The sequence below is a fragment of the Typopeltis vanoorti genome, chromosome 18, assembly GCF_054136105.1.
Source record: "Typopeltis vanoorti isolate ZY-2024b chromosome 18, IOZ_Tvanoo_1.0, whole genome shotgun sequence".
Lineage (NCBI taxonomy): Eukaryota > Metazoa > Arthropoda > Arachnida > Uropygi > Thelyphonidae > Typopeltis > Typopeltis vanoorti.
The window spans coordinates 82037421-82325778 of record NC_143566.1 but is presented as its reverse complement, the minus strand read 5'-3'; the positions used below and the strand labels follow the sequence as shown (position 1 = coordinate 82325778).

At 34.7% G+C, this 288358-nt stretch overlaps 2 protein-coding genes and 5 non-coding genes across 7 annotated transcripts; 5 read left to right on the top strand and 2 right to left on the bottom strand.

Moving 5' to 3' along the window:
- Positions 1-37865: 37865 nt before the first annotated feature.
- On the top strand, positions 37866-37987 carry LOC150096860 (U6atac minor spliceosomal RNA). The gene has a single exon (XR_016549867.1). It is a non-coding gene; the product is annotated as a U6atac minor spliceosomal RNA (small nuclear RNA).
- A 74874-nt stretch (positions 37988-112861) lies between these two features.
- Positions 112862-113054, bottom strand: LOC150096859 (U2 spliceosomal RNA). The gene has a single exon (XR_016549875.1). It is a non-coding gene; the product is annotated as a U2 spliceosomal RNA (small nuclear RNA).
- A 22601-nt stretch (positions 113055-135655) lies between these two features.
- On the top strand, positions 135656-135737 carry TRNAS-UGA (transfer RNA serine (anticodon UGA)). The gene has a single exon. It is a non-coding gene; the product is annotated as a tRNA-Ser (tRNA).
- Positions 135738-135886: 149 nt separating this feature from the next.
- Positions 135887-135968, top strand: TRNAS-UGA (transfer RNA serine (anticodon UGA)). Its single transcript has one exon. It is a non-coding gene; the product is annotated as a tRNA-Ser (tRNA).
- Positions 135969-136095: 127 nt separating this feature from the next.
- Positions 136096-136177, top strand: TRNAS-UGA (transfer RNA serine (anticodon UGA)). Its single transcript has one exon. It is a non-coding gene; the product is annotated as a tRNA-Ser (tRNA).
- A 7497-nt stretch (positions 136178-143674) lies between these two features.
- Polr2C (RNA polymerase III subunit RpII33) lies at positions 143675-213271 on the top strand. Its single transcript, XM_090408124.1, has 7 exons — positions 143675-144114; positions 163828-163999; positions 179981-180109; positions 190099-190150; positions 192299-192467; positions 206606-206643; positions 213025-213271. The coding sequence occupies exons 1-7, from the start codon at positions 144029-144031 to the stop codon at positions 213204-213206; spliced, it is 828 nt and encodes a 275-aa protein (XP_090264250.1). The 5' UTR covers positions 143675-144028; the 3' UTR covers positions 213207-213271.
- A 24868-nt stretch (positions 213272-238139) lies between these two features.
- On the bottom strand, positions 238140-285256 carry eIF6 (eukaryotic translation initiation factor 6). The gene is made up of 7 exons (XM_090408761.1): positions 285064-285256; positions 277178-277263; positions 272081-272256; positions 266177-266287; positions 254810-254875; positions 242125-242306; positions 238140-238236 (listed from the first exon to the last, which is right to left on the bottom strand). The coding sequence occupies exons 1-7, from the start codon at positions 285168-285170 to the stop codon at positions 238227-238229; spliced, it is 738 nt and encodes a 245-aa protein (XP_090264887.1). The 5' UTR covers positions 285171-285256; the 3' UTR covers positions 238140-238226.
- Between the last annotated feature and the right edge of the window lie 3102 nt (positions 285257-288358).

Sequence of the window (288358 nt, the reverse complement as noted above, 5' to 3'; positions counted from 1 at the left end):
GAATTTGTTAACTGTGGTCAGAAGATGAAAAGTACATAAATATGTCTGTCTGATGCACCTCTTCAAATGTTAATTTGTCTGTTTTCGAGGGCAGAACCCAAAATTCTGGTGGTGGGGAATTTACCACCTCGTCCATCTGAGTCCTGCTTGTTAGTTGTTTATAATTATGTCAAGGTAATTACGACTATGGATAATACGAAAGAATTCTAAGGATTTTTGGTACTTTCTTCCAACTTGCACATTTCCTATTTGTGCAAAAAAAAAAAAAAGAGCGATATCCATTTCTATTAGTCCAAATTCTACTTTTGCTTTTGTAGTCTTATTTTCCAATTAGTAGCTCAAATTCAAAGCATGCAAATTGTTAAAGTCTCCAATAATTGAATTAAAAATTCATTTAATTTAATTAAATTCCCTGATATTAAATTATAATTTCCGGATAACATCAATCAATAATTCAATTGTTATCATTTAAATCATATAACAACAATTACCACATTACCACACCTACTCATGTCCTAAATAAATTAAATATATTTTTGCGCGGGAATCAATCGACTGTGAGATGGAATATAGAATATACAATGATATTATAAGTCCTTTTTAGGACTTCCCGGGTAACAAATGGCAATGCTGTAGCCAATGAAGTTTTAACTGAGGCTCGACTATTACCGTTACCCAGCCATGACTAGAGCTTTTTAGCTCAATAACACTCCATCCACACAGATGTTCTTCATTCAGATGACGGGATAAAGAGTCAAGGACTCAGTCCATCGCCCAGTTCTTATAAGAACGACTGTGAGATGTGGTGATTGATGTGAGATGTGGTGATTGATTCATTCAATCCAATACCCTTGTAGAGTAATGGACGGCAATGCTGTTGCCAATGAAGTTCTAACTGAGGCTCGGCCATTGCTGTTACCCTCCTGCCATGATAAGAGCTTTAATAGCTCAATAACATCTTATCCCTACACTGTCATCTAAAGATAACGGGGAAGATGAAAAGCATTCTTGCTTCGCCCTTTAAGCGAGTCCTTATAAGGGCCTCTAAGCCGATATACGACATTCTTAGCATTGAATGCAACATTAACTAGCTCACATATTCAATGATTGGAAATTAATATGCCCCCGTACTGTACCAAATCTACGTGGAGATTCCAGGTGCTAATTTTCATCCTGTCAGAGACGATATTTTTTTTATGTGCACTAATGGACAGCTTACGTGACCTGGGCGTCCATTTAGGTTGCACGCAGATTTACTCAACGCACAGTAATAATTAGAAACTTTTCACAAACGCGAAAACATTCGTTTAGTTGAAATATTTATTTAGAAATTAATAAGCTTGAACATAAGTGAATTGTGCCAAACCACTGGTGTTGTTAGTGTTCATAAATAATGCAGTTCGTTGTATATCTTCAGATACGCAAGAGACGAAATTGTATTAGCTAATTAGTATGATAAATACATTATTTACAATGTTCTCGACTGTCAATTTCAATGTAAAATTTGAAGTGGAAGAGTTCATTATTTTGAAGGGAGGTAAGGATTTAGTCAAATTCAATTATATAAAGGCTCTACCAAAAAAAAAAAAAAAGCAACGTTATCTGAATTCCACTTGATCATTCTCTACTAGCTTCTTGTATACTATAAGCCGGGAGATCTTTCATCCCCCTTTTCTTCTTCCTTCCCTCGCACGGTTTTGCTAACACAACGTCTGGCTCTTGACATTATATTAAACTTCTTAACAGCGTCAGGAAGCGTCAAAACTCCTCCCTGATTTCCACGTCCAATAATGAACGTGGTAACTCTCCGGGACAGCACTAATTTATTCATCAGGAAGCTGCCGAGTGACCTGAACCTGTCCCGCTGGGTGATGGATGAGAGACCCACAGAGAGTCTGACTGATCGTGGACATCCCGAGGCCAACGAACGAAGCACAGTTTTATGCGATAGCTCTTTGCTCTTCTCGCTCACCAGATGTCTCCACCCACTTCATTCATCTCATTCTTGCCATACTTCGCAGTTCAGCTTGTCTGAAGTTTTATAGACTTCCTTTTAACTGTGCTCTACAGATGGCCTACTACCTGTGTGCGGAAGTGACGTCAGTTACGTCACAATCTCCCATTCACCCTTCGCAGACATGTAATAAAAGCTGTTATTTATTATTTTTGTTTCTCCTTATTATGGAAAAGAAATCACTCTCTGGGTACATATATTCAAAGGATGACTTCATTCTTATTATTTATTACTTCTACAAAAAAGTTTCATTTAATGATTTGAAATGGTGTAACGTCACATATACTCTTTTCCATACTTGATGTAGTTTATTAAGTAATTTATTTCGTTTTCCTATAAATAATAATGGAAATCGTATTACATTTAAATTAAATTATAAATTATCAATTAATATTATTTTATTAACATTCACAAAATTTAACATCCACACAAAGTATATGACAAAATATTTCTGATCACAATGTAACGAATCAGTTTGGATAAAATTAAGTACATATTACATATTAAAAATAAATAAGTGTGTATTATATATGTATTTTGGTAATTTTCTGCTCTAAATATTAATTATTTTTCAACAAATTAATAAGTATAATTATACTTATTTATAGTTTTTTAGTGTTTAATTAATAATGGCTTTAAATTTTTGTAATTTGACCGAATTATTATTTGATTCGTATTTGTGTGTTTAAACATTATTGTTATGTAATTAATCATTTATTGTGACAGGAATTTTTCACCCTTTTCATTTTCATAATTTTAATTGAAATAATTTTCATTCTATTTAAAAAATGAATACATGTGAACTTGAATTAGATGTTCCACTGTGACAGATGTTTGCAAATGTCCCTATATGATCGATGATTGTCATCGACCGGTGTGATACAGTCACACCACCTTACCTTACTCATTAAAGGCTTGAATTGTCCCAAGGCTCCCAGATGCTCTGTTTCACAGTGCTGCTAATGTACAATGGGGTTTCAACCTTTCCTAGATGGATCCATTTAATAAGTAAATAAACAAAACCTGTTCATTGTTGAATTCAGTCTTCTGATATTTCAACTTTAATCCCAATGCATTCACCGACGCAGATGTCAATGGAAAATCGTATTTTTGAGACACATATAATTTTTAATACAAACTTTTTTTTAAAAGCAGGATTTTAAGCTTTGAGCTTACCCAGTACTCAGTCCTGATACTATGGCTGTATTATGTGCAATACATTCTTATTTATTCGTCTCTCATAAAAAGCTTTATTTGAGATGGAAATAACTCATTTCTCTGTGAAATGATAATTTCTGTGTATTTGCTCATAATATGATTCATCATCATCAATTTCCTAATATGTACTCTCAAGGGATGTACAGGCTACCATGACAAAATTGTACATGATTAAGTTTACATTATTATTAATCTCCTGTCAACAGTTTTTCTCCAAATTAGTCTATTACTTGTCAGCACTCCGATATTGTCATATCTAACACTTAGGTCTTCTAAGACACTTGGGATTGAATCAATCCACCTAGACGTGGGACTTCCTCTGGGTCTCTTTCCTGCCATCTTGGCCTCAAACGTCTGCTTTAGTTCAACATGATGAGATTGAATATATAATTCAACATTTTGAATACTCCAAATTTTTTATGCATTTAAACGTACCACATTATAATATTACAGTTATTTTATAAAACAAATCTTAGAATACAAATATTATATCCGGATTATGGGATTTAGATTATGAGAACAGATTGCGAGTATGTGGATTGCAGATTCTGGTTAACAGGAGAAAGAAGGGTGATATGATAGAGGTCTATAAACTTTTGAATGGGTGTTATAGCATTTCAACTGATAAAATTTTTCGTTATATGGAAAGTGGGGAGAGAACACAGGGCATCGGTGAAGTTTATTTGCAGTCAAAAAAGGGATAACAGCTAGGTTTTTCTCCCAGAGAGCAGTGAGTGAGTGAGTAGAATAATTTGCCCTTAGGGGGTAGTGAGTGCATCTAGTATGAATGAATTTAAGGGAAGGTATGATAGATGGTTTGGGTGATTTATAGCTTTCCACGATGAGTCCTTGATTCCCTGGAGGTTTCAGATAATAATAATAATAATAATAATAATAATAATAATAATAATAATAATAATAATAATAATAATAATCTCAACTACTTTCAAGGATTTGGATAATTTGTTTTAAATACTTATAACTCAACCGCAAACATTAACTTAAAACTAAGTAAAAAACCTCATTTAAACAATGTTATACTCGCATTGGAAAATCGGTTTATATGATTCCAAATAATAATTTTAAAAAGGCGATAAATAAATTGACTGTAAAAAATCAACTCGGAGATCATATAAGGGAACTGAACGATATCGTTGTGTTTCAGTCTTGAATCTGAAAAGTTCTGATAGGATTTGATTCTATTATATTGAACAGTTGCTGCTTCATTTCTATCTATCTCTCTTTTCATCTTCAGAGTTTTGTTTGTAGTTCTTCCATTAATATAGATCTCAAGATCTGTTAAAGGCGCCAAAGGAATGTTAAACAGTCTCATGACGTTTTAATTTCCTTCAGATTCGGATAATATCATTTGTCGTCGTCGTCTCTCTCTCTCTCTCTCTCTCTCTCTCTCTCTCGACAGAATCCCCCTTTTGTACATTCTGTGTGTCACGACAATTCAACAATATTTATGATTTCCTTTCTTGCTCCATCAACTCCAACATCCTCTCTCCTTTAGCACACAATTGACTGTTGCTCGCTGATGGTTATCTGGCGAGCCCATCGGCACAGAGAACAATATGCACATATGTTAATGGAGTCACAGAGAGGTGAAGCTACCGTATGAAGGAGGCGGTTGATAGGTGAATGGCCTTTCGTGTCACATCGAAGTATCAGTAGCTACAGACCACGATGGTCGGGGAGGAGACGGGGGGTGGGTGGAATAGAGATTCAACCTATGGACAACAAGAAACCCCTCTTCCTGCAATCTCTCATTGCCACAGTACACTAACTCTGAATACATGCAACCAGCCAAATACTCGTTTAAAATCTATCCACGCTTCGTACATCCCCTAGGTGATCATCATTTGTAGATGTGGATCGAATACGAATGAAGTGTAACTTAGTTACTTACGTCTTTGTATTCGATTCTACACTGGAATCCAAGTAACTGGGGCGAAAGTAATGCAAATAAAACCAACAATAAAATTTAATTCTTTCTCTTTACATATATTTGTTTGTAGATTAATTTGTCTCAATTTCTTTTCTTTTTTGTTATTACGTCCATCAAACTCAAAAAAATTTTTTAACGTTACCTAATTTAAATTTATACTCTTTAAAGCATGTTATGCGCATGCCTGAAAAGGCTCGATGACGTCATCATGATAGAATCAACCTACATAGATATAATTACCTAGTAAAGACGAATGATAGAATCTGTGATAAATTATTGATTGGTTGCATTCGAATCCGAGATTTTTTTTTTTTTTTTTAAATTTTGTCAACATGTTTAGCTACCGACTAAACTATAGAGGTCCTGTCGATAAAGAATGTCTCTTATATAACCGGCATTCGTGCGTGCTAGTGAAAAGTGAGATGCGTGTGCCACCTACTGATGCGAATCGGGGGTTGTCGACCCCTACAATAGAGGGTTCGTTAGGTACAACTTTATGCTAATATGACAGTTAAATACGTTATGACTGCATTTCGGGATTTTTTTTTTTAATTTCTTTTATTCGTTCTTATAACTCCAAATTTCTTCTCTTTTTTTTTTTTTTACATTAAAATAATAGAAACGAAATCATTATGTTTAAAATAGAAAGACAAAAATAAGACAATTTGTTAAAGGAAAAATACTCTATAAAAGAGAAGTGTGGAGAGAGATAGAGAGGGATCGGTATAGACGCATGTGTTTTTTATTTATTTTTTTTTTATTATAATTCTTACCTGAGTAATTGTTCAACCTATAGTATATTATAACCGTCGATGGGAAGGTTCAAAAGGAAAAAAAAAACCTTGTAAACATTTAAAACCAATAGATTGTTCTATTTAGGAAACACACGATAGGAAAGAGCTGTCCCAAAAGAAAACAATAATAAAACAAGAAATCAAACGTGTGGGTAAATAAAATAGTAACAGGTGGGTAATTAATCAACCTAACTGCTTTCCTTTATAGAGAGTCAGGTGTTTATAGAGAGCTCTTAGAGGCACTATCCCCAAATGTGAGAAAAATATTCAATGGCTGATCCATTCGTAGCATGTATTGAGCTAACAGCTATTCGAAAATAAACTAATCCCTTGAAAAAAAAAAAAAAAAAAAAAACGTAATTTTTTTGGATACTGAAGGAATTATATTTGTAATGTATTTATTCCAAATAAGATTGGAGATTAATGTTACCCTAAGAAGAGAGGTCTGATCGTATCCAGAGATTTAGACACTGTTGAAAGTAAGACTAGAAAAAAAAAAGGTTCAACAATTGAAAATTCAGATAACAAGACGTAAATGAGATTGGCTATGTAAGTGTAGCTGCATCGGAGAAATTAACATTCAGATTGTGGTCCGATGTATTCAGAGAAAACAACATCCTCCATCCAAAAAGAAACCGAACTTTTCGAAAATAGAAGAAACTAGTAGAGCCACCTGTTGTACCTTTTTGTTGTCGAAAGCGGCAACCTTCAATAATGTTGTGTCAACTGTTTATGACATTTGTTTCATTAGAAACCGAGTTATAGTGCCAGTGTGTTTTGACGAAAGGTCTGAAAATGAGTTTCAAACAGACAGCTGCGATTGACTTTTGTGTTAAACTTGGTAAACGTTTTACCGAAAAGCATCAAATGCTTCAAAAAAGCATACGGTGATGAATGCTTATCCCGTACTCACGTTTACGAGTGGTTTAAGCGATTTCAAAGGGGTCGTGAGACGTTTGAAGACGAGGAAAAACCTGGCCGTCTAAAAACTGGGATGAGAGAAGTTAACATCCCAAAAGTGCCTGAATTTATCAAAGAAAACCCGAAATCATTGAGATTGATTGAAGACGAATTAGGAATTCCAAAATCAACATTTTGACCGAGAGTTTGGGCCTTCGTAAATTGAATTCGCGATTTGTTCCCCACAAGTCGATCGACGACCAAAAAATGTATCGAATTGAACACTGCAAGGACCTCATTACCGCTCATAAGGACTCAAACTTCCTTGCGACCGTTACTGGTGACCAAACGTGGTGTTTTGAGTATGAGCCCGAAACAAAGCGCCAGAGTGCTGAGTGGAGACCATCAGAAGAGGGGCATTCGAAAAAAAGTCGCTTGGAGAAGTCAAAAGTAAAGAAAATGCTGAATTGTTTCTACGATTCCAAGGAAATCATCCACAACGAATTCGTTCCGCCTGGCCAAACGGTTAATGTCGAGTTTTATCTCGAAGTTTGGAAGCGATTGACAGCGAGAATTCGTCGCGTACGGCATGAATATCGTGACGACCGACCATTCGTCAAAACACACTGTCACTCTTGGCAGTATAACTAGGCTTCTAATGAAACAAATGTCATAAACAGTTCACACAACATTAACGAAAGTAGCCGCTTTCGACAACAAAAAGATACAACAGGTGGCGCCACTAGTTTCTTCTATTTTCGAAAAGTTCAGTTTCTTTTTGGACATAGGGTGTACTTAGAAAATATTCATCATGTGAGGAAAGCCGTCTGAAATGTTCGGAGAGCGGTTAGAGTTATCCGGTATTCTGACAGGCAAGAATGTGCACAATTTGCGTTAGATCATTGGTGATGGTAAATGCCTCGACAAATCCACCCGTTAGATCATGGTAGATGTTTACTTTTAGAAAATTACATTCTACAAAGAAGATAACTTCCTTTTCGCTGTTAGGAAAGGTGAAGTGGGAAACATTAATATTTAAATAAAGGAAATCAAAAGAGTTCTGAATGGTCGATGACCTTAACAAGTGCTGTAGAGACAACCGATTAGCTTGAATGAATGGGACAAAGAGAGAAAGAGATTTTTAGCCAAGAAGGTAAAAAAAGAAGAGATTTAAGTTAGGAAAGGTTGATATGATTTTTCAAAGTGCAGATGAAAGATGAGCATCACGGGCTTTTTTTTTTTTCTTGTAATCTCTTTGCTTGTCTTTTCATGGTTGTTGTTCGTATTGAGTTGAAATTAGTTTAGAATATTCTCTAGTAGACGGTATGCAGAATTAAAAGCAGTATTCTGGAAAAGAAGAAATGCTGTCTTGCGATGTCTGATGTAATTCCTTAAACCTGATTCATATTGCATGCTGGAAGAAATGGAGAAGGAAATGCGACAGAATTTCTTCAGATCTTTCGAAACCCCCACTCCTCTCTCATTTTTCTTACAATGGCTTTCTTAAATTTTTGATATCATTCAAGTCTTCAATGCAGAAATTCGCCTTAGAGTGTTAATAATTATTTTTTCCCTGCAGACCTCAACTTATACAAATTCCAAATTTATTCAAGTATCGAATACTCGTAAATTATTACCTCCAGAAATAGAAGCTCCCTCTTTTCTGAACGATTCATGCCACCATTGGCAATAATTGCTCAATTTCTGTTTTTATTTAAATCTCACATAGACAAGTCATTTTCTGGTGGTTATAGCCTATCGGCTGTTTAGGGGCAGCTATATATTCCACCCTCAAGGGAAATAACTATAAGCAAGGTGGTTTTCCCGTTGCCTTCCTTGCCATACTAATCCTATGATTGTAGCCTGTGTGTCCACAGGACCGGTTTGCTTGCTTACAGGATGAAAAACCCCAGATAAACTGAGGAGAAAAAACCTGCTGTCTACCCCAAGACTGGCTAACTTGGCTATGGCTGAGAAAGACCCTTAAGCTCTCACGTCATCGACGAGAATAGAATCTAGGACACTCCTTCCCCGGGCATATGGTTGTGAAGCACACAGTCCATTACGCTAATTGCGAGGACTTGACAGGTCATACAGACCAGCATTTCTCAACCTTTCTAAGCCCAAGGGCCAGTAAAATGCCTAAAACAATTCTACGGACCACTAAGTTACAGAGACGTAACTGGGGGAGGGGGGGAGACCGCCCCGAGCGGCACTTTTTTGGCGTTTAAGAAATCTTGTCATACTGTCTATGGCAATAAAACTACATTGTTGTTCGCTTCACCCCCTCTTTTATTATTCGTCATTTTGCCGCTACAAATGTAGAGGCAGATAATTGTTACTTACTTATTTCATTAATTGTTAGTTACTTGTTCAATTTTAATTTGTTTTGTTTGGATAATTAAAAAATATATATTTATTCAATTAATTGAAGTCTGCCTGCGGACCACAGGTCGAGAAACACTGATATAGACTGATAAATGCACAAATTTTTCATTTTTAGCTAGCTAATTTTTAAACCTGAAATAATTTTAAATCTTTCCAGTGTATACTAATGTTCTATCGGTTGTTTTCACGTGCGAGACTGTTCTAAAAAATGTATGGAAAAACTACAGAAGAGAATAATTAAGAAGTAAAAAGATAGAGAGAGAGAGAGAGAGAGAGAGAGAGATGAAGTGTGAGATATATCTGAAAGAAAGATCGACACACACACACACACACACACACAGAAATATTTAGAGATAAAAATAATAAACACAAGGAGAAAGAAAAACAAACGAATAGAAAGATAGAAATAAAAAAAAAAGTAAAGAAAGAAACTTCCCGCTAGACAGATTGATTACTCAAAGCAGATAAAGCGTCAGAGGTTAGTTAGATGAAGTATAGACAAATTGTAAAAAAAAAATTGAAAAGGAAGAGATAGCGATAAAAATGGAAAAAAAGAAAAATCGAACTAGTTAGATAGCTAGATACATTGTCGAAATGATGAAGGCAGGAAAGATAGATTGAGATGTATAAAAGGCAGCAACAGAAAGATAGAGAAATATAAAAGGCAAAATAGATAGATAGAATGATTGATCCATCCACTTAGGGACACGTCAATATAGTTGGTCGCTTTTAGAAATTCATTGAAAGTACTTCCTCCAGTGGAGCAGCGAACTTCTTAATCCACCCCCCAATCCGTAATGCATGCTCGCTCCTACCAACTTCCTGTAATTTGGTCCTCTAGAAAGATGAATTACCTTTCTTGTGACTATCTTTCTCACGTTATTTGCTATGCATGGATGCCTAGGGCTACGTGTGCATCCCCATTGAGTTATGTTAATGACCAAGGCATCAGTTGCTCGTTTTACCTACAGTGACTCAGCCAAAGCAAAGATAAGGGAACCAGCCACGTGTGGTTTGAAATCCGGCCATTCTTTCTCCCTCAACCCCCCCCCCCCAACTTCCTGAAATTGTCTATAGTTTTATTCAGTAGCGGAAGGAGAAGGGGTATGCATAAATCAAGTGTGTTTTGCATTACAAGCGTCAGTTCCAATTCTTTATCGAACTGCGTGGCTTCTGGGTGGACTAGTGACGTCATATGAACTCGACCACACTTCAAGGAACACTTCATTCAAGATGTGCGATGTCTTGGAAGTGTTTCAGAAGACAGCATTGATGTGTTACCGTCTAGTGTCTTATTCGGTCTACACACCTTGTTAAACTGGAAAATAATGTATTAGCTTATTTCTGTAGCGAGAAATCCTTTGTGAAGAGTTTCCAAATATAATTTGTGCTCCTAATATGTGTAAAAAATCAAATTAGTCATAGATCTTAAATATGGCGAGAATAATAATAATAATTTTAAAAAAAAATTGTATGCAATGGAAATACAAATAGAAGTCTACATCTATGTTTCAATTTTCACTTCACGACTAGTAAAGCATATCTATGTATTAAGGTGTTCTATAAATATGGCGTCGTATTTATATATTTAAACAGTATATTTTGTTACAATTTATTTAATTTTCTTAAAAATAATAATAAATCTTATAGCTAAATTAAAATATAATATTTATTTTATTAATAATTGTGAGGTTTTTTTTAATTTCAAAAATACTTAAATACACCTTTAAGTTTTTAAAAGTATAAAATTATAATTAAATTGTTGTAAACATGTAATACTAATTTATCAGACAACGGGGAATAAAAGCATCTTGCTTCACCCTTCTGGCCAATGATGTTGTGTTAAATGATGTTATGTTATGTAATACTAATTTTTTTTTGAATCGATCGTGAGATGCGGTGATTAATTAATACCCTTGGTGGGTAATGGATCGCAATGCTGTAGCCAATGAAGTTCTAACTGAGGCTCGGCTATTGCTATTACCCTCTTGCCATGATCAGAGCCTTAAAATAGTAATGCTGTTACAACATTCAATCCCTTGGAGGGTAATGGATGGCAATGCTGTAGCTAATGAAGTTCTAACTGAGGCTCGGCTATTGCTGTTACTCTCCTGCCATGATCAGAGCTTTAATTGCTCAATAACACCTTATCCCTACACTGTCCTCTACAGATCTACAGATAACGGGGAAGAATATGAAAAGCATTCTTGCTTCGCCCCTTTAAGCCTTTATATATATATCCTTCGCCCCTTTATATATATATATATATATATATATATAAGGATCTTATAAGTAATACTGTTAGGGAGGGTAATGGATGGTAATGCTGTAGCCAACGAAGTTACCGAGGCTCGGCTATTGCTGTTACCTTCCTGCCATGATCACAGCTCAATAACACCTTATCCCTACTGTCCTCTACAGATAACGGAGAAGAATATGAAAAACATTCTTGCTTCGCCCCTTTAAGCGTGTCCTTTTAAGGTAATACTGTTAAATAGGTATTGTGATTCATTTTACAAACTTTTAGGCGTCATGGTTTTTCTGAATAGTTCAATGAAATGTTCTAATAAGATGGCCGAGGGATTTGAGGAATACACGATAAATCTCTTCTCCGAATAAACATTTTAATCTGTTATTTCGCATTCATTTACTTTCATACGCGGTACAATCCAAAAAGTATTAAGATTGTCACTGTTCAGGAAGTTTTGATTAAACTCATCTATAAGCGTGGAAGGAATGTTTTCACAAACTTAATGGAATTCTGCAAACAATTATGAAAACTTTCCCCTTTTGTTCTGAAAGCGATCTTACAATTTAGCCCGGCCGTTTGTCTTTCCACTTACCAGATTATCCAAATTTCGTTAAAGAATTGTATGATGTATAGAAAGCAAATATTGGAGTTGAGATTGGCTAGTTTATCTACTGGCTAGTTGAAAAACTCTTATAAAGTTTCTTTGCGTCTATTTAGTTCCAATTTAGCCTGTCCTGTCGATTGTGTTACCTGCTTTAATCATAAACGATAGCGTACGGGTTGAATGATATGATATAGTACAGGATAGCGCTGAGTTTAAGCCAATGATTAGTGATGCTAATGTTGACAGAATATGTGTTGACAGACAGAGAGATGCTGATTTTAATTTCATTCGTAACTACTTTCTGCTTTTCTTCAAAAAGCCTTGAAAAATTACCTTTATAAAGATTGTTCTTGAAAAGGTCTTAGAATAATACCGACAATTTAATTCCAAATATTCAAAAAAGTTACGGCTATTCAATGGATCAGGGAGTGACGTTAATTAATGTGGTGCATCTCATTTTTTATATATATTAAATTAGCCGTGTCATAATTATTTTATTAGTTAAGTAAATTTGTTCTAACAGAAAAGCTGTTTTCAAAACTCTGTAATGGCGAAGCGTAGCGAGCAGATAGTTGGGGGGCCTGGAGGGCAGGTACCAGTACTTCGAAACATCCGCACTTGTTAGTTGTTCCCGTACTAGTGTATCAAGGGTGTACCAGGATTGGATTAACTATGAACAGACATCCAGCAGAAGAGCCCACATTGATCAACCACGCGTGGTTGATCCTAAAGGTGTCACGATTGGTATCTCAGCAACGACGTGCAACATTCACACAAATCAACCACCAGTACAACAGCAGGGAAGTCCAACCTATTTTTGCATGTACCATGTGGGGGTTCCACAGCAGGAGATCAACAAGGGTGCCTGAGATGGCTGTCAGGCATCGCAAATAACGCATCGCATGGGCCAAAGAACTTCGGCATTGAACCCTCGACAGATGAAAACAGACCATCTGGAGTGATGAACCCTTTTTCCTGCTTCATCCTGCTGATGGCTGGGTTTGTATTTGGCATAAACAGCATGATGCTCTATCCACCGATTGCACAGCTGGGGTTCAACAGGCCAGTGGAGGTGGTGTTATGATCTGGATGAACTCTTTCCTCGCACACACACACACTAGCTCCGTTGGTTTTCATCTCAGAAGCACTGAATGGTGGACATTACAGGGACTTGTTAGCCGACCATCTCCATCCATATCTGCACCAGGTCTATCCGGACCATAGTCACAACTTTCAGCAGGACCACGCACCTTGTCATCGGGCTCGTACAACTACTGAGTGGTTAGAGGAACACGACAACGAATTCGCCACATCGCCTTGGTCCCCAAATCTTCCCTGATTGTAACCAAAATAAACATGTGTGGGATATGCTAAAACGGGGTGTGAGAACTGCTGATCCTCCTCCACAGAATGTGCATGAACTGACGGAGTTGCTGCAGCAGACATGGGTCGAGTTACGCATGGAGGATGTACGACATCTTGTGAATCTGTTTCTAGGCGTCTGCGAGACGTGATCGCAAAGAGAGGTGAACCATCGCGGTATTAGGTGGGTATTCCACAAAGCTAACTCAGTGTTTAGACATGTATAGTTTATATCTAATTTATAAGTAGTTAGAATTGAATAGGCTACAGGAAGATGGTCTGATGTAAAATCAGGTGTGTATACACCTGAGCAAATGGTGCACACTCTCTCGACTCTTATACATCATCTACGAGGGTGTGCTGAAAAGTTGTGATAATCAGGAATGGAGGTGTCTGACGTGTCTTCTTATATATCCTAAAAGAAAAGAAACAAATTATTACAATTTCATGAAACATGGAGGTTAAAAGATTTAAGATATGTCCTTTCTTGTGGTTATATCAGTTGCTTTAATATCATTTTTGTTCTAGGTGTTTATCAGAACTTTTCAGCCCCACTCCCTCTCACCCGGATCACATTATTGAAGGAAAATGACATTAGACATGATATCGAAATTGGACGTAGCCAACTTAGCTCTTTAATTTATACAGATGATGTCATACTCTTAAATAACACACTATATAAATCTGCAGGGTACCCTGACTAAATTGAATAACTGCTGTAACAAATTTGATATGAAAATCAGTAGTAAAAAGACAATGATCGTGAAAATAGGTAAGAACATTGAAAACATCAACCGTATCCTGAATGGAGAACCTATAGAACAAGTAAAACATTTCAGCTATTTAGGCACAGTTTTTATTGAAAATGGTTAATTAAATATGGAAATAGGCAATAGAATTATTAAAATAGAATTTTACTAATTCTATTACTTGTACTAATTTTTACTAAATAAAATAGAAAAAAAATAGAATTAGTAAAGCTGATATAGTAGAAAAACAACTGAATAAATTTATATGAATAAGAGAAATTAGACAAAACGCTAAAATAAAACTCCTGTAAAATTCATGATACATCACCAAATTCTTTGTATGGATACATGTCAAGAATTTCATGATGAAGATGATGATAATAACATAAGTTTAAATCAATACTAAAATTGATCATTCAGAATCTGATGAAAATTAATGTTGAATATCATATTTGAAATATTTATGAAGGTTGCTGCGACCATTACAATCCTTTCTACTTCATTTTCATTCGATTGGATTAAAATTCTTACTGGAGTATTAATAAATAACGTAGATAACAGATATAGTCCATGTTTGGTTGAAATCACTTGAATGGGAGGCCATTCAAGTGATTTCAACCAAATGTGGACTATAAAGGCGAGGAAAAGAAAAATGGCGCTGTATATGGGGCTTTTTCCTCTCTAGTTACAGTGGTTAGCGTTTTGGTCCTAAATCATTATTGTAATGAGAATAGACTGCAACTCTCATTATTATTAATGTCTGTAGTTCATTCTTCTACTCGCGGTCCTTTTCATCAAGGCCGTATTCATGGATGTGTGTGGTGTGCGGTGGCACAGGGCCCCGCAAAGCACAAAAAATTGAAAAAAGAAAATCAATTAATTTTTTTAATTATTATATAAATTAATACTGTAATTATTATATAAAAATATTATTATATAGAAAAATATATGTATATAATTTTACAACCAATTATTGTTGTTATAGTATGCGAAATAAGATCGTAGCGCTAGAGCGGTAGTATTTGAAACTACTCTAAGATATATAACAATATCGTACAACATAGTGTTAAATAGGGAAAAGTGCATTTTAAAACAGGTGATTTTAATAATTTTAAGGAGTTTTTTGATTTTATGAATAAGTAAGTATATACACGTACTGTCATGGCAATTTTTTTATGTGACATCACTTGTAAAACATCTTAAAAAACATATTTTGTAAACTGGTTTTAGGTTATCCGACATCAGAATTTTTCTTCAATAGCAGTTTTCAATCTATATTAGATTTATTTATTTTCTAGTATTATCCATTTTAGATATATTTTATTTATCAGGTAAGTCATTTTGTTTTAATTTATTAACTTATTTTACAATTAAATCTATCGTATTTAATTCTAGAGTATGACTAGTCGTGAGAGAGATTATTATGGAAGAAAATACCCAAGTGGGCATGAAAAACGAAAGCGAAAACAAGAAAAAGAAGCGGTTGAGGAACGTCAAAGAAATTCACTGTTTAAATTTATGAAGTTGAACTCATCTATCTGTTCAGATATATCAGTTGATAACGGGAGTTCTGAAATAACTACAAACAGTTCTTCGGCTTCAACATTAATTAATAATGAGAGTTCTGAAATACTCAAAGGAAGCGGAGAACATGACGCGTTTGGTCAAACAACGAGTATTGAAGATCCTAAAACTGAGACACCAGAGGAAGGTGAACTGTTTGCTATTGATGATCCAGCAACATGGCCCAAAATTTTGAACAACGCAACACTAACACCAATTGTACAACGTGGTCCACCGTCTCCTTCGACTGAAAATGATTTTCCAAAAGATGACAAGAGGTGTTTTTCCAGCTCACTATGTTAGGACAATTGCAAACGGAGGGAAGCTAAACAGAAGATGGCTTGTATATTCAAACTCTTCCAACTCTATTTTTTGCTTTTGTTGCAAATTATTTTCTTCTGATGATAATTTTTTTGGTCTAATAATGGCTTTTCTGACTGGCGACATGTAAGTGAAAGATTAAAATCGCACGAACGAAATCCAGTGCACATGAAATGCATGTATTCATGGACACAAATGGAATGTAATTTAAAAAATCACAATACAATTGATCAGACAAATCAAAATGTCATAAAATTTGAAGCAGAACGGTTAAGAAATGTTTTAAGACGAATAGTAGCAGCAATTTTTTATTTATCCAACTATAATTTAGCTTTTAGAGGTAATTTTGATACTTTGTACACAGCCCATAATGGTAATTTTTTTGGAATCACAGAATTAATTGCAGAATTTGATCCACTTTTAAAAGTTCATTTAATGCGATGTTCGCGAAAAAAAATTCTAGGTAAGAAACAAAATTCGTATCTATCACCCATTGTACAAAATGAATTAATTGTTGATAGAAGCAAAATTCAACAAATTATTGTAAATATGATACGACAGGCAAAGTACTATTCAATAATTCTCGATTGTACTCCTGATGTTAGTTATCAGGAGCAAATTTCAGTAACTTTTAGATTTTGACATATATTTGAAGCAGATATTGAAATTCGTGAACACTTTTTGACGTTTTTAACAACTAATGACACTACTGGTAAAGGTATATATGAAAATATAAAATCACTTTTGAATGAATTAAATCTTAAATTGTCACACAGGTGATAACAAAGATAATTTTAGGATAAATTTATTTTTTGTAATTTTAGGTACTGCTTTACAATCTATCAAAAAAAGATTTGAATTGTATGAAATTCACGAAAAATCATTTGAATTTCTTTATGATATGAAATTAATAAGAAAATGTCCGCGCGGTTAGCCTAGTGGCTGTGCGCATCACAACCATGTGACTGGGGAAGGAGCGTCCTAGCTTCGATTCCCGTCGAAGAAGTGAGGAATTTGAGGATCTTATCTTCCTCAGCCGTAGCCAAGTTAGCTCGGCCAGTAGGGTTTTTTCCGCAGTTTATCTGGCGTTTTTCATCCCGCAAGTAGGCAATCCAGCCCCGTGAACACGGATCTACAGCCATAAATACTTAACCCCGCAATGAGGGGGCTTAACTCTCCCCAATACGGACGAGGGGAAAAAGGGAGGAAACTCCATACAAATAAATAAGCTGTTTGCAACAAAATTAAAACTTTGCTGCAAACAGCTGTGTCAAAAATTAAATGCAGATATTGATGAATCTGAATTTTACAATGAATTAATTATTTTTAGAAATACTCTTCCAGAAGATGTACCCATTAATATTTTAAAATTCATAATTGCAAATAATTTGTCGGATATTTATCCAAATATTACTACGACATTTAAAATATTATTGACCAGTCCAGTTACAGTCGCATCAGCAGAAAAGGCATTTTCCAAATTAAAATGAATAAAAACTTATTTGCGATCTTCTATGTCTCAAGAACGTTTGTCGTCCCTGGCAATAATATCTATAGAGCATTAAAATGCAAAAAATTAGAATTTTGATAGCGTTATAAATTATTTTATTGATAAGCGCATTAGGTTAAATAAAATTTAATATATCAAGATTTCTTTTAAATCTTATAAGTTGTTATACATATATTTCATTCTTTATAGTAAAAATGGACATTTTTTTTTCATATTTTTATATCATTATTTATATTATTAAATAAATCATTGTTCTGGCGTATTTATACGATAATGTGTACTTACATAAAGAAATAATATATCATCTACATACAAACACATTTATTTTTGAACTAATTTTTTCCCTTTACTTAAATTGATGCTAAAGAGCATACTTGTTTATTTATGTGCATAAATATTTTTCATATATGATTTTATTAATTAATTAACAAGATATTCTTTCATTTAAAATTTCCATAAATGTTACTGACTTTCAGGGGCCCCGCAAAATGTAGAAACGTGCCTGCTTTCCATCCACAATATTACGCATCCAAATATAAATTTGTCTTAAAAACATCATTTAATTTTTTATTTTTTGCGATTTTATGTGATTTTTACTTGAAAATTTGCAAAATACATAAAGCAACATCCATATCAAAATTCTACCTTTATTTTTTAAACATATAATTAAAATATAAGATGAAATTTGTGGTTTATCTGAAATTTGTGGTTTATCTTTTGTATGACTAAATCAATCGACCGTGAGATGCGGTGACTGATTCATTCAATCCAATACCCTTGGAGGGTAATGGATGGCAATGCTGTAGCCAGTGAAGCTCTAACTGAGGCTCGGATATTGCTGTTACCCTCCTGCCATGATCAGAGCTTTAATTGCTCAATAACACCTTATCCTTACACTGTCCTCTACAGATAACGGGGAAGATGAAAAGCATTCTTGCTTCGCCCCTTTAAGCCAGTCCTTATAAGGATAAGGATTATCTTTTGTATGTATGTATATTTTATAAGGATTATTTGCCAGTGGCAAATTTTCGTGTTGCATGGTATCGCTATGGCGCTATTATATTATAAATACCTGATGATCAGAAAACTGATCAGTTGGTTCCAGTGCTACTGATTGATGATGTGGTTCAAACCATCTTCACCTCTTTGTAGCAGATTAATAAATTGCTTTAGGATGCCTTCAGTCCTCCAATAACATTAGCCAGGTAATTCATGAAAAATCTTGTACGGTATTGTATTGTTTATGGAGTATAACTGTCGTTTCATAAAAAGCATAGGTCATGAGTGACCATCCCAAATGGTAATTTACGATTTTGAATACTTTATGGCCAAGTATTCATTCTCACACAAAACATTTTGCAATAACGCAGTTGTGTGGAATATTTTCGCTTTCCCTGCAAATTCCTCGGTTCAAATTCATCTAGGATGCGAGTAATTTTTATAATGACTGCTGAAGTTTATAGGAATTAGCCGGTTTCATACGAAAAGTCCCACAAACCAATATAATAGCCTCATTGTTTAGTTCTTCGTTGGCCAAATATAGTTTCGCAAATGATCATGCAGAGACCGAGAGGTTACGAGTATTAATTTTAAAATGAATAAATTCTTTTTGATTACTTCTCTATTTGTAAAAAAATGAATAAAACTGAAAATTTTTTTGAATTGCTTGTTGGACTGAAGATGGATTTTGTTATTGAAGATCTCATTAATGGGACAGAGTATATTAATACAAATTCTACCCATGAAAGGGTTTAATCATATTTTATCCTGTTAATACCACGGCTTGCAGATGCCATTCACTTTTGCAGATTTTCCACTAAATTTTGGTGATGAACTAACCAATGGATTGGGACCTTTGTTTACTCCTTCAACGTAGTGAAGTTGCACATACTGGTCTCATTCTCATTCGCTAAAATGAAAGCCAGACGAGTCCCTTTTAGCAAAATTAATGTAAAGAATATTTGAATCAATCTCTTAACTTTATATTACTATTTTATATTATTTTGAAAATTTATATAACTTGAAAAAAATTGTATAAGCAGGACTAATCCTTAGGTAACATTATACTGTAAAGCGAGTTTCATTTGTTTTTCATTTCGTGTTCGTTTTATTCACGCTTTATTCAAAAAAAAACTTTTTTGGACTGTGCGTGTGTGCATTGTTAATGACACACGACAGAAAAACCTAGAGATTTAGAAAGACGCTTTAGATTGGAATAATCTGTCTGATTAGAATGGTTGATATCTCATTTATGAGATATCAACCATACTTTGTGAATTTGTACGCATCTTTTTGTTGAAACGTGGTTAGTAATAATTAGTTCATATCCTAAACTTTCTAGGTGTTGTTGTCGTGTGGGATTCCCCCCTATTTTCCTCACCCGTCCCTTAGGATTGGTTGAGATCGTGCCCTCCAATGAGGGACTTCTAAGTATGAATTTTTTTGACTGTAGATCCGTGTGTATTCACGGAGCTGGTTGGCCTGTTCTAAGGGACGAAAAACTCGAGTTTACGGGAGAAAAAGCCCTCTACCTCCGATATGAGACTGGCTAACTCACTTTTAGTCGATAGAGACCAGATAAAGGATCCTCAGGTCATAGACGGGAATCGAACCCAGGTCTTTTCTAGGTGTTCGAGCAAGAATATTGAGAGATTCTATCTTTGTACTGAAGCACTACCACACATGATCTCTCGTGTATGTGATTAATATACAGGGTGAGTCAAAATTCCACGTACAAACTTTGAGGGGAGGTAGAGAACATCAAAATCAATCATATTCAAACATGACCGGAAACGCCACCGGAAGGTACTAACAGGGACACAAAGATACAGAAATAACACAAGGCAGTAAGTAGTGTAATAAACTTTATTAGGCGTAACTGAACAGTTCAGTAGTAGTTAGGTACATAATATGATAAACGAGGTGCATGTCTACCATCTCAGCGTTCGTAAAACGGCGCATATTCTTCGTACGACGTCGAAAGCTTGAATGAGGAAGCCCTAATTGCTCACCTGGAGCGCTGGCGAACCGTGCCACCTATCATTTTCGGGTGGCGTTTCCGGTCATGCTTTCCTATGTAAATATGATTGATTTTGATGTTCTCTACCTCCCCTCAAAGTTTGTACGTGGAAGTTTGAACCACTCTGTATATCTGAAAATAATGGTAAGCGCCTGCTGACTTTTGTCTAAGACATTAAATAATTATTACTAACACCACGTTTAAACATAAAGATGTGCCCAAATTCACATGGAGAGAAGACACAAGAAATAAGAAAGTCTCAGTGATTATGTTATTGTTTATAGTAATATCTTCACACCTATTCAGGAGGCAAAATGTATAGGATTTGAAATAGGAAGGGATCGCTGTTTACCCTTTGAGTAGGATAAGAATATATCATATAAAACTGAATGTGAGAATTTCAAAGGAACGTTTCTTCTGACTGTTCAAGATAAGATTTATGGCAGCATACTTGAGAAAAGGCTAAAAGTTGTGTAAGATAATCTTCAGGAAGAACAAACTGGGTTCGGGCCAAGTAGAGGTTGTTAAAATTCGATTATTTTCACTTTATGACGCTTGAGAAAGCATGTAAATAATAAATATAAACGTGATCTGTATTTGTTTATCTGGAGGAAACCCATGATAAATTACCAAAGAAAAAAAAAAAGCTATTCAATGCGTTACAATTATGTGGTGCAAAGTGGACGCTCCATTATATTAAGCATTGCACAGTCCATAATATTTAAGTTTGATGCCAAGAAAAAAGACCGCAGAGGATCTAGATGGATTGATATACTTACAAGTGCCATGGAAGGCTAAAATACAAGATAAATTGTTGGTGAACATTAGAAATCGGAAATTTTAATTTGAAGCATTCTATATATATATATATATATATTTTTTTTTAATTTGTTCTTGCAAATATCTTGAAATGAACAGACTACACAATCTATTAAATTATATGTAAATACAAAACAACCAGATACTCAACAGCCAGAGCATTATTTTTGAATAATTTGGTTTGTATCATCCTGAAGTGAGAAATTTTGGTACTTTGTGAATTCATTAAATATACTTAACGAATTTTATAGAGAATTGTTTATATAGTAAAACCCCTTTTTTTTTACACTTTCCAGGAGACTGATGGAAAAAAGTGTAAATAGCAGGAAATGTTAAAAAATATTACAAAAAAGCTGAAAGATGACTTATTGCTAGTATGTGAGTCTGCATACTAGATTACAAAATTTAATAAGTGAAAATAAATGAATTTACAATTACTTACATTTATCTATTTCAAAAAATCTTTAATTGTTGATTGCCTTTGCTTTTTCTGCACTCTTATAAGTTCCATCTGCCTCTCCACAGTGTAAAGGCATTAAATGCTCCATCGTGTTAAAAAATATTACAAAAAAGTAATATTTTTGTAATATTTTTATTACCACCTCAAAACAGAGATAGCTTCCATTCCTTCTTTACTAGTAGGGACAGTAGGGAATTATTTGTATTTACATATAATTCAGTAGGTTCTTGATCAGTCTTCTTCAACCACTTCTTCCTCTTCTTCACCAAGGTGGTTGGAAAGGATGTCTTCTACACCTGGTACTGTTGATGTGATCATACCATCATCAACATCAATATAGTCTTGAAATGAGGAAGACTCATCCATCACATACCAGTTGTTGGGCTCTGACATATCTTCTTCTTCTTCCTCCTCTTCCACAAATGTAACTCCTACCTTCTAGAAACAGTTGGATATGGTTTCAGGAGTAACATGCAACCATGCTTTGGCCACGTAATGCATGACATCAAGGATTGATATGGTCATTTGTTTTTGGTCCATACCATTATCATGCATAAACACAGCTTGATCAGCAAGCATATTTCTATATTTCCATTTAAATGCATGGATGATGCTCAGATCTAAGTGGCTGGAGCTCACTTGTACAATTATGGCTAAAGAACGTTAATGTTTCTGAGCTGCAAATCTTCAAGGTGCGCAGGATATTTGTCTAGCAGTAGTAGTATTTCGTGGTGATTTGCCCCCATTTTAGCATCCAGAGTATGCATGGTGGATGTGAAGTGGCTGCTGATCATCCATGGTGTGTTGTTGGCATCATACTTAGGCAGATTTTTCACGTTCTTAAAAACACCTTGGCTTTTTTAATTTACCAGTTATCAGTGGAGGTAATTTTTCTAATCCGTTGACCATAAGCAAAACAGTTACCTTCAGCTTGCTGCGTTTTCCACCGTGACGCTTCTCTCCTTTAAAACACAAAGTTTTACTTGGCAGAACGTTATAAAAGAGCCCAGTTTCACCAACATTGAAAATATTTTTCGGTTCATAGTCTAAAATAATAGTCTTTAGTTCATGCTTCCACTGGTTTACAGTTCCCCCTGCGACACTATTACTTTCTCCACACACTTGATTATATACAATATTGTGACGAGTCTTGAAACGATCAATCCATTCATTTGACGCAGTAAAACCATTAATCCCCAACCTCGCAGCAAATTCAAGGCCTTTCGCTCGTAGTATAGTACCATCGACTGGAATACCCGACGCTCTCGTAGAAACAACCACTCCGCCACAAGTTTATCCAATTCATCGTATGTCGATGTCCGGATATATTTTCGTTTTTTGACACAGCGCCAGATTGCTTTGCATTGAGTTCAATGCTTGCCTGTTTTTTACTATCGTGTTCAAAGTGGACACGGACAGTCCAAGATCTTGTGCTAAATGCACACGTGGTCCGGCATGTCGATCTACACGTCGCATTATTGCCCACAGATTCGAGACCCTTCGACACTTCTGCGCATGTCACAAAAAGGAGAATCATTCCGATAATAGGGTAATCAATCCGTTTTCTGGGATGAGTTGTTTATTATTGCACGTCGGAAAATTAACTTCTGTTTTATGATCATTTTTTAAAGTGGTAACTATTTTGTTTGTATAACAGTTGTGGGTCACCAACACGCGGAAACACGTGATTCCGCGTGTTGGTGACCAATTCGTACGTCCTTCATTTCTTTTTCCCCTTCAATGATAACGTCCAAGAGTTAATTAAATCTCATTCTGAAGAATTGAGTGATTCCGACCTGCTAAATTTAGATGGACAACGGGAAGATCCCGAAGAATATGAAGAAAAATTAACCACTCATTCTTTTATTAAAAAAATTAAGGGTCAAAAAAGAAATCTGAGGAACGAATTATACATTTCCCATAGGTTATTATATTCGATTAGTGCTGTTTTAAGGATACTTGTGACATAATACAAGGTAGACTATGTTTCTGGTAGCTTATATTAGTATGTCTTTTTTAAAACTGTTCTTGTAATACCACTGAGGATGGTCTGCTATTTCCAGACCGAAATATTTGGTTAATTAAATATCTTTCTTGTGTTTACGTGCATATATCATTCATTCGATCAGTGCGTTTTCGATTAATGCGCCTGTTTTAAAGAACGCATTAGGCGCACTAATCGAGGGATTGCTGTACTTTTAATTACTTTGTTGATTTATTAATGAAGTGGTGTGTCATCTAAGATCATCATAGTGTGCGGTATTTATTTTTTAGATTAAAACTGTTTGACAAATGGATTGAATAATTCAGAATCCGGATCGTTAGTGGACTTCTAAATAAAAAAATAATTAAAAAAGAAGGATACATTCGCTTTCGAACTTAGCCTGATCACTGACAACACACTATAACATACACAAAGCTGCATCGATGGACCTACCACCATCAAATATCATATGGCTTAATCCTGAGACTATGAAAAAGAAAGGTGCTATGTTCTGGATCAAAAATGTAACACCCCCGGTATAGCTTATATTACTATGTCTTTCCATTTTATTTTGTTTATTTTTTTTTTACAACTCAATCCTTTATTCATAAATCAAAAATATATGCGGTAAATTTTATACAATAATCAAGGAAATGTTATTATAAGAAATAACAAAAATAATTTTAAAAGTTAAAATATATATTTCACCTTTCGCAATGGTTAGGTGCTTGTATTTTCAGAGAATTGTGTTTTGGGATATTACTTTCATCTAGTTTTCACGAGGTTTTTTTTTACTGGTGTTTGAGCGTAGTAGCTGTTTCACAGGTAAGTTACTTTCTTAAATTATGGATAATCTTAACACCGATGACTTTATCCAAAAAAAGTGGATAAAAAATTTTGCATTTCAGCTGCTTAAAAAACTGTTAACGAAATTTGAAATCGAGTGGCCAGGTTACTTAAACCTTTACTCGGTGATAAATAGAGGCGGTAGTACTGTCGTTTTTATTATAAAGTACATTAAACACAATTCAATGACCAATCCACCAATCAAAAATTTAGAGATTTCAGCCATTGAAGTCTACACAGAGCTGGTATGCTCAAAATCTATGCTGCCTACAACTCGCCAACCAAACTTTATTGTTCGTTGATTTAAACGCTATTCTAAGCATAAGGAATCCATCATCATTGCTGGGGATTTGAATTCCAAGCATCCAGCTTGGAACAGTAACACAACCAATAAAAACGGTCGCATACTTTATAACTATACAGGATCAAACTACGTTGTAGTGGCTGGTCCTACTGAACTTACTCATCACAATCCTCTTCGTAGATCAGATATCTTAGATAGTGCTATCCTACAGAACGTCAAATACCAATATTGCGTCCAATCACTGAATGAGCTGTCTTCAGACCAGAATCCTATCTTATTTCTTCTTCTTCTTCTTCTTCCCTTCTATGTCTGTAGATGCGTGTGTTCACGGGGCCGGTTTGCGGGAGGAAAAACCCTGCTGTCCACGCCCAAGACCGGCTAACTTGGCTATGTCTGAAAATGATCCTTAAGCTCCTCACGTCGGAGCTTAAGGCGACGGGAATCGAACCCACAACATCCTTTGTGGATTCGATTCCCATAATCCTTTCCCAGGCATATGGTTGCGAAGCGCATAGCCACTAGGCTAACCGCGCGGACTCTATCTTAATTAGGCAATCAAAAACAACTATTTCCCCCCCACTTCTTCATAGCTTGGGATAGATTATCAAAAGTGTTCCACGAATACATTGGTCCTGTACGTAGCATAAAATCAAAGGAAGAGATTGATAAAGCAATAGAAATCCTCACTAATCAAATCAACAAAGCACTAGCAGTAGTCACCAAAACTATTTATAAACCTAACCGTCTCCCAGACGATATCATGAATAAAATTAGAGAGAAAAATAAAGCAAGGAAAAGATATAACACTCGTGTTTGCTCCACAAGATAAAAATCTCCTCAACAAATGAGATCAGGGTTTAGCACAAACAGAAGCTATAGTATGTAATGTGGAAAGACAGTGTAATCCTTCACATGAAAATTTACACATTAATCAAATTCATAAAGTGCATCGTGATGTTAGACGCACACTAAAACAACCTGACAATCATTCAAATCTGATTAGGCCTACTTCACCAGCAGAAATAATTAACATCAAGTATCTCAACAATAAAAAAGCTCTCCAGGTTCGGATGGCATCAAAAATAAAGTTCTCAAATTGCTACCTTGCAAAGCTATAGTGCTTCTTGTTAACATCATAAATGCAATCCTCAGAATGTAATATTTCCCTACCTTCTGGAAAATTGCTGATATTATTCCAGTTCACAAGCGGCGCAAAGATCCTCAAAATTATCCCATCAGCCTGTTATCAAATCTAGGAAAAATTGCTGAAAAAAAAAAAAAAAGTATCCTCTCCAGACTTCAAGAATCAGCAGACAGATTAAACATTATACAATATGAACAATTCGGTTTTCGTCTAAATCATAGTACCACCTAACAAATACTACAGGATACAATTGGAAGCAACACACCGATGTCGTATTCTTTGACATTGCAAAGGCATTTGACGAAATCTGGCACTATGGATTGCTTTATAAACTTATTACCATCAACATACCATTGAATATGATACGTTTAATCAAGTCATTTCTTACCAATAGAAAAATGCAGGTCAAAATAAATGGAACAAGCTCTACCCAACGTAGAATTTTGGCTAGAGTTTCACAAGGATCATTACTGGCTCCGCTGTTGTTTGCAATCCATCTGCAATCCAGCTTGGAGCCTTACCTCCAAAGTCCACATAAAAAATTACAACGAGTGCAAAATAAATGCTTGCGAATGATATAAGACGCTCCATGGTTCGTCAGAAACGAACAGCTTCACCGTGCTATTAATATTCCATATATCTCCATATTCCTTCGCTCTCTAGCAGTAAAATTCTTTTCAAAAGCGGCTACGCACCCTAATAAGCTGATACAACAAGTTGCAGACTATAGTGAAAAGGATCTACTACAAGCGCAGAAAACTCAAAGTCATTCTACTTGCCAATGATATCGCTTAATTCTTCAGCCTCCACAGGGCGAGCTAAATGCTCATAAAATTTTCCTATCAATGTGTTCTCATAGACAGATAACGGGGAGTCTAAACAGAGTTAAGCTTTACCCTTTGCAACAGTATCGTTATACGTTTTAGGATTATGTTGATGTATGATATTTCGTGTTAGGGAATCCTTGGAAATCACTTTTTTTTTTTTAATTTTTTAAATATTAATTTCTTTGTATTTTTATTCATTTTTACCTGGTCCCGAAACCCATCCTTAAAAATCAAACGTGGAAAGTCTTCAAGCCACTTTAAGTCTCCAGGAACCAGGGCAGCGTTAAAATTCATGTGTTAGTAGGTTAGTTTTACTAACTATACATCTAGAGATAAACTGTTAGAGTAGGGAGTTAATTTTGAAAGTATTACCTTTCTACTCATCGCAGTGGATTCGGAAATTGAATTCCGAAGCTTTAGCAGACTAGCGTTCATATTCATAATATTCATTTTTATTTTTATTCATAATATTCAATTTAAAATTACAAAATCACTTCTCAGTATCATTCACAATTGGGTTTCTGTTGATGATTTTATATACTGGCATGTCTAGAGTTTGCCGTTGATTTAATGAGGAAGACTACTTAGCTATAGATTGTCCATAGCTATGTGGTAACCGTAGGTGGTGTGTCCAGTATGCTTATGTGGTAACTGTAAAGGACTATACTCGGAATAAACGTGAACAAATCAGACTACGATGTTGTGTCGGTCTTGATCATAATGGTTGGGCTGGCCCGTTTAAACTTTTGACACGGTATACACAAACTGGAGAGAAAAGTATGTCACAAAAGAACTCTGTAAATGGCGACAATATGGATTTAACAAATGATGGAAGTCAAAAGATCCTTTTAAGAAGTAAAAGAAACCTATAAGGGCTTTTCCCGGTTTCCCATGAAAAGGTGGTTTTATTTTTTTCCCCGAAACTCGCATCCCCCCCCCCCCCAAAAAAAGGCAAGCCAGCTATAAGAACACACATACTTAAACATACTGGCTTCATCGTCCATAATCCCATATAACAACAATTCACCAGTTCCACAAGTTACTCTACAAACGCATTCAGAAATAAAATCATTAAATTTTTTCTATCCCATCTTCTCTTTCATGTTAGGTTCAATGGGCTGATGGAAAAGTACATTGACTTCTTATAAATCCAGTACTGCCTTATGATAGAGTTGTTAATCCGATCTTCATTGTCTGCTATGGTTGTAAAATGCCTGTGTTCTTCTGGCCTTTGCCTGTTTTGCGGGATGAAAAACCTGTGCTTACGGGGGGGGGAGAAAGCTCTAGCACCTTCGTATGACTGACTAAGTCCCCTCCAGTTGAAAAGTCCGGATAAAGGTTCGCATCCTAGATGGAATACGAACTCAGGTCTTATCAACCAAAGGGTTTTGTTTGTACTGGAGCTATTTGACTAAATAGTTGACAAATGAAATAAATAAATAATTAAAAACTTAGTCTGAAGAAGCTCAGGAGATTGAAAGAGAGGCTGCTGAAAAAGTTTTGCTTAAACCTTAGGCTACAATCTTAGAAAAAGTAAGATTGTAGTAAGATCAAGCTGCAAAAAGTAAGATCAAGCTGCAAAAAGTAAGATCAAGCTGCACTCTGGATGGAATTTTGGAAACAAACAAACAATAACAAAGGATTGAAGCAACCCTTACTCCCTCTCACATTTGTACTATCTGTACTTCTGTACTATTAGTTTATTCTAATTTGGTTAAACAAGTGGGAGAAAAGTTAGTCCACACACACACACAGGAGACTTAAACTACAACTGTCGACAGCAGAGTGGTTATCAAAGATGCGGGCAAGATTACATTCCAGAGTTGGTCTGTCTGTCACTTCACTTCTGCTTAAGGAATTACACTCAGTGAGGTATGGTAGAGAATGAGGAGTTAGATCTAGTTCTCTAATCCGAATAAAAATATCTAAAGAAGAAATTTAAAAAATAAGCATTGAAAGTAATCATTCCTTAAACCATTTGACAATTAACTAATGTAAAAATAAATAAATACATACAAGGAAAAGAAATCTAAAAATAAAATTTAAATTCAAGGATGTAACACTGTGGTTGCTGTTTCATCTTACATCCAAATTGAAGGATCTTGGATCTGTTTTTACAATTGCTATGTTGAATTGAACATTCTAAAATATCAAAATCAATTTTTAATAGTTTCATAAACATCTTTAATATCCAGATTATCTTTGCCCAAAAAATTCATTTCACATATTACAACGAAAGTTTAAAATAATTACTATCAATAAATATTACGGAAGATTATAATAAATCAAGTGGATATTAAATCCAGCATTATTTCAAAGACTAATACAGTAACTATGAAAGTTTCCTACGAAATTTAACCAGAGAACTTACGGGAATACACTCGCCTGCATTTACGAGTTGCCCTAGCGACAACCTTATAGGAGGCATGATCGCTTTGCCCAAACTTCCATATATTCGCCTTCTATTGGTCCATTTTGATAAGGTTTCACTGACCTGCAGCTGTTTCGAACTGATTGGTTCTCCTCAGAGGCCAGGCAGAAACTTTAAGAGAGCAAAAACCCTCGTTTGGTACTAAGTAACTCGAAGTGTCGGAGAGGTATTTTCGTAAGCGAATGCTCGGTCGGTGCGTCAAGTATTTACTAAAATGAAGAGCCATTATGCTCTTTATTTTAGTAAATATTACGGAAGTTTTAGAAATAATCATCTGAGAGGAGTTGAGGATCACTCGTTCACCATTTCTAGGAAAAAACTTCTTCAACAGGAAGATTTATTTATTTATTTTACTTATATTGGTAATCATCATATCTGATTGGTTACGATTCCCGCTCCTTCTGTTAAAAAAAAATTCTTCGATCCCCTTACGCTTTTCAAAAAATAATATTGACGTAGTTTTCTAGCATGTATTTTATTTTGGTAAAACTGACGTATTCTTACAAAACGTGCATTGTTTTAATGCTTTATTGTATTGAAGTAAGTGGATGGAATATCGAGTACATAGGAGAAATGTGCTTGAAAATAAACAACATTGATCAGTGCTTCGCTTCCCCTTAGAAAGGGTACGGTCTCCCCCCCACTTCCCTCTAGTGGGGAAGTTTGACTCGTTATATGAGGGCAATAATGATAATTCATGGTTGGCAATGAAAATACAAAAGAAAAATAATAAAATTGAAAAAAATTATTTTAAAAAAATTCAAGAATATAAATTGGAAGATAATTACGTGGAATTACTTTCATACTATTATATAATAATTACTTATTATATACAATCCAAAGATGTTCAAATTAATAATATAATATTGAATTTTATTTTGGTTAACAGAAGATTTATAAACATAAAAAGTATTAATAAACAATTAAATGCTATAGCGAGTTTTTTATTCACCAAAAGGAAAAGCACAGAATAGTTTTAGTCCTAACAAATTTTGGAAATCAGGGGGCAGCCGGCATCCATTCTTAGTCGTCGCCAATAGCTGAGTTTGTGGCAATTTGATTCTTTTCCAGGAGTTGGGAAGAAAGAGTATGGCACACAGCTGCCGCCATCTCATGATCCGAAACGCTAACTCTCGCATGGCAGACAGCTGTTATCATCTCATGATCCAAAAAACTTAACCCTGATATTTCTGAAATAGTGTGAGTTCTACGGTCGATTTTTTCTATGATGTGGGATTAAAAATCAGAATTTACAAGAGAAAAATCTCTACTTGACTACTCCAGAGATGAACCAACTCGAAACAGGTTAATAATAATAATAATAATTGGCCATTAGATTCGAATTATGGAGGTCAATACGCAGAAAAGAATTTATATCACAATAATGGAATCTGATTTGATATGATTTTTATCCACATTTTTGATGATGTTTAAAAAAATATTAGCAGCCCCCTGACGGTTGAAATATCGAATGTAAATATGACAGATTCTGTGGTGAAATTATTGACGAAAAAAAAAAAAAAAAACAGTCTCATTATTAAGCTTTGTAATATATTCTTTAAAAATAATTCAATAATTGCTGTTAAATTTTCAATAATAATCAAAAAGAAATTAAAATATTTCCAGCTGCTCAACATTGATATTGATATGAAACGAATTTATATCCTGTTAGAATAATACAGGTCTTCGTTTGGACATTTCACTCAATAGCGTGTGATTATATTATTTTTTCGAACTAAAAAAGAATTACAAATATTGTAGGTGGAGCTAGTGACAGCAACAAACCTAGAATAGCAATTTCAATATTACGTGGAAAGCATGTCGTTTACATTTCTTCTTTTTGACATTCAATTAATACGACCCATAAATATAAAATATCATATTATTTTTATAATGATGTCTTTTTTTTTGTGAGACTGGAAAATTCTTTCTGCGCAATACTTTTCTAATGATAATGATAGGTTTTTTGAAAAAAAAAAAATAATAATAATAACAAAGGAGAGAAGGATATGTGTGTGAGTGTGTGTTATAGTTCACAAAGGACTCATGGGTTGACCTCAAGATAGCCGTAACATTTTTGTGTTTTGAAAACTTAACGATATCATGCAAGCGGAAAGATCGCTGCAAATTATAATATTTTCCAAGTGTAAACAACTAACATAGGCAAGGCCGCGAATTGATGACGTCACCATTTGTGGCAAAGCGTCCATTGCCCTCTACCGGCCAGTGACCTTAGGCATTCAGGCCGATGTATCCTGTTTATCGGCCAACCACTTAAAGATTTTTAGAAGCAGTCTAACAACTTTCTATTTTGCATGATGGTACCTCTGAACTTTGTCAATGTTGACCGCATAATTTATATATTATCATATTTCCTTCTTAGCTATTATTATTATTATCATCTTCCTTGAATATATATCAGAATTTAGTGGGGAGAACTATCTGGAACAAATTAAAATTGTCAGGAAATTTTAAAATTCCAAAATTACGTCTAATGTAATCACTAAATTATCCTAAACCTCGAGGATTGTCAGCAAAATTCCCATAATTACATTTTTCATCGAAGACCTCATTACGATGACATTTATATACACTAGTATGTCAAAAATATTGGGCAATCGGAAATTCCATAATTGTACAATGTTTTTTTTTTTTTTTCCCTTTCTTTTGCTAAATTAGCTTAGCAACAAAAGAAGGAGTAAGATACAGGAATAGCATCGTCTGTCTCTTTGCCGTCAATAATCAACAACTCTATCGTGTAACTGAGTGTGATTCGCGGTCATGTGTGGGTCTCCCGTTGTCTAGACAACTGTCGGATGGACCAGCCGACGACATGACGATGAGCTGGCTGCCTTTTAGGCGGCGACGGCCCTTAAACCGGAGTTTGTTAAAGATCCGAATGTTTTGACTAAGGTGTAAAATGTTTTTTTTTTTTTTTTTTTTTTTTTTTAACAGTTAGCCCTTCGTAAATGTGAGGTAAGAAATTTAATCCCATCGCTTATATTACGATATTAGTTTATTAGTGGCCTAAGGATTTTTTTTTTCAATTATTAACAATTAAATATCTTTTTTTGGTATTTTTTTATTATTTTTTACATAGTTCGGAAACCCTGCGACGTAGACCAAACATGGAACTTTTATCAAACCATTTGAGACCTCCAATAAGGGAGGCGGTGGTCTTATACCAGATAGTGAAATTCATCTCCCACCTAATCAGAAACATCTATGACCACGGAGGGATTCGAATCTGTTTGGGTGGAAAATGGATACGCTAACCACTCGCCTAACCTAACCGGAAAACTGATATCACTCATATATCATAGTAACTGAAGCTGGATCCATATTTTCGGACAAATGCACTATAGACATATATATTTTATCTAATTCTGACAAATGGCCCTACTGAAATAACGACAAATTTTAATGGTAATCATTAACACCAATTTTTTTTTTTTTTTCATATGCTATACGGATTTCGAACTTGGGTCTTTTCAACTAGAAGAAAATGCGGATTCATCTAAGAAGGATCTCGATCCTGTTTGTATTTACGAGAACTATCACGATAATTTACGTTACTCAAAGAACCAGTCTGAGTTGTGGGACTTCTGTAAAAACTTACTGGGAGTACCAAAAGTTCTAAGAAGTTTATGAATTTAGGAAGTGCTGGTCTGTTTTTGGTTAGTGTACTTTAGATATGGATTACTTCGAATATTTTTGGCACTAGAAATAATTCGATTGAAGCCAAAATTGAAACGACAAACCAAACTTTAATGGAGGTCCTAGATAACTAAATTTCATTAACATCCATTTAACCAGTTTAAAATGATTAATATTACTTCAAAACGATTTGAACTAAAATTAACAATGAAAATTATTGCTAATAAACGATCCAGTTGAAACTAAATTTTAACCATTCAAATATATTCTTGGATACATCCAAAATCCCAAATTCTATTAAATCTCATCTATTCAAGTGAAAAAAATTAAAAATTAAAATTAAGAAATTAAATTAGAAATTTTTTTAAAAAAAGTGTGGAATGGTTCGACTTTTTTTTAAATCATTCTGAATATATTTTTTGACAATTCTAACAAAAAACCTTGGAAGATCAGTCTTTCATTTCTTTTTTGTTCCGCTTTCGCCTTTCAAAAAAGCAAGATGGTAGTGTTACATCAGACAGTGAAGATCATCGAGTATCTAAATGACTTTCTCAAGCCTCTATTGACCCAGTGGAGTTCCAGCTTATGGTTTGTTGGTGATAAAGTTGTGTTTTAGGAGAAAGAGTACACTTTCGCTGTGTCAACAAGAAAAAAAAAAGTTATCTGCAATACATAAATAATTCCTAATACAGTAATATTTACAAGGGGATCATTCTTAAAAGGGTATTCAATTCGTTTCGAAAGGAGGGATTTTCCTCATTCTATCTTTAGTCTCAAGTCCTCAGTTAAAATAAAACATAAAAAATAAACGTATACGTAGCTACTAGAAGTTCAAAGTGCTAAACATTGCCTGAAACTCAATCTGCGTTTGTCGTCTATTTCGTTCTTGATACGCAAGCTATCACGCACCAGAGAAGAGCAGGTAGAACCTACTGATGTCATGGAAACACAGAAGTATAACATCACAGCCACTTAGTCAATTGCAAAATAAACTCTTTTTTTCGTATAGATAACATACATATCTAATATTTAAACAGTTTTAAAGACGATTTTTGGAAGAAAGACAGAGTGGTGAACATCCCTCACCCTTCGCGAGCGAATGTTGTCTGATACCATTCAAGAATGAAGTAGTTTCCAATAAAACCCCTGTAAGTGATCAAGAGGCCACTAATGTAACCATCTATTGCAAAAAAAAAAAAAAAAAAACGCTTCTTTCCCGGATATGTCCTAGGCGCATGTCAAAGGATTACATATTTCAATGAGACTATATTCAAGTACTTTTTTGAATCCATTTTCAAGACTGTACGGTGTAAAATATCATATCATATTGTATTAAACATCCAATTTAATATTTTAATATATTTTATTATTATTATTTTCATAATTATTATTTTTATTTATTTATTTCATTAATATAATTCGGGCTTGTTTGATAACAGTATCTCCAAATACTGTGCGCCTGCGCTGTAATAATTTTTTTTTTTATGTTCAAAATGAAATCAACAATATCATTGGAAATTTGAAAATGAAATTATAGCGAGCAGACGAACTCGAAAAGTACAAATGAATTTACACAAAGCAAAACGCTGCAAAAAATGCAAAACTATCTCGTTTTGTCGAAATTTATTTTTTCAAAAAAAAACAAAAAAACAACCTGTTGGTTAAGTTATCTCTATCGATTTGTGCATTTTTTACGATTCCTTTTATGATTTCCTTCGAATAACATGATGACTGTAAACATCCCTTATTTTTGTTACACAATATATTTGATTTCTTGCCTACACTTTGTTGTCTCTTTAAAGCTTCCTATCGTCCTTGAGACATACCTGGGTGCGACCCAAACAACAGGAGAGAAATGAGAAAGTTCCACTTGAAGAAAAGGGGTGGAGAGAGAAAACGAAAGAGAGAGAGAGAGAGAGAGAGAGAGAGAGAGACAGACGCAAGGAAACAAATATCTGCCTAAGTACAACTGAACTGATCAATTGGCTCGCTTTCAGCATTTTCGAGTTTTAGTAACCTTGCTGTCTGGGATGGTTAAGGTGGAAAATTTCAAAAATAAACAACTTGTATTTGGCAAGTGAATACTTTGAAGTGTTTAGTTGGCTACAGTTTGTCTAATAATTTGCACGCAAATAGCGCCAACACTCAGACAGGCCAAAGGTTCATTAAGCCACTGCGCATGCGCAAACAGGGATGCTGAAATTGAAAGTGGTTTTGAATGATATTCGCTTTCGTTTCGCTATCATACTCGTTCTTCATGGCTAGCCATCCCCCCCCCGCCGTTCATCATATAACCTTAATCTTTCTATCTTCCCCCCCCCCTTGTGAACAGACAGGAAATGGAAGTTCAAAAATTCAACTGATGGTGCGGAAAAAAGTGAAGAGAAGTGTCTTCATAGCTCGCATTTAGCCATTTCTCCCACATATACACCTGTAATGACACGCTATCCACCTGCGGTATGCGCTTGTGACGTCATTGCATACTTAGGTCTCCAGGCGGCTGATTTTAGATAGCGTCTGCGGTATAAAAATAGATGTCAAATAATGTTTCTGTATTTATCAAATGGCGCGGTCTGTTTCTTGTTTTTCTACACCCTACATCTACGAAAATTGAGCTTAGATGCATCATAAAACTGAACGTAATAAATTCAGCCATCATTCTCTCTCTCTATCTATCAATGGCTTTCATCCTGTCTATTTCTATGCTTTAGTGATTATTATCTACAAAACCTGATGAATCTCCGAAGCACTGTTGAATCTAGAGGGTATATTTCTTTCCTTTAGACACGATTTGGCCTTTTAAAAAAAATCTACAACTTGAAGAAACACAGGTTACCTTTTTCCCTTCGGCAAGGCAGGTCTGGATTCAACTTGGATAATTGCTGACGTCACTATCACCAGAGGGACTCCAAGACAATAGTCTATTACTGAGCAAACTACCTTAAATACAACTTTACTAGCGTATAACCATATTAGGCTTACCACAGAAGAACCACACAATACACTGAAATGATAAATATGCTCCCCCCCCCCCCCTCTCCTCGAGTTCTTTCATTTTCGGTCTAATCTTCGTAATTTAAGAAGGAAATTCTTGATAATCCCAAAAGGAATTAAGTGCAGGAAATTGTTCTAAATTTCCTTTATTAACGGATTAGTGTTCTGTGGATTATTTTCTCTACACTGGTTGGCCTCAGGTGGTTATTTTAAAGTCAAAACAATGACCGAAAAAAAAAAAAAATGAGAGCATTTTAATCTCTCAAGTTCTCTGTTAGCTGCACACCACGCCATAGAATCATTAATCGTGCAGATCGCTGGCTGCTTACAGTAGTGACAGATCATTTGCAGTGAGGAAAAATGACCTGTCGAGAACCCTGTTTTGGAAATGTTCTCTGGATGTGTTATCGGACGGTTAAATCTTTATTAATAACACCAGGCTTTCCAACGATAATTGGAAAGATTCTAATGACTAAGGGGCGTGAATCTTTCTATATAATGTGAAGATTGCATAGTCCGTTACAAAAAGAAAGTATGAATGTATTGGTCTACATGTTTAGTGAAGCATGCGATCACAACTTGTAGTATGGTCGGTGAGCCGTCACAAGTAGTGTTTTACATTACTGCCCCTGATGGCAGGAATCAATGGAACCCTCACGCACTATGGTTCAATGGTTACAGTTCGTTCCCGTTATTCTTGGTTAATCATATGATCAATGTAATAATGTTTTGGATTCACAATTTTCTATTTCATTTTTTGTATCGTGATTATATTTATAATCAATGTATTTATTTATTTTTTATTATTATTTATTTATTTATATTTATTTATAATCAATATTTTAATTTAAAAAAGGAAAGTCGACTTTCCTAATAAATCAATTAAAAAAAATCATCAATTGTTACTGTATCGAAAAAGGTATTAAAAGTCTTAGCTCTGGGAAAATAAAGAGAAAATAAAAACAAAACATGATATATTTCATTCTCGTGTTAACCTCGATACCAGAGAATAATAAAATTTAGCTGTAATTTACACGGTCACTATTTCTATGTATGTTTATAAAATCCATAACTAATATGTAAGCTTTCTATTAGTATTAGCTAGTAAATAGTATATTTCAATCAAAAACACTTCACGAATTCCTAAATTAGCTCGGTCTTGAATTGCTCTAATAATAAAAAATGCATTCGAACACGCTAGTAAAAAAACCGAAAACAAAAGTAGCAGGCATCACGTCTCCTCTTGGTTTTTTTGTGAATGACCTAAATAACACGCAGATGCTCATTCGCTAACGGAGTTACGTTATTTCACGTAGAACACTACGGAAGTATCTTGTCGGATATTCTTGTTACCGCACTTCCTGCATAACTCTTTATCTCATAAGTGAAAGCTGGAAACATTCTACAAATACTAAAACATCTTAGCATCCATTCTACAGAGAAAATTAGACTGAGTAGCATAAATCACAACAAATTTGCCGTTTCTGAAAGCAAAACGTTAGTGGCGCCATCTATCAGGGAAGTTGACAAACAAGAGAACAGGGATTATAAATATTAATTAAAATACAATTTAAGCTATTATCAAATTATTTATATATAAAAGTATATAATCTTAAATACTATAAGGAAATATTTAATAAATTATTTATAATTTAAAATATTAAAAAAGAAAATTTAAAACTACTTCATACACCATAATAAAAATATAGGGCATATTTTCAATATATATATAAATTTGTACTAGGAGAAACGGTTGTGTTGTATGAAAGGAGAGAAGGTTAGCACTCCCCTTGATAAGGACGGACCGGCCTCTGGGCCTAATACATATAAGGTTAAGGCACTGCCGCTTACTTCGCGGCACTTAACCAATTTTTTCAGGACTCCAATTTTGTACAACGCATTAGATTTTTTATTAATAGTAATTTAAATTAAAATTACTAAAAAATAAAACTTTCTTTATTTATGAATTTACTTTTATTATGCGCTTGTGGATAGTAATTTTACACCATCGGTCGACTGACTGTTAACATTGATGGCAGCAAGTAGTCTGAGAATTTAAAACGAGGAATGCAAATGTACAATCTTCTGCAAAATTCTGTTGTTAATGTACTCCAGATCTATAATTTTGTTTTCGGTGATTTTGCCACAACTTATTAAAATGAAAATAAAATCGAAATTAAAAAATGGGGTTTGCATATTTGCTCAAATTTTATCCAATAAGAGTGAATCAAATTGATTCATTGAAATTGAAAAAATGAGTTTGCTCTTCAGATTCTGTAACATTGGTCTCCCTCCACATTCTGTGGGTTTTTTTCTCCCTCAGAAATAAATAAACAACAACAACAAAAAAAAAAAAAAAAAAAAAAACGTGAACTCATTTTGTAGTAGTTTATTATAGTATCCTAGTATAAATTTGAATCTTCTTGAAGTTCTTGCCGTGGCCACTCAAGATATGTTTTCTGGTGGAAGTCCGATAATAATAATAATAATTTAAGTACATTTTGTAAGCGAATGGGCCGATTAAAACAAAATTTTAAACAGACAAATGCTCAGTTTTATTTGAAATTTTGTTCAACTTGACGTCTTAGGTAATAATAATAATTATTATAATTACTTATAGGTTCACGATTAACCCAAATTGGCTTTCACAAGGAATCATTTAGGATAAGGTATTTAGTTATATTCAAAAAAAAAAAAAAAAAAAAAAAGTGTGTGTGTGTGTGTGTGTGTATTGCGTGTGATTTTCTGGTTTTGTTGAAAGAAAAAAAAAAGTTTCCTGAATGGAAAACTACTACTCCAAACTCCAAAAAAAAAAAAAAAAAAAAAAGCCCTGCTGTTTGGGTCCATTTCCTGAATCCAAAACATCGAGGTACTCAATCGAAAGAATTGCACGCTTCCTTTGGTTAGTTGAATATCTTCTTTGCATGGTTCTAAGGATCTTCCTCGGCCATAGCCAAGTCCGCCGGTCTTGGTGTGTAAACAGCAGGGCTTTTTTTTTTTTTTATTTCCGTATGAGACATACGGAAATAGATATATACTGGTTAATTAAAACTAACCTTCCATTAATAATCCCAGATGAAGGCTCATCACATCCTAGACGGGAATCGAACCCAGGTCTTTCCACCAGAAGAACATCGTCAAAACCGACTGAGCCATGGAGTTACAAGGATCCTATTTAGCATGTGAGAAATATTTCAAAGATTTTTCAACTGTAAGCAAGTTAGTCGTTCTCTTACGAAGGTGATATGATTTTTCCTTCTAGTATCTCATCCACCCCCCCCCCCTAAAAAAAAAAGATTGGGAAAACGGCTAGGTTGGTTTATCTCCAATCAATTTTCATCCACTTGGCAGAAAGTTCCCTTAAACAATTCAAGTAGGCGTTCACTTTCGCCTAAGTCACTTAAGGGAAGCTGATTCAGGCCTTCTCACTCAAGTCCAGGAACTTTTGGATTCCTGGACTTCAGTGAGAAGGCTTGAATTTTAAAAAGACTACTTTTTAAAAGAAAGACCAACTATAATAAAAACAATCCGGAAATTTAAAATGAAATGTTCACTTTATTTTAAAAAAAAATAAATAAATAAGTCATTATAAAGTTGCCCGTTTATTAGGCTTTCTTTCGGGACTAACACAAATGTTTTGTAGGAGAAAATAAACAAAACTACAACTTTTAAATAAAAAAAAAACACATAAAAATAAAGGTTACACTTTTACGTCCTTTATTTTCCAGTGCTTGGCAGGTATTGACAGACTACGTTAATAACACCTCTATATGACAATGTCTGAAGTCTGCCCTACTTCAAGGACTCCAGACTAACAGAGCAATTATAACAGACCACCAAAAAGGTTCGCTATTGTTAGAGATTCTTTGACAGACAGCCGACAGACAGGAAAAATAGAGGGAAACAGCTAACAAGGGGGAGGGAAACAAAGTAGAAGAGGCGAAGGCTCGCTGAATTTTGCTAGCGATCGATATGCCAGTCTGGAGTTTCCATACAGACGATGCAAGTTGTGTCTACTCGGTGACACCAATCCTAACTACAGGAGTTGGATGAGAGGATAAGTATTGGAAAGACGGCTCCTCTAAGAAAGAACCGCTGATATTTATAACTTCCTAATAAAGAAAGAAACTGTTGTTATCTTCAACTATAAAAGCAATAAAAATCTAGGCTCCTAAATTTTAAATTAATTACTTATAAGGACTGGCTTAAAGGGGGGAAGCAAGGATGCTTTTCATCTTCCCCATTATCTATAGAGGACAGTGTAGGGATAAGATGTTATTGAGCTATTAATTAAAGCTCTGATCATGGCAGGAGGGTAACAGCAATAGCCGAGCCTCAGTTAGAACTTCATTGGCTACAGCATAGCCAACCATTATCCTCCAAGGGTATTGGATTGAAGAATCAATCACCGCATCTCACGGTCATTATCTATATTTTATTGGTTTACATAACTTAACATGTAAAATAATTTATGGTGTTATTTATATTTTTCTATTTCTTTTTCTTAATTCTAACAGAATTGAAGAATATCTATATTTACTTTCATAAATATATCAGTATACGAAATATTATATTTAAACTATACTTATAATCTTTATAATATTGCTTTCTTGAATAAATTATAATTGGAATCAAATCAGATGATTTTTATATTTCTGTAATACCGAATATTAAATGACTGTTTATTATTTTATTTATATATTAGATTATTATTTTTTATTTTTTATTTATATTTTTTTATATTTTTATTTGTTTTTATTCATTATTTTTATTTTTTTGAGAATCTTAGCTCAAATTCCATTTCGTAATTCTTCTTCTTTTGTTTAACATAACGTTTTGGTTCCAAAACGTTATTTAAAACAAAAGAACAACGTAGTAATCTTACAATGCCACGGAACCCGTAACGAGGAAAGGAAGGTAATGGAGTTCTTACGCTCCTCAAAAACAGTTAGGCCCCTCAGAGGTCAGTAAAGGGCACAGCCTAAGCTCTTAAAGTAGAATCGCAGTCATATCACCAAACATTTTTTCTCAGACAACATTTATTGTTTCTATGTTTTCTTTATGCCTCTTCTTTAATTATCTATTTAATTTATATCTGCCTAAAAACATTTTTAGAATTATTTATATATAATTTAACTAAATAAAAATATAAAATTTTATAATAAATTTTTTATCTAAAAAATAAATTATTTTATACACCTTATTATTTTTTTTAAATGAATAGTTATAATAATTTTCAGATAGCCGTGAAAATAAGATATTTTATATATATTAAGAGTCAAGGGCTCAGTCCATCGCCCAGTTATTTTAAGAACTATAGCCGTGAAACTTCCCCAGTCATGGAAAATAGTTGACATCATCCCAATTCACAAACCAGGCAAAGACCCACACCGCCCTGAAAATTACCGTCCCATCAGCCTGCTATCTAACTTAGGAAAAATAGCAGAGAAAGTCACTCATCAGACTCCAAGATCATGTCAACTCAATCAACTAAATATCATTCCACAAGAACAATTTGGCTTCCGTCAAAATCACAGCACCACCCAACAGATCCATAGACTGGTAGAATACATCGCCACAGAATTTAATTGGAATCAGTACAAAGGAGCCGACTTCCTAGATATCTCAAAGACCTTCGATAAGATCTGGCACCAAGGCCTCCTCTACAAACTTATCATCACAAACATTCCACTAAACATGATACACCTCATTAAATCACACCTCTCAAACAGGAGGATGCAAGTCAAAATCAATGAAACAGTCTCAACCCAACAGAAAAATCCTTGCTGGAGTTCCTCAAGAATCACTGCTAGTCGCGATCCTGTTCAACATCTATATGGCAGACATCCCTCAAAATCCTCTCACATCCACCATCGCCCTTTATGCAGATGACACGGCTATACTAGCCAGATCCTGCCAACCACATCTCATTACCAAAACTCTACAAGACACCATCCTGAATCTAGAAAAATGGATTACAGACTGGCGACTACAATTAAACCCACAATTATATACGCCTCTCCAGCCTGGAGCCATACCTCCAAGACAAACATCCTCAAGCTACAAAGACTACAGAACAAGTGCCTGCGAATGATACTGGACGTCCCGTGGTTCATCAGGAACGCCCAGATCCACCGGGACATAAATGTTCCCTACATCTCTCCACTACTACGCTCCCTAGCAGAAAATTTTTTTATGAAGACATCTACCCATCCAAATCAACTAATGCAGCAAGCCGGAAACTATGACGGTAATGACCACCGGAAACATAAAAGACCGAAAGCCATCCTAACACTCAACGACGTGTAACCACTTCTGCCCACTCAGGGCAAGCTAAAATAGCTCACAAATCTCTCCCATCACTGCTCCCGAAACAGACAAGACAACAGGGAATATAAAAAGCGTCAAGCTTCACCCTCTGCGCCATATATGTCTTGCATATAGCCGTGAAACCCCGTGTGGTGGCTGGGATGAGAAGAGCCGGATTGTAGCCCATGCATGTCGTACGAGGAGACTAAAATGGGTACCCAGGAAGGTCAATGCTGTAGCCCAATGAAGTTTTAACTGAGGCCAGCTATTACTGTTACCCTCCTGCCATGATCAGAGCTTATAGCTCTATATTACCCGATCCATACATTTTCTTCTACGGATAACGGGGAATATGAAAAGCATTCTTGCTTCACCTATCTAGTCAATAATAATAATAATAATAATAATAGCAGTGAAGCATGTACAGGGTGGTTCAAAATTCCACGTACAAACTTTGAGGAGAGAACATCAAAATCAACCCTATTCACATAGGAAAGCATGACCGGAAACGCCATCCGAAAGTGATAGGTGGCGCCGTTCGCCAGCACTCCAGGTGAGCAATGTAGATTTCCTCATTCAAGCTTTCGACGCGTACGAAGAACAAGATCGTTTTACGAACACTGAGATGGCAGACATGCACCTCGTTTACCATATTATGTATCCGACTACTATTGAACTGTTCAGTTACGCCTAATAAATACGCCTAATATTGACGAGAACTTCGGTGAGAGATACCCAGGGTAACGGATGGCAATGCTGTAGCCAATGAAGTTTTAACTGAGGCTCGGCTATTGCCGTTACCCAACCATGACCAGAGCCTTTAGCTCAATAACACCACATCCACACATTTCTTCAATCAGATGAAGAAATAAAGAGTCAAGGACTCAGTCCATCTCCCAAAAATTATAATAATAATAATACCCCGAAGGAACACGGCCTTGTCGTGACGGTGGGGCTTGCGTGCTTCAGTGATGTTGAGAGCTATTCTGGCGGTAGCATAGCTGCCAGCAGGGCCACTCTTGTCAGACAGGTCTCAACTGAGGAGCTGGACTAACAGTGTTCCATCCCCCATCTTAATGGTGAAAAGGAAGAAGATATCCATACCGGATCAGTCGACGCACGGGTCATCAAGAACTGCGTCAGATGTTGGGGATCCTGGGCATCAGGTGACAAGTGGGCTACAGGACCCAGCTCTCCTTGCTGGGCAATCAGGGCAGGAAGCCGAAAAGCGACTGGAAGAAACCAAACGTAAAAAATGGACTGTAGAAGAAAACAGAGAAGTTATGAAATGTTTTTACAGATCAACACCAGAAAAACGAGGTTTCAGAAAGCGTATGCATTTATTTTGGAAACAAAAATTCCCAGAATCTGCAATAACAGAACAAAGACTTCTGGACCAAAAGAATTTCATTTTTCGTAACAAAATATTTACTGAACTTGAGCTGCAAGAGTTACGTAATAAACCTACAACTCCAATAACAGAAAATCATCAGGAGGTAGCTATATCAAACTTTGGAATTCAACTCAGTAAACATCAAACTGACGACATACATCAGAATGTTTTGACAAAAGTGCAGTGTAAAGTGAAGTCAGGGATGCTTGTAATAGATTTCACGGTTTGATATGAACACAGATGATTAAGAAAATAACTGTTTATTAACTTAAAAGCTAATATTTCGCTGGTATTATATCCAGCATCTTCGGAGCACACAACACAAAGTTTGTTACAAATGCAATGTTAACAGTGGGGCTGGTAAAAGTAATTGCAGCGTGCAACACAAGACTAAAGTCCTAATATGGCGCCATCTAGGTTTTTAAAAAAAATCAAAGTTTTGAAATAGTAGTCTAAATGACAGTCTTAGAAAGTTTGAAAAAATGAAAGAAAATAAAAGTAATAAATGTTAATTTGGTCTTAGGATGACTGTCTCCCAAATCTTTGGTAGATTTATACAGCCATACTTGTTAAGGTTTGGAGTATGTTTTAAGGCTTCTGTTGATTCCAGGAGCAACCTCTCCGACTTGTAGAAGCTTCTGTGCATTACTTTTGTTTCTTTCCAATTGATCCTGTGTGATAGGGTATCCAAAGCATGGTCTGCCAGACCCGACTTGCCATAGCGAAAGTGTCGGATATATTTTTTGTGTTCACTGAGGCAGATGTCCACAGTTCTTTTTTTTTAACCTAGATGGCGCCATATTAGGACTTTAGTCTTGTGTTGCACGCTGCAATTACTTTTACTTTTTGAATTTGTCGGTGGATGCGTTTCCCTGGAATATGAGCAGTTCTGCTCGGTGGTGGGGGAGCCAAAGTTCAAAGGTCACATAGATAAAGTTGCAAATACAATTCAGAGGATAATTGCGATGTTGAAGCGAACCTTGCCGTGTAAGGATAAGTAACTCATTTTGGCTTATCCTTACATGTCTGCGCATGGATTACTGCGCACAGTAATCCAGACCGCACCTGGATTACTGTGCGTACCGTTGGACGGTCTTTCGGCCACTATGGAGTGGTCTAGGGATCGTCCGAATTTTTAGAGTTGCCTTTACTTAAACATCGACATCTTCAATCAAGGTCTGCCTCTCATGCTGGATATATATGAGAGGCTCTGCTTGGGGTAGGTTTTTGCCTGTCTCTGAGTAGAGCCACCAATGAGAAGTTCTTGGTGACGGGGTGAGCCTACCACTGAGTGGAACAAAGCTGAGTTGGGTGATCTTTAGGGATCGTCTAATTTTTAGAGAGGCTTTTACTTAAATTCACCTCAATCAGGTTCAGGTTTTTGTTGTTTTAAATTTGATCGGTAATGATGATTAATGATTTAATTTATGGTATTAATGATAGTTTTAACTATGCTATTAATGATAATAGTTTGTTGATTAGGTTACACATAAAAGAAGAGAGAGGAAAAGAATTTATTCTTGAAGAGCTGAGTACTGTGATCAGTGGGAAAACCAGTATGGAGAAATCTGTTCCAAAGAATTACACATGATGAATACAAGGGACCCCCCCCCTCGTAAGTTAATAAAGCATGAATATTTCAGTATTTTCTTTTCGTTTATGTGAGTGCAAAGTCTACCAGTGCTTAGTAGAAGATTAGTTCCATCTGTAGCTGATGCGGGTAAAGAGATAAATGCCGTCATCTTTTGTCCCTAATTCTAGCTAGTATAGATATGCGAAATTGTGAGAATTCTACTGATGATTTTTCCAGTTTTGAAATGAAAAATCGAAGCTTCTGAGCAAAATAAATAAAATATATATAATTCTAAATTTTTAAAGAAAAAAACAAACCTCTAGATGGACTAATTTTGCAATTAGAGGATAAGTGCAAGTATATATTTTTATACAAGGATATATATTTATATAATATTAATATAAATACGCCAATAAAAAAAAAATAACAGTAATATTTCAGATTTTGATTAAAAGGTAAATAAAAGGATTATAAAACATTTTATTTTCGAAGATCTTTTATTATCTTTCAGTATCAACTTGGCCTTGTTGATAATCAGAACACATCTGGTACAATTTCAACCATTATTTTTTCATACAGCCAATATATCCACAGTGGGATTTTAAACATAATCACAGTATATCACACAATAGGCTGTTGCTTAAACTGGAGAATATGGGATTGGAATATAATCTATTGACTTGGATCGGGGGATGGTTGAACTGTGTACACCACTGGTTAAAGTAACCAGTGGTGTACCTCAGGGTTCAGTCCTTGGGCCATTATTGTTCAATCTATACATTAATGACTTCAAGCAAGGTCTATCATCGGATTTGCAATTGTTTGCTGATTATGCGAAGATAGACAGGGCAATCAGGGATGCTACTGATATTCAGCGATTACAAAATGATTTGAATAGACTGGAAATCTGGGCAAACGCAAATGGTTGTCAGTTTAATGTTAGTAAATGTAAAGTTATGCACTTTGTCGTGATTAGAGTTCCAGCGGCATATTATATTAGCGGGGTTATGCCACAATAAACTGAAGAGGCAAGGGATCTTAGTGTATTGGTGGATAAGAATTTAAAGTTCAAAGGTCACATAGATAAAGTTGCAAATACAACTCAGAGGATAATTGCGATGTTGAAGCGAACCTTGACATGTAAGGATAAGCAACTTATTTTGGCTTATTCTTACATGTCTGCGCACAGTAATCCAGACCACACTTGGATTACTGTGCGCAGATTTCGTCTCTCGGGTCCCAAGGGGATAAAGAAGCTCTGGAAATGGTGCAAAAAAGAGTTACAAATATTATATCGAGATTATGGCATTTAGATTGTGAGGACAGATTGCGAGTATGTGGATTGCAGACTCTGATTAACAGGAGAAAGAGGAGTGATATGATAGAGGTCTATAAACTTTTAAATGGGTGTTATAGCATTTCAACTGATGAAATTTTTTGTTATATGGAAGGCAGGGGGAGAGAGAGAACACGGGGCATCCATGGAAGTTAACTTTGTTCTCAGTCAAGAAAGGGGTAAGAGTTAGGTTTTTCTCTCAGAGAGCAGTGGGTGAGTGGAATAGTTTGCCCTTAGGGGGGTAGTGAGTGCATCAAGTGTAAATGAATTTAAGGGAAGGTATGATAACTGGGTTGGGTAATTTGCAGCCTCTTCGATGAGTCCTTGACTCCCTGGAGGTCTCAGATAATAATAATAATAATAATAATAATAATAATAATAATAATAATAATAATAATATCATAAGAAAAAATATTTAGCTATGATTTTGTTTCAGACTGAATTCTAAATTGCTAAAAAAGAATGTGCTGATCACTGCTATGTTATTCAACAGCGATCTGTCTAAATAATTAGATAACATTTAGTTATTCAAAGAGATGATAACGTATGTTTATTCATTATCTAGCTGGAGTTGATCCAGGCTTGTTGTCTCTTGCAATGTGCAAAAAAAGATTGAGATCGCAAAAATGATTAAAATTTCGTAATAAAAACATCACGCATGAGTTGATCACGTGATTGTAATCATATATATATTGAAGGAAATCATTTCATCCTTGAAAGTAATCTACCGAACTATCTCAATCCATACATTAGGATAAATTTAACAACATAAAACACTTCTTGAAGAAACAAAAGGTGTGATCTTAATTACTAATGTATACAGTTAAAACGCATCAATTTGGCATAAGTATGTTATTAGTATGTAGATTATTATTGATCCAGTCATATTTTATAGCCAAATATAGAAATAATTTTCGAAAAGCTTCAAAACTTACCAGAGAGCTTATGAGAATATAAACATAAGCATTGACAACTAAAGCAACACCGATGGTGTAAGTTAATTCTCATAAACTCTATGGTAAATTTCGAATTTTTGTAAAATTTCTTTCTATATTTAGCTATAAAATATTACTGGATCCATAATATCCTCCATTTCAGTCACATCTTAATATTCACTAGATCAAATGTCTAATGATGTACTTAATTTTTTTATAAATATATATACATGCACAGTTATCAGCTTCAAAACACAAGTTTAATGTTTTAGACATGCGTCATCTACCTTTGACAGAATACATATTTCTGTTTATTCTTACAATGTTATTCACACCATCATTCGTCCCACGCGAATCGCAAGTCTAGTCTAAAAGCGGCTTTAAAGTATTGATCGTCTCGAAAAGTGTCAAATGCTAGGGTAAGCCTCTCATGCATATAGAATTTACTTCTGTTTTAGGTATTAGTCTAGACAGTTTCCTTCCTGTATTTTATCATAGGTGGCGCTAGCCACTTATCAGTAACGCCTAGCCTTTTCCTATTGAAACTATACCTAGCATAATGTTTACAACTACCATTTATCTCAATTTTTGTTCCTTCGAAGAATTAACAAACCGTTTAAAATAAAAAAAAAATTGTAGAGGGCACTCTCGTCTGTGATTAAATAATTGTAGTTTTTCATAATAATGTTAGTAGAAGCGTATCATAGAGTTTATCTATTTGCTTATTTCATATGTATAACCTTGGAAAGAATTAAAAAAAAAAAAAAAATTTTGACATGAGAATCTACTTGACTTTATCACTCACAGTTCTTCAGATACCATCCCTGATAAATAAAGATCTAATTTCTCCAAACGTCAGCAATTTCTTTCATTTTTCTCCGCAAATAAGTACAGTTTTCAAAAGGATACTTGGAACTGGAGCAGCTGATGACATGATTTAATAGCACATATGTAAGCTGCAAAGAATCAGTCAACAGCCACTTCTATAGAATCGGTTGTTTCGAAAAAAAATAGCTAGATTTATTATGTCCTCTAAATCTAATGGTATCAATAAAGTAAGAAATATTAGCTAATTATTAATAACTAATATTAGTACTTTTACGTTTGCATTATGTTTATGCAGTTTATGTATCAACTCTAGACTATTTAAAGAATAAGGCAGAAATAAAAAAACGAAGCGGTATGTTATTTTTGCTTTTTTTATATGAATGCCAACTATGAAAAAGTGTGTGTGTGTGTGTGTGTGTGTGGTTGAGCCATCGAACATGATAGTAGTCTAAAGCGACCTACATGACTTTGAATGAGGCGTGATAGTTGGTGTTAAACGTACACGGATAAAACAACAGCAATTGACATTTAGAAAAAAAGCAGTTAGGAAACAAACAGGCGACACAAGATCATTGAATTCATGCACGTGCTTGCAGAGTGCTTTGGACGTTGTTACGGATTGAGTATACCAGCAGATAATCCCACCGAGTTCATTTCCTATGAACTCAGTAAGATTATCCTTGAGTAAAAAAGCCGCTATGAGTACGCTAGACAAAGGAACAATAACACTGGGCATTTGAGGAATGGAAAAAAAATCCCCTAATCTGATGAATCCCAATCCACTAGCTACATGCTGTTGTACAGTGTTGCGAAAGCAGAATAAATGGATGAAACCATAATGCCATTGTGGCAACGCTACAAACAGGTGTTAAAAACGTTTAAGGCATCTTCTTGGTATTCGTTAGATCCTCCTGATACTAATGAAGCGAACTTCGGATGTATTTCTTGTGACATGATGATAAAACTCACACTTTGGAAAGGATACTAGGACGAATTTATCATACTTCATTATCCTGCTCAATCACTGCATCTCAATCCAGTTGAACTTCTCTGGGAATGAGGTCTGTTTGTAACAGGTGAGGATGTTCTGGACCATAAAAGAAATGATATTCACTATTACGGTAGGTACTCAATAATATTCCCACACGATATATGTATTATGAATTTGGCTATTTAGGGATTTTTCTTAAATATCAACATAGGATATCATGACATTTACCTTTTTGGTTGGAATGACCTGAATTCAAAACCAAGAACTTATATAAAAGTTTTTCAGCTGAAGATGAATTAATTAGATTTTTGTGATGGTGGTAGGGTTTTTCCTGAACTCGTGTGTTTTTCATCCTGGAAAACAAGCTAACCACTCAGAACACAACCAATAAAAATAACATAACTGCTCGCTTGACCATAGTTTCAGCCAATCAATCATCACTGTTCCAAACTACGCGAAAGTCATATAAACACTTTAATCTAACGATTTCAACTATTGCTACCAGAAACAAACAAAAAAAAAAAAAATTGGATGAAGTAGGAAACTGCAAAGAGATTTGAGAAATACTGTAGTCTATAGAGAACGGTCTTTGCTGGTTCCTTTAAAGGATATTCTGAATTAAAAATAAAAAGGAGAATATTGCTGAATATGATGCACGGTTCCATTAAACAGATACAACAGTATCTACACCTTCCCCCCTTAATAATAATGATATTTACGATGGATGAATAGGATCTTCTTTTAAACTACTTCCGTGGGTGTACACATAGTTTATAATTACAGTGCGATGGATGGTTATTGTTAGTGTTGTTTTGAATCATGAGCAAAGCAACTAGGGCTGTGAGGCGAGTGCATTGTATGCAAATTGCGCATGCTCTTCTTGCTAGTTTTGCTTGCTTTGCGGGATGAAAAATCGGAGTGTTCATAATGGGAAGTCGGTTTTTTTTTCAATCTTCAATCCTTGGCTCTCCCAATCATTTTTCCTTTTTAAACGTGTCTCTATAAATTGTGATTCTTATCCTAGAAGAGTCTATAATCCTTAGGATAATGTACTGATATCTGCACCGTTTCAAGGTTCTGTATTATTTGAAGACCAAACGACACAAGAGATCTCAAATAATCAAGAATGGATTACAATCACGTGGCTTAATTATGTTGCATTTGATTCCCACTTCTTGGGCAATATAAAAGTATCTAAAGTATAATTTTTGAATATTATGATAATGACCAGAATTCTGTCTGTTATGAATATAAAAAATAAAGACTAGAATGAAGATATACGTTAATTAATCTCATTTTTTTTTGGAAAAAAATTAAAGACATTTAAATATGATATTTCAGGTCAATTTTCAATGTAAGAATACCATTCCATAGTTAACAGTAGAATTGGTATTGGTTCGAATCCTGCCTGTGATCAGGATCTTCATTAGAGGCTTGTTAGCCATACTCATACAGAGGTTGAGGTTTTTTCGCCCTGAAACTAGGGATTTTTCGTACCTGAAAATAGGTAAACCGACCCGTAAACACAGTATCTACACACAAAAATAATTGCTCTTAGGGGGATGCAGCAGAGAAGTGTCAAGCCTGCTGCATTAATTGCCTAAAACCCTTAACTGAGGAACTCAACCCGTTTTAGACGGACGAGATTGGAATAATATGAAATAAATCCTTTGAAACAATATTTTTTATATAATCTCAACCCACGAAAGATTTTAAACCTATAGTACCGTGTTTACGCTGAGAATTCTTTTTCTATTTTTTATTACTTTTTATATATTTTGAAGTATTTTTCTATTCATTTTTTATGTGGCCCAGAAACGTTGCTTTAAAGATCAAACCTGGGACTTTGGCATGCACTTCAGGCTTCCAACAAGCGGGAAGGGGGGGGGTCACTACCTAAATATAACCGCATGCATCCACGCCCAAGGATGAAATTCGAATCCGCTTATTATTATTATTATTATTATTATCATTTTATTCACATGATTAATACACAGTGAAAACAAGATATCTTTCAAACAACAATTTGACTGGTGATACAGAGTAATTCAGATTCTACCCAAGAATCTAAGAATACTCTGTCAGGTAGGGTGGTAAAATATGGACTGTTCCAGATCATATATATTCACTTCGTTGATGTTTAATTCTTGTAAATAGTTGGATAGTTTTTTTTTGAAATCACCAAGTGCATCCATAACTATCGGGGATGGTTTTGGTATGTTTAAGTCACAATTTTTTCCAGTCCTTTGTTGTTAATGTTGTTATCAGTGGATACAGCGATGTCAATAATCCAAACCTGTCGATGTTCGATAATCGTGAAGTCAGGTCAATTGTGTTCCAAATGCCGATCCATTTGTATTTTAAATCCCAAGAGAATTTTTGCCGTATCGTTTTCCATTACTGTCTCTATTTTATGTTGCCACCATTTATCGAAAGTAGGAAAGCAATATTTTAGCATACATGCCAATGAATTATTGTGGCCACTTGATCGTGGCGGTATTTATAGTCAGTTTGAGTTATTTTGCTGCAGGCACTGATTAGATGTTCTACAGTCTCATTTTTCTGATCGTATAATCTGCATTTTCTGTTATTATTGATGTTCAAAATTTTTGCTTTGATTGCATTAGTTTGTAATGCCTGTTCTTGAGCTGCTAGAATAAATCCTTCTGTTTCTTTTTTCAATATGTCCATTGTAACCATTGCCAGGGCTTGTGTTGTCCTCAGTATCTCGAAGAAACTGGCCATGCAAGGGTTTCTTTTTCCAGCGTACATATCGGTTATTTTGCTGTTCCTTTTTTTGTTCCTATTGTTGATGTAACTTTTTTAACAACTTTCTTCTCAGCAGACCTGTCCACTTCTTCTTCTTGGTATGTACAACCGGTCAACTTCACTTCGTGGATGTAATGCATGATGCATAGTCATAAATTTTCTCGTTTTGCGGTTCAATTTGTCAGGATCTTCTTTTATCCAATCTATTATAGCAGCTGTGTATCGGATTACTAGTATAGCCCAAGAGTTCATTGCTCTAATTATGTTTAATCCATTTAGTTTTGTTTTCAGAATATTTCTAACTCTTTTGGTGAATTCTGCTGCTGACTCTTGTTTAACTTTCGAGTGGAGAATATCACTGGCTTCTAATATTCCTGGGTATTTATAGCATTAGTTAACTGAAATTGCTTTTATATATTTTTCTTATTTCTATATTTATTTCTATATTTATATTTATATTATATTATATTTATATATTTCTATTGTTGTTGTTACAGATGATTTTGTATATAAATATGAAGCTGTAAAAATTATTTAAATATGTTTTAAAAATTTATATGTTAAAAATTATTATTATTATTATTACTATATACTAAAAATCTTATTATATATTATATATTATTTATTATTATTATTATTATTATTATTATTATTATTATTATTATTATTATTATTATTATTATTATTATTATTATTATTTACATTTATATTTAAAAAATCACTGTACTCTAAATTTGTACTGAACAGAAAATGTAATAGTATACTTTATTGTATATATGTAAATACTCTGTATGAGGATAAATAAATGTTATTACAGTTTTTAAAAAAATATTATTATTATTATTATTATTTTTATTACAGCAGATATCAAATCAAACACTTGGGATCAATCCGTAGTAGAGAGTTACCAATAGCCTGTGGAGTGATAGAGGGAGCTGTTCTCTCCCAAATTCTATTTAATGTCTACATGCACGATGTTAACCAGCTACTTTTCAAAAGCAAAGATCTTCCAATATACTGACGATACATCAATAATATCCATCCATAATAATGCAAGCATAGCCCAAACAAACATACAACATGACATAAATCTGCTCATTGACTGGCTCGCCAAAAAAACTCATTCACCTAAATTCTGATAAGATAAAATTAATGATATTTAGAAATCATAAAAGTCAACCAGTTAGTTGATAATAAATATATAACCATTCAACAACCACTCTCCGACATACAAAACTCACAGAACAGTAAAACCACTACCATCACTCAGGTTGAAACAATACCATACGTTGGAATTTCCTTCGATGCAGATACGAACTAGAATAGCCACATAAATTATCTACAAAACAAACAAACTCCGGAAAATAACTATTATTATTATTATCATTATTAAATAATTTAGTGGAGATTGTAAAAAAATCCAGAACATAAGCACAACATCATCATGTAAATAGACAATGAGTTGAGTGCTATCAGACCTTCAATAAACTACATCCTAGACTGTCTTTGGATTATGAGCGGTTAGATGGATGGATGGGAAAAGAAACAGGTGGATCTCCAGCCATATTGCGTGAGAAGAACATTTATATTTATAAGGGAGAAATGAGCACAAACAGATGATTTAGTTCTTATTAGATGATCTAATTTTCGAGTGGAGTTGAATCTAACTATTATTATACACCCTTTTCCTGCTTCCCGCAAATAGCTTTCTCTTCTAAGTTGATTAACCTACTCCATACCATTCTCGTGCATTGCGGCTTTTCTACAAACACTTAGCAATGAACTTCACAAAGAGCTACTTAATGAAATCCTTTTAATGAACAATCGCCTAATTGAAGATTCTCCGAGGTGTGTTTATGTAAGCTTATATGTCGGCTTGTGTAAATAACGAAGCAGATCCCAACTCAGCAAGACAAATAAGTCGACTCGCTAAATGTTATTGAGAGAAACAGAATGGATCCGAAAACGAAGGTTTAACACGTTACACCCACAATTTCTTTTTCATTTTCTCCCCACCTTAAAAATAAATAAATAAATAACTGACTTAATTCATTTTAGCTTTTCGCTTGCATAAATATCTAATAGGATTAATTATTTATATACAATATTTCCACAAAATAATGGCGGTGTTCTAAATGCAAATATTTTGTGAAACCGAATTGGTGATGACTCAAAGAACTGTATACGCATGCGCTAACCTATCCTATTCCAATTAGTAGGCATCAAGATGGCGACAGATCAACAAAGTTGAACTGTCGTGCGTTTTTTTGTTAATCAAAATTTGACTTAGTGATTCGTCTGTAACAAGAATTTTGACAAATCGGGAAGATTTAGGCAGGATAGATTCATTTACTTTGTTTAGTGAATGTTGTTTTTGTTTTTTTTAGTTACTCTGATGGTTGTTGGTTAATAATAATAATAATAATAATTTTTTTATCATGCATTATATTCACGAAGTGATGTTGACCGGTTGTACGGACCAAGAAGAATAGATGGGCGGGATCTGCTGCAAGTGAGACAGAGTGTGGAAGAAGAAAAAGAAATTAGCTTAAAAAGTTACATCGACAATAGCTCTGAGCAAATGCTTCAAGCAATTACACAAGAGGACAACAGGAGACAAATCCGATTACAAAAAGGAACAGCAAAATAACCGATATGTGCGCTGAAAAAATAAACCTTCGCATGGCCAATTTCTTCGAGATAGTGAGGACAAAATTGACGTGAACAAGACGTGGGAATGGCTACAATACGGATACATTAAAAAAGAAACAGAAGGATTTATTCTAGCAGCTCAAGAACAGGCATTACAAACTAATGCAATCAAAGCAGAAATGTTGAACATCAATAATAACAGCAAATGCAGATTATGCGATCAGAAAGATGAGACTGTAGAACATCTAATCAGTGCCTGCAGCAAAATAGCTCAAACTGACTATAAATACCGCCATGATCAAGTGGCCACAATAATTCATTGGCATGTATGCAAAAAATATGGCTTTCCTACTTCTGATAACTGGTGGCAGCATAAAATAGAGACAGTACTGGAAACTGAAACAGCAAAAATTCTCTGGGACTTTCGAATACAAACTGATCGGCATTTGGAACACAATAGACCTGGCATCACAATTATCGAACATCAACAGGTTTGGATTATCGATATTGCAGCACCCAGTGATAACAACATCAACAACAAAGAATCGGAAAAATTAGTAAATATCGAGATCTGGCAATTGAAATTGGCCGGCTGTGGCTTAAACAAACCAAAGTCATCCCAATATTTATCGGTGCACTTGGTGCAATTTTAAAGAAGCTATCCAACTATTTACAACAATTAAACATCAACAAAGTGATTCCATATGATCTAAAAAAAAAAAAACAGCATTACTTGGAACAGTCCATATTTTACGACGCTTCCTAGATTGCTGGGTAGAATCTGAATTGTTCTGTATCATCAGTCAAATTGTTGTTTAAATGATATCTTGTTTTGACTGTGTATCGATTATGTGAATAAATAAATCATAATAATACTTATTATTATTATTATTATATTCCGTTAAATACTTTCGTAGAAACTTTCAATATAGCTCACGGAATCATAATTGGCATTATTATTGAAATATGTTAATTTTTTTGGAGAAAAAAAGTGAATTGATTTCTCTTTTACTGTAATTTCATTTTTATCATGTGAGATTATTCTTCCAAATCTACATTGTTATTGTTAAAGAAGTTTGCATTGATGAATTTATATCTGCATTCACTTAGATTTGGCAGTTCTATCGCTTTTGTTACAATTTCCAATGTCGAAACTCATATTTCACTTTGATCATAGCTCACTATATTATTTTTTTTCTCACATTAATAAGCTATTGGATACAAATAGAAATTTAAAAAAAGTGTTCGAATTTTAGATACGATTCCAATCTACAAGAGAACCAAAAAAAAAAAAAAACTTTTTCATCATACATATTTCATATGCCGAGGGAGAAAATGGACTCTTACAACATGAGATGTTTCTCCACCTCCTTCATCCCTGGGATAAGTAATTATCACTAATGCGTTTTTAATCATTTTTAGATTATCATAACAGTGCTTGACAGATTGGCCACACACTACTCACGTAATAGCATTCTCTCTCTCTCTCTCTCTCTCTCTTTCTCTCTCTCTCTCTCTCTCTCTCTCTCTCTCTCTCTCTCTCTCTCTCTCTCTCTCTCGCTGTATCTCAGAGACTATTTTTAGCTCGTTAGCAGTGATAATTACCTTAGTCAAAGTGTAGAGAACTTTTTAGGAACCTCGGTTATCAAGATAGTTTCTTAACACGATTTGGTTCAAGCCGATAAGATGTTTCAAGGAAGGGCAATGTCCTTAAGTTTATTCCGAAATGTATGAACAACAAGGAGGATCTATCAGACAGCTATTGAAATGAGCCTAAGATAGGAAGTACTTTTTCCATTGCATTTCATATCCTCAGAAAGATTTTCTATATCCAATGAAATTAAGAAGTTTGGCAAGGATCCAGTCTTCATCTCTACTTGATATCAATGACTGGGTACGCTTGAAGTAAAAACGAAATAGAAAGAAGAGGATGATAATTACGCAAGGCGTTTGCAACAATAATGTTGTATTGATGTCTTCCATTCGTATAATAGGATTTCATTTAAGCCTGGTTGCAATATTAATTGTTTTTTTTTTTTTTCAGGTGATATCCAAAGTTAAGTTAATAACAAGATGAAAATATTCATGTCGATTTTTCTTTATTAACGTACACAAAGGACGCATGCGCGAACGAAGGTACACGCATGCGTGCTTTGTGTTTGTTGGTAAAGTTATATGCAAGACGATGAAAAAACGTGTTCTTTTTTCTAACTTGTTATATTTGTTTCTCATACATTCTGCTTTTATTATTTTCATTATGAAGGGAAGGCAGGTGCGTCTTCATTTTGTGAATTAAATACTGTGGCATCTATTTTAATCTAACATCTGACAGGAAAATATTGTTTGGTTTTTTTTAATCAAATTATTTCGTTTTCTTGTAGAAAGTTAAATTACATTTTTTTGGGGGGGGGGGGATAGATACCATTTCGCCGTTATTGCAAAAAATAAATCGAGAGTGTACAATATATATATATATATATATATATATATATATATATATATACAGCTTCATGGGCTACAGCACTGCCATTCATAACTCCCCCCCACACACACACACCTGGGTAGCAGCAACAGTTGTGCCCTCAATAAACTTCATTGGCTACAGCATTGCTATCCACCACCCAGCCATCCAACCGGTTTCGACCTAGAGGTCTCGTCAGTGGGAACCAGACCAAGAAGTGATACCAAGGTTGAATCAATGCAGAAGTCCTATTTCCGTATGCCAGTTGCCAAAAGGTGTCACACCTTATTATTAAATTACCCTGGATCAGAGAAAGATGTCGGAAGTATTTTTCAGTTGGTTAGACTCTAAATTATATATTTAGTTAGAAATATATAATATTAGAATAGAAATATTACGTAGTAATAAGATGTATTACAGTGCATTTAGTCAATGTGGTGGCCATTTACATATCTCTGAAATGAACCTCCGCAGCTCAATCGCTAATGATAATGCCGTTTTGTTGTGTATTTCGAGGTGAATTGCCCAAGTTTGTTGCGCAATTCGCTCATTTTATCTTTCTCCATGTTCCTGAAGACCACTGCAATACTGAAACTAGGTCTTTAGCTTAGTCAGTTTCCACAACTTTATAAACTCAGGTAGTTATACCCACCTACATGAGTATATAAAATAAATTTGCATGAAGTTAATTAATCTTGTGGAAATGACATTTGTAATCGTAATGCTAGGCTAGCCGATGAAATACCATTCTAAGTTCTATTCTAGTCGCCGATTACAGGAACGTTTTCTAAGCCTTTTTTCGACCGGCTCCCGAGTTAGTCGATTTCCGGTAGGATCAAATAGTGTTTTCCCTCCTGGGCAGTTCTTTCAATAAATCACAAAATTCAATAAGTCAAGAAAATTGACCATAGAACTCATCCTATTTCAGCAAATAATATATAATTCGTAGCCACGAGGTGGCTGTAGTTATCTGCCTTACTCGGTTCCCGGGATCTCGTATAAAATCACTGATAGCTTTGAGCCAGCTATCCGTGATTGGAAAAGGGTGAAACTTCTCCACAGTTTGTAAAAACGTTAGAGGCTAAGCGGCCTCGCCTATTCCGTTTGGGAAATAAAAGTCGTTATCAGATTTATTTTTATTTTATACAGTAAATTAAAGGAAATTTATACAACAACTTGTGTAAAGCAGATACCTATCTCTTTATATATCCAAGAACGGTATATAACACTGTTTCTCGTAAAGCAGTTTTGAGTCTATGGATGATGGGGGATACCTAATAAACTAGTTATTCAGTATATCGTGATCACAATACTTTTTTTTTTTAATAAATGAATTAAAGTTCAAATTTTTAATCCGATTAATTAAAAATTAAAACGTATTGTAAGTGTAATGTATTGTGCCTAAGAAAACGTATTATGTTTGTCATATCACAGCATTCTAACAACCATTTCCAGTTATCAAATGTGCCATTTTTCTATCACTCTCCAAAATTATGCTACATTTTCGATGATCGTTAAATCCATTTGGTCAATTTATTTTGAGCACTCCAAACTGCGTTCACATCAAACAAAGGTTGAATAGGACTACGGCGAAGAAGTAGCTTTTATCTCGGATACGATCTCTTTTCAGAGTATCCCATCCTTTAGTCAAACGAATAATCTCATGATCTCCCTCTTCTTCTCCTAGTTGCTATGGCAACATATGTAATTTTCCTAAAAATTAAACACAGACTTCTAGCAGACAAAATGGCTGCCAAGTCCAATAAAAAAGTTTTCAGCAATACAGAAGATTCTTTTACGATGCTAGTGACATATTTTCTCCTATCGTAATATTTCTTCCGGTTATTATGCATTTCTTCCCTAGAAAGCGATTTTTTTTGAGGGGGGGGGGGTGGGAGCAAAACTTTAAAATATCAACATTACCTTCAGTAAGATATTACATGCGAAAAAAAGACGCTAGAGTAGACACTGATAAATGTAGTTTGGGTCTGGCCATTCAATATTTCATCAGTTGTTTTTCCTGGAATGTGGTCCTGAAATGAAAAGGCCCTGAGAAATGCAGGTGGGCAAAGGCATCCATCACGGATGCAGTGTTCCTTTCTAAAGACAGATTAGGCTTTCAACCGTGTGGGATCATTTTTCTTCTTCACAATTTATCGAATATTTTCTTTTCAAAATCCCACAAAACATTAAATGAAGGAAGTGCCGTATACACGGGTTGCAATTTTTTTCCTTTGTGTATATACTTCGGTTAGAATTAGAACAGAAAAAAAAATGTGAAGTAAAAGATAAATTCATCTCTATAAAAACTTCATTTTTCCAGTTTCGTGATGATCTTGTATACTATTTATGTATTTTACGTGCAACAAACGACCAGAAGTAAATAATAAAAAAAAAAAAAAACATTGTTTCCAAGTCTAAAACTGTTCCAATTGTTTAATAAAACAAATTAAATGAAATCTACGATTTTTTTATGAATTTATAGAGAATTTGCTTAGATTTAGTTCACAGCTATTTGGAAATATACAATGTCAGTAACCATTGCCTGAAACATACAAGTTCAGTTAACACATATGAAATGTACAATTCATTTTTATTCTTTACATTTTCTATTGTTAGAAAGATACTAGATCACTTTTATATTATTTCAAAATGCATTGTCACTTCAAAAAAAAAAAATTTAAATAAAATAGATTAAAAAACTGCTATTAAACGATTCATTTTGTTATCATTGCATGCTTTTCTTCATCTACGCATTGAGAGGAAGACGTCATCAGATAAGAAATATCATGAAAATATCAAATATAACTTTTACAGTAGTTATTTGCATTTAATATTTTTAACGTAAATTATTTTCCTATTATTTAGCATTGTCTAGAAAGTAAATTCTCATTTTTATATTGTTTTTTTCCAATTGCTGATGCTAGTTTTATTTTTAAAATGCACTGCCACTTTTATATTATCATTATCTATTAAATGATCACTTTTTCTTATCACTTTCTTATCATTTTAAATATCACTTTTCTTGCCATTTTCTTATTAAATTTTGAGTTTTCTTGTCGCTTTGTTATTATCACTTTTCTTGTCACTTTTATTATCACTTTTCTTGTCACTTTGTTATTATCACTTTTCTTGTCACTTTTATTATCACTTTTCTTGTCACTTTGTTATTATCACTTTTCTTGTCACTTTTATTATCACTTTTCTTGTCACTTTGTTATTATCACTTTTCTTGTCACTTTTATTATCACTTTTCTTGTCACTTTGTTATTATCACTTTTCTTGTCACTTTTCTGTTTAATTTCCTGTAACTTGCATCTAAAACGTCACTTTTATATTGATCCCAATGTGAAATGTCGTTTTCATGTAGTTTCAATTTGTTACTATTTTCCTACTGAGTATGGCATAAAATTGTATTGTTTGCAATGTACACTTTCCTTTTATCACTATTATAGAGTTTTCAATGAATATTTTCATTTGTCACTTTCATAGCACTTTTAAGGATGATCACATATAATTTTAAATAAACATTTATTACATTTATATTCTTTCAAACTAGCGTTTAAAATATCATTTTAAAATGATATTTTAAACCAATTTCATATTCTTTTAAATTTCTTTGACAAATTCATTTCATTACTTTCAGTAATAATAATACCTTTTCTCCTATATTCAACTGTCGTAAGAAATCTATTAATGCACTATTTTCTACTGACACTGTGAATATACCATTTAGTCACCCTTTTAGGAATGAGTTCAGTTCGAAATAGATACAGATAACTAACGAAAAGTGTTGTTCACCTTTTAGTTCGTACAGATCTTGTTATTTGTGGAATGTGACCTGCACACTTGTCAAGTGAAGGAAAATGAATGGGTGTAAGAGATGCCAAATATTGAGGCATTCCACAAAACCCCTCAGATGTCCAGATTCCATGGACGCTTGCCATATCGTATGTGACTTTGATCATGCGTCAAGCAGCTAATATTGTGAACATTGACACGTTTTCGGTAAGGCAGCGTCCAGATACAAGAATATTATTATTTATTATTTTTTTTTAAAGAGTATATACAATCAATTGGGAGGAAACATAAAATAGTTTATCAGGAAGTAGTAAAATACACTACAGCACAACTTAAGCGTATTGAAAAAAATTAGCATTTGCCTGATGCAAGATCACGTTTTAATTATTTCTTAAAATATAAAAATAAATTAATGAATTAGCAAATTATAAAATTTAGGGTTTCTGATACATTAATACAATACTATTAATGAATTAAAAATTACTTTCTAAATCTTTATGTTAGATAATTATATTTAATGTATTTAAATGGTGTAAAAGGATTTATGCTCTTTAAATACACGTTGATTTAATATGAGAATGAAAACACTTCTTAAAAAACTTAATTAATCTGTAATTCTTGTTAATAATAATAATAATAATAATAATAATAATAATAATAATAATAATAATAATAATAATTAATGAAAGATGTAAACAATCTGTAATTTTTTATTATTTTTTTAAATTAATTTTATTACAGAACTGGTAATAAACAGAAAAGTAGATTAGCCTGTTCGTTCATTTATATATATTTATCATGAGTAGAAAAGGTAAAATGTTACTTAAATTTCAGAGAAAGCCCACCATACTAATGCTTCTTTAATCTCCCTCCCCAAGACATCATAATAACCACTGACGAACAGAAACTCCATTGTATACAACTCAGGAAATCCTTTTTTATATATCTATCAAAACTCTGGAACTGCGGGTTCGAATCCCGTTGCTTGGAAATTTTCCATGTTTTGGTCCTTAAAGCAGGGTTTCTGGAATATGTAAAAAAAGCCAAAAATATAAAATTAAAAACAAATAAGGGAAAAAATGGTTAGATCACTCACGGTACGAAGGCACTATAAGTTTACAGACAAGTTTTCGAGAATGGGAGTAATATACCGTATTTTTCGATACATAACGCGCATCTAATGTATAATGCGCACCCCAACATTTTCATCACTCCTTTTGATGTATAGATAACGCGCATGCGCCAACTAGAGGTAGAGTTAGGAAGTACAGACAGAGGACGGAGGAATTCTTTAAAAGCACGTGCGTTGCTAGTTCGTGAAAGAGCTAAAGGTATGAGAATATCTACTGTCCATGTGCAGGAATCGAAAGGAATTGCGCAAAACGATAATATAAAGAATTTCAAAGCCTACCCATCTTGGGTTTTTGGATTTATGAAGAAAATAATTTAAGTATGCGCTCCTCCACTAGTGTGGACAAAATTTGCTGTGCGACTGGGACGCGAAAGTAGCTAGATTTCGTTTATTTCTGCAAGAAATAAACGAAATGTGGGATGGATGCTTGTCACTTTGGGAATATGGATGAGGTTGTTCCCGTAAGCTTTGACATGCCTAGTTCTAGGACTGTGAATCTGAAGGGAGCAAAACAGGTTTCAGTTGCTACAACAGGGCACGAAAGGTCTAACTTTACTGTGGTTCTCCGTAACTGCAGACGGTTCCAAACAGCCACCGATTGTGATTTTCAATAGAAAGACTGTTTCAAAAGGTTGTGATTCCAAATATTATTTGGAATCACAACCTTTTGGACTACTGCAAATGAATGCTAATTGCTAATGCTACAGCAGAAGTTAATACAATTGTAAGTATTCCAGATTGGCCCTCATTCAAGGTGGTTTAACAAAAAATCTCCAAACCCTTGATCTTGCAGTAAATAAACCATTCAAAGACAGTTTGAGGGATAAGTGGGATGGATGATGAATGGCATCCATGAATATAACAAAACAGGGCAGATGAAAAGAACGTCATATAAAAATATGGTTACGTGGATTGTAGAAAGTTGGGCTGCTGTAAGTGAAAACTATGGTAAAAATGATTTCATTCAAGCATAAGGGAATGCAGTGGTGTCCGGTGACAATGATTATGAAGCTGAAAAAATATATACATATAAAGTTTTTTACTTTGGGTATATTATACGTCAGATACCAAAGCACCTTGTGGCAACTTGTCTAAGTAAAATTTATAAGCTCTGCATTATTTCAACCTTGACATCTCTGGGTCTGGCTCCCACTGACGAGACCTCAATAAAGGTCGAAACCGGTCTGGGTAGCGGCCTTTCCTTTAATGCATAGCATCAAAAACTTGGTTTTAATCCTTTTTCCTAAGTAAGCAAACAGACAAGTCAAGTTTGCACCTGAAACATAGTTCAGGTCTGAGGGAACTCGTGGTAAAGGTGGAGTAAGCTCTGATCACTCTCCCTTAGTATCTCCCCCTAATGCAAAGCACACCCCCTTGCGGAGATGTATGATGCTATGCATTAAAGGAAAGGGCCACTACCGAGACCAGTTTCGACCTTTATTGAGGTCTCGTCAGTGGGAGCCAGACCCAGAGATGCCAATGTTGAAGTAATGAAGAGCTTATAAATTTTACCTATGCAAGTTACCACAAAGTGCTTCGACCTTATTAAATAAAAATCTCAGGATGAGAGAAAGATGTGTAATAGAAAGTTATATATATATATATATATATATGTAGGCTACTTGTAGGCTAACGGATCTAAGTTTATTTTTCATTCGTGTGGGGTTCCTCCCCCCCCTACCCTCCTCGAGAACCCCCTTAGGACTATGACTGTGTGTTCACAGGGCCGGTTTCCCTGCTTCCGGGATGAAAAACCCCAGATAAACTAGGGGGGGGGGGATTTGCTATCCACTCCCAAGATCCGCTAACTTGGCTATAGCTGAGAAAGGTCCTTAATCTCCTCGCATCGTCGACGGGAATCGAACCTAGGACACTCCTTCCTCAGGCATATGGTCGTGAAACGCATAGCCACTAGGCTAACCGCGCGGACACGGATCTAAGTAATTTGGCTATATCTTCTCAGATGCCTTCAACATAGAGAATGTGACACGACGGACCACCTCTGTATCAATATTTCGATTAGAGGCAGATGACAATGAAACTCTATAATTATTAATTATCTTATCAATATATAATTCAGTAAAATCATTAGTTGATATTGATACCTATTGATATTGATATCATTCCTTATAGTCCTTATAATAAGGACTGGCTTAAAGGGGCGAAGCAAGAATGCTTTTCATATTCCCCGTTATCTGTAGAGGACAGTGTAGGGATAAGGTGTTATTGAGCAATTAAAGCTCTGATCATGGCAGGAGGGTAACAGCAATAGCCGAGCCTCAGTTAGAACTTCATTGGATACAGCATTACCATCCATTACCCTCCAAGGGTATTGGATTGATTGAATCAATCCTTATCATTTCAATAAATTTTAAAGTATTATATAAAATTAAAGGTGTTTGAAAGAATTTATCTATTATATTTTCAAAATATAAATAAATTTCGAGATTTTTACTATTTTTTTAATTATAATTTATACTTTTTAATATATTTTATTAATTTAAATTTTTTTTTATATATTCATACTTTTTTTTTCGAATAGTCCGAGATTATACAAAACAACTGTCTCTTTTGTGAAATATTTATTTTTTTAATCTAATTAATATTCTTCAGTAATTTAACGTAAAAGTGCTTTATTATTCCTCTTGAGCTGGTTAATTCCACAGGTTTATTTTTATCCCATTTTTTTTTTGTTTTTTTTTCTTACTCGTAAATTATTCTGGTCTAAACTGCTTTTTTTATGTCATTCCATCATGCGATATTTGGAGAAAAATCGTCTCCGAAATGGAGCCTGAATGATCAAAGTGGATCTTCGGTCCCACGTTTAAGCCAGAATAATAATCTGGTGTTTCAAAATGAAGGACTTGACATAGACGCGAGAGCCTTTATTAATCATATTAATGTTAGAATTATTCAGGCAAGTAAGCTTTTATATATTTTATTAGGAGACCGTTTGTTTTCTTCACTAGGAATTTATATCGCGAACTTATGAAAGAAGCTGTTAGGTGGGCCTTCCCTGATTATCTAGTTGTCAATACTGCTTGAAATTTAGGAGAAATTTATTGCAGTCTTCTATCGTGGTGTTTCGAAACTGTAGGTACTCCCTGCTGTTATGGTAGAAGTCTGGAATAATGCATATATAGAGACCTGGTTCTAGGCTATTATTTCTTCTTTGTTGGGCTCACGATATCTAGTGTCTTAGCTTTACATTGGATAGCTGCTGGGATTTGTGAGCATGCGCCGTGATACAATTTACATGGGAATCTATCACAGAAGAGGTTGCTTCTGTTTACTATAATTCTGTATCAAAGTGCTAAGAAAACCATATTATAAAGTAAAATGAGCCTTAAATTGTGTCATTTTAATATAAATGAACAACAATAAAATTAATTCGTTTATTACTGCCAATTAAGATAGGAATTTATAGCTGTTTATATTTTAAAGCGTAAATATATATATATAAAACCTCCCATCTTCATCATCATCCCTCTCTTATAGGGAGAGGGATGATGACGTATATTTAAAACTATGTGATCTCATTAAAAAAGTGAATGCATTTTATTAAAAAATAATTAAATGTTTTTCTAATTAGGATAGGAAAAAACATCTTTATAAAAGCGGTATTTAATGATTGAATTTTATAATTATTTATCTGGAATTTCAAAAAAGATAACGTTTTATATATTTCCTTAAATGGATACGTTTGCAAGAAGGACTATTCATCAAACTAGCAATTACTAGACGTTTATTTATTTATTATTTTAATCTGATTGAACTGTCTTCTCTTCATTCACTTATATTCATATTTTTTTTGCCCGGATCGATTTACTATTTTATTCATATAACTAGGAAACAGTATGTAATTTCTTTTCATGGTATATAAGGGTAGGACCACTGAAAAACAAGTGACATCGTGTAAGGGAAATCCCTAAAACTCAGTTAAAAAGTAACTACCTGTCGTCACACTAACGATTTCAGTGCTGTTTCAATCTCGCTCTACTTAATAGCGTGTGACAACCTCTGCTTTCACCACAAATGCTATATCACCACAGAAAACAGTGTCCAGATAAGTTCGGAGAATTTTGGTCAGTCAAAAGTGGTATGTCTAAAACTGTTTCTATACAATATACAGAAGCTATTTTAAAGACTATAAGTAATTTAAAGTCTATCTAATGACTGTCCATATAGTTAGACAGTAGGTGTATGAGTTGTCTACTGCTGGTCATCTGTTTTCTTTTAAAATATATATAGTCATTAACAAATTTCTTATACTGGTATTAAATTGGGTAAGTCATATATTTCATGTCTTCGCCATCCCGGTTTTCGTTTTCTCTCTTAAATTTAAAAAAATTAAAATAGTATTCCATTATTCATAATATTTCTTAACATTGCATTAATATCAATGAACATTAAATTATTAGCAATTGAAAAGTTCCAGTTTAAGCTAATATTTTGTTTGGTTTTCGTGAAATAATTTTTGGCTCAAACTGCCAGAATTTTGGAGTAACATTAATTATAATTATAACTGAACAATACTGAGTAATAATTTATAATAAATATCTTCATTTATAATTTACATCTTCAAGGGCCCTCCCTCAATGAGATACTGACTCCCTGTACGTGCCTGCATAATAATAATAATAATAATAATAATAATAATAATAATAATAATGAGTAACAAAATTATTATTAGAATGCAAAAATAACTTCCAAGTGTGTATATTTTTACCTAAAAAGATGTTATCTTTTGGACTGTCGCTAAAATATATATCCACTCTCTATATATAAAAAGATGAGCCGAAATTTGAAACGTTTTTATGTCATGTTTTTTGTCTCTTCATTGTTTTGAAACGTCCAACAATGTGTTTGCCTTCATGAGATTAAATTTTATCTCACAATTAAATCGATTGCTTCAGGATTACAACAATCAAACTCATTGTCAACCAATCCCGGAACTCGGGGGGTTGGGCGCTAAGGGGGGGGGGAGATCCCCAGTATGACTTGCACTACGTGTGCGGTCACCCAGACTTGCAATACTTGCAGGCGCAAACTTGACTTACTTGTCTGTTTGCTTAACTCGGGAAATGGAGTAAAACTAGGTTTAAAATAGCTTGGTATCGTTAACACACACACACACACACACACACACACACACACACACACATATATATATATATATATATATATATACATTTTGCGTGTGGATTGTGCTATTAAGGGTTTACGGAAAAGTCGCCCTCAGCACATTTCGCTCCCTGTAGATAATGAGAGTAGGTTACAAAAACGTAAATACAGTCAACTCTCGATAACTCGAATTTTTATTGAAGTTCCAGCCCCTTTAGTGGCGATTCAATGTTAAACTCTCTCGATAACTGCAACTTTTCCGAACAAATTTTCAAAATGACATTCGTGTACAAATTGTCACGTAGCTTTTAAACTAATTTCTCCCCTTTTGTATGTCTTCAGGGTTCTCTTTCCATTGTGCATGTATTATCTGGAACTGTTAATCCTTTCACAATGGAAAGAATGCATACTGGACCACGAGGGCGATAGTCACGTGGTTAGTGACGGACATGGAGGAGGGGAGAATCATGGGCAGGGCGCGTTTGCTGGTTTCGCCTCCTCATTATCGACGGTGCATCGCGTGAACAAGCTGAGCGTCGCAGGCAGTGCAATATCTACATATTATTTTTGCATCTTGATTGATTAATCCTGTGCGTACAATGGCAAAACGTGTTCCGTCAATAAGAGACAAAAGAAAATTGGTAGATGATGACAACCATATTTACGTGTTTTCAAAGAGAACTGTAGATGAACAACACGGAATCTGGGTTTGTGAAAAACGTTCCACCTGCAAAGGGCGTGTTTGGACAGAGGGTTTGGAAGGCCCAGTTGTGAAAGGCGTAACTAAACATAACCATGCGGCTCGAGCTGCAAGGTCGGAAGCATTGCAATTGATTGGTCAAATACGGTAACATGCAACAATCACGAACGAACGGCCACAGGAAATTGTTGCATCAGTAATTGCAGAGGCTCGTGCCAATGTCACGGCCTTCCTAAATATGATTCACTTAAACCAGTGTTTCTCAAACTTCAGATATCCACGTACCCCTTCATATATTTTCATTATTACCAAGTACCCCTTATCAAATAATAAATAAATAAAGTATATTTCATTGTAAATGTCTATTTTATTTGAATTTATATATTCATGTAAACAAAAAATATGATTTATTTTTAATACAACAGAATTTGGAATAGGTGCCCCTTCATTTCCTGTCCATGAAAATCTCCGTAAGTATAATTAATATCATACTTATGGAGAGTTTTCATCTTCCTGGTTAGTTCTCTAGAGATGTCAGACGACACACCCTTATCAATTTCACTTGATCCAGATGCAATATCAACGTCTACTTGTTGCTTACTGCTATTTGTATTTGCTATATTGTTCTCTTTTGTGGTTTATAAATCCAATCTTTAACCAATGATCCATACTTAAGAATTTGAAAGCTGAAAAAAATTACTGTAAATTTATCTACTCGAATATAACTCGCACTTTTTTCCCAAAATTACTAAAAAATCGTGGTGCGAGATATATGCGGGGATTTTCGGAAACTAAAGTTTCAGAAAAAAAAAAAAAACTGCAAATGGTATGACTTACCAAGAAGTTCCTACTCGCTATCGCTAATTTAGGCATCGAGAACAGTTTCCTTGTGTGCATCGTCAAAGTCATCTATCCAAATAGCGTCATCTTCTTTCCCATTATTTCAAGCAAAAATTACCAGTAATTTACAAGACTTGAGATACATAGAGCAGCTATGAAGAAGTGCATATGATTGGTGCGGTATTAACAAAAGATCGCGCGAACCGAAGACAAATTAACATTTCAACAGTTGAGTCGAAATGCTAATTCCCTTCAACCGAATTCCATAATATCTGAAAAACATTCACTATATTAGTTTTAAAATGTTCACGATGGGGTGGTGTCAAGCAAAACCATATGTTGCAACATATGATTTTTCTTGAGTTTATATAGCAGTTTCTGTTGGAGGGGAGATGTCATTCATTAGTTAGTACTGTTTTTATCCCAGATGTCTCTAACTGCACTGTTTGTTGGGAAATATAATAATTCAATGCGTTAATGATGCATAGCCGAAAATTGCTACGTACCCCCTGAAGACCTTTTGTACCACACTTTGAGAAACACTGACTTAAACGAACCATTCGTCATGTTCGATGCAGCAATGGTACACCTGCTTTACTGAGCAATCTCCAGGACCTAGTAATTCCACAAAATTATCAAGAAATTATTATCGATGGCAATGTACAGCAGTTTTTGATGTATGATTCTCAGGACGAACTGCTCCTGGATCGCATGCTTATTTTTTCCTCTAGTAACAATCTTCAGTTACTAGCGCATAGCCAGGAGTGTTTTCTGGTGCAACTTTTCGCACAGTACCCACGATTTCCAGCAGCTTTATACAATTTATGTGGTTCAATTTAATGCAGTTATTCCAGTAGTCTACGCGCGTCTGCCAAACAAAAACTCGTGCCACATACATCAAGTTGCGTCAAGAAGCTAAAAATCTACAACTGGGTCTCCATCCCAAGCGGCTTATGACAGATTTCAAACAAAGTGCCATGCAAGCCTTCCAATAAGAATTTCCTGGTATTTTAAATACCAGTTGTTGTTTTTTTTTCATCTTTCCCAAAGAGTTTGGCAAAAGGTACAGAATGAAGGTTTAAAAACCCGATACGAACAAGACCATGAATTTGCTTGTTGGATCCGAATGATTCCGGCATTGGCATTTATTTCTCCTGCTAACGTTATTCAAGCATTAGAAGATTTAGTTGAAGCTGATGACTTTCCCATTGAAGCTATGGTGATTGTAAACTACTTTGAAGATACATATATTGGAAGAAGACAACGGAAAGGCTGGCAAATACCCATTTTTGCCATCGAATTGTGGAATGTTTACATACGAACACTGAATGATCAGCAACGTACCAACAACATCGTGGAGAGGTGGCACAGAGGATTTCAGGAAACTTGTGCTACTTTATTCCCAAATATTTACCAATTCATCGATTCTTTAAAGAAACAACAAGGGCTGCATAATTTCGAAATTACAGAAAACTAATTGCCGGTAATTCAGGCAATCAAAGAAACAAGAAGTGTGTTGCAAATTTCTACTAGAATTCAAACAATAGTCCAAGATTTTCAAAATCGTAATGTAATTGATTACCTTAGAGGCATTGCATACAACTTCGAGTTTTAAACAAAATAAATTAGAATTATTAAAAAATGAGGTGTATTATTTACATTTTTGTTGCTTACTCATTATCTATAGGGGGGAGAAATATGCTGGGGGAGACTTTTCCGGATCACGCTATTAAAGCCAGCAAGCGCTAGTCTTGACTCAGCCGCTCGCGGTTGTCGACACCTCCGAGCGCGTGCGAAGTAAGGAGGTATCTAATCTAGGAAACGTGCAGTCATAAGCAAGTCAATGCGATGCGATGCGGTCCGACACGCCGGTAGTGTGCGCTGTCGCATTTTTGCGATGCGATACAGCCTGCTGCAGCGATATTGTGCGCTTAACTTTACGTTGAATACGAGACCGATGATACACGACTCTAACCAAAGTGTTCCGTTAAAATTTCAGGATTTGTGAAGTGTTCGTCGTTTGAGAAACCCTGGTTTAGAATATCGGGTGTTGGCCATTATTATTATTATTATTATTATTATTATTATTATTATGTAAATTAATAGCTGCTAAATTAAGTGAATTTTGCTGCAGCCAAGGGGACCACAATAAATCAATTCGTTAATAGGTCTTCGATATTTCAATGTGTGTGTGTGTGTGAGAGAGAGAGAGAGAGAGAGAGAGAGAGAGAGAGAGAGAGAGAGAGAGAGAGAGAGAGAGAGAGAGAGAATACGCGCTGAAGCATGGAGAAGCAATTTGTTATTACCATAACAGACTGTCCAAGACCGTTTGCAATTGTTCTGAGGAGAACGATCGCATTAAACTTCAAGTAAAACCAACGCGATTTGCTTCTGTTAAGAAGTTTAATGTTGATTGCATCCGCAACTTTCGATTTGTGGGCCGAGCAAACGAGAGAAAATGTGCTGATGTTTGGGAAAAGCACCAAATGTCGTTTCCCATACTTTACAGATTCTCTTTATCAGAGGTTTCGTCGTAGAGCTTCGAATATCAAATGGGATATTCCTATGTGGAAATACTCACAAACGATTTATTAGACATTTGAACTTAAATTTATTTTGAATTTAAAAAGGGAAAACCAATAAAAAGTTATATTTTAACTGTAAAATTTTTTATTATTATAATAGTAAAAGAGTAAAAAATAAAATAATAATATTAATTTAAAAACTTTTGAAAGATACATTTAATATATTCTTAAAATAATTTGGAATATGAGTTACACCAGAAAAAAATATATATAGAAGTTTTCTATAATAAACAAAAATGTGGTTGTTGGTCGGTAGTAGTCGATCGTGAGATGCGGTGATTAATGCCATTGGAGAGTAATGAATGGCAATGCAGTAGCCAATGAAGTTCTAACTGAGGCTCGGCTATTGCTGTTACCCTCCTGCAGTGATCAGAGCTTTAATATCTCAATAATACCTTATCCCTACACTGTCCTCTACAGATATCAGAGCTTTAATAGCTCAATAACACCTTATCCCTACACTGTCCTCTGCAGATAACGGGGAAGATGAAAGCATTCTTGCTTTGCCCCTTTAAGCCAGTCCTTATAAGGACTCTAAGGTTGTTGGTCTTTCAGTATGCAAAGCGTTGAATCTTAACCATTTGAATACGAAATAGAACAAAAAATAATGAGTAATAAAATTTAAATAGCAATTTAAATAAAATTTAAAAAGGTGCCATTATATAAGCTTTCTTATATTAATAACAAAAAGGTATATTTATAAACATTCTTATATATTTCAACATTTAATAAAATATTAAATACTTAATTTAAAATTTTACATCTATTTTTATTCTTTTTATAAAATATTTATCTAGGATTAAAAGTAATCTGGTTTTGTTAAATTCATTTTGCCAAAATTAACCTTATACCCTTTTTAAAGCAGTTATGATTATCCAACCCTGGAGCCCAAGAAGAAAACCAAATATTCAGTAAAAACAGCTTTGAAAGAGTTGATACATTTGTTTTGATTCTTTTTTGAATCTAATCTTAAATTACAGATGATAATAGTAATATAATAATTGTATCCCGTAATATACTATAGAATAATAACAATAAATTTCTATTTTCTCTCAATATTAAAAATTTAATTTAGATAACTTAATGCACCTTTTCGTTTTTAATATACAGGAAACTAATTAACCAGTTTGAATTGTTTTATAACGGTTAAGTTTTATTTCATTGTATCAATTTTTAGTTAAGTTTTACATGATAGATTTGCAGAAGTACATTTCTAAATTTTAAAAAAATTCTTTCTAAATAAATATTCTGTTACTTCACGTATGTAATGAGGATTCTAATTGCTGAGAATATTTTCAAATTTTCAAGAAAAAAACATTCGGTACCTTACACGAAATAAAAAATAAAACTTTAAAGTTTACTAGACATTTTGAAAGATCCGTCAAGAAAGTTTTGGTTGCAGAATCAAAAGAGAAGGAGAAAAAAAAAAAAAAAAAGATGAAAGAAGGGCATTTACATTCGGTCTTAACATTACTCTAGGGTAAGCGTTAAGCACGCGTCTGCACAACTGCCGAACATTGGCAGTTTGGCCGTCCCCTGAGAGAACATCTCGAGAGGTTTTTTCCGAACGACGATCTCGTCCTTTCATTCCGTCAAGAGTCCTCTGAGGTTTGCTTCTACGAGGTAAATGACAAGTGTCGGCATGGAGGATGCAGAGTGTGAATGCATCTGGATCTTGTTGAGAAAAGGAAAAAGATGGAAAAAAGGGGACGGGGGAAAGCCTTACGGCCCTTCGATGCGTGCAACGTAAGACTATATGGTACGATCTTTCCTCTGGTATCGTCCAATCACAGCTTTGCGACTCCCAAGGTGTAATATGTCATCTTCACTAAAGTTCCCGAATGGGCAAGAAAGACAAGACAAAATGTGGTTATGTCTCCCATCATGCAGCTTGTTTTTCATCTTTGCTTTAACGCGTGGAAGACAATGAAAGCTTCGTCACAATTTATCTGAGCCTTCAAACTACACGCAAAATATCACAAGGGATGTTAAGTAGCAATGGATGAATTTTAAAAGCAATGCGACATTTAAAACAAATAAGAATAATAAAATGAGATTAAAATGTAAGTTAGGATGATCGAGATGAATAAAATCAAAATGGATTTAAATTTTATAACAAAATTATTTGAATGTATTTTTTACCATTGCATAAATAATTTAAATGAAAAAAAAAAAAAAAAAAACAGAAGAAAAACATTTCGATCCGCCGATGCCAGTTTTCACACGTAAATTTCATGATTATACTCATCATCTGCTCTTTCCCTACTCGAAAAATATGAAATAAATATTTAATATGAATCATTATTATTGTTGTTATTGATACCGGGTCCTGTAAGGTTGTCTCTCTGGGATTTGATTGCAAGGTTTTCTTGGTACGCCAATTAATTCTATCTACCAAATAAGAGAACGAACATAGAAGTAATTCTTTACCCTACTGGACTATGACTTGTACCATCCTTGAAATATGCTCAACGATTTCCTGGAATTTGTCTTTTTTTTTCTTTCTTCTTCTTCTCCCAACTCGTTATTGTGAAGATAAACTATTCCAATAACTATCAAAAACTAACCTGGTGGCTTATTCTAACGTTTTAAATACTAGATGACACCTGCCTACTAATGCTAAATAATTTATATAATTACAGGTGGAAAACTTGGAGACAAATAATTACATCAATAAATTTTTATTTAATTTTTTAATTTTTTTTCACAAGTAGATCCGGGGGGGGGAGTGTCTCGTTTACATCCCCTCTGCAGACGTCCATGCTTCTTAATCTTTCTAATATGGATTTTAGGCCAGGTGGCTTGTTCTGGTCTCAGGCCATCTCTTTCTTGGTCTTCCGATTCCTCTTTTTCCACTTGTTTTATATCTGTATAATATTTTTTTAGTCTGCTGTTGTCCATTCGATTTAAATGTTCTATCCATTTTTGTTTATACTGTCATGTTGTACCATCATTTAATATTGTGGTTTAAGCCAATAAGAATACAATTTGGTCGGCTAAATCCCAAATTGCCAGCCCATTCTCGTTCGTTCAGTATCCAGGTAGATACCCAACAGTGTGCACCACGAGAAGGTGAGGATTGGACATTAGGTCAGAAGCCCTGGTCGATTCTCTCCATTCCTTTAAAGGCTATGTGAAGGTCTCCTCTAAGTTATATAGCTTTGACCCTTATGTAGTAATTCATTGCTTTTATATTCAGGGATTGTAAAATTTCTTCATTTTTTTTATGGTCCCACTTGGTATATCCAGCTGTTTTTTAGAGGAACTTCATTTCTGCTGTTTGAATTCGTTTTTCATCTTTCCTTTTCATGGTCCATGTTTCGCTTCCGTATAGTAGAGTTGTTTTTGACAAGACATTATATAGTCTGATTCTAGTATGTTTTTATACTAGGGATGGCTTAAATATATTATTTATTATGCCATTTACTTTGACGAAATTTGATATATTAGTGTCTATGTCTTTTTCTTCTTCGTATGATAAATCACATCCCAAGTATCTGAAAGTATTTACTTGTTCTAATATTTTATTATCTATCACCATTTTACTTGGATTTTCTCCTTTGAATTCCATTATTATTTTTTTCTTTAGATATTGTCATATTATATTGTTTTGAGATATCGTTTAATGTTTTTAATGATCTTTGTAAATCATCAACTGATATAGCTCATACTATTTGATCATCTGCAAATAGTATCTATCTTCATTTGTGGGGTTATTCGTATACCAAATGGGTTATACTGCTTCCAGATTGTTATACTTATATATATATATATATATATAAAACTCATCACATAACTCACTTTTTTTTTTTTTGTTCTCGTCCTCTTCTTCAATATCTTTTTATTACACCATTGCACATTATTGGGTTCTATCGTCTAGTAGAACTAGTGTTCAGACAAGTGCACCATATTCTTTCTATTTAGCTTATGTATGCTGTGAACTAACTTATCAACTCTAATAAAATAATTTTTCTCCGTCTTCTGTTAGCTAAATTCATCAGATTACAACTCATCAATCAATCCCTCAACGCTGTCAGTCTTCTCTCCAGTTGAATAGAATTAAATCCTCAATTCTCTTCACATCCATTAAAAATCCCGGTGAGTCAAGTTGAAGCCATAATCCAATATTGGCTCCACACCAGAGACTTATATAAAGCTACCTTAATTCCCTTTCTCGTAGAAGTGAAACTTCGTTTGATTAAATCTACAATCCTACCTGAAATTTATAAGTTATCTTTCCAATATACTTCCTTAACTCTGTCGCCCAAAATACCCAAATTCATATATTCATTCATTTTTATCGTAAGGCCTGTCTATTCAACTTATATCCAACTACTATTATTTTCTTATCCAATTATATAGGCTGCACATGCATTTTCGTTTTCTATTCTTTAAGTATTTTAATATCATTCTGTAAACTTAGGTCATTCTAACTATTAATTACTCTACCTAGCTTTACTAGTCAGCAAAGAGAGAAATTTGACTCTTAAAATATTTGAATAGATTTGAAACTTTTGCCATCGGAGTTTAATGAAAACAATCTACATAATTAATTGTTTTTTGTACATCGTTTTAGATCTCAAGTTGCTGAAATAGAGACAATAAAATGGATGAACTTATAAACTTCGTATCATACAAATAACGAAATTCGGACAAATGACTCTGTAAAAACATGTACAATCTGTTGAATAAGTATAGTTAGACTTCAATACATCTTTTAAATTACACTATTAGAGATGCTTTGTCCTGCACCTGTATACTATTTTTCCATCCTGTGTATCACAAAAGTGACTCCTAGGCAAGAGCGGCTCGTGCATAGGCACTGTGGAGCTGCAGCATTCCCAATTTTTCTCGATATATAAATATATTTATTAATTTATTTATTTGTTTATTTATTTATTTGCTTGTAATATTTAATTTTATCATCAACAATCCTATACAATTCTCTTATTTTGTATAAAAAATAATAAAAATCCATCTTTTAGCACTTAGGAGGGCGAAGGACGCTAGCAGCACTGTGTTTTCCACAGTGTCATATTGCTACGCGCGCAAGCATATGCACATCATGGTGAGATGCGAGCTATTAGCGTAATTTGGCACTGTCCGTCGCGTAGTTCCACTGTTGTTTATATGCAGTTTGCGCCAGTAGTAGAGTGTTCGTGGTGCTTATCGTGTTTACTCCGTCTCTTTAAATATTTGGACATTACCATTAAAGGATTTAATGGTAATGTCCAAAAATTGTAAATTCATTCCTTTAATTACAATTAAAGGAATAGATTTTATTTTTAAGTAATTTTGAATTATACCAAACTGTATAATTTTATCGATAATAAACAATATTTTATCATGTTTAATTTTTTTTTAATATTTACCATAATTTTGATATTTTATCCAAACACGTATACACTGTACTTACAGTGTGTATGTATATTTCGAAAGTTGCAACACCCCCACGATTTCAAGCCACGAACCTCCACTGCTCCTAGGCCTTTTTTTTTTTTTTTTTTTGTAAAAGTATGAGGTCTGGCAATTCAACATTACTATTGGCTTTCTGTTTGTATACATTCCAGACAGTGACCTTTAGAATTGAGCGATATAATAATGGATATGTACGGTACAACTTATTATCCCGACTCAAATAGAATCTTGAAAATGATTTCTACATATCACCAGTTATTCATTACTACCAGGAAATAAATGTCGAGAAAATTATTGTTTGCAAGGTCTGGTCTATTTCCTCGTGTTCGTTGCAAAGAATTATGTGACAGCAGTGGAAACATTGAAGGGACTCAATCCCTTGGTGGGATCCTTCAAATTCGCAGATTTAGTAGTTCACGGAAACAAATGATGGGGTAATTATTTTGAGATGTCTTGTGCCCTTATTTGGTCAAATTAGGCAACTGCCTTCGACAGCAAATTCGGAATGCTTCCATGTACTGCTTCCTTTTTGAGTGGTTTTCATTTTAAAATTATGGTATAATAATTAATAATTATAATTACTTTAACATTTATAAGCATCTTCAACTATTGTAAGATATAATAATGTTAAAATGAAATAAATTAAATATTGTAAACAGAAAAAGAGAAAATTAATCCGATCGAAAAAAAAAAAAAGGAGAAGAAAAAAGAAGAAAAAAACCCCCTTAAATTCATTCCTCCAATCAATTCAGAACGATATGTAAAGGTAAGACCGGAGTTACTTGCTGGAATCTTCATACGGGACATTAAGGCTCGTGCATTTTTTTTTTTTTTAATTTAAACGAGAGCTGGTATGAAAGGCTTAATATTCTTCTGTGATTATATTTTCTACAAAAATATATTCAAGAAAATGAACATTTTATTCAATATACATTTAATTTATTTTTTCAAGCAACATACATGCTAATGTTATAATGGAAAAAAAAAAATATTAATGAGCATATTCTAATGACTTGTATGTTTAATTGTAATGGAGATGGCATTTGAATGAGTTCGGTACTTTTTTGAGTTTTGTGTATCGTTAAGAATTATTGTTGCCTAATTTCGCCATAAAATTATAAAGTAGTAAAATTATGATAAAAATAAATAAAAGAAATTTAATTTAATTTAAAAAAAGTAAAGAAAGCTATGTTTTTTCCTGTATTTAAAAGATAACTGTAACAACTTTAAAACACCAACAAAAAGTTTCGATGTCACAAATTAAAATTCTAAGTCATTTTGAGCTAAGCGATGTTGTGGAATTTCAATCGACCGTGAGATGCGGTGATTAATACCCTTGGAGGGTAATGGATGGCAATGCTGTAGCCAATGAAGTGCTAACTGAGGCTCGGCTATTGCTGTTACCCTTCTACCATGATCAGAGCTTTAATAGCTCAATAACACCTTATCCCTACACTGTCCTCTACAGATAACGGGGAAGATGAAAAGCATTCTTGCTTCCCCTTTATGCCAGTCCTTATAAGGATAAGGACTAAGCGATGTTGTGGAATTTCAATCGACCGTGAGATGCGGTGATTAATACCCTTGGAGGGTAATGGATGGCAATGCTGTAGCCAATGAAGTTCTAACTGAGCTCGGCTGTTGCTGTTACTCTCCTGCCATGATCAGAGCTTTAATAGCTCAATAACAACTTATCCCTACACTGTTCTCTACAGATAACGGGGAAGATGAAAAGCATCTTGTTTCGCCCCTTTAAGCCAGTCCTTATAAGGACTAGGCGATGTTAAAAGTTGTGCGTTTTTACAGTCAGTGATTTTGTTCAATGCTTTTATGCAGCAGCTGAAAGTGTTATTGTCCTGTACATATATATATATATATATATATTTGCAAGCCTTGTTTCTGTGCATCCCCCCCCCTGTAAACGCAAGAAGACAGCTTGACTCTTTATGTAAATGTATACCATATATATGAGCATTTCGCTAATCCAATTAACTTGTGAAACCGGAAGCAAGGAATAAATTCCAGACTTTATTGGGGGATGAAAAAAATAAAAATAAATAAGCAGACATGATGGCACCACTAGAGTTGGAATTAAATAAATAAACGAGACAGAAGAAAGTAATTAATATCACTTTTTTTTATTTTACTGTCATTGTGTTTTTGAATTTAGGCAAGGGGAAAGGGCCACTTACCTAAATTATCTCGCTCTGTCAGAGCCACCTTAGAAAATAAATACAATCCTCATGGGCGAGGAAAACAGGTCATTTGAACGGAAGTGTGTCTCGGTTCCTTTGCCTGGTTTCCGTCCTGTCGTCTGCTGGAGCTGTCTTGTGTGTCGTTTGATGTCCCAGTGGGACCCGAAGCTGCCAACTTTCATTCATATGACCTTTCCAGTATCTTTGACCTTGTCTGGACCCTGTCACAGTTGCTATCACAGAGAGGCCAAAACCATTTTTGTACTGATTGGCATCCAATGCATCACGGGACATTGCTGCTTATCCTCGCGTGATAGGGTAATGTCTACAAGCACGGAATATTGGAAACAAGATTTCGAATTTCAATGAAATGTTGTCAACTAGAAATTTATTAGTTGTTCAATATGTCGAGTTGCCTTTTCTCCACTTTCCCTCTTGTAAAGATTTGCATTAGCAATGAATGTATGCAAATAGACAATTTTCCAGCTTAGATTATTATAATTTTATGTAAATTTATCAGAGTAGGAAGCTAAATTAATGTCAGGACGAAGGAAGCCTGTTAAAATGTTAAAGAAAAAAAAAGTGGTGTTACGATTAAAATTGCAGTAAAATTGCCGTTAATCCTAAAATGGGGCTTAAAATTAGAAAAATCTAAAAAAGTATAACTGATTTTATCAATTTTTTAACAAAACAATAATTTTAACGTTAACTTTTTAATTAAAAAAGATAAATAGTGTTATTACATTATTTTTTTTTCTCGTTTGAGTCGGCATTACAATGAACGAAAACATAGGCACCTAGTGGTTAAAGCTGGAATTACGTCATTCTCGCGTCATCTCTCGCGGTTGTTGGAAACTTCGAGTTTTTATTTTTTTATATTTTGTATATGTTTCGCCTTTTCTTTGTAATAAATATTTCAGAGTTAAATCATCTATCATACCCATGCAATTGCAAGAGTATGAGAGCTCTTAATATTAAATTATTATTAGTCTTATAACCATTACGTATTATTGCAGTTCAACTTGTCATTTAAGGCGTTTAAAAATGATTCGCTTGAAATTTTGACACAAACTAACTATCTTACAGGATTACGTTAATAGATTTTTTTTTTTAAAAAATCCTCTTAATATAATAAATAATGATAACGATATAGAAATTATAACAATAGATGCGAAATTTTCCAGAGAAAAGGTACCTGGAAGAAATAGTATAAATATATTATAAATAGCATTTATTTCAATGTGTAAGCTTGTAACTTACATAAGAGATGATTAAATATAGTAAATAAAACTTGAAAATAACGAAAAATAAAAGTTCAGATGATATCAAAACATTGAAATAGTAAAGGGAAAACTTCTGCTGGACTATGGATACATTATATACGAGGGTGGTCTGAAAAGTTCTCGTCCTAAGAATGAAAAAAACGAATTTATAATTTCAAAATTATTTTTATATTTCAACATAATCTCCCTTAAGACTAATACATTTATTCCAGAGGTGATGAAGCATCGCTGGAATAAATGGAGTAAGTAGTGGTTCTCAGTAAGATCTGCAAAACACCCCTTTGCATTGTCCTGATAAAATATGTTTATTTTTCTTCTGCAAACTGGGTCTTTTCTCACGAATTTTTTCTTCCAGTCTGGTTAAAAGATCGGAATAATATTCCCCGGTGTTATTGTTTTACCCTTTTCAAGATAATTAATAAACAAAATGCCTTTAGCATCCCAAAACGCCGATGTCATGACCTTTCTTTCTGATGGAACCGACTTTGTCTTCTTTGGCGCTGAACAACCGGCTTCTGTCCACTGTTTTGAGTGCTGTTTGGATTTGGTGTGTAATGATGAATCAAAGTCTCATCCTTAATAATAAATCGACGCACAAAATCAGTTTTATTCTTGTTAAAACGCTCCATGTACTGTTCAGAGATTTTCATGCGAGTGCGATTTTGATCTGCTGTGAGCAAGCGCGGCACCCATCTTGCCAAAGCTTTTTCATTTGCAAATCTTCATGCAAAATATATCCTACACGTTCTTTTGAAATGCCTATAGTCTCAGTAATTTCACGCACTTTGACTCGCCGGTCATCCAATACTATATCGTGCACTTGATCAATGATTTCTGGTGTTATTACACTTTTTGGACGCCCTTCACGTAGATCATCTTCAAGGCTGGTACGGCCAGGTTTAAACTCTGCAGCCCATTTCTTAATTGTCGAAAACGAAGGAGAAGAGTGCCCATAAACATTTATGAACTTCGAATGAATTTCTTTTGGTGTTAAACTTTCTTTTACAAAGATTTTTACAACGGCACGATTATTGGCGCACCCAGGGGACCGGCTCCCCTCAAAAAAGAAAAAGGAAAAAAAAAAAAAAAAAACAGTAGAAAATTTTCCAAAAAATCTTTTCCTAATTAAAATTATTATTATTATTATTTTTTATCTATGTTGTATTAGGTTAGGTTAGGTTAGGTTAGGTTAGGTTAGGTTAGGTTAGGTTAGGCTGTTTCTATACTACTTATGAATTAGCGGCCACATAAGGTGGGAATACCCTATAGCTCTCGGAATTCACGGATCCTGTGAACTCAAGGCGAACGAGGTAGTGCTTCGGCGGACCGAGTGCCAGTTCGTTCGCCTGAATCGGACCAGAGGAGATCACGGGTATCATGTATTGGCGATCACTTTAGATATTCAGTGATAGGTCGTATGCAATGGTGGTGTCTATTCTCAAATCGTCTACTCAACTCGGTCTCCCCAAAATTAAATCCTGAGTGCGCCATTGGGCACGATACTCAATTTTATCTATTTCAAGGGATACAGACAACAATTTTGCTTCAGACAGCTGTATAAAACAAACTACTTGAAAGAATGACTTGCAATTTCACATGGATGCTTATGACAGATCTACCAATTTAGAAAAAAAAAAAATCTTGCCGATAGTATTGCCGACTATGGTCGAGGCCGAGAACTTTTCAGACCACCCTCGCGCGCGAGCGCGCGCACACGCACACGCACGCACGCACACACACACACACACACACACACACACACACACACACACACACACACACACACACACAAATTTTTGCTATTAATTAATAGTTTTAAACTAAGTTTAATACAAAGAAATATAAGTTGGAAGAATAATCTGTTTTAGCTAAAACTTGTTAATTTATTACATGGAAGTGGAACACGGACAATTTTTCTTTCAAGAAGTTCATCAATGAATACTATCAGCAGAAGTACACTAAACAAGAAAAAAAAAAAAACAGCCTTATAAACAATGGATAATTATAGAAATAAATGTATCCAACATGTTAACAGAAAATCGCAAAATAGACCACACACACACACACACACACACACACACACACACACACACACACACACACACACACACACACACACAAATAAATAGATAAATAATAATTTATTATAATAAAATAATGATAAAATATTATAATAATGATATATGCATTATTATGATATAATAATAATACATACTGATATAATAATAATAATAATATATAATGATATATGGATTATTTTAATAAAATTATAATAATGATTATATTTTATTATAATAAAATAAATGATAATAAATTTTTCTATTCATTAGAAATTATTATCATTTAATAATTTCTCCAGTACATGTAATTTTCTAGAAATTAAATTTACATGTACTGGAGAAATTTCGGGTTAATCGTATATTTCTAAATGTAAAAGTTGTTATTATTACAAAATAATTATTAATTATAAAATCATACTGCACTTAAAATTAAAACTTTGTTTTAATATTAAATTTTTTTTTAATTAACTATCAAGACAGTTTCTGAATTCTTGATTGTATACCTTTCTTTTTTTTAAACCGCAATGTTTGTTAATCTAGTTACTGGGGGTTTATTTTACTTTATTTTATTTGCAATTGATTAATGACGCGTTTTAATGTCCATGGCTTTGCACATCGGATGTAGCACAAAGAAAGTACAGGACATAAGATGAGAAAAATAAGCTGCCAGAGACGGCAAGCAAGCTGACAGCGACAGGTGTTTCCAAGTACCGACGCTAAATTACTACAATACATGAAAGGTTTCTAAGGACTTGTACACAAAGAAAATACTGCCAACTGCCTTCACTGTGGTACCCAAGACTTTAGTAAGGGGGGGGGGATGACAACAAAAGAAGGGGTGTTGTTTGTGTACTCTCCGTTTTTCTCTTCTTTTTTTTAAGGAAAAAAGTTGATGTTGGGAAATGGCTGTAACTTTTTAAGAAAATGTAAGGGAATCGGTGTGAATTCATGATGAGTTTTGAGCTAAATTTTTTGGCAGCACGTTGGTCTTTTTTTTTTTTTTTTTTTTTATCTGAACGGTAAATTAGTCATCAGAAGACACACAAAATTTCCAACTTAAATAGGACCCATTAGAAGGGGACATGAGAAACGACATACCATTCTGAATCCCGACAGGGCTACAGTTCCGGCAATGCAATATTTAAGATTCCAGACAGATGTTCAACGATGTTTGGTGTTTCAAACGTGTTACCAATCTTCTTTCTTTCTTTTTCCTTCCTCTTCAATAACGTACCGATGTCTGAGACTATTTTTAGATGGTTAAATTCCACTTTATCCTATCTTAACATTCCAAACTTAGCTGAAGCGTGTAACTTGCTAATACCGACTGTCTCATATTTTAAATAAATAACAGATGAAGTGTTCCTTGCAATGATGTTTCTGTCACAGTAATATATAGTTAATCATGATCTCTGTCATTATAGGCATTATCGAAGGTAATGGGCTGTCAACAGGCACAGGTTATGTCTAAATATTGTCAATCGGTAATGTTTCAAGTAATTTTTGATAGCATATATATAAATATATATATGCTATCACACACGTGTGTCTGTGTGTTTAAATCTCATTCTTTACAACAGCAATAATAGTTTTATTATATTATTATTATTATATAACAATAACAATTTAATTACTGCGAGTTAAACATGTCCTTTGCTGATATTATTCTTATCAATAATCACAAATAATATTTAAATAGCAATATTCACTCCACTATACATAGTTATTGCATAAATTCCCGAAATCTTTCATACTTCTCGGAAAAGCGACTATATTTTGTCGATTTTCAGGTCTCCGTGTTTATTGGAGACCTTAAAGATCGTTCCAAGTTCGATTTCAGTGACTGACAAATAGGATTCTCTCTCTCTCTCTCTCTCTCTGAAACTTGGGTTTTTAATGCCTGTCAGTTGTACAATGAAGAAATTGAATGTTTGAATGTAGGACTCACTATTTCAGACAATAATATTCGGCGTTAGGGTTAAAGACCACGAGATGGCGGCAGTTGTCTGCCATACTCTCTTCATCGGATGGTATTGAAAATCATTCAATGTCTCGAACAGCGTTTGGTGATTGGTTACTTTTTTAAGTGGGGGTTACAGTAGTGTTTCAGAGCTATGTGAAAAAAATTTAACAAATATCATACCCTTTCTCCATTTTGCTAATGCCATACATTTAAAACTTTTCGTGGATAGGATTTCAATTAAAATACTAACAATAAATGTCACCATTACCACGTGTTTACAAATTAAAGAATGCACATATAATAATAAAAAAAAATGAATAACTTATTCCTATGATATAATAAATTGCTTACTCCTGATCAATATTGAATTCTGTATTGCTATTAGCTACCCTATATTGTCTTTTATTTTATTGAGAGTAGTAAAAAAAAAAAAAGGTCATAATGTGTACATATTATGGCGTTATGAATTATTGCAAGGATTTTTTTAAAGAGTAACAATGTTATTATTATTAGTATTACTTTATTTACACAATTTATATACAGGCAAAAGAAGATATCATTTTAACAATAATTTGACTGGTGATACAGAGCAATTCACATTCTACCGAAGAATCTAAGAGTAGTCTGTCAGGTAGCGTCTTAAATACGGACTTTTCCAACTAATGCCATGTTTGTAGATCATACTGGGTACTTCGTTGATGTTTAATTCTTGTATATAGTTGGATAGCGTCTTTGAAGATGCACCAAGTGCACCGATAACTATTGAGATAACTCTGGTGTGTTTAAGACAGTCAGCCAACTTCGATTGCCAGATCTCGATATTTAGTAATTTCTTCCAGTTCTTCGTTGTTAATGTTGTTATCAGTGGATACAGCGATATCAAGAATCCAAACTTGTCGATGTTCGATAATTGTGATGTCAGGTCTATTGTGTTCTAAATGCCGATCCGTTTGTATTCGAAAGTTCAAGAGAATTTTTGCTGTTTCGTTTTTCCATACTGTCTCTATTTTATGCTGCCACCAGTTATCAGAAGTAGGGAAGCCTTATTTTTTGCATACATGCCAATGAATTACTTTGGCCACTTGATCATGGCGTATTATTATTATTATTATTATTATTATTATTATTATTATTATTATTATTATTATTATTATTATTATTATTATTATTATTATTATTATTATTATTATTATTATTATTATTATTATTAGTTGTAGTATTCATACGTGACACCTCAAAAGAATCGAAGGACACATCGTTGGACGTCACTCTACACCACTATTTCTTAAACTTTTTTGAAAATTCTTGAAAGAACTCTACATAAAAATGTTTCTTTTTCGCGGTACCCCATGAAAATTTTCATGGGGTACCGCGAAATTAATTCAGAAATTAATTATTACAGTAAACTGTCACTAAAAAATATTTTAATCAAGAAAACATATTATACATAATGTTACAAATAATAAAATAACATAACTGTTCCAGAAATACATCAATTTAATAAAATTAGTATTTTCCAAGAGCCATAAATACTGCTCTACACCATGCAACTCATCATTTACACTACTCAACCCCATCTACAAAGTATGTGACCATCCGACATCTATTGCCGCTAATTTTTAATTCCTGTCAGTTCTACAATGAAGAAATTGAATGTATGAATTTAGGACTCACTATTTCAGACAATAATATTCAGCGTTAGGGTTAAAGACCACGAGATGGCGACAGTTGTCTACCGTACTCTCTTCTCGGGATGATATTGAAAATCATTGATTGGCTAGTTTTTTAAGCGGGGTCTACAGTAGTGCTTCAGGGCTGTGTGGAAAAATAGTTTTTTTATTTTATTTTATTTTTTGGTTGGCAATTCTATGTGTTCTTTTCTAGTTTGCCCGTATACAAAAAAAAAAAAAAAAAAAGTTTCAGAAAGAAAAATCTGCTTTCTCTTGTGTTAAAGTTTATAATTGAAAACTAAAGAAATTATTAGTATGTGCTTCGTAATAATTGGTTAAACGATATGTGTTGATTGGCTAATAATTTTTAGTCAGTAGGTTATCCGAAGGCTTATTGGTTGTTTAGAGTTTCATTAAGGCAGGTGGTTTCATAAGGTCACGTGTATTAATTTTGTATATTGCGTGTAGTTTTTCTAACCCCTGCTTGCCACTTTTTCCCTGGGAAAATTCCCCCAGTCCCTCTGTATTTTAAGAAAATTCTTAAAAACTTAAGCATACAAAACAAAAGGATTTATTTGATATATTGTAAGATGTCAAGATTTATCGCAAGGCACCTTGCCAGTTTTGCAAATCCTCTGTTTTTTAACCGGGTTAAATGTATTCTAACAACTACAATAAATAAATAAAAAAGTTTTCTTTCACAAAAAAAAATAGAGCGGAGATACGTGATTGAGGCGATACTTTTTTTTACCGAGCCCATCTATTTACTTGGCTATATTACAATTGTTGCAACACTCAGCAAACGATGAATTATTATTCACATTATCTAACAAAGCTGGCGTCGCTAACAAACCGCCGAGGAAATCGTCCATGCCTAACACAGAAAGACAAGAGCATAAACCACCGTTCTATAAGTAAATACTTCTGAATAATATATAACGCCGAGGTTTTAATGGCTCTAGTTCCACTAGCGGGTGTTAATGTTCTTCAGTTGCAATTTCCATACTTTTATCACCGTAGACGTCAGCAAACAGCGGATGGAAAACCACATAAAACTTAAACTCCATTCACTCTTATCTTGTTGAATATTACAAAAGAAAATAAAAAAAATAAATAAGCAAAACAACGGAATCCGCTCAGCACGCCACTTACGTGTATCTAGGATACCAAGCGCATGTCTTGTAGTACGTGATGTACATATCATTAAGATAGTGTTTCTATTTTTATTATGATTTGCTTTAGTATGTCAGCGCCCTCTTTGTTCAGTGTTAAATAATTTTATGAACATTTCGGAGGCTTGTAATAAATACTTTCTGCAACTGCATGATTGGAATTTTATTTCCTTTTTTATATTACCATTCGTTTTATGGGAAAACATTAATTTTATTAAGCACAAATACTCTCAAAATAGTTATTCATATTCAAAGAGTAGAAATAATTAATATTTGATATAGATTTTGCCTTTTTTATGATAAATACATGTTACAATTTCCATATACTTTTCCATGGTGTTATTCAATTCGCGCCATCTATATTCAAAAATTTAAAACAAAAGCATTACGTAACACAAGAATTTACGGTTATTTCCCCCCCCCCCCGGACAGTTAGTATAAAAGCGTGTTAAATATACTTATTAGAAAAACTATTTCACTTATTAATATTCTGTTTCGTTTTTATTTTTTTCCTTTCTTAAAACAATAAACGTCTTTTTTAAAAATTAAAATAGTTTCTTAATAACCGTTTCATGATACTATGATTAAAGTTTCGAACTACATTATTTAAAATATTGTAATAATAATAATAATAATAATAATAATAATAATAATAATAATAATAATAATAATAATAATAATAATAATAATAATTTTATAAAAAATAAATTAATAAAAATTTTCTCTTATTGCTATGTATTCTCTGGCTATTTTATCAGATTTATTTTTACGCTTGTAGGTATGTAGATATCATCACCATCATCATTTATTTATAATTTTACAATTATAAATAGGGAAACCAATCAAGACAAATAAGTAGTCTGTATACACTAAGATAGGACTTGGAGGTTGTCATGACATGAAGGAAACCAAGCTTCTCTATCACATGCTAATTGACGGATCTCTGATGCAGAGAGTCGGGAGAAAACGAGGAGAATATTGCTGATGTATTTCCAATATGGAGTTCGGGGTCTGCCTCTTTTTCTTTTTCCATCTGTAGGGGCGTAGAGGACCAGAGCATCAAAGGGTACAGAGGGTGGATGTCTAAGTTGGTGGCCGAGCCAATTTATTTGGTTTCTTTGAACAGTGCTGACTAGACGATCTTGCTAGGTTTCATCTAATATTGTAGAGTTGGGGATGTGGTCTTCCCAGGAGTAATCCAGAATATTTCTTAGATAAGTAGTTCCAAAGCTATTTATAACATTGGTCGCTGCTTTTGTTGAGATGTTCCAGATTTGGGAGCCGTACAGAAAGATAGACTGGCTGGTGCGCTTGTAAAGACGAATCTTCGTCACCTTTGAGATGAGGCTCAACTTCCATTCTTTATTAAGACTTTTATGGAACTGCAGTGCCTTCTGTTTTCTTGTTTTAATGTCTGTAGATATACTTTCGCTTAAGTGACCATATTATTTTTGACTGTCGTTAGGTGGCGTTATTCAACATGTTTTGAAATATTTCAGACTGAGTTCTATGAGACCAATTGTGTGCTGGTATGCGGCCAGTGACTTCTCTTCCAATAGCGTTGCTTCTATTTCTTTTTGTTTAATGTGTCATGTCGTCTGTCTTATATAACTACTCATGTATATACTGGCTTTAATTGGAACTCCGGCTTTTATTTTATGTTTTCTAGTCTGAATTTAACTAGCTCACTGTCCTATTTCTGCTATAATTTAGAGACGCAATTGTCAGTAATTTAGAGAGTATAAGCTCAATACCCAATATTTACTTTTACTTTTATTTTAATTTTGTTTTGTATGTTCACGTGATCTGAATGAACTCTGATGAAATGGCATTTCGAGATTAAATATAAATACTTCGTTTGTACACGTATTTTGACAAAGATGTGGAATTCTACTGGTAGAAATCTACCGCACTATACTGAAATCTCTAGTTTAGAGTCAGAATAAAGTAACTCAGATCTTAACTTGAAACAAATATAAGGATATTGCAATGTATAATAAATACATCACGCTAAAAATATCACCTATGACATATTTATAGGCTACTATTTATTGGCTACCTTTACAGGTAGCCAATAAATAATAGCCTATAAATATATAAATATATATTCTTATGAAAAATAGCCTACTATTTTTCATAAGAAACTATGATTAATGCGTAAATATTACACCAGGTGTTCTCTTTGGCGGACATCAGGGCATAAAATATACAATTTCTAAATCAAGTAAAGAAGCAATACAAACATTATACTTATTTAGTATGATGTTTGTATTGCTTTATCAACGATAAAGTAATACAAACTGTTGGTTTATCGTTGAATATTTAAAAGCTTAAACAAGCTTTTAAATATTCTTTTTTTTTTTAATCTTAAACATGCAATTAAACTCCTCTTCTATCTTAAAAAATATCAAATCCTTTTTGAATCTCAAACATCCATAAAGCTTCAATATATGTTATGTGTGCACGAATTTTTCTGATGTAGAACTAAGAAAACATCATGGACCAGACAATCATGCAATACTGTTGATGATAGCTTACTGCAGTAATTTGCAATTACCAACCATCATCGCATAAGTTCACTGGACATCATCAGATGCCGTAAGTTCACTCCGCTCGGTGATGGGGCACATGAGTCCTGGCTAGAGGGTCCTACTGTATGCTTTTTTGGAGGTTTCAACTTTCTCAAGGCCAGACACACTATCCATCTCTACCACCTCCTCCTAATGACTGTTTTGAGAGGTCCTCCATGCATTCTTTTAATTTGTAAAAAGTTTTCAGTTTTCTTCTGTCAATACCTTTAAGGAGTCTTAAAGTTCTACCGATCCTTTTTCGTGCCCGCTTTGTCCACTTTTCAGCATTTGAGATCCTCAACAGTGACCTGCAACACCACATCTCAAAAGCAGCTATCCTTTTCCTATCAGACTTCTTTGGGTTCCAGGTTTTCGCATCCATAAGTCGCTGTTCGAAAATCAGCTACATTCAGAATCCTTAACTCCAGTTAAGGATTCTGGAGATAGAATTTTGTTCTTTTGGAGATAGCCTGGATGGTCGAGTGGTTAGCATGTCCGGTCTCCAGTCAAGAGGCTGCGGGTTCGAATCCGCCGTGGGCATGAATGTTTGTGATTGTCTGTGGAAATACTAGTGATGGTGGTCGGCTTTAGATGGCGTTGGTGTAGTTGCCGTCAGTTGGTGGATTGTGAGTGTTGGAAGCAGAGTTGTAGAGTAGATGCCCTCCCTCGATGAGTCTTTGGACTCTATCCTTCGGGATTTTAGACAATTCACTGATCATCATTTAAACTATTCCCTTCACGTTTACCAACCGGCAAGTAAAAATTATAGTTTTAGGTGCGTTCTGCATCAACTCTTGTTTTTTTTTTTTTCTTGGTTAGATCTTTTTGATTGGACGGATTGTTATCCTATATGGTAATATAAGACAATCATAAATAGCTTCTGTAAGCTATCGATAACAATGATACATAAAAACATAACCGATCCATATAATTGTATCTGTATTTTGTGTAGAGTATAAAAGGTCATAGGCTCAATATTTTTGTCTCTCACGTATCTTTGAGGATGTGATTATTCAATTTCTGACTACGGATGTTCTCACTGTTTCGATTCTTATCTTGAAATGCAGTTATTTGAGAGAGGGGTTTTCCGGAAATTAAGTTCACAGGTATATTTCCATATAGATGACCTAGTTACACCCACATTATTCCTTGACTTACATTAGGAAAACATTATTTCCCACTTCCGGTATCAGGAAGTGATCCCAGAGTCACATCCTGCTTGTGACTCAAAATTCAGTTTATTATAATTTCCTATTAATTGTCTTTATAATTCAAGGTGGTGTTTTTCCATTCGAAAAAAAAAACAAAAAAACATTTAATGTTCCACTGTTCCAATCTGTTCGAATGCGATCGTTATGAAGCTTTCACAGCGCTTGTATTGTAGTGGCTCTATTTGGTGCATTACAAGATGCTCAGACTTAATTCAATTATTTTAAAACTATGTTTTAATTTTTTTTATCATAAATTTAGACGTTGGCTCGTCTGAACCAAATAAACCACGAAGTCTCATAAAGTAGCTCAATCGTGTCTGCGCCTGTAAATTGTGTGTGTTTCTGCTATCCGGTTTCTAGTTTCTAAATTAAAAAAAAAAAAAAAAGATTTTCTGAATCACCTTCTTTTGAAAAGCATTGTAAAGGTTCTTGTTGTCATAGACTGGATTCGAAATCTCATTTTACTAATGAAACGGGCTTTGTAACCGAATTGGACTATGGGGAATCATTATTCTAATTATTCTCGTTAATGTAAAAATAAATAAAAAATTACAAAAAAAAATATAACTAATAAAAATATAAAAAAAATCCTTAGCCCACCAACATACATATACTATAGATTTATAAATAAAATTAAATAAAACATTTCGTCTTGGGGGGGGAGGAGCCACTTAAAAAAATTAACCCAGTGTCATGAATTTTGCGTTTGAGATTTGCGACACTTTGCATTACAAGAATATGAATGTAGTTTTTAAAAAATGTAAAATGCGACTGCTCTTGCTATTCAAATTATTATTCTTGTTACCTAAATACGCGATGTATTGATTTTAGTGCATTGATCTTCTTTTCATATTTTAATACTAATCCTAAAACATATTAATTTTTGAATACATTTCGCCCCCACCCCCAAAACACACACACACACACACACACACACACACACACACACACACACACACACACACACACACACACACACACACACACACACACACACAAAGAATTGTCTTTTCTACAAATACTTCTATAAGTCACTTTTTTATATATGTATATATAATTATGCTGTTCTGAAAATTAATCTCAAGATGCAATCTTATATATCCATCATGTCATCATCAATAGTTCCAACAGGCACTTAAGCGCCCAAGCGCTTCCAAGTATCCTTGAATTGCGTAACCGTAATTCAAGGTGGTTAGCCTATAGGTTAACATATGCCTATAAGTATTCTTCTGTCTGTAAATTGCGTGTATTCTACTAGCAAGTTTGCCTGGTTGTTGGACGAAAAATCTAACTTTCCCGGAGGAAAACCCTGCCCCCTCCGTATGAGCGTAGTTCTTCTCAACTCCAGTTGAAAAGCCCCGATAAAGGGTCTTTTCTTCCTAGATGGAATTCGAACCCAAGCCATAAACGAGTCCAGATTATGATAACATTAAAGTTTGAACGTTGCTTTAAGCAAGTTATACAAGAATGTTCAATTTTGTGTGTGTGTGTGTGTGTGTGTGTGTGTGTGTGTGTGTGTGTGTGTGTGTGTGTGTGTGTGTGTGTGTGTGTGTGTGTGTGTGTGTGTGTGTGTGTTATTTAAAATGAAAAACATTCTTGTACAACCAGTAGCGCACCCAGGATTTAATCTTTGGGGGGGGGGGGGGGGGAGCGAGTTGAGTGGACGATTTGAGAATACACACTACGCATCGCATACGACCTATGACTGAGCATCTGCAATGATCGCCAATTCATAAGTAGTACAGAAATAGAAGACACGACACAACATAAATAAATTTAAAAAAAAAAAAATTAATTAGGGAAAGATTTTTGGAAAATTTTCCATTGTTTTTTTTACTTTTTCTTTGGACGGAGCCAGGGCTTCCTGGTCCAACTTCTGGGTGCGCCACTGTGTACAAATTACTTAAAATAACATTGAAACATTAATGTTATTATTAAATATTCAAAAAAAAATTAAAATAAACTAAGAAAGGATTAAAATTTTCTTCAAATACAACGACACCTTTTGCTATTTTTGATAATTTTCTTTTGTAAATGCGTTTAATTCAGAGTGTTTAGTGAGAGCTCCTCCTTGAGGACTGTCAATCCAATACCCTTGGAGGGTAATGGATGGCAATGTTGTAGCCAATGAAGTTCTAACTGAGGCTCGGCTATTGCTGTTACCCTCCTGCCATGATCAGAGCTTTAATAGCTCAGTAACACCTTATCCCTACACTGTCCTCTACAGATAACGGGGAAGATGAAAAGCATTCTTGCTTCGCCCCTTTAAGCCAGTCCTGATAAGGATAAGTGTTTAGTGAGGGGAGGGTAATGGATGGCAATGTTGTACCAATGAAATTTTACTGAGGTTCGGCTGTTGCTGTTACTCCCCGGGACGCAGAGATTCGAGAGTTTTGAGGTCGCTCTCTTAAAGTTTTTGCCTTAAGGAAGCAATTTGAGTCTCCGGAGAAAGTGTTCTCCGGCACGGCCCGCTGAGGGGCTTTGTCGGTGAATGATTTCCTTCGGAATATGAGCGGTTCTGCTCGGTGGTGGTGTGTGGGTGGAAGGCCATCACTGAGTGGAGCCACCGCTGAGATGGACGGTCTTTCGCCCACGATTGAGTGGCCTAGGGATCGTCCGAATTTTTAGAGTTGGCTTTACTTACACATCGCCAATGAAGTTTTAACTGAGGCTCAGTTATTGCTGTTACCCTCTTGCAATGATCAGAACTTTAATAGCTCAATAACACCTTATCCCTACACTGTCCTCTACAGATAACGGGGAAGATGAAAAGCATTCTTGCTTCGCCCCTTTAAGCCAGTCCTTATAAGGAGTGTTTAGTGAGTTAAATTTTGGTCTTTATGATATTTAAATTGAAAATAGTTTCAGATTTAAATATCGTATATTTTTCACTCATAGCTTCCGGTGAGAAGACAAGCTTCGTTCAATAGCACTTCCCAACAACTACAATTTATGGTTGAAAGAACTACAGTAACTCATTCCTATTTAACTAACTTGACTTTCAGTTACTATTTATGGTAAAAGCAGGATTGCTACAAATAAATTATTTAATTATTGTGGCATATTGTATTACGTAATTCAGTTTTTTTTTAACATAGAATGTTCTTGTTATTTACTGCAGCTAACAATCGGCATCGCCAAAAAAACTTTATTTTTCAATAATTAATTAATATTATTTTATTTTATTTTAGGCACATTCTTTTTGGGACACCCGATATTCAGAGTTTAAGCCTAACTTGGCATTAAAGTATTTCAACATTGTTCGAATTAAATTGTTTCACGAAATATGAAATCAATAGTTCCTCTTGTATAAAATACATAGGAGCAATAAATCCTTCAGGGGGCGTTCTACTCTGAGCGGTCCTTTGTGTATAGTAGATGTAGTTAAGACGTTTACGATACTGCAAGACGCTGCCAAAAGCTCCAACTGTCCGTGAACGAACAACGAGAAATATTTGAATAATTTGCGGTTGGCTGGAACGTAATAAAATCACCAAGCTTGCTAGAGTAGGCAGAAGTGTGAAGAGCATAAAAGAGAAAAGGGAAGAGGGTAGGGGAGAAATCGAGGCAAAAGCATCGTTTTCCTTTCCCCCCTATCGGAACATAAAAGTCCCGGGTGGTGGAGGTTAACGAAATCCGCATATATTCACGGCGCAGAAGCTACATAAATTAAGCCTCGACTTTGGCGCACTCACCGTCACCTGCGTGTCAAGTTTCTCGATAACTCAAGGCGATGAGCTATTGGCAGCCAGCCTGTGTCGGAACGACTCGTGTAGGTAATGGGTATTTTGAATTTATCGCACAGGGATTCGTGGATGCACTACCGCATAAATTCCTGACGGACTAGTCCAGCGTTTTACTTCCCTCATCTTTATCTGTAGACAAAAGAGGTCAGTGACTTTTAATTGTATCTTCAGTAGTTACGTTTATAATACACAATGACAGTTCAACGTAGAAAGTGAACGAAAAATGCTTTCAAGCCTTGTTAAACACCTGCTGGTTCCCATAGCAACCTGCAACAGACAAGAACTGTTTTATTGGGCTGTAGAAAACACGACAATATTGATAAAATATATACAGTGTATGTTAACGTCTTTCAATTACTTAAAAGCTAACATGATCAGTAGATGGCGCCACATTCGATCCATTTAAAATGTATTTTTTATGTTCGATTAATCGTTTTCTTGTATTAAAATATTCATAATTTCTGCTGATTTAAATTGCATCTGTTTTTATCACTAAACTATGAAGTACTTCTTTCATATTTTTAGTGGATTAAAATATACAGCATGAAAGAAATCGTCGTATTTTAATTAATTCCCTAACATAAAATACAAATACAACCGCATAAATTTTAAATTCAATGCGGTACATAAATTATTTAGTTTTAAGCAGACGAAAACCATAGTTGAAGAATTTGGAGCATTCTTTGTGTATTTTGTTATTTGAATAAAGTCAGCAGAAACCAGTCACTCCCACTTTAGATGCCTCATTTGTTACGACCGCGAATGGCCATAGGGATAGAACTCTAACATTGGTTGATAGTTTATTGTACTTGAGGGAAGGAGTATTTATTGACTTGAATACCGATGTTCTTACAATCCTATTGATACGTACATCATAACGCTTCTAAAAGGAGAAAAAGAAGTTCAAACTACAGTCATCTACAAAGCTAGGGTTAAGTAGCAATTAATGAAAAGATGGCAAAAGAAAGACAGGTGGATGAAAGAATCTTGGTCATTCCATCATTGCCGAAGAAGTTGGAGAATAGGAATCATCCAACATTTGAAACAGCGAGTGACCAATGAGGGAAACACTAGGTACCCACTTTTAGTTTAAGATCATCTAGTAGGAGGCTGGTGCCGAATTCATACCAATAATTAGGATATTACTGATAGCATTAGTTATTGCATAAGTTCCTTGTGAATGAATATTTGGGTGAGTTTGAATTGCAACTGAAGCAAATAAGTCTACGAAGCCATTACATCATGTCTGTTTATTGCGTGTGTTCATTTAGCCTGTTTGCTGGAGTCGCCTAATTCGCATACTTAGCCATACTCACGACTCCCTTGCTTGCAACTTTTTCTGTTTTAACTCTACCTGCGTAACTTTTGTTGAATAGTGTTGAATATTGTTGAATAGCCTATACGAAATACATTTTAATTAGTAATTTCATCGAAGATTTTAATTTCTACAAAATATTATTATATGGCACCAGCATGGAGACCGAGCCTTCGTAACTCAATGGGCTTCGACGATGCCCTTTGGCTGGAAAAACCATGGTTCGAATCCCGTCTAGACAGCCATTCTTGTATGATAATGACAGGTACGAAAAACATGAATTTCCTTCCGGAAATTCGTGTTTTTCGTTAGGCAAATTGGTCAAGTTTACTAATTTACTATTACAAACAATAGTAGTAACAGATTATTTTCATAAGGTAGCGCTGTACGAACGCTATGGGTCTCATGGCTATTGCATCATACGCTAACTTACCAATCATGGAGACCAAAGACTCATCGCTGGAAGCTATCCCACACTTCCCTAATGATATCGTACAGCTACTCCACATTGCACACGAATCAACTTCATAACTGCTTCACATTATTTATTTTTGCATGTATTTTCAGGGTTGTTTTACGGGAGGAAAAAACCCGAGTCTCATATTTCCATGTGAAACTTGCTAACTCACATTTAGTTGAAAAGTTCTCTATGTTGAAGGGATGTAGAGGCTTCTATTTTGGAGAAGCTCACTCGTGAGCAAGTGGAAGGAGAAACTTGTTTGTTTTTCCTGAAAACAAAATATATGAAACTAAGTAAACTAGTAGATCAGATTGTCCGATTTGGACAGATAAGAACTTGGAGTGAAACATTTAAGAAAGGAATCTTCTGTATATAAAAGTTTCTCATAGTCGATAAAAGAGTTCACGGTGAATACATACCCATAAAGAGTTCTATTATTCTGGGGGGGGGGGAATCCCAAGAAAAGAGATACCTTTCCTTGGGCATTGCATTCATGAAACCACAATGCTAATCTGACAACCTAATAAATAAAGAGAGAAAAAAACAACATGATAAAAGTAAAAAAAAAAAAAATGATCAAGGACCTGTTTTTTTATAAGTGAATGGAAGCCACTTTTCCCGATCACATCGCCAACTGCAAGAAAAATGCACTGAAATTTGCCACTTCATTTGAATAATTAATGACTTTTCTGTTCAAAGGCTATTAACGAGATAGATAATTCGTAAGCGGTTATTATTAATAGCGAGCTATTAATAAATTAATAGTCCGTTATTTTAAATATTGATAAATTATACTTGGTATGGTGTCATGGAATAAAATCAGAATATCCGGAAAGAAATTTCCAACCACTTTCCAAAATTTTATATAAATACGATGCCTAACTGTTTTTTTTTTTTTTTTTTCTCCAACAATTATTTCAGAAATAAAAGTGCCGCGATGTGGCGCTGCTTGCCATCATTAACGGTTTATCAGCATGCTTACCAAGAACTTCTCTGAGCACGCTAATGTCTTTTTTTTTTTTTTTTTTTAATATTTTGTATAGCAGAAATATTTGTGGGGTGACAAATCTCTCTCTCTCTCTCTCTCTCTCTCTCTCTTGTATATTCAATGCAATATCATTAAAAAAAGAAAAAAAAACTCTCACGTACCAGCGATGAGATTAATATTCCACTCATACCACATAGGAAAGACAAATATTAATCATATTGATGTAAAGCCATCAATTTAATTGTGAAAAGGCAGATAACGAAGAACAAATTCTTCGTAAATCGCATGGCGTGCGAGCAAAAACATCTGCTCAAATTGGATAAAGAAGCAGGGTCTTATCGGCCAACGTGAAAATATTCCTCCTAATGCGGTGAATTGTTTGGTATTGACATCAATCACAGCAAAGCACCGTTTTAAAAATGATGCGTTTCTAGATTAAGAACTTTTTGGTGCTGTTACAATCGACAGATATGGAGAAAATGGGCACCTTGTAGAGTTTAAACCCCCCCCCCCCCATTCTCAGACCAATGTAGAAAATAGATTTCTAGTTTTCGTAAAAAATAAACTTTAAATTCTCAAAAAAGAAAAAAAAAACTAAATAAAAGGAAATTCATTAATAAGTAGACTAAAACGCCATCTCAGATTGCTACAAACTTTTATGTATTTTTTTTTTTTTTTTTAAATCCAATAGCAAAAGAAATCTTTGTTTATATCTTTGCTTTCCTAGTCTTATATCACCCTTGTCTTTGTGAACAATTGAACCTGTTGAAGATTCCGACAAAAACTTTTAGTCAGATCAAATTTTTATCACCTGACAATTGGGAAAGATCAACTGATAGGTGGATGTCTAAAAATTAAAGTAGACACTTGAACAAGAACATGTTCTTTCACTTTATCCTGTCTCATCTGTCTGGTTTAGTCATAGATGAAGGTCAACAGATTGTATCACCCTTGGGGAGTTGGTAGACGCCGGCACGTACTTACGAAGTGTATACTAGTAATCGTGGATTTTCAACGAAAATTGCTCTCTTGTGTATCTTTCTAACTCGGTCATCTGATAAAAATAAAAATTCTTCATATTTCCGAAAATCCACTTCAAGTACACGTCTGAGTGTTTTGAAGATTCTGATAATAAAACAAACTAACATTGAAGAGAGAAAAAAAATAGAAAAGTGAAAAAATAAAGTTGGAAAGACGAAGGTATTCCATATAAATGAGTTTTTTTCTGTATATTTATTTTACAGATTTAAACTAAACGTACTGGTAATCTGTCAATTTCAAAATATCTACATTTTCAATTTCATCAACTGGAGTCCCTCTAGCGGAGAAATGTAATTTTTTTATTTATTGCATTATTGTTATATTCCGAAGATAACACCAGAGTCCTAAAAAGACAATTTTATGTAACTTTAGTCACACTTTAATTTTTACTAATAAGAATAATTTAATGATGGTGGATATCTAAAGAAACAGTTAATTACAAACACTAAACTGGGACATTAATAAGAAATGAAAGCACGACCAGTAGCAAACTCCGATATAACATCATTAATAGATAAACGAAATAATAATAATAATAATAATAATAAATTGTTCTGCTGCAAGCAAGCTTTTTCAGTATAGAGAAAATTATCTGATATTTGGTTGGAAAGCCCTGAATTCGAATCTTGTTAATAAAATAAGAAAAAAAATTTTTTTTTCGTATTTTTTAAAATAAGAAAAAAATCGAGCAGCGCTGTCAGATGTGACGTTTCCTAAACGTCATACTTTTTCATGACGTAAAAACATTTTGAAAGCCATGTCCAAAGGAGATACTATTGTAGTACATGTTGCAACATGGATGTTCATTTGGGAAATATAAGGATGTTTGGTTCGCTGAGACCATTTCTTGTAGATTTCTTATGGCGTTTCATTATCTGGGCAAAGCGATGTATGTTGAATTCCATTTTATATTGAAAATCTCCAGCTACACACAGATCCAAATGGTGTCTTTGTTCTACTATACTTTCTTTCATTTTTCTATCGTTTGTAATGTTTGGTATTTCTGTAATAAAGTTAGTTATGAACTAATGTTCAATCTTTTGATATTCCTCTATTTAAATGCATTATATTTTCAAAATTGGAATAATTGAACGTAAACTCGTGTAATGTAAGTATTTATCACTTGTTTAACCTTTAAGGAGAAATGATAGTTCCAAACTATGAGCAGAAAATTGGTACACGAAAAACTGAATCATCATAACAATGTTTGGTGAATACCACGTTTTCTGTGCAACAGCTTTACACTAAAATACCATGGCACTAATCCTTTTAATCTCCAATATCCTTAGTATTTTAAGTACAATTTCACTTTTGCCTCTTTGTGACAAATTGCTGTTCAAAGGAGAGAGATACGGAAATTTCATGATGTTTAAAGATTCGGCGCTGAATCGCAAGTAGTGATGAACCATCTCAAAGAAAAATTATCAGTGATTTAAGTATGGACTAATATATATATATATATTTGCAAGAGGACTTCTTTGAACAACAATAACCTTCTACAAACTGCATTCAGTCAAAAATTCAAACATGTCCGGAAACCTTTGTGTAACATTTCAATGTTCAACGCATTTTCTTGGATTTGAGCTCACATTTCAAAGATAACTCTATGGCTGTATTGAATATCACATCCAACTAGCTGGGAAACTATTGTACGCTTAGCTGTAAAGCTGGCTGACACCATGTCTCCGATGATTTTTATACTTTATGGATACGATGGTATAGCATATCCCTTCGCCATTTCGTGTTCCTAACCCTAACTGGTATTATTCCGAAATAACGTGAGTTCTGTCGATTTTATGGTCTGATTTGAGGGAATTAAAAAACCTCACTTGTTTGTTGCAAAGATCGACTAACGCTGGAGCTAACTGAGAAAAAAAAAAGGGCTGAAAAATTCCTTAGTTCAGTGACTAAAACTAAAATCCTAAAATGATCTTTCTTCTGGCAGTTTATTGTAAAGAAAAGATTATCAAATTAATGATTTTTTTAAATGTAAACGTTAACATCAATGTATTATTTCCAAGCATTTAGTAAACTTTAGCAAACAGTAAATAAATATTCACATATATTAGCTAAAATGAATTACTATTTATACATATTTAAACCAGAAGAATATTCATTTATTAATTTCCATTTCTCAACTTTGTAATTTTGCTTGTAATTCAGATCCAGTAGAGTTGGCTTTGCATTGCTGCGTACAATGTCTTTAACAAAAACATTTCCAAATATCTCGAAACACTTGAGCAGAAGTGGATATTATTCCAAGTTGATTAATCTAACATTTTCTTATTATCTAAACAACTTATTTAGACCTAAACTGACGCTACTTTTACTGCTGTAAATATACTAATTAATAGTTCCGGTGAAGCTTTATTATTGTTGTTTTTCTGTATAAAGACAGAAGCTATTAGACATCCTTTGAAGCGAACGTTATTCAAAAAATACCTTGAGTCAGATCCAAAACATTATTGGGTAATCCATCACACAGACAGTGGCAGTCTTGGCAAGTAAGAGAACTTTGTTAATACCCAAACTATCAAGAAAGACTTTTTTACACGATCAAGAAGATAAATTGCCAACAAATGCCGATTAAATAACTCATGGTTTAGAGGGGCGAATATTTTGATTAAAAAAAAAAGACACTAAAGTTATGTATGCACTAACAGAATGGACTCTTTTATTAGAAGTACACATCCATGTAAATCAGACTGAATTTGTTAGATATGCAGTACGAAAAGTGATATGCTCACGTCTTTCAAGTGCTCCCATCATGATATATGACGTTATAAAGAGAGCATTTTAAAAAATATTAAGAATATTTTAGTAATAGTGATCGTTTCCATGTGAATTTAAAATCAGAAGAATACAAAGGAGTAAAAATAAATACATTTTAAATAAAAATATAAATAAATTCCCACACGGTCCAGATATTTTTTTTTAGAGCCTGTGTAGCTCAGTGGAAGTGGCATTTGCATTCCACGGCGCTTGACTACACGAGTGAAGACTTAGATTCAAAATCTAGTTGCCGACTAGAGGAACATTTTGCTGGTCTGGTTGGCCGAGTGGTTAGCGTATCCGCTCTCCAGCCAAAAGGCTAGGGGTTCGAATCCTGCTGTGGGCATGGATGTTTGTGATTGTCTGTCAAAATAGTAGTGGTAGTGGGCGGCAGATGGCGTTGGTGTAGATGATGATGATAGTTGCGGGAAGGTTGTAATTGATGGATTGAGTGGTGGAGACAGCTGTAGAGTAGATGCCCTCCCTCGATGAGTCTTTGGACTCCCTGCAGGGATCACGTCATAATAATAATAAATACTGAGTAGTAAATACACCGATACAAATTTTAAAAGGAAACCAAATAGATTCCTTGCATGAAAAAAAAAAAAAAATCAATGCGCAATCCACCATCTGTATTATTACATTATCCACCACCCATAGTACATAATTTATATTTTCGCTTTTAAATACGTGTATTCTCTGGTCGATTTTTTTTAAAGCTAACTTACGTTTAACTGAAAGTTAAAAATAAATATTCCCTGTGCCGTGATAACAATTGAACCTAGGGCTTTTGCGAGTCGTAAGATGAATGTGTCGTTTTTCCAGCTACACTAGAAAGAAGACTATAGCAAACTTCGCTTCTGAAGAAAGGAAAACAAACTATTGTTTCTCAATATCATTATCACAGGAAGTTCTTGTAACGCTCTGGTATGTTTTGTTTGTCTAATACGATAAACAGAAGGCCGCCATCTCTGCTCAAATTTTTAAAACTTTTGAAAATGTTCTACGATTTTTATTATTTTATTTTATTTTTATTTTTTGAACTTTAGCCTGAAATTAGGACTAAGGTAATTTAGCCATTGAAACAGACTATACATAAAGAATAACAAACTCTACTGAATGCATTTTAACTAATTAACTCCAACTACTTACAGTTAACTGTTTTACTTAAAAGACACTACTGACGAAATAGTGCGTTACTAAACGCTGTACTGTCGGACTTGTATCGGCACCATTAGACAAGATTCTGGCCCACTTAAAATAGTTCGTAGCAATGCATCTACGAACAAGAACTGTCCTGGCGAGGAAGAAAGAACATCGCCGATATATCAAAAACAAATAAAATAAATTATATAACACCTTTTAGCACCACTCCTTTAGCCCTGACCAACTTTTTGAAGATTGGTGTGTCGTCGTCACTGTTCAGCAATCATAATGTCACCGTGCTAGCAAGCATGAATCAAGGTTTACAGAAGAAAGATTATGACAGCAATTGCACCCACCTCGTGGTTCTAATATCTTACAACTATATATTGTTGACTGTAACAGCAAGCCTTCTCTACACAGAGACTTTCATATCCTTCAGTCATTTGCTGAAGATTGGATGAAATAAGGATTGAAAACAACATACTTTTTTATAAAGTATGATTTACTGAAAATTGGCAAGTTACTGCACATATCTCAGTTTAAATTCCATGGATAATTTCTGGAAGTATCCCAAGTATTCCTAAATAGAGATTTAAATTTAAGGGACACAGACCAAAAGTGGTGATGATGACACAGAATATTGTGGAAATAATGAAAAAGACATTCGTAAGTCGCGAATAAGACATCAAATCCATGTCTTATTATATATTATACTACCACTGAATTACAGCTTTGTAGAGATCAGTGGTTTCCGTATAGGCATGCGATTTCCATTACCGATCCTCTTCAACCTTTCTCACCTTTTGAGAAAGCAGTCAGCTCTACTGCTAGAGGGCCCACAATAAGCCCTTTCGAACTCCGAAAGATCCATTGTTTTTCCCATTGTAATCAACACTATTAACGATTAATGACTAGCAACTTACTTAAATAATTGCCTAGAACACGTGACACACATGACTAAGTATTATCATTATTGTTACGTGACACCTCCAAGGAGTCCAAGAACTCATCGTGGGACGGCACATACTCCACTACCAAATCGCCGTCTCCTTTACATAATCCTTCATCTACATAACACCACTATCATCAACGCACAACGTCATCTATCGCTCACCACCACAGTAGTTAAAGTCTAATACTAAATGTATGTTGGAAATGTTTTTCTCCATATATTTAGTATTAAACGCCCCCCCCCCCCCACCTCCCCCAGCAAACAAATAACGAAATCCTTTGACAGTGACAATAATGCCTATCGACTACTATTTACTAGAAAAAATATATCATCAGCAAACATCGACTATTTCTATATTTATATTCAATTAGAAACGTGTATTTTTTTATTTAATCACGTTGGTCGTTATTTCTTTTATTTATGATAGCATCACCGACAGTTTTTGGAAAGTGTCGCCCGTTTATTTTATTTACGAACTGACGGCTTAATATAAGGATCAGTAAAATCCAAGCATGCGCAGTTCCCACAGCCATTCCTGTCAGAAGTTGCTATATACTTTCACATAACTATCTGTTTAGGTTTAAGCGGTCAGTACAGAGACAAATGCAGACGAAAATTAATGTTCTATGTGGAGACTGCAAGTCTCCGTTTGGCAAACAGTTTAAAAGAAAGTCACTCGTATGTTTGAGATATGCTGAAAATAGGAATTAAAACCTTTGGATAAATTTTGTTAATATTCTGCACAACAACTAAAAGAACTTCAACAAACTGTTCGTAAAGAGTCAATTTAGATTCCTTTCTCGCAACTGAAGGAATCCATTAATGTTATCGAACATGAATCGCAAACATTGTTCCCGTTAAATTACTTTTGCCAAAGTAACAAGTGCAGTAATGTCTAAAAAAAATGAAAAACTTTTGTACTTTGCTAGCTTTTCAATTTTCTGTTCTGCTCTGGAGTTTTTAATTGACGATACTAAACCTTTCTTATCAAACGAAATTATAAACAGTCGCGTGGGATACAAAAGTAAAAAAAAAAAAAGATTTATTCATTCGTTTATTTATGTTAAAAATTGCATTAAAAATAATATTATAAATTTCAGCATAAGGTTTGATTTTGAAAGATTCGCTAAAGTTAAACTCAATTATAAGTTTTGGGATATATTTGATTCCCACACCCTTTATCAGAAAATATCAGCATGCTTGACACTCAACAAGAAGCTATCTGCGTATTTTTTGAATGTTTTCGAAGAATGAACATCCCAGTCTTTTTTAGGACTTCCAGGGTGACGGATAGCAATGCTGTAGCCAAAGAAGCTTTAACTAAAGCTCGGCTATTGCCGTTACCCAGCCATGACTAGAGCTTTTAGCTCAATAACATCCTATCCACACATATTTTCTTCATTCAGATGACGGGATAAAGAGTCAAGGACTCAGTCCATCACCCAGTTCTTTTTAGAACTACGTATTTTCAAAATGGGAATATGCCATCAGTATATACGCAATTATCCGCGCGGTTAGCCTAGTGGCTGTGCGTTTCGCAACCATATGCCTGGGGTTGGAGTGTCATAGGTTCGATTCCTGTCAGTGACGTGAGGAATTGAAGGATCTTCCTCAGCCATAGCCAAGTTAGCCGGTCTTGGGCGTGGACAGCAGGGTTTTTTCCCCAGATTATCCTGGGGGTTTTCATCGCGCAAAGCGGACCCGTGAACATACAGCCATAGGACATGAAGACACAAGAGGAGATGGGCGCGGTCTGTCTTAATTCATCGCCCAGTAGACATTCATGGCTCAGCCATGAGTGACCCAACGATCCATTAAGGGCTAAGGGAGAGGATAGGATATACTCAATTAACCGAACTCATGACTTAATAAATAAATAAATAAATATATATATATATATATATATATATATATATATATATATATATATATATATACAGGGTGTTCGGGATAAATTTGACATATTTATAATTAATTATATTTTTCCGTAAGTTACATGTATTAACACACACTTCTCTTCATTTAAAAGTTTGGACCCTTCTTCATTCATATACAAGATGTCAGAAAGGATGGATAGCTGGAACCCACCTGAATCATGGAAGAGAATAACTTGTATCATGATGATTCGTGCCCGCCATCAAAATAAGGATATTACGACTGCTGCCCAATGCTCCCTGAATACAGTAAAAACAATCAGGCATGAACTAGAGACTTGCAATGGTGACTACGAGGATGTAGCAAGAAGAAAGATCCCTAGCAGACGATCTGATTGCGTTCGTACAGCAGAATTCCTCGCAAATCTGCAGGAACAGGTGTTGAAGAACCCTGGCATTGGAATTCGGGCTTTGTTTGTGGAGTTGCTAACTGTAGTCAAGCCCTGGATAACAAGGGTAGCCAATGGTAGGCCGTATGTATGGCAGCAGGATTCGGCCCCTTGCCACACCTCTGGGAAAAGTCAAAAATGGTTGTCTGAAAATTTCTACGACTTCACCAGTCCAAATGTTTGGCCTCCAAACTCCCCAGACCTTAACCCCATGGATTATTTTGTATGGGGCGCAGTTGAAAAAGACACCAATCGCACTTCCAGTAATACAAAAGCCCAGTTAATGGATAAAATTAAAACAGTTTTTGCGGCCCTTCCCAGGGAGACTGTAGCATCAGCTTGTTCGAGGTTCCGAAGCAGAATTGAAGCTGTGATCGATGCTAATGGTGGTTATTTTGAGTAAATCTTGTTGATAGTATTGTAATTAACTCTGCCTGTAATGTTTTTTTGTCAATTCATTAAATTTAATAGATACAAAGAAGATTTTCTTTTTCCTTACGAAACTGTCAAATTTATCCCGAACACCCTGTATATATATATATTTATTTAAAATATATTATATTATAAAACTAAATATAAAAGGTTAATTCTTATATAATTATATTTTTAAAATAATTTCTTTCATATTTATAAACGTACATATTTATTTTGTAAAAATTGTAAGTTTCAAAAATACTTTTAAACCAAAATATAATTATCACTGCTTAAATCATGCAAAATCCTCGTCATACAGATGCACAGTCCTATAAGAAGGCTAGTGGCGTGCCACAGCGGTCTGTATTTGGGCTACTACTATTTAATTTGTTTATTAATGATACAGGGAATGATCTGAAGAGAAATATTCGTTTGTTTTGCAGATGATGCAAAATTAGGTATGGGCAAAGAAGAATGGATGCAATGCATTTTGGAGTGAAAAGATTATCATCTGTGTGCCATGTTGATGGGAATATAATCCAAGAACTAGATAAAGCCATGGATTTGGGGATTGGTGGTTAGGGAGTTGAAATTCAGAGGTCAAATTGCAAGTGGATAAAACAGCCCTTAGGATTACTTGGTTATTGAAGAACACTCTAACATGCAGAGATAAGAAGGTTATCATTTCACTTTATAAGGCTTTGATAAGACCTCGTGGATTATTGGGCACAGATATGGTGGCCTGGGTTTCTTCGAGATGCGGATGAGGTGAAGAGGATTCAGTGGAGAGTAGCAGGGCTGTGTGATGCTCCATATGAGGAGAGAGAGATTGAAGATTTGTTGGTTTCAGAAGCTGGTTGATCGGGGGTTAAGGGTGAATATGATAAATGCAAATTGCTGAGGATGATTGATGTGGAAAAAATATTTCAGTATATGAATAATGTGAGGAAAACTTGGTCATCCATGGAAAGTGTGATTATTGATGGAGTGAGGACTTTCAACTAAAATCCTGTATGACGATTTCACAGGTTTGTAAGTCTAGATCACATACCCCCCCACACACACCTCTTTCTCTTGTTTGCAAGTGTCTACAAATTCTCAATCTGTCTTCATAATCGTTTTTGACACTCTCCACTGTATCAGAATCACAACGGAAAACAAGAGACTAGACCTGCGCACAATAGTCCATGTGAGGTCTTATCAAGGCCCTGTAAACAGGCAAAATGAGATCCTTATCTTTACAAGTGAAAGTTTTTTTAGCATAATTATCTTTTGTGTTGTATTTGCAACCTTTGCTACATGGCCTTCAACTTCCTATCTACTAACACTCCAATATTCGTAGCCTGACCAGCTTCTGAAACCAACAAATCTTCAATCTCTTTCTCCTCATATGGAGCATCACACAGTAAGTAACAAATGTAAGGTCATGCCAAAGTGCATGACCTTACATTTACTGACATTGAGTTGACACTCATTTCCCCCTGCCCATAATATTCCTATCCTACCTATCTTTGCAAAGATAGGTAGGGTAATCAGGAATTATTATTATTATTATTATTATTATATTGCGTGACAATCTTCTAAAGAGTGCAAATAATCCACCACCTTAAAAATAGTCATCTATTTATAATTTGTACAGAGCCTTATCAACTTTACCTATACAAGTTGCTACAAGGTATTTAGGGTCTAGCTACTCACTGAGGAGACCTCAAAAAAGGTTGAAACCGGTCTAGTGACCCCACCCATAATGTATTGCAGTATACATCTCTTAGTGAGATGTGCTTTACATTATGGAAAATACTAAGAATAGTGATCAAAGCTTTACCCACCTTTTACAATGAGTTTCCCTGGTGTTGCACCACCTTTAGACTTGAACAAGTTCAGACGCAAACTTAACTATTTACTTACTTGGGATTAGGAGTAAAATAACCAAGTTTATAAAATTACTTGGAAACCCTAATATGTATGTGTGTGTGTATATATATATGTATATATATATATGTGTGTGTATGTATATAAATATATATATATATATTTATTTATTTATATATATATATATATAACTATATAACTAGTTTAATCCTACGATTTTCAACATACAGTTATTTAATTATAACCATTCCCAGTTTCATTCGATTGTACGTAATAACTTTGAATAAATAAATAAATAACTTTGAAAAGTAAATTTTGCATGATGCAAGTTTTTTGCAACATGCATAAAATTATATTATTATCGATTCAAAACAAGTTTTCATTTCGTTATATATATATATATATATATATTTAAAAAAGCTATGCTATCATTGTTTCATATATATATATATATATATATTTAAAAAAGCTATGCTATCATTGTTTCATATATATATATATATATATATATATATTTAAAAAAGCTATGCTATCATTGTTTCATATATATATATATATATATATATATATATATATATATATATATATATATATAATAACGTCTTTTCGATCTATAATTTCTTTAATAATAATTATATAAGTCATAAAGCAAAAGGTGTTAGTATATTTTTAAGGATATTTTATTACATTTAAAGATGTATATTTTTCTATTTGGTTCAAAATCAATTAGTAAAAATTTTTTTTCTTATTATATAATAAAAAATTTAATATTGAAATGACGTTTCAAAAATTGAGAAATTAAAACAAAGTCTCATTCTTTTTATTTTTTATTATTTTTTTTTATTTTCACTATACGATACACGAATGACGTATTGACACCAAATTAAATACTTCCAATAACTTTGAAAGCCAAATATTTTACAAATCTTAGGTCTGCATAAAACACAGAAGCATCGTAAATAAATATTCCAAAAATTATAAATATATATATTAATAAAAATAGTCACATGTTCAATGCTAAATAGCATTTATAACATACGGGCGTAGAAATAAATTTGTATTTTATACAAGCAGATGCATATTTATTGGCGAAAAATAATCTTCATAATAAATATTATAAAATAAATATAAATAAATTATGGCAGCTTACATGTACATCGCATGTACAGATTAGACTAGCACGTTTAAATATTCACTTATAAAAATATTTTCGTCTTGTGCAGATAGAAATTGATATTTTCAGATAGAAATTGACATTTTTAGCTGCCGTTTTCGCAATGCGAGAATGAGAACAATTTCAGAAAAAGTTAGTGATCACATAATAATTATTATAACAGTTCAAAATTTTACTTTCGTGAAATAATAATAGTGCTAACATCATAGTAATTATACAAAAATAATAATAATAAATAAATAATAAAAATAATTTTTTTTTTTTTTCAATAAATAAATGCAAGCACACGAAAATCACATGGTGTACATTAAAAATGCTGTATTCGAGATATACAAGCTATTAAAAATAAAATATTGTTTATGTTAAATTTCTATTTTTATCGTATTTGTTATTAAAGAAAATTAATAATAAAATGCAAATGACGTAATGCAGCTAATAAATAATGAATTTCAATAAATATTATCACAATTTTATAGAAAATTATGAAAATAAATATGTAATTGACTAGTAAATATACGTAAATATATCACAGGCTGTACAAGTCTTTTATTTATGGCTTCACGTTTCCCAGCGAAGACTCACAACGTGCCACGTCCTATTTCTGCACATAACAGTACCACCGATATCATTATTGACACTAAAAATCCGGCTTGCTCCAACCACGTAAGCACTTCTGTGTTTTGGTTTGCGGCTAGACTAAGTGACATTCCAAACAGTATCAACAACAGAGATAATGCAGGCCATATAAACTGTCGAAGTACACTATTTCCTACATCGGTTGTGAGGATTTCTGTTAATCCAAAAGTTTCCTCTTCTGTCACAAACGTTAGACGAGACATGCTGTGGCGTCGTTTGGATTGAACGTAATCCTCCATATTTAAAGCCATCATTTTCTCTAAGTATGCTACATCCATTGTCGACAGTGGAATTATTCTGTAAAATAAACAAACAACGAAAAAAAAATTACTCTCGAATAATTTATGATAGCTTCACATAAAGTATTTAAAAGTCTAAATGATATTTGAGAGATTAGTTAAGAGTAATATATAAATCGTTATAGAATGATTTACATATCAGACTTACCTAATCTCCTACAACTTGAGTTCCATAGGCAGGAACTATGTCAAGATTTACATATTACATTCAACGTATTAACTTCTAACAAAGGTAATTTAAATGATTACTTTATTTCATTTTTAAGACAAATAAAACACGGAAAGTTGGTTTCGTAATATTTATTATTTCTCAATGGAAGGAACTATTGCATGAATAATATATCGCTAAGGCAACAACCTCTCTCTCTGTAAGCACGAGGCAACGTCCTTGAAAAACCCATTGGGCTATTTCAAAGAAATATTGCAGTTCTCGCTGACTTCCAGTGATTAAGGATAGGCTCAGTAAACCTATGAAAGCCTGTTTGTAGTCTAATGCTGTTTATATGAAATGTACTGATGGATTTTTAAAAAAAAAAAAAAAAAAAAAATCAAAATTAATAACTACAAAGACGAATCACTTCTTCTTCCAGAATATACACAATATTCTTTAATTTGTTATTGAAATAATATAATCATTAATCGCGAATTATGAGGATTAGCTACAATAGTAAATAGCTCTGATTATTTCAAATAAGGTAGATGAATCTTATTTACCCTAATAAGATTCTTTATATGATATCTTATATTCTATTATATGATATTTACCCTAATAAGATGCCTTAATAATTTGTGAGTTCAACAAACTTCATCATCGGCCTGAGGAGTAAGATAGGCTGAGATTCAGCAGATAATAGGAGAGGAAAATAAAGATAGAGTGCATAGTGGTAGAGTAGGTAAAAGAGACCTCAGTTGACTTGTTTTAACTGTTCCCCCCCCCCAAGGGGTGTTTCTAAAACGGTCGTTTATTTTTCACTTTAGAAAAGGAAAAATCCTAAAAAGGAAAACATGTAACAAAAAAAAAAAAAAAATGAAGTACAGAGAAAAGCAGAAAATATCTGGAAAGGTAAACTTAGAGGTGGGGGAAGGATCTGGCCCGAGATCCGGCGAAGGCTTGCACCGCCTCGCTGTAAGCCTTCGCCCCTCGGGTTCTCAGGTCCTCCCCCACCTGTGGGAGCTAAAAACCCGGTGAAGCTGTGTACAGAAAACCAACAAGGTGGTTACTGTGTCTTTCTTTTGTTATGGGCTGTTAGTATTCTTTTGGACACCTCACTTCCCTTGGCCATGTCTAGTTTGCAGAGAGCTATGTAGAACGCCGAAGCTGCCTCCTCGTCTATATCCAGGGCTACCTCTACTTGCTCAGGGGTGATTTTACTGATGTCATCAACGAAGAGGTCACCCCATTTTGCACTGACGATGTTGGGTCCATATTTCCCTGTGAGGAGGAGTTCAGGTTCTCCTCCTTTTTTCATCGCTTCTTTGAATTTTTCTACCACCCCGGGGATACCTTTTAAGGAGATGGCTTAGAGTCTACCCTGCTTTTGCGTGAGGAACTTCTGGGCGGCGGTCTCAGATACTTTTGCTGTTTTGGGCTTTGTCATTTTCTTTTCCTGTGGGCTTAATAGCCGTTTGGAAGTGTTGGTGTTCGCCCCATCTCCTCTACTTCATTTTCTTTATCTATTGTCTCCATTTGTTCGGTTTCATCTTCTTGCTCTTCTGTATTTGCAACAGTAGCATTTCCCTTTCTATTTTTTTTCAGCCACTTGATTTTTGGCTCTTTTTTCAACTTCTTTGTTGATTGCTACTGTAGTTTTAGCAGCTTTTCCCTCTATCTTGAGGTTTGTTGTTGCTGTTGTGTCATGTGCAGCCTTCAGGGTTGGAAACTCTTCCCGCTCTGTATCAATTGTCTTTTCTACTGATGATACTGTGACTGGCCTGATGGCACCTCCCATTTTTTTTCTGCAAGGGTTCTCAATATGCAGGTATCAATTTTGTGGTCTTTGGCCCCACATTTAAAGCAAGCTCTTTGGCATTTCTCAAGTGCATGGCCTGTTGTGAGGCAATTTTTGCATTTGATTTTTGGGCATTCTGCCCCTAAGTGATCCAAAGAGCCACATCTGAAGCATTGCTTCTTTACTCCTGAGTAGGAGACCATTACTCTATCTCCGATCCTATTACAACAAAGTTTGGCACTGCTGTCTTCATTTCCATAATTACAGTGACCTCGCTAGACTTCCAATCCGGATCGTTGGCCACTTTTACGTCTTTGACTTCTCCCCATTTGGAGAATGTCGCCTTGATGATGTCATTCCCCTCCTCTAGATATTCTAGAGGGAATCTGTATATATTTTTAAAGTGTTAACAACACTTCCCACTACAAACGGAAAAACTGTCTTTCCTTGACATTCCACCCCCTAGCAGTAGTTTCTCTCTTGTGACGACGTCTTTTAACTACCACTTGGTACCTTCCTTCCCCATAATTGGTAAAGCCAAATATCTTGTCTGCCCCTACAGCATCAATCAATGCTTTCGCAAAGGTCCGTTTAGGGATGCTGGCGTCTGCTACTAAACCGAGTCCTCGTACGTGGCAAAGCAGGAGACATGGTCGGCAGGGGATACCTACACTATTCCCACCACCGAGTGTTTTGTTCTTACCCCAGTCCGGGGTTTATTCTGTATCCGCTGCTATGTAGTTTATTATCAAGTGTCTCTACGAGACACTTGTCGATAATAACTGAGCGAACAGATACTATACTACAATTTAGTCTTAGCCGTTTAAACTGATAAGAACAGATACTATACTACACTTTGATCTTAGCCAAAAGGGCGAGAAGTTGCCTTACGTATAACGTATTATAGCTTATATTTCATTATATAACGTATGATAGCTTACATCTTATATTTCATTATATGTTAGCTTATATATTCCATTATCTATCCTTGTAGTCCTTATAAGGACTGGCTTAAAGGGAAGAAGCAAGAATGCTTTTCATATTCCCGTTATCTGTAGAGGACAGTGTAAGGTGTTATTGAGCTATTAAAGCTGTAATCATGGCAAGAGGGTAACAGCAATAGCCGAGCCTCAGTGAAAACTTCATTGGCTACAGCATTGCCATCCATTACCCTCCAAGGGTATTGGATTGAATCAATAACTCCATTACCTACAGACTCTTTTTTTAAATTATTAATATAAATATTATCATTTATTTTTAAAGGTGTTGGAAAAATAAAGACAAAAAATTACTTTAAGATAACTAAAATGATTAGAATAATTTAAAATTTGAATAATTATATTACTTGATTTCACATAATGATTAGAATAATTTAAAATTTGAATAATTATATTACTTGATTTCACATAATAGTAAAAATTATTATTTTTAATGAAAAATAGCTAGCTACTCAAAACATTCAAATGAAATAAAACAAACAAAAAAAAACTATTTTGGTGTATTTGTATATACACAGATGTTTAAGCTTTTTAAAGCCGTTATAAAAATTATTTCAAGAAAGAAATTTCAAATTAGTTTTTAATATATTTTAATAACTTCATATATGATAGTTACCTGATTTATAATGCTTCGGAAGATTCGGACTGTTTTTAATCCTAGATATCCTTTTTTTTTTATTTTACAATAACTGAAAACAACCGTTTTGTATGACTGCACTGTTGAGACTAAATTACTTTTTTTACAGCTCTCTAACTTGGACTTTTCCTACTGTGTCATTTAATGATTCCAAGTACTCCGGATATCATTCGGTTCACATATTTCAGCAATAAAGCGAAGCGACCAACTGCGCTAAGTTTAGATGATGAAAAAGGGATTGCCCTTCCTGGTACGTCATTATGACGTATCTCTTAAAGACAGCCTACCTGTAACATGTACATAAAATAGGAAAAGAGAACTCCCATTTGCGGGGAGCAAGTTACGTCAGCTAGCAAACGTTTATTGCACAATAGGACGAAACTAGCAAAAATTGGAGTAGTATTGCAGATAGAATTGACATACGCGCGATGTCTTTTCACCGTGCAAGGTTTGTTAATAATAATAATAAAAATACGTCAACAAATTACGTTCGTCTACGGTTTAAAAAAAAATAATCGCATCAGATAGTTACATTTTGAATTAGGTTTTCGTATCAATTATTTTGTCATGGTGTTATTTTGTTGTCTTAAAACTCTTCGAATTTTTTTTTTTAATAAAATCCATTATTACAATCTACAAATCAAAATTAATAATAATAATGAATGATAAAGCGTTTCGACTGGAAATGACCTTAATTCTCCTTGACAAAGTATGAAAAAAAAAACACATATATATATATATATATATATATATATAAGTATTCCTGGTGAGATTTTTACAGGGAAGTTCACCATTACTTTCCCCAACTCCTCAATTTTATATCCGGGCTCTGGACCGGCATATGGCTGGGACGTATTCATGACTGTAATCCATATGTACACGGGGATGGTTTGCCTGTTCTGGGGGACAAAAAAACCGAGTTTCCGGGTGAAAAAAAATCCCACCTTCGTATGAGACCGGCTAACTCACCTTTAGTCAAAAGAGACCAGATAAAGGTTCCTCACGGGAATCGAACCCAGGTCTTTCCGACTAAATGACTTCGTCTAGACCGACTGAGGTTCACTATATAATGGAAACAGCTACCAATTTGGGATAATAAATAACTTTACCTAAAATTAAATATCTACTTGATGCTTTGATCTTAATATTAAGGTCGTCATGAATACATTATCTATTACACACCTAGACATAAGCCACATAATGATCACTACAATATGCGACGGCAATACAACTGGTACTTTGGTCAGCTTTTGACCATAACCTGAGCTCTGGCGAGGGAAAATTAAACGATAATACTTATTATAATAAAAAAAAAGAAAAAAAAAAGAAAGAAAGAAATACAACTTGTATGTAACAGGAACTATATCAATAGCTATTCACTAGGAAGCATCCTCTGGAACCTGTTATTTTAAAGTTAATGTTTTTTGAGTTAAGTATTGGCCTATAGTTCTATTTTTGCTGATTTCTATATTGGTTGTATTTGATGTTATAATATTCTGTGTTTGGATTCCTCTGGGAATTGTTAGCCTTATAGCTCTGATCGTTTTGCTATCCTTTTCTCTGTATGTTGCAGGTAGATCATCCTTGGGACACTAAGGTCATCATTCTTGGCTTCTTTGCATTTTCGTTCATACCAAGTTTTGATGTGATGTAAAAAATGGACGCCTTTCCAATCAGTTCTGTGACATGCTTCGTGATCAGAAAGGCCTGATTTTCCATAATTAAAGAATTTGATGTGTCGTTTATGTTTTCCTTTCACCGGATTGCACCCTAATTCCCCTATACAGGATGTTACAGGTGTATTACCTTTTGGTAGACACCTGAGTGGGCATGTGAAGGAAAAGGATATCCTTAAAGGCTCTGAGTAAACTTTTAAATTTTTCTTTTGTATTTCTGTAGTATAATGTATATTTTTTTATATTCTCTTAATGTAAGGAAATACTGTAATCTTTTTTTAGTGTATTCTTGTGTAGAATTCGATTGATTGTTTTCCTGTTATAGTTATCCTTTACTAAAGTTTTCTATTATTTGAAATCCTTTCTTACAGCGCCTGCTCATCGAATTATTAAAGCTCTACTTTTAGGGTATAGCATTTAGTTTTTGTATCAGATGGGGATATGTCTACCTGTATTTACTGCCGATGTATGTAGGTTTATATCTGTAGAGAGTAGATGATGATAATCCGAGAGAAGAAATCTCTCGGATTATCATCAAGAAGACATCAAAAACAAGAGCTCTTCGCTTAAATTCCATATAAGAATAAGCTGTGAAATTTGGCCAATAAACAAAGAATAAAAAACAAGTGAAATGAGATTTATGAGAAGAACTGCAAAATGCACATTATTAGATCAAAAAAGGAACGAAGATATTTTAAAAGAACTAAAAACAAAATCAATACAAGAAAAACTAAACAATTATAAACAAAAATGGATTGAACATGGAAACCGAATGGCCAACACCCGACATTCTAAACAAATAACTAAAATATAAGCCAATAGGAAAGAGAAGGCAGGGTTAACTTTCAGCAATAAAGTCAAATTTGTCAATTAACAATCCCCATGATCTGCATAAATTTGAGTGTGTGGGATTCTATGCGAGTCTAATAAATAAGATTTATTTCGAACTCATTGGTACAAAAATCATGGACAAAATTAAACTCGTAGCTCCCAACTTTTAAAATCATTTTGATCACTAGGAAGTCGCTTGATCATTTGATCTCAAGATCATCCTTTAATGTCAAAAGAAATTTTTTTGATTTCCGTCCAGTTTGTTTTTAGAGTTTCTTTTACTTCTCCAACATCCGTCTCGAAATCGGAACTACAGTACTAATCACAGGAATTAAATAAAGACAAAGAAAATAAATCGGAAGAAGCGAAAGAGGCCCGTCCAGGAAGCACTGGAATGTGTTCTCTCCGTCTATCTTTTTTTTTTTTTTTAAAGGAATACTTGAGAAAGGCTATATAATCAAAGAGAAATTTTTATCAAGGTCAGCCAATAAAAATTCTTCTAGTCCAAAGTAGATAAATACGAAACTGAAAAAAAAACAAAAAAAAACTAACATGATTATTATAGATTTCAAGACTGTAAGGAATATCATTTTACGCATGAGCAATATTTTGCTTCCGTTTATTTCAACGAACAGTTGATATTATGAAAAATGAATCATGTAAATATCTGATTTCTTTATTCGGTCTAGCTGTTACTTAATGCAGTGAACATAACAATAAATGATATAGACTTCAAGCTGTATCTGAATACCGTGATATAACGTTGATCCATACTTCGGCCCCTGAGAAGCATCGACATGTTTTGATTTTTGTGTGCATGTTGGGAAATTTTTAAACCCTTACTTAAAGGATCACTTAAATGGAAAAGTAGAAATTTTAATAGATTCGTTCAGCCTGCTATGGAACCATATAGGTAATTTAATAAACTCTAAAAAAAAAAAAGAAAAAGAAAAAAGATGAATAAGTTTAGTTACTCGATACTACCATTTTTCTTATGTAAATTTTTTGTATGGAATAGTTTATTGTAAATAAAGTTTTTATGTAGTTATTTTGTAGCTCATCAAAGCATCATTATTATCTAATGTGATATAAAATTACGTTCCTCTGTGGGAAAAAAAAATGCCACGAAGTCTCACTTTGAGGCTATCTTTAAAAAATAATTAACCCATTCTATAATTTAAACAACCAGCAAAAATACTCGCACACTAAACGAAGATTATCATTACGTTATGATAATATCAACACAAACACTGTTGATATTATCATAACGTAAATAAACTTCATAATAAAAATCCACACAAAAGTGCGTAAAATCACTCAAAACTCCTGATTCCTCAATCCAACAATAAACCAGTGTCACCAACAGAAATATATGAGATCATAAGAAAACTAAACAACAAAAAAGGCTTCGGGTCCGGATGGAATAACGAACAAGGCGCTCAAACTACTCCCACGTGAAGGGGTTATGCATCTGGTAGCCATCACTAATGCCATCCTTCGGCTAAATTATTTTCCAGAGCGATGGAAGCTTGCGGATGACTTCCTAATTCCAAAAGCTGGGAAAAAATACACAATTTCCTCAGAATTATAGACCGATCAGTCTTCTATCATGTGTAGGCAAGATAGCCGAACGCGCTATACTCACACGGATTCAAGAGGCAATAGATAACAACCGCGTCATACAAGACGAGCAATTCGGCATTAGGAAATATCACTCCACAACGCTTCAAATTTACAGAGTCGTTGAATACATCACACAAGGATTTAAATGGCACTAGCATTCTGGCGCAGTCTTCCTGGACATAACACAAGCATTTGATAGAATATGGCATTATGGTCTAATTTTTAAACTACACTAAGTTGGAATCCCATTACCACTAGTTCTAGTTATCAAATCATATCTGAATAACAGAAAATTTAAAATAAAACTCAATGGAATCAGATCCACAGTGAGGAGAATCACGGCTGGAGTCCCTCAAGGCTCTCTGCTATCTCCCTTACTCTTCTCCATATACATAGCAGATCTTCCCAAGTTGTCCCCATCCATCGCCGCTCTCTATGCCGATGACACAATTATCATAGACAGATCCCTCCGTCCACATCTGGCCTCAAACAAGCTACAGAGAGCAGTCCAGGAATTAGAGAATTGGTACAAAAAATAGCGTATCGCAATCAACCCAGGAAAAAGCCCAGCAGTATTTTCACCAGACGAAAAGCAGAACCGAACACAAGCATACAATATTTGGAAAAGTCATCCCTTGGCACAACTCTACCAAATATCTAGGAGTTCATCTGGATAAGCGCTTAAATTTCAAGATTTCATGACATAAATAGTATCTCCACCAAAAGCAAGTCACACTATTGCACAGCTATATCCACTTTTGAATAGGAACAGCTTCATAAACAACAAAATTCTGCTGTATACACATCACTGATATACACACACATTATTGATGAAAACTCAGATAACTTGCGTCTCACCAACTTGACAAATATAGGATGAAACTGATTCCTCAATATGTAATGAAATAAAAGGTGTTCAAACTTTCTTAAGAATACTGTAAAAACTTAACATTTTTTTTAGAAAAAATAAATAAATTAAAAAAAATATTATATATTTTATGAAGTTTTATACTAAATTAAGGAATTCTCTTTAAAAAATCGCCGCATTTTTGCTGTAATAATAATACACAGAAATACAAGTTAGGCAATCATAACATACGTTGTATGTACGGTGGCGGATTAAAAGGTTGATTATAGGAATAAGCAATCATTATATTATTGTTAATTATGTAATAATTAAAAGCTATCTCTAATTAGGACGCGAAAAATATATACATATATCACAAGGCCAGTAATTTCTTTATACTGAATGAATATGGCGTTTCCCGTCTCTATACCGTTTTTTTTTTTTTTTTTTTTTTTTTTAAGCAAAATCTTAAATGGAATGTCAAAGAACTACTCTCCTCGGTCGCCTTTTATAAGACAGAATCCAATAAAATATTAGATGATCGAATGTCAGGATAAACCGGATGTTCGATAGCGAATAGGGTTCAAGAACACTACCACATCCGTTATAAGTTAACTCAAAGTCTTGCGCAACATGGAGTCGACACATCACCAAATTCTTTGAAAAGATATGACTCATCCATTGAGAGATAATTTAAACAGCGTTTTGGATGATTTTTTGTACTGCCCAAACCTATGTTACAAATTAGCTTAAAAAAACATGCAATCCTTAACTGATGTTTACTGATGGGATGACTCGACGCTTTTTCGAATAGTATACTGTTCATTTGTCATAATGGAGATTTTAATGAAGATAACTGAATCTTTCAAATCCATGCATTGCTTGACGCAGGCTTTCCCCATAAGTATCCAGTTGTTTCTGTCCTTAGCCAATGTCCACCATCTTCTAGTCAAATCATCAATCATCACTTCTCCATCTCATTCTTTGGAGACCTCTTCTTCTCTTGGTATCCACTCAGTGTTTAAATTAGTCTATCTTTCATGTTTTAATGTAATAATATTGCCAGTCCATGCTTTACGATACCTCAAATATCCTCCATCTCAGACATCTCTCTAATTCTATTATTTCTCGCTCTATCCCATTTTATTAAGTGAAGCATTCCTCTCTCTCTAAAGCTGTTTAGACCCTTGCAACCTGTCTTCCTGTTGACCTACTGTTTCAAGTTGTCTATTATTTCTCACTGATATGAAGAGTCAAAGGCTTTCTCAAAATCCACAAACACTCACTATGCAGAAAGATGATATTCATATACTTTTCCCCCCGTATTACTTGGATAATGATATAGATAACCATCTCTTGTAGAGAATTATGTTCTGAAGCCTGCTTCTTTATATATCTGCGCATGATCCAACACTCTCGTGATTCTATTTGAGTACAAATGCAACAACAAACTTATTAATATAAGTTTGTTGATGCATTATTAATAAAAAAAAATATACAGAATCCCGTATATACACCCTTAAATGACCCGCCTTAGGGATGTAGAACACCATGTGTCTCTGCAATAATAAATACTCCATCTTCTCATCATATATGTTTGTATTAAGCATCGCCGATATATTCGAAATCCGGGAGATAATGTCCCAGCTTTTATCTTAAGTTATTCTTGAAGAAACTGGTTGGTATGAACGAAACTACAGAACATTACTTTGGTGCTCACCAGTTACAATTCAATTATATAAAAGAAAATTTCGTATCAAATTTTTATTGCGAATCTGAAGGTAATTTTTGACAGTTCGATATTTTAAAGAATTAAAATATCCAACTGTCAAAAGCTTCTGGTCAACATCCATCCAGTCTATTTTCAAACTTACTTTTCATCCTGCTCTTCTTATGTTTTTTTTTCATTCCATCTTCTTCTAACTTTATTAACAGTAGCCTCGTTAGTTCAGTCGATATCGACTACGCTCTTTCTTTGGAAAGACCACGGTTCGAATCTTGTCTAGAATGTGAAGAACCTCTATAAGAGCTTTTCCTGATTGAAAGTAAGTTAGCCGGTTTGATAAGGAAATGAAGAAATTTTTCCTCCCCGAAACTCAAATTTTTAATCATGCAAAGAGAGCAAAAAAATACGTTCAATTTACAAAGATAATGCACTGGCCTTCCATGAGGGAGGAAGGCTCGTTTATACAAAAGACTGCAACCTTCTGCTGTTGAATTTGCTTTTCAGCCTGCCTTATTTTAATTATATTTTTAATGCGTAACGATATTGAATGCCAATCCTCAATAGCATAGCTAGATATTTAGGCACCCTTAACATTTTTTTTTTTTTTTTTAGTGTGACAGTTTTGATAACTGGTAAAATATCCTGTAATTGCACGCTCTTCTGACACCGGTAGCCTTGACAACCACGCCCAATTCACATCCGCATTCATAAGCTACTGAGAATCCCACCTATGATAGTGAATCTGTAAGTACATTCGCACTTTGCGTGAGGATTACGTAATTCGGAAACCTTACTCTAGAAATCAAATATTGAAATTTATCAAGTGATGACGTCACACCGGTCGATGAACACGACATCTATTATCTAAAGACATTTTATAAACATTTATAACAATAAAAAAAGTTCTAAATTTAAATTACAAGCTATGTCCGCCTCTATCGATATAGTTCTTAGACCAACCAATCTTTCTTGGGCCATTGCTGTTCACAAATAATTTTTAATCACTTTATGCTTGGAACAACATATTTCCGCACTTGCTACGCTAACAGGAATTGTTAGCGTAGCGACGGCGCCTACCGCAATATGGCTGAACGAGCGCCCTTATTAAGCCGTGTCGTGAGGCAGGCTGATGGTACTGTAAGGAATACAATCTTTGGTATTAGAGTTGCCTAAGTATTTTGCAAAAAAGATAGTTATAATCCATGTACTGAATCAGAGTCCACTTCCGCAAAATACAATTCCGACATGGGATGGTTACGGAATTGTATTGATAAACGGAGTTTAAGCCCTCGTGAGATTTCTTACTGGCATCGGGTTTGCTCATCGCAAGTAGCCTACTACTCAAATTTCCATCTCTAAGTTGCATTGTTATTATACATACGCGCTAGACCGTGATGACTTACACCCTCTGTCCAAAAAGAAACCGAACCTTTCGAAAATAGAAGAAACTAGTGGCGCCATCTGTTGTATCTTTCTTGTTGTCGAAAGCGGCAACCTTCATTCGTGTTGCGCCAACTGTTTATGACATTTGTTTCATTAGAAGCCGAGTTATAGTGCCAAGAGTGACTGTGTTTTGACGAACGGTCGGTCGTCACGATATTCATGCCGTACGCGACGAATTCTCGCTATCAATCGCTTCAAAACTGCGAGATAAAATTCACCATTGACCGTTTGGCCAGGTGGAACGAAACCTTTGTGGATAATGCCCTTGGAATCGTAGAAACAAATTAGCATTGTAACTAAGATGAAAAGCCAAACGGCTTTTTTAAAATCAGCATTATCTTTACTTCTGACTTCATCTAGCGACTTTTTTTCGGATGCAGAACTGGAAAATAAAAATAAAAAAATAGCAGAAGAACAGAAATTCAATGTGAGATACAGCCAGTTCTGAGAAGCAGAACTCTCTCATTGCTTTAAGAAAATATTTCTGAGCTATTGTAGAGCAGAATACCAGGAAGCAACTCACCTTGAAGGAATTATAGACAGCGGTCAGGAAATGTTACGAGGTTTCACAGAATACTATCAGAAAAGCCTTCCTTTCTGAACAAACAAGTGGAGAGTATTCAAGGGATGTAGCACACCCTATCCTTCCAGTACCATGTCCCAGCATAAAAATTCAATAGCAGTCGCAGAAATCTATCTAGCTTCCAGACAGTGCAAGGCGAAAATGTCAGGTAGTATAAGCATGCATGTCTACAAAGCATTATGTGACCTTCATAATTCCGATATTGATCATGCTGTTTAATGTTACTGATGACTGGACTAATACCACTTGACTTTAGTAAAGGATGCATAATAAAAAATAAATAAATAAAAATAAAATAAACAGAAACCATATAGTCATCGGCAACTGGCTTCCTATTACGCTTAATCAGTCAAAATCAAAGGTTATTATAAGGATTATTAACAACAAATTAAAGGTCAATATCACTGCAAACACCCAGACCAGACCTACCGCATTCCAGACCAGAGATGGAATTCAACTCCCCCCCCTTTTTTTTTCTTGATAATACAAACACTCTGAAGTCAAACATCACTTTTCATCATTAACCTGGAAAAAAGATTACCATCGTGTCTGACATGAGTTCCTCTTCCATTACATCTCGTCTCGGTGGAAGATGACTTATCTCGGGCAAAAGGCGTTTATGCCAAAGTCAGAACTAATTTGATGGCAGACTCTCGTTTATTAAATAATGGTTTTCCTTGGTACCAGAACTTAAAAAAAAAAGGATAAACAATATCAGAATAGTACATGGCATCCCTTTGTTATCAACTTAGCGAAAATGAAACAAAATTGCATATGCAGATGATATAATCTGCGTATTTCGGGATAATGATCCTATCACTGTCTGTTAACATCCTACATCAGTACGGGGAGAGAGAGAGAGAGCGACAGGCAGGCAGGTTGACGTCGTCTGTCTACCAGAGAAAGAAATTGATTTATGACAGCTTTTTAAAACATACTCAATTAACAGGCACGAACACTGTCCTCATAGTCTGAGTTGCTTCTGCGCTAAATTTGCTAAATGCAAATAAACCAAATTAAACAAAACCCTTACTCCCTGTTAATTAATTTCGATTTTCCTGTATTAAGGTACAATTACTTGAACAGCTTAATCAGAATCATCAAGAAAGCACTTCTCTCCATCATTGTAAATAGCCATTTAAGGGGAGAGGAGTTGAATATTTTTTTAAAACTTGTTTAAGACTAAGTAGCTACAAATGGCCCAATATATAGGTGATCCCTACGCACTATTGAGGAACACATGCTACCTCATAAGAAAAACCAGGACAGACCTCCCTTAAAGACATCAGCCGAAATCAAAAGCGATGTATACAGAAAATTTTAAATGTGTCATTGCCATCAATCGCCATTTGGGGACAGACGTAGGTATTATTTTCGACGAACCTCAACGAAACAAAATGTGTTCCTATCGTTTCGGACAAGATTTTTCCTGGAAGACAGCATTCAACAAGCTACCAGTAAAATGGATCAAGTACAGCATATTTAAATTAGACGCTTCTATTTGCTCGTATGTGGACGTAGAGACACGAAGAAATATTTTACAGTTCCTCCCCTCCATTTACAAATGAGACTGAAATCATTATATTCATAATCGCAGCATTCAAGGATCATTTCTTTAGGATACTAAAAATTCCATGCACAAGCTGATGATTTGTTGTTTTAGAATGACAGCTGATGCAATTAAGGCTATGAAGACAGAGTTAATTTGACGTATTTGAATGCTCTTCTGTTGGCCTATTTTGAAGAAAGTACAAACCGAGTTTCTGGGAGGGAAAAGCCACCTCTGTAGACCTGCTAAATGACTTTTTAGTAACAGAAACCCTTGTAAAGGTTCTTTACTTCCTAGACGAGATTTGAATCCAGATATTTCCAATCCAAGGGTATCGTGCATAATGACTGAAATACGGAAACACTCGATTCACAAGAACTACTAGAAAACCCTTGTTGCCATAATACACTGGTGTCCACAACTTAATGGACACTATTTCTGAATATTATAACCACAAATTCAGAAATAATGTCCATTAAGTTGTGAACACCAGTGCATTATGGCGACAAGGTTTTCTTGTGGTAGTTTGTACAGGGTGTCCCAAAATTCACGCAAGATTTAAATTTAGCGCCATTTGTGCGGTAAAGTGTTGCCAACGAGAAAAAAAAGACAGCGTGACAGCTGACAGTTCACTGATATTAAAAATGACCACACACAGCGAAGAGAGTTCGTTGAATGGATTATGGAACAACAACAAGTGGATGCTTATTTTTCGAATAAAATCATCTTCAGCAATGAGGCTCATTTTTATCTTGATGGCTTCGTTAATAGACAAAATTGGCGCATTTGGGGTTCAGAAAATCCACGAGTGATTGTTGAGAAACAAATGCATCCACAACGTGTCACTGTTTGGTGCGGATTTTGGGCTGGAGGCATCATCGGTCCATTCTTCTTCGAAAATGCGGCTGGTAAGGCAATAACAGTTAATGGTGCTCGCTATCGCGACATGATAATCCAGTTTTTTGTGCCTAAATTGCAAGATATGGATGTGGACGACATGTGGTTACAACAAGACGGTGCCACATGCCATACAGCACGAGAAACAATTCAATTACTGCATGAGTCATTTCCTGGTCGTGTATTTTCCCGTTTTGGTGATCAGAATTGGCCGCCAGATCATGTAACTTAACGCCGTTGGACTTTTTTCTTTGGGGTTTTTTGAAGTCTAAGGTTTATGCCAACAAGCCCACGACCACCCACGCCTTTGAAGGAGGAAATTGAGCGCTGTATCAACAAAATTCAGCCACAATTATGCAAAACGGTCATGGAAAATTTCGACAAAAGAATGCATATGTGCCAGCAAAGCCGTGGAGGCCGATATGCTATTCCATGCATAACCCTATACTGTATACTTTACGAATCAATAAGAAATTACAATTTTTAATTAAAAACCTGTGTTTTCTATCAAAATTACTTCTTGCGTGAATTTTGGGACACCCTGTATAACTGACAAATTCGAGTAGAAAGTGGGTATAAAAGGAAGTTTTTTTCGTGAAGGAATAAAGTTGCAAACTTGGATGTCTTGTAATATCCGAAAGACATCATCTAGATGATTTCACGCAGGGAAGAATTATTGGAAAGTTCGAAGAAGGCCACAGATTTACGAATATTGCCAGAGAGTTTGAAATCTTACATAGCGTTGTATCCAGACTCTGGGCAGCATTTCAAATCAGTAGGATGTGTTCCAGATGTTACCTAAGAGGTCACCGTTGCTTAACCAAGGAGCATGAAGACAGATTTTTAGTTATAATAGCAAAATGTAATCGACGAACCACCGTGAGTCAGCTTGCAAATCGGCTCCCAAGCACGAGTAAAGGCCTGTAGTCTGTCCCTTTATCCATAGCTCATTGCGGAGCACGTTTTCAATAGTGCTGGACAAGACACCAATGGGTCTATGTACTCTTTACAGATGACAGTTGTTTTAGTCTTTCCTCCGATTCTAGACGACACTTGATCTAGGTGAAAGTGGTACTGCTTATCATCGCGAGGATGTTCTCGAAAGGGATAGATAAGGCTGTGCAGGGGCCAGTGGCGGACTGGGTCTAAAAATTTGGTTGCCAGGAGACAAAGGGGGACCCACCCACAACTATAAGGCTATCATTCAATTTTTATAAGAAATAAATAAAATTTTCAAAAATACTTAAGTGGAAAAAAGGTACAGTTAAAATTTTTGCGACACTAAATGTAAATACAGATTGTTATAACTGAATTTTTAAATTTATTTATTTTTTCTAATTTTAAAAGATGGTGGATATTTTTAAATTGTATGCTTGTACTGAGCATTTTACACATTAACATGTAGTTCAAAAGCATATTTCATGCAGTCCACTATATTAAGAGCAATGGTTTGAATTCACTAGATGATTGTGCGAATCTGTCAACAATTGCTTCTGCATTCAATTCATTTAACAACTCCTTTTCAATGAATAGCAACATATATGATTCCAAGACAGCGAATTTCTTAACCTTGTCTTTATGATCTTTATCTTTGAAAATGTTCTCGCACATTGGACTTGAGTAACTGATAATGTGCAGATGACTTTATAAAGTTCATAAAGCTTATCATATGCCTTCTCATGAAGTATGTTGAATGCTAAAATTCTTAGTACACACGATGGGCAAATGTTGCTACAAATTTTACAATTGTTGCAACTGGAATCTATATTCTTACCATTAAGCAATAGCTTTAATGCATCAAAGTTCGACGCAAAAGAAAACAATTCCAGTATTTCTTGGTATTTTCTGATCTGTGGAGACAGCTTATTAATACCTTCCAATGCTTCATCTTCAACGCCCTTCTCTGCAATAGTTTTAAACTTTGCAGGGTCCAAGCAGGAGAAATCTTTATACAACTTTTTATGTTGTACAAAGCGTGAATCTAGTGACTGGACAATGCGGTCCATTACTAGGTTAAACACATTTACTCGAAAATCAGCTAGAGAATCTGAGTTTCTCATCTGAGAAACTCAGATTCTCTAGCTCATCTGAAATTCTTTCCTTCTTCATCTGAAGAAGAATCTTTTCGATTATATTTCTTGGGTAACCGATGTTTACTAGGGTTTGAGATATGAGAGTGAGTTCATCAAGGAGATCTTTTTCTTCTGAGATAATATTGGTCGCTCTATTTTTAAGCATATGTATTATGCTGAGTTTTTGCGCAATATGGTGAGACGATCTGAAGTGCAGGTAACGTCCAGTGTCTGTTGGTTTTTGATAGATTGTGAGAAGAGAATGACACTGGTCGTTGGTTTTCGATAGAATATGACGTAGAAAACAACAGTTACCCAAGAAATATAATCAAAAAGATTCTTCATAGAAACCCCTCCACAGAAGCAACCTCCTGTCTCGCAACATACATCGTCCATCGTCAACCCTTATGCAGGCTGAGTGTCAACAAACATAGCCAAACTCTTTGTCTTTCAACGTCAGAGTTGCTCTCAAACCTGTCAAAACAATACGTCACATTTTAAGATCTCCAAAGGACATTAATGCCTTCTTCCAATGCGCAGGTGTATACAACAGCCCATGTTCTTGTGGATTAAATTACATAGGCCAAACATCAAGAAGCCTAGAAATTCGAAAAAAAAGAACATATAGGGGAACAACAACAGAACAGAACAGACACTTCAGGATTAGCCCATCACATTTCGATCTCAAACCACACCATTGATTGGGATAACAGCTCCATGAGTTATATAGAAGAAGATTTTCGATCTAGAAACTTCAAAGAAGCAGCGGTTGTACTCCGCTCTGGAGAAAATCTAAACAGAAATCAAGGAATTATTCTGAAAGACATATGGAAAAGCCTAATAAGTTCACTCAGCTTACCCGAATTTCATTTCGCTAAAAACTATATAACGGGCTCAATAAACAATGACTGATACACCACGTTCCGTGCTTATGATGTTACGCGTCAGTTTTAATTTATTTGACTCTGTTACTCCATTCTTCTTTTTTTTACTAGTAAATTTTAATGTGTACTTGTCCTGAAGAAGCCAAACAAAATAGCTGTCTCCACAAATCAGCAAAGATCAAGTAATATTGGAATTGCCAACAACGTGAAACTTGTTGACAATTCGTGCATATCATTTACAAATATTTGGTCAACGAATAAAACCAAGAAAAAGCTCAAGATTTAATGTTTAAGTGAACAAATGCAAAACAAAAATGAACATTTGCTTCTTGTTTTGTTTTTGCATCAAACTTGTCAGAATCTTGTACCATTGATAAGCATGTCAATAGATTTACAAAAGTACTGACACTGGCATCATCAAAACGTCCAAATATAATTGTTGCTGCATTGGATTTTCCAGACCATCATGTCTCACCAATTAGCTTTAATCGTTTCATTTTTTCTTGTCCTAGATGTTTTCCAACAACGTCTATCCATAGAGCCATTCTCGTGTATGATGTTTTCACAAAAGTTGCTAAATTCTGGAGCAAATTGAAAAAATAAACTGCAGACACGCAACATTTTGTGTTTCAGCTGTCACCAAATTCAAGACATGGGCACAGCACCATATATGAACATGTTGATCAGCCACAGTAATTTTACTTTGTAAACCATTATACTGGCCATCTGTACTATCAGATAAACATTTTTTGGGATCAATTTTAAGATGCTGTAATGTTTCAGTCAATAGATCAAAAAGTCCCTGTCCTGCACCATCATTACTTGGCACTTGTAATTTGCCAAGTAACGATGCATTATCATCTTGTTTTGAATTAACTTGAATAGAATAATATTTTGCTTGAGAAACTTCACGACTAATTCTTTCTTTTATCATATTCTCCATAATTTGGATTAACATGTTAATAGTTGTTTTACTCAGGTATATAACACAGTGGCGCACCCAGAGGGGGGAAGGGGCCCGGACATCCCCCCAAAGAAAAGGAAAAAACACTAGAAAAATTTCCAAAAATCTTTTCCTAATTAAAATTCTTTTTTTTTTTATTTATGTTGTGTGCTACTTATGAATTAGCGATCACTGCAGATGCTCAGTTATAGGTCGTATGCGATGTGTAGTGTGTATTTGCAAAACGTCTACTCAACTCGGCCCCCCCAAAAGGTTAAATCCTGAGCGCTCGGCCCCCTCCAAGATTAAATCCTGAGTGCGCCACTGATGTAACAAGTCCACCACGGCCTTTACTTCGAGACTTTCCTTGTTCTAATCGTTTGATTCCTTGTGTAGACTTGTTTTGTACTGCAGAAACGCGAGCTGCCATAACGGGGTCATATTTTGCCCTCAATTGCACTGTAAGCTAAAAAATTGCCATGATTCAGAACTTCGTTATCCAGAGTGTAGGTCAATTCATTTCTGTGACTTCGAAAAGGAATTGCTTGCTTGCCTAACATCTTTATGATGTCTATAATCCTCATGCTGACGAAGCACAGTCAAACTGAGACCAACGCAATGAAAATATTTGCTGTCTTTGCAATGTATGCAATAGCGCGATACAAAGTTGATTCCGGCTGCACGTCACGATCCCAGGCTGGGATTCCCAGCTGCATCATTGCACAGTCGCAATATTAAAGATTTGAGCCTATATAACGTATGCGTGGGCCTCACATAACCCGAATCAGAATTATTTTTTCAGAGATATTTATTATATTCTTAAATATATTCTTAAATATAAAGTATCCTAGAAAAATAATTTTATTAATTTTTTTTATTAAAATAGTAATACAACGTAAATTTTAGTTGCATACTGTAATAATATTGGAAATTCAATTATATTTTCAAAATACTAAAAGATCATTAACATTTTAAACATATTGTCTAATGTTTAAGGGCCTACTTGCCATCGGATTAGCTCACACCCTGGCCAGTCGACCACTGGCTGGGGCCATCAGGCTTAATGAACGTAGCGAGCTCCAAGTGCTGGAAAAAGGACTATGACTAGCGAATGATATTGCAACCAATTTCTTCAACGTCATGTTCGATTGTTCCGTGGTGCTATAGGCGAATTCATTTTGATGGATGACAATGCCACACCACATCTTATATGAACAATAGAGACCGAGGATATTAATCGAATCGAGTTGCCAGGACGTTTCCCAGATCTCAACCTCATTAGAACACGTTTGCGACGCAACAGGGACACGCGTTGCTGCTCGAAATTTTTCTCCAGAAAATAAACAAGGCCTTATCTTTGTTCTGAATGAGGAATGGGCCAGTTTGTCTCAAGAACTCCTGAATCACTTGATGCTACGCATAGTGCGACGTTGTGAGAGCTGCATCGCAGTCTAGGTGGACATATTCCACACTGAAACGCCTCTGCGCATAGTTTTCTGTAAATACTGTACATTAATTCCTTAACTACGTCATTAGGAAATGCATAACTTTAGCCAAACACGTATTGCGATTTAATTTGTACGAAATTCATAAAACATTTTGTGTAATATAATTTATTAGTATGCTGGCAATAAATTTATGCCCACATTTGGCTGTAGTCATGAAAATGTTTTCATATACAAGTAAAAACTACTTTTTGGACACCAGTTTAGAAGTCTATAGTTCTTCTTTCCGATCCAATCTGAGGTTTTCACCCCTGTGTGCTTTGCAATTTAAACAGTGGAAACATTGAAATGTAATTGGTACTCTCCTTAGTATAACCTTCATTAATTCAAGAGCCATTAATATACTAGCAAAGTTATTCCACAACGGATAAATCATTATTATTCCTCTCATTTCTCCGTCATCTATCATTAAAGTCCAGTCGATCAAAGCACATGTAGTCAAACAAGGAGGATGTAAATCAACCTATGAATTTAGCTTTGTTACTGAAGTATCCATTTATAAATTAGTGATTAAACAAACTGATATTCTTGGGTCCTCTAATGTGAACTAACCATTTGAAACAACTTTCAAGCCAGTATCAATCACCTTCCAAACTCAGGTTTCAAATTATTATTATTATTACGTTACACCTCCAGGGAGTTCAAGGAATCATCGAGGGTGGGCACGTACGCTACAGCTCTGTCTTCATCACTCAATCCACCAACTACAGAAAACTGCATCATCTACATTCTACACCAACGCCATCTACTGCCCACTGCCACCACTAGTATTTTTCACAGACAATCACAACCATCCATGCCCACGGCGGGATTCAAACTCGCGACCTTTTCGCTGGAGAGCGGATATGCTAACTACTTGGCCAACCAGGCCGGCTGTGAAGAAATGAGGGATTTTTAATATTTTTTCTTCCAATAAATTTGGAACTTTTTGAAATTCGTGCTACATCACTAGCACGAATTTCATTTGCTGTAATGAAATTAGACGGAACATCTTAGGGAGGGGGGGGAAAAAACTAATTTTCACAGTAGGAAAAAAAAAAGTCCCTTTCTAATAATGTGGTGATCTGAGAAAAAAATAATGCAACTTCATCAAATTAAGAAAGTCAACATACAAAGGAAGGAGAGAGAGCTCACGGAGCCGACGGGATTCGAACCTACTCGGGGAAACCCCAATGGATTTCAAATCCATCGCTTTAACCACCCGGCCAGGACTGCTTTGTGAAATAGTTTTTATCTTCTTTTATTTAATTTTATTTTTAACAGCTGTTGCTCACCATACATAATTAAATATATACTTATAAATATACAATCATTCATGACATAAAGTTCCCAACTAATCACAATAGAAACAGATATACGATACCAATTTGAATTATCGATACTACATAAAATATTTATGGAAACTTTATCCACATAGTTACATTACATATTAAACTTTACGAGAAATTATATTCTAGTTTTAATCATATACCCGAGCGTAAGCATATTCGTGAAGTAATTTCACGACTAATCTAATCTAAACGACTAATCTAGAGAGTCCGTTGACACTTCATCAATTGCCTTAGTCCTTTGTATCTTCCTGGGTCTAGCCTCCCACTGACGAGACCTCAATAAAGGTCGAATCTAGTCCGGGTAGTGATCCCTCCAATAATGTTTCTGCGTTATTTAATACTGAGGCAAATGATGTGCAGGACCGCCTCTACCAACGGTGCAAGACGTGCATTTGTATGGGGTGGCAAGGTTTTTTGGGTCGGCAAAGTTGGCATAAACTATATGAAAAATAAGGAAGAAGGGATGGCAAAATATGCTACTGCACGGGGTGGCAAAATTCCTAGGGGCGACCCTGATTATGTATATAGAGGTCCACAGCCTCTATATACAAGCTAGTCGCAAAATTACTTCATGTGTATACTTACACTCGAGTGTAAAGATGAAAATAAGAATATAATTTCTTGTCAAATATAATTCAGATATAAAATATTTAAGATTTTTTATATGCTTAGTTATTATTATTACTGTTATATAATAATAATAATAATATTAATAATAATAATAATAATAATAATAATAATAATAATAATTGTTATTATTATTATTATTGTTGGCAGCCAACTATAAACAAACAAGTTTATAGTGAATAAGAAAATCTTTTAAAACGAAACAAAAAAAAAAAAGAGAGTAAATTATCTAAAACATAAAAATAAAATAAATAATATAGTTTGAATGTATTTAGAACGAGGCTTAAAATTCATTCGCCACTTGACTCTGGATAACTCGCCTGTGGTGAGTGGATTTCTGGAGCCCAAGCTGTGATGAAATCATAACCAAACTTCTTAGAAAAAAATCTGACCTCAATTTTTAGAGCTGAAAAAAAATAATAATAAATAAAAGAGTTTTTTTTTTTTCTTAGCTGGTTGCTTATCTCAGCAGTTAGAATATTTTACTCTGCATAGCTCAGTACAAGTGGCGTTTGCACTCTATGGCGCTTGACCGCACTAAGAAAGGATTTGGTGGTTCAAATCTAGTCGCCGACTAGAGGCAATTTTTCTAAGCCTTTAATTTCTCTAAGGTTCCCGAGTTAGTCGATCTCTGGCAGGGGCTAGCGGGTTTTTTTCCTCCGGGAAACTCGGGTTTTTCGTCCCGTAAACTCAAGAAAATCGACCGTCGAACCCACACCATTTTCAAACATTAAAAATATTGTGTTAGGGTTAGGGATCACGAGATGGCGGCACTAGCTTGTCGCCTTCTTCACTGCGTACCGATGAATCAGTGATAACCTTGGGCCAGCTGTCTCTCTGATTGGCTACCAGTGGAGATTGAACTGCCCACTCAGTCTCCAAAAGCTAGATAGGGTATAAAGGCCTCGCCTACTCCCTATTACGGAATAAAAGGCGTTAGTTGATTTTTTTATTAACTATTATTATTTTTTAAACTGCAGCCTATTAAAGAAATATATTAAATGAAAGAAGGAAGGTGGAGCTAGCTGTGGGCAGTCGTGGCCGAGTGATTATATTTTGTTTTTGCTATAGCATCTATGTACATTCGGACGAATGTATATAGATGCTATAGCAAAAACATATATACAATATATGTTTTTGTAATTTATAAATATATATATTTATAAATTACAATTTATAAATAAAAACTATTTATAAATATATACAATATGTATACAGCATGCTTGTCAAAGTTAATGTTTTATATCGACATTTCATTTTCATTTACATGATTACATGCTCAAAGTCTATTTCCACCTAGTGTCCTTTACAATCGTTTGAGCAGTTATTTTTTGGTCATATAATATAAGTTACATATTGAATTAATACAATATTATTACCTTATCTTAAGAAATAAGTTGCTATTTACATATATATCCGATATTTGTTTCCATATATACAATTGGATATACAGGGTGTTCGGGATAAATTTGACATATTTATAATTAATTATATTTTTCCGTAAGTTACATGTATTAACACACACTTCTCTTCATTTAAAAGTTTGGACCCTTCTTCATTCATATACAAGATGTCAGAAAGGATGGATAGCTGGAACCCACCTGAATCATGGAAGAGAATAACTTGTATCATGATGATTCGTGCCCGCCATCAAAATAAGGATATTACGACTGCTGCCCAATGCTCCCTGAATACAGTAAAAACAATCAGGCATGAACTAGAGACTTGCAATGGTGACTACGAGGATGTAGCAAGAAGAAAGATCCCTAGCAGACGATCTGATTGCGTTCGTACAGCAGAATTCCTCGCAAATCTGCAGGAACAGGTGTTGAAGAACCCTGGCATTGGAATTCGGGCTTTGTTCGTGGAGTTGCTAACTGTAGTCAAGCCCTGGATAACAAGGGTAGCCAATGGTAGGCCGTATGTATGGCAGCAGGATTCGGCCCCTTGCCACACCTCTGGGAAAAGTCAAAAATGGTTGTCTGAAAATTTCTACGACTTCACCAGTCCAAATGTTTGGCCTCCAAACTCCCCAGACCTTAACCCCATGGATTATTTTGTATGGGGCGCAGTTGAAAAAGACACCAATCGCACTTCCAGTAATACAAAAGCCCAGTTAATGGATAAAATTAAAACAGTTTTTGCGGCCCTTCCCAGGGAGACTGTAGCATCAGCTTGTTCGAGGTTCCGAAGCAGAATTGAAGCTGTGATCGATGCTAATGGTGGTTATTTTGAGTAAATCTTGTTGATAGTATTGTAATTAACTCTGCCTGTGATGTTTTTTTGTCAATTCATTAAATTTAATAGATACAAAGAAGATTTTCTTTTTCCTTACGAAACTGTCAAATTTATCCCGAACACCCTGTACATATATATTTTGTCAGTATCCCATAATTTACATATTGGTTTATTCTTATACTGTATTACTAATTTATCTTAAATATAAATTACTATTGGCATATTTACAATGGCTGTTTTCATATATACAAATAGATATACATGTATCTTCAAGGTGAAGTTACTATTATTATATATACAGTGAATCGTTTGCTTCGTATATACAAGTAGATATAATTTTTGGCAGAATATCATTCGATACATGTTGGTTTAGTACAATATTATTAAATATTATCAATAGCAAACTTAAAACGATAAGTTTGCTATTGTTTTAAGTTTTCATGCGATGGACTTGAAATCCATTGGGATTTTCCCGCACAGGTTCGAATCTTGTCGGCTGCGTATTGTGCGTTTTTATTTTGTACTTTTCACGTTATTTCAAATAAAAAAAAATACACTTATTAATTTTAATCATTTCGCATTTTTCCTGTTGTTGAGTAAAATATTCTCAATTCAGAGATAAGCAACCAGCTAAGAAAAAATAACCCTTTTTTTTCGGCTCTAAAAATTGAGGTCAGATTTTTTTTCTAAGAACTTTGTACCCTATCGACTGGTTATGATTTCAACACAGAACTCCAGAAATCCACTCTCCACAGGCGAGTTAGCAGAGTAATTGGCGAATGCATTTCAGCCTTGTTCTAAAAATATTTAAATTATATTTTTACGTGAAGAGCCTCTATATATAAATAGATTAGTCGTGAAATTACTTCGCAAATATGCTTACGCTTTGGTATATGATTAAAAATAGAATATAATTTCTTGTAAAGTTTAATATACAGTGTAACTAAGTGGATAAAGTTTCCATAAATATTTTATCTGGTATCGATATATTTATAACTATAATATTTAGTTATGTATGCTGAGCAACGGCTGTTAAAAATAAAACTAAATAAAAGAAGGTAGAAGTTACTTCCGCAAGCAGTCGTGGCCGTGTGGTTAAGGCGATGGACTTGAAATTCATTGGGGTTTCCCCGCACAGGTTCGAATCCTGTTGGCTGCGTGTCTTTTTTTTTCTCCCTTTCTTGTATGTTGACGTTCCTATTTTGATGAACTTGCATCATTTCTGATGCAATCTGAGAAAAAAGTTCAGCTATCTCTTTCACAGATCACTACATAGTTACTTCCGCAAGGTAGAAGTTACTTCCGCAAGCAGTCGTGGCCGAGTGGTTAAGGCGATGGACTTGAAATCCATTGGGGTTTCCCCGCACAGGTTCGAATCCTGTCGGCTGCGTGTTTTTTTTTCTCCCTTTCTTGTATGTTGACGTTCCTATTTTGATGAACTTGCATCATTTCTGATGCAATCTGAGAAAAAAGTTCAGCTATCTCTTTCACAGATCACTACATAGTTACTTCCGCAAGCAGTCGTGGCCGAGTGGTTAAGGCGATGGACTTGAAATCCATTGGGGTTTCCCCGCACAGGTTCGAATCCTGTCGGCTGCGTGTTTTTTTTTCTCCCTTTCTTGTATGTTGACGTTCCTATTTTGATGAACTTGCATCATTTCTGATGCAAGAAAGAACTACATAGCCTGGGGGAGGGTAGGTGATAGAATTTTTTTTCCTATTGTGAAAATTGGGCTCAAATTTTGTTTTCTTTCTAAGAGGATCGTTTATTTTCATTACAGCAAATGAAATTCGAGTTAGTGACGGATATTTACATTTTCGCCGGCGCTTACGCTTATCAACATAGTTGATCAACTGATCGACTTCAGGTCTACCATGTAACAATTCCTGAAGTTCAATTAATAAAGAAACAATTCCACTGTTAAACACCCCAGATATCTCGCCTTTTGAGAATTCATATTCTGCCATTATTGCAACCTATTCTCTCTCTTCTCATTTTTCGCAGAATTCTCATATCTGTGGTCTCTAATTTTTGAAGGGCTGCTTTGCTTCTAACTTAGCTCTTGGATCCATATGTTAAAATTGGCATGAAGACTGGCTTTAATAAGATAGTTTAATGTCTTGATTAATTTCTTATTCAATACAAATTTTCAGTTGACTTCTCATGAGACTAGCTTTACTTATACGATTACCTATTACCGTTAATTTGTCATTTTCAGTAAATATCATGCCTAAATAATTGAAATGTTTTACTTGTTATATAAGTTTTCCATTCAAGATGCAGATAATGTTTTCAATGCCCTCATCTATTTTTTATTGCTTTGTTCCAATCTTTTTATTGCTGATGTACATATAAAAGTTGTTACGACATTTTCCAGGTCCGCGATTTTAACGGCTCAAGAGTAAGTTTTTTCTGCCTTTTTGGACTTCAGAGAGTTCAATAAGTTCTTTTTCCTGGGTCTAGCTTTAGCTGTCGAAGCCTCTGACGAGGTTACGATTATGAGAATGAGTTTTTTTCTTTGATATTTCTTTAATTGTTTTTGTAATTAGTCCTTTACTCGAAACACTGCACTGATAGAGCATGATATATGATACTAAGTGTGAAAGTTGTGATACATTTTCTTAGTGATTCCTCTCCAAGTTAATGAATACGGTCTAAAATTCTGATATCAAGCCGACATCATCACTGAAAATTAAATTCAGTTATAACCTGTAAAGGCGAAGTCTTTGCATTGTCACAAATTTTATATAGACTCTACATAAAATTTCGTTAAATGTCATAAGTGGACATGAGCATTTTGCCAAGGTGGTGACACAAAATTGTAGTAATATTGAAACATTGTTCTCGTTCCAATACTCTCACTCTTCTCAATGATCACTACATGATTTCTGTCACAATGTATTATTATTATTACGTGACACCTTCAGGGAGTCCAAAGACTCATTGAGGGAGGACACCTACTCTACAACTCTCTGTTTCCACCACTCAGTCCACCAACCACAACAGCAACTAATCACTGCCATCTACCGCCCATCGCCACGACTTGTATTTCCACACACAATCACAAACATTCATGTCCACGGCGAGATTCGACCCCACAGCCTTTTGGCTGGAGAGTGGATACGCTAACCACTCGGCCAACCAGGCTGGCCATTTTATGGTAAACATTTTACCATATTTTATGGTAAATTTTGGTAAGCCGAATAAATTCTTTGGTAAACACTAAAGAAGTTATTCAGTCATTGAATTTGAAAATCTGTGGATTGCATTCTTTACGAAATGCATAAGAAGGAAGACTGTTTCAAAACATTGGAGTAAAAAGAATGAATGAAAAGGAAGAAAATATATCCTATAAGGATAGAGTTTAAGTGGGAAGGAGTTGAATAGCTGCCACGTGTGTTTTAACAGACAGAGAAAAGTGAAGGAATTAGTGATTCTGACAAATACTAATCATGAAAATATTTGTACAAAATGCAAGCAACAGAAACAAACGTCTGGGTCAAAAAGAATGGACTGAATTTTTATCACTCAGAGAAAGAAAAAATTAACATTGAATTTGAAGATCTGTGGATTGCATTCTTTGCGTTGAAATTTAATTGTTATATTCTGTACTAAGTCAAGTATAGTCTGCCCACAGTCGCAAGAACCCTAGCTGGCACAGTGCCAAAGAGAGTCAGTTTATGTTGAAGGAAGGAAAGAAATAAGGCAATGTACGAATTCGTCACCAACACGCAAAATCACGTGCTATATATGTAAAATTTTCCAATTGTTATACCAGCAAAATAGTAACCACTTTAAACATGAGAATTTTCATAAAAGAAAAGCTAATTTTCCGACGTGTAATAATAAACACCCATCCCACGAAAGGCATTAATTACCCTATTATTGGAATGGATTCCCCTTCTTCTGCCATGCGCAGAAGTATCGCATCTGTGGTCGGACAGTATTTTTAGGAAACTATCCTAAATGTGAGAATGTCATTCAATAAGTGGATGGATTTGGAATTCTTTTATAGAATTAAGAGCTATTTATAGGTAACATAATGCCTTCAAAAATATATTTGTACTATTTACTCAGAGAGAGAGAGAGATTAAAAGATAAAGTAATCTAAAAAAAATCTAATCTTTTTTACGGATTTGGTTGTTGTCTAAAGTAAGAAAAAGAAATTGGCCTTCTTGTGAGAAATAAGACTGGATTGAGATTTCCTAAGAACTGCAGTTTTTTAATATCAATGTTTGCAGTGTGGAGATGGGAATTGCATCCACAGCTATACAAAAGATAATTCTAAGCTTTCTCTGGCATGGACAAGTAAGACTCTTCGCCTTCACTGAAGATAATCAACACCCTTGAACTCACGTGTTGCAGACAGTAATGTATACTTTTATGGTTAGTGACCACGAGATGGCCTGCAGTTGTCCATATTCTCTTTCCAGGATGTCAATAAAAATCAACGATAGTCTTGGACCTGCTGTCGGTGATTGGCTAAGGGTGAAGATTGGTTGTTTCCATTTTCCAAAAATTAGGTAGAACTACCTCGCCTACTCCCTTTGGGGAACAAAAGGTGTTAAGGGATTTTAATGAAAGTCAGTAAATTAGGAATTTAGTTTCAGTTCATTTTTACAATGGTCACTGAAACTAAGACACCACTGAAACAATAAGACAAATGTGTTATGTGTTATAATTTCAGTGACACGGTTAGATACCCATGCTATCAATGATTTTCAGAGAGAGAGAGAGAGAGAGAGAGAGAGAAAATGTGTGTCAGACAACTGAAGTTTTATTGTTTCAGTGATATTATTATTATTATTATTATTATTATTATTATTATTATTATTATTATTATTATTATTATTATTATTATTATTATTATTATTATTATTATTATTATTTTAACGGTGTCTCCATGGAGTCAAAAGACTCATCCCGGGAGACCCGGCATTGACACACTAACCATTATTTACACAATACCTGTCATACCTCTCATAAAAATTCATTCACAGTTGAAACATTCACAACCACCTCTGGCAAAGCATTTCACCCATTCACAACCCTCCAAGTAAAAAATCTAGTCCTAACACCCTTGTTAACCACACTCTTACACAATCTTCAGGGATGGCCCCTCGTTCTCTCACATCCTGCACTGGTCTTAAGAATATCATTAGTATCAATCCTGTAAAATCCCTTTAACAATTTAAATACCTCTATCATATCTCCTCTCCTACGTCTATCAGCTAGTTTTTGGAGCCCACAGATCAGTCAATCTATCCTCATAGGGAAACATCCCACAGACCTGCAACAATCTTTGTAACCCACCTCTGAATCCTCTCCACCACTTCCGCATCACCAAGAAATCCTGGCGACCAGATCTGTGCACAATAGTCCAAATGCGGCTTATTAATGCCTTATAGAGTGGAACAATAACTTCCCTATCCCTGCTTGTTAGTGTGTTCCTCAACAACCATGTAATTTGATGTGATGTTTTAGCAATCTTTGCAATATGCCCTGTAAACTTAAGTTCTCTGTCCACAATAACTCCCAAGTCTCTTGTCTCATCAACTTCCTGCAGTTCAGTTCCGTTAATGTAGTAAACAGCATGCGATGTCATCCTCCCGAAGTGCATCACCTTACACTTAGCCACGTTGAACTGACAGCCATTTACCTCAGTCCATACCATCAGCCTATTTAAGTCATCCTGTAAAATATCCACATCATTTGAATTGATTATCGCTCTTCCCAATTTTGCATCATCAGCAAACAAGTGGATATTTCCATTCAAGGTATTTCCAATATCATTGATGTACAAATTAAACAATAGAGGACCAAGAACTGAGCCCTGGGGTACACCACTAGTCACTTGCCTTTTCCTGGACTCAGCTCCTCCATAAACCACTCTTTGATATCTGTCTGCCAACCATCCTTTAATCCAGATCACCATCTTCGGATACAAACCCATTTGCTCTATTTTATATAACAGATTTCTATGTGGAATCCTGTCAAAAGCCTTTGCAAAGTCTAGCAGTATCACTGAGTAAGGATTTCCTTTATCCAACTCCACTGTTACTTTATTATAGAAAGTAAGCAAATTACTTAGACAAGACCTACCCTTCACAAAACCATGTTGCCCCTTATAAAGTATCATATTGCTGTCCACCCAGTCCTGAATTCTAATTTTAACCAATTTCTCCAAAATCTTAACCACCACTCCAGATATACTGATTTGTCTATAATTTGCAACCTCGGTCTTAGAGCCTCCCTTGTGCAATGGAACTATTTTCCCCTCTTTCCACTCTATTGACACTTTACCAGAACCGAGGCTTAAATTAAACATTCTGGTTAGAGGAGTTGTTAATTCTCTTGCACATTCTCGTAACACATAGACCGATATGCCATCTAACCCAATGGCAGTGTTAGCATTAAGGTTCTTTAATATATTAAGCACCTCAATTTCATCTATCTCTATACTCTCATCAGTCAATGGCACATCTGACACTGCACTATCACTACGAAGATGGTACACTTTTGCGAAATGATCACTAAGCAACTCAACTATTTGATTAGCTTCAGTAATTTCCCTACCATCAACACTTTTTAAAGTGATCTTTCCATGGGTATTCTTCCTTTTACTAGCCACATAGCGAAAGAACTCTTTAGGGTTTCTTTTGGATTCATCAGCTGGCTTCCTCTCATAATGAGCTTTGGCTCTCGTTACCATACAAATTATGCTCTTTGTCTGTACCTTATATTGCTCATTGGAACGCTCATCACATATTTCTTTATAAAAACGTGATGAGCGTTACGTCCTCCACAACCTTTTCTTTATCTGCAACTCCTGTTTAATAGTATTATTCATCCATTTTACTCCTACTTGATTTCTCCTTCTGACTCTGGGAATACAGTCTGATACAGCTTTCTTCAAATACTCCTTGAGAATCTCCCACGCACCATCAACATCTCTCCCCTTGAATTTCTCATGCCATAGTACAGCTGAAAGCTGACTTCTCAGCTTGCCATAATCACCAGCCTTGTAATTCCACATATAATCCATTCTTAATAGAATATTCAGCACGTCTTTCAATCTCTCAGGTCAAGACCACATGATCGCTTTCCCCAAGTGGAGACATTGTAACTAAATTACTTACTGATATGTTCTCCGATGTTATGACCAGATCTAACACTCTAGAATCTCTTGTCCCTTCCATCACATGCTGTCTCAGGTAATTATATCTTAACAACTGTATAAACCCCATTTCCTTTGTTCTTTGTGACCATTCCTTCCCCCCAATCTATGTCCGCAAAGTTAAAATCCCTCATAATAATTACTTGACCTTCACTCATCGTGCTAATTTGCCAATACATGCTATCTACATTCTCCCTTATTCCCCTTGGATTATAGTAACAACCAATTACAGATTTCACCTTGTTAATCTCTATATCACACCAAACAGCCTCTAATGAACTGCCCTCTACATACCTGTCACAGTGAGGTACTTCTATATTTTTTGGCTTTAATGTTTCGTCTATCATTAATAAAACCCCTCCCCCATTCTGTCATCTCTGTCCTGCCTGAAAATACTGTACCCCTTACATTCAATCCCAATAACTATATCATTCTTGGTTAACCAAGTTTCGCTAATTCCTATAATTTTTGGCCATGTTGTACTGAGTAATGACAAAAATTCTTCACACTTATTCCTAATACTTCGAGCATTAGTATACATAAACTGCAATACTCCCTTCCTCCCATAATCTCCCTGTGTGCGAATTACCCCACTCTGTATACTGTTAACATTGTGCGAAGAATTAATCCCAATTTCACAGCAATTAATGACCTTAATACTATTTACAGCTGACTCTATCACCTGCCTCCCTAGCAAATCCCATTTCCCTGTTTATGACCCTCCACTCTGTCCTTTATCCTGTAAATGTCAATATGTTACTGTAAATGTCTGGATTAGAAACTGCAGCAATAATCCAAGGAAATGATGCATAGAAATCATGAAGATTGTCCCACTTGACAATTTTATAACCTAAGGGAAACAAAGAGAATATCTGTGTAACTGGTATTCTATGAGAGAAGTCGACACATGAATACTAGATTGTGATTAAATTGCTTAGAAGACAAGCGCCATCTACAATAGGTGTGATTGGTGAGGGAGTGCTTAAAGAAGAGGTAAAGTTATCCACTATTGTGCTATGCATATTAACAATTTCAATGAGATCATTGGTGATAACAAATTCCTTAGCATTTCTTACTTCCTTGATCGATGCAGACCGAAAACGAAAGGAACCTAAAGAAAGGGATCAGGTATTATACCAAAACAAACAAACAAACAAATAGTACTCAGCTTCTTGAATTTGGATTGAATTTAATCTGTTCATTGAATCTAATTTTTTGGACATTGATAGGCAACATGTTCCTACCTCTCAGTATCACGGATATCGAGGGCATTTTAACAACGTGCTAGATAGAGATGATGCTTCCTAACGCTAAGTGGTATTTATATTCGCTGGTCTATGCTCAACTCCTTCTCTGGTTCACCTGAGATGCTTTATTACTTGTTATCTTTACTGAGGGTGTGACTTAAAAAGTTTTACGAAATTCTAAGGCCACATTCAGCTGTTGTTCCACGATTCACTTTTGACTCAACACTTATCGGACTTGAAATTGAAACACAAAAAAGCTTGTTTTGTGAAGAATATAAAATAACAGGTTTGTTACTTGAGTGCAATTTTTATCCCACTTTAAAACTGAACTTATTATTATTATTATTATTATTATTATTATTATTATTATTATTACGTGACATTTCCAAGGAGTCCAAGGACTCATCGCGGAGGGAAGCATTCTACTCTATTTTGCTAAATACATCTCACCCTGTTCACTACTACTTAATTCTCCTCTTTGACTTTGACTAAGCGGTGTTATTTTGACTATGTCAATTACCCTGAATCGTCCACCCGCTGTAATTTCAAAATTTTCAGATTTTTTTTTTTTGAAAAAGTATTTAATAAGGTCAAACACTTTTCCTAATAAGACGTCATTTGGATATGTCATTACTAACTCTACAGAAGAGCGTAGATAAATTTTTGGCGCCCTTGGTAAATTGGTAGCTGCTCGTCGTTTTAGTGCGACTATCTCGATACTTGGTAAAATATCCTAACTGTGCGCTTTGCAACTGTCCCAATACCATAGCATTCATACAACACTGATCCGATGATGGCTCTTCGCAGATTATTACTCTGGCATCAGCAGGAATTATTACGATTGTCATTGCTAAAATTTGATAAGTGGCATGTTACAGATGGCAGCACAGTCAACACGCTGTATCGTTGTTAATGGATACGTTTAGTCGTCAATTGTTCCACTGAGAAACGTATGAGGAATTTTTGGTGATTTACGATGTACTTTCGTGGTTGATTGCAGCTCAGTTTTGTGTAATTATATAGTCATGCCTTACGCAAACCAGCCTTCCGTTCATATTAGCGATCTTACTGAAGAGAATGTTAAATTTTTTGTCGAAGACACTGATCTCAGGTAACCAACAAAAATTGCATGTACGCAAATCGAAGTTATGATGGTAGAGCTCTAGAATTGTTATGCCAAATAGCGTAATGATTTTTGTTTGCAGTCTGAAAAAAATAACGTGAAGCGAAGCTGTCTCTTTGACTTCGCGCAGCACAGTCGAAGACTTTGGCTTTGATATTATGTGTATTTAAAGATAATTATAAGACTGCTCTGTACCGACTAATTACGAGTGTATGACGGGCTGTAGTATTGTGTAGTTAACGAAAAATTTAAAGTAATATAATTTACTGTAATACAGTAAATTTAGTCGCTTGTTGTTCCTTGACAAAATTTCATGCTTCACGTTAGATATATTCCCTCCGCCGTTTAAATCTTTGAGCATTAGTGAGAGTTTTGTCTTGTTCTTCATTGACGTCCCAGATTCAGTGGCCAGCAGCCTATTACAATGCGCACTTGATCTACAAACCTTAGCTCATCCCCTTTTTTAAATAAATCACAAAACATTAGCCAGCTTTTAATTCTCGCTCGCATAATTATATAGGTAATGTAATGACTTCTAGTACTTTTATTATTTTTATTATTGGGCAATGAGCCATAAAAATAATAGCTAAGATGCATAGCTCCAGCAACTATATGCTTGGCAAAACTAATTCTAGACTTTTAACCATTATTCTTTGCAATAACAAGTATTATTTCTTACCACAGAGTTCCACAACTCCTTATAGGAGTTGTGGAACTTTCACAATATGTATTATATATTTATTTTGTTTTGTTTAAATGTGATTTAGTCAGTTGTATTCTTAGATCAGTATGCTTGCTTTTTGCAAAAGATAAGGAAAATGAATTTCTAGAAAGAGATCATGAATGAGCAGAGGCTTTACTGTTTCTTGATCCCTTCTCTGGAGATGTTTCAGAAAAGAGTTTACAAAAACTTTAAATAGGTTCATGTTTCCATGGGGCCTGCTGAAAGCATGTTGCACAAGAAAAAAAAAAAAATCATGGTTAGATTGTTATACAAATGCAGCGAGTCAGGATCAGGGGGCTGAATTGAGTAGATGATTTGAGAATACACACTATGCATTGCATACGACTTATGACTGAGCATCTGCAGTGATCGCCAATACATGATGCCTGTGATCTCCTCTGGCCAAGCTCAGACAAACGAAGTAGTGCCCGAGCACTGCTTCGTTCGCCTTGCATTCACAGCGGCAGTGATTCCCGAGAGCTATAGGGTAATCCCACCTTATGTGACTGCTAATTCATAAGCAGTATAGAAATAGAAGACACGATGTAACACAACATAAATAAAAGAATGAATTTTAGTTAGGAAAAGCTTTTAAAAAAATTTTCTAGTGTTTTCTTTCCTTTTTCTTTTTTTTGGGGGGATGGCCCTTAGCCCCCTCCCTGGGTGTGCCACTGCAGTGAGTAACAAGTTTGTTGATTTGTACAGCATCTTGGGGCATCGAACATTTATTTTAATGGGGGGGTAATAGGGGGATGCCAAAGTTGGAATAGATAATGATGGTTGGGAACGAGTCATGGGAAAATACGGTTTCAGAGAAAGAAATGAACGAGGTGAAAAATTGTTAGAATTTGCTGTCGACCACCAGATGATGATCTGTAACACAAGATTCCAACAAAAGGAGTGTATAAAATGGACGTGGCGATCAAATGATGGGAAAACCAAGGACATGACTGATATGATTAAAAGAAGATGGATAACATCAGTTCAGCAATGTCGAACTTTTCAAGGAGTGGATATAGACTCAGACCATAGTTTAGTGATTGCAAACATCAAGTTGAAATTAAAAAAGAAATATAAAACTCAACATCAGAATAGAAGAGATACAGCATGAATAAGTGAAGCAGAAATAGAAAGAAGGTACAGAACAGTGTTAGAAGAGAAACTTAAAAGTGTGGAGAAAGAAAAAAAACTCGAATTTAAGAGTGAAAAGAATAATAAAGGCGATAGAAGATGCAGTTGAAGAACCAGTACCAGAAGAAAAGATCAAGAAGAAATGGATTACACAAGAAACACTGAAGTTAGTACAGAGAAAAGAATGTTGAAGATAAGAAGGGATACATCAGAACAAATAGAAAAGCAATATAGAAGAAAGTGTAATGAGGTGAAAAAAGCAGTTAGAATGGATAAGATGAAATGGTTAGAAACCCAATGCAACAATATAGAACAATACTATGGTATACAAAATGATCAGAACCATTAATAGAAAGTGGCAACTAAAACAGACCACAATTAAAGATGGAAAAGATGAAAAAATTGATGAATAAAGAAAAAATTGTACAGCGGTGGACAAGATACTGTAGTGAGTTGATATGAAGAAAAACTAGATTCAGATAGCGTTGGGAAACTGACTGAAGAATTGAAGCAGATATCATCAGGTAATGAGCATGATGTGGACATTTTAAGAGGAGAGGTAGAAAAAGCAATAGGACGGCTAAAACACAACAAGAGTCCTGGTAACGATAACATTACTGGAGAAATCATTAAATATGGTGGTGAAAGTATGGTTACAGAAATGCACTAAATATGTAATATGATATGGAAAGAAGGCAAAATGCCAGAGGAGTGGATGAAATCAAGATTAGTGACATTATACAAGAAAGTAAATAAACTAGAATGTAAAAATTATAGAACAATTGCCTTGACAAGTCACCTTGGTAAAGTGATGATGATGATGATAATGACAGAAAGATTGAGAACACAATTGGAAGCATACCTTGCAGACGAGCAAGCAGAATTTAGGAAGGATAGAACTACAATTCAACAGATTTTGACAATGAGGTTAATAGCAGAGAAAGCTAGGAGAAACAACAAAAACATATATACTTGCTTTGTTGATTTTCAGAAAGCATTTGACAGTATTGACCAGAAAGTGACATTAGCAGTTCTGGAATCCTATGGAATTGATAAAAAAAAACTAATAGCTATATTAAAAGATGTTTATCAGAATGCAGTTTCAGCAGTTAGAATAGGTGATGATTTGGGGAAATGGTTTAGAACAAGCAGAGGTACTAGACAGGGGACCCAGTATCACCAAGCATTTTCATCGCACATTTAGAAAGAGCAATGGACATAATGAAGGAAGATGCCAAAGGAATATCTGTACACGGAATGAGAATTAACAATCTGAGATTTGCAGATGACATTGTTATTATTGAAGAAGACGAAAGAGAACTACAAAAAACACTGAAACTGCTAAATGAGGAAGGGAAGAGATTTGGACTTGTTTTGAACTTGGAAAAAACAAAGACAATGGTATTTGATCAGTTGAAACAAAAGATACAAGTGGATGGAACTGATATAGAAAATGTTGAACAATTCACATATTTGGGAAGTAAACTGACATATGACTTGGACTGTAAAAAAGAAATAAAGATCAGGATTGCAAAGGGAAGAACAAATCTGAAGGCCATGGATAACATCTCGAAAAGTAAAGTGATGAGCCTGCAAACAAAACTAAGAGTACTTGAAACAGGCATCTTCAGCGGTGTACTGTATAGATCTGAAACATGGGTAATAAATAAGGAATCACGAAAAAGAATTTTGGCATTTGAAAGAATTTGTTACAGGAGGATTCTAAGAATAGGATGGTACAGAAAATCACATGAAGAGCTCTATCAGAAGATACAGCCAAAAGAGAATCTAATGCAGAAGATTATAAAACGGAAGCTGCAATTATTTGGACACATCTGTAGAATGAGCGAGGACTGAAAGATAAAGCAGATGACATGGTTTAAACAGAAGAGGTAGACCATACAGAGAATGGATAGACAGTATAAAAGACTGGTGTGGAATGGGTGTACAAAAACTGCAACACTATGCACTGTACAAAGAAAGATGCAAGAAGATAGTGAAGGAGGCATCGGACACCAACGGGCAATGAGCCCATGGTTCGTGATGATGAATAGAGTGAACATGTCACTAAAATTTAACTTTCATCATAAAATATTACCAGAATCACTTATGTTTAATTTAAATGTCCTTATTTGTCTTTTTTTATTTTTATTCTGGTAATAATATTTTAAGATGAATTCTTCCTCTTAAGAAAAATGGTTGTTTAATCTGATCAAATTCCTAGAACTTTTCTACTGACTCAGTATATTCTTTACTTTTCTCTAGATTAATGAGGTGTGGGCATAATAGTAATAACAGAAGCATGATTTATAGGTATTTCATATGGGCTTCTAAGTTTGTACTAATGCAGGTAGAATAAAAAATGAGTGAAGTTTATAGCATTGAGTGACTATATCCAAAGAATCTCCACTGTTACTAATCATACTCTTAGACAATTTCCAAGTATGATCCCAAGTTTACCCCCTACTCTCCATGTACTGAAAAATTTCTTTTGTGTCAATCTTAAAGAATCCCTTTAGTAACTTATAAGTTTCTTTCGCATTCCCTCTCCTCTGCGTATCATCTGAACTCTGCAACCCATACACCCTCAATCTATCTTCATGGAGAACATTCCACAGACCTGTCATCAGCTTGGGCACTTGTCTGAATCCTCTCCACCACCTTTTGGTCCCTTAGAAACACAATGACCAAATCTGTGCACAGCAGTCAACATCTGGCCAAATCATAGCCTTATAAAGAGGAATAATAACCCCCCCATCTTTACTGGTCAATGTGTTCTTCAACATCCAAGTAATCCTCTCAGCTATTTTGTCAGCTCTTGCAATATGCATTTCTGAATTTCCAATCTCTCTCCACCAATCCATCATCTCCAGATCCCTAGCATCACCAGTTTCCTCTAATCCAATACGATCAGTTTTTTTTATGTTGCCTCTCACCCACAAAAGGTTATTTTCAAACTTATAGTACATTTTGTACTGTAGATGAGCTAAGGATTTTTTTCCATTTTTTTTTATTTTTATCAGCTTTATATATTTTTTGTACTTTTAATTTATTTTTTACATAACCCAGAAACCCTTTCTTTTAGTCTTACATGGTGAGCAGTATTCATTTCAGACAAAATATGGAGACTTCAACCATGTTAGGAATAATTATTTTAATTTCCTGATGTTTCGACCTTTATATAAGGTCATCATCTGGAGTATATATATATATACATATATATATACACACACACACAAAGACAAGCTATATTACATTTCACACAGTATGCCAAAAAGAGAATGATTTGATCAACAGTTATTCTACTGGACTGAACCTCTAGTGGAAAAAAAATAAATAAATAAAATAAAATAACTATATCAAAGCTATATTCTGTTTATGACAACATCAGAGAATAATTTCATATAGATAGTTTTATTACAAAAAGTAATGTCCTAATTTAACATGAGAGTTGTTATATTAGAGTTAAGATCCTGGATTACCTATAATCGTATTTATAATTGACTCTTAGGCAGAAAGGTTATCCAGGTAGAATATTGTAAACAAATTGTAAACCTATTTTATGCATACAAACTAAAGCTGCGCCATTGTAAACTAATGATGTCTGCTTTTATTGTAAACAAAGCTGTCTGCTGTTAATTTCTCTTTATTTCAAGTCTTTATTTTTTTTCTATATTGTAAATGAAAGCTGTGGCATTGTAATAATATGCTGTTACTTGCTATTTATATTGTAATGTCTTTATCTTATATACTGTTATTCTTTCTACCTATATGTAATATATCTTTAGTCTTCTTTTTTTTTTTTTTATACTAATCTGCTGTGTGTGCTTTCTCTCTCTCAGAATCTTTCTTGCATATGTTATTACATATTATGTTTATCTACCCTTTGCACTACAAGTCTTATGCCTAAGTTACTAGAAAATTTATTTAATTTTCTAGTATCTTTAATTTTCCTTAAAGAGATTAGTGGCGAGACTGTGCCACTAATATCATTTAATTAGCATAAAACTCAATAATACAGTCGGTAGATTTCTCTCTCTCATTCTCTAACACAATTTCCTTCAGTAAAACTTTACACAAACAATCGTGGTCTATTCTTTTACTTAACTTTATGCTTCAGCTATCTCGCTTAGTTTCCCACTCACAAGTCCAATTTATTTAGAAACAGTGCAGTTGTAAATAAACAATCAGGCAGCACTCTTTTAACAAAAAAATCAAAACGCATTTTATTTACATTACTATTAAATATATGCACGAATATAAACATTAGGGAGATTGCTTTCTCTATCCATCTATAAAAATTCTTTAGCATAAATTAGAACCTTTTTACTTCAACATTAATTAATCTCTTTAGCTCAAAAACTTAGTTACTCTCTGCTTACAATTTCAAATTATTAAACTCCTAGTTTACTTGCAAAGAGGTTAGAGTTACCTTTGCAAAATTTATATCAACTTCCCTTCTAATACACACTGTAAAAGGAATTGTATAAAAGTATGTAACTTACAAAGGCTTACAAATTTAACTGTATTGCACATTCAGTCAAAAGTCTTTCACTAAAAGTTCTATGGCAATTCTTTCACCTCAGATCTCGAGCTTCTTTAGGAAATCTGGCATCAGCAGTGTCTCATTGGGAACCTAGTGGGCTGTGGACTCATACAGCTCCAGCAAAAGGTTATTCTCCCACGGCGAAAAGAAAAAACTTCCGAGGGAAGGCGCTTCGGGTAATTTGTCTTGCCTTTTCTCCCCTGCTTCTGCTCACCGGAAATGCCCGGACGACTGCCTCCTTTTTCTGCCGCCTCCACTAACTCGAACTGCCGCCAACTGTCAATCAGGATCCTTCTCTTTAGTGTCTGGAAACCTTCTCTTCTACAGCGTTTGTTACTTCTCCTTTTGGCAATTCTGAGCCCTCTCTCTGGCCTGGAAGCTCTGACCCTGCAACTGCTGGAGGCCATTTCTCTGAAGGTGGTTGGAACCGGGAAGCTCTCTCTCTGGCGACGTCTGGAACCGGGCAGCTTACTCTTTCTAGCGACTTTATCTGGGAAGCCCCGTATGCTTGGCTCTGTTCCTTTTTATTATGCCTTCTCTGAGATCTCGCACAAAGTTTGTAACCCCCGAAGAATTCGGCATGATTCTTTCATCTTAAGTTTCAAGTTCGGCCTGCTCTTTGTTCTCTTCTGTGCTTCTTTTGATTGTAAGTTGCTGGCCATTGGAAAGTTGTTTGAACCTTTCTGACTGACCTTAGAGGTGTTTATGTGCAGAGCTTGTAAGCCGTTCTCATACACACAAAGTTTATAAACAACTTTTCTTATGCCGCTATGTAGATCTAATACATACAGCTCCCGCGGCAAAAACATTGCCTTTGTTTTTTACACTCTAACATATTCTTATTAAAGGAGTATATACAGTTAACGTCCAAAGAGTTATTTACAAAAAATATCTAATACAAAATATACAGAGACAAATAAGGTTTAATTTTACATCATTCTTATGGGACTTGACCTAAGTAAAAAATTTGATGTAATGTGCTTTGGAATATTTAAGCTACAATCAAGTTTTTACAATATGTACTTTTCATATTCTTGGGATTTTTAGACCATCATTATTGTTAAGATTAGGGTAGTTGATAAGAATTTCACAGGCCTCCTTAAATTTACATTCATACCATGTTTTGGTGTGATGTAAACAACAGGTGCCTTTCCAGTCAATTCTATGTAGAGTATTCCCTGAGAACTCTACATAGAATAGATCATGCACTGAATAAAGAAGAAGCTGTGGAAAGGATGAAAAAAAGAGTTACAAAGATTATACCTGGATTATGGGATTTAGATTATGAGGACAGATTGTGAGTATGTGGATTTCGGACTGGTTAACAGAAGAAAGTGAGGTGATATGAAGGTCTATAAACTTTTGAATGGGTGTTATAGGCTATTGTCTGGTGAAATTTTTCATTATATGGAAGGTGGGGAAAGAATACAGGGACATCCATGGAAGTTAAGTTTGTTCACAGTCAAGAAAGGGGTAAGGGCTAGGTTTTTTTCTCTAGCTAAAAGGCAAGCTATTCCACTCACTTGCTGCTCTCCCAGAGAGCAGTGAGTGAGTGAGTGGAGTAGTTTGCCTTTAGGGATAGTGAGTGCATCTAGTGTGGATGAAGTTAAGGAAGGTATGATAGCTCGTTTGGGTGAATTATAGCCTCTCTCGATGAGTCGACTCCTTGGATGTCTCAGATGATAATAATAATAACTATCCCTTTCTTGTAATCTGTAGCACATTTGCAATAACAAGCCTCCCTATTATCAACTCTCAGTTTACTGAACTAGCTCTCCCTTCTTTTTATTCATTATCAGTGAATAATATAAGTACGTAAACACAAGAAAGATATTTAATTAATCAAATATTTCAGTCTGGAAATAGCAGACCATCTTCAGTGGCACTACAAGAACAGTTTAAAAAAAAAAAAAAATGCAAGGTGGAATACTTACAATAGATCATTTAAAAATAGAACAAGCTGCATGATGTTAGATCACTAAGTATTAAAGGGAATATTTTTACGCAGAGACATGATTGAAATAAAGATATTAATTAATAATATTAAATAACATAAAATTAATATGAATTAATGAGTTATCCTGATTAGACTTTCCCAGATTTTTGATATAGATATACAGTTATTCCGATTCAGGTTAGGATGATGGAATAAGGCCTCTACGCTTTCTTTGAATAAACGTTCAAATTTATAACGGGATCTATGTAAGAGAGTTTTTGACCAAAGGATGCTGGTTAGTTTCAATCCCGTGCTGAGCCAATCCAGATTTTTCAGGTTTGTTGTTGTGATGAATGCAGGATTGATGTTCTTGGATTCTTTTTTCAAGAGAACGTCCAGTTTGTCCAAAATAGGAGAGATCACAGTTGCAGGGAATTTGATAAACTCCAGGAAGAGACATAATTGAGCGTTTGTCTTTAGGAGAAAGAAAATGGGAAGATAATTTGTTAATAGGTGAATATGTAGCTGTTAACTCGTATTTCTTCAGAATTCTTGTGATAGGTTCTGAAATCCCAGAGTTGTATGGAATTGGAACTCGACGTATTGAATCTTTGTTGTTTAGTGGTGGATTATAAGAATCGAGAAGATGTTGAGTACTCTTTTCGGAAAAGCCATTGAGTTTCATGTGTTGTTGGATAGTAGAAAGTTCTTTCCGTAGAAAATTAGAAATAGAACAATTAGTTTTGGCTCTTCTGATTAGACATTTTATGATTCCTGTTTTTTGACAATGATGATGGGCTGATTCTTTAAGAATATAACGACCTGTGAATGTTGGATTCCTGTAAACTGTAGTTGTAAGCGTATTTGGACGTTCTCTTGAAAAAAGAATCCAAGAACATCAATCCTGCATTCATCACAACAAACCTGAAAAATCTGGATTGGCTCAGCATGGGATTGAAACTAACCACAACATCCTTTGGTCAAAAACTCGCCTCTTACATAGATCCCGTTATAAATTTGAATGTTTATTCAAAGAAAGCGTAGAGGCCTTACTCCATCATCCTAACCTGAATCAGAATGACTGTATATCAAAAATCTGGGAAAGTCTAATCAGGATAACTCATTAATTCATATTAATTTTATGTTATTTAATATTATTACTTAATATCTTTATTTCAATCATGTCTCTGTTTAAAAATATTCCCTTTAATACTTAGTGATATAACATCATGCGGCTTGCTCTATTTTTAAATGATCTATTGTTAGTATTCCACCTTGTATTTTTTTTTTTTTTTTAAATTGTTCTTGTAGTGCCACTGAAGATGGTCTGCTATTTCCAGACCGAAATATTTGGTTAATTAAATATCTTTCTTGTGTTTACGTGCTTATATTATTCAGTCTTTATGTCACAAGTATCCTTAAAACATCAAATTTTAATCGTTATCAATACCCACATACTTTGGAATAACTTCATTCATACTTATTTTGAAAAAAAAAATTGTAACTTGTAGATTTTTCTTGCTCTTAATATGTTCATAAAGTCTGTAGAAGATTCAGAGAGGAGGTGATAGGCACTGTCCCTCTTCACGAAAATGAGGAGGAAAAAATCATAAATTCTTAGTTAAATGAAAATGAAACCTATCTGTATATATTTTATTATAATACCAGTTAAGAATTATTATTATTATTATTATTATTACGGGTATCTCCATGGAGTCAGTAGACTCATCGCGGGAGACCCAAACTAGCAAAACAATATCTGTCATATCTCTTCTTGAATTCGTTTACAGACGAAGAGCTCACAACTAAGTCAGGCAATGAATTCCATTCATTCACCACCCTCCAGGCAAAAAACCTTGTTCTGACACCTCTGTTAACCACACTCTTCTTTAATTTCCAGAGATGACCTCTTGTTCTTTCATCACTATCACACAGCTGAAACATTTCCCCTGCATCAATCCTATAAAAACCTTTCAGTAATTTGAATGTTTCTATCATATCCCCTCTTCTTTGCCTATCAACCAATCTCTGCATTCCACAAGCTCTCAATCTATCAATGTAGAGAGCATTTTTTATATCACTCACCAACTTGGTCACTCTTCTCTGAACCCTCTCCACAGCCTCCTCATCTCCAAGGAATCCAGGTGACCAGACTTGAGCACAGTAATCCAAATGTGGAAGTATCAATGCTTTATAAAGCAGAATAATAACCTCTTTATCTCTGGATGTCAGTGTGTTCCTCAACAACCAAGCAATCCTATGTGCAATCTTGGACACCTTAGCAATGTGTCCTCTGAACTTCATCTCCCTATCTACCAATACCCCTAAGTCCCTAGCCTCATCAATCTCTTGGAGTACCTTTCCATCGATGTAGTACACAGCTGGTAATCTTTTAATCCCAAAATGCATGACTTTACACTTTTCCACATTGAACTGACATCCATTATCTTTTTGCCCAGCATGGCCTGTTCCGGCCTTAGAAGTCATCGTTTAAGAGGACGTCCTGGTTTTCTTTTTCCTAATGGCTTGTACTTTAAGGCTTGTTTTGGTAATCTTTCTGTTTTCATTCTTTGAATGTGTTCCATCCATTTCTGTTTATATTTTTTAATTTTTTCTATTACTGGTTCTTGGTTTAATTCTTTCATAATATCTTCGTTTCTTTTGTGATCAAATAGGATATACTTTGCAGTTTTTCTCATAAACTTCATTTCTGCTGTTGTTAATCTTTGTTTGTCTTTTTGTTTTATTGTCCAGATTTCGCTTCCATACATTAAGACCAGTAGGGCTAATATATTGTATACTTTTAGCCTGGTTTGTTTTTGAACTAGGTTTGGTTTAAATATAGAGTTAATTACACCTGTTATTTTTAAATATTTTGCAATTTTTACGTTTATATCTTTTTCATTTTCATATGTGATCATACATCCTAGGTAGTTAAATGAATTTACCTCTTCTAAGATCTTGTTATCTATTACTATTTTAGTTCTTGCTGGATCTTGTCCTTTAAAGGCCATAGTTTTTGATTTTTCCATTGATATTATCATACCATAATCTTTGGATATCTCATTTAGATTTAAAATAGCTTTCTGTAAGTTATCTTCAGAATTTGTAATTATTATTTGGTCGTCTGCAAAGAGGAGAGTGTTTAAGTTAACTGTAAGCCCATTTTACCAGCTTATTTAAATCCTCCTGCAAACTTTCAACATCAGCTTGATTTTTTATTGCACTACACAACTTTGCATCATCAGCAAACAACTGAATATCTCCCTTTAAGCCATTTCCTATATCTTAATAATCTTAATAATAGAAATGTTAATTAAGAGTTTGAAGCAAATTATATTAATAAAACAAATGCAAAAGAAATATTATTTGTAGGAAGAAACTAAGTTAACTTCAGGCTTGTACCATTTTTGTCAATGCAAAAGTAACAAGTATTCCGTAATAGTGAAAAGAACAATTTAAAAAAAAAAAAAAAAAAACTATGAACTTTTTATTTTGTGTTTCAGTGGAGATTGATGCATAATCAAGATTAAGTGTACAATATTATTAGTTTCTGTCAACAGTGTTTCACTAATTGATATGTTATTTAGAAGGCCTCTGGTATCGTCTACCTGATATTTCAATCTTTGGAATATTAGGTCACCTACTTAGTCTTCCTGCCATCATGGAAATGAACACCTGTTTTGCCAAACTCTTCTCTCTGATTGTATTTAAGTGACCATAACCACCATATTAAATTATTGAAAAATATAATAAATTTCCATGCATCACTCATTGACTATAAAAACATTTAACTCTATAGTCAAAGCTGCTGTAGAGGAACAAGTGTAAATTTTGAATACATCAAACTAATCCAAGTTGTATACAGAAAGTCAAGTAGCCATTTGTTACTTGACTTTTACTGCATAAAAAAGGGAGATGACCTCCCAGTCAGTAAACAAAAATGAACCTTTAGCTCATGGATCAGATTTTCACTTTACAACAAATAGCTGAGAATTTTGGGAATATAACAAAGATCTGTATTTTAAGTTTTGTAGATCTGGAAAAAGTATGAAAAGAGAAAGAGAAAAGCTATTCAAAACACTACAGTTATATAGTGTCACTTGGGCATTATATCAAGCTATACTTAGTCTTTATTTCAGTTGTAAGTCAGCAATTATTGAAGGAAGCACAGGAAGATGGTTTGATGTTAAATCTGGTGTCAAACAAGGATGTACATTATCCCCTCCGTCATTCATTATCTATATGGATCACATTATGAAGGAAAGTGGTAATAAAACTGATATCAAAATTGGAGATGTTAATGTCAGCTCTTTGCTTTATGCGAACAATGTTACACTTTTAAATAAATCCGCTACAAGTCTGCAAGATTCCCTGACTAAATTGAATAACCATTGTAATAGATATGGTATGACGGTCAGCAATAAGAAGACAAAGACTATGAAAATAGGCAGAAGCATTGAAAATATCAACTGCATTGTGAATGAAGAACCTATAGAACAAGTAAGACATTTCAGTTAATTAAGTGTGATTTTTAGTGAAGATGGTAAATTAAATATCGAAATAGACAACAGAATCAAGAAAGCAGGTATGGTAGGAAGTCAACTGAATAAATTTATATGGAATAAGAGAGAAATTAGTCAAAACACTAAATTAGCTGTATACAAGACAGTGTTCAAACCAGTTTTAACTTATGGAGCTGAGAGCTGGGTTAGAAGTAAAATCCTTGACCAGAGACTACAGATCATAGATATGAGATTCCTGAGAAAGATTACTTGCGTGAACAGATGGCATCAGTGGCAATATCATATTAAAAAACGGGGATATTAGGAAAGAACTTGACATTATTAACATCTAGGAATGTGACCATACCACCTGAGCTAATCTCAGGTGGTATGGTCACTTAAACAGAATGGGAGAGGAAAGAGTAGCAAAACAGGTGTTCTCTGCCAGCTTGGCAGGAAAAAGGCCTAGAGATATTTCTCTGTTGAATGTTCCTGGTAAGATTTATGCAAGTATATTTGAGAAACGGTTGAGAAGACCAAGATATAGATGGATTGATACAGTAAAAAGTGTTTTAGAAGACAGAAATATACGATCTGCTAATGTTGGAGTTTTGATAGAAAACAGATTGATTTGGAGGAAAATTGTTGATAGGAACTTAGTGATAATGTAAGTTCTTCATATAGTACTATCATAATATCCTGTCCACCCTTTGAAGGTACATGGCAGGAATTTGATGATGATGAAGTTTATTCCTTAGGATGAATCAACTGAAGAAATTCATGAAACACACAAACAAAGAATAGCAAAAGGCTTAGACTTTCCTAATGATGAAATTATGCCTAATGAAATCCATTGAATATTAAAATCAATGGATTTGAGAAAAAATTCCATTGAGGATGTAATAACTAGTGATATATTATTAAAAGTGTTTCTTGAATTTCCCTGAGTTCATAACAACTGTTTACAACAAAATGCCTCATGAAAGGATGATTTCCTTTAATACAGAAATGCTCAAAAATTATATACAGATTAATCATATCCAAAAAGAACCATTCTGACAAAGTTAGCAAATACAGGCCAGTAATCTCATAAACATTGCTGGAAAGTTATTAGAAAATTTTCTGATAGACTGAATAATGCACTTTATCTACTCAAGAGACCAACTAAGCCACATATTGAAGTTAAAAAAATTCACACAAGGCAGCTTTCAGAAAATAAATGACGCACTGTTGATCTCCCACAGTGTTTCAAGGAGCTTTCGATGCTGCATGGTGGCCATCCATAATTACTCAATTAAAGGATTTTGAATGTTCAAAAAACTTATTCAACCATACAAAAATTATTTTAATTAAAGATAGAAGAGCAACTATGACATTGAAAACTGCAGCCACAATGACAATGGTCAAAAGAGGCTGAATGCAAGGTTCTTTCTGTGAACCAGGCTTCTGAACATTCACTTTCATTATTACCACTTTCTTACACTACTGAAATGAAACAAAAGTTGTTGGTTTTTGTATATCTAATATCCACTCTTTTTATATCATTTGCATATGATTCAAGCCTTTTTTTTTCCCCCCAAAGAGTACAGTGTCCTGTCATTCTTCATGTGCTCTACCAAAAGCACATAAAAGATCCACAAAATGAACCTACCGCAATGAGTCTGCTGACTCCATGGAGAGTGCAATGATGATGATGATAATAATTAAATGCCAGTTTTTTGTTATGTCCAAAAGCCTATTTCAGTATAATGCATAAAGTGTGTAATGTATAGTAAGAATTAAACAATGTATTACTTTTCTTTCTTTCAAAATTGTTCAGAATTCATTGTGTGGAATTTATGGAGACAAAAACACTCATGTTAGAGTAATTACTTTACTTACAATTATTATTATTATTTTTAGTAACCTCTATGTAGTCAACAGATTCATTGTGGAAGGCCCACTCAACCAGCAACACGTCCATCATAATTAGCTTTGAAGTTATTTATACTATCTGCTTTCACAATGCACTCAGGTAATGTTCCACTCACTAACATCTCTCCATGTAAAAAATCTACTCCTCACACTCTTCTTCACCATATTCTTATACAACTTCCTGGCCTCTCATTCTTCCCATCTTAACATCCACTCTTTTTATAATTTCTTCTCTATTAATCTGATATAATCCCTTAACTAACTTGAAGGTCTCTATCATATCTCCTCTTTTCCTCCTATCCACCAACCTCTGTTATCCACATTCTCTCAAACACTCTTTGAGCAATGCCTTATATAGAGGAACCATCACCTCCTTATCCCTGCAGTACTTTTTATCATAGCAGCAATACAATGTGCAATCTTTGCAACACTTGCAATGTGCTCTCTTTAAACTTCAGTACACTGTCAACCATCATGCCAAGATCCCGAATCTCATCCACTTCCTGAAGGACAGCTCCACCAATATAATACAACCTTATATCTCTGTATCCTGAAGAGTAACACCTTGCATTTATTAATATTAAAACTACAACCGCACTTATTTGTCCAAGCTAAAACCTCAGATCTTCCTGTAGAGAATTAACATTAGCACTACTAATAATTCTACATGACTTTGCATCATCAGCAAACATTTGAAGACTTCTAGTCAATATACATGAAATATCATTAACAAGTAAGTTAAACAGTAGGGGCCTAAGAACAGAACCCTGAGGCATGCCACTGGTCATCTTCCTTTTCTGAGACGTGGCACCATCCACAACTTGCTGGTGTTGTTCAGGAAGCCAATCTCTGATCCATCTCACCAATGTTCTATTCCTATCCTCTGCAGCTTGTACACCGACTTATCATGTGGTAATCTATCAAATGCTTTTGCAAAGTCCAATAATATCACTGTATATGATTACGATAATGTGACGAATATGTTGACCTTATCAACATATTCGTCACCTTATCAAAAAACATAAGCAGATTGCCAAAACAACACCTGCTCTTCACAAACCCATGCGACCATCATTGAGAATCCTATGTCTATCAGTCCGATCCTGTATTCTATTTCTAACCAATTTTTCCAACACTTTGATCACAACTGCAGATATATATACAGACTGGTTTATAATTGGAAACGTCTTGTTCTCAAACCATGCTTGTGGAGAGGTATTATTTTGTTTCAGTAAGGAAATACCATGAGTAGACATATTACTTAAAATTATAATAGTGGAATTAACTCACAAAAAATATAATACAGAAGGCTGTAGTTATTCAAGACAGAAGAGAATATGAGAGAAAAATGTTTCTACTGCTCCGTGACTATTCAACTTACATGCCTCTCACATCGAATCTTACCGTTAGTCAATTAAAAAGACTTAATTCTCTTATAGATAATGTATCTATATGGGATGAAGATCAAAAGAAAAAACTTAAAACCTCTTTCGGTCATCCACATAGATTGTATGGTCTTCCAAAAGTTCATAAACCAGGCATTCTGTTAAGACCAGTGGTAGACTGTATAGGTTGTCCTCCCACTTATAAAAAATTTAAAATTTTTATCAAATTTACTCACTTCTTCAACTAGAAGAAGTGCTACGTCTATAAAAAAATTCGTTGGATTTCAAAAATAAAATTTCGGATCTTCATCTGGACGCTTCAGATATTATGATTAGTTTAGATGTTGTTTCATTATTTACCAATGTTCCTTTATATGACACCATTGAATTACTGCAACAAGAATTTCCTTCAGATATTAAAATATTTGATTTTGTAATGCATTCTGGTTATTTCCCCTTTAAAAACAAGTTATATCAACAAATCAAAAGAACAGCAATGGCAATCCTATTTCTTCTACTATGGCCAACTTCTATATGGAGCACTTTGAACAACGTATTTTTGACAGCATTTCACCTAGACTTACTCATGGTTCAGATATGTAGATGACATTTTTGCTATCTGGAATGGCTCTTCTGATGAATTACAACAGTTTCTCATTAAATTAAATGCACTTCATCCAGTGATCCAGTTCATCCTAGAAGTAGAAGTAAATATGCAGTTAGCCTTTTTAGGCCTTTTAATTCTTCGCCAACCAGATGGTAGCCTACATTTCTCAGTTTATAGGAAGGAGACTCATACAGGCCATTATATCCATGCTGAATCTCATCATCATCCTAGTCAAAAGGCAGGAACTATTAAAACACTGGTTCATCAGGCCCATGCCTTTTGTTCTTCAGAGGAACTATTACAGAAAGAATTGCAATATATTATTTCCTCTTTTCTCTCTAATAGATATAAGAATTCTTTCATCAAAAGAGCTTTAAGTAGTTCTGATATATCTTCCTCTTCAAATACAGAAGAAATAACGTGTATTCCTATCCCTTATGTGCAAGGCAGTGAATGCATAGCAGAGTCTTAAACCACTAAATATTTTTGTTGCCTTTCGACCAATCAGAAAAATTGCCACCTTTCTCACTTCTCTAAAGGACAAGCTTCCACATCTAAGTCATCCAAGTGTTTACCAAATTCCTTGCTCTTGTGGGTTATCCTATTTCAGACAAATGGGAAGATCTGCTTTTATTCAGATTGAAGAACACAAGTTGTATATTCAATTCCTTGAACCTGAACAGTCTGGACTTGCAGAGCACGCCATCAACACTAGACATAGAGTTCATTGGAACAAGACGAGTCCTTCACAAAAGTCAATTCCTCATGGAACAGCTTTATAAAGAAACGTGTGAAACTTTACTTCACTCAAAACAGATCCGATTTATTTCTATCCCCTTTATGGGAGATAGTACTCTTTAATTCAGATAATCTTTCCTAACTTTTTAATTGTATCTATATATATGCATTTTTTTTTTTTTTTTAAATAAGTTAGAAAACTTAATGACCCTTGTTTAGTTATCTTACATGAACTACTTAGGTGGCACCCTTTGGAATTGTCAGTTATTGTTTTAATTAGTCTTTTTACATGTACTGAAGATGCCTGTGATACTTAGGCGAAAGTTCTACTAATAAATAATATTTTGCGTGAGTTAAATCCGTTATTATAATTTTAAGGTATTATTTTACCTTCTTTTCCATTCCTTAGGAACCTTTCCCACTCCAAGACTTTCATTAAATAACCAGAACATGGACATGCTGACTCTTTTGCACATTCTTTAAAAATATGTGGTGATATGTCATTTGTTCCCACAGCCTTATTAGCATCTAACCCAAGCAACACTTGATTCACCTCTGATTCTTTCACCTTTAATTCTCCTATTTTTTGACACCCTTCTACATGTTGCACAGCATCATTCACACCACTATGATATATACTGATGAAGTATTCGTTAAATAATACACTATATCGTTTGCTCTGGTTACTCTGCAACCATGACTATCCACCAGTATCAACCTGCCATAATTATTTTTCCTCTTGCTTGCTTAAATAACAGTTAAGCAAATAACACTTGACATTTTATCCTCTATATTGAGGTCATCATCAGGGAAACATACATATGCACAGGACAAGCTACGTGATACTGAAGTAAACTAAACTCATTTACACTTGCCTGACCTCTGGTGAAAAACAAAAATTTTTAATTATAGAAAAAAGAATAAAAAATTATTTAATTAATAAACACAATATTCATATGCATAATAAGTATAATAATATGCAGATTATTTTTTAATCATCTGTATATTATTATACTTATTATGCATATGAAATATTTAATTTTTATATATTTTTAAATCTTTTTTTTTTTTCCACTAGAGATCATGCTAGTGACTTCTGATGAAATCTTTCTTTTAAGGTTACACGGTGATCATCATTCATATTTATGAATTTAGGGTATTATTCATAAATTCCCCTAAATTCATAAATATGAATTCTGATGACATGATTAACATAGCATTTCAACCTTGATATAGAGGGCAAAACATCAAGTGTTATGTGCTTAATTGTGAAAGCAATTACTCCAACATGAGCGTTTTTGTCATAAATTCTATGTGAGTTTTTTGTTTTGTCAACATAACATTTAGTTTTTTTTTTCTTTTCTACAACATCATCTATAACCATATTTATAAAAAGTAGACCAATACCTTGGTTGAATAAACTTTTTTTCTGATTAATAGATTTATGTTGTATTTCTATAGCCTTTTATGTGTGTGTTTATATTTTAATAGATATTTTTTAAAATAAATAAATGCTTTTGTCCAGGTGATGCTCTAGTCATCATGACACTTGATCATGCTATGGCCATCATATTTGTGTATTCTCAACCAAAGAGAAAACATTTGGTTAGCTACAGTCCAAATTCCCAGCCCATCATCTTTCATATAACTGGGCTTTGCATAAAGTGGCGTATCAAACTGTCTAATCTGGAACAAAAATTTATTTCAGGTATCTTCATTCCCGAGCCAGCAAAGGTTGGTTGATTGGTAGAATCTCCACTACTAATGACTCATGCAAGTTAAGCTAGTCTGAGTGCTGTTAGTAGTTGGAAGGGTTCCAACCATTCGATGTTGTTGGCACTCTACTGGGGACTGGCTATTCTCACAGGGTTAACTTTGGCCTGTAAACTGATGTCAGACCTCTGTACCCTCGAGGGCATGTGGGGATACATCTTCATTTCTGTGTATCTTCTAATGGTGCACATACAACGAAAGCATTTGGTCAGAAATCTCAGTTAGTTTTCCACATTCCTTATAGGCCCTTCCATTTATCTAGCTTTTACTATGAAGTGACCTCCAGAGTGATATGAATTGAATATAAGCTTTTATAGTTTATATTTATTTATTGGTTTATTTTTGAAATTACATATTTGATATATTTTACTTAAAATTTATTTGACATTTTAAAAATCTTTTTTGATAAAAGTTGACTTTTTTTTTTATTTTTTTTTATTAGTGTGGCTAATAGCCTTCGAAGAGTATTCATGGCTGAAGTTCCAACACTTGCCATTGACTGGGTTCAGCTAGAAGCCAATTCATCTGTTCTTCATGATGAATTTATTGCACATCGTTTAGGACTTATTCCTCTTACAAGTGATGAAGTTGTGGATAAAATGCAATATTCACGTGTAAGTTAATTTCTAAGAATATACTAGGCAGTGGAACTTTAATTAAAAATGTCTTTAAAGAAAAAAGTACAGTGGGTATCTGCTTAATATGATATCAATACCACTTATGGTGACATCTGCATTACTTTGATTTTTCTTTTGGAATATATAAAAAGAAATCACAGTCAATCTGCTTGGTTATAATTTTTCAAGGGATGCTTTTTCTGTGACTGACAAGAGAAATTTGATTATGCCTACCAGCAACAGTATACACTTGGGAGTAGAGAAAACTATTGGTTTAGTTGCATTATGTAGATATCTTTGCTGTTTTCCCCCAATTGTTGAGACACACATTAGATACATTTTTGGTGCATTTAAATAGCCAATGTCTATTTTTCATTTCTCAATGGAAAAGGAATCAAATAAAGTTGTCTGCACTTTCTAGATGCTCTAGTCACATGCCTTCCAAATGGTTCATTAACCATTTGGAAGGAAACCAATGCATACTGGAAGATATATGCACAACAATCACACCGTCTTCTATGGGTGTGCTAATCACTTGCAATGTGTAATTATATTTTGTTTTTTGAGCAGGTTTCTGAAAAAAAGACATTTTTATTTCAATTTAAAAAAAAAATCATGGTGTAATTTACAGTTATGTTTATTTTAATATATTCATTTTCTTGAAAAAGAAAAGGTCTGAAAAGCACGTTTTTTTGCATATTCTTCATTAGAATACCATCTGGATACTGTGCTATTATAACAGTAATGTAAACTGACAGATAATTTCTTGGAGGTGAAGAAAGCATTTCTAATTTCCCACAAATTATTATTACGTGACATCTCCGAGGAGTCCAAAGGCTCATCGAGGGAGGGGCACCTACTCTACAACTTTCTATCTCCACCACTCAATTGACCAACTACAGCAAACCATCACTACCACCACCATCATCTATACCAATGCCATCTACTGCCCACCACCATCGCCACTAGTATTTTTTGTCTGTAAATTGTGTGTGTTTTCAAGTCTGAATTGTCTGTATGCGGGTTGAAAAACCCAAGTTTCCAGGAGGAAAAAACCCTGATACCTCTATATAAGATTGACTAACTCACCTTCAATCGGGGGAAAAAAAAAAAAAAAAAAGAACGTAAATTCCTCTCATCACGAGAATGGAACTTATCCCTTTTCTAATCAAAGGGTGCAATATACCATCGTTCTTCCAATTGCACTACGGAGCACTTAAAAATTTATTTCCTGGCAGGAAATCAAACTCTGGTCTCCTGGGTGACAGATGAGGATACTAACCCTTATACTACTGCAGAACCCATTCTAAAATCATGAAGTCTCTTACTATGACTTATTATTTTTGGTCAGTTTATCATGGTAAGTGGACATCTACTGTATAAGATGGTAACACCTGATTAAACTTAATGAATTTTTTTGAAAAAGTAAATTTTTATATATTGGTTTTCAGGACAGTTTTAAAAAAGTGTATATTCATTTTTGAATAATGTTTTTTAATAAGACAAACTTGATGCTAACTTTGTTTATTTATTTATTTATTTATTTATTTATTTATGTGAATCCTACCTGCAAAAGATTGTAAACAGTACATTGGTCCTGATGAGGATTAAAAAGTCTGATTTAGAGACTCTGATCTAGAGACATAATATGGAACTTTTTCAGTTTATTAGTACAGGTATCACTCGTATAACGTGGATGTTAGGTTGCATAGAAATGCCACGTTATATAAATTGCATTATGCGAGACTTAGATCACATAGAAAAAGTAGGGTTAGGTTCTGAAATTGTTTTTTTTAATTATATAAACAACAATGACATATCCAACAAAAACAATATTTTTATTTAATTCAGGTAATTCATGTGAGTTAAGAAAACATAAACTATGAGACAAATATATAGTATAAAATTATAAAAATTACAAATTGTACATAAATTTCATTGCACATAATGCATAAATGTTTTAGACACAATAAAATAAAGCGCATATTTTAATCGTCATCACTGTCTTCAGAAATAACATTTTGTAGATGTTCTTTAAGTGGCCAGAGGTCATCACCACTTGAAATCTCTTGGACATCATTTGTATAATTCTCATTGCATGCTTCGGCTGGTTTAGTCATCGTGAAGTCAGTAATAAGACTTTGCTTTCCACTATGCTGCAATTTTCTGTTAAGTTCATAATATGACACTAAACAAATATCCAATTGTCTCGTGAATTTTCCCGAGCACTCCATTGAGGAATCATTATCTGTAAAATAACTTCCTAACTTTCTTGCCAAGTCCAATCCTTCTGCTAATTTCTTTAAATTGAATTCTTTAATGGATTCATCACAATCAGAATCTTCGGCAGAACTTTCCCTGCCATTTGGTTCGACACATCTATTAATTTTATGTTCCTCCTCATTTAAATCTGTTTCGGCATCAATTAATTCACTAATTTCGTTTTCAGCCATATTGCAAAAGCCCTCTCCACCGAAAATGTGTGTGATGTTTATTATACGACGTAGCTCAGCATCCACTGGAGGTACGAAATTTTGTTTCAGAACGGCTTCAGGCCATATTTCTTTCCAGCAAACATTCAACATAGAGGGTTGTAATTCCTTAATGGACAGAGAAATAATTTTCACACAATTCAATATTGAAAACTCTTTCCACGCTTGAGGCAGTGTCATGCTTGGATTAGATTCTATTTTTTCCAAAATTAATTGGAATGTTCGCCGAATATAATATGACTTAAATGTTGATATTATTCCTTGGTCGAGTGGTTGAATAAGTGAGGTAGTATTAGGTGACAAAAAAGTTATTTTAATATTCGGATGGCTTAAATTTGTTGGGTGGCCTGGTGGGTTATCTAAAATTAGTAGAATTTTGAAGTCCATACTCTTTTTCTTTGTGTAACTTCGCCGAATATAATATGACTTAAATGTTGATATTATTCCTTGGTCGAGTGGTTGAATAAGTGAGGTAGTATTAGGTGGCAAAAAAGTTATTTTAATATTCGGATGGCTTAAATTTGTTGGGTGGCCTGGTGGGTTATCTAAAATTAGTAGAATTTTGAAGTCCATACTCTTTTTCTTTGCGTGACTTTCTACATCGGGTACAAAACACTTGAAAAAACAATTTTCAAACATGCTAGATGTAACCCATGCCTTTTTGTTGGCCTGCCAATAAACTAGTAGGGTGGACTTGTCGAGCCCTTTGATCGCACACGAGGATTTGTGGATCGGTTAATAAACATTGATTTTGTCATGTAATCACCTTATGCATTACTACAAAACAGTAGAGTAATTCTATCTTTGGAAACTTTGAATCCAGCAGCTGATCTTTCATTTTTCGAAATATAGGTGCGTTTTGGCATATTTTTCCAATATAACCCAGATTCATCCTCATTGAACACCTGGTCTGCACTATAACCACCTTCTTTAATGATTTTTAAAAGTTCTGCTGGGTATTTCCAGGCAGCTTCAACGTCTGCTGATGCTGATTCTCCTCCTGGGATTTTAAGATTATACAAAGAAATCCGCTTTTTAAAGTTTTCGAACCAACCCTTACTGGCACAAAATTCATGCTGAGAGATTTCTTCTGAAAAATGTTGATTAAGTTCTTTTAAATGTTTACAAACTTTGAGAGCTTTTTGCATAATAAGGTGTCCATCCAAAGGAATTTTCTTTTGAGTGCAATCTTCTATCCAAATCATTAGAGATTTCTCCATTTTTTTCTATTAATCGCGAACACGAGCAATGCACTTTGCACTTACTGTTGACCCAGCAATAACACTTTCTCGGATTTTGTTCATTTTATTTGATTGTTTGAATTGTTGATTCATTTAAATTCAGAGTCCTTGCAACAACTCCTGGTTTTTCTCCAATTTTCAACCGATCCAAGATTTTGTTTTTTTCTTCGAGAGAAATGAATTTCCTCTTCAATGTTGTTTTTTCCCCTTTCATTGCAGTTACATACATAAAGCATTACATATGTATGTAACTCACCAGAAAATAAACTGCTCAGCTTGCGAATAGCACACTTATGATTTTTAAATCGCTTTCCTGGTAGAAAACGAAGACAATTTTCAACAATAAACACTTTATACAGTAAACCCTAGATGGTGAACCTATGGCACTTGTGCCAGAGGTGGCATGTCTGAGAATTTTGCTGGCACGTCAATGATTTACAGGTGATATCCTTTTATACGCTTATAAATTATTCAACTTTTTTTTAATTATTACAATACGTACAAGCTGAAATTTGTTTTACACAAGAGAGCAGCTATAAAGACGTGCATGTGATTGGTGTGGTATTAACAAAAGATCGTGTGACTCAAAGACAAAGGCAACCGCAAGTGTTGAATTGAAATGCTAATTCTCTTCAATCAAATTCCATAACAACTGAAACTGTCACAACATTCACTATTAGTTTTAACACATTCATAACAGGGTGTCATTTATCGTTCCGATGGAACTTCTCATTACTGACTGGCAAAACTCACACAAACGTTTCAACCCTTGGTTGAATTTCATGGCTTCTTGTTTATGTTTGAGGTGGCAGGCGAACTCATACATTAATTATATGGCATGTTTCAATTCTTGGTAGAATTTTATTTTAAGTTAGCCTTTGTTATCTGTCATAATGACATCGAGAATTTCAAATGCAATAAAACAAACACTTATTTCATAACTGAAAAATTGGACAATAGTTTTTAGTTAGATACTGTGTTTCAGTGCAACATATGGTTTTGCTTAAGTCTATACAGCATAGTTTCTGTGAGAGGGGACATGTAATTTATTGTTTAGCACCCTTTTTATTCCGTTTGTCTCTAATTGCACTGTTTGTTGAGAATGACACAGACTACAAAAGCCTCTCTACAGTACTTTATTCAGGGATACAATAAAACTAAATTCGATACTTTTAACAACTTGAGCGATACAGGCAGACACAAATTTAACGAAGATAAAATTTGATTTTTAAGGCTCGCGGTGAAAAATATATGAAAAAAATAAATAAATAAAGGGTTACTAGAAACTGTAGACCGTGTTATATCGAAACCACGTTGAACAAGGGATACTACAATTTCTAGATCACGTTGTATAAGTACCGCATTATACAACGGTTACCTGTATTTAGTACCAGTAAAGTAGTATAATATTTATATTTATTTCATTTCCAATAATGATGTTCTGTATGTGTGTATGTGCTTGCATTTAAATAATACTTGGAGAAATGATGTTGGCTTTATTTTTGTTTTTTATGGGAATCCCACCTACGAAGGTTGCTATAGCACTTTGATACAAATACCATGGACAGGATAAGGATTAAGATAATCTGAAAACCTTATTCTAGAGATGAAATGTGGAATTTTTTTTAAGCTACTTCAAGCTGCCTGTCAATAATTCTCACACTGCACAATGAAATTTATCTCCCATTTGCATTCACAAACATTTATTCCCATAGTGGGATTCACACCTACAGCCTGTGGTTAGAAACAGGCTGTAGGTACAGCAAAGGTTAGAAAGTAGGTGTGCTGTCCATTTTGCCAATCAGTTTGACATTTTATTCAGTCACTATTGCGCAGTCTCATTTAATAGAATATGCTATCTTCTTGTTGGAGATATAAACAGTAGAGTAGGAAATGAATCCCAAACATATTTAAATGTTTTGGAAAACTTTCAAGAATACTAATAATAATGGTATGCACCTGCTGGATTTATATTGAGGACATGAACTGATCATTACCAATACACTGTGTTTCAGCATAAAGATGTGCAAAAATTCATGTGGAGTGAAGACCCAAGAAATAAGAAAGTCCCATTGGTTATATTATTGTTGATAATGATATCATTGCTCTTGATAAAGATAAAGCATCATACATGAATTTCAGATAAGAGGTAATCACCATTTAGTCTGAGCAGGATAAATATATAAAATTTTAAAAAGAATCAGAGGTGAATTGTAGACTTGAATATAAAAATATTATTGGAGAAAAAAATGAAAAGGTTTAAAAATAAAAACCAAACCGTGAAATTACAGTGGTAAACTCCAAAGAAAACATTGATTTAGCCAAAGAGGTATGCAGTTAGGTTGATTGCAAGGGTAGAAAAATTTGAATCAACCTCAGCTTTGGTGAATGAAAGAAGAAGAAAGCATAGTGAAACTTCCTGGCAAGTAAGTCAGCAGGTATTACTGCAGATAAAGACATAAATGGATGGACATATTGACAAGATAATTACGGAATGATAACACATGTATAAGGAAAATATTTTGTTCAATATAGTATAGAACAATGTATGATATTAATTGCAGGAGGCTAATATCAACTATAATTATTAGCATTCTGAGAAATTAGTTTTAAAAATAATAAATCATCAGACACAGGAATGAGGAGTTTTGCTTAGGATGCCTTTCCAAAATTAGAAAAGTTTAAGGTATTTGTTCTTGTTAAGGTTTGGTCTATGAAGATGAGCTACACAACTTTCAAATAAAAACTTTATTTTATTAATTTTAGGTTTGGTCTATGGAGATGAGCTTCTCAACTTTCTTTATGTAGTCTTTCAAGTAAAAAAAAAATAATTTGTATTCATTTATGTAATACTTTATTCCAATGTTTTTCTACTATTTTATTCCAATGAATTCTATGCCTAGTAGATAAAATATTTTCCTTACATAATTAATCTTATCATTAAGTCAGCAAATACCCTGAGAGAAAGAAAGATGGTGGGGGGGGGAGATACAAAGAAAAATGTAAGTCGTGTGTAAAAGTAGCTGAACAAAAGTCATGGAAACACTGGAGAGAAAGGAGAAAAATATCTGGAAGGTGCCAAAATGTTCTGCAAAATATTTTTATAACAAATAAAATTGAAGATATTCTGAATTTCAGGAGTAATTAATTTGAATAATTCTTAAATGAAATAAGCAGTGACAGACCAGCAGTAGAATATATTCAGGGAGGATGCAATCAGGACTACATATTGATATTTGAGGTAGAAAATGAAATATGGAGGTATAAAAGTTTTATAGTGGCTGCACTGCACTGCATAATTATCATCAACAATTTCCCTCTAGATTAATTCTATCACTTCAGAAGCACTCCAATATTGGCAGATCTTCATCTTGGTCTTTCCCTGCTATTTAGGCATCAATCACCTGTTTTGCTAACCTTTCATCTTCTATTCTGTTAAAGTGATCATACCACCTTAGATTAGTTCTGCTCATGTAATCTTGAATGGTAACATAAATTAATTTATTTGGCTTCCTTCAATACCAGCTTTGCTTTTCTGTTGTCTGTTTTCACATTTAATTGCCTTTCACAATAAAATTTGTCCTAAATAGCTGAAATATTTTACTTCTACAGCATTCTCCAATGAGAATGCAGTTCTTGACTATTTCTCACAGTTTTGGCCTTTTTTTATTGCTAATTTTATTATTATTATTATTATTATTATTATTTATATGTGTACTCATTGACTCGTCATCTCCTATGATGAGTCAAAAGACTCATCATGGGAGATGCATGCTATCCATTAATCAATTAATCCATTAATATATCTCCTTCAACTGATTCATTATTGGAGTACTCACAACCACCTCTGGCACTCTATTTCATTCATTTACTACTCTCCAAGTAAAGAACATAAGTCTGCACACCCTTACTAACCACTCTTAGACAACTTCTAAGTGTGACCCCCCCCCTTGTTTCCTCCCTATTCCCTCTGTATTGAAAAATTTCTTTTGTGTCAATCTTATAGAATCTCTTTTGTAACTTATAAGTTTCTATCATATCCCCTCTCGTCTGCCTGTGAGCTGAACTTAGCAACCTACACACCCTCAGTCTATCCCCTCGTAGTGAACATTCCACAGACCTGTCACCAGCTTGGTCAGTCATCTATGAATCCTATCGACTACCTCCTGATCCCCAAGAAACGTAGGTGACCAAAGCTGTGCATGGTAGTCAACATGTGTCCGATAACCTCCCTATCTTTACTTGTCAATGTGTTCTTCAGCATCCAAGTAATCTTTGAGCTATTTTCCCAACTCTTGCGATTTGTCTGCAAAATTGCAAATCTGTGTCCACCATCACCTCCATATTTCTAGCCTAATAAATTTCCTTTAAACTAGTATCATCAGTATGATACATGTAATCTTTTTTTTTATTACATGATCTTTTTATTATTACATGTAATCTTTCCAACCTTACATTTTACAAAACCTAATACAGAGTCCTGAAGGCACTCAACTAGCCACTCTCATTTGCCTTGATTCCATTCCACCATTCACCACCGCCAATTTATTTAAATCATCATGTAAGATATCTATATCACCTTTATCAACTATTGCCTCCCTAGTTTTGCTTCATCAGCAAACAATTGAATATACCCTTTTAAATCTTCTCATTAATGTACAAATTGAAGAGTAATGGTCCTAGTATAGAGCCCTGGAGGCACCCCACTAATCACCTTCATTTACCTTGATTCAATTCTACCATACACCCTCTGATGTCTGTCAGCCCCCCCCCCACCATTATTCCCATTTGCTCCAACTTATATAGTTTTCTCATGTAGTATTCTGTCAAATGCCTTTGCAAAATCCAGCAGTATCATGGTGTAGCCATTTCCTTTATCCAATTCTGCTGTTACCTTATTATAAAATATGAATAAATTACTGAGGTAGGACCTACCTTTTACAAAGCCATGCTGCTCCTACAGAGTATCGTATTCCTCTCTACCCATTCCAGAATTTTACTTTTAACCAGCTTTTCCAATACTTTAACCATCACTCCAGAGATACTAATTGGCCTGTAATTTGCTACTTCTATCTTACAGCCACTTTTATGTAATGGAACTATCTTACTCTCTTTCTTTCCATTCCCTTGGAACCTTGCCAGAGCTGAGATGTTGATTAAACAATTTTGTCAAAGTCACTGTCAGTTCACTTGCACATTCTCATAGCACACAAGCTGATGTAACCTCCAGGCCCACTGCTGTGAATGCTTTGATGTTTTTCAATATACCGAATACCTCCAATTCATTGACCTCAGTGGTCACATCAGTGTCTGTTACCTCAATAACTGTAAAGTAACCATGATGATATACCCTTGCGAAGTGATCACTTAGTAAATGAACTATTTCTTCTGCTTCCATCACTTTCCTGCCATCAGCACTGAGCAAATTTATCTTTCCATAATCATTCTTTTTCTTATTTTACTATACAGTGAGAAAGCACTTTTGAATTTCCTTTGTCCTGCTTATCTATCTCTCAAAATCTGATTTAGCTTTCCTTACCATACAACTACCCTTCTTGTTTTTGCTTTATATTGTGCATGCTGATGACCTTGTTGTTTATATTCCTTTACAATTTTTTTTTAATGCTCCTGCTTTATATTGGTAGTTATTCACTTAACCCTACTCAACTTATGCTCCTGACCCTTGGTATGCACTCTGATACTGCCTTGCTCAAACAATCCTTGACTGCTTCCAATGCATTAGTGACATTTAGTCCATGTAGTTTCTTATGCCATGGCACTGCTCCAAGTTGCCTTCTAAATTTGTCATAATCACCAGCTTTGCAATTCTACATAAACCCTTTCTTGACTGAAATTTCCATATGTTGAGCAGCCTCCCAGCACAAGAATGCATAGTCACTTTACCATCAAAAATTTGATATTTTCATGCCAAATTTGTTATAGTTCTTCTGGAGACCCACTGTACATAGATCATTTTGTATCAACAATGCCCTTTGGCTGGAAAGACCTGGGTTCGAATTTCATGTATGATGTGAACAATGTTTTATTGGGTGTTTTCATTTGAAGATAAGTTCCGGTCTCATTTATCATCATGTAAGATGATGATAAATTCACTTAATCTATACATTAAAACTGATCTTGGAATCAGATATCAAACTTAGCATTTATACAGATAATGTACTGCCAAACATATCCAGTGCAAATATCCAATCTCATCTCATTTTCCTTTCATGTAAAGTTCACTAGCCTGTCACAGCTAAGAAACTTGACATCTAAGAAACCTGATTACTGCTTATGATAAGGCAATTAATCCTATCTGCTATGTCTGTATACTGTGTGTTTCTAACAGTTTGCCTGATTTCATGGGATGAAAATCTAAAGTCTTGGGCAGAAAAAAAACTGTCAGAAGCACACAGTATATATACAGACATAGCAGATAGGATTAACTGCCTTATCATAAGCAGTACTCAGGTTTCTTAGATGTCAAGTTTCTTGGCTGTGACAGGCTAGTGAACTTACATGAAAGGAAAATGAGATGAGATTGGATATTTGCACTAGATTTGTTTGACGGTACATTATCTGTATAAATGAGAAAGCTAAGTTTGATATCTGATTCCAAGATCAGTCTTAATGCAACTTTCTTTCACAATGTGATCCATAGTTGATGAAAAGTGTATACAGAGTGCATGCACCCTTGTTTCATGTCTGATTTGACATATCACTTTCCTGTAATTCCTTCATTTCTAACTGCTGACTTTTATCTTAAATAGAAAATCTTTTAAATAGAAAATCTCTTTTATCTTAAATACAGAGCTATGCATTGCTCTGTATAATGTACCAACTGTGTGTATGTTTTTTCAACTTAGTGGTTGGTGAGGTAGCAATCCTAATTTACTTGGGAATTTTTATAGACCAAGGCAGTTTCCCATTGTCTTCCTTCTCCAGTAGTATTCTGTGTCTGTAGATATGCATTTTCATGGGGCTAGGTTGCCTGTTTTGATAGACAAAAAATCCAAGTTCTGGGAGAAAAAACCCTCCACCTCCTTCCGAGACTAGCTAACTCAAAAGTTAGTTAACAAGTCCATTGAGTGTCCATTTTGCTAAAAGCTATCAAACTGGTGTATGCAACATTGAGCTCACTGCTACCTCTTCACTGGATGAAGAAACTCAGGTGTGAGGAGGAGGTATTAGCTGTTGCACAAACTGAATAAGAATTCAGCAATATGGACTGATGGGATATTAGCACAGGTGCTAAAGGAGTGTTCAGCTGAACTGGCTATTCCTTTAACCAGGCTATATAATTTGAGTTCCAGAACAGGGAAGATTCTACATGAGTGTTAAGAATGTATGGTAATCCCTTTGCATAAGGGTGGTGCAAAGACCAGTCAGTATCTCAGGAGTGGTGGTGAAGATTTTGGAAAAGTTGGTTAGGGCTTGCATTCAGAAATGGGTTGACAGAGAATCTCCACTTTGCAATGAGCAGCATGGGTTTTCTAAGGAAGAGTCATGTTTTAACAACTTGTTCCCATTCTATAATAATGTTATCATTGATGTAGACAAGGGGGGAATAGATAGAACATGATACTTTTGGATTTTGCTAAGGCTTTTGACAGAATAAGCACAGAAGACTGTTGCATAAATTGTAGAATATGGGTTTGGATTATTAAATAGCATGGTTAGGATGACTGACTGTCAGATATCAAAAAGTGGTATACAGGGGATGTGAGTCTGAAAAATTTAAGGTAAACAGTGGTGTACCACAAGAATAAGTACTTGTGATCCACTGTTATTCAATCTATACATTAATGACATTGGGAAGAATTTGACATGCGACATACAGCTATTTGCTAGTGATGCAAAGATAGGTATCATGAATGTAGTACTTGCAAAATGATTTGAATAGGCTGGAATTATGGGCATGGGAAAATGGATGTCAGTAAATCTAGTCATGCGCTTTTGTGTGATTAGATATCCAATGTTATTTTATATTGGTGAGATTATGCTAGAAGAAACTGACTGGGGTAAGGATCTTGGAGTGTTAATAGATAGGAAGTTGAAGTTCAGGGGGCCCATGTTGCAAAAATTGCAAATACAACTCACAGGATAATTGCAATGTTGAAACAAACTTTGGCATGTAAAGATAAGAATGCTATTTTGCCTCTTTATAAGGTCTTGATTAGCCCTCACTTGGACTATTGTGCTCAGGTTTGGTCTCTGGTTTCTGTTGTGATTCTGATATAGTGCAAAAGAGTGTTGAAAATGATATCAGGATTGTGGAATACTGATTATGAAGACAGATTGAGAATTTGTATACTCCAGACACTAGCAAAGAGGAGAAAGAGGGATGATATAATTGAGACTTACAAACCTCTGAAAGGGTCATACAGGATTTCAGTTGATGGCATTTTTCATTTTATGGAGGGTGGGGAAAGGACAAGAGGACATCCTTTGAAGCTGAGAATGAATGCTGCTAAGAAGGAAATGAGATCTAGATTTTTCTCTCATAGGGTGGTGTTTGATTGAAATAGATTGCCATTGTCAAGTGTGTGTAAGTAGTGCGAACGAATTCAAGAACAGGTATGATAGCTGGTGTGTGTAGTATATGGTTTTCCTCGATGAGTACCTGACTCCCTCAAGGTCTCTTAATAATAATAATAATACCATTTCACTAGTTTGTAGACCTCTGTCATATCACCCCTCTTTCCCCTGTTTACTAGTGTCTGCAGTTCACATACTCTCAATCCATCCTCATAATCTACATTCCATAATCTCAGTATCATCTTTTATCTTCTTTGCATCCTTTCCAAGCTTCTTTATCTTCTCTGAACTCAGGAAATGAAATCTGCATACAGTATTCCAGGTGATCGTATCAAGGCTTTGTAAAGAACCATGACTTCCTTTCTTATCCTTACATGACATTGTTTGTTTCAACATCACAATTACTTTCTGAGTTGTATTTGTAATTTTTGCTATATGACCTTTGAACTTCAGCTTTCTATCCACCATCACTCTTAAGATATCTAGCTTCATCAGCTACTCCAAGCATGATCCCACCAATATAATATGCCGTTGGAAATCTCATCATGCACTTTACATTTACTAATGTTAAATGGCAGCCATTATCATTTGTCTGCAGTTGCTGCTGTTTGAATAATTTTGTAAGTACTGTATATCAGTGGCATCCCTAATTGCCATGTTTTTCTTTGTATCATCAGCAAGCAATTGAACATCTCCTATCAGGTCCTTCCCAATATCATTAATTATGTATAGATTGAACAACAATGACAAAATTGAACAACATGACCAAGGGCTGATTCCTGGGGTACACTAATGGTCACCTTCAATTTGGGAAATTCACATTTTCTAAATACCATTTTCTGATACCTGTCCCTCAGCTACCTGCTGTGTTTATTTAACCGCTATAAATTATGTTGATTAATTTTAACAGTATAGATGAGAATGCAGACTGATAAGAAAATAACTATTTATTAACTTATTGTTGATATTTCACTGGTATTCTATCCAGCATCTTCAGAGCACAAAACAGCTTGTCACAGTATGCAAGACAACAACAACAATCCAGTATAACAATGGGACTAGTTTGAAACTAGTTAGAAACGGGTTCAAACTAGTTCAAAGAAGGGACTGAACAAAGATTACAAAGTTCTTCTATTGTTATGCTGGAATGTTATGTTATGTAAATCATTAATATTTCATGAGTATCTGTTCACATCAACAGAGTGAACATGCACATAAACTACATGATGCAAGAAGGGATTGAACAAAGATTACAAAGTTCTTCCATTGTTATGCCGGGTTGTTGTTGTCCCACATACTGTGACAAACTGTTTTTATGCCCTGAAGATGCTGGATAGAATACCAGCGAAATATCAGCAATGAGTTAATAAATAGTTAATTTCTTATCAGCCTGTGTTCTCATCTTTACTGTTAAAATTAATCAATATGTACGCCGAACACATAAGCCTTTCCACACACACACACACACACTATAAATTATGTTTAATATTTGAGCTATGCAATTCAGCTAATTTTATTATTATACCTATGTTTGTGCATGTCATAGACATTAGCTTATTTGTCAGGGCATGTATTTGAAGCATGTATTAAGATAATGATTTGTTTATATTAAATTAACTGCTCTTGTGTCATGTATAGATATATCCACACACCCATCCCTCTCTTCCCACAATATATAATTATAAAAACCTTGTTCAGCAGAGCAAAATTAATTTGCTCTGGTAATAATGCCCTCACTACTGAACTTGACCACATAACACATTTGCCAATGACTACAAGATATTCTGGAAAAAAGGCTGCTAACCTCAACAAAGCAAATACAAGTATGATATACTATTCCTGGAATCTGCCTCTGTTTTAAAAGACTATCCAAATATCAAAAAATTTGGGGGCATGAAACTTCCTTAAATAAGGGAAATGCTCATCCTCAGATGTTCAGCCCAACTGTCAAAAATACACAGTCTAGTCCTCTAGGTGGTACAGTTTAGGCTTTAGGCCTGCCTTTGTTTGCTTTTTTGTTGGTCTCACTTACCACATATAGTGCCTGCATGCATGCATCTTACATTGTTCCCTGCTTATGCAGTTTGACTTTGTTGAAGTACTGGAAGTATTTCAAAATTGCAACACAGAAGATAGTATATCTTCTGTGTTGCAATTTCTTAATTTTTTCAATTTCTTTATTAAAAATACTACTATGAAAAATCAGCATATAAGCCTGACTACCAAACATGTCTATTTTTAGTTCCATTTGGGAAGTTTTGACCTGTTTGATTAATGAGTTGCATAATTTTGTAGTGCTTAATTTATGAAATACAATTATCCAAACCATTGCCACCTCTCTTAAAATTACTTGTTTATTTTTGTTTATCTAAATAAAAATGTGATTTATAGTTGAAACCACATAAAATAATTAGATAAGTTCAAAATAAATATAACATACATTGTTTCTTCAAAACGCTTTTTGGTTATTATTTACTAACCATTACCTTATTCAGTTATTTTTTTATAATACTTTATATTTCAAAATACCATAATAATTTATTTATGCATATGGCTTTGTGAAACTGGCATGAAATATACAATCGCAATATTCAGAAACAAATGATGAAAAACTTAACATGTAAAAGTTCATTACATAAAAGGCACAATTACAACTACAGGTCAATGTCCAGTCTGGAAAGCCAATCCAGGGCCTCATCTGTCACCTTGTGGATGTCCTGTAGGCCACCACCGTGAAAGTGGCGCTTTGGGCAGTCATACACAATATGAGTAATCGTCTGAGTTACGGGGGAACAATCACAATAAGGGTGGTCTAACAGTCCCCATGTATGTAGTAGATAGCCACATCTGCCCTGGTTAGTTCTGATCCTGTTGATTGATGACCAAATCTTCCTAGGAAGTGCAAAACCAGGCAGCATAGGGATCTTCTACCAGGAAGCTGTTTGTTGGGAGATTGTTGGACCAGAATTCTCTCCACATGTCAGGTGTTGATGGCAGGGTAGCTGAAGAGAGTTCGTCCATGGACCAGAGAGGCTTTCTTGATTTTAGGCAAAGACCTGGTGGATTTATGAGAGTCTGGTGTAGGGGCAGGAGAGGGTTGCTCATTACTTTATTAAATTCTTTAATCGAGGCTTGTCTTCTTCGTATGTTTGGTGGAGCAATGTTAGATAGGACAGGCAGCCAGGAGAGAGGGATGCTTCTCACTGTCCTGCTAATTGTGCACATAGTAGAGTTTAGCTGGGTGTCTATAATGTTAGTGTGTGCACTTCTTTCCCAGACAGGAGCACAATATTCTGCTGCAGAGAATGCAAGGGCTAGTGCAGATGACCTTAGGACTTCTGCGCCACAACTCCAGGTTGTTCCAGCAAGCCTTGAAATAATATTGTTTCTTATTTTAATTTTATTGGATAGGTTGGTGATGTGCCTTTTATAGGTTAGTTGTTCAGCATTGTTCAGGTGAAAACCTGTAGACACCATAATAATAATAACCTTGCATATAGTAATTTAATTGTAGGCCTAATTAATTACACTTTGTTTCTTATATTCTCATGTATTTTTGATTATCCAAACTATTTGATTAACTGAACTGACCTTGGTACCAGTTAGTTTGGATAATTGACATTCTACCGTATTAATAAATTTTATTATTTTTAATTAGTTATTTATCAGTAAAAAAAATTTTTTTTTTTTTTTTTTTTTTTTTCCAGGATTGCAGCTGCACAGATTTTTGTCCTGACTGCTCTATTGAATTTACTTTGGATGTAAAATGTACTGAGGAACAAACTCGCCATGTTACAACAGCAGATATGAAATCAAGTGATCCAAGAGTAGTACCAGTAAGTCTTAAATTCTGTAGATATTATGCACACATAATATTTATAGTATTCTCACTTTTTGATCGTTAATGCTACCGTTACTGTTAGACATAAATGACTATGCACGTAAATTTACGTAATGAAATAAAGAATTTAATGTAAATCATTAATATTTCATAAGTATCTCATCACATAAACAGAGTGAACATGCACAAGAACTACATGACGTAAGAAGGGATTGAACAAAGATTATAAAGTTCTTCTGCTCTGCCACTTTCCGGCTAAGTCACTTGGTACTATTAAGAACCCATGGGAGCTGAGAATGTAGTCATTAACAATTATAAACACATATAGCCCAAAGGCAATGGGGAGCAAGGCTTGTTAAAAGATATATACATAGAGCAGGTTTAACAAGAACATTGCCAAATGTAAATTTACCACTAATATTAAATTAAAGTATTTGCATATAGAGACACATACAAAAAATACAATTATGTCTTTCTTGTATTGCAGTCTGTAACTTAATTTATAGCTGTTGTTCTCTAGTAGTGTGTATTTTGTACTTCTCTTTTCATGTTATGCACCAGATGAAATCTTCTAGGTGTTCAAGATATTTTTTCTCTGTCTTGGCTTTAGTCATTTAAGTTTCTAAATCAGAACACCAGAATAAGTTGATAACATTTATTTACTTAGTAATATGGCATTTCATCCCAATCGCACAGAATTTCCTCAGGTGTAAATAAACAAACTAGTAGACAAAACAGTAAGGGCTAACAAAGGTGACAGCTGTTATGCAGTTATACCAAAGAGACTGATGTTATTTTTTAAATAACAAATAACTTGTCTGAATGCATCCTGGCCTTCATTAATTAAGAATGTTTACCTGAATGTGTAAACATGCAGAACATTTGGAACAATTAGAAATAATTTTTAAAAAATAACATCAGTTGGATGTTTTGTTATAAAAGGCATATGCCTTTTATGTAAGAAATGGAGATTCATTTAATTTTCTCAACCATGAATTATTGGTAACCTAATGTACATTACCAACATGGACAAACGCTTTCGAGAAAGAGAGGGTTCTGAAAAGAGAAAATTGATCACATTTGGCTTAAATAGATCAAGTCTTCATTTTTGAGAAATACCTCCAAGGAAGAGTACAAAAGGAGGTTACATGGTGATTGATTTCAGCTTGCATACTGACAGATTTTGAGGAAAGTATCAGAATTATGATTCAAGCACAAATCAGAATAAATTTCTTGTAAGGAGGCCTCTTCTTCATACATGGCAACTAAAAAATAAGAAGGAAGGTGGGCATTTCAATATGTTCTGTAAAATGGGGGAGAGCAGCAACTTAATGATCTTCCAAGAATTAATGTCACATTTCTTAATTAACATTTTTCATATATGCAGAGGGGAGAGAGACAATTACTTGAATATGACTGAAACCATGATTAGGAATCATTAAGTTCTGGAGTTGAACTACAGATTGAATGGACAAAATTGGCCATTTTTGACTCTTAAGTTTTCAGTATACGGTGCTGCATACATATAATTTTGTTTTGCCTAATTTTGCCATTTAAACAGGAACTGAAATAATTCTGACTCAATGTGAGACCAGATTGCAAACATATCATCAGCAAAACACAACCATATATGAGGCAGAGGGAATATAGTGTCAAAGAATTCTTTTTCTAGATGCTCCATGAAATAATCAAAGAACGCTGGTGACATATTTGTGACATTCATTACAAAAAATGGGTATTATCAAATCTTTCACACAGAACTCATACGATCTGCTCTTCTGATCCCCTTTTGTTAGATGAACTGAATAAAATTAAAAGCAATCTGATATGTAATGGATATTATCATTCAAAAAATTCTTGATAATTATCATCATCATCATCAGCCATTTTCTGTCCACTGCTGGATGAAGGCCTTCCCCAAAGTCCTCCATTCATTGCTATCTTGAGTCTTTCTATGCCACTGAGTTCTACCATCTCTTTAATCTCATATTCTTGCTGTTTCTTTGGTCTTCTTGTAACTTTTCCATCTTTAGGATACCATTCTGATATCAACTTTGTCCATTTTTGAGTTTTACTTCCTGCAATATGACCTGCCTATTGTTATTTGTATCTTTTAACGGCTGTTATAATGTTGTAAGGACATTATAACAGCCGTTATAATGTCCTTACAACATTATAGCGCTTTCTGCCTAAAATGATAATATCGAGTAATGATCTTTCTATTTTCCTCTGAGTAATCCTCAACTTGGTCAGTTTTTTAGAGCCCATGTTTCACTTCCATATGTCATAACCAGAAATATACAACTGTCAATTTTTTTCTTTTAAGGAGGATTTGGATGTTTCTTTTGTGGTGTTTTCCAAAGGTTATCCAATCAAGTTGAATTTTACATATAATTTCATCTTTATAGTCATTCTCTACCATGATCTTTTGTCCTAAGTAAACATAAGAGGTTACTATATCAATTTCCTGGTATTACATTTGTACTGGCTTTTTGATAATGTATTTATTATACATTATTTTTGATTTGTCTTATTTATATTTAATCCTTTCTTTTTTTACTTTTTGCATTCAATTTAGTGATAATTTGTTGAAATCCTGCAGAGTTTCCTAAAAGAACAATATCATCTACAAATCTTAGGTGATTTAGTTCTTTCCCATTTATCATAAAAGAATTTCAATACTCTACCTTAAAGAAACCTTGGAACAAATAGCAAGGATTTTTCATAAATTCAATCTACACTGCTTGGAAAGAAGTCAATGGACACCATAGCATGAGGAACAAACAGTCGTGGCACCTACCTTAATAAATAGGACCTGTTTTTGCTGAAGATGACTGCAGCAATTCTATGGGGTATACTTTCCACAAGTGTACAATAGCTGTCAATGGGAATTTTGGACCATTCTTCTTGTAGGCATGTAATGAGGTCCTGGACTTTTGTGGGGCAGACATCCCTTGACTTAACTGGATGCTCCAGTTCATCCCACAGATGTTCAGTAGAAATTGAGATCAGAACTCAGTGGATGCTAGTCAAGTGTGGTGATGTTCATGTCCACTAAGCATGCATTTTACAGTAGCTACCTTATGACATGGTGCATTGTCTTGCTGAAAGAGACAATGATCAGTTCCATAGAAATGCCCCAAAGTAGGAAGTATTGCCTTGTTCAGGTACCTCTCATGATTCAGTGTTCGTGGAACCACAAACAGAGGTCCGAGGCCAAACTAGGAAAAACAGGATCATACCATCACGCCACCACATCCAAATTTCATAGTTAGGATTACACAGTCTGATAAGAAATGTTCAGTCGGCATCAACCACACCCATCTGTCTGCTCAGTAGAGAGTGTAGCCTGATTCGTTGCTCCGTAGCACAGCCTTCTATGTTTCCATATCCCACTGCTCATACTCTTTGCATCACCGAAGATGATGCTGCATGTTGGTTCAGGTAGTGTGGGACTTGCATATTTGTGGCTCTACCATGGAAACCCATGTGTAAGCTCATCATCATCAAATTCCTGCCATGTACCCTCAAGAAGTGTACAGGATATGATAGTACTACATGAAAAATTTACATCATTACTAACTTCCTATCCACAATTTTCCTCCAAATCAGCCTATTACGTGTCAAGACTCCAACATTATCAGATCTTATATTTCTATCGTCTAAGGCACTTTGTACCATATCAATCTACCTGTATCTTGGTCTTCGTCTGGTTTTTTTTTCTGCCAACCTGGCAGAGAGCACTTGTTTTGCTAATCTTTCCTCGATCATTCTGTTCAAGTGACCATACCATCTGAGATTAGCTCTGAATGCTGACAATGTCAAGTTCTTTTCTAATATCCTCGTTTTTAATATGATATTGCCATTGATGCCATCTGGTCACGCCTCTAATCTTTCTTAGGACTCTCATATCTGCAGTCTCTAGTCTTTGGTCAAATGTTTTACTTCTGACCCAGCTCTCAGATAAATAATTGTGGATTCCCCATTCAAAACACATTTCACATTTTCAACGATTCTACCTATTTTCATTGTCTTTGTCTTTTTATTGCTGACCTTCATACCATATCTATTACAACAGTTATTCAATTTAGTAAGGGAATCTTGCAAACTTGTAGTGGATTTATTTAGATCATCTGCATAAAGCAAAGAGCTGACATTAACATCTCCAATTCTGATATCATGTTTAATACCACTTTCCTTCATAATGTGATCCATATAGATAACGAATAACAGAGGGGATAATGTACATCCTTGTCTCACACCAGATTTAACATTAAACCATCTTCCTGTACTTCCTTCAATTCTAACTGCTGACTTACAACTCAAATAAAGACTAAGTATTGCTTGATATAATGCCCCATTGACACCATATAACTTTCGCGTATTGAATAGCTTCTCTCTTGGCACATCACATGCCTTTTTCAAATCGACAAAACTTAAATACCGATCTTTGTTATATTCCCATGCTTTCTTGACTATTTGTGGTAAAGTGAAGATCTGATCCTGACAGCCTCTATTTGGCCTGAATCCAGATTGTTCTTCACCAAGCTTTTCTTCCACAATTCTTCTCAACCGTTTCTCAAGTATACTTGCATAGATCTTGCCAGGAACACTCAGTAGGGAAATACCTCTGTAATTCTCACATTCAGTTTTATTTCCCTTTTTATATATGGGTACTCTTAGAGCTCAACTCCAATCATCTGGAATTCGTCCCTCTGTCCAGGCCTTCCGTATTACGCAGTGCAGCCACTGTAAACCACCATACTTCAGCATTTCTGATCGAATATCATATACTCCTGCTGCCGTTCCACACTTCAAGCCTTTGATGGCTTTTTCTACTTCAAGTATGGATATGTATTCCTGACTGTATGACTGTTGAGTTTTTTTTTACCACTGTGCTATCACTGCTTGTTTCATTTAGCAATTTTTCAAGTACTTACTCCATACTTCAAGGATATTTTTTTCTCCTGTTTTCATGTCACCTTTATCATCTCTAATTCCTTTTACAGCACGCTTTCCTCCATTTCTAAGTTTCTTCAACAACCTCCTGAATATCTTACCACCTTCTTGATATTTATTTTCTATGTTCTTGCCAAAGTCCTCCAATGACTTTTGTTTAGCTAGTTTTACACAGTGTTTAGCTTTCTTACATTTGTCTCTGTATTCTCTAAGAGCACAAGCTGACTTATTTGCCAGGAACTTTTGATATGTTTTCTTCTTTTCCTTCACTGTCTCTTTAACTTCCTGTGTCCACCATGGAGTTCTGATTTTTTCTATCCTTGCAGATCCTCACTGCATACCTCTCGGACTGAATTGCCACTGAATTTCCAAGGTTTGGTTCTTGTTTTCAAACTCTTTCATTTTTTCTTCAATAACTTTGTGTATTTTAGTCTACAGTTCACATATGACAGCTGCTCACCTTTTATTCACTTTAAAACTTTCTTACATGCCATTCTTTTCAATATGAAATTCAATTTTATCCAGCTCAAAACTAAATAGTGATTGCTTCCAATTTCAAATCCACTGTACACTCTGGTGTTCTGCACCAGGGAGAAAACATCACTATCAACAATAACATAGTCAATGAGACTTTTCTTATTCCTTGCCTCTTCTCTCCATGTGAATTTGTGCACATTTTTATGTTGGAACATGGGGTTAGTAATAACCAGTCCATGTCCTGAGCAGAAATCAAACAAGTATTTGCAATTATTATTAGCTTTGCTCTTTTCTCGAAATTTTCCCAAAATTTTTTGTATGTCTGACAATCGTTTCCTACTCTGCTATTTAGATCCCCAACAAGGACCAACTTTTCCTTTTTCATTGTGTCAGTAGCTTTTTCTTGACCCTCAAAAAATTCCTCCACTTCTACCTTAGTAGAGCCTTCTGTGGGCTCATGTTGTGAGCTTCAATTTTGAATGTTTTTGTACAGATTTATGTTCAAGTCAATGCCTGGAACCCCACATTAAGTGTGCCGGTTGATAAATGGCAATTTTTTCATATTCTTCGTAGCACCCTATGGTCACATTCAGTGAGTGTATTTGGTCGTCTGCTGTTGGTAATACTTTCAGTTGATTCCCTGTGCTTCCATCTCAGTACAATATTACTAATTATTGACCTTGGATGGCCTGATTTGTCCACAATTTGTCATGCAGATAGGCATGCAATATGGCATCCTATCACAATTCGTCTTTTTAACTTCTGTCAGTTCCCTTCTTGCAGCTATTTTACTCAGACACAGCTGCACTGACTTGGGAGCTTCATATTCTTCCAATTTATACTGGCTACAAACATGTGACTCATTACATGCACAAATCACCTTTGCCCATATGGATGTCCATTGATTTCTTTCCGTGCTGTGTATATGCTTCCTTCAAACCAGATTGGAAACTGTGTTCCTTCCATCAACAGAGGATATGTTACGATCTCTTTTTATAACAGATGTCTATCAAGTACTCTTTGTCAAATGTCCTGTTTTGGACAGACTGGCTGTTCTGCCTTGATTATAATTGATTTTGCATTTTTGGAATCTGAGAAGTGGCCTTCCTTCTCATGCTATTGACACTAGGCACAGAGTTCTTTGGAACCAGACAAAACTTCTTCTCTCCAGCAATTTCAAATTCGATCATTTCCTTGAAAATGTGAAATACTAAGAAATTGTCCAAACCTAAACCAGTCAGAGTGTATGCCAATATCCAAGTTTTGTGAAGTGATCACTATTAATTGTTTGTATTTTTTTAAATAATTATTTTAAATATTTTTTTTTTTAATCTACGCAACTTACTACAGTTCCTTTGAGCTCTAAAAGTGTAATATCATATACATCAGCTGTGACTGAGACATGAGCTGATATGTACATGATTTGTGGCTCATTATTTTGATTCTTCTTAATGGGGTATCTCCCTGACAAAGTTCACATAATTGGATGGAATGTATTGGAGTTTTTGAATAAATTCTATGCACTTTTTGTTAGATAGGTAAGCTGTGAAACTTACTTTAATATCTTCACCATAAAAATTATGGAAACAACTACCATGTTAGAGTAAAACTTCAGTTTAATATAAACCAAAATAATCACTCAACATTTCAACCTTCACACTAAGGTCATCTGGAGTAATACACATATGTACATAGAAATAAGCTGTACACTGCAATCTACATGGTATGCTAAAGTTACATTGATTTGGTCAACAGCTAAAACTATTGGCCTGACCTCTGGTGGAAAAAAAACAACAACCTTACTATATCAATTCTAGAGTCCTGTTATTATTATCTATTTGGTTACAAAAATAAATTAACACAAAGTTACTCGTATAAGTATACATATAAATCAAAACAAAACAGTATGGATGGTGATCAATCAAAGCTGAAATAATTGTTTAGAGTCCTAAAGTCAGGATTTGCTGGAAAACTTGAAGAACTAAGTGGGCTTGAATGTATACAATCCAAATTCTAGATTTTTTTGATTTTTATGCCACCATTATTGTTAAGATTAGGCTGCTTAAACAAAATTTCACTTCTTTAAATTTCCATTCATAAACAGAAGCCAATAGTTTTAAAGGTTGACCAAATCAATGTAACTTGAGCATACCATGTAGATTGCAGTGCAGCTTGTTTCTTTTCTTTGTATATGTGTACACTCCAGATGATGAGACCTTAATGTGAAGGACAAAATGTCGAGGGATTATTTTGGTTTATATTGAACTGAAGTTTTAATCTAAGACAGTAGTTGGTTTCCATAATTTTTATGAAATTATGAAATGAATTCTGATCATCATGAAGGAAAAGCTATTTTAATAGCTCTTTTCAAGTATGCTTGCATAAATCTTACCCTGAACTTAGTAGAGAAATTCCTCTGTAATTCTCGCATTCAGATTTATTCCATTTTTTTTTAATAGATGGGAACTATAAGGGCTCTACTACAGTAATCTGGAATTCGACCTTCTGACAAGGCCCTCTGCATTATGTAGTGCAGAACTTTTATATCTATATACTTAAGCATTTCTTGTTGATTATTATCTACTCCAGCTGTCTTCCAAATTTCAAGTTTTTAATAGCTCTTTCTACCTCAATTATTAATATGTAAACATCTTTGCATTCCTTTTGAAAATATTCTAGTATGGTTCTGTCACTGCTTGTTTCATTTAACAATCTTAAAAAGTAATTACTCCACACATCTAGAATATCCTTATCTTCAATTTTTGTCACCTTTATCATCTTTGATTCTTTTTACAGTACTCTTTCCCCAATTTTCAAGCCTTTTCATTAGCCTCCAGAACATTTTGCCACCTTGCTGATATTTATTTTCTATATTCTTACCGGAGTTTTCCCATGGCTTTTGTTTAGCTACTTTTACATTTAGCTTAGCTCTCTTACATTTGTCTCTGTATTTTTTTAAGGCATCTGCTGACTTATTTACTAGGAACTTTTGGTTTGCTTCTTTTTCAGAACTGCTCCTTTAATTTCTTGTGTCCACCATGGAGTTCTTATTTTTCTGTCCTTACAGACAACTTCACCTCTACCTCTGCTGAATCAATAAATGTTTTAATCAGAGTTTGCCATGGAGACTCCAAGTTTTGGTTCTTGTTTTCAAACTGCTTCAAATTTTCTTCAATAATGTTTCTATAGTAAGTCTACAATTTATCTGTAAAAGCTGCTCAACTTTAATTCTTTTAAAAATTTTTTTACATACTGTTCTTTTCAATGTAATAACCATTTTTATCCTGCTTAGCGCTATGTAATGGTCACTTCCAATTTCAAAACCTGTGTACGCTCTTGTATCTTGCACTGGCATGAAGATATCACTATCAACAGTGACATAGTCAGTGAGATTTTTCTCTACACCAGTCCATATCCTGAGCAGAAAGTCCAGCAAATACTTACCATTAATATTAGCTTTATCTGTTTCTTCAAATTTTTCCAAAATGTGTGTATATATGCCTGGGGATTCATTTCCTACTCTACTGTTTAGATCTCCAACAAGGACTACTTTTCCATTTTCTTTATGTCAGCTGCCTGTTCTAATGATGTGAAAAATTCTTTGACTACTTCTTTAGGAGAACCTTTGCAGAACTGTTGACACATAAGTTTCTTTGTCCATTTCCCCATTTTGAAGTGTGTTCACATCACAACTTGAAACTCCCAATCAAGAAGTTTATCTTCATGTCTGGTGTTGAATGCTATCACTACTACTTCCTTTCGTTGATCATTATTGCCTGAATATAACATCTTATATCTATTATTTAGTAGGATCTTGCACGTTTTTTCTTCTTTGTCTCAGTAATGCCAATTATGTCTACATGTACTTTCTAATTCTTCTGCAAGTTCAGTATATTGTTCCTCCTTATTGTTCCTATCTTCAATTCTTCTGAAATTAGGTTTCTTCTTCTACTAGATGTTGAGTTTCAGCTTGTTCCAGTAGTGAACTTTTCATTGTTTGCCCAGGTTTCCTGGCCAAAACAGCAGCAGACTTGTTTGAACTAGCAAGGCCTCAGCTGGCATGAAATCTCATGTACCATCATATGCATTTATGGTTTAAGCAATATAGAGTACAATTTGAGTACACCCCATTAGTAGGTATCTACAGATACCCTACTAATGGGGTGTACCACATGAAGGTGAGAATTGGACATTAGGTCAGAAGCTGCAGTCAGTTCTCCACGTTCCTGAAAGGCAATGTGGAGGTCTCCTCCCAGTTATTTGGTTTTGATCATTAAGTGACCCCTGTGTGTGTGTGTGTGTGTGTGTGTGTGTGTGTGTGTGTGTGTGTGTGTGTGTGTGTGTGTGTGTGTGATATCTATAAAAATGATAATTTTAAGTGATAAAAATATTTTTTTTAATGTAAAATTACTAGTTTGCATTTTTCATTGCTCTTGTGTATTTTTTTTCGTAATAAAATAATGTTTACTGTTTGAGTGGAAATATTTGTGAACTGTTTTTAATGAATTAATGTATTGAATACTGACATTAAACATAATTTTTGTTTAGGTTACATCAAGGCATCGAGAGGATGATTCTAGTGAATATGGAGAAACTGATGGTATTAATCTTTGTTTTAAATCAGATTTTAAATATATTTTATTGAATTGTTTGGCTGAGAATAATATCTGTATTTATTTTACACAATTGTATGAACACTGAAAACTTGTATTAATTTTTTTTGTTTTATCTGTAGTTGAGAAGGGACCTATCTTGTTTGTGTAGGCAAGTACCTTTAGGGTACTTGCCTTAAGTTTTTTTTTTTTTTTCTATATTTTTTTTACTCATGCAGAATCATCTGAATCACACTGTAGAACAATCCAAAGGATATAGTACATGATTGGTTTGAATCTTGTCTACATGTACTGGATTTTTCTGAGCTTCGCTTAGTCATTCTCGCACAGAAGTAGCAGTGTTTTCTTCTGGTAAATTCATGTTCTCTTCTCACAAACCAGATAGAACTGACTTGAGAATATTCTGTTATATACCTTTCTGATGGAGAGAACGGTGAAGTAGATATTATTATTATACAGCTATCTTCATTCAGTCCAAAGATTCATGGGAGGCTCATTCTAACAATTTGGTAGAGTAGATAGTGTATCACAATATCTGTCATACCTTTAAACTCATTCACTGTCAGAGCACTTACAACCACCACTACACCCATTCTAATTATTCAGCACTTACCCAAGCAAAAAATCAAGTCCTCACATCTTTACTAACTAACCACACTCTCTCTAGGCAAGGGAGAGATGATAATTTTCCCCTTCTTTCTTGTATAAGAAATAATATAATTTATAAATCTGTTATTATAAGAAATTATAAAAATTTTTGACCACTTACAGCACATCTCAAGCTACGCTGAACCTCAATTTCCTCTCAACCACAAACCAAAATTTAGTCAAGGTCATAAATCTTGATTGATTTTTGACTGGGTCATGGTTTAAATGAATGGCTAGTTAGTTCTTATTATGGTGGTTGACAGCTGATAACACTAGTTCCTAACACACAAAGTCCTTAAATCCTTTTTTAATATGATTATTTATCATAATCATCATCATCATCATGCCTATCAAGCATTTATCCCTAGATGGCCTGTTCCAGTAAAAGTCATAGTTGAATCTCTTAAGAGGATGTCCTGGTTTTCTTTTTCCTAATGGTTTGTAATTTACGGCTTGTTTTGGTAATCTTTCTGTTTTCATTCTTTTTGTGTTTATATTTTTTAATTTTTTCTATTACTGATTCCTGGTTTAATTCTTTCATAATTTCTTCGTTTCTTTTTTTCTTTTCTTTTTCTTCTTTTCTTTTCTTTTGTGATCAAATAGAGTATATGATTATTTCAATATACTCTATTACAAGCATAAATTGGAAAAGTATTAATAGGGTTTGAACAAGAATTTGCTGACTTATATAGGAAGAGTTGGCCTTTTTTTCCCTGACTGGAAAAGTTATCATTCCTGTTTAAGGCTAACTTCTTTTTTTTGTACCCATATCAATAAAGTCAGTATGGTACTGACTTAAAAGTAACTGTTCAAATGTCATCTCTATACGGAAATTTTCTTTTTGTATAGTGTCAAAATAACGTAAGCTGTTCAGTGGTTGTGTCTCTTTCTGTGTGTTACATGTTACAAAGATAAGTGAACAGAAATTTTGGTTATCATGTTTGAATTCTTGCATTCATTTTAATAGTTTTGTATTCATCAAGTAATCTTTGGAATTCAGCTTGTAGAAAAATTGGCTGCAAAATTTCATACAGTATGAACTGTGCTTCATCTTTGTGTGAACTCTATTGATTTCTTAGGGTAGTTTGGCAAAGATAATACATAATTATCTTTGGCCAAGAAGAAAACTTGAATTCTTAATGCATTGTTTCTTCCCAACAATAAACATTTTCTACTTGACTAAAATTTTAAAATGAACAAGCAAACTGGCCCTGTGAACACACACATCTACAGACATAAAACGTTCCTGAAATAAGGATTAACCAACCTATTCCATAACATTTCAGTTTCAAACGGCTATACACTGAAGTGTGGGTCTACTCATGAGTATAAACCAGAAACTTGACTAACTTAATATGTTAACATTTCCATAACCATAATAAATTATACAAAAAAAATGTATTACATGTTATTTTACATTTTAATAGTTATCCTTTGTATATTCATTGTTGTTATTTAAACTTTTTCTTTTAATATGTTTTATGTAGATATTCTGATTGTAAAACTCAGAAAAGGACAAGAAATGAAGGCTAGAGCATATGCCAAAAAAGGATTTGGCAAGGAACATGCCAAATGGAACCCAACTTGTGGAGTGGCTTTTGAGTATGATCCAGATAATGCATTTCGGCATACTACTTATCCTAAACCAGAAGAATGGTTAGTAAATTCATTATGTAAATTAATTAAATTAATCTGTATATAATCACTAAATACTTAAAGTAAATATTTATCCCAATCCCAATAGTATATAGTCATTAGCTGTATGACTTGATTGGAAAAACCTGACCAGACCATAATACAGTTGACTCTCACCATAGCAAACTATGGATTTGCAATAGTGGATTTGCTAAAGTCAAATTTCTTTTAGCATGTTGCTACTCCTATCAGGCTTCATTTGGGACTTTTCAGTAGTGTGTTGTAGTGAGCAAGTTTGTTATAATGATGTTTGCTATAGTGAGAATCAGCTGTGCTCTTATTTAAAGGAGTATTATCATTTAATATATTTTTTTTTTAAATTCCCTACAGACTTGCATTTTATTGATGTTAAGTTTAACTTACTAAAGTCTTTTTAGTATTGAGTAGTTTTAAACATATAATACTGTAGAACAAACTGTAAAAACGTGTAAAGAAGGGCTTAGATATTGGCTCTTGTTCATGTAGCTTTTTTTACAGCATGGTTCATAACACCACATGGGAACAAAATGAATATAATTCATTCAGCAACTATTATTTTGCTGGATTTCAAACCACCATCCTCAAAAGAAAAACATTTCGTGGGATACAAGCAGTTACAATTAAATAATTGATGAAACAATGTGAATTGTAACAGAAAAACAACAACAACAATGGTACCTTTCATTATTGATATAAGGTAAACCTGTTGGCCTGATCAGCTGAGTGGATAGTTCTTCCACCCTCAACCTATAGGTTGAGGGTTCAAATCCCTCTCTAGGCATGGATATTTGTGAATGTCTTTAGGTAGCAGATGATTCTACATGCATAATGTTGAAGGTTTAATGGATTTTTTACAACACTCAGAAAGGATTAAAAAGAATTTAATACTTCCTATATTTCGTCCTAGTCACTAGGACATCTACAGGGATTACAAAAATAACTAATGTAACATAACACAAATATCATACAATACTAAGCCCAACCACGTGGGTGACACTAAAGTCACAACACTTTCCTCTCCAATGGCTACAGTGATCACAGTATCAAAAAAGTAATCAGTTCCTCTCCCATTCCCGGTCCTTCTCGTCAACAAGAATTTAAAAATGCCATCACCATACCCTACATCCATGGCACATCCGAAAAAATAGCCAAGATTCTAAAAAAGTACAACCTACACACAGCATATAAGCCCCACCGCAAACTTGCTACCCTTATCCGTTCTACGAAAGATAAGCTCCCTCCTCTCTCTCTCTCTCTGCCTGGAGTTTACAAAGTACCCTGTTCCTGTAAGCTGGCATACTTTGGACAGACAGGCAGATCAGCATCCATCTGCCTAGAGGAACACAAGTCTTACATCTGTAAACACAACTATGGTCATTCAGGCATGGCTGACCATGTCTTGGACACCACCCACAGAGTATCATGGAAGAAAACTACCATGCTCCATCACAGCAAGTTCAAGAAAGAGAGACTATTCTTAGAAGCAGCAGCTCTTAGAAATCAACCAAATCTTAATAAATACGGTTGCATTAAGCTTCCGAAAATTTGGGAAACACTCATCACCAGAGATCCTACTTTATATTCCAGGCCACCTACAACTGCCCTTAGAGGGCGCGTCACCTAGATAGGACTTTAGTGTCACCCACGTGGTTGGGCTTAGTATTGTATGATATTTGTGTTATGTTACATTAGTTATTTTTGTAATCCCCATAGATGTCCTAGTGACTAGGACGAAATATAGGAAATATTAAATTCTTTTTAATCCTTTCTGAGTGTTGTAAAAAATCCATTAAACCTCCAACATTATGTCTTCACAGCACTTAAACCTCTATACATGGATTCTACACTCAGTATGAGACAACCACCCTGCTTACTTGAAGCCTGAAATGGTAAAAAAAAAAAAAAGTTCCATGTTTGAGCTTTAGACTGCTTAACCCATTTTAAAACTTTTTTTGCATGCCATGCACATTAAAAAAAAAAAAAATCTAAACTGTGCTAAAAGATGGTCTTAAAAGTGACTGTCCCTCAGATTTTGGGCAAATTAATACAGCTCACATATTACACAAAAGCTGTGTAATATGTAATGCTGTAACTTTCTTCCATTTAATTCTGTGTGAAGAGGTGTCAGTTACCCATACATGGTACTAATGTACTATAGGTTGATCAACCAACCTCTCATTATGAGCGCAACATAAAAATTATATAAACTCATGGACCTCTCTGAAATGATAGACAATGATGAGATTACAAAAACAAGTTTGTATATTGTGATAAAGACACAGTTCATCTCTGTGGCAGTCACCATAACATCTACATTTGTGGGACTGAGAATCTACAGTCCATGAGTTTATATAATGTTACCGAGACTGGTTGAAATTTAATGTTTTCTGTGCAGTGTTTATGGAATAAAGTGTATGGCCTATTCTTTTTCATTGAAAACACTGACTAATATAATCTACGTGTACGTTTATTACCACAACTATGACAGGATGAGAATGACTTCATTCCACAGCAGATGAGGTTTTGCTCCACTGTCATCTATATGTGTGACAGTTTTTAAATACCTTCAGAATGCTGTGCTGAAGTACTGACAGGATCTTTACTCTCAATTTACTGAATTGGCAATCCAGATTACACACCCTCACTCAGTGCATTTTTCCCCTATGGAGTATGTAAAGGATACTTTGTATGTTAACACTGTCAATGGATTTGACAAGTTTATGGTAATGTATAATTGCCTGTCATCCATATTGACAGAAGATAGATGCCAATGTTACAGAATGTATGATAAAAGATGAAATATTGATTGATGTAAGCAGGGTAATCTGTGATACATTTAAGGTGTGATCAAAATTTGAACAGTTATGCTGTCATTTGACATAATCTTTGTTGCTTTGACCTTTGTAATTACATTGTGGTAAAACATCAAAGTTGTGTTATTAATTTTGACTACTTACCTACCTATGGAAATTGGCTCAAGGTGGTGGTGGTGGTGGGAGGGTGCTTATTCAACCCATGTAGTTCCTTGTATATTTTTACTTTTCCATATAAAGTAACCAGCAATGAATTTGAATAATTCACCGAAACAAATAAAAATGGTGTGTGGGGGGGGGGGGGACTTAATAAGATCAATTTTTTTTTTTTTTTTTTAGTGGTTCCCTTAGTAAATAGAGATGTATCATCAAAACTGATCATGTCTGAATTTCAAAGGATGGGATTTTTGAACCAGATTTGAAATTAATAGAATTTTTTATAAAAGATGGAGAATTGTGTTGGAGAAAGGGGTGCAGAGTGATTTTGCTAAACATTTGGTCATTAAGATTGTCCATGCTGTCAAATACTGGATGAGGGCGGGGGATCTTGAGTTTTTCAGTTTTTGAGGTCCTAGGGTGGACGGGTATCAGCATAATAAGTTTTCAACTTAATTTCTTTGGGTCAAGAAGTAGTGTTTTTTTAATAATTTGTAAAACTTTTGTTTGTGTATTAGTGAGATCATGATTTATCCAACAAGTTGTATCAGTAGCATTATCCTTTATCTACTTTGGTTTTCACAATTTTGTTGTTCTTACATCATTTTTTTAAAAGCTGCTGTTTCTTTTTTTTGATGAAATGCTGCTTTTAGGGGATTTAGATAGTGTAAGGATGTTGACCACATCCAAATTAATATTGTTAGCAATAGCGAAGTAGATTGTAAATCCCATGTTTGATATTCACCAAAATTTCTAACATAGGCATATATTGGTAAAGTGGCAAAATCATGTCAACTGTGAGGGCATTGATGGCTTTTTCTGTTAGTACGACTACTACTGATAATTTCACAACTACATAATCCTACTGTGACTATTGAAAGCTTTTAAACAGTCTAAGGCTTAGTTCTTTTTTCCCATCATAGTTTTGTGACCAGTATTTTTATACTCCAGGGAAGTTTATTTGAAATTCAGTAAAATATCAGTAGCATAATGAGTTATTTATTTTGTCCTTATATATTATTGAGTCACTACTGTAGAAAGTTAATATGGTTGGATGAATATCAACTAACTCCTTTCATATTGTTAATGGGTAGAGCCAGGTTGACCTCCACTAGGTATTATGAAATAGCACATATTTCATATGTCATCATCATCATCATCAAATTCCTGCCATGTACCCTCAAGGGGTGTACAGGATATGACAGTACTACATGAAAACATTACATCATTACTAACTTCCTATCTACAATTTTCCTCCAAATCAGTCTGTTACTTGTCAAGACTCCAACATTATCAGATCTTATATTTCTATCGTCTAAGGCACTTTGTACCGTATCAATCCACCTATATCTTGGTCTTCCTCTGGGTCATTTTGCTGCCAACCTGGCAGAGAACACTTGTTTTGCTAATCTTTCCTCTCCCATTCTATTTAAGTGACCATACCATCTGAGATTAGCTCTGCTACTGCATTCCTGGATGCTGACAATGTCAAGTTCTTTCCTAATATCCTCATTTTTAATATGATATTTCCATTGATGCCATCTGTTCACGCCTCTAATCTTTCTCAGGACTCTCATATCTGCGGTCTCTAGTCTTTGGTCAAGTGTTTTACTTCTGACCCAGCTCTCAGATCCATAAGTTAAAATTGGTTTGAACACAGTCTTGTATACAGCTAATTTAGTGTTCCGACTAATTTCTTTCTTATTCCATATGAATTTATTCAATTGACTTCCCACCATACCAGCTTTGCTGATTCTGTTGTCTATTTCTATATTTAGTTTACCATCTTCAGTAAAAATTGTGCCTAAGTAGCTGAAATGTTTTACTTGTTCCACAGGTTCTCCATTCACAACACAGTTGACATTTTCAATGATTCTGCCTATTTTCATTGTCTTTGTCTTTTTATTGCTGACCTTCATACCATATCTATTACAACAGCTATTCAATTTAGTCAGAGAATCTTGCAGACTTGTAGCAGATTTATTTAGAAGTATAACATCATCCGCATAAAGCAAAGAGCTGACATTAACATCTCCAATTCTGATATCATGTTTAATACCACTTTCCTTCATAATGTGATCCATATAGATAACGAATAACAGAGGGGATAATGTACATCCTTGTCTCACACCAGATTTAACATTAAACCATCTTCCTGTACTTCCTTCAATTCTAACTGCTGACTCACAACTCAAATGAAGACTAAGTATTGCTTGATATAATGCCCCATTGACACCATATAACTGCAGCGTATTGAATAGCTTCTCTCTTGGCACCTTGTCATATGCCTTTTCCAAATCGACAAAACTTAAATACAGATCTTTGTTATATTCCCATGTTTTCTCGACTATTTGTCGTAAAGTGAAGATCTGATCCTGACAGCCTCTATTTGGCCTGAATCCAGCTTGTTCTTCACCAAGCTTTTCTTCCACAATTCTTCTCAACCGTTTCTCAAGTATACTTGCATAGATCCAGGAATACTCAGTAGGGAAATACCTCTGTAATTCTCACATTCAGTTTTATTTCCCTTTTTATATATGGGTACTATGAGAGCTCTACTCCAATCATCGGGAATTCGTCCCTCTGTCCAGGCTTTCTGAACTATGCAGTGCAGCCACTGTAAGACTCTTATACCACCATACTTCAGCATGGTCGAATATCATCTACTCCTGCTGTCTTTCCACATTTCAAGCCTTTGATGGCTTTTTCTACTTCAAGTATGGATATGTGTTCCTGACTGCATGCCTGGTCAGTGTTTTTTATCACTGTGCTGTCATCACTGCTTGTTTCATTTAGCAGTTTTTCAAAGTAATTACTCCATACTTCAAGGATATCTTTTTCTCCTGTTTTCATGTCACCTTTATCATCTCTAACTCCTTTTATAGCACTCTTTCCTCCATTCCTTAGCTTCTTCAACAACCTCCAGAATATTTTGCCACCTTCTTGATATTTATTTTCTATATTCTTGCCAAAGTCCTCCCATGACTTTTGTTTAGCTAGTTTTACACACTGTTTAGCTTTCTTACATTTGTCTCTGTATTCTGTAAGAGTAAAAGCTGACTTATTTGCCAGGAACTTTTGATATGCTTTCTTCTTTTCCTTCACTGCCTCTTTAACTTCCTGTGTCCACCAGGGAGTTCTGATTTTTTTATCCTTGCACAGAACCTCACCACATGCCTCTCTGGCAGAATCAATCAATGTTTCCTTCAGAGTTTGCCATTGAATCTCCAAGGTTTGATTCCTGTTCTCAAACTCTTTCATTTTCTTTTCAATAATATTTCTGTATTTTAGTCTACAGTTCACATCTGAGAGCTGCTTAACTTTTATTCGCTTTAAAACTTTCTTACATGTTATTCTTTTCAATATGAAATTCAATTTTATCCTGCTCAAGACTAAATAGTGATCACTTACAATTTCAAATCCTCTGTACACTCTGGTGTCCTGCACCAGAGAGAAAACATCACTATCAACAATAACATAGTCAATGAGACTTTTCTTATTCCTAGCCTCTTCTCTCCATGTGAATTTGTGCACATTTTTATATTTCATATGTGTGCTTATTAAATAACATTTTCAGAATATGATATAATTTGTTAAACAAGTGGTATATGTTCAAGATTCAGCAGCAGTATATAAGAGACATATGCATATGTCATAACTATCATCTGATCGAACATTAGAAAGACTTTGTGGAGATGCCTCTCCATGGAGTGCAAAGACCCTGTGGGAGGCTTACACTAACTGTTATTATTGACACAAAGCACTTATTACTACCTGTAACATTCATTTTCACCACTCTCCAAGCAAAAAAATTAGTGTATTAGAGAGTGGTTAGCAAGGGAATTGAAAATTCATTTACTAATCACACTTTTACACAATTTTAAGGGTAACTCATTGTTCTCTTCCCTCCAATCATGTATTGAAAGATTTCTGTAGTATTTACTCTTTAAAACCCTTTAGTAACTTATACGTTTCTATAACCTGAGTTTATATGTAACTCAAAGATGGGAAGCACTTCACAAACTAGTCATAATTTTGGTCACTTGTTTCTGAATTCCCTCCACCAGCTTCACATCCCAGACCCAGGTGACCAAATCTGTGTACAGTAGTCTAGATTGTATCAAAGCCTTATAAAGAGAAATAATAACTTTTTTCTTCCTGCTTGTCTCTGTATTTTCTAACATCCAAATAATAATTTGGGCTGTTTTGCTTACTTTTGCATTATATCCTGTGAACTACATCTTTCTATTCCAACCTCATCAATTCTCGCATTCCACTTTGACAGGTGTTGTACCACCTTACCCCAGTCCTGAAGATACTTTCAGGTGCAAACTTTGTTTGCTCACACTTGGATAAAGGATTAAACTAAATTTGTTATACTCTAACCAAGTGAAAAATAAACTTTCAACATAGCATAGATTTAGTATTTATGCAAATTACCCTAATTAAAAGATGATTAGCCCAATTTTAATTGATTATTAATTTTGCATTGTTTTTAAATTTTAGGATTATTAAAATTGTTATCATTTAAAATAATCGAACCAGCAACAAAATGAAGAAAGCATGAAGCTCGATTTAAAATTAGTTTAATTGAAATGGCAAAGCAAACTAATAACTGCTGCTACAAGAAAGTTTGACATAACCGAGAAGATGGTAAAAGAATGGAGGAAGAAAGAAGATATTTTTAAAAAAAATTGCCAAAGAAAAAATGTGCGATGAGAACTGGGATCACCCGATGGCTGCAAACGGAAAATTATGTTGCAGAATGGGTATTTGAACAAAGGCAAAATGGTTATCCTGTAGAAATATGATTAGAGCATATGCATTAAAATAGTCAAGATTGAATTCAGATGAAAGTATAGAATTTCAAGCTACTTCAGGATGGTGTAATTGTTTTATGGACAAAATCTAGTAATACAACAAAAAACGAAAATTGCTCAAAAACTACCAGCAGATCTTGACCAAACTTACCAGTTTCCATAAATTTATTATTCAGTTGAGACAAAAACATAAATTTCTATTGTCAAATATTGAAAATACGGATGAAACTCCTATGAGCTTTATATCAAAGCAATAAAACAGTGGAGTCTAAAGGTAGTAAGAGTGTGCTACTTTGAAGTACAGGTCATGAAAAAGCAAGGTTTACTGTTGTGTTGTCAGGTTTGGCTGATGGAACCAAGTTAAAACCAATGATCATCTTCAAAGTTAAAACTAAACCTAAGATAAAATTTCCTTCAGGTGTTTTTGTACATTTTCATGAAAAAGGATGGATAGACAAAAATGTTGTGAAATTATGGATAAATGATGTGTGGATCAATCAACCAGGCAGTATAATGAAGAAATGCAGTTTATTAGTATGGGATATGTTTTGTAGTCATTTAACCGAGAATACTAAAAGTCTTCTAGAAAAAAATAACACAAAAATTGCTGTTATACCAGGTGGTTTAATTTCTATATTGCAGCCACTAGACGTCTCCTTGAACAAACCATTTAAAGATCACATGCAAGAAGAGTAGAATAATTGGATGTTGACTAGTGAAAAATCATTTACAAATGGTGGATCTATGTGTGCTGCATCACTTGATATGTTGTGCAATTTTGTGATCAAAGCATGGAATAAAAGTAGAGACTGTAATAAAATCATTTAAAAAGTGTGCTATCTTTAATCTTATGGATGGTACGGAAGATGATCTGTTGTGGGACACTGATGACGATGAAAATGAAATCAATTCACCGGATTCGAACTGGGATCCATATGACGATCATTTAAACAATGAATCTGAAGAACTATTTTCAACAGATGATGAAGAAATTTAACATAAATTGAGGTTAATAATTATTATTTGTTTTTTTAAGACTTTATATCTATTGTAAAGATCGGTACTATCAATGTAAGAAGCCTGAATGGCAAAGAAATGGAGCTAGCTGAGGAATTAGATAAGTACCAGATCGGCATAATAGGGGTGACTGAAACAAAAAAGACCAAAACTGGTGAGATCTTTCTGAGCAATAAATACAAAATGTTATATTCAGGCAATGACAATCAAGGAAAAGAAGGAGTAGCCATAGCATTCCACTATAAATACGAGGCTAATCTTCTTGAATGGCAGGCAGTCTCAAGTAGAGTGATGTGGGCAAATATCAGAATGGGGAACTGGACAATGAGACTTATTTGTGCCTATGGTACCACAGAAAATTCTACTAAGGTAGAAGTGGAGGAATTTTTTGATGCTTTAGAAAAAGCAACTGACAAAATGAAAAAGGAAAAGTTGGTCCTTGTTGGGGATCTAAATAGCAGAGTAGGAAATGATTGTCAGACATACAAAAATATTTTGGGAAAATTTGGAGAAAAGAGCAAAGCTAATAATAATGGCAAATATCTGTTGGATTTCTGCTCAGGACTGGTTATTACTAACACCATGTTCCAACATAAAAATGTGCACAAATTCACATGGAGAGAGGAGACTAGGAATAAGAAAAGTCTCATTGATTATGTTATTGTTGATACTGACGTTTTCTCCCTGGTGCTGGATACCAGAGTGTACAGAGGATTTGAAATTGGAAGTGATCACTATTTAGTCTTGAGCAGGATAAAATTGAATTTCATATTGAAAAGAATAACATGTAAGAAAGTTTTAAAGCGAATAAAAGTTGAGCAGCTCTCAGATGTGAACTGTAGACTAAAATACAGAAAGATTATTGAAAAGAAAATGAAAGAGTTTGAGAACAGGAATCAAACCTTGGAGATTCAGTGGCAAACTCTGAAGAAAACATTGACTGATTCTGCCAGAGAGGCATGTGGTGAGGTTGTGTGCAAGGATAAAAATCAGAACTCCCTGGTGGACACAGGAAGTTAAAGAGACAGTGAAGGAAAAGAAGAAAGCATATCAAAAGTTCCTTGCAAATAAGTCAACTTTTACTCTTACAGAATACAGAGACAAATGTAAGAAAGCTAAACAGTGTGTAAAACTAGCTAAACAAAAGTCATGGGAGGACTTTGGCAAGAATATAGAAAATAAATATCAAGAAGGTGGCAAAATATTCTGGAGGTTGTTGAAGACACTTAGGAATGGAGGAAAGAGTGCTGTAAAAGGAGTTAGAGATGATAAAGGTGACATGAAAACAGGAGAAAAAGATATCCTTGAAGTATGGAGTAATTACTTTGAAAAACTGCTAAATGAAACAAGCAGTGATGACAGCACAGTGATAAAAAAATACTGACCAGACATGCAGTCAGGAATACATATCCATACTTGAAGTAGAAAAAGCCATCAAAGGCTTGAAATGTGGAAAGGCAGCAGGAGTAGATGATATCCGACCAGAAATGCTGAAGTATGGTGGTATAAAAGTCTTACAGTGGCTGCACTGCATAGTTCGGAAAGCCTGGACAGAGGGACGAATTCCCGATGATTGGAATAGAGCTCTCATAGTACCCATATATAAAAAGGGAAATAAAACTGAATGTGAGAATTACAGAGGTATTTCCCTACTGAGTGTTCCTGGCAAGATCTATGCAAGTATACTTGAGAAACGGTTGAGAAGAATTGTGGATGAAAAGCTTGGTGAAGAACAAGCTGGATTCAGGCCAAATAGAGGCTGTCAGGATCAGATCTTCACTTTACCACAAATAGTCGAGAAAGCATGGGAATATAACAAAGATCGGTATTTAAGTTTTGTCGATTTGGAAAAGGCATATGACAAGGTGCCAAGAGAGAAGCTATTCAATACGCTGCAGTTATATGGTGTCAATGGGGCATTATATCAAGCAATACTTAGTCTTTATTTGAGTTGTAAGTCAGCAGTTAGAATTGAAGGAAGTACAGGAAGATGGTTTAATGTTAAATCTGGTGTGAGACAAGGATGTACATTATCCCCTCTGTTATTCGTTATCTATATGGATCACATTATGAAGGAAAGTGGTATTAAACACGAGATCAGAATTGGCGATGTTAATGTCAGCTCTTTGCTTTATTGCAGATGATGTTATACTTCTAAATAAATCCACTAAAAGTTTGCAAGATTCCCTTACTAAATTGAATAACTGTTGTAATAGATATGGTATGAAGGTCAGCAATAAAAAGACAAAGACAATGAAAATAGGCAGAATCATTGAAAATGTGAACTGTGTTGTGAATGGAGAACCTGTGGAACAAGTAAAACATTTCAGCTACTTAGGCACGATTTTTACTGAAGATGGTAAATTAAATATAGAAATAGACAACAGAATCAGCAAAGCTGGTATGGTGGGAAGTCAATTGAATAAATTCATATGGAATAAGAGAGAAATTAGTCGGAACACTAAATTAGCTGTATACAAGACAGTGTTCAAACAGTTTTAACTTATGGGGATCAAACTAACTGGGGACCAAAGACTAGAGACCGCAGATATGAGAGTCCTGAGAAAGATTAGAGGCGTGAACAGATGGCATCAATGGCAATATCATATTAAAAACGAGGATATTAGGAAAGAACTTGACATTGTCAGCATCCAGGAATGCATTAACAGAGCTAATCTCAGGTGGTATGGTCACTTAAATAGAATGGGAGAGGAAAGATTAGCAAAACAAGTGTTCTCTGCCAGGTTGGCAGGAAAATGACCCAGAGGAAGACCAAGATATAGGTGGATTGATACGGTACAAAGTGTCTTAGACGATACAAATATAAATCTGATAATGTTGGAGTCTTGACAAGTAACAGACTGATTTGGAGGAAAATTGTAGATAGGAAGTTAGTAATGATGTTATTTTTTCATGTAGTACTGTCATATCCTGTACACCCCTTGAGGGTACATGGCAGGAATTTGATGATGATATATCTATTTTAATATTTTAAATAAATTTATGTAACAAAAAATTTGTTTATAAACACTGCCTATTTTCTTAAATAATGATGTATTGTAACTACCTAAATGTTCATCCAAGAAATTAAGCTTCCCTTTTTATACTCGTATAAGACGACCCGTGATTCTGTAGTATTTGAGTCATCTTATACACCGACATATACGGTATATATGAGGAATTTATTTTACTTAGCACTTATATTATGTCAATCACCGCCCTCTTTATCTTCTGTTTATTATTTATTTTTCCTATTTTTTATCTCTATTCATTTATTTAGAGTGTCTTACCTCTCAGTTTCTTAGATCACAATAAAAGAAATAAAAATCTTACTTGCTGTCATACTTGCACATATTCTCTTTTAGCAAGCATGTTTCTTTAATTTCCTGAAACAGGCCATTTTACAAATAAAGTGCATTAATTGAGGAGCTCTGAAGGCAATTCTAAAGAAAACATTTCATTAGATTTCATTTTGCGTTATAGAGTGTATCTTTCTTGCTTCCAATTACTTTGAGCATATAGCACTCCCTCACTGATATATATGAATGCTTGATGCATTGTATATGTGTCAACATTAATTTTGCAATTTTTCCTTCGAGAGTAGGTAAAGACCCTCATAAAACTGCTTCCTTCTTAGCTGTACCTAGGTAGTGTTTCATTTTCTAGGTGATTGCTATTTCACGACTCATAACCAATGTGCATATCCATCAATGGGATTTCAGATTAGGTGAAACTCATGAAGCATGACTGCTTGCTACCACAGTGATTGCAAGTTACAATGATATAGGACAGAGGAAAAACGACTGTAAATAGACTTATATAAACTAACAAACATACAGCATTGCTGTGCAACTTCCTAAGGATTATGATATCGAGATAAGCAAGCTGACTGTTTTTAAATATAACTGCTATTGCTCATCCATATGGTGGTCTCGTTAATACTAAGCCATGAAGTTTCATCATGCAACTAAAATTTAATTTAGAAAGTATTTATGAAATTTATACTGTGTTTATAATACTGTAAACAAAAAAAAAACGAACATAAGCAAATCATGATTATGTGAGGTTTTTAAAACTCACTCTGTGTTCATTGAGTTAATTTGCTAACACATGTTATCCATGCCTGTTGCTTCCCTTCCGATATATTTTCTTTTATTCTGTTGGCTTTTATCTCACCAAATACCTTTAAATGCAATGCCTCTCAAAAACCTCTATTTTCTGCTGAACTTTTACTGGTTGCAATTCTGCTCTCATTTGCAATATCCTTCTGTAAGTCCCATTCTCTCTGTCTCTCCTAAAAATACAATATCCTTAACATTCTATACACGTGACAAAGTCTTCTATCAGCCAAGTCAAGCATTTTGCTCATCCATTCTTTCACCGAACAAAGCATTCCAAACATCTAACTTTAAATTCATTCAAGTGCAATCCATCACGCATATACAAAGTTTTTTTGTCCATTAGATTCACTCCAAATATCAAAAACTTGGGCATCTTTAATTTGTAGGTGCCAATGCACCTACAAATAAAAGATGCCCAAGAAATTATATGTTTTAATTAGAAATTATGTTTTAATTCTTTATCCAAGTGTAAGCAAACAAGTTTGTGCCTGAAGTATTTTCAGGCCTGGGGCAACTCGTATAAGGAAACTAAGACTTCACATCACTTGCCTTAGTATCCCACAATGCAAAGCACATCTCCTTACAGACATGTATAATAGGAAGGGTCACTTTAATTTATAGTATAACCAAGTGAAAAAACTTCCAACAACTTTCTCTCAATCCAGAGTAATTTAATAATAAGGTGTGATACTTTTTGGCAACTCATACATAAAAATATGACTTCTGCATTACTCTTCAATCTTAGTGTCATCTCTGGGTCTGGCTCCCACTGAAGAGACCTGGATAAAGGTCGAAACTGATCTTGGTTAGTGACCCTTCCCATAATGCATAGCATTATACATGTCTGCAAGGAGATGTGCTTTGCATTATGGAATACTAAGGCAAGTGATGTGGAATCTTTAGCTTCCTTATATGAGTTGCCCCAGTCCTGAAAATACTTCAGGTGCAAACTTTGTTTGCTTACACTTAGATAAAGGATTAAACCAAGTATATAATTTCTTGGTATCTTTAATTTACAGTATAACCAACTGAAAAAAAAACTTCTAACATTGTATCTACATATTGATCATTAGATCAATCAAATTGAATCTGATTGAATTACACATTTGAGTCTAATATTGTTGATGTCTAAACTAATATGCAGGGAGTTTTTTATGCATGAGCTATTTATTTATTTATTTTTTTTATTTTAGGCCTAAAAGTGAATATTCAGAACTTGATGATGATAAGTGTAAGTGTTTCAAAATCTTCAATATAATTAACTGAAAATTTAAATACATTTAAACCACTTTGTGTTTCTCTTTGTATTTTCTCTTACATATTTTTTTGCCTATAAATGTGTTTTATATAGTATGTAATAAATAAATAATAATATAGTGAATATTTCCAGAAAATATTTATTTATGACAAAGCCATTTTATTTTGTTTGATAATGTGAACTTGGGCTTTGACATCTGTTCACTTATTTGCAACAGCAGAGTTAATAGATAGGGTTGAGTAAATTTCCAGCCTTGTTCTAACTCGTATAAGGAAACTAAGACTTCACATCACTTGCCTTAGTATCCCACAATGCAAAGCACATCTCCTTGCAGACATGTATAATGGGAAGGGTCACTTTTCACTGTCACAAATCACTGTTTTAAATATTATCCTTGAGTTAAGAACCGAAAAAGTATTTAAATGATTATCACTGATTGATTCTATTTTACCTTGATGTATCAGTAAGAGACATATTCTGAAAGATTTTAAAATTAAGAACTAAACCTTGGAGATTCACTGGCAGACTGAAGAAAACATTCATTGATTCAGCCAGAAAGGCATGTGGTGAGGTTGTCTGTAGGAAAAGAAGTAGAAGGCATATCAGAAGGCCTGGGAAGTAAGTCAGTTTGTAAAGACCTTGGTAAGAACATAGAAAATAAATATCAAGAAAGTGGCAAAATAATATTCTGGAGGCTATTGAAAAGCATAGAAATGAAGAAAAGCTTAGAAATCTCTATCGCGGTTGATAAAAGTGCATGAAAATTGAAGATATTCTAGATGTCTAGAGTAAGTACTTTGAATGATTGCCAAAATGAAACAAGCAATGACAGTGGTAGTAAACATTCAGCATGCAAACAGGAGTATGTATATATATATATATATATATATATACACACACACACAGTAAAACTTTTTTACACTTTTCAGGGGACTGATGGAAAAAAGTGCAAATAGCAGGAAATGTAAAATAGCATTAAAAAAAGGCTAAAAGATGACTTACTGCTAGTATGTGAGTCTACATACTAGATTACAAAATTTAATAACTGAAAATAACTGAATTTACAATGTGCTTATATTTATCTATTTAAAAAAATCTTTAATTGTTGATTGTTTTTGCTTTTCGTTTTTTTTTTTTTTAACTTAGCGCCAGATTGCTTTGCATTGTGTTCAATGCTTGATCTGTTTTTTTACTATAATGTTCAAAGTGGACATGGAGAGTCCAAGATCTTATGCATGCCAATTTACACATCGCAGAATTGCCATCTTTTCTTCTACCGAAATACATTTTCTGTCTTTTTTCTCCATAATCCACCACCGCAACTCAAAAGCAACTTTCACACGCTAAATTACGTTGCAGAAATTCTGCAATATCAATTCGTACTGTGATTGAAAAATCACGGTATCGCTCATCACTACAGTACTGCTGCATGCGCGCAAGTCACCATGATGGCGGCAACGAAACTACAGCCGAAAGCAATTCCACCTAAGAACAGAAATGTGCAGATTTCAGCTGAAATCGATTAGAAAATCGGTATTGCCACCGAGAAAAAAAATGCAAATCATGGGAAATAACGTCCACATTAAGTTGTTAATGGCGGGAAAACAATACATCGTGAGAATAGGCCTTAAGACAGGACCAACAGAAAATGGCGTAAATGGGGTTTTACGTGGTATATATATCAGTACTTGAGGTAGAAAAAAGCCATCAAAAATTTAAAATGGAAAGACAGCTGGAATATATGATATTTGACCAGAAATACTCAAATATGGAGTTATATAGTTTTACCACAGCTACACTGCATAATTCAGAATGCTTGGTCAGAGGACCAAATATGATTGGAGTAGAGCTCTCATAGTGTCCATTTAAAAAAAGGGAAATATAACAGTGTGAGAATTTACAGAGGAATTACCCTGTTAAATGTTCCTGGTAAAAATTAACGCATTTCTATATTTAATATGTCTATCTTAAATATAGAAATTGAAATAGAAGTAGAAAATCTGATGTGGTAGGAAATTAGCTGAATAAATTTATATAGAATAAGCAATAAATTAGTCATAGCACTAAACTAACTGTATACAAGAGAGTGTCCAAACCAATTTTAATTTATGGATCTGAGAGTTGGGTTAGAAATAACACTCTTGATCAAAGACTGGATACCACAGATGAGAGTCTGAGAAAGATTGGGAAAACAGATGGCACCAATGGCAGTATCATATTAAAAATTGGGGATGTTAGAAAATAACTGACATTGTTTGTATACATACAATTCTGTTCAAGTGACCATACATACCTAAGATTAGTTCTGCAAACAGAACTAATCTTAGGTATGTATGGTCACTTGAACAGAATTGTCAAAGAGATTTTTTTTGCCAGGATAGCTGGAAAAAAGACTCAGAGGAAGACCAAGATCTAGGTGAATTGATACATTAAGATACATACCTTAGAAGACTGAAATATAAGATCTGACAATAATGGAGTCCTAATAGGTAATCGGAGGAAAATTTCTGGTAGAGAGTTCATAATGATGTAGCACGATCATAATATCCTGTACATTTCCTGTAAATTCGTGATCATAATTATCTTGTAAATTATAACTAATAAAAAAGTCCCATGTGTTTATACAGACAGTCTATAATTTCAATACAAAAGTATGTTATGGTCACCTTGTAGGCTAATAACATAGTTCAAGCTAATTTCAAAAATGAAAATATTCATTTTCAAAAACACCACCACATCTCCCTTATCAAAATTCGTAGCCAAATTACTCAAACCATTACTTACAACAACGTTAAAACCTATGATAAAAAACACAGACAACCTTTTCCAAAAAATAAAAAACCTAACTTTATTCCATGAAGACGTTCTCACTTCACTGGATGCAACTTCGTTATACACCAATGTGGATATCCCCAGAACACTAGACATCATACACACATTACTCACAGAAGACCACACACTACATTCATGAATAAATGTAAACTTTTTCAACTTTAACAACAGCATGTAATTACCCAAATTTTCGGACTCCCTGTGGGACAAAACATCAGTGGACATTTAGCTGAATTGTTCCTAGCACACACAGAATCACTCCTAACCCCCCCCCCCCCCAATCATCTTTTTTTGGCTGATACTTGGACGATATTCTATGCATTGGAGAACCAACATGCATCACCACCTTACAAGCATCCCTTAATGATTATAGCAACAGACTAAAATTCACCATAGAAACCGAACAGGACAAATCCATCAATTTTCTTAGCTTGACGTTAGTCAGAACAAACAACAAAATAGCCACGAAAATATTTCACAAACCTGCACATATCGGAAACTACCTCCATTTTAACTCATTATTCGATTAAAAAATCAGTCATTCTAACACAATTCATAAATGCATACAAGTTTTCAACTAACCATAATTATCTCAACACAGAAATAAAGAAGTTAACACAAATTTTTCAAAATCATAATTACCCAACACAGCTAATAAATTACACCAACAAAACAGCAAAAACCAGGCAAAACAACCAAAACAAACTTCCCAACACAAAAAATTATCAAACTGTCATACATCCAGAACACATACAAAGCCTACAAATACATTTTCAAACACACTGACTATAAGCTGGTGTTCACCACAAACCAAAAATTGGCAGCCTTCTAAAAACCTAGAAAATCTCACACACACAAAGATATATTAGAACACCATAATGTTGTTTACAAATTTCCTTGCCAAAAAGACTATGATGTCACCTACGCAGTTTCTACTATCAGGTCTTTATGGGCAAGACTACAAGAACACTTCCATGACTGTAACATCCCTGTTCCAGAACATTGAAACAATAGAAAACACAACAACAAAAAGAAAAACAGGATACAAAGTACAGGAAAAACTGAAAGAGCAGTCCATGCCCTTGAACAAAAATGTACCCCGCAAATCAACAAGGCCATAATATTAGATAGACATACAAGACAATGAAACAATGCTTAGAATATTTGAAATGATAGCCATAAAATGTGACGAAAACTTAATAAATGCCCACGGACCCTATATAATCTCCGAGAGTTGGAAGCTCCATAACATAAAAATTAGGTCACGACTCCAACCAATAGGAAACAACACAAGCACACCAAAGACAGAAATGCCTAGCTGACATGACAGCCTCCACTTCCCCCATGAATTCCGAAGACGACACATTGTCGAAATGGCTCACACCCTGTTACTCCCATCCCTGACTTTTTCTCATCAATCCCTCCTCTTCCCCAAAAAAATAATTTCTATCTTCACATCCTTCTCCCCCCCTCCCAAACACTCTCTACCCTCCCTTAATAATAGTAATTATATTATACATATAAAAAAACACGGGTTTTTTTCCAAATAATTCCCCCCCCCCCCTCTTTCCCCAAAATCCCCTTTCTTTAACAGTTTAACAGCAGATGAATGCATATCGCCAAGATAAGGAGACAGGAAACCACATCCAAAAAAGATATGTCCAAAATTTTCCTTCTATATTATTCTTCATATATTAGTTTTATAACACTTCGGTAATGCCCTAAGATTTTGGGTAAAAAGTCGATGTCATTGTAATAAAAAAAAAAGGGGGGGGGGGAGGCACTCCTAAATGAAAGTAGGCTATATTAGCCATTAAAATAATAATGAAAATATTCATATTTACAAATGATTCAAAGTAATATCTAGTTTAAGTATAAAGTGTTATTAAGTTACTTGGTAATACCACTATTGTTGTATAATTTGCTGACCTAGCAAATTATACAGATACACCCTACAAATTTTTATAAATAGATGAAAATGTTATTTCTTTATTTTGAATAATACGAAGGTGGTCTGAAAAGTTCTCGGCCTTGATCATAGATGGCAACACTATTGGCAAGATTTTTTTTCTAAGTTGATACATCTGCATCCATGTAAAATTACAAGTCATTCTATCAAGTAGTTTGTTTTATACAGCTGTCTGAAGCAAAAGTGTTGTCTGTATCCCTTGAAATGGATAAGATTGAGTATCGTGCGGTTATAAAATTCTTCATTCGAAGTTCATTAAAGTTTATGGGCACTCTTCTCCTTCATTTTTGACAATTAAGAAATGGGCTTCCAAGTTTAAACGTGGCCATACCAGCCTTGAAGATGATCCACGTGAAAGACGTCCCAAAAGTGTAACAACACCCGAAATCATTGATCAAGTGCAAGATATGGTATTGAATGACCAGTGAGTCAAAGTGCATGAAATTGCTGAAACTATAGGCATTTCAAAAGAACGTGTAGGATATATTTTACATGAAGAATTGCATATGAAAAAGCTTTGCGCAAGATAGGTGCTGTGCTTGCTCACAGCAGATCAAAAATGCACTCGCATGAAAATCTCTGAACAGTGTTTGGAGCATTTTAACAAGAATAAAACTGATTTTGTGCGTCGATTTATTACTATGGATGAGAGTTGGATTCACCATAACACACCAGAATCCAAACAGCAGTCAAAAACAGTGGACAGAAGCGGGTTGTTCAGTGTCAAAGATGACAGAGTCGGTTCCATCAGCAAAAAAGGTCATGACATCAGTGTTTTAGGATGTTAAAGGTATTTTGTTTATTAATTATCTTGAAAAGGTTAAAACAATAACTGGGGAATATTATTCCGATCTTTTAACCACACTAGACGAAAAAATTTGTGAGAAAAGACCTGGTTTGGAAAAGAAAAAAATCATCTTTCATTAGGACAATGTGCGCATGCCCACAAAGTTGTTTTGGCAATGGGAAAATTAAGGGATTTGCACAATGAATTGCTGGAACATCCACCCTATTCCCCAGATTTGGCTCCCTCTGACTTCTATCTCTTTCCAAAACTAAAACTCTTCCTTGCTGGTCAGCATTTTTCTTCGAATCAAGGTGATTGCAGCTGGAGAGAGGTATTTTGCAGATCTTATTGAGAACCACTACAGGGACAGGATAATGGCACTGGAGCATCACTGGAATAAATGTATTAGTCTTAAGGGAGATTATGTTGAAAAATAAAAAATAATTTTGAAATTATAAATTCGTTTTTTCATTGTTAGACCGAGAACTTTTCAGACTACCCTCGTACAATGTTTCATTTCCTAGTGTAAGATACATTACAAAACTTCCTTCCTAGTGTGTCTTACTATTGGAATTATTAACCAAAGAACTAATGTGTGTAAACAGGTAGTATCACTGAAAACTTGATTGAAGTCTGTCAGGACAAAATTGTTGCATACCATTCATCATAAACATTTAGGTGAAAAATATTCAATAATTTGCTTGATTCAGTATGATAATTAAAATTTTTCTTAGAAACTTAATGACATAATTTTATTTTAATATAGTTGAAGCAGATTTTAATCCAGATGGAAAACCAAACAAATTTTTCTTCAATGTGGAATCTTGTGGAGCGCTTCGACCTGAAACAATTGTATTGAGTGGACTAAATATTTTGAAAAAGAAGTTAAGTGATCTCCAGACTCAGTTAAGTCATGAGATGCAGAATGATGCTTTAGCTATTAGTTAATTCTATTACTGAACTCCTTTGTAAATCATATCGTTATGAACTGTACATTAATTTTATATAATTAAATAAAATTAAAAAGGAAAAAAGTTCACTGTATTTCTCATTCCTGCACAACATATCAAATACTTTTTTAGATTAGTATTTGCATAATTTTAGCAGCAGTTTGCATAAAAGTAAATTCTTTTATTCTTTTAGTAGACATGACAATTACCCATCTTATCAGCACACTTACCCCAAATTGTACTTTCAATAAATTAAAGCAAATTCATGCATTAATGAAAGAATTTTGTTATGCATTGGACTAGTGCAGTTTTGTTAATTATTAAAAATTAGAAATACTAAAATAGATTTCAGTCAACTTATGGATGGATACCTGCTTTTGGTAAGCATCATGCAAGACAGTAATACAGATGAGCTTGATGTGTGCAAGTCTTGCTTTGTTTTTAGGCTCTGATTTGATTTTGAAGAATCAGGCATTTAATAGGCTGAAAGGTTTCAACTGCTTGTTGTCAGTTATATTTTAATGCCTGATACATCTGTCATAAGTTAACTTTGCATTTTACTTATTTTTTTAGACTAACATGCCTGTTGTCTGAAGGATAATAGACTGCCTACCATCCAGTCTATCACTAAGCCTTGCTTAGTGATTGACTGCTATGCAAAGAACCTTTATAAGGGCTATTGTTTGAAAGTGAGTTAGCCAGTCCCATATGTTAGTGGCAGTGTGTTTTCATCCCATAAGGCAAACTGGAATTCAAGCAAAAGGTAACATCATTAACTGCTCTTTCAGACATTAATTTGCTCCTTTGAAGCCAAGTTACTCCAAAACATAAGGGAAAGATGAGAATGAAGGTTATTAATATTGCATTTACTAAATTCATTTCGTGTGTACACATACACAATAAGGGTCATAAAATAAGAAGAGTTGGCTGAAGGCCTTATAGGAAAGATTAAAGTAAGTGGATCTTCCTCAAAGTAGAAGAAGGAGAGGATAGATCCAGCCAGGGGTCCATGGGAGTGCCGCTTCCCTTACAATCAAGATGATTGCCCCTTATGGCCCTGTTGGTCCACGAGTCCTTATTCAGTATATTCGGACCACACACACACACACACGCACGCACACATGGTGGGCTCCCCTATCCGCCACCCAGGGAACGCACTCTCTAGGGGTTACAGGGTTCCCCGAGAGGTAATTAGAGAGCAGAGATAAAACCAAAACATAAAATTTAAAATATTTTTAAAAATGCATTAAGTTGCTTTGTTTCTAAGGCAAAAAATTCAAGAAAATGCCTCAATTTTTTTTAACGTGATGGCGTTTACAATAAAACGTTCCACTTCATCAAACAGTTAAGGATGCTATTTCTAGTTTAAAAGCAATAAATGGATGTTGTTCTACAGAAGTTACCAGAGTAAAGGCATAAGAATAGTGCTTACCTTATATAAATCACAATACAGTAAAGCGATATAAATAACAATATGCATATATTATAAGGATCAACTGTCGGATATAGTTATAAAAATAATAAAACATTAAGAAAGGAAGCTAAAAACTGAAGTAATTCTGGGGAACAAAGGAAGAAGACGACATTTTTTATGGAGGAGGAAATGAAAGTGGAAATCGAGATGAAGAGTACGTGAGGAGGAAGGAAGAGGAACGTATGTCAGTTTAATTCAATTAATCTATTAATTCGAGGAATAAGGACGATGAATGATTTGAAGAATGACGGAAGGAAACTAGAAAAGGTTTTGAAACTGGTGGAGAGCTATTTGAGGAATGATGGAAGGAAACTAGAAAAGGTTTTGAAACTGGTGGAGAGCTATTCGAGGAACGACCTCGAAAAGGTAAAAGAAACATAAAGGTTGAACGAAAACGTAAGCAGAAGAATAAAGAAGAGAGAGAGAAAACGCTTAAAGTGAATGGATAGAATCACAATAAGAAGAGACCTGCAAAGTGTATAAGATAGCCAGGATAGAAAGAAAACAACAACAAAAAATATAGCAATAGCAATGGCGCTGTAGCTAATAAGATTTATGTAGAGTGGAAGCCAGGGAAGGGAAGAAAATAATCAAAATTCAATCCAATTCTCGTTGGCTCAAGGCGGATTGAGTCCCTTAATTAGGGATTATAGGCAATTAATGCAGCCGACTTGATATTCCTCAACTGTATCCTCTCAAGGGCGAGTATTTTATGTCAGTGTAGATATGGGTGTTCACTGGGCCAGTTTGCTTGTTTTGAGGGAAGAAAAACCTGAGCTGCTGGAAGAAAAACCCTCCATTTTCCTCATGAGACCTGCTAATTCACCTTTAATTGAGTGTGTGTGTGTGCGTGCGCGCGCATTAATACTCATGTGCAGACAGCTATCGATGTCAGAGAATATAATTATGGCAAAGTATGCGTTCGTTGTACTTTTAATATTTGTAGCTGTCCTATCAAATAATGAATTCTACTAGTAAATTAAAAAAAAGGTAAGAATTGAGGAAATTTATTTTAGATGTTTAAATTTTTGGATATTTTTGCATTGCATTTTGTTAGCATTGGGTCCTAGCGGTTTTAGTGAAAAACAACCTAAAATAACTATTTCATTAATAAAATAATGATGATCAAATCCAAGCTACAATCATTTCAATGTTACTGAGCTTTTCTATATTTGTTTTTCATCCATAACAAAAGAAACATTTTCTGGAATAAACTGGTTATATAATTTTTAACCATAACATGAGACAGACAACACGGTCGTGTCGAATGCTATTGCGGTGTGAGGATAATGAAATGAAAGCCGGCATTTAACCACACAAACAAGTTGACAGTAAAAAAATGTTTATTCAAACACTCAACTAGCTCCGTGAATGTAGTGAGTTTCACATTGTCAGTAATAAATAGTGAATTTTTAAAAAAAATTAAGCTACAAACAGGTAACAATCACAATATTTGAAAAAAGACCAACCATGGAATGCGAGCATAAATTATGGCTTTTCATCCCCTTCATTGAAAAGTTGGACACCAGAATCACAAGTGAATTGAAAATATTGAGGAACTGCACATCACTGTTAACAATGAAAAACAGTTAGACTAATATATATATTATTGATTTTCAGAAGTTAAAAACCACAACAGCAGCAGTAAGAATTGGTAGCACATACAACGGAATCCAAGCATCAAGTAGGAGCAGTGATTTCCGAAGAAAAATGTGCATAACACTTGACATTTATAAGCTCTTAAAATTATAGGGAAAAAATGCCAAGTTACATGGTTTATTTTTTATTCAATGGAGAATATAACTGTACTAAAATATCCTATCCCATCCTTCTCATCCATCCAGGATGAGTTGAGTCCCCTCCTAATGAGGGGTTACCGGCTGCTTATTAATGCAGCCTGTTCACCATTCCTCTGCTGCATTCCCTGAGGGTGATATTCATGACTGTATCTGTGTGTGCATCTTCATGGGGCCAGTTTGCCTGCTTGCGGGATGAAAAACACCCCAGATAAACTGGGGAAAAAAACCATCCATGCCCAGGCCCGGCTAACTTGGCTATGCTTAAGGAAGATCCTTATGCTCATCACGTCGTCAACGGGAATTGAATGTATGACACTCCTTCCCCAGGCATATGGTTACGAAGCGCACAGCCACTCGGCTAACTGCGTGACCACATAAAATATACGGATGCTTATCATAATCTCAGTTTCAATTACAGTTAGGCTGACCATATTTCCTTGAGACAAAAAACGGGATGGGGGTTATGTAATATTCTGTGTTCATGAAAAAGTAAGATGATAAAAAAAGTTTTATTACATAAACATGTTGAGCTTACCATTATTCTTCAGTGACAGAAGTCATACAAAAATGTAGGTAGATGTGGGGGGGACTGTATTTCAGGTAATGCAATAAAGTCTATAATTTTGTCCTGAACACTACAATTTGGCAAAAAGTGCCGCAAAACGATTGGAAAAAGTTTGCCGTCTTTTCTGTTTGATGCATCTAAACTGAATGCAATGCTTTTTGTTTTATTCAAATCTTCTATTACTTTGCTCAGTATGTATGGTGATAAAACGTTGGTAACTATTGCTTCTGATTCGGTACGTGCTGAAGAAAATTTTGATTCATAAATTTTATTTATCAATGTTGACAAGCAGTCATTTGCCGAAAACATTGGTCGTGATGCACAGTATGATAAGCAACAAGAACTTCACTTTCTGCAATTTTATCACTTTCCCTATCACCATCACGTCCATCATAAACAAGCTGGTGTTTTAACTGAAGTCTTTTCAGCATCCTTATGTTTCTGGCTACCAGATGTTGGTTGATGTCACTTATGCTTCCATGAAGAACGAAAAAATAGACATTACAATGTTGGCTTACTACTTTTGTTCCATCACTAAATATGGCACATTGCAGATGTAGCTCGGCGCCTCGCAACTGACATTCGGAGTTTTGTTCTGGCAGTCGGGGGTGTAATAGAGGTGCCATAACCAAGACTGCAAGAACCTCAAGGATACCGGCAAGTATTTTTTGGTGGTACAGAGGCAAATGTGGAATTGGAGACCAGCCATGAAGTGCCTACAAATGTTACTCCAGAAGAAACAAGTGTATAATAAAGGAGAGGTGGAGAGTAGATGCATGAAGAATATAAGACTCAGGCCAGGAGAGTGAATAGTATAGTGAGGAAAGCAAAACTGGAATATGAGAAGAGATTGGCACTAAGATCCAAAGATAATCCTTGGGAATTTTTTAGCTATGTGGCCAGTAAGAGAAGAAATGATTATGGAAGAATAACATTGTGTGATAAAAATGGGAATAGAGTGACTGGTGCAGAGGACATAGTGGAGTTGTTCAATGAACAATTTATTGTAGTATTTCATCCTGGAGAAGGTTTTAAGGCGGGTTTAGTGGTGCAAGAGGCGAGTGTTCCAAATACTGAGTACTCTGGATACCAGTAAAGCTGTGGGACTTGATGGTATTTCACCATGGGTTTTGAGAGAATGTGCTAAAGAACTGACAGCTCCATTGACCTGGCTCTTCAATAAAAGTCTGGCTGCAGGAAATGTACCCAAGGAATGGAAGGAAGGCAAGATAGTGCCCCTGCACAAGGGCGGTAGCAGACTGGAAGTGTCTAATTATAGGCTAGTTTGCATGTCATCAGTAGTTAAGGTCTTGGAGAAATTAGTGAGGGACTATATACAGCATTGAGCAGATGAGGGTAATGTTATATGTGAAAATCAACATGGATTTGTTAATTGGCACTCTTGCTTTAGTAATATGATTGCCTTTTATAATAAAGTGACAAGAGCAGTTAATGAGAAAAGGCATATACTGACTTTTTTTTTTGGATTTTGCAAAGACATTTGACAGGTTGCCACATGATAAGCTGATATTTAGTCCTCTCGTGCATGAATTTTTATATTCATTTATAAAAAATTATAATGGCATGATACAGTACCATTTAATCTTACAGTATTACCATGAATTCATTAATTTTGCTAAATTCGTGTCCTGTATATGTTAAAAATGGTGTCCTCGTCTGAGGACAGTGTTGGGATACATTCTATAATGAAACATACTAATACACATATAATTTCTGTCATCTCATACTTATGCTGTTCTATAAGGCAACCACATAACCCCTAAAGGTGTATATGTTTGGCTTATTATTGTTATCGTCATTACAGACCTCCAAATCAAATTCATTTGGTAGGCTTCCAATCACTCACACCTTTTCTTGAATTTATTCACACACTACTTACACTCACCAAGTCAAAATGTAAGCCATTCTAATTGCACGCTTCCCTATTAAAAAAAATAAAATAAAATAGCCCTTGCTCCTTTCCTGATTTTATTCATTCTCAACTTAAAAGGATATATCTTATCCAAGGAGATATCTTGTCCTTTTCCTGCTTTCAATATAAGGAAAAATTCTATCTACCAATATGCTATATAATAACCCTTTCAGAAGTTTGTACAGGTGACTCTCACTATAGAAAACTAATAGGATCCACAGGAGTAGTTCATTATAGTGAATAGTTGGTTAGAGTGAATTTTGTTTAGCACAGCATTGCACATATGGAGCACTAGTTGATTTTCAGTAGTTTGTTATAGTGGTCTGTGTGTGTGTATGTTGAGACTTGCTGGGAGGACATTATGCTGGAGGTTTAATGGCTATTTACAACATTAGGAAAGGATTAAAAACTAATTTTAATACTTCCAGTATTTTGTCTCAGTCACAGAGACATCTTCAGGGATTACAAATAATTCTTGTAACACACAAAGACAACAGAATACTAAATGAAACATGGGTGACTCTAAAGTCCTATTTAGGTGGTGCACCCTCTATGGGTGTTTGTAAATGGCTTAGAATTTAAAGTGGGACCTCTGACAATTCTTGTTTCCAAATCTTGGGAAGTTTTATGCATCCATATTTATTTTAAATTTGGTTGATTTCTGAGTGCCACTAAGATTCTAAAAACAGTTTTACTTTTAAGCACCTCCATAGCACAATTGGAAGAATGACGGTACATTGCACCCTTCGATTAGAAAAGGCCTAAGTTCAATTCTCGTCATGACAGAAGAATCTAGACTTTTTCAATTGAAGGTGAGTTAGCCATCTCATACGGAGGTAGCAGGGTTTTCTCTCCCGGAAACTCGCATTTTTCATCCCGCATATAGACAAATCGGCCCTTCAGAACACATGCAATTTATAGACAAAAAATACTAGTTGTGGTGGTGATGGTTGTGGGCAGTAGATGGCGTTGATGTAAGTAATTGGTAGTGGAGGTTTGATGTAGCAGTGGAGACGGAGAGTTGTACAGTAGGTGTCCTCCCACGATGAGTCTTCGGACTCCTTGGAGGTGTCACGAATAATAATAATTTTTAAATTTACTATGGTGGAGCATGGTAGTCTTCCTCTAGGAGATCCTGTGGGTTGTATCCAATATCCAATATATGGTCTGCAAGGCCAGATGACCATAGTCGTGATTGCAGAAATTATGAAGTTATCACATTGGATAATGATGTAGAGGACCTTCACATGCAGAAATAAAGAGGTTATGGTTCCATTGTATAAGGCCTCATCTGGATTATTCTGCACAGATTTGGTCACCTGTTTTCATAGCGACAAGGATATCTTAGAAAAGGGTCTAGCTGCATATCACTCATGGAATATGACTGAGACACATAAGTTGGTCAAGGGTTATTACCAGGTTAACATTAAAGAAATTTTTCATAGAGGGGGATAGAACAAGAAGCCAGCCCTGGAAACTGTATAAGAAGGGTGTGAGCAAAGGAATGAGGAGAATTTTCTTTGTATGGAGAGGCTGGGGAATGAAGGCATTACCTGAGTGTGTTGTGAATGCAGACACCGAATGATTTTAAAGTATAGTTTGATAAGTTATGTGTGTGTGTGTGTACTCCCTCACCATGGGAGCAAGCCAGTATTTTCCTCAGTTAGTCATTATTTTCTGCCTTGTAATTCAGCATATAACTTTTTCTGAGTGGGTATCCACATACTTAGTCACTTTCCAGGTTGGTACAGCATGATTGCTACAACCAACCGAAGACAGAAGGTCATATGTTTAACTAAAACCTACTCTGACACCGTAATCAGATTCAACACACTCTCGCCTCAGGTTTCTTCTGTCACATGTTGCTTGAGGAATTTGTCTCAAATGATCTCAATAAATTCAACTTCTTTCTTCTCGTGAAATTTCATTACTAAAAGTCTCCCCATGATAATAGCTTGTTTGATACTATTATGCTAATTTGGCAATGCATTTCATCAGCAAGTGATTCAACATAATGAAGATCCTGAAAATATATAAGGCTCTGATCTGGCCTCACATGGATTATTCTGTAAGATTTGGTCACCTGGTTTTAGGGTAATGAGGATATGTTGGAAGATGACATTATAAGATGATGTAATAATATTGCCATTATAAAACATATCAATAATGGTCTACAGCAGTGGCATTGCATGTTCATTTAGGTTGGGTGTGCTGTTGTGTGGCTTATGCAACTTGCACTACAAAATCACCCCAATTTGACTGTACAATTTCAGTTTTATTGATGTATGAAAGTTTTAAGAGAGCATAGTGCATTAGCACTCATCTTAATTAGTCCAATGCAATTAATTGTAGGATAACTTTGAATACTTTAATTTATCAATATAATTTTAAATATGGAAAGCATAAAGGTCAAATGACCAATAGATATGCTACATGCATGCCATTTATGTGAGAAGCAGAAGGGGTTTATGTTTCATGGTGAGATTAGATTATCACTGGCAAATACTAGAGTGAGACAGAAATAATTTGAATTTTGATATGATTTTTAAATATAGCCATATAATACGCACAGAAATTGGAAAAGTAATCACTTGGGAAATTATTATTTTTCCACACTGAACCAAAGAAAGATTGAAATAATTCATTTTACTTACCTATTATAGAAATCCAATTTCATTCAACTATAATCATTAATCATACAATTCCTGAAAGCTCTGACAGAAAATGGGAAATTCAGTACATGGAAAGAAGGCAATGGATACCATGGGCAAGATGCATCGTGCCATAATGAGTCATGTTTGTAGCTGATATAAATTGGAGGAATATGATACTCCCATGTCAGTGCAACTGTGGTCGTGTGAAATGGCTGAGAGAAGGGAACTGATAGAGTTTGAAAGAGGCATTGTAATAGGATTCTATGTTTCAATGCCAAACTGTTTGCTAATTGTTGACAAGTTGGCCATCTAGGTCAACATTCAGTGACACCATACTGAGATGGAAGTGCAAGAGGCAACTGCAAATGCAACCTGCAGTGGGTCGAATGGGTGCTATGAAGAATAATATGTTAAAACTGTCATTCATCGGCTAACACATTGAATGTGAAGTTCCAGGCATTTACTGCAACACGAATCTGCACAAAAAACATTCAGAACTGACGTTCTGAATGTTTTTTGTGCAGATTCAGGCTTCTACTAGCACTCATAAGGAGTGCTAGTAGAAGCCTGAAAATCCTAAGAGAGAGTATTCCTTTTAAGACTTCTAGCCCATCATCATCTACTTATTGTGTTATTATAATTTTTATATTATATCCCAGAGGATGTCTGTGTGACAAAGAGAAATATTGGAACTATTAAATCTGTGTTTATTTATTTTATTGTGCTGTTCTCATTCCATTAAATCTGAAGATGGGAATTTAGTGGTTTAGGAGAGAGATGACCAGTTGATCAAATGAGTGCTTACAAATTAAACTGACAATAAAATACTTGCAGGAAGACATTGAGTATGGCAGGTGGATGTGGTAATAAAAGACCTAAAACAACTAGATGGACACTCTTCAGGCAAAGCCTATGATAGAAACAGATGGAGAAACCTGGTGATGGTAACAGTTGACCTAAATGGTCATTAAGCTGTTCAGTCAAGAAGTAACTGAAGTTCACTGGAGCCTCATGGAACTTCATTTGCAAAGTGTGAGGATAAAAATTCATCCATCACACAGTGTGTGACCAGAGGAAACTGGTGGCCTAATTAGAAATGATGGAGGCTTACTTAATAGGCCTTTGTGCCAAATACTATTAAATACCTTAAAAGATATCAAGTACAACTATTTAAGGTTCCTTTAAGAATAGTAAGATTTCAATGAAAGCTGATTGCAACGTTGTAAAATAAAACTGTAATAAAGTAAACACATTATTACATTTCTTGGAGAACTAAAACTTAGATAAGAAAATTTACTGATAAGAATGTGTTCAGTGCAAAAGGGTCAGAAGACAATGAAACAAGGAAGTGAAACTTGGAAATAATGCAGATAATTCCATTTGACATTAAAATTCAAGAGAACACATGGAAGAGAGTGGTTGTTGTGTTGCCATATGGGAGAAGAAATCAATATCAGATAATGATCTGAATTGTCTAAAGAACAACCAACATTGGCCAGTGGACTATAGTCCAGTGGGATTGTGCCATTGGCCAAGAAAGCAACATGCATGTGGTTAAGTTCAGTGATGAGAGCATTCAGAGCAAATTTTTGTTTTGTTGACTGAAGTTTTTGGTGTATGTAATCAAGATATTGAGGAAGGGCAGACTGTTGTTGCTTTCCTTTTCTAAAGTGAACCAGATTCTGGGATGTTGGCTGCTCAGATATGTTAAAGAGGCATTCAGTCTGACAAATACAGAGTGTAGCACAAATAGGTTTGTGTGAGCATAGTTTAGAACTTTCTCTTCAGACATCTCCATAAAGAAGTTAGCCAGGTGTGGAGAAAGTGAAGAGCCCACAGCTACAACTCTGTTTGTAGAATTTTCCATGCCAAACAAAAAAAGCATCAGTTCATGATGAACTGAACTATGTCAGGAGAAAATCTGGCTTGGATTAAGTCAAAGATGTCTTTAAGTGGAATGTTAGTGAACAAGGAAGAAACATCAAAACTCAATTGAGTCAATCTTGTGGAGGGTGAGGTTTTTTATAGTGGATTTAAAATAGGCAGTGTTCTTTGTGTGTGAGGAGGCCAGTATTCTGAGAGGACTTTGGCAGTGTTTGCCAAATTTATAGATAGGTGAACAAGTTCTACCAACAACTGGATGCAATCAAGAGCAGTTTAAGATTACATTAACACTAAACCATCTGATTACACAACTAACTGCTCTGCTGAAGAATCACTCCAATTACCATCTTTTGCACTAATGATGAACTAATGTTCAGATCAAGTGCTCACAGGAGCCTCAAAATTTTCACCTCTTGGCCTGCATATCATTAATAAATTAAAGGCTTATAATTCATCCCCCCCCAATATATGAGCTACTTAAAATCTACAAACAGGACATGCCATTACATCCAACTGTTTATGGCTGATTTATATTATAGGTGATGAATCAATGCCAAAAGCAAGTCCTCTCTCAGAATACTAGCAACATCTCATCACACCAAGAATCTTGTCCAGATCAATGTTCTGGACAAGATTTGAAATCCAGTATAGAAAATCTCAGAAAATTCCTCCAAAGGATTGAATTAAGATGTTTCTTTGATATTATTATTATACAGGTATTTCCATGGAGTCAGAAGACTCGTCATGGGAATCCATTATTAACACATTACCTATCATACCTCCTCAAACTCATTCATTGATTCACCACCCTGCAAGCAAAAAAAATGTAGTCCTAACATGTTATTACACAATTTTTGCTGGTGGCACCGTGTTCTCTTCCTTCTTGCTATGTACTGTAAAAAGTCTTCAGTGTCAATCCTATAAAGCCCCTTTAATAACATAAATGCTTCTATTACGTCGTTTTTTTTGTCTATCAGTTAATTTTTAATCCTATGACCTGCCACAATCTTTTCGCATGCCCAACTAATTGGGCATGTAATTTGCACAGATTACAGTAAATGAAGGGGGAAAATTAATGTTTAATTAGATCTGTCCAATTTTTATTATACAATTGCTTGAAATGTGTAAGTTAATTTATTGAAACATAACATGTGATGTATCTGAATGAAAATCATCAGGTATTACTCACCCCAGAGTTCTAGGTCCGAAGTTTTCTACATAAGTTTAATAGCAACCAGTTTTGTAACAATGATATTCAAGTCTTCTATGTTTCTTTCACTGATGAATCAGTCTATCCATCTAGAAAGAGCATCTTGTGATACATTTGAAAGTAACAAACAAAATTGCATGATTTTAACTATCCTACCACTAACCTTTTACTATTTTATTGTGGAAACAACCAAGATAAATATGAACTTTGAGCAGGTTCCATCATTAGAAAAAATCATGGTCATCTGTGATTGAATTTGAAGAAATGGTTCAAGATATTTTTTCTTAATGTTCATACAACCATAGAAGAGGAAATAAAAGATGAATTTTATGAAAAACTGTAACTATCAAGGGTTTTTTCTCAAACTGGTTTATTTTTGAAATCACTATAGTACTCCAAACTGCAATTCTTGTGGATCTTAATGTGGATCCTTTTACTCAAATAACTGCTTTGCTAATCTTTTTCCTCCCATCAGTGGCAGTAACTAGACATCTCATATTAGCTCTGCTTACACATTATGGAATTTGAATAATGTCAAGTTCTTTTCTGTTATCTTCTTTTAATATGTTCAACTTAATGGATTTTTTACAACACTCAAAAAGAATTAAAATAGACTTTAATACTTCCTATATTTCGTCCTAGTCACTAGGACATCTACAGGGATTACAAAAAAATTAATGTAACATATGCACAAATAACAAACAATACTAAGCCCAACCACGTGGGTGACATCCTATCTAAAGTCCTATCTAGGTAGAGCGCCCTCTAAGGGCAGTAGTAGGTGGCCTGGAATGTAAGGTGGGAACTCTGGTGATGAGTGTTTCCGAAATCTTCGGAAGCTTATATTATATAGGAAGTATTAAAGTCTATTTTAATTCTTTTTGAGTGTTGTAAAAAATCCATTAAGCCTCCAACATGATGTCCTCACAGCACTTAAGCCTCTACACACGTATGTTCAACTTGTTCCTCATCCCACCAGTTTTATCTTATTTCCATATTTAGTTTGTCTTTTCTAAAAAAATTGTAGATAAAATGGCTATAAGTTCACTACTAAAAATGCAATCAATGTCCTTCCCCCTCTTTTTTTAAAGGGGGGGGTTGAAATTCCAATTTGAAAATTCTGATTTTCAAATCAGAATTTGTCTGGGTACTTTAGCCTCTGAATATTGCAGATATTATTTTAGAAATCCCATGCTAGGTGCTCTTGGGTAGTATGGGAAACATGTTTTTGTATTACATGGATTTTTTTTTTCTTCCAAATCCAAGGAAAAGTGGAAAATTTCAACTCAATTGTGATTCTAAAAGGCATTTTTAATCATGACATGGTAGATACTGAAGTTTTAATAACTGATATTGAATTTCCAGATTTTAAATTTGAAGGCATCTTGCAAATTTTTAAATTTCTATAATAACTGCAAGTCCATCTGATAGGCATCAGCAAGTTGTGTATGGAGGAGCAATATCCTAGAAGAGGAAAGTCACTACTGGGGTGCCTAAGGGGGTCTATTTTAGGGCCACTGCTGTTTAACCTCTATGTTAATGATATTGGGGAAAATTTGAATGGGGATATTCAGTTGTTTGCAGATGATGCAAAGTTGGGAAGAACTATGAGCACTAGAGCAGATGTGGTCTCAAGAAGACTTGAATAGACTGAGTGAATGGCATGCCAGTTCAATGTTGCAAAATGTAAGACTTTAAAATTTGGAAACAAAGATAAGATGCAGAATTTACTCTTGTTGGAGATATATTTTTAAAGGTAGAGGAAATAGATCTTGGGACGATGTTGGAAACGGATCTAAAATTTAGAGGACACATTGTCAAAATTGTGAGGAGAACACAACGAATTCTGGCAATGATACAGGGACACTGACTTGTAGAAGTAAAAAGATTCTGGTTCCATTCATAAGGCCTTGATTAGGTCACATATGGACTGCTGTGCATAGATTTGGTCATCTGGTTTTCAAAAGGATGAAGAGATATTGGAAAGGGTCCAGAAGTGATCTGGAATGTTGAGTATGAAGAAAGGTTGAGAAGATGCAATTTGCAGAGTCTAGTTGATAGGAGGAAGAGGAGTGATACGATATAGACATACAAGTTGGTAAGGGGTTGTTATAGGATTAATGTTGAAGAGGTTTTTCATAAAATGGCAGGAGATGGGAAGAACAAGAGGTAATCTCTGGAGGCTGTGAGCAAGAAGCAAGTTTCTTTTTTTTCATAAAGAGTTGTGAATAATTGAAATGCATTGCCTGAGGGTGTGGTGTCTGCAGAGAATTAATGTATTTAAAGCATAGCATGATGAGCCATGTGTATCACAAAGGGACCTCCTGCAATAAGTCTGACTTCATGGAGTCTTGGGATAATGATTATTTGTGGTAAGCAATTCTTGATTTTAAATAGACACTTATTGTTATGAAATTGGACTGTTGTGTGGAATAAAAGAAACCTATTTATAAATTTACAGTTTCACAATTAAATGATTCTGCTATTACTCCTTTCAAGTCATCAGGTTTCCAAGTTATCTGTATCCTTGAAAAAGATTACGTTTCATCTGATACATCATCTAAGACTATATAGATCCTTGTGGAGCACTGTTTTTTCAACAGTATTTTTTCTAAGTCAGATAAGGCTGTTGCCCCAAATTTTCTAAAGGGGTTAATTAAAAAAAAAATTAATCCTTTACTGAAGAATATCTAAATTTATCAGAAGCAAATATCGTGGAACATTCAGATAATGGCATAAATGCACAAATTACCCAAATTCATACTTTATAGTTTACATTAGGTGTAACTACCAAATCTGCCTGAGGTTGTTTTCATGTTTTCTAAACCAGAGCAACTGGGATGGAAAAAAAAACAACAAAAAACCTACAGCCTGAGACTTCAATACCAGAAAGATTGGATCGTTTTGGAATTACAGCCAACTAAGGCTTAAGTGTATTATGTCTGTTTTATAAACACACAAACACATATATATATATACAGGGTGTTTGGGATAAATTTGACATATTTATAATTAATTATATTTTTCCGTAAGTTACATGTATTAACACACACTTCTCTTCATTTAAAAGTTTGGACCCTTCTTCATTCATATACAAGATGTCAGAAAGGATGGATAGCTGGAACCCACCTGAATCATGGAAGAGAATAATTTGTATCATGATGATTCGTGCCCGCCATCAAAATAAGGATATTACGACTGCTGCCCAATGCTCCCTGAATACAGTAAAAACAATCAGGCATGAACTAGAGACTTGCAATGGTGACTACGAGGATGTAGCAAGAAGAAAGATCCCTAGCAGACGATCTGATTGCGTTCGTACAGCAGAATTCCTCGCAAATCTGCAGGAACAGGTGTTGAAGAACCCTGGCATTGGAATTCGGGCTTTGTTCGTGGAGTTGCTAACTGTAGTCAAGCCCTGGATAACAAGGGTAGCCAATGGTAGGCCGTATGTATGGCAGCAGGATTCGGCCCCTTGCCACACCTCTGGGAAAAGTCAAAAATGGTTGTCTGAAAATTTCTACGACTTCACCAGTCCAAATGTTTGGCCTCCAAACTCCCCAGACCTTAACCCCATGGATTATTTTGTATGGGGCGCAGTTGAAAAAGACACCAATCGCACTTCCAGTAATACAAAAGCCCAGTTAATGGATAATATTAAAACAGTTTTTGCGGCCCTTCCCAGGGAGACTGTAGCATCAGCTTGTTCGAGGTTCCGAAGCAGAATTGAAGCTGTGATCGATGCTAATGGTGGTTATTTTGAGTAAATCTTGTTGATAGTATTGTAATTAACTCTGCCTGTAATGTTTTTTTGTCAATTCATTAAATTTAATAGATACAAAGAAGATTTTCTTTTTCCTTACGAAACTGTCAAATTTATCCCGAACACCCTGTATATATATATATATATATATATATATATATATATAATACATATATAATACACTTGCTAATTTACAGACTAAGACCAGCTAATTCACCTTCAGCTGAGTCATTACCATTCATTATAGCTTGGGTAGGGGGGAAGCAGGTGCACTGTATAACCACTATGTTGACCAAACAAGATTACTCACATACAGACTAGATGGTGTATATTCATAATCATTAGCTTATCTCCATCTTCATTCTCATTATTAAAAAAAAAAAAAAAAATGCACACAACATTTATACACATGCATAATAATAATTATTATTACATGGTACCTCCAGGGAGTCCAAAGACTCATCGAGGGAGGGCACCTACTCTACAACCCTCTATCTCCACCACTCAATTCATCAACTACACCAATGCCATCTACCACCAACCACCACCACTTTCACAGACAATCACAAACATCCATGTCGGGATTCGAACCTGCAGCCTTTTGGCTGGAAAACGGATACGTTAACCGCTCGGCCAACCAGGCCAGCAATTCAAATAAGGGCATGCTGGAATTGTATCACAAACACTGAGACCACAGACCACAGTGTTAAACTAGATCAAATTTTTAATTAACCTTTCCTCCAACTATAACTATCTAATTTGTTCTTAAAATTACAAAAATTCACCATTTATAGTTCCTGAAGGCCATTCCACAAAAATGAATTTCCATATATTTTTTTCTTTTCTTCTTTTATGTTTTCTAGTATAACCTAATTCAATCACATTCTAGTAGAGCCTAATTCAATCACATACAACAAACTCCTATCTTAATATAAATTCAACCATTTACAACTGAGGCCTCAGTGTTTGCAATTCAATTCCAGCATGCCCTTATTTGAATCTTCTCTGAATACCTTCAGTTCTGTTGATATCCATGTTGACAGAACTGAAGGTAGCCAGAGCATCCAGCTCGAAGCAAGAAATAGCTATGGTGCACTAACATTAACACACACTTAATAAGTAGCTTATCTTTTTATAGGAGTAAGCTAACTTTTCTTTAGGTTGATATATATGATCTTATATGATATAAGAGAACTCATTGCAAGATATCTCATAGATGGCAGATAATAAAAGAATTATTATTGCATGTGCTAATTACAAGATAATTTGATTCTAGCTCCATTACTAAGAATAAATTGTACCTATAGTGACAAAAAAAATAACAGGAATTGCATATTTTTGAAGAGAAAATACTCAACATTTCAGCATATGTGACAAATGAATAAGTGACTTATGGTATCTGCATGCTTGATGTTCATACAATCATGGTAAGTACTCACTTCCAATGAGCTCTATGCTCCTTCCTTCATACTGGCTAGACACTTTCAACCAGTAATATAAATATATAGGCTTAGAAAAAAATTTTTACTTTTACAGTGACAAAGTGAAAAATTTAACAGCAATTTATATATTTTGAAGAGAAAATACTGACAACCTTTTGACACCAACAACAACTTCACATATTAGGTGAAAAGCAGTCAATGTGTTATGCAAACAATATACTAAGCTTTGATGATTGTAATGGGACAACATTTATGTTAGGAAAAATATTTATTATTTGTAGAATTTTTGGCTAGGTTTCCTAGCTGTTGTCAATCCAGCAGAAAAGAGATAAAACAAAATAAGAACTCTTAAAATTGAAAGTACAGGGCAATATATGCTATCAACTGCAGAAATATAACCCCATCTACAACTATTAGAATTCAGAGAAATAAATTTAAATAATTACAATATTACAAAACATAGGAATGAAAAATGATACTTAGGATGACTCCAAAAACTGGGAAAGAAGACTTGTGAATATGAGCTTCGCAACTTTCCTTATATAATCTTTCAAGAACAAAATGACTTTTGAGTAGGACTTTAGTTTTGTTCTGATGAATTTTATGCCTAGTGGATGAGGCGTATCTGGCTAAACCAGACTTTGAAGTTTGAATAAGAACACCCAAAAAGAGAGAGACAATTGTTATCTTCTACTTAGTGTAAATTTAATTCTTGGTGTACTAAATAATTTTTCCCAAGAGTTTAAGTTCTTCTGATGATACTTAATTATTATTATTATAATTTATTTCTCTAATAGTTGTAAATGGAGTTATCTTCCTGCACTTGATAGCATATATTGTCGTATGCTTGCAAGTTTAAGTGTTGTTCTTATTGTGTTTATCTCTTTTCAACTGCATTGACAATGGCTAGGAAATTTAGGAAAAATATATATCATTTGTAAAATTTTCAGCTAATGCATTTACTGTAGAATAATTTTATCATTTTATGTCGTCTGCTTATATTTCAGTAGTTAGATCTATACCTTGTATTCATTAACTCTTTCTAATATCTATTCATTACATTCATCAAATATCACCTTCTTACCAAATTGCATACACTTCCATTTCTTCAATTAAATACAATCAACTCTCATTATGGCATCTCACTGGGACTGCAGAGAGTTTGTTATAGTGAACAAACATAATCAGTGATAATGGTGCTTACTGCAATAAAAGTTGGCTCTTAAATCTTACTTTCTTTTTAACTCTTCCAATCTTTTTGAATCCTGTAAAGAACTGAGATGCGAACAACTCTCTTCTCTACTGAATTGAGGAGTCACTTGTTTAAATGATATCACACCATCAGCAAAGAAAGAAATCTGCTCTGATTATCTGAACTTAAATCATTTATGAATATATTAAATAAGGGACTTAATACCAAACCTTGAGATATCTCACTTTAAATGTGGGACTCTTATAAGACTCCATTTTAAATACTGCATTCCATTCCACTAGATGATCATCAATACTCATCAAGTAGCAGATAGTTGATTATCCCACAAGATATGGAGGGCAGCTGCAAGATAAACAGAGTAACCTGATGAATAAGCAGTCCTGGACCAACAGCAGCACTGTCATCAGGGGTGGTAGAGCAGCCTTTGGCAAGGCTTCTCAAATTAAAATGCCACAGAATCCTAAGATGACAATGTGATGTGGTGCACTATGTAACCATTAAATAAGCATGCCTCTGAGGAAGTACCTGAAGATAAACTGCAGTGACCGCCCACCAAGTGAAGTGCTGCTGCACATGCATCTGCTCCATGTCAGGAATGGCCTCTGTTTTAGGGATTGATGGTAGCCTGCACCAGCCTCCAGCTAGGAAGTAACAACTTCTGACTAATATCTCACCTTCAGGATCCAAATACCAACTATGGTATCCTTGACCCAACATGAGCACAGTATCAAAGTAGAAATACCAGCTTGAACATTGCCAGGTCAACAAGGTTCGGGTCCATAGCTAAGGCAGAGAGCTATGTTCAAAAAGTCTGCTACAGTCTCCAAATCATTTCAATCACCTTAAAAAAGGAATGAACACAACCAAACAAGAACACTGGGAATTGCCCAAATATTACCCAGTTCAATAGAGGGTTTCACTAGTTCAAAATCAGAGGTATTAAATAATATTCTTACCAGACACAAGGTAGATGTTGTTGTTGCCCTACAAGATACTCATTACAACCCACAAAGAAATATTACCATTCCAATGGTAATATTTCCTTGTGGGATGTAATGAGTTTCTGATAAACTTTGACTGATAAAAGACATGGCCTGGCGATCTATGCAAAAGCAAATTTGGAAAGAATCTCCAAATCTCTGGACCATTCACAAAGTGGCTTTTTTTTCTTGGTATCTCCAGTTGGACAACCTTTCAATCTACAATGTACAGTAAAACCCCGTTTTTACGTTCTGCCATCTTTTCTGTAGAAGAAAAGATGGCAATTCTGTATAGATTGGCATGCCGGAACACATGAGCATTTAGCAAAAGATCTTGGCTCCTCCGTGTCCATCCACTTTGAACACGACAGTAAAAAACGGGTCAAGCATTGAACCCAATGCAAAGCAATCTGGCACTATGTTAAAAAGAAAAAAAAACTAAAAGCAAAAACAATCAACAATTAAAGAACCTTTCAATTTACAATGTACAGTAAAACCCTGTTTTTACGTTCTGCTATCTTTTCTGTAGAAGAAAAGATGGCAATTCTGTGATGTATAGATTGGCATGCCGGAACACGTGAGCATTTAGCAAAAGATCTCGGACCCTCCGTGTCCACTTTGAACACGATAGTAAAAAATGGGTCAAGCATTGAACCCAATGCAAAGCAATCTGGTGCTATGTCAAAAAAAAAAAAAAAACTAAAAGCAAAAACAATCAACAATTAAAGATTTTTTAAATAGATAAATGTAAGTAATTGTAAATTCATTTGTTTTCAGTTAAATTTTGTAATCTAGTATGTAGTCACTAGCAGTAAGTCATCTTTTAGCCTTTTTTTAATGTTTTTTTTTACATTTCCTGATTTTTACACTTTTTCCCATCAGTCCCCTGAAAAGGGTAAAAAAGGGGTTTTACTGTATATAAGCCTTCTCTACATGACTGGCCTAGTCCTGTACTTCCTCAGTCAGTCCATCCTGGCATCATCCTTGGTGATTTCAACTCACATAGCACACTATGAGAATAACATTGATGACAACCCAGGCCTCAAATGACAGCAAGAAACCTCTTTTAGTTGCTCACTGTATAAAACAGCTAAAATATTTAACTGCCAAAAAACACTAAAATTACTAGAAACAATACTCTCCAACAAGGAAACAAAGGTTCATCTGAATTCACAAAAAAGCAGAACATTTATCTTACAGCATGAATTACCACAAAGATCTTGATACCTTGGGAATTTCACAATCACCCTTTTGCATGTGTGGTGTTAAGTAGACCATGCATCATATCACTGACTGCCACCTTGCCTCCAGATCGCCTATAAGGCTTGTGGAATTACCAGATAATGATTTCCAGGAATGGTGGAGAAGACTCTGAAATGAATCTTCTGGATCAGGTACAACAAATAAGTGCCTGATCACAGATCTATTCATCAAACTGCCAGGATTCAATCTACCCCCGATGACTGGAGTCAGCTAAACAGATTCAGAACTGGACAAGGCCAAGGCCACTGTGTCCACTTACATCTGTGGGGAATTTCACAATCACCCTTTTCCATGTATGGTACTGTATAGACCATGCATCATATCACTGACTGCCCCATACACTCCTTTCCTGGAAGCCTTAGGAATTTGCATTTACTCCCAGACAGTGTTATCGACTAGTTAACTGAACAGTCAGTCTGTATATAGTTTTGTTCAATAATTTCTTGTATTTCCTCATACACTAAATATCCCATTTAAAGCATTTTAATCAGGCAGTTATACGACATTATCAAAGGCTTTGATGAAATCAAAAAAAAAAATAAAATAAAATAACAGTCATTACTTCATTCATTTTTGTTGTGACCCTTTCATTAAAGGAAATATGTTTCATAATTGATATTCATATACTATCAAAATATTTGAAATTTAGGCAAATGGCTTGCTCACAAACCATTGCTTAAGTTTCATGATACTATACTACTACTACTTCTCTCTTCCATCATCTATGTGGATGATGATGAGGCCGAATGAACTCTTTCCACTTCTGTCTGTCCCGGGAGAGTCCGAACAATTCTGTCCAGTTTAGTGTCGCTTGTTGTGATTTGGTTTTCAGGTCCTCTTTTATTCTGTCTATCCATCTAATTCTGGGCCGTCCTTTGGATCTTTTACCTTCCATCATTGTATGCAGGGCTTTAGATGGTAGTCTTTGTGTTCCCATTCATGGCCAAACCATCGCAGTCTTCTTTCTTGGATTTTGTCTATTATTGTTATTCCTTGTTTTAGTCATTTTCTTATGTCTTTGTTTCTTAGTCGATCCAGCAGAGATACTTCAAGTAATCTTCTTAGCCAACCCATTTCAGCAACTAATAATTTTTTCTCCTCAGCCTTTTTGAGATTCCAGCATTCACTTCCATAGAGGAGTATTGGGAGGACCATTGTTTCGTAGATTCTTACTTTTGTTACTTGTTTGATGTCTCTTGACTTCCATATTTTATTAAGTTGTCCAAACGGGATGCTTGACTGATTCGTCTGCTTATATCTTTTATAATTTCACCATTGTACTCAATAATTCCTCCAAGGTAGATGAGGTTTTCTACTTGCTCTAGATTCTTGCTATCAATTTCAATTTTCAGATTGGTGCTTTTTTTTCCTATCTGCATAATTTTTGTTTTGTCTGTATTTATGCTTAATCCAGATTTTATACACTCCTCCTTTATTTTATCAGAAATTCACTGTAGATTTTTTTCTGTGCTTGCAAGTAATGCAATGTCATCTGCAAATTTTAAATTTGTCACATTTTTCCCAATACGACTAACTGGTATAAACAATGAAGGATATTTTATTTGCTTCATCATAGATTTGTTGATCAAATGAAGTTTATTTTGGCTCTATGAATATGCCATTTCTCTGACAGCTATATTCCAGGGAACTAAGAGTATATCTGTCATGGTGCGCTGTGCTCTAGAAATTCTGCATCAACTGAGATACCAAATTTTGTGGGATAAAGCTGATGATTTTCATTAAATTATTTGGTGGTAACATTCTGCTTATGATGTTTATTCTAAAAACTGTTTAGAATCTAGTGGATAGCATTGGTATCATGGGTAGATCAAGGATTAAATAGTGTAGACAGTTGTGTTAGGAGTACCCTCTGTAATGGAGGTATCATGCAGTAATAATAATGACATTTTTCTTGAAGCAGGATATATGAAAGTGTGCTGAAAAGTTGTGATAATCACCATGAAGGAAATGATATAGAACCATGTAACTTATACATTATTCTACATATTCCCCACAGTGTTCAACACTTGTTACAATGCTGCTGCATCATTTGCAATCCTCTGAGAAAAAGTTTTTCCCTTGTTGCACAAACCAATCAGCTGCAGATATGACTTCATCATCTGTGATAAATTTTATTCCTTTCAAGTGTTTCTTTAAATATGGGAATAGGAAATAGTCAAATGGAGCTAGATTTGGTGAATAGGGTGGGTGTGGCAGACACTGAAAGCTCAAGTTGTGTATTGTCTATTGGATTTCATGAGAAGTGCAAGTAGGTGCATTGTCCTGCAAAAGCAACACTCCTCTCCTCAGTTTCCCGTTGGCATTTTTCCTTAGAGTATCTCCTTCAATTCCTTCAGAGCTGTTGGATACACTGCTGCTGTAACAGAGTCACATTTTTTGAGGTACTTGGTAAGGATCACACCATCAATGTCCCAAAAGTCATCTTTTGGGATTGGAACTTCTTTGACCGTGGAGAACTTTTGTGTCTCCACTTCACTGACTGTTGTTGGTCCCTGGTTTATAGTGATGAAGCCATGTTTCATCAACAGTCACAATATGAGCCACAAATCTGCACCTGATTTCTCAAAATGACCCCAAAGCCCTAGAGATGACAGCACATGCCCTCTCTCTTTCTTTTGGTCGGTATTCAAACATTTGGGGACCCACTTTGCAGAGGGCTTCTGCATTATCCAGATGTTGGTGGATAACGACCCCAACTCGTTCCCTGGATATCCCCAGAGGCTTTGCAATGTTTTTGATTGGTATTCGTCTATCATCAAGGATCATGGCATGCACTGCATCAATGTTTTCAGGTATGATCAGTGTGGAAGGTCTTCCTGACTGGGAGACACCTGTTGTGTCTTAGGAAGCCTCTATTTTAAACTTGGCCACCCATCTGGCAACTGTTGGATATGCTGTGGCACAGTTCCCTAAAGTCTCACACAAGGTTTGGTGAATCTCAGTTACAGACTTTTCTTGCAGCACAAAAAACTTGATGGCCTACATTTCTGTGTCTTCGAATTTCTTCAAAAGCTCTGACTTGTCCTCTTATATATCCTGGAAGAAAAAAGAATAAATTATTACAATTTGATGAAACATGGGGAGCGGGGGATTAAAGGGTTTAAGATATGTTCTTTCTTGTTGTTATATCAGTTGCTTTAATATCATTTTTGTTCTAGGTGTTCACTTAACTTTTCAGTCTCCCCCCCTGTACATATGTGTGTGTGTGTGTATATCTATAGAAGAAGAAGAATCAAAATATACTGGAAAGTACAAAATTGTGTGTAATTAAATTAAAAGTATACTTTATTGACCAGTGTTTAAAATATCACTTTATTAAACTGTGGATTTTTTGTACATACAAGGTTTCAAAGCCTTACAATGAATGTTAAAACAGTGTATAAATTTCTAATGTAGATTTTATTCTTCTGCATTTCACAAGTTTTAAACCATAAAGCTTGTTTGATATATATTTATGTTTAAGACAGAAAAATATCACTGGTACATATTTTTATCCAGATTTATTGCTGTCATTAAATGTAAATCACACAAACATCAAGATACATTACTGAATATTTTAGCTATACTAGGTAAAAAGGATTTCTGTTTTACCATTGACTTTCAGAACATCTAAGAGTGCAGTATTCATAACTGAAATGTTTCTTACCTAATATCAAGTGTCTTGAAGTTTGACTAGTAAGACTAGATAAGTCAGAGCTTACTGATGGTAAAAGTGCTGTTTAAATTTTTCACGATCATCCTTGATTTAGTTAAGCAGTCTATTTGTGCGTACCATTATGAATTTTCTACAGCACACACACACACACAAAAACATGTGAATGTAAACTAATGAACAGTTAATTCTCACTATAGTGAACTCAGGCACCAAAGGAATAGTCTGTTAAAGGAGAAAATTTCCTTCGGAATAAGACTGATGTTATGAGACTTTGGCCAAGACTCTTTGGTAGTTTGTTATAACAGTATTTGCTATACTGAGAATTAACTGTGTATGTGACTTTTTTTTTTTTTTTAAGAGGAATGCTTCTAGCTAGAGCTATTTAATAAAATAACATATAACTTCTAGCCACTCTCCTTATCTAAGTAAATAACTTTACATTATAATAAATATTTCAGCAGAATTCTACTGATGTGAGATATCTTCACAGGCCAAAATTAGATACATAAAATACATATATGATCTGCAATGAATAAAACTTATTTACTTGGACAAGGGATAGCTAGAAATAATAACATTGTTCCTTCTTACCTTGTAATTGCATATAATAAACTCAAGTAATTATGGTTTGCACTGCGAGTGTCTCTATATATGATAATATGAATCTGTCAACAGGAAAAAAAAAAAAAAAATCTTAAGAATTCACAGTGGCTACTTCATTTCCCCCAGTTTATTTTTCTTCTATCGTATTTCTAAAGTCATAAGAGAATATAATTAACTAGTTTGTGGATGAAGTATCTATTTTTTCTTTTTTCTTTTGGTTATCATTCTCTTTTACTGAAATTAAAATAAGACACTATAAGAACATACTATTGCAGAAAGTCACTTAATGATGGAATCAGCCATTCAAAATAAATGACGAAATATGACTTTCGATGTTACATTTCATTAACTTGAAAAAAAAATTTCGAGATTTTACTATAACTGGAAAGGCCTCATGAAAACTTAGCAGCTAGTAAGCTCTTTGATTTTAAAGATTTACTTTCACAGAAGTAATAATAATAATACAAATAAATGAGTAATAAAACATTTTATTACTGAAACTGTACATTTCCTAAATAAGAAAAAATGAATGGTGATGCATAAGTCTTGAACTCTATCCTTATGCCAAGCTGAAAAGAAATAAAATCCATCTATTAATTGATTGATGTTATTTTGAAAACATAATTAAATTCATTTAAGGATTAAAATTTAAAAACAGAAGAAAAGTAACTTTTATTTTAACTATAAAAATATAAAGATGAAAGCACATCTTAATATAAAAGAAAAAAAATATCAGTTCATTTCCTACTATGCAATCCTGTTTATGCTTAAGGGATAAACAGCATACTATGATACTCCAATACATATTCAGGATTCATTAGTTCATTATTAGTTTCCTGGAGTCGCTTAAGAGTCAAAGCTGGATAACTGAATGGAGACATTCACATAGCCTTTTAACAAATACAAAGACTTGACTAGGGGTTCTGACCTAATGTCTAATTTGACTGAATTTCATGGAATGAATATAGCATATATAAATAATTAAACACAAGTTTAATCTATCCTATATTTTATCTGAGAGACATCACCAGGGAAACAATATTAAAATTGTAAAAAACAAACACAAAAATGTACAAAATAAGTGGGAAAAAATTAGACTGAAAACCTAAAGGGGACCCCCCCCCCTCTATGGGTACTGCTGTTTAAGACAGCCGTATTTATTGAGATTTGGTTGGTTTTAAACTGCTGCTAATTCTAAAAAAAAAGATCAATATATAGGATCAATTAAACTTTTGTTTAATTATTTATTTGTGCTGTACTCATTCCATGAAACCTCATGATAAGTTTAAACCAGCCCATAAATCTAAATAGTTGATAGTCCAATCCTTACCTTCTCATGATATGTCCCATTAGTAGGAATCTCTAGATACTGAATGAATGAGGATGAGCTGGAAATTTAGGATTAATTGCCATATTGAATTCATACTGGTTTAAACTAAAAATAAAATGATGGTAAAAGATGATGGAATTTCAAGTTGGCTGGAACATCACACAGTTAAGACTCCCATTGCTTTCATCAGGGAACCGTGAAACAGTGAAAAGTCAGCTTCAATTCAACATCATAAGCATTGAAGGAAAAGAAATGGTCTTTTTTTAGAAAATTCCTGGAATGGAGAGAGAGAGAGAAAGGGGGGGAGAGATGCAACTGGAAATCTTCAAAATAAGCATACATTTTTAATCATTCTGTATAGGCTATGTTTCATATATTTTCACAATATGCTATCTTATCCTATCAATAATATCCAATGGTTAATTGGATATTATTGGAATAAGCATCCTAAAAAATCATTGATGAAATTTTCAGCTAAAGCAGAAAACTACTGAGTTTCTAGTGAAATATTTTGGGATATAAATTTTTAATATTAAAAAAGTCTCCCAATTGGAAAGCAAATACTATAACTGAACATCATTTGTTGTTCATAAAAAAAGAAAAACTCATTTTTAAAACTGAACTGAAACAATCCATATAATGGTATTTTGAAAGGAAAGAAAAAAAGTTATGTAATTTTTTTCATGTAGTACTATCATATCCTGTACACTCCTTGAGGGTAAATGGCAGGAATTTGATGATGATGAGAAAAAAAGTTCATATTTATTTCAATAAATGTTATTTGAAAACACTGAAAATTTTTGAAAATCTTTACCATAATAATTTTCAATACAAACTTTTGAAAAATAGCATGAAAAGAATTTCTGAAATGTAATAAAATGGAAGAATATAAATTGTTTTCTTTCAGTGCAACCATTTGAAAAATCAAATATGGCAAATTTACTATTACTAAATAAATTCACTCTTAAGGCTAATGATAGAATTGATTATTTTCCCACATGTGGAATTGTTTTTTTATCTTTGGGAACAAACACAACTGAACAACAACGAAGGAAATTCCAAGTAAAACAGTATATTTAAATCAAGTTGCACAAAGGTCCTCTCAGTACAATTAATCCACTAATGACTTTACAACTGCCATTAAGGAATTAATTGGAGAAGAAGATAACTACACGATAAAAGGTAGAATGCAACTCATGTTTTGATCTATGAAAAATCCAAAGGCGGTTTGAGAATTTCATCCACTTTAGCCAGTTAGGAGGTTAAAGTTGAGCTACTACGTGATCACACGATCACTTTGTAAGGGTATACATCCAATCCAGTGGAGACTTTGCAGCTACTGATGTGACATAGACGACTGATATAAGAATTGAGGAAGACGAACTGAAGATACTCAGTATATTCAAAAATATAGCGAAAAACTCTTTTGAATTTACTTTGCTAACTAATTTTCTCTCAAGATCTGATTTAGCCTTCCTTACCATACTAGTTACCCTTCTTGCTTGTGCTTTATATTGCTCATGGGCATGCAGTTGTTTATATTCTTTCCACAACGCTTTCTTTTTTTTATATTTTTGCATCTCCTGCTGTATATTTCTAATCATTCCTTAATGTCTTCTCAGTTTATCCTACTGAACTTGGGTATGCACTCTGATACTGCCTCGCTCAAACAATCCTTGATTCAACTGAATCCAATCCAACCACTTCCCATATGCACTAATGATATTTATCCCATGTAGTTTCTTATGCCATGGCACTGCTCCAAGTTGCCCCCCTAAGTTTGCCATAATTGCCAGCTTTGTAGTTCTGCATAAACCCTTTCTTGACTGAAATTTCCGTGTGTGTGTGTGTGTGTTGAGCAACCTCCCAGGACAAGACCGCATGGTCACTTTTCCTGATCGGAGGTAATGTTAAGTAGTTACAGATAGATCTTCTGATGCTATTACCACATTCAACTCTCAAACCCCTGGTCCCTTCCATTACGTGCTGTTTTAGGTAATTATACCTTAGTAACTGTATAAATTCCATTTTCATTTTGCTATGTGCCCTTTCCTCGTTCCAATCTATATCACCATAGTTGAAGTTTCCGTTGATAATTGCTCGGCCTACATTCACTTTACTAATCTGCTGATATATGTCCAATATCTTCTTCTGGACACCAGGTCTATAGCAGTAATGAACAATATATTTTGTCCTATTTGCCTCTATCTCACACCAGACAGCCTCAAATGAACTATTTCCATCAGATCTACAATCTTCCTTAATGTCTATTTTTGCTGGTTGAAGTTCTTCAGCTATCATTAATAATACCACTCCTACCCTATTTCCTCTATCTTCTCTGAAAATACAATATCCATTGCGTTCTATCCTTGTAACTACATCATTTTCTGACAACCAGGTCTCACTGATGCCAATAATTTTTGGCCAAGTCAAGCTGACCAATGTCAAAACCCTCTCTTTTATTTCTGATACTTTGGGTATCAGAAATAAAGAAAAAATATTCAGTATATGCATTTCAACATCCCCTTTCGCCCACAGTTACCTTTACATAATGTCATTACCTGCCCATTGAGATTTGAAACCTGGGAAACTACACTCAGCTCTTCACAATCATTCCTGCAGTCATTACACTCATTCACACACACGTATATATGTACATATAAGTAAACATGAAAAAGTTGATGTTTTAGTAACTTAGATGAAGCAATAATTTGTGCTAACTAATATGCAAACCAGAAAGATTTCTAAATTTGTTTTCTATATTTTTAAGTAGTATACCTAAATGACAACTAGTGAAACAAAGGCTACATCAATGTCATTATTACAAGGAATAAGATTCTTCTATTACTCTTTATTTAGTCTATGGATAAACTTTTGCATTTGTACATTAGAGCACTTGTATTTACAAGGATATTCTTGCATTTCAAGGTGAGAAAATCAAGGTTTTGTTTTATTATTGACAAATTTTTTTGTAAAAAAATTTGCCTACTGTATAAATTGCTAGACTTAATGAAGTATGAATGCAATTTCTGTATTTAATAATGTATATGCATACAAACATCCTCTGCATGAATTATAAAATCGACTACATAAGACAAACTTCGTAACGAACAGTAAGAGAACTTACCCTTCAATAAGGGAAGCCCTCATGTCTGAGCTGATGACTGTACCCTGATTTTCATTTGGTATAAAAATGTTTTGTATCACTGCAAGTTCTGTACTGGTGGTATCCATGCCACAGAATGCACACCAGTCATTCACAACAAGTCCAGCTCCAATTACGTTACTTCCACGGTTGACTGTACCTGCCTGAAAAACAAATATAAACAAGAAACTGTATATAAATTTCTAAGCAAAAATTTTTTTTTAAAAAAGATGACCTAAATATTTCAAGATTACCTTTATTTTTTTTTATTTTTGCTCATGCTTTGTGTATTTTCCAACAGGATATTCAATTATTCATTTGACAGTTTAATATTAGTGGAAATCTAGACTGTAGCTGGTAGGTTAGATTAGGTTCTTTATATCTAGATAACATCTCATGGTCAGTGTGGACTAAGTCAGTTGTTGCAGTCAGCAAAGAAACACAGATCTAGCCTATCAAATTGGCTGCTCTTGTAGCTATTATGCACTTATAACTAGCTCAATGGCTGAAAGCAGGGGCTAGACATATATTGTTATTGTGAGTTCCAACCTACACTGATGTAGCACTTGTTATCTGCTCAATGATTTCATGAGGCAAAGACCATTTTAAGCTCTCAATTTCCAGCTAAAGAAATCAAAGATCTCATCTCAAGTCATCATTCTATCAATCTAAATTCCATAGCCTGTCAAGGACAACTTAGTTTCACATGATCTGCTTAATGCTATGATAAGGAGATTAATTCTATCTATAAGTGTTCTTTAGCTGGTTTATCTATTTTACAGAATGAAAAACTCATTCACCTCTGTATTCAAAATTTTATCTACAGCAGATTAAATACTAAAAACAAAATATTCAATTTTGTCAACTGGTGACCACTTATAAACTGCACTGAAAACTAGCAACTCTTATCTGCTTCCCCAAAGAGCAGCCACTGGATTTACCTGGAGTGTACCAGGTACCCTGCAGCTGCAACTCCTCATACTGTGGGCAAACAGATAGGACAGCCAACATCCATATATCTGAGCACCAGGACCACATTCATTTCCATCACTATGGCCACTTGGAATTAGCAGACCATACCCTGGATACCCAGCACAGGATCTGTTGGAAAAAAGTCACTTTACTCTACTGAAGCAAATTTAAATTTGAGAGGTTTTTTCCTCAAATCTGTTGCAGCTCTTACCAACTATCCCAACCTAAACAAATATGGTTGTATTGAACTACCTCTGATATGGGGGAACCCTCATTTGCAGCCATTCAGCCCAACAGCCAAGTACACCCAATCAAAGCCAATAGGTGACGTAATTATAGGACTTTAGGTCCTCCTGTACCTCACCTGTTCCATTTTTGATACTGAAGTGTGCCTGCATGCATGTGTATTAATCCCTGAAGATGCCAATTTAACTTTGGTGGCAAAATATAAGAAGCAATAACTAAAATATTTTAGTTATTATCTACTGTACATTGTCAATTTTTCTGAAACAACCTGATGCATGAGAATCAATGTATAGGCCTAAACACTAGGATAACTTGACATTAGCAGAGCTAAGATGGTATGGTCACTTAAACAGAATACAAGAGGAAAGGTAAGCAAAACGAGTGTTTTTTGTCAGGATGGCAGGAAAAAAAGACTCAAAGGAAGACCAAGTTTTAGGTGGATTGATTGAGAATATAAGACCTGATGATATCAGTCTTGACATAACAGATTAATTTGGAGGGAAATTGTTGTTAGGAAGTTAGTAATGATATAAACTCCACATGAAGTAATAATTATAATATCCTGTATACCCTCCATTCCTGATAAGAATTTGATAATGAGAAAACGAATTTTAAATAGAGAAAAATTTTTTCAGGATAAAGTGTAGCAAACTTAACTCCTGCTCAAATGGTCAAGTCTTCTGGTCTTTGCAAAAGCCACTGAGTGTAATTTCTGCTCTCCATGTTTTAACTCTCCCTTCCCAACCAGTTGGTACTATTATAACATCACCAAAGGACAAGGCCAACCTTCTGGCATCATTCTTCTCTGATTCCTACACAAAGTAGCCCCAGAATTACTAATAAGTGAACATTGCTTGCCTTTTCTAGTCTGTTTAGTCATCAGAAGACCGAATAGCTTAAAGAGAAAACTCATTTTTTCAGAGCAAAGTGCAACAAAGTTAACTCTCACTCAAATGATCATCAAGACTTCTGGTCTCTTGCAAAAGGCCATTGAGTGCGATTCCTGTCCATCCATGTTTCCATCCCTCTCAGATGGGTGAAAATCCAGCACAAGTGAACATAAAAAATTACAGCCTTTATCTGATACAGTAATTGTAGAACATCACAGAACTACTGATTAGGGACAGTACACAAGAAAACAAATGGCCTGTGGATGTGTATAAATCAAACATATTTTATAATTTACATTGTCTTCAGCATTCAAGTAGAATGCTGAAGACAATGCAGTTAGGAAAACCAGCAGTACAATCAACATCTGCAGGTAGACTGATAGAGTAAGTGACTTCCTTAGGCACAGTGAGACATGGCAGACAAGCTTCCCATAGTGAGTAATGGATACATTCATGGCAAGAGTTTGTATAATCTCTTTTATGTGTGTAGCAAATGAAAAAGTAGCAATCTAATGTGCCATATACAACTTCTCAATATAAGGAAAAAATACTAGTCCACAAAGGAAGCTCAGAAAAGATTTTATTTTTTGGGTATAGTTTAGCAACAACTGCTTCCATCAAAGCTTCATTTGTTTCAACATAAAGCTTGAAAAGGGCAATGCATAAAATTCACCATTATCTATTTGTATACATGGATGACATATATGATCCAACATTGCAGAAGCTTTGAGCGAATGCAGAATAATGGTGAGGCAAGGAAAACTGATCAATATCCCATTCTGTAGAGGACAGAGTGACCTCTACAGAATAGAGAGACCTCAGAAGAATTCCCAGTTCAGAAAGGTGTGAGACAAGGCTGTGTCTTTTCTCCAATTCTCTTTAACTTGTACACAGAAGAAATATTTAATAAAATTAGTAACCGCAAAGGAATCACTGTAGGGGGCAGAGATATTAATAACCTAAGATATGCAGATGACATGGTTCTTCTAGCTGAAAACAAATATGACCTCAAAACTCATAGATGAAACCCTCAAGTATAGCGAACAGTACAGCCTCAGTTTCAACTTTAAAAAGACAAAAATCATGATAATTTCAAGTGAAAAGAAAATACCAAAAATATGCATCAATATAAAAGGAAATAAATTAGAACAGGTGCAAAAATACATATACCTTGGACACTTGCTCACAGAGAATGGCAGGACAGAAGATGAAATTAGAAAAAAGATTGAAATTGCAAGGTCAACTTTGAACAGTATGAAAAATCTACTAACATCTAGAGAATTAAATCTGAAAACAAGACTAAGAATCTCCAAATGCTATATATGGTCTACATTATTATATGGAGTAGAGACATGGACGCTCTCCAATCTGAGTGTGAAAAAACTGGAGGTCTTTGAAATGTGGATGCTGCAAAGAATTAATAGAATATCATGGAAAGACAAAAAGACAAATGAAGAGGTACTAGAGATGGCAGGCGTAAACAGGAGCCTGAAGAAAGAAATTAAAAAGAGAAAAGTCAGATATTTTGGACATATTCTGAGACATAACTGCCTACAAAGGACACTTCTCAAAGGAACTGTTGAGGGAAAGAGAACGAGAGGAAGACAAAAACTAGAGTGGATGAAAAATATAGAAGACTGGACCTATCTCTCATATGAGGAATGCAGCAAAGAGGTGCAGAATAGGACATGGTGGAAACACATGGTAGTCAATTTCCTGGAGGGAGAAGACACCTGACAGGACAGAGTACAGAGAATATTCATTGCTCTCTTGCATATTTTTTAGCTGATGAATACATGAAAGGAATGTAAGCTTTTTGTCAAAAATGAGTTCTAAAAACTTGGCTTCTGTTGCTACTGGGATAATCATTTCTCCTATCCTTAATTCTAGGTCTGGATAAAGATTGTATTTTCAGCAAAGTGTAGTCACTAAGAGCCCATGAAGATATATGATCAACAGATAGTTTATGTTACAGAGATGACAGAAAATTGTAAAATCATTAACATTCAGAGCACTCCCTACCTAAAAATTTCCTGGAAGGAAATTTTTCAGCTGAGTTGAGTTCACTTTGACAACAAAATGTGTTGCACCTAAGGCATAGACTTGAGAAATGCCTTTTTTGCAAAAGTCAGCTACTGGAACAAATCTGAAAACACACCTCAACTCAACATCATCAGAGTTAAAGATCGGTACTATCAACATAAGAATCTTGAATGGCAAAGAAATGGAGCTAGCTGAGGAATTAGATAAGTACCAGATTGACATAATAGGGGTGACTGAAACAAAAAAAGACCAAAACTGGTGAGATCTTTCTGAGCAGTAAATACAAAATGTTATATTCAGGCAATGACAATCAAGGAAAAGAAGGAGTAGCCATAGTATTCCACTATAAATACGAGGCTAATCTTCTTGAATGGCAGGCAGTCTCAAGTAGAGTGATGTGGGCAAATATCAGAATGGGGAACTGGACAATGAGACTTATTTGTGCCTATGGTACCACAGAAAATTCTACTAAGGCAGAAATGGATGAATTTTTTGAGACTTTAGAGAAAGCAACCGACACAATGAAAAAGGAAAAGTTGGTCCTTGTTGGGGATCTAAATAGCAGAGTAGGAAATGATTGTGAGACATTCAAAAATATTTTAGGAAAATTTGGAGAAAAGAGCAAAGCTAATAATAATGGCAAATATCTGTTGGATTTCTGCTCAGGACATGGACTGGTTATTACTAATACCATGTTCCAACATAAAAATGTGCACTGTGCACAAATTCACATGGAGAGAAGAGGCTAGGAATAATAAAAGTCCCATTGACTATGTTATTGTTGATAGTGATGTTTTCTCGCTGGTGCAGGACACCAGAGTGTACAGAGGATTAGAAATTGGAAGTGTTCACTATTTAGTCTTGAGAAGGTAAAATTGAATTTCATTTTGAAAAGAATGACATGTGAGAAAGTTTTAAAGCAAATAAAAGTTGAACAGCTCTCAGATGTGAACTGTAGACTAAAATACACAAAGATTATTGAAGAAAAAATGAAAAGAGTTAGAGAACAGAAACCAAACTTTGGAGATTCAGTGGCAAGCCTTTAAGAAAACACTGATTAATTCAGCCAGAGAGGCATGTGGTGAGGTTGTCTGCAAGGATAGATACTCCAAAGAAGAAAGCATATCAGTTCTTGGCAAATAAGTCAGCTTGTGCTCTTAGAGAATGCAGAGACAAATGTAAGATAGCTAAACACTGTGTGAAACTAGCTAAACAAAAGTCATGGGAGGACTTTGGCAACAACATAGAAAATAAATATATCAAGAAGGTGGCAAAATATTCTGGAGGTTGTTGAAGAAGCTTAGAAATGGAGGAAAGAGTGCAGTAAAAGGAATTAAAGATGATAAAGGTGACATGAAAACAGGAGAAAAAGATATCCTTGAAATATGGAGTAATTACTTCGAAAAGGTGCTAAATGAAACAAGCAGTGATAACAGCACAGTGGTAAAAAACACTGACCAAGCATGCAGTCAGGAATACATATCCATACTTGAAATAGAAAAATTCATCAAAGGTTTGAAATGTGGAAAGGCAGCAGGAGTAGATGATATTCAACCAGAAATGCTGAAGTGTGGTGGTATAAAAGTCTTACAGTGGCTGCACTGCATAGTTCAGAAAGCCTGGACAGAGGGACGAATTCCTGATGATTGGAGTAGAGCTCTCATAGTACCCATATATAAAAAGGGAAATAAAACTGAATGTGAGAATTATAGAGGTATTTCCCTACTGAGTGTTCCTGGTAAGATTTTTGCAAGTATACTTGAGAAACGTTTGAGAAGGATTGTGGAAGAAAAGCTTGGTGAAGAACAAGCTGGATTCAGGCCAAATAGAGGCTGTCAGGATCAGATCTTCACTTTACGACAAATAGTCGAGAAAGCATGGGAATATAACAAAGATCTGTATTTAAGTTTTGTCGACCTGGAAAAGGCATATAACAAGGTGCCAAGATAGAGAGAGAGAGAGAAGCTATTCAATATGCTACAGTTATTTGGTGTCAATGGGGCATTATGTGAAGCAACTTAGTCTTTATTTGAGTTGCAAGTCAGCAGTTAGAATTGAAGGAAGTACAGGACGGTGGTTTAATGTTAAATCTGGTGTGAGAGAGGGACGTACATTATCCCCTCTGTTATTTAATATCTATATGGACCACATTATGAAGGAAAGTGATATTAAACCTGATATCAAAATTGGAGATGTCCATGTCTGCTCTTTGCTTTATGCGGACGATGTTATACTTCTAAATAAATCCCCTACAATTTTGCAAGATTCCCTGACTAAATTGAATAACTGTTGCAATAGATATGGTATGAAGGTTAGCAATAAAAAGACAAAGATATGAAAATAGGCAGACTCGGTGAAAATGTCAACTGCGTTGTGAACGAGAACCTGTGGAACCAGTAAAACATTTCAGCTACTTAGGCATGATTTTTAGTGAAGATGGTAAATTAAATATGGAAATAGACAACAGGATCAACAAAGCTGATATGGTAAGAAGTCAATTGAATAAATTAATATGGAATAAGAGAGAAATTAGTCGGAACACTAAAGGTGTTCAAGCCAGTTAACTTATGGATCTGAGAGCTGGATCAGAAGTAAAACACTTGAGCGAAGACTAGAGACCGCAGATATGAGAGTCTTGAGAAAGATTAGAGGCGCGAACAGATGGCATCAATGGCAATATCATATTAAAAACAAGGATATTAGGAAAGAACCTGACATTGTCAGTATTCAGGAATGCATTAGCAGAGCTAATCTTAGGTGGTATGATCACTTAAACTGAATGGGAGAAGAAAGATTAGCAAAACAAGTCTTCTCTGCCAGGTTGGCAGGAAAACGACCCAGAGTTAGACCAAGATATAGGTGGATTGATATGGTACAAAGACGATAGAAATATAAGATCTGATAATGTTGGGGTCTTGACAAGTAACAGACTGATTTGGAGAAAAATTGTAGATAGGAAGTTAGCAATGATGTAAATTTTTCGTGTAGTACTATCATATCCTATACACGCCTTGAGGGTTCATGGCAGGAATTTGATGATGATGAGATTCAGCCCAGTGGTAAATAAATGATACATATTGTAATAAGAAATTCTGCTGAGAGACAAACTGGGCTACTGCTTCCAGAATAGTATTAAGCTAGATATGCTGAAAATGGGTATGGTTACCAATATCCCCTTTCAGCATGTCCAACAAGAATAAATACCAACTCTTCCATGACAGGTCCATTTCCAGTTCTGTCCTTATGACTAATATGAAATGAAATGCTTTAAGGTGGCATCCTCACTAGGTTTTAAATGTCTTCTGTATACAAAAACTGACAGGTTAATGTTTTTACAAAAACCTTGATATTTTGGCAAAATCCACAACAGTTCCACTTTAAGAAGTTTGCTATTCCTTTTGCTTTGGATGTATCTGATTTCCAAGAGGATGAGGACTCATCCATTTCTGGTTTGTGTTCATTTGATTTTGGGAAGTATGAATTGCCACTGTCCATTTCTTCCTCTGAAATAAAAAAAAAAATTTAATATATCATCAGACATGTCAGTTTTTGTGTTTACTTTAAATACAGTGGATACAAAAGTATTCATTTTTTTGTGGAGGTGTCTGGCATTTTTTCTTTATGAGGTGCTCTTACCATGTTTATGCCAAGTGTTCTCATTTAGCAGAATAATTTCACAAAGTTATATAATATGCAATTTGCATAAGTTATTACAATCATACTCCAATTTAACGTGCTCCAAAAAGAAGCACTCAAGTTCAGAAAGCTCAGTGCAACAAAATTATCAGATGGCAGAATAGATATATAGGTTTGTGTATCTTTTGATATTTTCTTAACTGACACCTTCTCAGCATAAGATGATTTCAGGACAGGTGCTGTAATGACAAACTCACTCTCTCTTTGCATCCTGATATGAGATGTTCTGTTCTCATTTTCATTCTTCTTCCTTTGGAATGCCGGGGAGCAGGCTGGATGGTCATCCTAGCAGTCTATGCCCTTAGACTGCTAGGATGCAGTCTAAAAAAGTACAAAAAATTGTCAACAAAGGTTTTTCGTTAACAATTCATTAACATGCTTTTTTTTCTCTTAGGAACGTGATAAAGACACAAGAGGTAATTTGGACATGCTCGTATTTCTAACATCTAAAACAATGAAATCAATTAGGGATGTAAAAATCCAACAGGAGTTGAGATATCCTTCTTCCACAGAATATTAGAGGTTAAGGTGTATCAAAAAATGAGAAATTATGAAATAAGAATGATATCTTTACTTTTGATACACCTTACTTGGTCAAAATCAGACCACCATCCTTGTGCAACAGGATGCCTCTCATACCTATTATCCCTTCTCCATTAAGCTCTAAACATATTCTGCCACCCCTCCCATGCTGAACATTGAGGAGATCACATTCTAGTTCAGTGATTTGGGATGTTATCATAATTAGTATCTTCTACTGTTTGGTTGCTGTTTGCAGTAGATTTTCTTAATACTGCTGACATGTTGTTGTCTCAAGAATATCACCCATGCATAATTTTGGCAGATCTTGCACTCTATTCAGACATATTAACTGGAAACACAATTTTGCTGACTCATAAGAAAGCCTCCAGAACTAGTTACTAGTTCTGCCCAGTGTACTATCTAATAGCTGACTTGGGGGAACTATTTTACTGCTGTACCTTTAAATGGAGTGAAGGTCTAGGTGCCTAAGTATTTTTGGCATGTGCTTGAAGGGTTCACTCACATTTCGTGTGAGGGGGTAGGAGGGGAAGAGAAACCAGAGTCCTTTCTGAAGACAAGACATGGCAACAGGCCACTTCAAATTCTGATAAATAAGGTAGTGTGGTGGTAGTGATGGTCACTTCATCAGGCAATGAAAAACCAACTACAGGTCTAGTTGCTCTTTCTTCCAACTTGGGAAAATATGCCTTAATGGTGGCAATATTCATTAGAGAGAGAGAGACAATTAATTGTTTAACTTTACACCAATCAGATATAATTCTGGCATCTAAATTAGTCTAAAACTTTGTAGCTAATAATAGCAAAAAGTAGTGATATGAATAATTTTGTGTGGAAACTGCTGTTTAATATCATTAACAGACAACTAAGGCTTTGTATTATGCCTTAATTGCAAGTAAATTAATCACTAATATGAAATACTTATTTAGTCTGAAAATTGACCAAAAAATAGCTTAATAAAAAACAAGTCGTACTTTAGCATTGCTCTGTTCTCCAGTAGAGAACACAGATTAAATGATTTTTAGAAATTTTTAAAGGTAACTGTGGACAAGACATGTTATATAAACATGTACATAAGGTAAAACTATTTAATGATACTTCAACAACCACCCAACTGTTCAAGGCACGTGCAACATGCTGGATAACAAATATGGCAAAGTAAATTCATGTGAAAAAAGAATGAGGTGTAACACACGAACTGGTTATACGGGGGGGGGGGGGGAGTTCTGAAAAACACCTAGAACAAAAATGATATCAAAGCAACCGATATGACCAACAAGAACATAAGTTATCTTCATAACTCTGCTACTAGTATGTTCTTTCTTGTGGTTATTTATATCAGTTGCTTTAATATCATTTTGTTCTAGGTGTTTATCAGAACTTTCCAGAATCTCCTCGTATATGTATCATTATGACTACTTAAGACAAGAATTTCCTAAATTTTCAGAATGGATAAACCATCATTCTGGTTGACATATTAAGCCTTAGAACTCACCACCAAATAAGCATCCACGCCTAAACATTTTGCAGCACTGTCACAGTTTATGAAGCACATCAAACAGAGAATTCAGACTGTTAGTATTCACAATATATCAGTATAACTGTTTTTTCTGACCACACTGTTTTGTGAAAGAGATTATAGCTGTCAGAATGAAAGTAGATAATATTACCTACAGTGAACATGATAGCATTTCCTCTATGTAGAAGGTTTGCATGCAGCCTCCCAGTGTGACAGCTAAGAGAGTTATTTATTCCATCATCAGTTTATGGTTGCACAAGGCATGCGCAACCATAAAGTGCAAACCTCCCACGGAAGAAAGACTATCATGTTTCACTGCAGGTAATGATCTCTTCATTCATTCATTCTAAAAGCTTCTATAATCTCTTTCACATGCACATACCACAACTGAGGTGCTACCACAAATTGTACATTAACTTAGCCTAACTAATTGCATCTACCCACATCTTGGTTGTCATCAGAGTTTTATTTTTTATTTTATTTTTCACTTCAAACATTTGTTTTTTTCTACTCTTTCAACTCCAATTATATTTACATGACTGTAACATCTTGAATTAGCTCTGCTTATTCAGTCTTATGCTTATGCAGAATGCAAAGAAGATTCAGAGGAACTTATTATGAAAGTTAAAGTTTTTTTCTACTCTTTCAACTCCAATTATATTTACATGACTGTAACATCTTGAATTAGCTCTGCTTATTCAGTCTTATGCTTATGCAGAATGCAAAGAAGATTCAGAGGAACTTATTATGAAAGTTAAAGAACTAAGTGCTAAATATGGCCTTAAACTTAACCTCAAAAAGATAAAAGTTGTGGCAACGTGAACTTAACGATTTTGAAGTAGATGGGAAAAAAATGGAAGCAATTAACAATTTTGTGCTCCTAGGATCCCAAATCGATAAAGATGGGTATTGTACTGAAGAAGTTAGAAGAAGATTATTATTTGGAAATTAATAATCTTCTTCTAACTACATGACAAATTTAAGCAAGATATTTGATATTAGCCTCGCAACAAAAATCAGAAGCGTGAAAGCAATGGTATTCCCTGTGGTACTGTATGGATGTGAAAGTTGGACCCTGAGAAAGAGTGAAAGAAGGAAGATGGATGCATTTGAATTATGGGTTTGGAGATGCTTACTAAGAATACCACGGCAAAGCAAACCAGTAAATCAGTGATAGACAGAATAAAGCCAGATTGTTACCTCGAAGTATATGATCATCAAGTAAAAATTGTCATACTTTGGACATATTATGCGAGCAAATAACAGTCTGGAGAAGATGATGATGATGCTTGCTAAAGTTGATGGAAGCAGGAGAAGGGGAAGACCAAGAATTAGAGGGTGGAAAGCGTATGTTCATAGAATCACCAGGAGTTGAAAATGACTCGATGGAGTGGATTAGATATCAATAATGCCAACTACTTTTCTTAGTTTTCTGATATTTATTTTTAATTTCTGCCATTGATATCATCTGTTTGTTCCTCTAATTTTCTACAGAACTGTAATAGTCAACAGTTTTGATCAACTTTTTTTTTATTTCAAACCCATTTTGAGAACCATATGTAAAAATACTTTTGTATGCTTGCAATTTATTCCATACATATTTTCCAAACTATTTACCTGATATCTCACCTAATTTATTCTATTATAAATTGCTATGTTTACTTTGCAGTTGTGCAGTAAAAACCATGCCCAAATGAGTGAAATATTTTGCTTTTATATACGTTCCTAACTGAGAATACAACTGATTTTTCCCCTGTTCCTGTCTATTTTTACTGTTTCATCTTTGAATTGTTGATTTCCATATCAAATTTGTCAGGGCAATCAATTTCACTAAAGACTCTTGAAAATCTGTTCATTTCCAAAAAAGAATAAGCTTAATATCTATTTGAATATCAGGTTTAATGTCACCTTCCTTAATAATGTGGTCCATAAGGATTATAAATAGCAATTGAGACAGCACACACACAATCCTGCTCTCTATCAGATTTAAACCCTCTTTATTCGATTCTAACTGCCATTTTTTTCCTTTCCTTTTTTTTTTTTTTTTTTTTTTAAAGGACAAAACTTAAATAGATTCAATTTATATTATATTCTCATGATTTCCTACTATTTACCATAGAGCAAAAACTTTCTTGATAGCAAATTTGGTTTAAATACTGGCTTGTTTCTTATCAAATTTTGTCCTTCATTTTTTCCTTTTTAAATTAATACAATCAAGAGTTCTACTACAAGCATCTGGATTACCCTTATGGATTATGCGGTGTAACCACTGCAAAACTTTTAAACCAGTATATTTCAGATGAAATATCCTGGTTTAAAATTTCAAAAATCTTCAATGACTTCTGTTTAGCTACTTTTATACAGAAATTAGCTTTCTTACACTTTTCTCTATATTCCATACTATATGATCTATAAGGCACGTGCTTGCTTACTAGTGATTTATTTGTTATGTTATTTTATATATATATGTAGTAACGGTATTTTTTTAGGAAAAAAATCATATCAAAATTACATTAACAAATCAGCCTATAGTGAAGAACTCAGTGAAATTGCTATTGATTTATAGCATTATAAATCAATAGCAATTTCACTGAGTTCTTCACTATTTATTATTGTATACATGATCATTCTTTCCTTTCTTCTTTGATATCTTATCCTAGAGAGAGAGAGAGAGAGGATAAAATACAAAAGAAGAATACAAAACCTTTGTATTCAATGATTTTTATAAAGAATAAAGATATACTACTTTTCGATATCTTACCACAAGAGGAACTTGAAGTAATGAAGATAACTCATCCTGATCTTCAACTGCTGTTCGAGGGTGGACCTGTTTGGAAAAAAATAAAAAATAAATAAATAAATATTCTCATTATCAATTATTTAATATTAATTTATTATGTTAATGTTTACTTGAACATCTATCCTTATGCATTTAGCAAGCTTTTTTTTTGTTGGGTCATGAAGTAATTTATGCATGACAAGAAATTATATTCTTACTGTAATCAAGTGTGAGCAAACAAAAGTTTACACCTAAATTATCTTCATAACTAGGCTACTTGTATGCAGAGGCAGTTCACTTCATGTCATATTGCTTCAGCACCCCAGAATGAACAACTTTCTTTCAGGCATGTATACAGTCATACATTACAGGACAGATCACTGCCCAAACAAGTTTAAACTTTTACTGAGGTCTCATCAGTGGAAATAATTATTATAGCAAGTGTTTTTGCTAGGTCAGGTCAGAAAGTAAATTATACTTTACAAGAAATTATATTCTTGTTTTCTTCCTTTTATTCACGCATGAGCAAAGAGAAGTTTGTGTATGGAGTATATTCCCAACTAGATTACTTTATATAGAGGCAGATGACTTCACTGAAATTAAAACAAGAACAGCTTAAGGGTCAAAGCTGCATAACTGAGAGGAGACCTCCACATAGCCTTTAAAGGAATGCGAAGAACCAACCAGGGCTTCTGACCTAATGTCCAATCCTCACCTTCTCGTGGTGCACCCTATTGGGTATCTACCAGGATACTGAACGAACGAGGATGGGCTGGCAATTTGGGATTTAGCCGACCAAATTGTATTCTTATTGCCTTAAACCAAAATAAAAAATGATGGCACAACATAACAAAATTTCATGCCGGCTGGGGCATCGCCCGGTTAAACAAGGCCCCCGTTGTTTTCCCCAGGGAAGCAGGGCGAACAGCAAAAAGTCAGCTACTGAAACAAATCTGAAATCACACCTCAACTCAACATCACCAGAGTTAAAGATCGGTACTATCAACATAAGAAACCTGAATGGCAAAGAAATGGAGCTAGCTGAGGAATTAGATAAGTACCAGATCGACATAATAAGGGTGACTGAAACAAAAAAGACAAAAACTGGTGAGATCTTTTTGAGCAATAAATACAAAATGTTATATTCAGGCAATGACAATCAAGGAAAAGAAGGAGTAGCCATAGCATTCCACTATAAATACGAGGCTAATCTTCTTGAATGGCAGGCAGTCTCAAGTAGAGTGATGTGGGCAAATATCAGAATGGGGAACTGGACAATGAGACTTATTTGTGCCTATGGTACCACAGAAAATTCTACTAAGGTAGAAGTGGAGGAATTTTTTGATGCTTTAGAAAAAGCAACTGACAAAATGAAAAAGGAAAAGTTGGTCCTTGTTGGGGATCTAAATAGCAGAGTAGGAAATGATTGTCAGACATACAAAAATATTTTGGGAAAATTTGGAGAAAAGACCAAAGCAAATAATAATGGCAAATACCTGTTGGATTTCTGCTCAGGACAAGGACTGGTTATTACTAACACCATGTTCCAACATAAAAATGTGCACAAATTCACATGGAGAGAAGAGGCAAGGAATAAGAAAAGTCTCATTGACTATGTTATTTATGATAGTGATGTTTTCTCCCTGGTGCAGGATACCAGAGTGTATAGAGGATTTGAAACTGGAAGTGATCACTATTTAGTCTTGAGCAGGATAAAATTGAATTTCATATTGAAAAGAATAACATGTAAAAAAGTTTTAAAGCAAATAAAAGTTGAGCAGCTCTCAGATGTGAACTGTAGACTAAAATACAGAAATATTATTGAAAAGAAAATGAAAGAGTTTGAGAACAGGAACGAAACCTTGGAGATTCAGTGGCAAGCCTTGAAGAAAGCCCTGATTGATTCAGCCAGAGAGGCATGTGGTGAGGTTGTCTGCAAGGATAGAAAATCAGAACTCCATGGTGGACACAGGAAGTTAAAGAGGCAGTGAAGGAAAAGAAGAAAGCATATCAAAAGAACCTGACATTGTCAGCATTCAGGAATGCATTAGCAGAGCTAATCTCAGGTGGTATGGTCACTTAAACAGAATGGGCAAAGAAAGATTAGCAAAACAAGTGATCTCTGCCAGGTTGGCAGCAAAACGACCCAGAGGAAGACCAAGACATAGGTAGATTGATACGGTACAAAGTGCCTTAGACGATAGAAATATAAGATCTGATAATGTTGGAGTCTTGACAAGTAACAGACTGATTTGGAGGAAAATTGTAGATAGGAAGTTAGTAAGGATGTAATTTTTTTCATGTAGTACTATCATATCCTGTACACCCCTTGAGGGTACATGGCAGGAATTTGATGATGATGAGATATTCTCAAAATATCCATGCTCACAGCCAATGGGGCTGTCTGCAACCCAAGCATCACAAAGATGGCAAAAATGGAAACTAACGAACAGGTTTCAAAATAGAGAAAAATGTACTGTAAAGATAATCAGAAATGATTATTTTTACAGTACACTTTTCTAAATAGTTTTTCATTTCTGAGATAAATGACAAATTTCTCTTGAATGTTTTCTGCCACTTGTTTGTCTCTGCTTGATTCATTTAAGAATCTTTCAAATTACTTGAGATATCCAGAAAATCTTTTATGTACAGTTTTTACATCACCTTGTTTTCCCCTAAGTTTCTCTTGAATGTTTTCTGCCACTGCTTTGCCTCTGCTTGATTCATTTAAGAACCTTTCAAATTACTTTAAATATCCAGAATATCTTTTATGTACAGTTTTTACATCGCCTTTATATCATTTTATTTTATGGTACTCTACCATTTCTTAGCTTATTATTTTTTGATAGCCTCTATAACATTTTGCCACCTGTGTGATATGTACTATGTTCTCACCAAAGCCTTCTCCATGACTTTTGTTTGGTTACTTTTACACATAGCTCATTTTTTTACATTTGTCTCTGTATTCTCTTGGCATGTGTTGACTTACTGCTACGAACTTTCAATATACTTTCCTCTTTTCTAGAAACTGCCTCTTTGATTTGAGTCCATCGTGAAGTTTTGATTCTTTTGCCCTTGCAGACAACTTTACTGTGCCTTCCCGGCTGTTTTCTTCACAGATTGCCAATGAGTCTTAATCATTTGATCCTCATTTTCAAACTTTCTCTCTTCTTTTTTTTCTTCAATAATATTTGAATTTACAATTCACTTCTGAAAGCTACTTGACTGATACTAAAACTTTTGTACTTATTTTTCTTTTCAATATTCATCTTTTTATACTGCTCAGAACTAAATTATCAGCATCCTATTTCAAATCCTCTGTAGATTGTAGCCCAAATAAAAATGAAGATATCAACTATGCTTCTGCTGATAGTGATAAGAATTTTCTTCTCTCCATGTGAATTTGTGCAATGTTAGAACATGGTATTAGTGATCTAATTCATATGTAGAGCAGAAATCCAGAAGGTCCCTATTTTGTGCCAAATTTGTATAAGAATGATGGCCTGCACTTGATTCAGCATCAGAAACCTGGAGAAATTACTTCTTAGTATGAGACCCAATGCAGAGAGTCAGAGAAACTAGATCATCAAGGGAGGAATGGGAAAAATGTGTGTGAAAGTTCAGCTGTAGTATACAAACGTGATAAAGATATGAATGCCTTTGAACATGGTTATGTATGTGGCTAAGGAGTGGAAAAATATGCTTTGGATTCAGACCTTTTAAGTATGTCTGGGAAGGGAAAAGAGAAAATTCTAGAACAAGACCAAATAGATTGCATATCTAATTATAAGAATAGGCTAGGTTGTAATTTACTATGTCTATACACAAATGCCAGGAGCATTAGAAACAAAGGGGTTGATTTTATTGCTTTATTGAATATGATGTGGCCTAAGATTGTTGGCATTAGTGAAACCTGGCTATCTGAATCAGATATGGTAAGTGAGATCGAGTGTAACGGATATACTATTTTTAGGAATTACAGAAGAGATAGGAGAGGAGGAGTGCTACTAATGATATCAGATTATTTAAATACAGCTAGGGTAGAAATACAAGAAAACAATGATGGTAACAATGTCCCATGTAGCGATGAGTTTGAGTCTATCTGGTGTGAAGTGGAGGTTAACAGAATGAAATATATGGTGGGGTGTTGCTACAGACCTGGCGGCTCAGTTGTAGGGTACGAAGAAATGCATTGCCAATTTAACCTTATGGGTACCAAGTGAATAATCATTATGGGTGACTTTAATTTTCCAAACATTGATTGGGTAGAAGAGAAATCTCATGATAAGAAAGAACAGGATTTTAATGAATTGTTGCAAGACAACTTTCTCAAGCAGCATTTGAAAGAAGGAACTCAAGATCAAAGAGTGTTGGATTTGCTCATAGCGTCAGAAGGGATCTCTGTCAAGAATATGGCTATTTTACCACCAATTGGTGACAGTGATCATGCTGTTCTTTCTTGGGATGCATCTACTTGTATTGATGCTCCGATTAAAACAGGCTACATGCTGAACTACAAAGCTGGAAATTATATCAACTTAGAAGAATCTATCTTTTACTGAATGGAAAAAAATGTCAGCAATGCATGGGAATCTTTGAAGAGGTGCTTGAATGAGGCAGTATCTCAATGTATCCCTAGTGTTCGAAGAATAAATAGGTTGGAAGTGAAATGGATATGCAGCCTTATTAAGCAAGACATCCACAAGAAGAAGATGATGTGGAAGAATATTGTGAGAATAAGAGTGGGAGGAGTTATGAAATATATAAAGCTCAGGCCAGAAAAGTAACAAGTACTGTGAGAAAAGCTAAAACGGAGTATGAAAGCAATTGGCCAAGCAAGCTAAAGGTAATCCAAAAGCATTTTATCGTTATGCTGCAAGCAAAAGAAAGAATGAATGTGGAAGAACTTTATTGAATACAGATGGTACACGAGTGTTGGAAGCTAAGGAGATTGTTCAGTTAATGAGTGCTCACTCTGCTAAGATATACCAACCAGGTGTATATAGCATGGTGCACAGTGCTACTGCTACGTTGGATGAAGAGTTAGAGGTTCATGAAAATGAGGTTGAAGAGCTCTTGCATAACCTGGATAAGAATTTATCAATAGGAACAGATGGAATATCAGCCCATTTTCTAAAGGAATGTTCAGCTGAATGGGCTAGGCCTTTCACACATTTGTATAACTTGAGTCTCAGCTCAGGAATGATACCACAGGAATGGAAGGAATGTATGATAGTTCCATTGCACAAGGGGTGCAAAAACTGACGTGTCTAACTACCGACCTATTAGTATCTCTGGTATGGTAGTGAAGATTTTAGAGAAGCTGGTAAGAACTTGCATACAGAAATGGATAGACAAGCATTCTATACTCTGCAGGGAACAGCATGGGTTTATTAAAGGAAAGTCATGTTTTAGCAATTTGCTCATATTTTATAACAATGTTAAGGCCAAGTTAAACAAAGGGAATGGATACACTATGATAATGTTGGATTTTTTAAGGCATTTGATAGGATACAACACAATAGGCTGTTACATAAACTGGAGAATATGGGATTGGAATATAATCTATTGAATTGGATCAGGGGATGGTTGACAGACAGATATCAAAAAGTGGTATATAGTGGGTGTGAATCTGCCAGATTTAAGGTAACCAGTGGTGTACCTCAGGGTTCAGTCCATGGGCCATTATTGTTCAATCTATACATTAATGACATCAAGCAGGGTCTATCATCAGATTTGTAATTGTTTGCTGATGATGCAAAGATAGGCAGCGAAATCAGGGAAGCCACTAATATTCAGCAATTACAAAATGATTTGAATAGACTGGAAATCTGGGCAAATGAAAATGGCTGTCAGTTTAATGTTAGTAAGTGTAGAGTTATGTACTTTGGCATGATTAGAGTCTCAGTGGTATATTAGCAGGGTTATGCTACAAGAAACTGAAGAGGCAAGGGATCTTGGTGTATCGGTGAATAAGAATTTAAAGTTCAAAGGTCACATAGCAAAAGTTGCAAATACAACACAGAGGATAATTGCTATGTTGAAGCGAACCTTGACATGTAAAGATAAGGAAGCAATTTTGCCTCTTTATAAGGCATTGATAAGACCACACCTGGATTACTGTGTGCAGATTTGGTCTCCTGGGTTCCAAGGGGATAAAGAAGCTGGGAAAGGGTGCAAAGAGTTACAAAGATAATATCCAGATTATGGGATTTAGAGGACAGATTGCAAGTATGTGGATTACAGTGAGTAGTTAACAAGAGAAAGAGGGGTGATTATAATAGAGGTCTATAAACTTTTGAATGGGTGTTATAGCATTTCAAATGATGAAATTTTTTCTTATACGGAAGGCGGGGAGAAAACATGGGGGGGGGGGGACATCCATGGAAGTTAAGGTTGTTCTCAGTCAAGAAAGGAGTAAGAGCTAGGTTTTTTCTCCCAGAGAGCAGTGAGTGAGTGGAATAATTTTCCCTTAGGGGTAGTGAGTGCATCTAGTTAAATGATTTAAGGGAAGGTATGACAGCTAGGTTGGGTAATTTACAGACTCCCTCGATGAGTTCTTGACTCCTTGGAGGTCTCAGATATTAATAATAATATCTAGTAATAATTTCCTACTCTACTGTTCAGATCTCTAAAAAGGACTAACTTTTCCTTCTTTATGTCAGTTGCTTTCTCTAATGACTCAAAGAATTCTTCCATTTCTTTTTCTGTAATAGAACCTTTGTCGGAGCATAAGAACAAATCAATCTCATTATCCAATTCTCCATTTTGATGTTTGTCCACATTATTGTATTTGAAACTGCCTAACATTTAAGAAATTATATTTGCATTTAGTCTTATACACTGGACTGTGCATTTTTTGAACATTTATACAAGTAAAATGTACGCTGCTTTAAAATTAATTATCATCATCATCATCAAATTCCTGCCATGTACCCTCAAGGGTTGTACAGGATATGATAGTACTATATGAAAAAAAATTACATCATTATTAATTTCCTATCTACAATTTTCCTCCAAATCAGTCTGTTACTTGTCAAGACTCCAACATTATCAGATCTTATATTTCTATCATCTAAAGCACTTTGTACTGTATCAATCCACCTACATCTTGGTCTTCCTCTGGGTCATTTTGCTGCCAACCTGGCAGAGATCACTTGTTTTGCTAATCTTTCTTTGCCCATTCTGTTTAAGTGACCATACCACCTGAGATTAGCTCTGCTAATGCATTCCTGAATGCTGACAATGTCAAGTTCTTTCCTAATATCCTCGTTTTTAATATGATACTGCCATTGATGCCATCTGTTCACGCCTATAATCTTTCTCAGGACTCTCATATCTGTGGTCTCTAGTCTTTGGTCAAGTGTTTTACTTCTGACCCAGCTCTCAGATCCATAAGTTAAAACTGGTTTGAACACTGTCTTGCATACAGCTAATTTAGTGTTCCGACTAATTTCTCTCTTATTCCATATGAATTTATTCAATTGACTTCCCACCATACCAGCTTTGCTGATTCTGTTGTCTATTTCTATATTTAATTTACCATCTTCAGTAAAAATCGTGCCTAAGTAGCTGAAATGTTTTACTTGTTCCACAGGTTCTCCATTCACAACACAGTTGACATTTTTAATGATTCTGCCTATTTTCATTGTCTTTGTCTTTTTATTGCTGACCTTCATACCATATCTATTACAACAGCTATTCAATTTAGTCAGAGAATCTTGCAGACTTGTAGTGAATTTATTTAGAAGTATAACATCATCCACATAAAGCAAAGAGCTGACATTAACATCTCCAATTTTGATATCAAGTTTATTACCACTTTCCTTCATAATGTGATCCATATAGATAATGAATAACAGAGGGGATAATGTACATCCTTGTCTCACACCAGATTTAACGTTAAACCATCTTCCTGTATTTCCTTCAATTCTAACTGCTGACTTACAACTCAAGTAAAGACTAAGTATTGCTTGATATAATGCCCCATTGATACCATATAACTGCAGCGTATTGAATAGCTTCTCTCTTGGCACCTTGTCATATGCCTTTTCCAGATCGACAAAACTTAAATACAGATCTTTGTTATATTCCCATGCTTTCTCGACTATTTGTCGTAAAGTGAAGATCTGATCCTGACAGCCTCTATTTGGCCTGAATCCAGCTTGTTCTTCACCAAGCTTTTCTTCCGCAATTCTTCTCAACCGTTTCTCAAGTATACTTGCATAGATCTTTCCAGGAACACTCAGTAGGGAAATACCCCTGTAATTCTCACATTCAATTTTATTTCCCTTTTTATATATGGGTACTATGAGAGCTCTACTCCAATCATCGGGAATTCGTCCCTCTGTCCAGGCTTTCTGAACTATGCAGTGCAGCCACTGTAAGACTCTTATACCACCATACTTCAGCATTTCTGGTCAAATATCATCTACTCCTGCTGCCTTTCCACATTTCAAGCCTTTGATGGCTTTTTCTACTTCAAGTATGGATATGTATTCCTGACTGCATGCCTGGTCAGTGTTTTTTTATCACTATGCTGTCATCACTGCTTGTTTCATTTAGCAGTTTTTCAAGGTAATTATTCCATACTTCAAGGATATCTTTTTCTCCCGTTTTCATGTCACCTTTATCATCTCTAACTCCTTTTACAAACTCTTTCCTCCATTCTTAAGCTTCTTCAACAACCTCCAGAATATTTTGCCACCTTCTTGATATTTATTTTCTATATTCTTGCCAAAGTCCTCCCATGACTTTTGTTTAGCTAGTTTTACACAGTGTTTAGCATTCTTGCATTTGTCTCTATATTCTCTAAGAGCACAAGCTGACTTATTTGACAGGAACTTTTGGTATGCTTTCTTCTTTTCCTTCACTGCCTCTTTAACTTCCTGTGTCCACCAGGGAGTTCTGATTTTTTTATCCTTACAGACAACTTCACCACATGCCTCTCTGGCAGAATCAATCAATGTTTTCTTCAGAGTTTGCCAATGAATCTCCAAGGTTTGATTCCTGTTCTCAAACTCTTTCATTTTTTCTTCAATAATCTTTGTGTATTTTAGTCTACAGCTCACATCTGAGAGCTGCTCAACTTTTATTCACTTTAAAACTTTCTTACATGTTATTCTTTTCAATATGAAATTCAATTTTATCCTGCTCAAGACTAAATAGTGATCACTTCCAATTTCAAATCCTCTGTACACTCTGGTGTCCTGCACCAGGGAGAAAACATCACTATCAACAATAACATAGTCAATGAGACTTTTCTTATTTCTAGCCTCTTCTCTCCATGTGAATTTGTGCACAATTTTATGTTGGAACATGGTGTTAGTAATAACCAGTCCATTAATTATTCCATCCATCAATATTAATTATTGATAAATATATTTCTTCTTCCTCCTTTCCAGACTTATAAGCCAAATGGCTTGTTCTGGACTCAATTCCATCTTTTTAAGGGTCTTCCTCTGCATTGGGTACCTTTTGGGTGGTAATTTAGAATTTGTTTAGGTATTCTGCTTCTATTCATTCTCAGTACACGTTCTTTCCATTTTTCTCTATAGCAAATAACTGTTTCATTTAAGGAGTTTGTAATTCCAAGTTTATTTCTGATTTTGCTGCTTTTCATTTTATTAATTATTGCGACTCCTTCAGTTCTGTGCAGAAATTTCATCTTGGATAATTCAATTCTTCTTTCATCTGCTTTTTTAATTGTCCATATCTCACTGCCATAAAGTAAGGTAGGTTTAGCTACTGTGTCGTAGATTCTTATTTGTGTGTGTTTTTGTACATAATTGGGTTTGAAAATTTTATTTATAATGCCTGTTACTTTTAAATAGTTTGATAGCTTCAGTTCTATATCAGCTTCATTTTCATATGACATTGTGCATCCTAAATATTTGAATGTATTTACTTGCTCTATTATTTTGTTGTTTATCACTATTTTGATTCTAATTGGATTAGCCCCTTTGAAGGCCAAGACTTCTGTTTTGTCTGTTGATATTTCCATACCATATGTTTTTATCAGATTATTTAGACTGCATAATGATTTTTGTAATTCATCTTCACTGTTTCCAAGGATTATTTGGAACTTTCCATAAAAATTCCATGATTTGATTCCATAAAAATCAATTAAAGAATAAAAATGAAAGCTTTATTAAGACGTCCTTGAACAAAGGACTTCTTTGTTTAATTAAGGTAAGCAAAGCAACCTTTAATATGTGTCTTCATTATATTATATAAGAATTACTATTCTTCATATTGCATGTATATCTTAAGGGTTTTGATTGATGAATATTTTCTACCACTAAACATAGGACTTCTGTTTCTTCAATTAAATCTCTCTCTTTTTCTCTCATTGAAGGAGAAATGGCCAATTAAGAACAAACTTTGAAAGATTTCACTATAAGATTAACATAATAATTTTATCACTCTGCTTAGTTTACTCAAAGAGAATTTATAATATTGATGACTGTTTGAAGTTTTTTGTTCTGTAGTGGATCAATGCAATGCTATTTTTCTGTTTTCCACATTATGAGTTTGATTATTAAAATTAGTTGAGCTCAACAGAGAGTGAACTGTAAAAACATTTCTGTGTTTCTACCCACAAAAGATTGTAAACCTAAAGTAGGTTAGTACTGTGACCAGGCTAAGGATTTTTTTAAAAATTATTTTAATTTTTACATAGCCTGAAGTGGCTTGAAAAATTCCAAGCATGGAATTTTTCAAGCCTAGCAACTTTTATGTCTAACAACATAAAAGTTGCTAGGCTCCTAGGCATTTAAGACCCCAAAAGTTGGGGACCTAAATGCTTAGGACCCCAACATAATGCAATAAAATCAAGGCTTAATTTTACATCAAGTATGGTCTACCACATACCTAGGATACAGCATGCATGACACCACAGAACGTGATAGCAACAACTAGCAATGTTCCAAAACGCAGACAGTAATAAATTTACCATTTGTATTCTGGTTTATCAATTATATTTAACAGTCATGAAATAATCAAATTTATTCTCATCTCATACTGATAAACACACTAATATTTAAGTATTTAACATATTTGATTCAACAATGGTAAAGGGTAAAAATTAGACACAGCATTGAACATAACTATGATGAATTAGAAGATTTGGTGACAGTGCTACTCCAGCCAAAATGATACCTAACAAGTAGATATATAATGACTAACTGGCAAGCCAACACAAAATTTTTCAAGCCCTGCTGATGAATTACATGTAGCAGATATTTATAATGGGACTGTTCTAGGCAGCTGACAGGGGAAAAAAAAATCTTAAATTTCTTATCTTCTGAAATTAGAAAGTGTCAAAATTGTATCACAAAACAGACTTACTAATCCACCTCGGTTGCTAAGGACACAGTAACTCCCAACAAGGGCATTATCAGCAATGGTTTGACGGAACACTTCAACCTGAAGGTAATCCTCCAATATTTCTTCTGTTTCCTGAAATAAGTTTTAAACCATTTCAGATATCTTTTCTTAATTTCAAGTTTACATCCTTGTAAACATTATCTATATTAAAAGCCAGCATGCATTTCATTTCAAACAGGAAGCAGTAACAGTATAACCTGCAATTTCAGAATTGATTTCTTACAAAAAAAAAAAAATCCTACACTCAGGAGATATTGTAATTGTAATTATTACCATACACCATTTTTAAAGTAGATATGAAATTTGAAACCTATTAAAATTTAATAATTTATAACTATTAATAAGTAACTGTGCAAATTTAGCCTGGAAGTATTTTGATACTTCAAGGATTGAGCAGATCTTATTTAAGCATCTGTTTATTATTAAAGATAAGTTACATGCAAATAATGTCATAAAAATCAAGAATTAAGGCACTGGTTGTGAAATATCTTGAATTGCATCACATTTGAATACTGTAAAGTTTGTCAAATGAGTAGCAGAAATTAAGTGTCCTATAATTAGAAAAATATTTAGGGTTTTAGGTCAGCTAAAAAACATAATCATGGGGCACTCCTGCACTTGAGGAAAAAAAAAAAAAAAAAATCTGTGGAGAAGCCACTCATAACATGGACAGTCTAAGTTACAAAATGACAAAAGGTGGAGGGCTGCCATAAGGTGGCAATGTGGTGAACAGGATTCTAGGCAACACACTTGATAAAATGCATGCCTTGGAAAAGACATGTGGCTGCACATATTTCTTCAACTTTCCATGACATATCCAGGGATTAATGTCCGTGAAGAATAGGTCTACTGTGGAGGGAGCTAGAACACGAAGAATCCTTACTGGTAATTGCTGATTAACTAGTGGTCCTTTGGATGATGAAGAAGTAGACAGTTAATGACTTATTCTATTATTTTGGCAAGGACTGCATCAACAGTTTCTCATTCTTTTAAGAATGGACTGAATATAAGCTTGCTTCCATGCTTTTTTTTTTTTTTTTTTTTTATTAAACTCCAAACACAAAAGGTCTCAAGACTTTTAATACAACAGTGTTGTGTATGGGCAAGTGATTAAAGAGAAGAAAGGAATCTGTTAATGCATTTCTTGAAAAGTTGAGGTTGCAATCATCGGGGGAAATGGTATGAAGAAGACTATATATAGAATGAGGTAAGAGGAGAAGATGGTCAGGTTGGGTTGGAGCTGAACAGTACATGGATGTTGACTAGCAGCTGCCCATGTTCATATATGATTTAAGGAAAGTGACCAATTCAGCAGAGTAGCATATACCTATAGGAAAGACAATGCAGAAACTGATTGTTTGGTCTTGGAGGAATCAGCGAAAGAGAGGATCAAGTCTAGCTGCCAAATGGAAAAACTGTAAGGGTTTAGGTAACAAGAGATGGGAGTACTTGTTTGCTTGTCCTTTCATCAGTTGCTGCTTATAATTAGTCATAATCTTTCGCCAGCTATCTCTGATTGGCTACCAGTGGAGAGTGAACTGCCCACTCAATCTCCAAAAGCTAGATAGGGTTATAAGGCCTCACCTACTCCCTATAAGGGAATAAAAGCCATTAGCTGATTTATTTATTTATCATTTACTATATTACAGATGTAAATTATTACACAGCTGATCAAGTACTAAGGTCAGCAGTACACTACTTCTCCCCTTCCTCCTCTTGGATTCAACCCCCCCACACACACACACATAGCCTGTGATATCTATCTATCAGCCACCCTCTTGTCCAAATCACTAACATCATATCTATCACCATGTTCCATTTTATCTAACAGAGGTCTATGCCTCTTGTCAAATGCTTTTGCAAAATCTAGTAGTATTCTTTATGTATTTTGTTAAATTGTGAATGAAGATATTTGAGAATTATAATACTTCATTCACATTTAACATAATCTGCCATAACTTAAGCCAGACTTGTAAATATCATTTGTTGTTAGTCTCTTGCTTATAAATTATTATTCATATAATTACTTTGAGTTTGTTTATTATTGTTTAATTATATAATTTTGGGATATGTATTAGTAATGAAAGGACTCTGTGTTAAAATGTCATTCAATTTATTTTATTTATTCCTGTGTTAATATTATAAGAAGCTGTGCATATATATTATAAGAATTTGTATTTATCATATTTAAATGTATTTTATATGAACTATGGATTATTTTTTTATTTGTTATTTCTGAAAGAGAATGTAAATATGTGGAATTCTGCTGATGTGATATAATTGGCTACAGTCAGAGAACTGAGTTGTTTTTAGGTAGCGCGTGCTTAGAACATGAACGACTATGTATATGGAGAGAGGCCAGTAGGATGCAAGCTGAACTGGTTAGAACCGGATTTTGGGCGGAAAAGAATAAGCATATTTGATTGGAAAACGAAAGTAAAGGGGAGAAGCTTTCAGGACAGCAAGGGGTGAAGTAACTGGTGGCAGTAAGGGAATTTGGAAATGCCGTAAATCGATTAAGAAAGGGCCAGGAATTAATAGGCAATTCGGTATATTTCTACGGAATTCTAATATTATGACGAATTCCAAATGTTTTGAGGAAGAATAGTGCAAAGCTGAATTTAATGCATAGAAGAAAATAAGGAATTAGTACATTACTAAAAACAAGTGCGTCAAGACTTGTATAACTCTGTGTCTATAAATTCAGTTATTATAGCGAAGATTTCTTTTGAATAGTGTTACTTCAAAGTAATAGTTAACTACAGTTTTACGTGTGCCTATAGTGAAACCAATGTGTAAAAGGTGTAACCCGGTAAGAGCAGTCCTTTTTATATTTCAGCATGAAGAAATAAAAGTTAGCTCTGCCTGATATATCTTAACATTAACTGTGGCATTCTACTAAAAATAGCCGAAGTAGGGAGCTTTAAAGTGTTTCTCCCCCTTGAAATGATAACTGCTTCATAATTAAATTGTTTGTTGACTAAGAGTGAATTAGAGAATTCTACTTTAAGAATAATTACTCTAAAATTCTAACATTGAACTGTGTGAACCATTTTCAATTATTCGGAAGAATATAGAATTGACAGCTAAATGTTTGATGCCTAATGCATTATGTTTGTTATTAGTATTTGAACTAAGTTGATGTATAAAAGAATTGAATTATCTCATTGAATAGAGACAAGCTGTGATAATAGTATTTAAGCATTGAAGAATAAGATCTGTAAATTTTAACTTTAATCTTTAAATCAAACCGAGTGGCTACTAATGTCTCAGAGATATTTTGAATATTGTTCAATTAGATTATCTTGCTTAGAAAATTATGCTTAAATGTACATGTTTTATAACTCTGTATTAAATGTTTATTTTATTGAATTTGATTTGTTGTTTGCCTGATTTTTCTTCATTGTGCCACTCATAAAATTTATTCGAACCTTGCGGAAGCCTTATATGATATTAACAATCTCAGCCTGTAAAAGAAGATTATATAAATGTAGTTGAAGGTTGATTCCTCTATTTCACTTAGACTAATCTGAATATAGGGTGGCACAGTATAATAAAATTTCTCTATATTTGGATCAGCAATCAACCAACAATTAAATAAGAAAAAAAAACGGATAATTTAAATAAGAATAACGTTCCAACAAAATGGCGGATTCAAAGCCAGGATGTATGATCCAACAATATGTGTATCTTTTTTATCCTATTTTTTAATATTTTCCCAAGTAAGCTACTTCAGGCACAAACTTAGCTTACTTGGGAAATAGGATTAAAACCAAGTTTATAAAATTTCTTAGTATCTTTAACTTATAGTATACACAAGGTAAAAAACTTTCTACATCTTTCCCAAATCCTGAGATTTTTATTTAATAAGGTCAAAGCACCTTGTGGCAACTTGTATAGGTAAATATAAGTTCTGCATTACATTGGTATCCATCTCATGGTCTAGCTCCCATTGAAGAGACCTCAATGAAGGTTGAAACCTGTCTGGGTAGTGGCCTTTCCCTCAATGCATAGCATCATACTGCAAGGAGATGTGCTTTGCAATATGGGAGATACTAAGGAAAAGTGATCAGAGCTTACTCCATCTTTACCACGAGTTGCCTCAGACCTGAAAATACTTCAAGCACAAACTTGACTTACCTGCTTGTTTGCTTACTTGGGAAAAAGGATTAAAACCAAGTTTATAAAATTGCTTGGTATCTTTAACATTATATATATATATATATATATATATATATATATATATATAATATATATATTTAAAAAAAAACTGCAGTGAAATAATTTTTTATATCAATTTCATAAGATATTGCAAGACTTATGCAGCACTAATGTGCTGTAGAGCACATTAGTGTTGAGTGTCTGTATGTGCATGTGCACACATTCAAATTACTTGCAATACCACTTTTAATTAAAAGTCTAGCAAAATATGTGAGATTGGTAGTAATCAGGTAGTTTCTTCCATCTAAGTGGCCAATTACCCTAATATACTATATATCTTTAAAATGGTAACTGAAATCTCATGAACAAATAATACAAACTCGTGATCTTTTATATGCATAGAACTTAAGGAGGGATGTGGATATAAGAAACAGATGGAGAATATACTTTGAAGGGCTTTTGAATGAAGAAAATGCAAGGATTCACAGAGAAGATGGGGAGCCTTATGAGGGGATGGTGCATAACATTCTACAGGATAGTAGTGAGACCAGCTATGACATATGCTTTGGAAACTGTGGCCCTGAGGAAAAATAACATCAGCAGGATGGAGGTAGCAGAGATGAGAATGCTTAGGTAGATGTGCGGTATGAACAGAAAGGATCATCTGAGAAATGACTATATAAGGGGAACGGTGAAAGTTACGAACTTGGGAGCATAGATACAGGAGGCAAGGTTGAGATGGTTTGGTCATGTGATGAGGAGGGAGGAAGAGTATGTGGAAAGAAAGGTCATGCAGATGGATGTGCAGGGGAAGAGGAAGTGCGGATGGCCAAAGAAGAGATGGTGGAGGAGGACTTGAGGATGAAGACAATTAAATAAGAAAAAAAACGGATAATTTAAATAAGGATGTGGCTACAACCCAAGACAGGAAGTTGTGGAGGAGACTCACCACAAATACCACCGACCCTACTTAAGTGGGAAAAGCTGCAGAAGAAGAAGAAGAAAAAGAAGAACGCCACAGCTCAGCCAGTAATGATAATGCATACTGGTTGGAAAGACAGACTCCAACCAAATCTAATATACTAAGCATCATTACAAGAGGAATGAGCTTTCAAGCAAAGTGAATAGTCAGTCTCATATGGATATGGCAAGATTTTTCCTACCAACAACTTTGGAGTTTTCATACTACAAGGCAGACAACCTGATTGAAAATACACATATGACAGACATAAGATCATGTCTGTCACACATATATAATTAACTACTATATCTCAGCATGAAGTCAAGTTACCTATCCATTTTAAGCATAACCTCTGCCTTCTGAATAGATTTTGTGTTTTGAATATGTAATCTGTTTCAGCTGTTGAATTACACACACACACACACACACACACACACTAATTCCATATACAAAAGACTGCAGAATTCCTATGTTCCATACATTAGAACATGTGGAAGAGAATGTATTCTACTTGGTTCTTACTGATTTCTACATAAAATTTAAAAGTACATACAGACTAAGAATGATTAAAATGCATAACAAATGTGATCAGACATATGCAAGGAGTTACAGATAATGTGGTAAACTATAAAAGCATTGCATCTCAATTTCTGATCTGGTCTTGCACTGCACATTCATATGAGAAATCAAAACACATAATGCAATGTTAAACTTGACTAAAAGTTAGAAAAAAGAAAGATTACCCTGTCTAAATCTGGATGAACAAGTGCCACATAATCATTACAGGCGATCACATTGCCCAAAGCAGAAAGCCTCTCTTCAACTCGGCAAATTCTGACAGACTCCGGCAAAGAATTTCTGATATGCTGAAGCTCTTGATCTGTAGTATTATGTGGCACAAGAAGACCATGTTTATTTCCTGAAACAAAACACTTTATATGTTATATTGCTAATAGTTAACACATTAGAGAAAAACAGAATTTATTAACTCCTATATTTTTCATCCTTATTACAAGAACATCATCAGGGAAAAAGTCATGCAGCATATGTTTCAGTCTCAGTAAAAGATCTGAGTAAACAAGAAAATACAAGAAACATATGTTTCAGTCTCAGTGAAAGCTCCAAGTCAACAAGAAAATACACTATTGAAGTTCAAGAGAAACAACAGATATTTTTTGTAATTCAAAAAGAAAGTTACACAACTCAATATACTTATCCTCTTCATGACACATTAGGCCAAGATTCAATTCTTTCAGATACCTCTGTCTTGCACCACCAGTTCAGCTTCTATGCAGCTCTGCTGCCCAGTCATTTCTTCTTTCCTTTCATATCATTCTCTACCTAGTTAATTTAGGCCTAATCCTTTATCTTTTTTCCTTCTGGGATCCATGTCAAAGCCACTCTAGTAATCTCTCTCTCTGGTGTCTATTCTCAATATGTGTCCAATCCATTTCCTTCTGCATTTCTTGTCTGAATATGTGTGTGTATTTTTGGTGGTGGTGTGTGTGGCTTTGTCTGAGTGCGTGCAAATTTTTGGTGTTTGTGCGGTGGTGGTGTGTGGCATTGTGTGTGTGTGTGGTGGATAGTGTGTGCTTTTGTCTGTGTGTGTTTGTGGTAGTGATTTTGTGTGGTTTTTTCTGAATGTTTGTGGCATTGTGTGTGTGGTGATTTAGCATTTATTTCATTATGTTTTAGCATTTATGTCGTCATCATCATCATCAAATTCCTGCCATGTACCCTGAAGGGGTGTACAGGATATGACAGTACTACATGAAAAAATTACATCATTACTAACTTCCTATCTACAATTTTCCTCCAAATCAGTCTGTTACTTGTCAAGACTCCAACATTATCAGATGTTATATTTCTATTCTCATCAATTACATCCTATCCATAAGTAGGAAATATTTATTTATGTATAAAGTACTCAATAGTTATAATTATTTGCAGAAATTTATAATTATCCGTCAGAAACTAAAATATCCCCTAATTGTTTTGAGTAGTTTATTACATACAAATGCACCACTAATTTCTCTACAAAAAGAATCTCTGCCTCTATGATTAATTTCACAGTCAAACCATTTCTGTGTTTCTATAAATCTGTTATAATGAAAATCAGCTGCACCTGTAATTTCTTCATAATTCAAGATTAGATATAACTTATGAAGTATCTCAAAGGAATAAAAATGAACTGTATTTGAAAGTTTTAGCCAATAAGTATGCATTGTTATATTACTGATCTTCCAAACTTTTTTTTTAAACATCCACTATTATTACTGACTAAAAATAAACTGTTTATAAAAATTAAGATATGTCCTTTTGTCAAGTTTGGTTTTGGGTTAAAAAAAAAAAAAATACCCATACTTTACTTTGTATGTATCCAGACTAAAATTACTAATGATGCAACTATGGAATTAGTAAATAGAAAATTAGAATTCTTTAAAACATTCTAAACCAAAGACCAATAAATTGGTGAAAAACTCATTAGAACTAGGGGAAACTTCAGCATTTATTAAAATGTAGATAAATATCAGAACATATTATTAAAATGCAGTAGTATTTATCTGCTACTTTCAAGAAGCAACGAAAATCAACTAGATATACATATTGCAAAACTATAACAACGAATGTGCAACTAAGCTATAAAAGTAGTATATTATGTCTGTTAATTGCATGTTCTCCCACCAATTTATCTGCACTAGGTGAAGTGGCTTCACTTGACTGTCTGGAAGAGAAAACTTGTAATTGAAAATTGCTTATAAAGATGGTTTCCTACCCATCTCAGATGAGAAATGCTGCAAGATTTCTACAACATATATGTAGTTAAGTCAAAATAACAAACTCCATCCACAACTTACAACATGATGACTGTTTCAGGTTTCCTTATATAATATGAGATAATTTTTTCTTTGTTTTAATAAAAATCTTTGTCCAATATATATATATATATATATAAACAAAATTTTTATATATATATAAAAAAAAAAAAAAAATCAGCTAACGCCTTTTTATTCCCGTATACGGGAGTAGGCGAGGCCATTTAGTCCTATCTAACTTTTGGAGACTGAGTGGGCAGTTCAATCTCCACTGGTACCCAATCAGAGACAGATGGCCCAAGGCTATCACTAATTAAGCGGTACACAGTGAAGAGAGACGGCTCAAATGTGCCGCCATCTCGTGGTCCCTAACCCTAACACAATATATTTAATGTCTGAAATAATGTGGGTTCTACGGTCGATTTTCTTGAGTTTACAGGATGAAAAACCCGAGTTTCCGGGAGGAAAAACCTGCTTGCCCGTGCCAGAGATCAACTAACTCGGGAACCGGTCGAAAAAAGGCTTAGAAAAATTTCCTCTAGTCACCGACTAGACTCGAAACCAAGTCTTCCTTCGTGCGGCCAAGCGCGGCGGTATGCAAACGCCACATCCGCTGAGCTACACAGGCTATATAAAAAAACAGGACATATCTTAATAAGATGAAGGACCTCCTTTCATTGTAATGACTGCAGTAATCTTATGGAGTATACTTCCCACAAGCACATGATAGTGATCAATGGGGATTTTGAACCATTCTTCCTGGAAGCATGTAATGAGGTCTTGAACTGTTGTGGGGCAACAGTCCAGGACCTCATTACATGCTCAAACAACTTGACCTCACCCAATGCTCCAGTTCATCCAACAGATGTTCAACAGGGTTGAGATCAGGGGGCTCTGCAGAGCCAATCAAGTGTGGTGACATTCATGTCGACAAACCATGCAGTTACAGCAGCAGCCTTATGACATGGTGCATCTTGCACAATGGTCAGTTCTGTAGAACTGACCACTGGCACAAAATAGAAAGCACTGCACTGTCCAGAATCAAATGCCTCATGGAGTTCAATGTTCATAGCACCACAAACTAAGGTCTGAGGCCAAATCAGGACCATACCATCACACTGCTACCTTTGAATTTCATACTTGGGACTATGCACTCTGGTAACAGACATTCACCACATCCACACCTGCCCATCTGCTCAGTAGCAGGTGTAGTGTGATTTGTCATTCCATAACACAGCTTTCCAAGCTTCCATGTCCCACTGCATGTGCTCTTTGCACCATTGAAGAGATCCTGCATGGTGGTTCAGGAAATGTGGGGCTTGCAGATTGCATCCTACCATGGAAAGAAACCAATCTTGTGCACCTTGGTTCTAAATGTTTTTGAGCAGATTTGTGTTCCAGTCAATTCCCGGAACTCTGCATTCAACGTGTCGGGCAATGAATGGCAGTTTTTACATATTATCCTTCATAGTACCCTACTGTCATGTTTGGTGCAGGTAACACTTGCAGTTTACTCCTTGCACTTCCATCTCAGAGTATGATATCACTGATTGTTGACCTGGGATGAATGAATTTGTTAACAATTTGCCAAACAAATAGGCCTGCAACATGACATTCTATCACAATACCTCTTTCAAACTCTGTCAGTTCTCTTCTCACAGCCATTTCACCTGGACACAGTTGCACTGACTTAGGAGCATCATATTCCTCATTTATATCAGCTACAAACAAGTGACTTGTAACATGGCACAATGCATCTTGCCCATGGAGGAGGGAAGGTGGATGTCCAATGATTTCTTTACAAGAGCAATGTACACACACACACACGTATATATACTGTCTTATGTATTTTCAATCTAAATTTAGTACATTTATTTAGCAAGTCCACTCATTTTATCTTATATTATCTTATGTATTTTCAATCTAAATTTAAGAGAATAAAAATTTGGTACATTTATTTAGTGAGTCCACTTATTTTCTCATATACAGTCAATCCTCACTACAGCAAACTTGTAAGCACCATAGGAACAGTCTGCTATAGTTGGACTTTTTGTTATAGCAATAGTGAGCAAATTGGTTACAGCGATATTTACTATAGTGAGAGTCAAATGCACTGGTTTTACAAATCATATATTACTATCATGAGTTCTCCTATAACACTTGCATTTGTAATGAGCAGATTTGTTCGTATGCAATTTTTACACAGAGTGACTATGCACTGAGTTAGCAAGTAACGGCAAGAGAATGCAAAAAATGCCACCCAGCTGAATGTAGTGACCACAGAGGAATATACAAAATACAAATATACATTGGATGCTATATTAAACACTTGATAAGTATTTAATATAGCATCCAAATCATAAGTAAGCATCATTCTTATATGTACACTGTGCACAATCAGAGACATGCTATGAAAATAAAATAAACTTGTTTAGCAGGAATAATGGTGGGTGCTGCAAAGTCTATTAAAACAAGGTCTAAAATAAAAGAATACACTATTTATTGTATTCATTTATTAGTATTTAAAGATGTTTAAAACTGTAGTGGCATTTTTTTTGGAGTTTGTAATTTTTCATATTTATTTATTTATTATTATGTTTAGCGTACAGTATAACAACTTACGAACAGTTTTGAGTGTTCTGTTCCAACTGTATTTTCCCCCATAAGGTGTTATTTTTATTGTGCGAAATTCTGTAACACATTGATTTTTAGGAACACACATATTGTGTAAAAGAAGAAATGGTGGTAAGAGAGTTTGAATACTAAACAGCATTCAGTCTTTTAAAATCAAAGAAACCAACTCACTTTTCAAAATTATTTGGAAACAGTCAACAGTATAATTTATTCTGCTATAATGACAATATAAACTTAATTTCTTTGTATAATAAAATTTAATTTCAGTATATCAAATGGCATTATATATTATACAATTATCATTATATCAGCATTAAACTTAAATGCATAGCTTAATTCTTAAGGTATTCTAATTTATTTAAGAGATAACTATAAAAAATGGATACTTACCAGCACATAATCGTCCTACAACTCTGCAACCAGCAACTGAAGTATGCACAACAGGAATTACATCTGAAAGTTCCCCTTCAAAAATGCTATAAGAAAAGAAGTCTGAGATATTGCACTTAACTAGGATCAAAGACTCAACTACACACATATAGATCAGCATTAAACCAGATGCAAGTGAGACCTTCTTACTGAGCTTTCTCACATCAGATGTGATGATACAATATTTTTCTCATCTCAGAGTATTGAGATGAGAAAAACATTGTAATGCACTTATGAAAATAAATACCTTCATCCCTTTCTTGCTATACACACAGTATTGTCATGTCATAGGTCTTGGGATCTCATGTGTATGTGCCTTTTTAGTCAAACAATAGTTGCCAGTACACAATCTTTGCTAGCAGGAAAAAGATGAAGATAAAATTGATCCTCATCTGTATATCATATGTCATTGTTAATAAAGGTGAAAGTTGTTTACCATCTCAAAAAAAGCACTGTGCATATATAAAGACAAAGTGGAATGTTATGACCAAGTATCTTGATATTTTTATATAATGAAACCTGTGATGAATTCATCACTAAAAACACACGTAATAACCACAGTAATGACTATTTAATTCATAAATATTTCATCCCAACTTTTTTACAATTAATTCCATTGTAACCAAGTTAGGGCGCATGGTTACAATGGAATCTCAATATGCGTGCAGTAACATGTTATAGAAGTAAATTAAATATAACTGGAAAAAAAAAAATAATAATAATAATAAAAAAAAATATATATATATATATATAAAGATTATTTTACACAATTTTGTATGACAATATCCCATACTTTAGGAATAGTAAGAACATTGTTGCAGTTTAAATTTAAAGTCGAAACTTTTACACAGATCTTTATATAAATATGAACGTTTACATAAAGAAGGTGCTGAAGCACTACTACATAGACCAAATTTAAACCGCAACGATGTTCTTACTATTCCTGAAGTATGGGATATTGTCATACAAAATTGTGTAAAATAATCTTTATATATATATATATATATATATATATATATATATATATATATATTTTTTTTTTTTTTTTATTTTATTTTTTTTTTTTATCTTATTATTATTTTTATTTATTTATTTTTATTTTATTTTTTTCAGTTATATTTAATTTACTTCTATATTTATATTAATTTAATTCTATATTTATTCCTCATATTCCCAAGTCAAGACCACATGGTCACTTTCACCAATTGGAGGTAATGCTGTCATCTTGGTTATGGATAGTCCTTCTGATCCTATGACCAGGTCCAATACTCTCTCACCTCATCCCCTCCATCACATGCTGCCTTAAGTAATTTTCTCTTAGTGGGTGTATAAATTCTATTTCCTTCCTGCCATGTGATCTTTCTTCTTTCCAGTCTGTATCTCCATAGTTGAAGTCCCCCATAATAATCACTCGACCTGTACTCGTACTAATTTGGTGATGCATGTGTTCCAGATCATCTGTGGACCTCCCTGGCTTATAGCAACAATCAACTGTATACTTTTTCTTACTGGCCTTAATCTCACACCAGATGCTTTAAATGAACAGCTACCCTCCCACCTGTATCCTATTTTTTTTGGCTGCAATTCATCTGCTATAATCAGCAGTACTCCTTTCCCCATCCCTATCTTCTCTGTCATCCCTGAAAATATTAAACCTTTTACATTCAATCCCTGTAACTACATCATCTGCTGTTAGCCAGGTCTCGCTAATGCCTATAATTTTTGGAGAGACATGTAGAAACAGCAACATCCCTTTATTCATTGTTTCTGAATAGACTACCCTATTTGATATTTTTGCTAGAGAGACTAGATTCCTTACTTGGTCATTCTCAGACTCACTTGCTTCCAACCTTATTGCTTAAGTTTCCCTGAATTTGCACTTCAGCATGCTTGGTGAACAAAACTCTCCAGACCCAACACCAAAACCATTTCGATGCAGTCCAGCAGCATTATGCAAATCCTTCTTTCCATCAAACAGAGACCACAGATCCACAAATTCTACCTCAATCCTTTTGCACAATCTATGTATAGACTCATTGGCTATTAATGCCCTCTTCCTCGGTTCGCCTCTATCATGGCATGTTAGGAGACTTACAATCTTCACCTTCTCTCTCTTTAGTTTTGCTTCTTCTAACAACTCCTTTACGACCTCCCTCAAAGAATATTTCTTGCCTCTCAAATCATTTGTACTAACCAAGACAATAATTTCTTTCAATTTACCTTTTTGCATCTGGATGGGGTGGCTTATATTGTGAATTTTTGAACCCAGGAAACATGAATTTGTCGCACTTTTGTTAAGTAGTCCATTGATCACTGAGTCCCCATACATAATTTTCTCCTTAACTTGTTTTTCTTGTTTGTTTGGTCGGCCTTTATTATTCCTATGGATCACCTACTTTCTTTTTTCTGTCCTGCTTAACTCTTGCTGCTTCTGCAATTTTTCAATTTCGCACTTTGTCCTATGAAAGATAACATTAAATCTGCCAATCAACTTTTGAAACTTTCTGCAATTTAAGTGCTAAAGAGATGTTGATTACAGACCACCAGTGAATTTTGATTTGAATTCATTATTCTCAGATGAAAGTTCAGTGGAGAAATTTTTTTTTGTCATCTTTGTTACTAATGGCATCCGGTTCATTATTAGTAAATTTTCAGTAATAAATTTGATTTTTCAAAATATATGTGAACTGCTTTGGATTATTGCTGAAATAATAATTTAGATAGAAGATGTATAATTGCTTTCCCTCTGTGGATTGGTATCTAAGCCTGTTACCACATATCTTTGTTGGCTGCCCTTTGCCAACAGTGGTTAAGGTATACATGGAATAACCAAACAGGAAAAATTATCTTCCATGACTGAAACTGTTAAGGAAGTAGGTTCTCTTGAGCAGTTTATGTCTATCTCCGATGATTTGTGGCACACTCTTGCATGTATGAAGTTTCAGAGCCAGTGACTTACAAGGCACTCTCCTCACCAAAATCTATCAAATGTGGCTGTTATGGTGTTCATAGTATATGCAGTAGAGGAGTGAAGAGATGTGCTGGTGTGACAGGTTGTGTATTCCTACACCATGCAAATGATGGCTTCACATGTGGTGCAGAATGAGTTAACATGCCTTTCTGGTGCATGGTTACACCATCCAGGCTGGTCTAGGAGGTATCATGGTACATGATGGAGGTTTAATAGAATATTATCAGCACTGAGAAAGGATTAAAACTAATTTTAATACTTCCAATATTTCGTCTTCATCACAGAGACATCTTCAGGGATTACAAAAAACTTTTTGTAACAATACAATACAATAGTGAGTGAAACTAAACTCCTATCTAGGTGGTGTGCCCTCTATGGGTATTAGCAGGTGGCCTAGGATGTAAAGAGGGATCTCTGATAATTAATGTTTCCCAAATTTTGAGAAGTTTAATGCAACTGTATTTGTTTAAATTAGTTTAAATTATTTAAATTTGTTTAAATTATTTGTTTAAATTTTGAAAAACGAGCTATAGACTCTTCCCCTCTAAAATCTTCTTTCTGGCTAAGATTAGATGGTGTGTTCTCTATATGGCCTCATGGCCCACACACATTAGATTCCTTCCTCAGTCACCTCAGTGGTCTACATCCAATAATCCAATTTACAATGGAAAAGGAAAATAACAATAGTCTACCTTCCTAGATACCTTAGTAACATGCCTTCCTAATGGTAACCTTTCTTTTTCTGTATATAGAAAACCTACTCATACAGGCAGATACATTCACAAACTCTCCCACCATCACCCCTCTCAGCAATATGGCATTATTAAAACTAACCAATAGAGCCCACAATCTTTGTTCCAGTGAAACTGCCCTTTAACCTATGTGAAAGACACTAATGTTGGAACAGAGGTGGATGAATTCGAGATTCTTAGGATATTGCAGAATCTCAATGTAAATACAGCTTTGGGGTTAGATGGAATACGATTAGATGATTATAGATGGAATGTCAGCTAGGGTTCTGCGAGAATGTGCAAGGGAACTAGCAAAACCTTTGACTAAGCTCTTTAATTTAAGTCTCAGCTCTGGTAGAGTTCCAAGGAAGTGGAAAGAGCACAAAATAATTCCTCTGATTATGGGAGGTTCTAAGACTGTAGTAGCAAATTATAGACCAATCAGTATCTTAGGTGTGGTGGTAAAAGTACTAGAAAAATTGGTCAAAACGAGAATTCAAGAATGGGTAGATAAAAATATGATACTGCATGAGGGTCAACATGGCTTTGTGAAGGGTCAGCCATGCCTTAGTAATTTACTACCTTTTTATAATAGAGCAACAGCTGAGTTGGATAAAGGAAATGGCTCCACGATAATTTTCCTGTATATTGGCATTTGACAGAATACCACATGGAACTCTGTTACACAAATTAGGACAAATGAGGATGGATATGACACTGGTTAAGCAGATGAGAGAGTGGCTGCTGGACAGATATCAAAATGTGGTATATGGAGAGGCAGAATCTAGGACAAAACAGGTAACTAGTGGTTTGCTGCGACCACTGTATTGAGGTCATCATCAGGAAAAATACATATAAGATACAAGCTACAAGACACTATACTATACAAAGGTAAAATGAGTCTAAATGCAGATGCTTGTTAATCTTTTAACCTAGCCTGACCTCTTTGTGGAAAAAATTTATAAATAAAATGAATAAATAAAATTAAAAAAAAAAAATAAAATAAAAATGAATTAAAAATGGAACATTTCTAGAGTCCTCTCGTATTGAGATTTTCTTCTGGCTGGTTGTTATAAGGGTTGCAGATGGGTCCTCTACATTCTTGGAATGATTAATCCATCATTTCTGTTCAATTTTCGGATAATGTCTTAGCATTTCATAAGCTTCTTTGCATTTTCTCTCAAACCAAGTTTTTGGTGTGGTGTAGGGACTTGGTGCGTTTACAGTTAATTCTGTGGCATGTTTGGGGTGCGTAGTCTGATAAGCCTGTTTTAGCAGGGAGGTATTTAATGTGTCATTCATGTTTGTCTTTTCTGATTCGGATAGTGCATCCTGTTACACCTATGTAAGGTAGGTTGCAAGTATGTTGCATTTTGTAAGCCCCTGGGTGGGCTAGGTGTGGAAGAAGATCTTTGGAAGAGCTAAGTAAATTTCTTAATTTTGTCGGGGGTTTGAAGGTAGTCTTAATGTTGCATTTGAGTAGTGTTCTATTTTTTTTTAGAACTGTCTCTAATATAGGGTACGGCATTCATGAAATCTTTTTTATTTTTAGTGGTATTTTATGGAGGATCTTGTGAACTGTTTTTTTATTGTAGCCATTTTTTACAAATGTTTGGTTAATGATTTCGAATTCTTGGTTCAGAGCTTGTTCATTAGAGCAAATTGTTTAGGGTTCTGTGTTTGAGGGTGCTGAAGAATCCTAGTTTTTGTGTTGGATGGTGATATGAATTTTTATGTGTGTATTGGCCCATGTGTGTGTGTGTTTACAGTAGACTGTGAAGGAGAGACAGCCTGAGGGAAGACATGTGACGAGTGTGTCTAGAAAAGGAAGAGAGGTGTTATTTTTGATTTCGATGGTGAATTAGATATGTTTGTGTTGTTTGTTCAGGTGGCTTAGGAATGTATTAGGAATAATGTTTCGCAGCCATGGGGCCAAATGGAAAAATCAAATGTTACTTTATTAATGTTAAGTAAAGTAATTATTCTAACATGTGTTGTGTCTCCATAAATTCTTCACTATGAAGGCTGACCACCATGTAACCTTAAAAGAAAGAATGGGACCACTGCTGTTACTTGTACATAAATGATATAGAAAATAACACCTGAAAAGAAATATTCAGTTGTTTGCTGATGATGCAAAATTAAGTAGAGTAACAGTTAATCAAAGCAAAGTGGAGAGCTTACAGGATGATTTAAATAGACTGTCAGTATAGGCAAAAGTTAACGGGTATCAGATTAATGTCGAGAAATGCAAAGTTATGCATTTTGGGATAAATAGATTATAACCTTGTATCACATTGATGGCACTGCACTTCAGGAAACAGATGAAGCTAGAGAAGTAAGGGTGGTGGTAGACAGTTAAAGTTTAAAGGACATATTGCTAAGGTAGTCTATAAGATTACTTGGCTATTGAAGAACACCTTCAATTTTGCATTTCATATTCACATTTAAAAAGTAGAGATAAGGAAGCTGTTATTCCTCTTTATAAGGCCTTGATACATCCACATCTGCACTACTATGCTCAAGTCTGGTCTCCTGGGTTTCTTGGGAATGAGGAAGCAGTGGAGAGGATTCAGAGGCAAGTGAACAAGATAGTGAGTGGCTTGTAGAATGTTCCCTATAAAGACAGACTGAAGATGTGACTTGCAGAAGTTGGTTGATAGGAAAAAAAGAGGGGATTATGACAGAAACATTAAAGTTGCTTAAAGGGTTTTATAGGATAGATGCAGGGGAAATGTTTCAGCACTTGGCTAGAGGGAACAGAACAAGGGAGGGAGGGTCATCCCTGGAAACGGAATAAATGTGTGCTTAGTAGGGATGTTAGGACTAGATTTTTTGCTTGGAGAGTTGTGAATGAGTGGAATGGGTTGCCAGAGTCAGTTGTGAATGCGTCGTCTGTTAATGAGTTCAAGGAGAGGTATGATAGATTGTGTGGATAAATTGAGTCTCCTGCGATGAGTCTTTGGACTCCATGCAGGTGCCTGTATAATACTATCCTGTGCACAATAGTCTTAATGGAGACCAAATCAATCTTATATAATCACTTTGTCATGAGTATAATTTGTCATCAAGATGAACCTTAATACTTAATTATTATTTTTTCTTTGAGTCACAAAGGTTCTGAAGCTCTTGTTAAATACTAAAAGTTTCTGATAAGGATGGTAGCAACAATGCATAAACAATTTTTCACATGCACCATGTTATTATATTTTTGTGATACTTCCATGCAGTGCCATAACAAGGCAGGTGCAACGGGTGCACAGGCACAGAGTTCAGGACGAAGTGGATTTATATTTTGAAAAAAAAATAAAAAATGCATTTCTCTATGGGGGAGCAAAAATAAAATCTTGCACAAGGCCCATGAAAAGCTAGTTACAGCACTTCTTCTATGTAACATCTCCCCATCTCACACACTTACTCCTCAAACTACACTATTTCCATCAACACAACGCCATCTACCGTCCGCCACCACCAATAGTGTATTTTGTTTGTAAATTGTATGTTCTCTTGGCCGATTTGCCTGTGTGCGAGATGAAAAACCTTGCTACCTCCATATGAGATCGGCTAACTCACCTTCAATTTTTTTTTTCCTATTCTCTTACACAAACAAGTAATTTCTTCGGTACAAATAACATCATCACATTTCTACGCTGATTATAGCGTTTCGTATTATTATTATTTTTAACATCTCCAGGGAGTCTAAAGACTCATCGAGGGAGAGTATACCGACAGCATCGAACGATTGGTCCCCTTCCAACTACTAACCTGTAAAAATGCTAACTGGTATAAAATGTTAACAATTTAGTTATACGATTTCTGATCAACTATTAGATCTCGACACCTGAAAGTTACAGTTAACTGATAACAATCTAACATCTTCAACGTGTTTTATAAACATGTACATTGCTTTTGGCCAATACTTAAAATCGTATTACATGAAATGCCCGGCATTACACTAATGATTAAAATACTGAGATGAATTTTCAAACATAACAGAGTATGCTTTTAATTTCTTGTTTTTTAAATATTCTGCCACAATTATTCCATAAACAGTAACTAAATTACTGCATAAATATTCAAATGATAAAGGTATCCGAATAGTGCGTTCGAGTATATATATTTCGTTATTGTTAACATTTATTTACCTGTAAAAATTTTCGGAACCTCCAATTCCAACAAGACAATACTGGTTCGTAAGTTTTGCAAAAACTCCGATATCATTATAATTTTCAAACTGAGCACGAAAAGCCATTACAACTTTTACAAGCAAGTACACGCGACTATATCACAAATTTGTGCAATTCCTCTGTAACTCCCGACCACTTTCCGTACTGAACGCCACCACGATATGTATGTTTGTTTATTTGGATATATACTATACATAAACACACGCTTCACATTGTAAATATATCTGAAATCAAAACACAAATATATTAGAGAAGTATGTAAATATCTAAAATCGAAACATACATATATTAGAGAACTATGTATATAAGTGATTTTCAACTAAAATGTGAAGGGAAAATTCGATTATTTATTCGATCAGTAAATAATCGAATTTTTCTGTTTACTTCTTGCATTTTCAATATGTTTCTGTAATTGTGTAAAACAGCGCAGTTAGCAATGACATGGAGATATGCTTTGCGTGGGGAGTAGTGAATGAGCTAACCTCAAAAAGATAAAAGTTATGGCAACATGTGAACTTAATGATTTTGAAGTAGATGGGGAGAAAATGGAAGCAGTTAACAATTTTGTGCTCCTAGGATCCCGAATTGATAAAGATGGTTATTGTACTGAAGAAGATTATTACTCGGAAAGAAAGCAATGACAAATTTAAGCAAGATCTTTAAGGATAAAAATATTAGCCTCGCAACAAAAATCACAATCGTGAAAGCAATGGTATTCCCTAAAATTCCCTGAGAAAGAGTGAAAGAAGGACTATAGATTTCAATTATGGGTTTGGAGATGCTTACTAAGAATACCATGGACTGCAAAGCGAACCAATAAATCAGTGATAGACAGAATAAAGCCAGATTGCTCCCTCGAAGTTGTGATCATCAAGCAAAAATTGTCATACTTCGGACATATTATGCGAGCAAATGACAGTCTGGAGAAGATGATGATGATGCTTGCTAAATTACATAACACACACACACACACACACACACACACACACACACACACACACACACACACACACACACACACACACACACACACACACACACACACACACACACACACACACACACACACACACACACACACACACACACACACACACACACACACACACACACACACACACACACACACACACACACACACACACACACACACACACACACACACACACACACACAATGAATGAGCTTCCAGAGACAGTTTAACAAAAGATATGATAGGTGCCATAGTTAGTGCAAACCTCCCATGATGGCTCTTACTACTATTACTTTTACTGTTGCTATTAGTAATTCTACTACTAATAATGATACCAGCTCAGTGTTATTAACCGGAAATTTGCAGATTGCTTATGGTTGCTACAGGAATTTGTGTTCATAAATTAATTTTACTATGGAAATTAAAAAAAGAAAAAGAAAAAGAAATTACTTCTCATACCTCTCATATATGAGGTTACCATTCTTTGATCAACTGTTTCATTTCCAACCCGAATCATATCCATAAGTTAACACTTTTTTTGAACACAGTGTTATATTTAGCAATTTGAGTGTTTTGACTAATTTCGCTCTTATCTCAAAGAAATTGATTCAATTGACATCATTCTATACCAGCTTTGCTATATCTGCAATCTGTTTCCATATTTATCTTGTCATCTTCACTAAAAATTGTATCAAAAAAGATAAAATGTTTTGCTTCTTTTATAGATTTTCCATGCAGGATGCGGCTGAGGTTTTTGATGTTCCTGTCAATTTTTACAGTCTGTTCTTGTTGCCGATTTTGATATCAAATATTTTACAGCATTTATTCAATTTAGTTAAGGAATTCTGCATACTTAGATTGGATTCATTTAAGAATATAACATCATCTTAACAAAGTTGAGATGATTATGTAAAATTCTGATATCAGATCTAATACCACTTTCTTTCGTAATGTGATGATGAATAACAGCGAAGATAGTGTGCAGCTTTGTCTCACTTAATTTTATATCAAACTCTCTTCCTTCTTCTACTTCAATTCGAATCGCTGACTTACAACTCAATATTGACTAAGCGTTTCTGTTATAATGTACATTTACACCACATAATTATAGTATTTTGAACAGTTCGTCTCTTGACACTTTATTCATGTGCCTTTTCCAGATCTACAAAATATAATTATGGCTTAATTTTATATTCCCAGAATTTATCATCTATTTGCCTCAAGTAAAAATTTTATCTTCATAACCTTTATTTGGACCAAATCCATTTAGTTCTTTTCCAGATTTCTCATCCGCAAAACCTTAGCCTCATCATAGTTTCTTCTCTGGGTTGTTTACATAAACCTTACCTGGAAAACACAGTAGAGAAATTATTCAAATTCGCAAATTCAGTTGTTTTTCTTCTTCTTTTAAGATAGATACTATGAACACTCTAGTCATTTGTATTCATATCCCGTCTTACCACGTTTTCCAAATTCTGGAATGTAGCCACTGCAGAGATTTGTATAGATCCGTATATGAGTAATTCTGGTGCAGCATTATCTACAGCAGCAGCTTTTCCACTCATTAATGAATCCTGCTAAATCCATCAATGATTTCTAAATATACTACCCCCAATTCTCTAAAGTTTGGTTCTTTAATTTTTATTAATTTTATTAATAATTAATTTTTTAAAAATAATGTCTATATATTTAAGTCTACACTTTACTACTGTATACTGCTTTATTTTGAAACTTTTAAACTTTTCACACAGATCGAAACGACTGGAGGAGGCTAGCAAAGAGAAAGGTCATTCATGGCTGATAGGTATCACCTACCAGCCATGAATGACCCAACGGTTCATTTAGCACTACGGGAGAAGAAGTATATTTTACTGCAGTAGTATAAAAATTTCGTCTGAGACTTGACGCCTGCAAAATTTCAATCCATCCTAATAGGTAGCATTCTATAGACTTACACCAGTCTTTGCTACTCACCTCTACATCCTCTTCACTATTCCTTGGAATCAGGTGGCTGAATTTATTAGATTGTGCAGAAGGTCACACGTGGCCCTATTAAAGCCTTTCATAAAGATAAATAACAACCTTTTTTTTTATCCCTGCTTGTTAGTGTGCTGTTTTGACCATAACTTTACGCTTGGCCACAATAAACTGCCAGCTGTTATCCTTTGCCTACATTTATGTCTAGTTAAGCCATAATTCAAAATCTCTACCATCTTCATTGATTATAGATCCACTCTTATTTACATCATTGACAAAAAAAAATTAATTATTTCATTTTAA

What these genes read in the sequence shown, in the direction of transcription:
- eIF6 (XM_090408761.1), bottom strand. Translation starts at nt 285,170, where the DNA reads ATGGCTTTTCGTGCTCAGTTTGAAAATTATAATGATATCGGAGTTTTT. An exon ending in TGTAGGACGATTATGTGCTG is followed by an intron (nt 272,257 to 277,177) that starts GTAAGTATCCAT and finishes GTTTTGTTTCAG; the next exon opens with GAAATAAACATGGTCTTCTT. An exon ending in TTCATCCAGATTTAGACAGG is followed by an intron (nt 266,288 to 272,080) that starts GTAATCTTTCTT and finishes AACTTATTTCAG; the next exon opens with GAAACAGAAGAAATATTGGA.
- Polr2C (XM_090408124.1), top strand. Translation starts at nt 144,029, where the DNA reads ATGCCTTACGCAAACCAGCCTTCCGTTCATATTAGCGATCTTACTGAA. An exon ending in GTCGAAGACACTGATCTCAG is followed by an intron (nt 144,115 to 163,827) that starts GTAACCAACAAA and finishes TTTTTTTATTAG; the next exon opens with TGTGGCTAATAGCCTTCGAA. An exon ending in AGAACTTGATGATGATAAGT is followed by an intron (nt 206,644 to 213,024) that starts GTAAGTGTTTCA and finishes ATTTTAATATAG; the next exon opens with TTGAAGCAGATTTTAATCCA.